This window comes from Heterocephalus glaber, unplaced genomic scaffold, assembly GCF_053883595.1.
Source record: "Heterocephalus glaber isolate CG9 unplaced genomic scaffold, H.glaber_assembly_v1.0 deba00001564, whole genome shotgun sequence".
In the NCBI taxonomy this organism is placed as follows: Eukaryota; Metazoa; Chordata; class Mammalia; order Rodentia; family Bathyergidae; genus Heterocephalus; species Heterocephalus glaber.
This window is the reverse complement of record NW_028258351.1, coordinates 3,515,525-3,801,074: the sequence shown is the minus strand read 5'-3', so window position 1 is coordinate 3,801,074 and position 285,550 is coordinate 3,515,525. Positions and strand designations below refer to the sequence as shown.

Genomic DNA, 285,550 nt, shown 5'->3' with positions numbered 1-285,550 from the left:
CTGCATAAGATTCCATGATATGAATGAAGCACAATTAACCACTTTTCTATTGATGGATCACTAAGCACTTCTTTTTCTTTTCTTTTGCTATAACAAATAGTGCTGAGACACTACATGTCATTACATGTCATTACATGGACACCCTTGGGCATATCTTCTTTTCTTCAGGATAAAATCCAAGAGGTTGAATTATAGATTCTAAGGTCATGCACATTTTAAAAGCTTGCTTAGGGGTCTCTAAACTGGCTTCCCAGAACTTAGCTCTTCACACTCCTGTTATCCCACAGGGCACGAGGGTGGCCATTTCTCTACACCTTCATCAGCATGGACTAGTTGCCAATTGGAAAGAAGAAAAAATGATTAGTCTTTGCTGCTTTAATTTGAATTTCTTTGATTACTAGTGAGGTCAGGCACCTTCTCATATCCATATTGGCTATTGCTATTTCTTCTTTTACAATATTGCCTGTTCATGTTCTTTGGCCAATTTTTATATTGCAGTGCTCATATATTTTGTCATTGATTTATAAAACCTTTTTGCGTATTAGAATGTTAACCTTCTGTTGGTCATACGTCTTGCAAATATTTGTTGCTTGTCCTTTAAGTTTGTGCTGGGGCAGGGGAGGCGTTCTTGAACTATACAGGCAAAGCCCCGACAAGGCACAGCAGCACTCGTCAAAAGCAGTTATCCCCCAGCAAAAGAGTTCGCTGGAATCACTCTTCTCAGAGGGAACTGGCTGCCTAGAGAAGAACCCAGAGTTGGGAAGTGGGAGGGCCATGAGAATTGACCACTCGGAGAAGAGGCTCAGATTCATGAGGAGGCAGGAGGTGTCCCACAGAGGCAGAGGAAACCAGGGGTCCAGGGGCTCTGCCCTCGCCCTAGGCAGCCCCTTCTGCCAGTGCTGCTCTGCAGCAGGCTCTATCTGCACACAGAACAGCTCCTTCTGGCTGGTTCCTGGTCCGGGGCCATGGAGGTCCATGGGCCTCCTTGTGAGCAGGGCCACACTGAGGAGGCCCTGAGGGTCCACCCAGCTAGGAGGGGCATTTAGAAACAGGCAGTGGAGGATGAAGGTTGTATAGCCCAGGAGTGACTGAGTGAGTCAGGTCATTGTCAAGGAAACAGAACCGAGTGTTCGGTCTGAAGAGCAAGACAAGGAGCTTTAGTGGCAGCTCTGCCCAAATCCTCTTTGGGGCTGTGTTTGGTGCTGATGGCTCTCGGCTCCCACCATCTCTGAAGAGTTGCCCTTGGAGAGTGGGAGCTGCCTCCCCTAAAAGGCTACACACTCCTGGAGAGCCTGCAACCCATGGCTGAGTAACTGACTGACAAGAGGGGTGTACGAAAGTCAGACCCTTTGTCTCACGGAGGGGCAACTCTGGCAGTTGGTGCTCCAGACCTCCCTGTGGGATGAGGCCAAGCCCACCCTTGCTCAGCTCCTCCTTTGCCTATTCTGCTTCTCTCCTGCCCTTTCTCCTGAGACGGCTCCCCACACAAACCCCACACACTCAAATACTTGTCTCAGGCTCTGCTTCTAGGCAACCTGACCTACAAAGGGGTCCGAGGGGCAAGGAGTAGGACAAGATGAGACAAGAGAGGGGCTTCTGCCCATTGTGGGTGGGGTGGAGTTCTCTTTGCTGGGGGAGATGGTCTGGGGGTATTGCTACGGCTCTCCAGCATTTCCTGCCCCATCTGAAAACCGAAGCTCCGATTCCCTTTGGGATCCTACTGATCTCCCATTCCCTAGGCGATTTGGTAGGAATCACACCACTCACAGCTCTGGGTTCTGGACTGATTTGTTTGTCTCCCCTGACATAGTGGTTGATTCAGGACATAGGGACAACTCTGAACCAATGAAATGCTGGTTTCTGGGCTCCCTCTTTCCAGGGGAGCGGGTGAGCATCCACCTCAGCCAGCTGTTTCTGCCGCCTGTCGGGAAGAAGGGAGACTGCCACCCACAGCAGTCCCGGGAAGGAATCTGGTGATGTCATTTTGGCCCTGAATTGAACTGCACCTGAAGCTGACTCACATCTAAATGACTCTGTTATGAGAACTGATAAATCTCTCACTTTCTGAAGCCAGTTTGAGGAGGGTTTTCTGTCCCTGGCAACCATGAGTCCTAACAGTCATGCACCAGTGACCAGTGTGCTGAATGGTCGGCACAGGGATCAAAAGGAGCCAGCAAGCCCACAGAAGTTGGAGCTAGCAGAGCACATCCACTCTGTCCTCCACTTCTATTCCAGTCACCTGCCCTTTCCCTAAGCTGCCTGGTCACCAGAGGACTCTGGCCAGAACGAGGCTAGTGTGGGGCAAGGGCACCAGTGCTGCTAGGATTTTTGGTGTCTGTGGCCAGTTCCTTGGAGTCTCGACTTCCCCCAGGGAATCTATGGCCTTGTGTCCTCTCTGGGATGGAGCCCAGGGAGCTTATTCCAGGCAAGGAGGAGCAAGGCCATCCATTCATTAGGGGGTGAAGGAGCTTCCTTTGCGGTTCCCTCTCAGGACTACGGTCTGGAGAGAATCAGGCCAGGGGCATGGGGTACTGTGTGCTTGGCCTGGCACTTCCAGCTGTGTGGCCTGCTGTTTGGCCTCTCTGAGCATCAGGTCTCCCTCTGGAAAGTGTAGATAAGCCTGCTCCCCTACAGGGGCCCCAGAGGCAGTAGCTGCTGGACCTGATTCCCCGGCATGCTTCCTGAGGATGGACATGGATCCTGGCCTGGCAGAGGCAAAGTAAGGTGGTGCCTGGAGTTCACAGTGAGAATGCTGACTTTGGCCAGGAGGCAACACAGGCTCCGGCCTATGACCCCCTCCCCCAGCCAGTTTAGGACCTGGGGGCACACGGTACTCACGATGTTTCGGGTGGCATCCCATCAGGACAGGAAAGTGGGCCGGCTCCACATTTCACCCACACACACACACACCATTCCCTTTGACTAAACCATTCTCCAGGCATCTCCAGTCCTGTCTGTGGGCAGATCTGAGTCCTTCCTGTGCCACAGCTAGAGGACAGGCTAAGGTGACCAAGGCCTTGGACCGGAGAAGTCCCCAGCCCTACTATTATCCCTGCTCAGCAGATGAAGAGACCAAGGCACAGATGTTAAGCAACTTGCCCAAAGTCACACAGCTAATAAATGACAGAGCTGGGATTTGAGTCCAGGCACACTTGGCTCTGGAGCCTGGACCATGAGCTGTCCTCCTGCGCTGCCTTCCCCCAGCCCCTTCCCATGACCAGTGTAGGCTGCTATGCCCCTCCCATGGGTACCTGTTTTTCTGGGGGCCAGAGGAGACAAAATGAGATGCCTGAGGAGCTCATGGTCCTGGGAAGGAAGCACAGAAACGTGGGCTGTCACTCTTTCCTGTCCCCATGGGATGTCATTCATCTCCATCCGGCAGGCGCCATGCGCCCCAGGTCCTGGGATGGCTGGGGAGGGGGTGCACCAAGCCCGAGCTTGTCTTGTTACTTGGGCAAACTCCCATATGTCCATTGCAAACCCTGGTACTGACCTTACCCTTGCCTTATCTTTGGCAGGTGAAAAGGGGAAGAATCTTTGCCAGGAAAAAACGTGAGCTGTGAGTTGAGAAGAGAGAAAGATCAATTTCAGAGCTTGAGGGGGGCAGGTGCTGTGGATAAAGGGAAGAGCAAACGCCACGCTGTGGTGGCAGCATGAGAGGAGCAGGTTTGAGCTGTCTGAGCCCGGCCGTGCTAGCAGTGAGGAGGTCAGGTTCAGGAGATAGGAGGCACTTGTAATGGTCCAGGTGGGTGCTGATAGGAGATCTGAACTAAGGTGGGGTCCATGGGATGAGTTACCCTATGTCTGTCTCCCTGGGGGCAAGTTGTCTTTGTCCATACTGAGCTGGTAACTCCCAACCCAGCCAGCCCCAGTCCTCAGATGGTCACCTCCATCTTGGCCACCTGTTCCCACCACCCAGGGATGTGGGCAGCAGGGATCATTAACCCAAGCCATGAACTCACTCTCCCTCCCAGCACATCTGGCTGGATAGAAGCCCCTCCTCCACCTCCATCTCCTCCCCTGGGCTTCCAGCCCAGCTGGGCATTTCCCTCCTTGCAAGAATGCAGAGGAGCACGCCTGCCACTGTCAATATGCTCTACTGCCCAGGAGTGCCATGCACATGTGCCTGAGTTACACAGCTTCCTAGGAGGCAGAATTGCCTGGAAATCAAGTGGCCTGGGTGTGGGTCCCCCCTTACTCCATTGCTCATGAGTCCCATGGCCCTCAGTAATCTATTTATGCTGAGGCTGAGTTCTTTCATCTATGAATTGGGGATCAATTGTTTGCCTTCCAGGACTGCTTTCTGGACTGAGAGTCATGTGGATATCATCTGCAAAGTTTGGAAGTACTGCTTAAATGTTGTGTATGTTTTCATTCATCTACCAATCTCCACTGAGCTCTGACTCTACACAATGCCAGAGGACGAACATATGGTTGCACTTCCAACCTTCATGATGTTATTCCAGCTCTCAAACACCCTGTGATGGGGAAAAGCTTTGCTTGAAACACAAGTTATATTCACATTCTTTGAATGGGAAAATGGCTTAAATTAAAGGAGGAGAGATTTTTATCAGGACTAACTTCCCAATGCACGAGGCTAGCTCATTCCTGAAAATCTTCCCAGAACAAGAGAATCAATCAAGCACCAGAGTAGACACCAAACAAAGTGCTAAGTGGAATGGACTTTGTCATATCATTTCCCAGGGAACAAGGGAATGGATCAGATGGCTTCTCAGGACCCCCTCCTCCATTTGTCTTTCTGAATACCATTTTTACGCATAATTCGTGCCCAGGGTAGAGGGAGAATCTAGGGATGGCACTCAGATCTGGCTCAAACCAGCTGTGTGACCTTGGAAATATGCACTCTCTAAGCCTCTCATTCTTCTCCTGAATGCCAACCTGAATGAGAAATACCACACACTTCCTAGAATAATGTCTGCACTTAACATTCCACAAGTGTTGGTTGGATGGATGAACGAATGAATGAATGAATGGTACTCAATGTGTCCACCTGTTGAACGTGTGCAGGGGGATGCCTGTCTACAGGTTCCCTGTCTGTCTAGGCTTCTGCAACCTGCCTCTGTGCCCAAGGCCCAGGACCAGAGGAAGGCAGCTGGGGGCTTGGGGTCTGCATCTTCATGCCCAGTGGCCTGGGCTGTCCTCCCGTCTCAGGGCATGGGCAGCAGGTATGCACTTCTGTTCCCACGGGGCTGCCTGGCTTGGCCCAAAGCTTCCTCTGCTGGGAGAGTAGCCTGGGCTGTAGCCCCACACTGACCTGCTCTTAACCCCCAGCAAAGTTACACAAACTCTTCCACGCTCTGCTGGTAGCCAGGTCACACAAGGTGGGGGTGGGAACAATGCTTCCCCTTGTCCCCTCAGCCTATTCCACCTCAGCACACATGGGAGAGGGATGCAGGAGGCAACTGTGAGGGGCTCCCAGCTCCGGTTTCAACCATGCCTGGAAATTGGATCTTCCTCCCTGGCCAGAACTCCCTGGGGCATGAAGGGGGCCAGAGCCTGGGTCTCAGCAGGAGCCTCCTCTCTTTTCCTTGTGGTTTCCCCTTCACCTCGGAGCAGATGGGTGCACCTCCTTCAGTGTGACTCCCTTCAGCAAATGCCCTCTGGTTCTGTGATGCACCTCCATGAAGACACTGGGAAGGAAAGGGCCTGTCCTGGGAATTGGGTCTAGCTGGGTCTAGCTGTGCTGTGGCCAAGGAAGATGCCAAGGAGTGTGCTAGCCAGGGGCTGAGAATGCAGGATATGGAGCCAGATTATGGGTTCAAATTCCAGCCTCAAATTGGGTACCTACTACTCTGACTCTCCTTTTTCTCATTGGCTCTAATACTCCCTACCCCCCTGGGCTGTGATGAGGAATAAAGGAGTTCTTATGCACAGAACACTCAAAGCAGCATTCAACATACACCACTGGGTAGTTTACTCTCCAAGGAGAGGCATGTGCTGTCCGTCCTCAACTTCCCAGGGAAAAGCAAATTGTTCAAATTGCCTAAAACAGAACAGAACTATTTAAAGTACATGAAATTAGCTGTCAAAATTGTGAAGCATAATCACAGTTTTGATTGCTTCGTGACAGTGTAAAATTGCAAATTTTTCATCAGGCAAGAAAAGGAAAACAAAGACTAACTACAGTCGGCCCCATCACCCCTCCCGTTGTGCTCTGCATGCCCATCTGAATCTGTTTGCTCTTGTTGACACATGCATAGATTTGCATCACTTGAGACACACGTTTGTTATTCTTCGTCAGTCTTTCTGTATTCAGGCTATAGTTGTACAGCGGCTAGTTTCTTTCCTGGTAACTACCATTGTTTGAAAACAGTGTCAAAACCAAAGTCTCTCTTCTTTTCTCTGACAATCCGTCACACCTAGGCCTTTCTACAGCCTCTGTCCCTAAGCTCTTCTCCTTCAGTGACCTCCCTTCTGCCTCGGGCCCCTCTCTTCTCCTCCTTGGTTCAGAATTCCTGAAAGAGAAGACACAGGAATCATCGGTGCCCCAGTTGGGGGAAATTATCATGACCTATCAGAAGAATTATCATGGCCTGTGAGAAATTTCAGAACCATGGACAACAGCACCCATGCACTGATCCGCTTGTCACCCCAACTCCCAAGTATCTGAGTTACAACTATATCTTTCTTAAATTTGCCTCCTCTTCTATAAAAAGGGAACTGGGAGTGGTGGAGAGACAAGACTATCTCTATGACCTCGCCCAGCTCTGTGACATAGCATTCATTCTTTGGCCTCACCTTTGCCTTTCCTTCCCTTTCTTCCTCTCTCTGTCTCTCCCTCCATCCCTTCCTTTGTTTTCCTACTTTGGTAGGGAACTTGCATTCATTATAATAGACTGGTAGCCATCACCCAGGAAGAGAAGTCAAACACAAATCTCTTCATCAGAGGGGCAGCATGCTAAGCCTCAGAAACTCTCCAGACTCAAGACTGAGCAGTCATTTGATTTTTCCCCTCTGCCCCTAGTCACCTACAGACACTGTGGTAGGTACAGAAAAAGACTGAGCCACTGCAGAGTCCACTGACTGAAGGAGCCATCTTAGTTACTTTTCTTGTTGAGACAAGATACCTGACAGTTTTATTTTGGCTCATGCTTTGTAGAGATTTCAGTCCATAACTGGCTGGCTCCAAGGCAGAGTGGCATGCCAGACAAGCATCACAGAGGAGAAACAGTTCATGGTAGGAAGAAGATAGCAAAGCAAGCAGCATCTTTCTGCCCCTTTTATACTCTATCTAGCCTACAGGTATTAGGGCAGTTCCAAACCAATCAGTGGACTTATTTCCTATTCACCCAACCTTAATCCTAGCACCTTAATCCTAGCATTGCACCATGAATCAGTCACACATTCTAGATCCAGGACCTCTTGAAAAAGCCCCACCTATGACCACATGAGGCTTTGGGAGACATCTAAACACAAGCCATAACAGGAGCAGAAATGTTTAGCTCATTTTCAAGCAACAGAGGGGTAGGAGGGCTGCTCATCTCCGTGCAGGAACAAAAGAACCAGCTTCCTCTGTGGGGCTCACTCTACCACCCCTTGGAGATGCCCTGCATGGTCACACTGGGCCACAGACACGCCTGTATATTGTCTTGAGGAAGGATCAAAAGGTGAATTAGCCAAGAGATAGCAACATATCATTTGTCATTTGCGATGACTTTGTCACATGGCCACATCAAGTCACAGGGGGCTCAGTACACTGGTTGGGAGCCATGTGCCAAGCTATGATTTTGCTATTTTAAAAAAAGAGGAGAAAAGACTGTGTTTCAACAAGTCCTCCAGAAACATTATCTCCCATCTAATGGGTGAGATAGAGACATCCAAATGGAAAACTTTGTTCCGGAAAAGAGAAAGGGATTTGAATTGAACACCACACCAAGTGTTTTCCTGTACACTGAAAATGTCCGGAAGTCTCATCTTCCAAACGTCCAGCTGAATCCAGCTACCTCCCCAGCCTTTTGCTTGTGCTATTTCCCCTATCTGCAGTGCCATCATCTCCTGGATGAATTGGTCTCAAGTTTAAGAATCACTCCTGGATCATTGAATTTTACATCAGAAGAGCCTAAAAACCATTTAGGGTAATGATAGAGTTTATAAGTGAGGAAATGGAGGTCCAAAGAGGGAAAGACTCTTGCCCGAGGTCACAGAGGAAGGTATCTCCCTAGCCAGAAAGCCTGTCACTAGGACTCAGGACTCCAAGTCCAGTGCTCCTTCACAACACTAAGAAATCCCTGCCTGGCCTACAGATTTCTGCTCTGCCTCTTGTCATGTGACTTTGGCAAATCTTCTGGCCTCTAGAGCTGTGAAAAGAAGAGATTCTTAAGCTGTGAAAAGAAGAGGTTGGATCAGGTTATGCCTGAGGCTCTATTAGGACCCAAACTCTGTTGCTTAATGGCAGAGCTTCCTCAGATTTGCAGATCCCGGTGCCTCTCAACAATGCTGAGATATCGCCCAGAAAAAAACTATACCTCTGCTCTCTCGTCTCCTGGGTGAACTCACAGTTGAATCTTAAGAAGGAGCTTTTCTTCTCACCTCCCTGTGGACCAGGCATGGAGCTGAGCACTCAACATGCTGTATCTCATGAAAAGCCCACTGAAAAGTGGTGATCCCAATTTTTTTAAGATGAAGAAACTGAAACTCGGCAAGGTTAATGCCTCTCTTGGGCAAATGGATTTGCTTTGATCCAAGGATTCCCAAGTGGGGAGGGAGGACCAGTGGGGGCGTTACAGGGAGATTTTGCCTTGATGGAATAGGCTATCTTGGAAAGGGGCGATTTCCTGGTCACTGGAGGTGTGCACACGCTGGGTGAAAGATCAAAGGATTTTAGCACCAGATGGGTCAAGGAAGGGGTCATGGGGTGAACTATATCAGTGATTCAAAAGATTCTCTTGGGAGATATGTTGACTAGCATCATATAATATTTCTCACACAGAGACAAAAAGTTACTCCTTTAATTTGTTTTTCAAACTTTCTGACTTTGACCCAGAGAAGGTCTCAGTTTGGTGCTGGTCCAGTTTGCATGCCTCCCAACCACTGGTAAATTCCCTTTTTAACAGAAGAGATTAAGCATCAGGCTCAGAGCTCAGGAGCCAGCAGTAGGACACAGCTAGACCAAAATAACATGAAGCTTTGTGCTTATTTTTATGGTTATATTCTTTCATGATAAATTGTTCTGGTTTCCCTATTACTGTGTGATGTGAAGTTTCATTTTAATGTGGATATATTTTAAGAACATGAGCAGACAAACCACAGACTGAAGGAAAAAATATTTGCAAAGCTCATACCTGTTAAAGGACTTGTAACCAAAATATACAAAGAACCCTAAAACTCAACAATAAGAAAGCAAATAACCTAATTAAAAAGTGGGCCAGACTGATCTGATGTGTAGTGATAGCAAAGATCTACAGATGCTCCACAGCATATGTCATTAGGAAACTACAAACTAAAGCAACCACGAGAGGCAACATATACCTGTTACACCAATGACACCCAATGCTACTGGGGATGCAGAACAACAGTAATTCTCATTTGTTATGGGTGTGGGTGCTAAACAGTACCACCACTTTGTGATGTGTTTTGGCAGTTTCTTACTAAGGTAAACATAGCTTCACCATCCAACCCAGTAATTGGACTGCTAGGTGTTTATCTGAGTTGAAACCTTATGTATACACACACACACACGCACGCACGCACACACACACGCACACGCACACACACCTGCACACAAATGTTTATAGCAGCTTTATTCGTAATTGCCAAGACTTGGAAGCAACCAAGATATCCTTCAATAGGGGAATGGATAAACAAACTATTGTGAACCCAAACAATGGAATATTATTTAGTATCCAGTCATGCAAAGACACGGAACAAGCTAGATGCATATTTCCGAGTGGAAGAAGACAGGCGAAAGACCACATACTGTATGATTTCAATTAGATGACATTCTGGAAAAGGCAAAACTATCCAGGGAATAAAAAGATCAGTGGTTTCCAGGAATTCTAGGAGACAGGAAAGGGATGAATAGGTGGGAGCACAGCAGGTTTTCAGGTCAGTGTAACTATTCTGTGTGGTGCTGTAATGGAGGGCACATGAAATGATACATGTACTCAGTGACAGAGTGCTTGCCTAGCATGCATAAGGTCCTGGATTCAATCCCAGGGCCAAAACCAGAAATTGTGTGTTCATCAAAACTCACAAAACTGTACAACACGAGCAAACTCTAATGTAAAACATTAGTTATTAGTAACATATCAATATTGGTTCATCAAGCATAACAGATGTTAACCACACCAATGAGGGACCTTAGTCATTGGTCAAATTTGTGGCCAGAGGGCCAGGGAATGTATGGAAACTTTAATTTTTGCTCTATTTTTCTGTAAACTTAAAACATCTTTAGGAATAAAGCATTAATTTTTTTAAAAAGTGAATGTATTTAAATTTAAGAGATGTTCCCACTAGCAATTTCACTTTTAGAAATACAGACATGTGGTCAGGCATAGTGGTACATGCCTGATGCCTGTAATCCTAGCTACTTGGGAGGCTGAGGCAAGAGGATTACAGGGCCAGTGCCAGCCTGGGAAACAAACACACGTACTCTTTAAAAAAAAAAAAAGCTGGGAATGTAGTTCAGTGGCAGGTACTTACCTGGCACACAGGAAGCCCTGGATTCCCAATACTTTTCCCAGAATTGCAAAAAGAAAGAAAAGAAATATATACATTAAAGTCATATCAAAAAGCTCTTTGGAGCAGCACTATCCATAATACATAACAGGTATAAACCTCCCAAACATCATGTTGAGTATATGAAGCCAAATACCAAAGAGTCTATCCCATTTTTACAGTTTTAAAAAATGCAAAACTGATCCATGCTAAGAGTCAGAAGAACAGTTACCTGGGAAGGTGTTTTGAGACTCATGGCAGCGGGAGGGGGTTGAAGGGCTTCTGAGATTCTGGTAACGCCTTGTTTCTGGTTCCGGGTGCTGGTTACACAAACATATTTACTTTGTGAAGATTCATCTAGTTATTCACTTACAAGTCATATGCCTTTTTGTAGTGCAGTATACATTTCTGCATAAAAATGGATCCATTAAAACTATGGGTGAAACCATACGACCCAGTATTTTCCCCCTAGAGTTATGTCCAACAGAAACACATCCATGTGTCCTCCAAAAGACGTGCACGGGGCTGTCCACAGTACCCTCGTGCTTGATAGCTCCAAACTGGAAACAACTCAGATGTCTGCCAGCAGGAGAATGGATAAATAAACTGCAGTGAACCCATACAATTGGATACCATGCAACATGTTGAATGGGTGGAAATTACAGGTGTGATGCTGCACGAAGAAAGCAAGACAAAGAAGAGCGTTTACTGGAAAGTTCAAAACCACAAAACCGATCTGTGTTTGAGTGGTGCTGAGGGGGAGGGGTTATGAGAGGCCCTGGGGGCTGGAAATATTGCATACTGTGATGGGGCATTTGCACTTTAAAAATACAAGGGAGACTTTTGGGGGTGGATCTTCCAATGCTGAACCAACACTGCCATCCCTATAATAAAACCACTTTCTACATCCTGCCAAAAAAAAAAAAAAAAAAAAACAAGGGAAACTCAGAAATGGCTAACGTTATGAAAGTAAAATGCAGTTGAAATTAGGAACCAGTAGATAAGCAGTTCTTCAGAGGTCTTCTGACTGCAGAATCCCCCTCCCCACCAAGGGCCCAAGGTCTTAAGGTCAGGTGATCAGAAGAGGCAGCAGGTTTAGGGGGTCGGACACCAGCTTCCCCCTCTCTGTCCCTTGGGCCAGCTCTGAGCCCTGCAACCAGAGGCCCTGGGGTCAGGAGGGCCTGAGCCTGATCAGATTCCTGCCTGAGCCTTTACAAACAAACAGGAGGCCTTCAGGGTGCATGTGCTGCCATCCCTCCCTGTTCACACCCAAGGCACCGTGAATTTTCTCGCAGGCTGTCCCGGCCTCCCATGGCCCCTCCTGGACCACCACCCACCAGGCATCTCCCTTGGACTCTTCACCGGCATCATCTCTCACCCACCTGACTCTTCTAAAGGTCACACGGAGACAGACTTCATGCCTTTCCCTTTCCACACCTCATTTCCACCTCTGCAAAGTGCAGGAACTGAAAGGATTCAGGACCATTTGGCCTAAAAGCATGGACCAGCCCCTCCCATGCTGGGGTCCCTTCTGCAACACCTGGTGGTTACTCAACCTCTGTCTGAAGCCCCTTCATAAATGGGGGCTCCCCATTGGCTGTTAGAAAGCGCTGTCTACACTCCGCTCTTTGATCTTTGACAAAGGGGCTAAAAACATAAACTGGAGGAAAGATCGCCTCTTGAGTAAATGGTGCTGGGGGGAAATTGGCTAGCCACGTGCAGAACACTGAATCTAGACCCATATCTTTCCTCAGGTACTAAAGTAAAATAAAAAATGGGAAGGGGAACTATGGAGGGGGTGGGAGGAAGGAAGGAAAAAGAAAAAAAAACAAGAAAAGAAGGAAAAAATGGAAACAAACCTTTTATAAATAAGAAGGGAAAGAGGGGTTGAAGGAAGTGTAGGGGAATGGGAAAAAAGGAAGAATCAAGATATATCATATACAGGGCCGGGGATTTAGCTCAGTGGTTCTGGCACCTGCCTCGAAAGCGCAAGGTCCCGAGTTCGATCCCTGGTACCAAAAAAAATATATATATATATCATATACAGGTGCAAAATCCCTGTGATGGATGTGATATATATATATATGCAAAGTATCGATAAATTTAATTAATTAAAAAAGATCTAAATGTTAAAACAGAAACACTTAATCTTCTGAAAGATCAAATAGGAAGAAAATGCTGAAAAACAAATGAATGGAGGAAGAAAATGTGGTATTTATACAGTATGGAGTATTACTTTGCCATAAAGAAGAATAAACCAGGCTGGGCGCAGTAGTGCATGCCTGTAATCCCAGCACACAGGTGGCTGAGGTAGGAAAACCACTGCAAGTTCAAGGCCAGCCTATGCTACATAGTGAGAGCCTGTCTTGAAAAAAAAAAATTAAGAAGGATAAGCTTGAGTCATTTGTAGAAAAATGGATGCACCTTGAGACCAGACTATAACTTTTAGAGAAATACATCAGACACACAAGCTTAAATATTGCACGGTTTCTCTTATATGAGAAACCCAAAAATAAATAAAGAGCGAAGTAAACAATAGGTAATAGGAAGTAGGAAGATAGGTCTTTTTCAAATGGGAAGGCAATAAGAGGTGGAGGGAGAGAAATGAGGGGAAGAGGTTGCAAAAAGAATCAAGATGTATTACGTACTCATACCAGCTCCCCACAAAGTATTGAACATTATGTATTGCAAATATGTACTGACAAAAAATAAAAACTGGAAAAAAAAGAAAGCACTGCCAAGGGGATTGGGGTGTGGCTCAGTGGTAGAGCACTTGCCTAGCATAGAGAGGCTCTGAGTTCAATCCCTAGAAACACACACACACACTGCCTAGAAATAAGGTGCATCTAGTATATGCTTCTTCTTGCAAAAAAGAATTAGAATAGCTTATCACCTACCAATCTATCAAAATATTTAAAATATGTACCTAAGCATGTAAATCCATATAGGCCTAGCATGCATAGATAAGTTCTCCCTGGAAGGCTGGACAATAAAACAAGCCATTGCCCTTGTTAGGGGAGCCAGGGGTAGGAGGTAGAGGTACGCTCCACTCTCACCCACCTGTACCTCTTGAATTTCATCCTGTGTGCATGCGTCACCTAGTAAAAGTAGGTGGAATACTTCGGGAAACAAAACTGGTTTGCATGCTCCCTGGCTGGCAGGGCAGGGTGGGGTGCAAAGCCAGGCTCCCTGCTAAACTACCAGCTGCTCATTGAGATGAAGGCTTTGGAGACAGATATCTGAGTCTCTATCCCTGCTCCACCAGCACTCTGTGACACCATGACAATTGCTTTCCTTCTCCAAACCAAGGTTTCCTTGCCTCAAAACGTGAGAGAGACTGACAATGTCTGCCCACTTACTAGATAAGGCAAATATCTGGCTCAGGGTAGGAGCTTGATGAAGTTTAATGATGATGAATCTTGTCCCCTTCTTTTGCCTGTACATGTATTCCTTTCATTTACAAGGCATTTTCCTATCTAGCTATCATGATAGACAATGTTGAGTGGGTTTTTTCTGTTTTGTTTTGTTTTTTTTGTACCAGAGATCGAACTCAGGACCTTGAACTTGCAAGGCAGGCAGTGAAACAACTGAGCTAAATCCCCAGCCCAATGTTGAATGTTTTGAACCCCAATTTATAGGTGAGACACTGAGCCTCATGATTGCCCATGGTCACATAGCAGATGGGCAGCCAACCCAAGAATTGTGGCCCAGTGTTTATGGTACTCTTTTCTCCATCCCCAGCTGCCTCTAGGTCTGAACTTTGTTGAGCGTCTTAGATTATTCTGAGAGTCAAGTGTGGTGATGCACACCTGTAATTCCAACCTTCAGGAGGCTAAGGGAGGACGATTGTTGTGAGTTCGAGCCTGGACTACATAGTGAGTTCAAGGCCAGCTTGAACTGCATAGTGAGACCCTGTCTCAAAATAGCAAACAAACAAAAGATTAGTCTCTTGGGACCCCAGAGATGGGTCTGCCTGTCCCCTTCTGTTGCTTCTGCAATCTCTCTTCCCTGACTTCCCTTTTGCCCTGGAATCATAAGAAGTGAGGGTAGTGGGGTTCTCCCAATGGTCCAGCTTGTATCAAGCTTCACCCCACAGAAAGCTGGGGCTCCTGAGACTTGCTTGGGAGAGGCCCGCAAACTTGATGGTCCCAGGCCCATATGAAGATGTCACCACAGGAGACCAGCTCAGGGTCAGCAGCTGTAATTAAGACCTTGGCTGGAGGTCATCATGGGCTGGGCTGGCATCTTCAGGCTACAGACCTGGCCCAGACACTGGGGGCAGCGACTCCCTGGGACCTATGTCCAGGAGGATATGGTTCTGTGTCATTTCATTCGGGTCCATCTCACCCCTGGGCTCCTATGGGTTCAGCTGACATCTGTCATGTTGTGCAGCACCTGGCTCACACAGAACCTGACACATGCAAGGTGCTCAGTAAACGTCTGTCCAACGGAAGAGCTGCCTCTGACTCTGTCCCGCTTATGCCCGCCTCTCCCACAGCTGCCTCCAGCACTCACCTGTTTCTGTGTACTCCAACCAACGGCCCGGGAAGTTTCTACCCTGCAGTAGCCTTGCCCCACCCCTGTGTGGTCCAGGGGACACTGGGCTGGGAGGTGGGCCATGTTCACGGGGAGCCACAGCAGAGTTACTGCAGCCCCCCTCAACTCCAAACATGGAAGAGAAAATTAGCACTGTAAATTTCCCCAACAGTGTGGCTCCTCCTCCTGGAAAAAAGCGCTGCCTTGGAGCCGCCTCTGCAGGTGGAAGTGGGCACCTGTGAGCTCAGGGCAGGAACTCCAGAGGTCCATGCTTCCCCCCATCCCCGGGCGTGGCTCTTCTGCCTCCCAGCTGGCATATCCTGCTGCCGTCCCTGTCACCCTGTCCTCCCACGTTCCCCTGGGAGGAGAAACAGGACGTGTCTGGCCCTATCTGTCAGCTCCTTCATCTGTAAAATGGGATTTGGGTTGGGGCACCTAAAGGGCGGGCTCGAGGGGGCTCTCCACCCCCTCCCACCATGGAGTCTCCCTCAGGTCCTGAGATACCACTTGTGGGTCTGGCCCCCCAAGTAGGCCCCCTGCACTCAAGTCACATCGTGTTGCCCTCCTCCATCACCTCAGCTCTGGAAGTGGGTCCAGGGCCTGCTGGCCTAGACCCATTTTTAAGTAGGGGCTGGGCAGCTGCTACTTATGCAACCCTCCCCCAGCACTGCACCCAGACAAGGGGCCCTGGACCACTGCTGCCAGTTGCCCTTCTCCTCCTCCCTTTCAGTGTTGCAGGGCAGCTGAAGCCACTGCCATCTGGGGCTTCTTATGCCCACACCCCCTCCCAGGTTCAGCTGCCCAAAGCAGGCAGTGCATTCACCAGGTCCAGCAGGAGCCAGGGAGCCAGGGAGCCCCTGAGAGGTCCGGGCTGGGACTTGTCTCTTCTGTCGGCCCCTAGCAGCAGGCAGGCAGCAGGGCAGCCTCAACATCAGGGACGGACGAGGGAAGTGGGTGGTGACACCACCCAGGTGAGAGGACAGCTAATGAAGTTCCTGGAAAGGCTCCCGGAAAGCCAACCTGGCTGTGGGCAGCACCTGGCACCTGCTGCTCCCCCTGAGCCAAGCAGAGGTTTTTCAGGGGTCCCTAAGGCCCTTGTTTCCCTGTTATCTCATCACCAGATAATCATAATGACCACTACCTTTACTGAGACAAGCTGCTCCGAGAGCCAAGCCCGAACCAACCTCTGAGCTGCACTGCTCTTATCTCCAATTTACAGATAAGGAAATGAGGCTCAAAGGGCCCGAACTGCTTGGCCAAGAGCCGTGGAACAGATTCCAACCTCCACCTGTGCTGCTTCGGAGAATTAGAGGAGAGGCACTTTTGTGTTCTTCCACTTGTAGGAAAAGAGACTCAGAGACAGGGAGATTGCCCAGGGTCACAGAACAAGATGGGAATGGTCTTTGCTGCCCCAGCTGGGTTTCCTGAGGGCTCTCCTGGGCTCTAGGCCATGCTCAGCAAGTCCCTGCTGAGCTGCAGGCTGAGTGCTCCCACCACCTAGAAAACCCAGAGGGTGCCTTGCCCTCCCCACCAACCTCCTCTGCTCCCTGTAAGAAGCTGCTCCAGGGATCTGCAAGCTCTTCAGGTAACATGACACCCAGAGTTCAGAGCATCAGAAACCAAGCACGTGATTTTTCATTTTTGTATCAAGCCTTGTTCTTAGGCACCAGTTTTGCCTTCCTGGAATTCGGCTGTTGGTGAAATGGTCTGCCTGCCCTGAGACCCCATGGCAAGGCAGGGGGTGGCCTGGACCCCCAGTGCCGGGATCACTCAGTGTGGGAGATCACTGGCCAGGGAGTGTTTGCTTCCCATACCAGGAAATGGGATCCAAACCCAGGTAAGCCAAGCCAGGCAGAGTTGTTGTTGTTGTTGTTGTTGTTGTTGTTTTCCCAATGCCTACAGTTCCCTAGGACAAGGTCCCATCAGATTAGGGAGTTCACAAGGCTGATCTGTGAGACCATGGGTTCTCCTAGGACAGGAATTGTGTTCCTCAATCAGATCAGGGGCTCCCCGGGCCAGAGCTGTGTCTCCCCACAAGGCTGGTTATTCCCCAAGGACAACACTGTCTCCCTCATCAGACTAGCTACTCCCTGAGGACAACACGTCTCCCCCATCAGTCAGAGTGGAGTCTGTATCCCTCTCCAGCCACCCCCCACCCTGGGCACAGCCAAATCTACACCATATGCCACAGGGCAGCGTGTCCCGAGTGAAGATTTGGATGATGCAAAACTCCTTTTATCCCTCCCACCCCATCCCCAGGGAGCCAAGCCAGAGAGGCCGCTGGAGGAGCCACACGGGGCCTGTCTCAGACCAGTGGGGCCCAGCCAGGCCCACAGGCTCTTCTCCCTGCCTGCCACCCCCACTGGGCAGCCCGGAGCCCCCTGACCCCGTGGACTTCCATCATGGGAGATCTATAACATTTACAATCCCAAAACAAAAGACCCCGAGAGCCGAGGACAGAATTCATCTTCCCAGCTGACAAGCCCCGTTAATTAACGACTTGGAAATCGATGACGAGGAGGGACAGGCAGCAAATGACACCTCATCGTGGGCCAGGAGGAGGGAGGAAATGTCCGGGGACTGGACACGCACCGTGGGGCTGGCCTGGCGCCCAGGAGAGCCACTGCCCTCATCTGTCACTGTCACTTCAAACGCTGTTGACTTCCTCCCAACCCAGAAATTCTCATTTCCCACCATGGCAGACCCCCAAGAAAAGGGAGGGCAGCTGTGCCCAATGAGTGAAAGGGAAGTAATTTATGGAGCACCTCATATGTGTAGGCACCATGCTAGGCACATTTCCCTCATTTTAACCTCTGGCAGCCGCTGTGGGAGATGGGCCTGTTATTCCCATTTTAGGGGTGAGAACATTAAGAACTAGAGAAAAGTCAACCTAAGGCTGGTTAAGTGTGAGCCTGTGTTTTTAAATGCATAGTCAGGTGGATGAAAGAAGCAACTTGCTTAAAGCCAAAAGCTTTGGATTAGAGAGCAAAAAGTCTGAGATGGAGGCCGGACTCATCCCCACATCCATGTAGTATCCGACAAGTTCCTTGGTTTCTCCCAGCAAAGGGAGACTCAGCCCCAATCTGCTCACTACAGAGAGAGTTCAGGTTCAGGGGCAGACATGATTTTTCCAACCCTGTCGCATTCTAGGACAAGATGTAGGTGAATGGTATGAGAAGCCAGAAGGGCTGTATTGGAGAGAAGAGTTCACATTCCAAGTCAAGCCCTTGGGACCATCTGTGAGTTCAATCTTTCTTTTATTAAAAAGGAGGTGACAAGAGACAGGGTGTAGCCAGCGTTAGCATGATTGAGGCTCTGGGTTTGATCCTCAGCACTGAGAAAGAGAGAGACAGAGACAGACAGAGAGAGACAGGGAAACTTAGGCAAATAATACAAGCAAAGAGCTCAGTCTGGCCTAGCACATAGTGTGTGCTCGATGAATGTCAGAAGTGTTGGTAGTCCTGCTAGTTCTCCTAGTCCTTCTCCCAAAGAAGTGTGTATTGAAGTGCAGTGGAGTGGGGACAATTGAACATACCAAACACCTACCTGACCCAGGATTCAATGCTGAGGGCCCCAGAGAGGGAGGGGAGCGGGGCTCCTGTTGAGAGAAGGCTTCGGCCTTACAGCAGCACCTTACGCTGGCCTCACACTGACAGTGTCCATCCACTGTGATGAGCTCAACATTGGAACAGGGACAGAGTCCTCTGGGAGCCCAAGGGGAGGTGTCAAGCTCTGCCCAGAAGAGAGAGATGCGGCTGACCTGGAAGGAGGAGCAGGAAGTCACTGTGCTGGGATTGGAGCAGAGGGGGCTCAGCAGAGGGGGTTGAGGGGGTCCCAGCACCTGCACACAGTAGACCCCTCCCTCTTTCCTTCACCCATCTCAGAGCTCAGCAGGGTGCAAGTGGCATCCTGGGAACATGGGAGTCTCCTGTGGCTGCCAGGGTGTAAGGGGAGGCAGGGTGAGAGCCTAGAGAGCTCAAATGGAGAAGGGCTCTGAATGCCACAGCAAGTAAGGGTGTCTAGAGCCTTATCCACAAAGTGGGGCCAGATTCCCAAGAAGGTCTATGAAAGTCGAATTAGCACATGAAGCCAGGCTTGGTGGCACATACCTATAATTCCAGCACTTTGGGAAGCTGAGGTAGAGGGTTGAAAGTTTGAGCCCAGCCTGGGGAATTTAGTGACTTAGGAAGACCCTGCTTCAAAACAAGTTTTAAGAAAGACTTGGGAATGTAGATCAGTGCAAAGGCCCTGGGTACAACCACCCAGTCACTCACACACACACACACACACACACACACACACACACACACACACACACACACGAAAAAAGAAAGAAAAAGAAAAGATGCCCAACAACCCAACATTAGTCCTCAGGGAAATGTACATCAAAATCACAAAGAGTTGTCACTTCTCCCTGTTAGTGTGGCTATAAACAAAACAGAAAACACATGTTGGCAAGGCTGTGGTAAAACTGGAACACTGGGTGGGAATTTAAAAGGATACAGCCACCATGGAAACCAGCATGAAGAGTCCCCAAGAAGTGACACCAAGAGTTACCACATGACACAGCAATTCTGCTTCTAAGCTTATATACCCCAAAGAGTTGAAAACAGAGACTTTAACAAATATTTTGTACACCAATGTAGACTGCAGCATTATTCACAATAGCTAAAAGGAGGGAACAATCCAAATGTCTGTCAACAAATGAGTGAATGAATAAAATGTGGATGCACACATGGCGGTATAAGGTTCAGCCATAAAAAGCAATAAAATTATGACACATGCTACAAAGTGGATGAACCTTGAAGACATTGTGCTAAGTGAAATGAGCCAGACTCCAAAGGATAAATATTGTGTAGTTCTACTTACACTAAATATCTGGAATAGGCAAATTCATAGAGACAGAAATGGGAAGTCACTGTTTAATGGTCACAGAGTTTCTGTCTGGGACAATGAAAAAGTTTTGGAAATAGAGAGCAGTTGTGTTGGCACAACGTTGTGAAATGTAATTAATACCACTGAACTGTGCACTTAAAAATAGTTACAATGGGAAGTCTATTTTATATATATATATTTACTATAATTGAAAAAATCTTTTCTAAAGTTAAGGAAAACAATGGAGCCAAGCCTCTCTGACAGCTCTGCTTTGGCTGTCTTCCCAGGCACTGCTTCCTGGGGACCATGGAGCCCTCCCTTGGGGAGACCTTCTGGATGGGGGGTGGGAGAATTCATCATCCCGCCCCTCCTCTGTCTTTCCAGCTACCTCCAAAACTGCCACCCCACCCCTCTCCCAGCCCATGGTGGGTTGCTGGCCAGGACGGACCAGGCTGGGCCTCCCTCCAGAGCAGATGGCTTCATGCTCCGCCTCTCCCCGCTCCAAAGAAGAGACCTTTCCAGAATACGTCATCTCACTGGAGCTGTAAATGTCAAATTTAAATTCATACTTTGTACCACCTTTGATTTCAAAGCGGATTACACCTCTGTGGTGAAAGGCGGCCACAGCGCTGGGCCTGAGCAGGCCTCCTGGGCTTCCGTCGGCCCGAAGCACTGTTAACTCCTTCCAGTTCATTAGGTCTAATCCTGGGGGTGCTGAGCAAGGAGTCCTGGGCCATGCCTGCCCAGCACTCCAGACCATATGTGCCTATTGTGTCACTTGTTGGCTGAGCCTGCACCCAGCACCAGCACTGGCCCACTGGACAGGGCCGTGGCCATGGCCCGGCTTGGAGGGGCCTGGAGAGGGGCATTCACCAGAATCTACACAGGTCCTTTGAAGACTGCAGGGACCCCAGGGTGGGGAGGTTGGAGGGGCGTGTCCTAGGAGAGGCAGACAGACATCCACCTGTGTTATGTGTTTCCCCCAAAACACACTGACACTCACACTCTCACACACTTGCACACTTGTCCTTGTGCAGCACAGCTATGTGCTCAAACACTTAGTACCTACAGGTGTTCTTATACACTCATAGCCGCACCCCAGACACAACCTCACCTGTGCAGACTCTCGACACATCCATACACTCACAATACCCAACCTGCACATGTGCACCTAGGCACCTATACACACCACATCCACACTCTGCGTGACTATCCTCACACACACACACACACACTGGCATACACTCCCATGCCTCCAGTCCACTCTGAAGAATTTTCCAAGTTTGTTTAAAAAAATAAAAGCTCCTAGTGTTTTCCCCTCTGACCTTTCCAATGTCCAGAATGTCAAGGCTGAAAGGGACTTTAAAGAGAATTGAATCTGTGGGTGCCGTGGTGCACATCTCTGAGTTGAGCTAATTGTGGGGAGGGCTGAGGCAGGGGGATGGCAAGTTCAAAGCCAGCGCAAGGCCAGCCAAGGTCCCAGTCTTGAAATTCGAAAAATTAAAATGGATAGGGATGTGGCTCAGAGTTCTCTGGGTTCAATTCCAAGGAGTGTAAGAAACTGAGGGGCTGGGGGTACTGAGTCAGCCCGTCTCACTGTGGGCAGACTGAGGCACACTGTGGCAGTCTGGAAGGAACAACCCCACCCTTGCTGGCTGGTTGACGTCAGACAATTCTTTTGATGCTGGGAGGCCCTGCTTCCTCGCTCAAGCTGTTTGAATCTTCTGTCTCCAGGCTGACTGGCAAGGACAACAGCACCTGTCTTAAGGACTACAACAAGGATGAAACCACATGAGGTGTGTCTGAGTGCTCTGTGCGTCCAAAAGCACACTCCCCAAGTGTGCAAATGTCACAGACCTGTGAGTAAGCAGCCATAGCAAGGCTAGAACCTGGAGCTTTATAAAAAAGAAGGCGCACCAGCCTGGACTGGGAGGTTCTGGCTAGGAAAGGATGAAAGGGCTGCAGCCGGGGCTGGATGTAGACAGGCTGTGGGCTCAGCTGCTCCCATGCTGTGATTGTAGCTGTAGTGGAAATCATGTTTTCAGGGGACAAGAGTAAACTAGGCACATCTGGCCACTGATACCTCACCAGACCTGGGTTCTGGGCCTCCAGTGCACACACTGGAGAGAACCTGTTGGCACGCAAGCTGGCTAAGAGCAACATTCAGTTAGGATGGGGCAGAAGTCAGTGGATTCCATGCCCAAGGAAGGAGACAGGCGCGTTCAACACTGAAAGCTCAGCAAAGGCAGAGTGATGGACACGGTGCCATCTGTCCACCTGTCCCTCAGTCTTTCCATCTACCTGTCCACATTTAGGAGTGGACAGAGGCTAAGGTTGGCAGGAGAGGGGTTGGATCTGTTCTGGTATTTCAGATCAACGACATGCACCGCACATGTGAGGTAGTGCTGCTCTGGAGTTGGCACCTTCTTCACAAGAACCAATCACATGCATTTCTTTCCATTTCTACATTCAGTAATGTCACGTTGGTAGCTTGAAATCCACCATGGTAGGAACAGTCACACCATGGAAATTGGCAAATACTATACATCAGAATGGGTTTTCACCAAGAGCCCATTGGTAGCCATTACCACCACAGCAGTGCTTCCTGCTCCATGCTGGAAACCTCCCATCCCTTGGGAAGTAAGTGCCTGAAGCCCAGGTACCCTGAGTATTTGCACCCTCTACACCAGCCAATGCCTCACCACCTCCTCCCACTCCTGAGTCTCAGTTCCTCCCCATAAACTTGGGGGATGAATAATTGTATTTGGAGCAAACACTCCTGGAGTTCAGTGTGCATGGAAATCACTAGAGCACCCCATTAAAAGGCAGTTTGTCTGGTTGGTCTGGGTGGGGCCCAAGATTCTCCATTTCTGACAAACTCTTAGGTGATGCTGACCTGCCTCTCTGCAGGCCACACTTCAAGGAGCCTGGGCTCCTTTGTAAACACTTAATCAGTACCCGCTACAGGTGTGGAAGTGGCCTTGAGTCTTTAATCTCCAGCTTGACCTCTCTCCTAATTACTTGTCATTTCTATTTGAATGCTTCCCTAAGACTTCAAATATGACGATTCTAAAAATTATTATTACTATTTTTTTGGTACTGGGGATCCAACTCGGGTCCTTGTGTTTGCGCAGCAGGCGGTGAAACCACTGAGCTAAATCCCTGGCCCCCTAAAAATTACTTTTTTAAAAAGAGAGCAAAACTGAAAAGAACCATCACTTCGCCCCCAAACACTTCCCTCCAAATTGTCATGCTTCCAGCCACCCTCTTTCTCTGACCCATGACCAGTTGCTCACAATGACATTCATCAAGAACATCTTGCCTGGATAGTGGGAGCCTGCTCCTTTGTCACCTAAGACAGCTGCACACCCTGCCAGCCCCCATGCCTGAAGACCAGGTAGCAGGTGGTCCCCCAACCTTGAGCAGGTCCCTACCATCTCCAGCCTGAGATCCAAGGGTCTTGCCTGCCAGGCCAGCCTGACCTTTGTCCTGATCCAATGTGCAATTCCCATGAGGTTCAAGGGCATCCTGGCTGGAGATTTACCCTCTGCTCCTTCCAGGACAGCAGAGCAGCAACCTCCCCAAGAGAACATTCTCCTGTCCTTCCCTGCCCTCTCTTCCTGAACACCCTTCTCTGCACACATCATTTGCCACTGTGCATCACTTAAAGGGCCTGGGGCCTCTTGTTTCAAGTTTGTGTCTTCTATTTCCTTCCCCTGTTAGAACAGGGGCTTTCCTAGGGCAGTGACTGTGTCTGTATCAGCCAGCCTCCTGTTACTATATCAAATATCAGAGATAATCAACTTATAAAGAGAAAAGATTTATTTTGGTTCAAGGTTTAGAGGTTTCAGCCTATGATCAATTGACCCTGTTGCTTTGGGCCTTTGGTAGCACATCAGCACATCATGGTGGAAGTGTGTAATGGGGCAAAACTCATCTCCTGGCTAGAAAGGGAAGAAAGCAGGGAAGGGGCTAGGGTCCCACAGTCCTCTTTGAAGGCACACTCCTGAGGACCTAAAGATGTCCTTCCTGTCCCACCTCCTAAAAGTTCTACCACTTCCTAGCACACAGGCCTTGGGGGCCATGGCAAATCCAGACAGTAGCAGTCCAATCATCAGACGAGGGCTTAGACTGGGGAACTCTCCCAGGTCAGGGAGACCTCCTGCCAGTGGCTGTATCAGTCCTGGGGATCCTTGTCATGGCTTGTATCTAGATGTCTCCCCAAAGCCTCATGTGCTCATAAGTAGGGCTTTTGAGTGGTGGCTGGATCAGGGGTGTGCAATAATGGGATTAAAGATGTGTGATAACTAAATTGGTTCAGCATAGTTCTGGGTATGGATAATGGGCAGGCCCACCCTGGCTGTGGTGTAGCCTGATGGAATATAAAGGGGGCCTTGCTGCTTGCTGCTTCCTGGCTGCCCTGACATGGACTATTTCTCCTCTGCAATCCCCCTCTGCTGTGCCACCCTGCCTTGGAGCCAGTTGATTATGGACTGAAACCTTTACAAACTGTGAGCCAAAAATAAACCTTTCCTTCTTTAATTTTGGGCGGTGGATATGTTGTCTCAGCAACGAGAAAAGTAACTAAGACAGTCCTCTTGGGGGAGTCCAGGTCTTCTCCACCAACTGGAATGGGTAATGTCACGTTTCTTTGTTTCCTGTCCTTTTGCAACTACATCCATGGGACTTGAGCTCTGCCAGTGAGGGTTCCCAAGCCCTCCTCTCTTCAGCCCACCCTGGGCCCAGCTAGATGGAAGAAAAAGCAGCCCCCAAAATCATCTCCAAGGTAACTTCTCTGCCAGGGAAGGATCAGCCTAGACTCTGCCTCCATCACCGGCCCCACCCAGGGGCTCCAACACCTGTTTACAGCACTGCTCTGGCATGCCAAGGACGCCCAGGACTCCCAGAGCCGCTTGTTAATTAATTGCACTAATTAGCAGGGATGATGCTGGACATCTGGACCCTCCCATAGCTGAGTTCAGACCCTCAGTCCTCTCAGGTTGAGGACAGTTGCCCACTGGGGGCCTGTCTAGCCTGCCAGACCTAGGGCCCCTGCAGAAGTGCAAAGCACCCCACATATACACCCTAATGGACAAAATGTGGCTAGGTCAGTACAGAGTAAGGAGCCTTAAGTTGCCTTCCTACAAAAGATCCCCTCCACCTAGAACAAGGACAGGAGGACAGACTGGCTCTGCCCAGGCCAGGAAGGACCCCTGCAGTGGAGAAGTGCTAAGCCCCGCTTTGTACCCTTGCCCTTCCTCCCAGAACACACTTACCTCTTGTCCCTCTCATCCCCAATACAGAGAACACTCACTGTTCTCTGTTTGAATGCCTCTCTAGGGTCAGAATGTGATGGCTCTAAAAGGCAAAACCACAAAGATTCTTCACCTTTGCCATTCATTCATTCATCAGCAAACATTCATTGAGTACTGACTCTGAGTCAAGAATGATGCCAGGCACCGACATGCAGCTGCCACCAAAACACAGTACTGTGCACAATGGAGTGTTATTCAGACATGAAAAGGAATGAAATTTTGATATATGCTACAACATGGATAGAACTTGGAAACTAAAATAAGTCAGATGTGGAAGGATTTGTCTTTCCACTTTGTAAGATTCTACTTACATAAGGTATCGACAATAGGGAAATTCAGAGACAGAAAATAGAACAGGTTACCAGGAGCTGCTGGTGGAGGAGGGAATGGGGAGTTATTGTTTAATGAGCACTGAGATTATTTTGGGGACAATGAAAAAGTATAGATAGTGGTGATGGCTTTGCAGGGCATTGCAAATGTTTATAATGCCACTGGATTGTACACTTGCTGAATGCATAAATATATATATTTTATCATAAGCAAATAACACAAACAGGAATCCATTTCTTTTTTTACTTCATTATTATTATTATTATTATTATTATTATTATTATTATTATTTTGGTACCAGGGATCAAACTTGGGACCTTGTGCTTGCGAGGCAGGTGCCAGAACCCCTGAGCTAAATCCCTGGCCCCTTTACTTCTTTTTTTAAAAATTAATTTTATTGGTACATTTTAGGTATATAATATAATGACATCCATCGATGGAGATTTGTACCTTTACGTAATCTATGTTGGTTCTTTTTTTTTTTTTTGGTACCAGGGATTGAACTCGGGACCTTAGACTTGCAAAGCAGGCCGCAGAACCACTGAGCTAAATCCCCAGCCCTTGGTTATTTTTTTAGGAATCCCTTTCTTCATAGGGCTTGGATTCTTTTCTTTTCTTTTTTTTTTGGTACTGGGGGTCAAACTCAGGACCTTGCGCTTGTGAGGCAGGCGCTGGAACCACTGAGCTAAATCCCCGGCCCAGTGAAGCTTGGATTCTAATGGAAAGGAATAGAGAATAAACAGAACAGATGAAGTACAGGAAATATAGTGACAAATGCTGCCCAGATAAAGTCAGAGAAGGGAAGAGGGACTGGCCGGGTGGGACTTCGGGGCTAAATATGGTGTGGGGGGGGTCTCCTTGGGGGACTGGGTGCTTTGAGCAGAGAGAGGTCTGGGGACAAACATCCTGGGCAGAGGGAACAGGACGAAGAGGCCCCAGGCGGGGCCGGCCGGGGTGGTGCTCAGAACTTCGTCAGGGGGCAGTGCGGAGGGAGTGGAGAGAGGGCGCAGAGGAGGCCCTGAGCGCCCCAGTGTTGGGCGGGCACCCGGCGCTTAGGCTGCAGCGCCCAGCACCCTATCACCCAACACCTGCCAGCACCACCCTCGCCTCCCGCGCCCCCGTCCTGCTCTGCCCTGCCGCAGCCCTGCTCCGGGGGGAACCCCTCCCCTTCTCCTAGCCTGGGGCAATCACAGGCAGCTCTTCCGCCCCTATTCTCCACCCCAGCACCCTCCATCCGCCCTGAGGCCGAACGGCTGAACACACCGCGATTGCAAACCTGGGCCCCCGCAGCGCGGCGGGGTCGGAGACCGGGCACTCTGCCCCTTCCACCGCTTCCGAGCGGACCACTCTGCCTTCCGCCACACCCACTGTTCCAGCCCTAAGCCGTAGCCCTGTGCTCCAAACCCCTGGCCCTGTGTCGTCCCCTGGGCTCTGTCTCCTTTAGGTTCTGGTTCTCAACGTCTCAAATGGGAGGTTGCAAGGATTAAATTAGGTTATTCTGTGTTAAGCAATCAACACTCAACAAATGTCAGCTGAGGTAGGTGATGGGGAGAGGAATTGAGGGCCGCTGAGTGGGTCGGGGCTCCAGGCCTTGAAGATGGGCCAAGTGGGGAAGGGGAAAGCTGAAAGCTGATCCCCACCACCACCAGGATGGGGACGGAACCCAGGAAGCACTGAGCTACTTCCCCAGCCCTTTTTCATTTTTTAATTTCAAGACAGTGTCTTGCTACATTGCCCAGCCTGGCCTTGAACTTGTGATTGTCCTGCCTCAGCCTGCAGAGCTGCTGGGATTACAGGAGTGCACCCATGCACCCAGCAGGAACAGATGTTTCTTACACAGCTATTACATGCTAACAGTCGTTGCCCTTGCCCTTGCTGCACTCTGGGCCATGATGCCATTTATGTCTCCAGGTGAATGCCCTGTAACTCACACCATATTTACCTGTCTGCCTTTCCTGCTGTGGAACTCCCGGGAGAAAGGCCGGACCTTATCCCTGTCTGTGCCCTGGTTTCCTTGGAAGGAGAGTGAGGGAAGCGTTATCTCTGTTTTCTAGATCGGGAAATTAAGACGACCACGTAAAGAAAGTACCTTGCCCAGGGAGTACAGCTTCAGGCTGGCTGACTCACACAGAGGAGAGGGTGGGGGAGAGCGGCTGCTAAGGGGCTGAGGGTCCCAGCTGGGCACTGGGCAGGATGCTGGGCTCCTGGCCCTCCACAGTGCCCCCACATCACGGCCACCATCACTGCACCAGGCTTCACACCCGTGTTCCTGTGTTGCCCCCCAGCAGCCCCCGGAGGCAGTGCTATTACCAGTCGCCATTCTACAAGTGAGAACATTGAGGCCCAGGAAGGCAGTGGGGCACAGGGCTGGAAAGAGGCAGAGCTGGAATTGGAATTTTGTTCTTCCTGACCCCAAAGCCAATGTCCTTACTGCTACCCTGTTCTGCAGACTTGAAGATAAGCATGAGCCACTGCCTCTCCCGGAATGCCCCAGTTCTCACAGTCTCATATGAGACTCATCGATCGATTATTGATGGATGCATTTGCAGTCTGGCTCTGGGGGTGCACAGCCAGGCCCTGGGCAAGGGCAAGAAGGCGGTGAGTCTGGGTCTTCCAACCCAGGAAAGGCTCTCAGGCTGCCCCCATCCCCAAACTCCTGCCTCTGGCCTCCGGCCACTGCCAACTTCCTTTCGCCCCTGGATTTAAAGTCGCAGTGACGATTAATCACCCAATGACGTGGAGGACAGGCGGCAGAGGAGTTAATTAATTAGGGAAATTTCTCCCAGCCCTTTGAAGGTGAAATGTGTGGGGAGGGGACAGGGCCAGGGACAGTTATTATTCAAGTTGAACAAGCTGACTCTGAGAGAAGACTTCAAGAACCACTCCTGGGGCTGGGGATTTAGTTCAGGGGTTTCGCTGCCTGCTGCACAAGCACAAGAACCTGAGTTCGATCCCCGGTACCAAAAAAGAACCACTCCAGGGGGCTTTTGGAAGGATGGAGACCACACTAGGGTCGCATGCCCAAGAGGCTCCTCCTCCTGGACATGGACCCGGCATCCCTAGAGGCAGAGGGCAAAGCTGGTACCCACAACCCATTACCAGATAAAAGTGACCAATACTACTACAACCGCCAAAGCCCTGCGAGAAAGGTTTGGGTGTTGTCTGCATGGCTTGGATGCACCAGACACACAGACAACAGGCAGGGAAGACCACTGGGCCAGCACGGGCTCACAGATGGAAATTTGGGGGGTGGCGTGTTTCTTATCTCTTCAGCCCCCATTTCCCCTCCACACTGTGCCCTTGAGGCCTCGAAGAGCAAACACCTGGAAAGAAAGCTGGCATTTCAACAGGCAGAGAAGGAATGAAGGTGGAAGCTGGAACATGGCCTCTGGGGAAGGAAAGATGCTCAGCAGGGTAACCGCCATCTAGCGTGGATGGACAGGGAGCATAAGGAGAGGAGGACGAGAGGCCAGAGAATCTTGGGCCCCGCCAGGCCTCAAACCTGGGGGGTGTCTTTGGGGACTTTGTCCAGGGCCTGCCATGACTGGAGAGCTCTGGGCCTTAGAAAGGGCAGTGTGGCAGCCAGGGGGACACGGGTGGACCGGGAGGGGGACACAGGAGCTGGTGAGGATCAGGTTTCATGGTCTAGGACAGACAATGATAGAGACAGAGTAAAGAGGAAGGGGCTCTGGCTCATTGCCTGCTCTGTCCCGGGCACCGTGCTGAGCGCTTTTGATTATCCTCGGGATTTCCTGGGTGATTAAGGGGCTGATACAGCTGGGGTGCGCAGATTCCGTACACCTGAGCAGGTGTCGTGCCTCCATCCCCCTCCCCCACCATATCACCCCTTGAAATCTCCTTCGCACCCTGAAGGAAGGAGGCTCGGTGGCCTGGGAACACTGCCTGTGCCCGGCTCAGGGACACCACGGAGAAACTGAAAAGCAACGCCATACAGCCCATGGTTTCTCCCATTCACTCCCCTATGTCGCCCCCTTCAATCATTTGTACGACAGGAAGAGAACCTAATCCCAAATCTGAAAAACTATGTGATGGAGGATTTACAGTATTAGAAAGCAAACAGTGGCAGGTGTAATTAGGAGAAAAATTTGTCATGCTCTCGACTTGGGGAAGAGAAGGGACGGTCTGGCATCACAATCGCCCCGGTGTTTACCCAGCGTGCGCACACACGCAGGGGAGCGGGCGCTGGCCACAGGCAGATTAATATTTGATGCAAGGAAGACAAACGCATGCTGTTCTTGTTTATTTAGGGTATTGTGAAATACAGTGAAATTTGCAATTTTATTGGATTTGGGGGGACGGTGTTCTGGAGAAGTCTTAAGCAGCATGGTAGGGCACGCACATCTCTCTGGAGCATAGAGGGACCGGCTTTGGTGGCGAGCCCCTTCCACCCCCCTTCCCAAATCCAAACTTCTAGTTCCATTTCCCTCCTGAAATGAGAGCGGATTGGCCCCAGGGGTATGGGTGGAATAAGACAGCAATCTCAGCTGGGCCTCTTAATTTGGAGTTTAGTGGCATGTGGCTGGCACAGGGAGAGGCCATCTCTGGGGGGCTCTTGTCAATTACATGAGGGCTGGAAGCCAGCTCTGGGCAGCTTCAGACACTGGTGACCCTGGCCTGGCTTGTGGGGGGCTGGGAGGAGCAGAGAAAGGTGGGTACAAAGTGGGATAAAGAGCTGTTCTCTTTGTGTCCAACAAACCAGTTGATGGAAAACCCCTTAGAAGGCACGAGTCTAACCTCCCGGTCCCAGCCGAGAGCTGGCTCTCCGTTTCTCTTTCTCCAAGTGGTCAGCTAGCTCCTGCTAACCACATCTGCAGTTTTAGGAGAGTCATTAGCCCATTTCATCACTGGACACCGCACTAAGGAAAACTTTTTCTTACAGTTTCCAAGCTGCACAGTTAGGTTGGGATGGAGGCGGACAAGGATCTGGTCACATGATATGCTCACCTTGTGTTAAAATAAAGGACCCAAGGGGCGGGGATTTAGCTCAGTGGTTCACCGCCTGCTGCGTGAACACAAGGACCCAAGTTCGATCCATGGTACCAAAAAAAAAAAAATTAAGGACCAAAGAGATGGATAAACAGATACTTGTATGTTTCTGAGTGAAGACAAAGATTGGTAACAGTGATTATTTCTAGAGACAGAAATGGAATGAATACAAATGTGGGGATCCAGGCAGGGAGAAAGACTTACTTTTCACCGCTCACTATTTTTGACCAATTTGAATCTTTCATGGTGGGCTTGTACTGTTTTTTTGCTTGTACTATTTTTTCTCAATAAAAATATTATTTCTTCTAAAAATTATTTACGAGTCAAAGAACAGAATTAGGTAAAGAGGAAATAGTACGGTATGAAATAGGATAGGCCTAGAAGAGTAAGTGAGATAAAGAATTTCAAGGGAACAAAATGTACCATAGCAGAATTCACACCCCTATACACACACACACACGCACACACGCACACACATGCACACACACACACACACACACACATACAGAGACAGAGAGAGAGAGAGAGAGAGAGAGAGAGAGAGAGATCATGTCGATCATTATATTGAACCAAAGTCTGCCTGTCTCCTTGGAGCTTCTACCCACTTTCTCACTGTCCTAGTTCTACCAACTGGGTCACACAGAGAAAGTCCCCTCCCTGTGCCCCATGGCAGCCCTTCAGGTATCTGAAGATAGAACAGAGTTCCACTAGAACTGTGCCTGGCACCTATAAATATCTGAGCTGGGTCAGACTGGATCCTGGCACCTTCCCACCCACATTCCTGCCACACATTGCCACCTGTCCTCCAGGACATGGGCTCTCTGCCTCTGCCTATGGTCCCCAAGGATAATCTTCCACTTCTGTGGGGAGCTCAGGGTTGGGCCAGGCCCCCTCCAGTGTGGGGCTGGCTCTGCAGTTGTCCCACATTCTCTGACTTGACAGAGGGCCCGCCTTGTTCAGCATCAAATGTGAACTCCTTAGAGACCGTCTCATTCCTACATTTTAAAGATGAGTAAACTGAGGCCAGAGAAGAGACCAAGACTGGCCGGTAGCCATGGAAGAAAGATCTCTTTGTATCGTCTCCCTTCCGGGAACCCTCTGGAGCTCCTAGCAAGGTGGGACACTGGGGTCAAGGCCAGTGGGAGAAATGGGAGCAACACCAGCCTCTGGCATCTGAGGTGGCTTAATTTCTAGAATAGGTGGCAAGAAAGCCAAAGCTGGGCAAACCAGAGAGGGTCTGAGGTTAAAAGCGGCTTGCAGGGGCCGGGGATTCAGTGGTTTCGCTGCCTGCTATGCAAGCCCAAGGACCTGAGTTCGATCCCCAGTACCAGAGGGAAAAAAAAAAAAAAAAGCGGCTTGCGGAAAAGACAAGGGTGGGGCAGTCCCAGCATGCAGTGCAGCGGCGGGGGCGGGGGGCGGAATGTGGCCATGCTGATGTGTGTGCGCATGCGCATATTTTGTCCTTGCACACATGAACCTGTATGGATGTGTTTGTGTGAATATCCACACAAGTGTGAGTAGTGGAGGGCACGTGTATCGACACCGCCTGGGCAGAGGGTGGGTGTGCAAGTGCTCTCTGCCTCTGCTGCAGCCCTTGGCAAACAACTTGTCTGCATATTCTCATAAATCTGTCTCCTCCCCTAAACTGTGAGCAGAGATTTTGTCTTTTAAAAAAAAATCTCAATGTTCCCAATGCCAGCTGGAGCCCATGGCGTATAGTAGGTGCTCAGTCAACATCTGCTGGACTCGATTCACTTTCCCCGAGACTCCACCCAGAGGAGTCTACACACCAGGAAGAGGAAAAGAACCTGTGCAGCGTGGCAAATGCTTGTGGAGTCTCCCTGTGTACGCGTGGCCTGGCCTAAGGGAACTCAAACTTCACGAAGGGGTGTGTGCATGTGTGTGCATGTGCGTGTGTGTGCATGCACGTGTGGTGTGTGCGTGTGCGCCGGCTCCAACAGCCTCTCGTACTCGCACACAGCCCAGTGACTCCCCAGCTTTGGCTCAGCTGGGTTTCTTCCCCAGAAACCTGGAGCAACTAAAATTAGTATGAAAATGGTAGTGTTCGGTTAAAAGGAAGGGGGGTGGGAAGAGATGAGGGTGCCCACGAGTGCTATTTTATTTCTCAGTGAGAGGATAAAGTGATTTTTCCTACATAATTTTTGATGTAGAGGCTAAATTAGGCCAGAGAAGAGGGACAAAGCAACTTTCGCCCTCATTAGTATTCCGGCCGCGTTGGCCCAGCCACGGCAGTTATGTATTTTTGCAAGTATGCATATAATTTATTGTGGAGAACACAATTTACATGGTAGTCGATGCCTGTTTTATAGCCTCACAAATAGATGTATGAACTCAAGCATATAATGGCCCAACCAGCAGGCGCAAATACGTTCTAAATCTTCTAAATGTGCTTCACAAAAATGTAACTGAGGAATATAAAACAGATCAATTCTTGCATGTTATATATTGGTTTTTGATTTACAAATCTAATCTGGGACATTTCTTCAGAAATGAGGGGATTTTTCCTCCTCCTTCCCCTCTTTTTCCACCAACTCCTCCATACACAGACCTTGCCTGCTGGCCAGGTGCCTTCAAGTGCCGCCACCTCTGGGATGTGCTCAGGTGCCCACTGTGTGCCCGTGTGGGGGCGTGTGCCCTTCCCCAGCTCCTGAGGGTGAACTCGTCTGCACACTGGAAAGCTGTGAGCCCTGGGTGAAAGGGACAGCATAGTTTTGCTCCATCTGGGTGACCTGCCCCACTTGAGGCCAGGCATTCGGGGAGGGGACTAATGACTGCATCCCACGTGGGTGTGGGCGTCTTCCAGATTCCATCCCTCTGGGCTTGGTCTACATGGCCTATTTTCCCTGGGACACAGAGCGGCTTCCTGGCTGAAGCAGAAAGAAGAAACCGGGAGTCCTTAACAAAAACTAAACTAACATTTGTTAAGCTTCATTTTTATTTTGTGTTTTCAAATATTTTAATCAATTTATCTTCATAGATGTGACTTTTTATTTTTAAAATAGCCTATTCCACTCGTAGTTTGAATAGACAAGAGCTATCATGTGGTTCTAAAATGGAATACAATACAGCAAAGTAAATGAGCCAAGTTTGGCTGCATCTAACAACATGAGGGATCGCCACACACAGGTGAAATGCAAGAAGCCCGACCCAAAAGAGCGGCTGCTGTATGATTTGATTTATACAAAGTCCAAAGAATACATCAAACTAAACTCTCATTTGGAGATGGCAAAACATTGAAGGAAAGCCAGAGTACCCGCTGTAGCAGTCAGGAAGGAGGAGGAGGAGATGGGATTAGGTATGGCAGGCCCTTCTGGGGACTGACAGTGTTCTAATTCTGGACTAGGTATACATGAGTCATATTTGACAGGAAAGCAGTTACAAAACAGACTTTAAGGGTTTAACATATAAAGCAAACATCCCAGGTCCACCCTCCCCAGCTCTATCCCCCAAATGACAGCTACAGGTAACATTTCTGGTACTTGGTTTGTTGTTGTTGTTTGCCAGTCTAGAGAAATACTTGGTCAGTCTAGATAAATATTTCTAACTTCTGTTGAACTTTTCAGAGGACCAACTTTGGTTTTGTTGATTTTCTCTGCTGTTTGTCTACTATGTTTCATTTATCTCCACTCTAACCTTTACTTTTTGTTTGCTTTGTGTTTAGTTTGTTCTTCTTTTTCTTATAAAATGGAAAGTTAGATTCTTTTTTTTTTTGGTACCGTGAATCGAACTCAGGACCTTGTGCTTGCGAGATTTGAGATCTATTTTAATGTAGGTGCTTGTAGCTACGCATTTCCCTCTGAGCATGGCTTTTGCTGCAGCCCCTAACTACTGAGATGTTGTGTTTTGATTTTCATTCATCTTGAAGTATTTTTTTCTTTCTCTTGAGTGTTTTTTGACATACTAGTTTTGTGTCGTTTCCATGTCTTTGTGACTTTTCCAAATTTTGTTCAGCTCTTTGTTATGGTTTGTGTCTAGATGTCCCTCCAAAACCTTATGCACTTATAGGTGGGATTTTTTTGAAGCTAGATGGATCTAGGGCATGTGATGCTGGGATTAAAAATGTGTGATACTACATTAATCCACTGATCAGAATTAGTATAGTTCTAGGTGTGGCTGAATGGATTTACTGAAGACAGAAGTCCCACCCTGGGTGTGGGTGGCACCACCAAAAGGCATGTAGCTCGCTGCTGCTGCCGCCTGCCTGCTGCCTGCCACACCATGAACTGTTTCCCCTCTGTGAAGCCCCTCTCCATGCCACTCTGCCTTAGAGCCAGCTGGCTGTGGCCTGAAACCTCTACAAACTAAGCTGAAATAAACCTTACCTTTTTAACTTGTGGTTGTCAGGTATTTTGTCCCAGCAACAAGAAAAGTAACTAAGACACTCTTGTTTCCAGTTTCTTTTTTTATTTTTATTAGTATACATTTGCAATACATTATGATTACATGTCTTGGGGGAAGTTGGTGTGTGTACATACCACATCTTAATTATTTCTTCACCCCTTTCACTTCCCCCCTCCCTCCATCTCTTGATCCTCTTCCCATTTGAGAAAGATCTATTTCTCTATTTCCTATTATCTGTCTTTTATTTTGCTCTTTATTTATATTTTGGGTTTCTCATATAAGAGAAACCATTCAATATTTAAGCTTGTGTGTCTGATTATTCCACTTAACATTGTGGCCTCAAAGTGTGCCCATTTTCCTACAAATGACTCAAGTTTATCCTTCTTTATGGCAGAGTAGTACTCCATTGAGTGTAAATACTGCATTTTCATATATATATATATATATAGTTTATTCCTTTTTTTTTTTTGTACCAGGGATTGAACTCAGGACCTTGCACTTGCAAGGCATGCGGTGGAACCACTGAGCTAAATCCCTGGCCCAATAGCACATTTTCTTTATCCATTTGTCTGTTGACGGACGTATAGGCTGCTTCCAAGATTTAGCTATTGTGAATTGTGTTACTATAAATGTGGGTATGCATGATTTCCAGTTTCACTGAACACCATCCTCAGAATACACCTTGTATGATTTCAATTTTTAAAAATTTATTGAGATTTGATTTGCATCCTAACATATGATCTATCCTTCATGTGCACTTGTGAAGAATGTGTATTCTGCTATGATTAGGTAGAATCTATCGGATCACTAGATACTAGAAAATAGTATCTGTTAGGCCTATTTGGTTTAAGTGCTGTTTAAGTCTTCTATTTCCTTGCTGATCCTCTATTTAGTTACCCAGTGGAGTTTTATATCTCACCTATGTGGTACTTATAATGTATGAGTCAAAACTCCAAATTCAGGGCCTGCCACCCAGGGCAGGGTCAGGGAGGGTCAGTTTTCCAAACAGCATGGTCATCTTCCTCCACCCTGTCCTACAGCCTGGGGTCCTGGGATCTGTATAAAATCCTACCAGCCTCAAGGATCTCCAGAGTTGAGAGGGGTTGTGTAGAACAGATATCCCAGCACACCTGAAAGACCTGGGGCTGCATCCCAGATTCATGTCTCTGAGCTGTGTTACCTTAGACAAGTCCCTTTCCCTCTCTGAACTTCAATTTCCTCATATGTGAAACAGAAAACTGCAGGATCATTGCCACCATTTACTAAGTCCCTATCATGTACCCAGAACTGCACTTATAGAATCTCATTCAATCTTCCTAATGAGCTTGGAAGAGATACGTACCTTTGGCATAGGAGGAAACTGGGGCCCATAAAGCAAAATAATTCACCTCAAACCACAGGCATTTGTATTTGTCATCTTTCCCATCATGGGGACAAAATACCTGACACCCACAACTTAAAGGAGGAGAGGTTTATTTTGGCTCACAGTTTCCAGTGGGTTCAGTCCATGGTCAGCTGGATCTCAGGCAGAAACAGCACAGAGAAGGGGCCTGACAGAGGATAGCTGCTCGTCCAGGCAGCACAGAGAGAAGACAGCAGCCAGGAACAAGAATACACCCTTCCAGGTCACGCCCCGTGACGGACCCTTTCTGACCGGTCCCCCGCTTCTGAATATGAGATTTTGGGGGACATTTTAGATCTAAACCATATGCATCCAGCTATAGTGCTTTTGGGCTCCAAAGCTATAACACAGAACACCGCCCTGCTGCGCAGCCTTCCATTCACTCTGGAGAATGCCTACGTATGAAATAAAGGGACGGGAGATGGACCAAGCATCAGAGGAGCACCATCACTGTGGCCACCGTTCATTTCCTTAGGTGTGATCCTGGAAGAGGATCTAAAGTATTTCCAGGTGAAAGGACCCATCCCTAGGATTTGCTTTGGACTACCCCGGGGCAAGAAAAAGAGGTGTGGTGGGCACAGGGGAAACCAGATGGGCAGTGCTGACAATCCTTGCAAATAAGTGAAGGGCACTCAAGGTTTATTAAGTTCTCTCTTGTTTTTAATGTTTGAAAATGTTCATAATAAAACATTAACACAAACCCTCAGGTGCTCTTGACTCCAGGTAGACTGAGCCATGGGAGAGCTGGTTGCTGTACTCCTCCGGAAGAGTCCCACACCTGGTGTCCCCAGCAGGGTCTGGCCTCCAGGTGGGGTTGGCCTATTGTGTGAACAAGAGGTGGCCGTGGGATGCATGTGTTTCCGTCTTGCTCTGGGACCTGCCTTCGAGGAGACCTACTGTCCTCAAAGTCAGGAAGAGGGAGAGCGCCACGCTCCCCTTGACCCCAAGAGCCTCCCTGAAGGGAAGTAGAAGGAACTACACACACACACACACACACAAACACACACACACACACACACACACACACACACACACACACACACGGGGGTCTCTACCTGGCTGGAAGTGCAGACTGGAGCTGGCCTCCCAGGCTAGCATTTATAGCCAGCATCTCCATGGAAACAAGCTAGTTAGAAGGTTCCCAGCCAGGACCCCTGAGGCCACTTATCTGCACCCCGAGGGCAAGGGCAGCATTAATGGGCTGTCCTGCCCTCCTGCTCCAGCTCTCCAGCATTCCTAGGTGGGGTACCCCACCTCAGTCCCCCTCGGTACCCAGCCCACGGGATAAAGGCCCCACCCTGGGCCAAACACACAGGCACAACTCTCCCTGTCCCACCACCCCACCAGTCCTCTCTCTCTCTCTCTCTCTCTCTCTCTCTCTCTCTCTCTCTCTCATACACACACTCACAGACCCACACACCACATACACATATCACACACACACACACACGCGCGCACACACACACCGAGTAGCTCCAGTCTGAGAAGGCTCTGGCTCAGGCGCCCAGTGTCAAACCCATCGGCGTGGGAAGCTCTGCTCCACTATGTGGCAGTAGGTAAGTTATTGAGCCCCTTTGAGCCTCAGTTTCCCCATCTCTACAATGAGAGTAATTAGAGCAAACCACCTATGTCAGGTTTTTGTTTGTTTGTTTGAGACAGGGTCTCACTATGTAGTTCAGGCTGGCCTTGAACTCACAATGACCCTCCTGCCTCAGCCTCCTGAGTGCTGGGATTACAAGCATGTGCCATCATGCCCCGCTACCATATGCTAGTTTTAAAGATTAAATTTAATCATAAGAACACCATAGGTGCTCAGTGAATGGTTCCTCCTTCCTTGCACTGACCCGAGGCAGGCTCTCCCTTTGGTGGCCCACACTGGGTTGCGCTTGGTTGGGTTTGGGAGTGGAACAGCCTGGCCGCTGGGCTGTACAACAATGCAGCAGTCTGCTCTGAGTAGCTGTGCGTTCTCAGAGCATCCGTCACCTCATCTCTGGGAGGCTGTGGGGTTAAATGACTTATCAAAAGGGCTTAGTACAGTGCTTGGTACATGATTGACGCTGTTCCTGTGGTGATAAGAATAATAGCAACCATGCTGCTGCTGCTGTCCAAGGCAGCCTGGACCGAGACCTTCCAGAGTGCCCAGCTGTCCTGATGTGTAGGCTCAGCTAGTGGCCTGAGGCTCGGCGTGGGCATGTTTTATGTCCTCACATTTAGAAACGCATTCATGCCCGAGACAGAAAGTCATAGCGTGGGGGCTACAGCCAATTCTGCCTGGACCCTTGCTCAGGAAGTAGTGCCATGGGCATTCTTAGAGAGGGCTGGATCCAGACCTGCTCAGCCCTGGAGCCAGACCCCTCACTTGGCAGGGGAGAGGGATGAGGCCCCAAGGGGGCAGCCCTTCACTGACACCCCCCTCCCCGTGGCCAGTAGCAGACTCATCTACATGTCGCCAGCCCTGCAGCCCACCTCAGCAAGGCGGCTCCTCCCTGCACTTCCCACTCACACACTTAGGTAGCTGTGGAAATGGAGTCATGATGGGGTCGGAAGAGACCCCAGTGTTCCACAGGATCCCTCTCCCAGTCTAGGTCTCAGAGAGGAGGAGAAGCCAAACAGTGCCTTTAGAGAGGGCCTGGTGCTTCCCCTGCATCAAGCTGTGGAAACCAGAAAGACTTTAATTTGAAAAACAAAAAAGGATTGATTTTTAGACACATGGATTCCCAAAGCTAGAAAAAGTCTTAGAAATCAACTTGGCCAACTCCTTGCTATACAGATGGGGAAACTGAGGCCCAAAGAAGGCTAGGAGCCACAGCATCTAGAAGGCGACATTGCCTATGAGATTTCCCTGTATGGCCCCTGCTATCTGAGGGGCAAAGATGGATGAGGTCTTCTCTTTGTCCTAATAGGCCACCAATGTCGTGGTGGAAGCAAGTGAACTAAGATAGTGAAAAGAGCGCTATATCTGGGTCCTGGAAACAATGCAGCAAACCACCACAAGCTTGGTGGCTTAAAATGACAAAAATGTATTCTCTTAGTTGCAGAATCCAGCAGTCTGACATCAGGATGACCCAGAAGGAGTCTACTCCGGGGCTTTCTGGTAGCTTCTGGTGGCTGCTGGCAGCCCTTGTTGTTCTTGGCTTGCGGCTACACCACTCCAGGCTCTGCCTCCACCTCCACTGAGTTTCTCTGTGTCTTAAACCTCCCTCTCCTGTCCCATGAGGAAAGCAGGCATTGGATTCAGAGTCCGCCCTATATCCAGAATGATCTCAACACCTTTAACTTAATTACATCTGCAAGGACTATTTCCATATAAGATCACATTTATGGGAAGTAGGGGTCAGGTTTTGGACAGATTTTTTTTTGAGGCACACAATTTGACACATTATAGGAGCTCCCAGGGCCACTGTGGAAGAAGAGGTTTCAGTGACAGCCCTAGATATGACCCTCTCTGTGATGGCCCACCCTCCTAGGCCCAGCCAGTCTGAAGTGTGCCCTCCGCCTTCATTTGCACCCTCCAGAGGGGCACACTCAGATCCATGCCCAGATGTGTATGGAAGCACCAGGTCCTGGAGGGGTTAGGACAGTTGTCACATGATTCCCACAGGCCAGACGCATTTGTGCACACACACACAAATCACACACACACACACACACACACACACACCCCTCTTGCCAATTTGAGGCAGCTTGCAAAAACCTCACAAAGTAAAATAAAAGTTCTATCAGTGGAAGTGAAATTGGGAACCAGCGAAAATGTGGGTAGAGATATCAACACTGGCATCATCCACTGAGCACCGACTGTATGCAGGATACTGATCCGTGCTTCCAGTTTCCCGGGGGAGGAAGGGAGCCTGGTGAAAGGAGACTGATCATCTTGGAATCCTGGTTTCAATTTTTGTTTGTTTGTTTGTTTGGTTGGTTGGTTTGGTTGGTTGAGACAGGGTCTCACTATGCAGTTCAGGCTGTCCTTGAACGCACGATGTAGCAGACTGACCTCGAACTCATTTTAATCCTCCTGCCTCAGCCTCCCAAGTGCTGCAATCACAGGCATGTGCCACCACACCTGGCTAGAATCTGTTTTATTTGTTTTAATTTTTTAATTTTTTTGGTACCGGGGATCGAACTCAGGTCTTTGCACTTGCGCAGCAGGCGGCGAAACCACTGAGCTAAATCCCTGGCCCTAGAATCCCGGTTTTAAATGTGGAAAATCTCCTACACATACCTCTGCCTCCTTCATTCACTCATTTGTTACTAGAGTCAACAAATCTTTACTGAGCACCTACTGTGTGCTGCTGATAAGCACTGATCAGAGCTAGTCTTTGCTCTTTACCATGTGTCCTCCTGGGTTGTCTGTCCTGTGCCCTTCTGGCTAGGACCCTGCAGGGAAGCAAGACACAGAGGCAGAGGCCAGAGCCCAGCCCAACCCAGGAATGGGAAAGACTCCATACTGGACGTGCTGCTAGGCTGCTTCCCATACTGAGTTTTGCTGATTATGCCATAATGCAGTGTGACCTTGGGCTACAAACCTAGCTTCTCTGCTCTCCCACAGCCTCATTTGTGAAGTGGGGATAATTAAGAATGGAAGGACCAGGGTACCAATGTTGGTTTCTTGGTTTTGACAAATGAACTACAGTGACATAAGATAATAACAACTGGGTATGGAATTAATATGAGAAAATTAAAAAATGGAAACAAAGTCTTTGTAAATAAGGAGGGGTGGAGGGGTTGAAGGGAGGCCAGGGGAAGGGGGAAAAAATAAGAACCAAGAGAGAATATGTAAAGGTACAAATTTTCAATGATGAATATCATTAATTGTATACCTAAAATGTACTGATAAAATTAATTTTTAGAAAACCAACTGGGCGAGGGATTTAGAGGAACTCTCTGTGCTATCATTGCAACTTCTCTAAAATTATTTATATCTTAAATTGTTCTAGCTGGGCAAGGTAGCACACACCTGTTGTCCCAGCACTTGGGAGGCTGAGGCAGGAGGATTGCCGTGAAATCAAGGCCAGCTGGGGCTAGTGAGTTCAAGGCCAGCTTGAACTTCATAGCAAGACCCTGTCTCAAAAATAAAATAAAATAATTCTAAAATAAAAGGTTAATTTACACAGTTACAAGGATCTATCTCATGACTTTGTAGTGAGGAAGACTTATTGATCATGTTATAAGTACTGATGGTTATTACTTAATTCTCACAAGATATTGTGGAGGAAATTTATTACTCTTCTTTTTCAGACCAGCCAGAAAAGTTTGATGTCTTGCTTATAGTCGTACACATAGCATTATTCAACATGGGTGTTCAAACTCAGGTCTAAAATGCTCAAAAGGCCACAATCCTAACCCTAATCCTAATCCTAATCCTATCTTAGTACCTTGTGCATTTTAGGCAAGTACTTTACCATCTACAACCCCCCTCCTATTTTCTGAGATTAGGTTCTTGCTATGTTGCCCATGCTGGCCTTGAACTTGCGATCCTATTGTGCCACCATGCTCCACTGGGGATTGAACCAGGGACCTCACACTGAGTCACATCCCCAGCCTTCCCCCCTTTTTGACACAGAGTATTGCTAAGTCACTAAGTTGCTCAGGCTGGGCCTGAACTTGTGATCTTCCTGCTTCAGCCTCCCAGAGTGCTGGGATTATAGGCATGCACCACCAGGCCTTGCTAATATCTTAGTACTTTTAATGACAAAGAAATGACTATTCCACCAGAAATAGGTCTATAAGTGAGGAACTAATTGTTATAATGATAAATGAACAAATATGCTTTTTTATAGCTGCCCTGGCTGAGCTTCGTCCCATTCCATGGGATTGCAGGAAGTGCATCAGATTAATTAACCAGAGTCCACAGTTTATGCCGACCCCGGACATCCTTGGTGTTTCCCATAGCACAGCCAGGAATGCATTGCTCAGGCCTCAGCTCCAAAGGTCAAGTGGATGCCCATGGTCCCACCCCAGTGCCCTGAGCTAGCACACCTTATCTCGTGGGGACCTACTCTCCAATATTTTAACTCAGGGGCTCAGAACAAACCCATGGCTCTCTTTCTAGGAAAGTCTCTTCCTCCAGGGTGCTGGACACCATGGTTCTGCTTGTGCAACTTGGGACTGGTTGAGTTTTTGAGCAGCCTTATTTCACTAGCTTATTATTTTACTTATTTTTAGAAGGAGGCGAGATCCAGGCCACTAGAAAGTCCCCAAATCAGAAGACAGAGTGTTCCAGTCCTTGTGTCTATGCAGCAGTGTGGCTTGGGTAATCCTTTAATCTTCCTAAATCTTAGTTTCCTCATCATAACACAGGTGAGGAACTACCTAGTAACAATACTTTTTGTACCTACCTTTCCCTCAAGCAGTCTTAAATGAGATGGAATGTCCAAGTTAGGATCCCACCACTAGCCCTGAAGCATGGCACATCCCACCTGGGCCCTTAACTTCACTTCTCTTACATCCCCTCCTCCACGAAGTATGTGATTTCCCTGAGGGCAGCAACATATTTTATTTACTCTTAGATCCCCCGGTGCCTAATAAGGTTACTGGTAGAAAACATTTGTATAGCACTTTCTCCTGGCCAAGATCAACCCTGAGAGGCCCATCCTGCTATCCTTATAGATGAGAAAGATGTGGCCCAGAGAAATGCCCAGCCCTGTGACTTGGCACATAAAAAATGTCCGATGCGGGCCGGGGATTTAGCTCAGTGGTTTCGCCGCCTGCTGCACAAGCATAAGTACCCGAGTTCGATCACCGGCACCAAAAAAAAAAAAAAAAATTTAAAATGTCCAGTGCATTTTTGTTAGATAGATGGAAGGGTGGATGGGTGAGTTAATGAGTGGGCAAGAAGATGGGTTAATGTACGCAAGGATAGATAGAAGCATGAGTGGGCAGATGGAATGGTAAATAGATGAACATAGCAGGTGAGATGGGTGGGCAGGTAGAAAGATATATGGATGAGCAAAGAGGTGGATGGATGGATTGGTCAGGCAGATGGAAGGATGGATGGATGGATGGATGGATGGATGGATGGATGGATGGATGGGTGGGTGGATGGGCGGATGGGTGGATAGATGGTAGGTATGAGGATGAGTGAATGGATGAATAAGCAGATGAGTGGATAAGTGCGTGGGGGTTATGAAAGTTCCTGTGTTGCCAAGTTCTAAGAGCGGGGAGACTACTTGGGACCAGTGAAAAGGTGGAGGCATTTAGATATAGCAAAAGAAACCCTCACCCACAAGTGAGAAGAGGCTAGAACCAAACAGGTCCCCCAGCAGACCGCCGTTTCCCAGTCCTGAGGATTTCTCCTCCCCAGCCTTGACACCGCCCCAGGACCACCCCCCACCCCCCACGCCTGTGTCTGAAAGGTTGGCAGAGGCAGTGGGTAGGCGGGCGGCTTGTTCCCTCATTGTCAGCGGTAACCTTCCTCCCGGCTGCTTGTTCTTCGTAATGTTACACTTGTCTTCCTGCAACACTTGGATACCCGAGCCAATTTTGTCATGCAAATGAATTCAGCCCATTGTAAATCCCGCGGAGGGCGGTGGGTGTCTTGGAGTCAGCCAGGGGCGGGGCTGCTCTAGAATAGCTTCCTGCTGCTCCCTCACAGCCACTGAGGAAGGAATTACAGACTCTTGCTGCAGACCCTCCTGGCCTTTCCTCCTTAGAATCCAAGACTGTCAGAGCCAGAACGAGCAGTACTGATGCATCTTTTTCCATTATTGGGTAATAAACTGAAGCTCAGAGCATGCCAGTCCTTTGCACACAGCCACACAGCCAGTTAGCCAGGGTTTGGCCAAATCTGACTGGAAGTCATCCTCTCTACTGGGTTGGCCTGCACCTGCCACTGTCCGCATTCAAAGACCTCTTGCCTCCAGGATGGCTTGAATCCACCCTCCACCCAACCCTAGCTCTTAGAGGTGACTCTGAGATCTTCCATGGACCAGGAGATCCCATTAGCTAGCTTTGTTATAGGGGCAGGACTGAAATGTGGACAGCGATCAGCCTGCTGTGGGTGGCCAGATTGTCTAGGGGACAGTCTGTGGTCAAGGCAGGGCAGGTCTCATCCAGGGAGGATGGCCAAGGCCAGGCTAGGCTGCCAGGTATTTCTAGGGAGAGGTGGGATATGAATACCAGATGTTCTGCCAAGGAGGCCAGACTGGAACCGATGCCAGGGCATCTGCAGCAGGAAAAAAGCCAGGGAGGAGGAATGTGTGGGTGCAAAACTAGCGATTGAGCTCAGGGGGCTGTCTAGGGAGCCCACAGGTGAGCTCTGCTGGGGTAGGGAGATGAAGGGCAGAGAGGCCAGGTGGCAGCATGAGGCATGGGAGGAAAGAGGGGCTGCTGTTTGTGCAGGGCTGCAGCAGGCCCAGTTTTCCACCCCAGCCTCAGATAATTCCCACAGGAATTCTGCCAGACTGGAAAGACGAAGAAGAGTGAGTCTGGGGATATTTCATTCCAAATCCATGAGATTCCGGCATTCCGGAATCTATGTTCTTTCTACTGTGCACTCTGCCACTCCGGCCACCAAATTCTGCCAGCAGGGATCAGCCCTTCACTGCGCTGGTAGCAGCAGGGTGTGGAGAGGCAGGGAGTTAGGAGGGTGGAGTGATTTTCCAGGATGTGAGGATTCCATGCAGTGTGGAACACTCAGGGCCCCAGTGAGGTGCAGACTAAACTTCCCACCTCTGGCATTTCAGGCCCTTCCCAGCATGCCCCAGCTCCGAGACCCATGCACACAGCCACCTTGGGCTGCTCCTGAAGAACCATGCCCTGTTCCTCCTTGCCTCGTCCATCCTCTTGGAACGCCCTTCCCCACCTCGTCCTCTTTCTGATCGTCAGGGCTTGAATTGGCTGTCTCCCTGACCTTCCTCCACCCGGAAAGTGCCAGCCCCTCCCTCCACTGCACTCACACCTATCTCCTTGGCTATGCACCAGAGTTCATGTTATGTTGGTTTTCCTCACTGATCCTAAAGGGCCAGGGTGACTCTCACTTGTCCACACTGAAGACTCTGTGGTCAGCAGCCCCAGCGCAGGCTGCAATCTTCAGCGTCTGTCTGGGGCCCCCATTCCATCCTGATTTTATCTCCCCATCACCAAATCCCTGTGCTGGTGATGAGCTCCTTTTTCAGCAGCCTGAGCCCAACCAGATGCACATCATCAACTGCTACAAGGGCTCACATTCCCGAGGCTGGCCCAGGCCATTCTGAGGAGGCTGCAGACTGGAACGGCCTTAGATATGGGCTCAGGGCCCTGGGGCCAGTGGCAGGGCCCTGGGTCCCCTCTGTCCCCACAAGCTGCATGCACCAGTGCTCTTTCCTTCCTGGGTGGGCCCCCAGGCAGAAGCAGCCCAGAAGGCAGGGTACTGCAATGGAAAGCAAGTGCCCAGGTGAGACCTGGCCCTTTGTCCATTCTGCCTGCGGCATGCAGTGTGCCCTGGGATGAGCCCTTTCTTCTCTGGGCCTTGGTTTCTCATGAGGCAACTGAGAAGGATGGACGCTGCCAGAGCCAAGGCCTCGGCGTTGTGGAAGCAAGGTCCAAGCTAAAACATTCACTTCTAGCACAGATGCCTCCTCCAGAGACCCCAACCCCTGGGCCAGGTGAAGGAGGAAGTACTGAGCTGCACAGGCAATCTTTAGGGCCACCCAAGAACAGTCACTGTGAAGACAACAGCAGGTTTACCACCACGTAGTACGTCCAGGTGTTGGGCTAACAAGCCTCGCAGAAATGACCTCATCAGGCCTTATGCTGTCCCCATTTCACACAAGGGCAAAGGCCCAGAGCAGAGCCCTTGTCTCAAGTACAGTCCTGCTGGCCCTGGCTCTACTTTTCCACCCTATGGCTTGGCCCTGGCTGGCTTTAGGGCTTCGTGTGAGGGCACTGTGAGCCTCTTCACCAGACTGCCCGCTTCCTTTTGGTGGTTTTACGTGGTGGGTGGGATAGACAGAGGAGGGAGGAGAATGATACATGCAGTGTCTTCCGGTCTGGGTTGCCCTGTAAAATGTGTGCATGGCACCCCACAGTGCCTGGACTCTCCACAGGAAGGGAGAAGCCCACCTGTCATAGTATTCAGAGTCTATGACCCCCTCACATCTCCACGTGCAGGGTGGTGGCTGTGGGATGCTCACAGCAACTGCACCTATGAGGTAAGAACCACAGGAACCTGCAGTGCCCTCCCTCACTAGGCACACCCCGTCCCTTCTCCTGCTCCAGACCTCAGTTTCCCCATCTGTGCAATGTCAACATGGAACCAAAGAACTGCCCCACCCCCGCATCGCTCTGTCACTAGCCCCAGGCACCCTGCTCAGGAACACACTGGGGCACCCTTGGAGGGCCCAGGCCAGGACTCTGAGACACAGCGCCTATGGGCCATTCATCAAGGGCCCCGGGGTGCTTGGGGCTGCGGTAATGGTAATGACGCCGCCCTCAGCTTTTGCAGGCGTAATGTATGCCCCACGCTGTCGCCCCAGTCACTCAATCCCAGCCGGTCTGCGGAGGCCGAGATAGTCCTTAATGAGAAGAGCCCCGGCTTTATCTGCTTTCTACTTCAGCCATTATCTCTCCCAGTCTATAGACACGCAGTTACCTCTGACAATAATGCTCAGAGGCAACAAATGCTGATGAGTTTTCTATGCAGTCCGCACAATAAGTCTATCAAAACAACCTCGGAAAATTATGAACCCCCGTGACAGACAAATACAACCGGCTTCAGCGTGAATTTAGAGCCCCCAACGCTACGTTTCTTTTAATTCTTCAGGCTTCCCTTATCTCTGCTGTTCCTCTTCTGGTGGGGAGATAACAGTAATTCTTCTCTGTGCTGGTGTTGTTTTTTTTTTTCTTTCCCTCCCCCACTCCTTTGCTTTTTTTTTTTTTTTCCACCCACTGAGTGAGATGTTTTCGCGTCTTTCTGCTTGCTAAAGATAAAGGGTTAAAGACCAACTTATGTTGGGTGCTGGGGAAGCGGGGAGGGGGCAGGGGAGAGAGGGGGAAAAGTAATCAGCATTCAAGAGATTGCTATCGGAGAAGCCGCGCAGAGAACAGTAATTTTGCTGGCTTCGGCTAGGGCTCTCTCCACTCCCCCCCACCTTTTTTATGAATGCACATAATGCCTGGAGTGTTGGGGGCAGATAAAAGAATTAGCAGCAGCCAGGGGGACGGAGGCCCAGAGAACAGGGGAGAATTAGAATGTCTATCTTTGTCTCTTCCGGCTCATCCAGCCAGCCGAGGCTCCCGGCTCGTAAACAATTTAATCTTTTTGCTACAGTTAAAATACAAAGACAGCAAACCTCCTTCTTCCAAATGGAAAAGGGAGGAGGAGGGGGACAGGAGGAGAGGATGGGGCTGGGGGCTGAGGGCTGGGGCGGGGGTGAGGAAGACAGAGACGAAAAGGGCTGACACCACGAACTTTGCTTGCGGCTGTGGGTTTAACCCCTGGGCCTTTGAGATCTCAGAAATGCGCCCCAACCCACCCCGACCCGTGCTGCCCCCGCCTGGGGGACTCACACAGCCCAGACCTGGCTTGGTCAAGCCCATCTGAGGACTGGAGGTGAAGCCATTGAGGTTGGGAACCTTGCTCCTGCTGAGGGTGCCTGGTTGCCATCTTCCTGGGAGGTGCAGCTGTTGGCCCATTCGTGCCCCTCTCCTTCTTTACTTGGCCCCCTCCTAGCAAGGCCTGTCCTTAGTCCTTTTCTCCTTCTCCTCTCACTTGCTCCCTCTTCTCTTGACTCCTAGGCTCTAGTGAGAGTTGTCAAAGCTTGAAAAATGAGCACGCCTTCTCTTCCCCATCAGGCTGCACACTGCCAGGGCAGGGGCTACCATGGTCCCCTCTGCACTCAGGGCAAGGACGGGGCTGTTTAGAATAAGGGCTCCACCCTGAGACCAGCGATGGTGGAAGACTGAGATGGACCTAAAGATGTGTTCCTCCTCCGCCCCCCTTGCACTGTCTCACTCTCTCTCACACACACACACACACACACACGCACACACACAGTGAGGGGACAGGGCTCTTGGGGAAGATCACCACCTCCAAAGAGGAGCCCTTCTTAAAGGATGGGTCATTCTGAGGGACCTGAAAAATACTGAGAATAAAGAAGCCTTCTGAGGGCCCCTAGGGACAGAGGATTACAGGAGGGAAGACCCCCTAGAGCCCAGGGAAGCCAGTGGCCCACACAACCAATCAACTGGCCATCTTGGGCCAGCCAGTGTCCCCAAGTGCTCATTGTACCTCCACACTGTGGGCATTTTTAGCCATTCCAGCTGGATCCTTGTCACATGCAGTAGTTTTCATAAGATGAAGTTGGAAGCTGGCTCCTACCTTTCTCCTTTTGTGCTGCCTGTGGAGTACTGATCCCCATGTACTGACACTAAATTTACCACTCTCTGAGAGCTTCTCTCCTGCTCACCTCTGAGTGCCTGAGCCCAGCACAATGCCTAGCTAAGCCTGCTGAATGCTGGCTGAGCGATTTGGCGGCTGAATTGGCAAGTGAATGAACAAGTCAAATAAAACAGAACAGGGGGAAGAGAGTAGGTAAGAAAGGAGCTTCTTTGGCAACAAACACACACTTGAAGAGGGACCACTTGGGAAAAGAATGGGGATAGGAGCAACTGGAAGGAAGAAAAAGGACCAAAAGAAGGATGGGGGTATGGTCCAGGGAGCTGTTTCCCCCTCCCCAGGTTCTACCAGCCAGTGACACTCAGTTCATGAAGAAAACCAAAGCAGTGACCCAAACTCAGTTCTGTCCAAGCTGAGGTTCAGCCCCATTCGGATGGAATTCCCTAAGCCCTTGTCATGGGGCCCTTCCCAGGAAGGCATGCGGGGAAACCATGAGCCTGGGATCAAGGGAGCTGGGCTCACCTGTGAGTGCTCCTCGGCTGTGTAAACTTGGGTGGGCTGAGCTTTGGGTCCCCCATCTGTGAAACGGAAACAGTAATGACCGCTACCTTAGAGGGCTGGGTTAGCACACAATAAGGACCCGGCGTGTGTTGGTCACACTGAGTAAAAGAAGTAACGCAGTATCTTGTAATGACAAACATAGCAGACACACACAATAAACTAAAGATGCTAAAAATATCCCGAAGTGCCACAGAGAAGCTATCATTTTTTTTTTTCTTTAGTCATTCACCTACCACTGTCTTTTCCTCCTGGGAAAAAGGAGGCTGGGTGGAACCATCTTGTGTGGATAAAGCTGCTTCCCCAGCTCCTGCATCTCCTCTCATAGCTGAGGAGTGAGAAGTTCAGGAAAAGCTCTTAGGAGACTCCATGGAGGTAGAGTTATGCCCCAAGGAGCTGTAGCAATCAGCTGTCTCTGTAACTTTTCAGATAACATCCAGCCTTCCTGTTACTTCACACATGTGACCCAGGCCACGGTCTCCTCCAGTCCCAACTCCAAGCCCCATTTCAATACACGTCCTTTCTCACTCCCAACTCCAATGTCACCCTAAAAATGACCTTCCAGGTATTAGAAGATGTGGGGGACTTCCCCATTGATTATGCCCAAAGTAGGCTGTAAGCAGTGTAGGCTGTAAAGAGTTAACCCCACAATTGGCTTATTTATAGACGTGAGTCTGGCTGAAGGCTATGCAATGAGGTAAGAGTGACTCTTACCCAAATTCCATTCCCAGAGTTAAAACCTTCTTTACTAAAAAGACAAGGTTAATTATTAACTACAACCTACATTTTGCCTGTTCTGTTCCTAATTCAAGAATGCTTTGTGTTTGCCTTTACAAGCCTTGCCTGGATCAGCAGTGTGTCCATAGCAACTCCATGTCCTCTCATGTAGCCCCTTTACCTCAATCTAACTATGATGTCACCAATAAATATTGACAGCTCTGGGTGTTCAGGGCCTTTGTTCAGCCTTGCTTGCATGAGCTTTGGTCATCCTGGCTCCCTGTATCTCTGTCTCTTTCACTCTGTCTCTAAGTCTTTCATCTCACCATGCATCGTAGCACTGGACAGATCAGAATCTGATGCAAGGGGCTCTCATCAGAAGAGATATGGGAAATAAATATAGGTATCAACATGGGTTTTTATTAACAATGCTGAAATGACAGTTTAATGTTGAATATTTCTCTTTTTTTTTTGGCACTAGGGATCGAACTTGGGACCTTGTGCTTGCAAGTCAGGTGGCGGAACTACTGAGCTAAATCCCTCCGGCCCCTAGTGTTGAATATTTGTGACCCACAACTGGGTAACAGTTATTCTCAAATGTATGTTAAATATGTATCATCTTGGTCATGTCTTAAGCCAAGACATCCCACACATCAGAATCACTTGGGCAGCTTTAAAAAAATTAGCTTTGAGCCCAACCCTGGAGATTACAAATCAGAATGTGCATAAGCAAGCGTGGATTTTGGATTTGAGGGGCAGGAAAGCAGATTGCTTAAAAAATCTCAGATGGTTCAACTGGTGACCCTGGTTTGGGATCTGTTATCTTTAGCCACAAAGGCTTTATTTTGCTCATTAATTCAACAAATACTTTCTGAATACCTCCATCGTCTTCATGAGTGTTGGAAGGAGGGATAAAAAGAAGCTGAAAAACCTGGAAGGCACAAGAAAGCAGCATCTAATCACTCAGTACAGAGCCCCACTCCCAGCCTCAGTCCACAAAACCCACCCCTTCTGAGATCCATAGGGTTTGCTGCTTATTCTTTACTTAGGGACTGAGCAGGAATACACATTAACTAAGGATGTAAAAGCACCAAGCCCCACATTAAGGATTTAACTGTACATATGATCACATTCAATCTCACAAAATCCCTATGTGGTAGTCATTATTATCTGCATGTTATTAATGTGGAAATAGAGGCACAAAGAGATGGAGGAGCTCACTGAGCTTCACCAAGCTAGCAGGCGGCAGAGTCATCTCCCCTCAAATAAATTCGGTACTGTCCAAGTGCAGGGCCTTGGGATTCTATGTCATTGTTATTAACCACAGTGCCTAGCGCACAGTCACCACTCAGAAAACTGACAAATCGCCTACTATGTGCCAGACACTTAGCTGTGGTGATAAATAAGACTCTGATTTCAAAGAGTGTCCCATTTAGGAGGGGAATTCAGGCAACTGCGCAATAACTCAGCAGCAAGGTATGAGTGCGTGCCTCCTCGGAGAGAGCAAGTTATCAGAGTTCAATGGAGATTCTAATCCCCAGAAATCCAGAGGTCTGTGGCAAACACTGAGGTCTTATTTCATCAGAGAAGTGAAGCACTTCACCCGAGTTCACACAGCTGGGAGCGCCATAAATACGTGATGAATCTAATGAGATTATTCACCAACCCCAATTACACCTTAACCACTAATAACTTGGCTCTGGCTCCCCTAAGGGGATTTCCTCCTTGGACATCAGCATTCCCTTCCCCCTTCCACTGACACCGGCCAATTAGACAAGGGCAGGTGCTGTGATTGGGGTCACAGTGAGAGGAAGATAGAGAGGACCACAGTTCACCTCCATCCCTGGATGAGAAGGAGGTGATCAGTTTCAGGCACTCATAGCCTCTTATGATAAAGGCTTGGAGAAACTCGCCCACGAGGAGAGCCGGACCCACTTGGAAGCCAGCCTTGGGGACACCTGATTTGGGCACAGCACCCTTTCTGCTCCATGTCTGAGTCCAGCAGGCATGAGAGAGATGTGGGGCTGCACAGAGAGGCATTCAGGCCCATCAGCAGACCTGAGGATAGACAAAGGGAAAAAACACCCCAAGAAATACACATATGCACATGAATAAACCAGACCTGGCTCTACACAGCCATAAACTAGCTTCTGAGAGTCAGAGAAACCGAGAAAGGCAGAGAGACAGACACAAAAGAATTTTCAGGAAAGAGTCTTGATAGCTACTCATTTATTCCACAGCCATGTTAGGCACCTACTACATGCAGTCATGTGGAGATAAAGGACAGACTTGGCCTCCACAGAGCTTATGGGAGAGAGCAAGCAGGGAAGCCTCAGTTGCAACACACTGAGCAAAACCCATGAAGATGAAGAGGCCTGGAGAAGCACGAGAACAGAGGCAGAAAGGAAAAGCTCACAGAAATGTCAAGTCTCAGAGGTGCCGAGATAGAGGAAGGCAGAAGTAGAGACACAGGTGTGTGCAGAGAGCACAGATGTGCCCTCATGCACGCCTGTGCACACTCACACCAACACTGCTGTGCAGGAGAACCCAAGGGGCCCCCTCCCACCAGACCCCCAAGCTTTCCCCTGTGGGCATGCAGGAAGGGGTGTGAAAAGAGTTAAAGTTTCTTCTTTAGGGGCAAAGAGGCTCTCCAGTAGGCAAGAGCCAGGCTCTGCTGAAGGCAAACATGTCTGCTGATGAGCGGACAGATGACAGGGTGGGGAAGCTGCAGGGGCTGCTCCCCTTCCCCCAAGAGTCCCGGGAACCAAGGCCATGGGCTCAACTCCTGCAGACGCAGAGGCCGAGCACAGCTGTGGCTGGCTTCATCTTGGGTCAGCAACCCCTGCCCTGAACAAAGAGCCCTTCTCTCCTGACCTTAACAGACCCCTCAGTCACCTAACTAGAGTTCTAAGAGTTTGAGGTCTTTGGGTCTAACTTTAGATTGCCCTCTGCAGCAGCGTTGGTGCAATTCCAGTGACAGTGCACAGGGGCACAGGGCCATAGAACAGGTGTTGCCAGGACGCCCACTTCCTTCGGATCACTGCTCAGCAGCCTGCCCAGAGGGAGTCACCTACAGTAACTCCCTCTCTGATTGGTTCTGCATCCAGCTCCACCCTACCGAGGAAAAGTCCAGCTGGGGAGATTTACTTGCTCAGATTTTGCAGAGGGGCATTTGGGAAGGGGTTCTGACCTCACAAACACACTCCTTTTCTCCACACCATCTGGCCACTGGCTCTTAGCAGGAGGCAGGTCGCCCCTCCCCTCAGGAGGGGTGGGACAGAAGATACTGGTTCCTGCCAGTATCACACACGGGTATGGGGTGTGGTCTTAGGAGGAGGGGACAGGACAGGAACCTGCCCCAGCTGCTTCACGCACCCCACACGCGACCCGGCACCCACCACCTGAGCCTGGGAGTCCTCTCCTTTTCTTGGCCTCTCCGTTTCCCTCCACTCAGTAAATATTTGTTGAGGATCTCCTAAGCTACACACTAGATGCAAGGGAGACAGAAACCACAAAACCTGAAGGAGCTGGAAGGCTGGCGAGGGGAAGGAGGAGGAGGCCGACCCAGGCAGGGCAGGACCCCACGAAAGGCTCCACCAGGGCAGAGCCGCGGCCCAGGGGCCCACCGAGAGCCCGGGCCTGCCTGTCCCTTCTCCCCGCCCGCCTCCGCCTCCACATACCCGGGTGCGCGCCGGGGCTCGCGGGCGGGGGCGCGCGTCCTCCCGACGCTGAGCGGGGCGCGCGCCGGGGCTGCCCCCCAGATGTTAAGTGCAGGGCCCAGACTTAAGCAGCAATCAAGGCTGCCAGGGGAAGAAAGAGAAGGCCAAACAGCCTGTTTATTTCGCTACCCCGACTCCCCCCATCGCACACACCTCCTAGATGAAAGAAAAAAGGGAAAGAGAGTGAAAGAAAGGGGGAAAAAAACCCAGTAAACCAAATCTCGCTGCAATTAGGAGAGCCGTCTGGGGAAAAAAAGATACGCATTAAATGGATGTTTCTGCACAAAAACCCAGGGCTGACAACATCTCTGGCCTTGTGAGGGGGAAATGACCGTGCCTGGGTGTTTACATAGCTGAAATCAGGGGGAATTATGCTGTCATACTGACAACTGTAGGAGGACAATTTTAAAATTACACCGTTCAACACCTTTAATGATTTGTAACAGAAGAGGTGTGGCTACTCCTATTAAATGTGTTGCCAAATCAATAAAAGGGATAATTGGAGTTGTTAGAGCAAATTATAGCAGCGTCCCTTCTGTTGCTGTACAATGTTCCCTTGTAAACTGCTATTACAGGCAGCGCCGTATTTCTCTCTTATTTGGCCGCTTTGTAATGAGTTGGCATTTTGCAGCATAATAGTTCCACTTTCTTTTATGGAGCTCTCACTTTAACTTTTTCTCCTTTGTGCAGCCTATAATTTCCTCGCCCTCCCTGCCTCCCCGCCTGTTTTCAGAGGTGGCCAAGCTGCCTGTCAGCAGCCTCTGGGTGATAAACTATATTATTTCACATTATTTTCAGGCCTTTTCAATTGGCAGTCAGATGGGGGTGCGGGGTAGATGGGTCTGAAGGGGTGGGGACGTGGAAGGTGGGGGGAGAGGAGACAGGGCCAGGAGGAGAACTAAAAATCTCACAGAAATAGAGAGGGAAGAGAATGAGGGGCCAGAAGGCTGGCCTCGGTCCCAAGGGTTGGGGGCTGGCCCTTTAAACACAGAACTTTGGGAAGAGCTCTGTCTGAGCAGAACTCTGGTGGTGGCTTAGCTGTTGTTGGGAAGGGGTACACACTGCCCTGCCAGACCCAGCTTCACCTGCAGCTTCACCCCAGAACCTGACTGTCCCTGCTCATCCTAAGAAGTTACCAAGTCTCCTACCCTCTCCCGCCATAGGAAGGGTGTGGGGCTGCACCCGCTCTGAGCACCTTGGGATTTGGAGTTGGATGGGCCCAAGTGGATGGATCTTCCATTCCCACTGCAGACTGGGCCTGAAGCCGCTGGGAATTCTGGGACACCAAAGACTCAGAGAAGACAAAGAGGTGGAGACTATCACAGGCAATGCATCAGCTGGCCTGGAAAGAGCACTGGACTAGGAGTCCAGAAGTGTGGTTCCAGACTGGAAGGTGACTCCTTCAGGCCCTGGCCCCTGGCTGGAAAGGACAGAGTCCCTGCCTGGGCAGCTGGGACCAAGCCTGTGTATATCATTCAGTTCTTGTGACAGCAATAAAAGCCCCCGCCCAGACAAACCTCACTCAAGTCAGTCCCTGCGCTGGGCTACAGGACAATCAATCTGAATTACCAAGAGGTCTCAATGAGAGACAATTGGAAAAGAAATGCCACTTTATTACTTCCAAGGAGCTGCCATCCCTGGAACCCATCTGCTGCCAAGCTGTGCGGCAGCAGGACCTGCCACAGAGAGCAGATCAGACTTGATGGTGGACAAATAAGATTCATTTGCAATGAGCAGCTTCGATTTGCTTGCCAACAAATGAGCAGAGTTCTAATTCTTTTTGGTGGGTTCTTTGTGGCCTTTTGGGCATCCTTTTGCTTCCAGTCACTCATGATTCAAGCTAACTTTTTCCCAAGAGGGCAAATAAAAGTCGACCTGCCTTGGTGCGACCAGGGAAAATTTGGATCACTGAGGTTTCGGGGAATACAGTTTACCCTGTGACAGATTTCCAAGCACCCATTACCAGATTCCTAACCTGAATAACAACCAGTCCCATAGAATTCCAGCAAAATGAAACGTGAAGACAGTCCCACAACATGTGTTTTTAGCAAGAGCTGAGATTTTTCTTTATACTGGTCCATGCTAACAATGCTCCAATTCAGCCAATATTAACTGTCAATTCAGCCAGTGTTAATTATCTCCTATTTTCCATGCACTGTGCTGAGTGCTGGAGGTCCAGTGGAAAATGAAACAGACACCATCACTGTCCTCTTGGAGTTGAGATTCTGACAGGGAATTGATAACAATACCGACAACAAATACAATCACAATGCAGCAATCCTTACACTAGAATTGTGTAAAAGTGACTGCAAAGCTCTTTCTCCGATCAGAGGCCCTGGAATGTAGTCGAAACACCCTTGGATAGTTGGGAAACCTGGCTTCAGCTGAGAACACTTTGCCTTTCCAAGTGTCAGTTTCTTCATTTGTAAATGGAGGGCGGCCTATTTATTCATTCCATAAACAGTACTGAGGTCTTACTATGTGTTGGATACTCCAGTAGGCACTGGAAATATGAAAACAAGTAAGACAAGTGTAGCACTTACATCTATGGCGCGTATGGTCTAGCTGCAGAGACAGGCACCAATCAAATACTGTATCAGTGTATAATTACAGAAGGAGAAAGACAAGGGCTTATTTGTAATACCCAGGGAACACTCAAGGGAAGCAGACTGAAGGAGCGTAAGGGAGAGAATGATCAAAGTGAAGCTGGTGAGTGGGCAAGAGCCCTGAGTGGTTGGGGACAGGTCAAAGACAGCCTTAGACCCAAAGGGCAGGAGAAAGCCACATAGGTTTTAAGCAGGAGAGTAACAGACCCAATCCATCCTAGGAATTCCACTTGCTCAGCTGTCCTGGGCAGCAGGGATTGGAGAGGCCCAAGCAGGAGCAGAGACGAGTCAGGAGTCCTTTGTGGTGGCCCCTGAGAGCATTAAGAGTGGCTTACCATGAGCAAACGAAAGGACGTTCAGGATTATCTGTCATCAGAAAATTCAGACCTCACCGGTGCACGGTGAGATGCTATCACACAGCCATCAGAATGGCTAGCATTTCAGGGACTGGAACACCAAGGCCTGGAGAAGATGTGAAGAATAAAGAGTGTATCCTGTGACCTCGTAGAAGGTCCACCGAAAGACATGAAGTGTATCTGTGATCACCAAAAGCTACAAACAACTCAAATTCCAATATTGGTAGAATGGCCAAATGCACTGTGGCCCATCCGCCTCATGGAACATCATACAGCAATTAAAAAGAACAGTCTGCACATACACACTGTGGGAGTGAATCTCACAACACAAGAGAGGACATGCTTTATGGTTCTGTCTACATGAAGTTCAAAAACAGGCCAGAGACATCTATAAGAATGGCAGTTGGACCTGCATAGGGTGGTGCACACCTGTAATCCCAGTATTCAGGAGGCTGAGGCAGGAGGAGTGCCTCGAGTTCAAAGCCAGCCTGAACTACATAGCACAACTCTGCCAAAAGAAGAAGGAGGAGGAGGAGGAGGAGGAGGAGGAGGAGGAGGAGGAGGAGGAGAGGGAGAGGGGGAGGGAGAGGGGGAGGGGAGGGGGAGGAGGAGGAGGAAGAAGAGGAAGAGGAAGAAGAAGAAGGGGAAGAAGAAAAAGAAGAAGAAGAAGAGGAGGAGGAGGAGGAGGAGGAGGAAGGGCAATCAGGATAGTTGTTACCTTAGAGCAGGGTAATGACTGAGGGAGCAGGAGGGAGCCCGCTCTGAGGCTGGGAATGTTCTATCTTGATCTGATAGGTGTAAAATTTCACCCAGGCAGTGTCCTGAGGCTGGAATGAGATGATCCACGGGAAAGGTTGTCACCCCAGTGGCTTTCAAGCTGTGTATATCCCAACTAAAGCAAAAAGAATTCCAAGCTCAGAGCTAATTGGCTGTGAACAGCCACACAACTAACACAGACCGCCTCGGACTCCGGGGGAGAAGCATAGTAAGTGTTGGCCTGAAATGGCAGATGTGTGGCTTTGTACAAGATGTATGGTTAACCACACAGCCTGGAGCCACCTCTGGATCTGTGAGACTGGGGAACACCCAGTGCTTCCCGGAAACAGAGAGGCCACTTGCATCCCCGCTGCCGTGTTACCATCAGTGCCTGCCCCTGGGTCCCTCCTTATCCTGATTGCATGGAATCACACCATTTTCATGGGATAAAGGGATTTCCACGGGTGACACAGAGTTGCAGCTAAGACTGGCTATCGTTGCTGCTAGTGAAATAGGATGAGGGACTCTCTGGGGAAGCCACTGAAAGCTTACCAAGGGCCCTCCCCACAGTCATGCGAGGTGGGCATTTCCAACAGAGGACACCAATGTTCAGAAAGGGGACCTGGGCTGTGACAGCAATAGCCGCTGGCAATAGCAGAGTTAAAATTTGAGCCAGACTTTGCATCTGTAGTCCAGGGAGGTTCTCACAGCAGCCCACTTCCCTGCGGGTCTCCCCCCACGGCTCAAGCTTGGCAAGGCCAGGTGCAGGGTGACAGGGTTACTGGAAGTGGCTTCATTCAGCAGCCCCTCTCTTCCTTATCTACTGGGAGCTGTTTCATGGCTTACTCCCCACTAAGGTCCCCAAGGGAGCAGTGCACAGGGCCTCAATGATGCTGATGTGGCCAACCAGTCATATCTGCTCCGCAGGTTTTCCAGTCCAAGATCACTCTTGTCATGGTTGATGGTGTGGAATCGTGGGTCTAAATCAAGCTCCTGGCTGAGAGCATGATGCATCTAAAACAGCCCTAGGAGGAGCCCTGAGTTACCCCTCCAGTCCCACTGCATGCACGGAGGGGAGACCTCCGACTGGGAAGCCCACTGATCCAGCTCCCTGACTTTTGTCAGCTTGTCTCCGCTTGTGGGCTCTGTAGTCTGAGGGACTTGGGTTCTCAGGAGAAGATGTGAAATTCTGCGCTTCCTTCTGCAGGCTCAGAGTATGCTGCAGCCTTGAAGTGCTACTCTCCAGTACAGAGCAAATGCCTAGCAAAAGGCAGTAAAAGTCTCAGTCCAAAGACTTACAGTATAAGGTAAGGCTTTATTTTTCTTTAATGCAATTTAATTTCTATTCCAAGTGCTCATTCCTTTGGCAGTTGAAAAAATTCAATCTCAGTCATTGCTGGATTTCCTCCACTTTTCTGCCCTTTCCCCAGACTTCTCTAATTCAGGGGGCTTCTAGAGCACTGGGGGTGGGGTGTACCAGAGGGTCCTCCATGTTCTTGACTCACCCAGGTGCCTCTAAGAGGGCTCTCTGTCTTGCCCACAGAGCATCTGTAGCTCTGTGCTCTTCCAGCTGCTCTCAGAAGGCACATGAGGGACACTGCTCCTCCTGTCTGTGTGTAGTATTCTCCACAAAGTCATCAGCATGCACCTTTCAGCCATGCCCGCCTGGCTGTCCAGGGTCTGCCTGGGTTCAGGCCTTGTCCTCTGAGGATCATCAGTGTCTCAACTTCCAACTTGGAAACATCACCCATTACCCACTGCCTGAGCCTTTGAAGACCAAAATCTGAAAGCTTCTATGATTGCTGCCTCCCCCTTTCCTCACTGAGAGGTAAGGAAAGGAAGTTATGAGGAAAAATCAACAAGTATTTCAAAACTATCCTACCACAGAAGTGATATTTAGGAAGTGTCTTTATTTCATAACAAACATTTATTGAACACCTGGAATATGCCAAGCACTGTGCTGGGTAGGCAAATAAAAGACTCCATGTGCCAAGCAGGAGACTGGCATGTAAAGGAAAACTCCAACGTCTAGCTTCCATATGCATGGGTCCTAACCAGGGCTCTCTCACTCCAGCCCTGTGACCCCAGGCAAGTTCCGGAACCTCTCTAACTTTAGTTCCTTCATCCATAAAATGGACTCAAGTCAGTGTAGTAACACACACTTGTAATCCCAGCTACTCAGGAAGATCACAAGTTTGAGGCCAGCCTGGGCAACTTAGCAAAGCTCCATCTCAAAATAAAAAATACAAAGGACCAGGGATGTAGCTCAGTGGACCAATATTCCTGTACCACTTGATCTCCAGTACTGCCAAAAAAAAAAGAACTTCACATATGATTTAAATCTAATAATATTTTTATATGTGCCTAGCACATCGTAGGTGCCCAATAAATGTAGTTACTACTTTAGCAAAGGAAGCTGGGAAAGCCCAGAGAAGGAGTGGGTTGGTGTCTGGTTACATGAAAACAACAAGGAAGCATTAATTTTTTTTCTTTATGTGTGTGTGTGTGTGTGTGTGTGTGTGTGTGTGTGTGTGTGTGTGTGATAGGACCTCTCTATATAGTACTTCAGGCTGGCCTTGTACTCACTATGTACCCAGGCTGCCGTGACTGTGCTGAGATCCTTTTGCCTCAGGAGTATATGCTGGGATTACAGGCATGTGCCACCACGTCTGGCTTTGTTTTTTTAACTTTAAAAGATATTTAAGTATATGGAAAATTAACAACTTTTGCAGTTCCCCCTTCCAGAATTAGCCACTATTAGCATCTTAGCACATCTGCATGTCTCCACCAAGACTTTTCCTAGAGTAAAATTATTGTCTTTGTAAGCATGATCACACCTGTTACAAAGAATTCAAATAATGATTAAAAATTATAAACTGAGAACAAACGCACCCCAAATCCCACCACTTAGACCTCAGATGGGTTTTAAGGCTGTGAGTATAGAGATGATGATCTGTGGGGTAGGAAATCACTGGCTGTTGGTAGAGGAAAGTTGGGTGAAAGACCAGAGAGGAGGCAGGAATGGGGGGAACCACCCCAGGGTGGTAGCAGTGGGACAGAAGAGGATGGGCTGGATTTGAGAGATTGCCAGCGTGCACTTTCCCACGGCCATTCTAAACCCTTTCCTTGTTTCCTGCTAAATCCCTAGAAAGCCACAGACCTGGGCCTCGTGGGTTTGCCTGCTGAGAGATCACCTTCATTGAGTCTGAGCTTTAACGCTGTGCCCTCGGCTTTTATTGAGGGCAGATACAAGAAACAGCCACAGGAACATCACTGCTGGATTTACCTTAAACCTACAATTGGAGGCTTTGTCCAGAACGCTGTCGAGAGTCCCTGAGCAAGGCCTGGTGTGATGCCTGCCTGTTTGGACGTAGTACCGGGACCAGCCTGTCTCCCTTGAAAAACAAAAAAGTGGGTGGCATACTTTTTTTCTTCCACATAATGAAAATTATGTTATCTAATGTATTTCCCTTTTTGCCCTGGTTCCCAAGAAGCTCAGAACATAATTTCATGTTACTCTAAGCCTAAACACTCTTTCCTCCTTCTCATTGCTTTTCCATTTTTTTCCCCTTAAATTCTTTTATTGGTACATTTTAGGTATACAATACATTTACATTTATCATTGGGTGCTTGTACCTGTACATGATGTATAACAATACACTTTTTTTTTTTTTGGACAGGGGATTGAACTCTGGTCCTTGCACTTGCGCAGCAGGCGGCAAAACCACTAAGCTAAATCCCTGGCCCCTGCTTTTCCATTTTAGTTTTAGTAACTCTGTTCCAAATGTATCTTTTGAGAAGCTTTTTATGAAAAGAACTCCCATCTTAGAGGCTGATGGACAGGAGGTATTCAGTAAGAACTGGATGAATGAAGGAAGTGGTAAACTAGAAGGCCAAATTTTAATTCCGTCTGGCAGTTAGGCAGGGTGATTCAGAGGCAGATAGAAACCTCCAGGGCCATAGGCACAACCCACTGGAAATGATGGAGGCCCTTAAAGAATGAACAGAACAGTCTTGGGTTGGTCAGCTTCACTTCACTGTAACCAAATACCTGAGACAACTTATAAAGAGAAAAGGCTTAACCAGGGTGGCACACACCTGTACTTGGAGGTTGAGTTGGGAGGATCGCAAGTTCAAGGGCAGCCCAGGTGACACAGAGAGACACTGTCTCAAAATAAAAAACACAAAGGGCTGGGAATTTAGCTCTCTGGTTGAGCACCCCTGGGTTCCATCCTCAGTGCTGAAAAATAATAATACATTTTTCAAAAGAAAGAAAGAAATGAAAAGGATAATTTTGGCTCAGAATTTTAGCTCTGCTCATGATCAGTTGGCCCCAGTATTTTCGGCCTGTATCAAGGTGGTACATCATCACTGGGATGTTTGGTGGGAATAAACACTCGTCTCATGGCCAGGAAGCTAAGAGGAACAGGAAGGGGGTGGGCTCCCATGATTCCTTCAAGGGCACACCTTCAGTGACCTAAGAACCTCCCACTGGGCCCACCTCCTAGGTGTTCCAGCACCTCCCAACAGGGCCATCCTGGGGACAAAGCCATTAGCACATGGGCTTTAGGGGACATCCTCTCAGAAACTGAATATTATTCAGAAGACAGTGAGCCAGGGAAGAGGAGGAACCAAGATGTGGGGTGTGTGTGTGTGTGTGTGTGTGTGTGTGTGTGAGAGATAGAGATATGGAGAGGGAATCAGAACTATCCTCAGCAACAACTACTACCCTTTACTATCCAATTCTTACCCATCTTCAGCATGTAAGGCAAGTCATCCCTGTATCCCCCAGCTGATGGTGATAATCATGACCCACTGCATAGGCAACACTTTACAAATGCTGGCACATATTGCCTCCCATTTAACTCTGGGAACAACCCTGTGGGATGACTGGTATCAACACTGTCCCCATTTCAAAGAGGACAAAATTAGTACTTTTGAGCCATACTATCCCATACGTTAAGCCATTAGCCACATGTAGCTATTGAATACTTGAACCTGGCTAGTCCAAATTGAGATGTTCTCTGATGCATACATAACAGAGTTCAAAGACAATTTTAAAAATTGTTAACTATTCTATCAATCATCTTTCTATTGATTGCATGTTTAAATAATAATATCTTGGTTATACTGAGTTAAAAAATATATTCCTAAAATGAATTTCACCTATTTCTTTATGCTTTTTAAAATGTGGCTATTAGGAAATTTAAAATTACACGTCAGTGCTACTCCAGAGCGGGGGAAACAGGAGCTGAAAATATTTTCCATAAAACACTTGTGTAAAACCAGATTGTAAATATTTTGGGTTCTGTGCGCCATATGGGCTCTGTTGTGACTGCTCACCTTGCCACAGTAGCACCAAAGCTGCCACAGAGGACAGTAACCAATGGGTGTTGCTCAGCACCAATAATTTTATTCACAAAAACACTCAGCAAGCTGAGCAGTGGTTTGCTGTCTCTTGGTTTCTAAAGCAATAAAGAAGCTTGGTGTAAAAAGCTCAGGATTTGGAAGGGAGGTTTGGACTCTTGGTCCGGCTATTGCCAACTGTGTAACCATGGGTAGGTTACTTAGCTACTCTGAGCTTCAATTTGTCTTTAAAAAACTGGGGATAATAAGTCCAGTAGAAATTGAGTAAAGAACATGAATGGATAGGACATAGAAAACAAATGACCAAGAGATACAGAGAATATGTTTAAGGTCATTGCAAGAGACAATGAAGATTAAAATACTAATGAGATACATTTACCTCCCCATTGTTTTTTGCTTGGAAACCAGGGCCTCATGCTTGCTAAGCATGTGCTCTCCCACTGAGCTACATCCCAGTCTTTTGTAGTGGGCTTTATTTTCTTTTTGTAACTATAAAGCGAATACTTAAGTGTATGTCTCACACTTGATTAGTGGGGATGTAAAATGCTTCTAGAAAGCAATTTGGCAATATAGATTAAAAAATCTTTAAAAATAAGTTATCTCATGTAATTGGTTATAGCAACATGAAACTGACGAACACATTTGACTTAGTCATTTCACTTCAAGAAATCTATCCTAAGGTAATGATCAGGAGCCGGATGTGATGGTGCATGCCTGTCATCTCAGCACTCTGAAGGCTGAGACAGGAGGATCATAGCAAGTTCAAGGCCAGATTGAACTACATAGTGAGATTCTAGTAATAATCAGAGATGGGGACAATTTATGTACAAAGATGATCAATGTATCATTGCTTATGATAGTACAACACTGGAAACAACCCATACTTCTAAAAATTCAAATAATAATTAAATAAATTATGATGTGATCAATGCAAAGCAAACACAAAAATTGTGTTTAAAATACTTAAAGGAGCCTCGCAAGCACAAGGTCCCGAGTTTGATCCCTGGTACCAAAAAATAAAAACATTTAAAAAAAATGCTTAAAGGAAAATGTGTCCTATGTAATGTCAAGTGGGAAAAGGATACAAGATTTTATGTACAAGGAGATTTTTTTCTGTTGCACCAATTTAGTAAAAATGGGGGGAAATGGGTTAAAAATGTAGCTCAGTGGGAGAGCATTTGCCTAACAAGTAGGAGGCCCTAGGTTCAATCCCCAGCTGATTAAAAAAAAAAAAAGCCAAGGTTGGTGACAAATGCCTGTAATCCCAGCACTCAGGGAGGCTGAGGCAGGAGGATCACAAGTTCAAGCCCAGCCTAGGCAATTTAGCAATTTAGCAAGATGCTGTCTCAAGGGCGGTGGATTTAGCTCAGTGGTTCCATCACCTGCCTCGCAAGTGCAAGGACCCGAGTTCAATCCCCGGTACCAAAAAAAAAAAAATGCTGTCTCAAAATTTAAAAACTGACCGGAAGGAAGCTCCCCGCCTCTATCCCAGGCTCCTAGGGCAGAGAAGCTCAGACCGTCCCAGGACCCGAAAGGAAGCTCCCCTGCTGCCATCCCAAGCTCCTAGGGCAGAGAAGGTGAGCCATGTGGGCACCAGAAGCACCCCCTCCCGTGGAAATGAGAAGACACGTAAACAAGTCTCAAAAACAGACTTCTGGATCACCTACAGCAACCCCAAAGGGAAATGAGATGGAACAATCTGATACTCAACCACCTGGACTCTCTGAACTGGCAACAAAAGAGGATCTGGGAAAAATGAAATCAGAAATAATTACTCAGATAACAGCAAAGATTTTGCTCATGGTGCAAGACATGATTAGTAAATCTAGAGAGGACACAGATAAAAAAATAGAGGATCTAAGGAACATGATGGAATCCCAACATAGGAAACAAATGGAATCCATAAAACAGATACAAACAGATTTCCAAGAGATTAAAAACTCCATTGAAAGTCTGCGCAGCAGACTGAACCAATGTGAGGACAGAATTTCACATATAGATGATATGATTGCAATTAGTGAGGAGGAAAAGAAAAATTGCTTTAAAATTGTAAGGGAGCATGAGAAATCAATCCAGCAGCTGCTAGATGATGCAAAGAAGAATAACATAAGACTGATTGGAGTCAATGAAGAAAGAGGAGAGAGTGCAGATGACATAAAAAAAACTGTTCACAGAAGTGATGGCAGAAAACTTCCCAAGGAGGGGAAAAGAACTTGACATACAGATAAGTGAGGCATATAGGACTCCAGCTAGCCTTAATCAAAAAAAATCTACACATAGGCATATAGTAGTTAGGATTCCAGAAATCCAACAGAAGAACAAAATTCCACAAGTAGTGAGAAAAGAAACAAATCGCATACAAAGGAAAGCCCATCAGAATCACAGCAGACTTCTCAATGGCAAACCCTCAAGGCAAGAAGAGCTTGGAGTGATGTATTTCAAGCCCTAAAGGAAAACAGCCTCCAACCCAGACTGATGTACCCTGCAAAACTATCTTTCAAAATTGATGGAGAAATAAGATACTTTCATGACAAAGAGCACCTCAGGAACTTCATGAATATCAAACCGGCACTCCAAAAAGTTTTAGACAATACCCTAGAAAAAGACAATGAGGATCACAACCCCAGGAAACCCCGCAGAATGAATCCATTGGGCGTGACAAATCAAATGCAAAGGGGGAGAATCCAACAAAAAGAAAAAGTCATGACAAGGCTTTTAAAACTTTTAACTTCATCTCCCTAATGAGTGTATAATTCAATCTTATTATTGTACTGATTAGTATTTTTCTGATTCTAGAGTTGCACACCATTCCTTGTGCTATGCTGGCTGTTTATCATCTTCTTACATCTACATTTTAATTGGGTTGTCTATTAATGAGCTCTAAGAATTCTTTATATGTTCTGCTCATAGGTTATATGTATTGTAAATATGGTCTGTTTGAGGGTTACTCTTCATTTTAATGATGTCATTTAAAGTTCTAAATTTTGATGGAATCTCATTTATCAATTTTTTTCTTTTATACATCATGTTTTTTGCATCCTAGGTAGTTCTTGCCTACCCTGAATTCATAAATATTTTCCCTTATAATTTCTTCTTAAAGTTTTATACTTTTAGGCTTTCTTATTTAGGTTCATAGATCCCTTCAAGTTATTTTCATGTGTGGAAAAAAAGGGTTGAGGTTAATTTTTTATATACGGATACCAGCTGTTCTAGTGCCGTTTGCTGAAAACACTATCTCTTCCTCTGCTCTTGAATTGAGTTTATATTCTATAAAATGTTAATGTTAAATAATCTTTCAAAACTCAGTGGACCATATATGTGTGGTTCTATTTCTAGATTCTCTGTTTTATTCAAATGATCTATATGTCTTTCCTTACACCAACACTGCCTTGATTACTGTAGCTTTAGAAGAAGTCTTAAAATTAGGTACTAAACGTCTTACAACACTGTTTTTGTTTTTGTTTTTAACTTTTCTAGGTCCTTCGTACTCCTACATAACTTTTAAATTTCAATATCCAATTCTTCATTTATAGCAAGTATACACAGACCTGAATTTTTATATATACCTTGTGTTTTCTAATCCTGCTAAATTCAAGTACAAGTTCTAGGGGCTCCTAGAGATTTCATAGTATTTTCTCTGTAGATGATCATTTCATCTACATATAAAGATTTTGCTTCTGCCGTGCCAATCCTATCCTAGTTGTGTCATTTTATTGCCAGACTATTTTGGTGGGGACTAGGTTTCAAAGTTTAATGGACAGATAAAGAGTAAGCATATCTGCCCTTGTTCCTCACCTTAAGGAGAAAGCATTGTATCTTCTCCATTTATATAAGGCATTCTCACTGGAAGTATGGAGTACATGTCTTTAATCTGTTGAGAAGGTTCTGTTCTACTTCTAGGCTCCTGATAGCTTTTACCATGAACAGCTGTAGAATTTAGTCCAATACTTTTTCTCCAACTAGTGACAGGATCATATGGCTTTTTCCTTTCCTCTGTTAAAATGATGACTTTTGGGGGTGGATCTTCCAATGCTGAACCAACACTGCCATCCCTTTAACAAAACCACTTTCTACATCCTGCCAGATCTGACTTCCAATAGTTTGTTTTGTTAAACAAATTTCTATCTATGTTCATACTTTTTTCTTCTATTATCTTTATCCAATTTTAGGATTAGCACAATGTTGAGTTCCTAAAATGAGGGGAGAAGTGTTCCTTCTTTTTTCTGCTTTAATTGTTTGATATAATTTATCAGTTAAAATGTTTACGAGCCTGCTGTTGTCTTATAGGTAGGTTTTCAAGCTAGGAATATACTTTCTTTAATAGGGGCTATTCAAATTTTATATTTCCTCCAGAGTTAGTTTCATTAATTTGTCTTCCAAGGTACTTCTTAGAAGTTGTCAAATTTATTTCAAAAAAGATTTCTGTAATATGCTTTCTGTATCCTTTTAAAATTCTGTAAAATCTGTGGTAATGTCTCCTAGATCTTAATATTGTAATTTTAAAAAATGTATAACTGATATTGTGTAACAGGAGAAAAAGGTCTAAAAGAGCAGGGGAATTGGGAGGGGTAGGGGAAGGGAAAAAAGGGAAAGGAAAAAATATGAGAAGTGGAAAAAAAATGGAAACAAGGTCTTTGCAAATAGGGAAGGGTGGAGGGGGTGAAGGGAGGGCAAGGGAAGGGGAAAAAAATAAGAACCAAGAGACTCATGTAATGGTACAAGATCCCAATGATGAATGTAACTGTATTATATATCTAAAATGTACCAATAAAATTAATGGGGGAAAATAAATTAAAAACTTTTTAAAGGCCAGGGATGGGGGTGTGGAGGTCCTAAATTCAATCCCCAGTCCCAATAAATAAATTAATTAATGGGAACAACATAAAGGCAAGGATATAAGAGAACAGAGTCCTCTCACCTGCCTTGGGGGAGAGCATACAGTCATTTTGGAGGACAGTTTGGCAACAACCCTAAAAATGCTAAAGGGTCATCCTGTTCCAGTCCGTAATTCCACTCAAGGGTATTGAGCACATGTCCATAAAAGGCCTATGTGAGAAGGTGGCAGTCTGCAACAAAACTGAAATGAGCCAGGTGTCCATCAACCGGAGAGCTATTGTGAGCCCAGCCTGTGGAATATTAGGTGGAAGTTTAAAAAGTGAGATCGCTCTACATATTCTGACATAAAAGGAGGGAGGCAGGCATATGCAGATACAACAGAATGATCATAGTCATGGGGAAAATCCTCTCTCTGAGACAGGAGAGTGTGACTGCCGTGAGGGAGGGTGACAAGAACTTCTTCCTTGGATTCCATAAGCTGCTATCGTCAAGAACTTTGAGTTAAAAGTGAAAAGTGCCTGGCAGACAGTAGACCCTCGAATGTTAACTGCTATTTTAGTTACTAGTTACTACCATTATGGTTAGTACCAAGGTACTTAAAATACCCTCATTAAATACTTGTGAAAAAATCTGTTTTCCACATCTTTGATGCACCTGGAGGGGGCTGGAAAGGCAGACACGCTGCAGCTTGCCAGACAGAAAGCGGCCCCCTGCAGCCAATCAGCCTCAATTCCAAGGCAGACCCCTCACTATCCAGCACCTTTCTGACACCTCTGCGGCCACCATTATGAAATGTCTGATCGTCCCTAGTGGCCTTCAGACTCCTCCTTGTGACAGCATCTCCTTGTGAGCCCATGAGCCTTTCACCAGTGCCTGGAAGATAGTAGGTGCTCAGATTTTTGCCAGGCTGCTCTCCCTGCAATGTATGATGCATCATCTAAAAATCAGAGGCACAGCCTGTAATCCCAGCTATTGGGAGGCTCAGGAAGGAGAACTGCAAGTTCAAGCTCAGCCTGCACAATTTAGCAAGACCCTGTCTCAACGTAAAAATATATATATATATAAAAGGCTGGGGATGTAGCTCAGGGTAAAGTGCCCTTGGGTTCGATCTCCAGTATAGAAACAGACAGACAGACAGACAATACATAAATAAATAAACAGAGCCAGAGGCAGCCTGAGGAAACAGAAAGCATAGAAGCTTTGAAGTCAGGTGGCTTTGAATCCCAACCCTGGCTCTTTCCAGCAGGTGACTTCAGGCCAGCATGCCATGGATTGAATCCCCTGAGCCTCAGTGAGGCTGCTCACCAGTGAGGTGGTTTAATACTACACACCTCATAAGGTCACTGAGAAAGCAAGTGAGGGAATGCACGTGCCATACCAGCCCTCAGTAGGTGTCCAACAGCATTGGCTTCTTGATGTTACTTCTCCTGCTGACTTAACAAAGGTGACAATGGCAAATGCCCCCTAATTTTGCTGTTTGGGCCATAATTAGTCACCACTGGACACTTATTCATAATATGCCACAACTCAGGCCAAGCACCTAAGAGGAAATAGCCTCTTGGAATGCAGACCTTGCAGACTTGTGGAGGAACGGTAACTTTGAGGACAGTGGGTTGTATTAGATGTGGGTGGGTGGGACCTAAACAATAATACCAATGACAACAATAGCAATAGTATTTGTGCTAGGTGCTGAGCTGAGCACCTTACATGTAAAATATCCCGATTCTTTATGTTACTGGTCCCCCCAGCACAACTGGCTTCAATTTACAGAGGAGGAAACGGAGGCTACAGGTGAGGAGAGGAGGTGGCAAAGCAAGGACCTGAATCCATGCCTACCTATTTCTTTTTCTTTTTTTTTTTGGTGTGGGGGATCGAACTCAGGACCTTGCAGTTTCGAGGCAAGCGACAAGACCACTGAGCTAAATCCCCAGCCCTACGCCTACCTATTTCTAGAACTCTAACTCTTAATTTCTTCTTAGAGGGGGATAGGGCACACGTGTGTGTGTGCGCACACACACATGCCTCAGTGCCACCTGTGAGCAACAATGGATGAGTGTGTAAGCCTCATCCATCATGTTATTCATATTACTCCCTTCTGCATCTTTTTAGCAAAGGAAAAAGGAGCACCACATGGCATTTCTAGGCAGAGCAGGGGTCCTGCACCCTGGTGTCTGGGCTCTTGGTTCAGCATGAGCAGCCCCTTCCTGCCTGAACACACAAAAGAATCTACACCACTCAGCAGTAGAGCACTCCCCTAGCATGTGTGAGGCCCTAGGTTTGATTCCCAGCAGTGGAGGGAGAGAGAGAGAGAGGTCTACACTAATCATAAAGCAATGCTACAAACATCTCTGCTTTTCTTAATGATTAAAAGTGTTCACAGTAAAAAGAAAACCACAAAACACACAAAAACAAAAATCAAGACTCCACAGGACCACAGCTTCAGGATTCAGGTGTTTAGGATCCCAGATAACAGAGAAGGCCCACCTGTGCTGCCCTCTTGGGGCCGGCAGATGGCGGGACAAGGACAGGAGACAGGAGCAGAGAGGTCCCAGTTTGACCTAAGCAGCAAGCTCCACTCTCTTGAGACTTGGCCCACACAGAAGCCCAGCGGTCATCTTGGTATTGGGCACCTGGGGTGCTTTTCGGAAGGGATGGGCTATCTGGCAGATCTCCTCACTCACAGGAGGGACAGAGCCTCAGCGCCAGGAATGAGGGCAGTTAGTATTATTGACAGAGAAGAGAAACTGAGTCCAAGGGGACCCACTCCTCACTCCCTTTATTGATTGCCAGAAGCTCTTGCTTTGTGAGTGGGCAAGGGGTCTACCTGAGAATCTGATATGTGACAGAGGAGAGACAATGTAGAATCCAGTGACAAAGCCAACCCACGTGTGCATGTGTCCACGTGGCCATGTGCAAATGCCTATCTGAGGGTGTACAAAGGGAAACTGGCTGGATTCTCCTCCCAGGTAACCGTGTGAGCTTTTTCCCAGGTCTGAGACACTGGGTTTTCATTTCAGAGACTGAGATGGAGTCAGATGGTGAAACTGTGCCCACATTCAAGGATGCAAACATACCCAGGAAGAGCTTCAGGCCCAGGAATCACACCAGGGGTGTGTGGCATTGGGCGCTGGAGCCAGAGAAAGGCTGCTGCTCCTTCCCCACCTAATCAAACCTCCTGGCATTGACAGAGGTGAACTGGGGGTGGAGAGCTCTGCCTCACCATTATCTCTGCTCTTGTGGCACCCTCTCCTCCCCCCACCTCCCTCTCTGCCTCCCTTCCTCTCCCTCCCTCCACCCCAGCTTTGCTCTCGCCTATGAAAAATCAGCAAATAAAAAGTTACATTAACCCTACCCTGACCTCGCCGACATAATACACTGCAGGCTGATGCGCTGCCTTTGGAGGCTCGCTGAGAACCTGTCACTCTCCAATGTCCCGAGCACAGCCTGGGGAGCATTTACCGGATAATTAATATATTAAATGCATGAAAAATAGTTACACAGACTTCCCCTCCCCGCCCAGGGAAGGGGGGTGGGATGCAAAAAAGACAGATTCAGGCTGTATACCATCAATATAAAAGCATCCCCCGAATAGCCGTCATAAAAACTGTTCATAATTTTATAGCTTCATTCCTGTTGGAGCACCATAAAGGCAAGTCATATTTTTTACACTCAGGATGCCCCATAAAAGAAAAAAAAGAGAGAGAGAGAGAGCAAGAAAACGAGAACTTGGCAGGAGGGGCCTTCACTCTCACCTGAGGGTGAGGGACAAGAAGGTGCCCCCCGCGTTTGTCCTATCTGACCCCCTCTTCCATCAGTTTCTTGGCCTGGCTGTACATTCTGATGAGTCCGTTAGAATAATTATTAATTGGATGGCTTTACTTTTTATTTGGCCGTTTTTTCCTTTTTGCTGATTCTATATTTGGCTTTTATAAGGATGGAGGTGGGATGGAGTGGGGCAGCTCTGTGCCTCCAGGCCCTTCACCCCTCTCCCTTTCTTCTGAGAGGCTGGGGTGAGAGTGAAATGCTGGGGCTTGCTTGGAGCACCCAGATCTGTCGGGGTTCTGGTGCAGAAGGGAGCAGGTGCTATGAACATGTCTTTTGTGGCGAACACTAAGGCGGAGAGAGGAAGAAGGAAAGGTTCACGAGTGCTGAGCCCCTGATCTCCTCACCTGAAGCTGGCATGGGAGGAACCCTCAGGGTCCCCTGCAGAAACCAGTATTCCTGCTTACGGACACTCAGGCAGTTCGCCATCCGGAGGGGGCATTGGTCAGCAGATACAGAGCCAGGCCTGAGCCACCCAGGAGTGAAGCAGGCAGCCAGAGCTTGGCAGCCCGGTTTCCTGGTCAGCCCTCAGTGCCCCAAGCAGACATAACATGACCCCTTCCCTGCAGCAGCCACACACACACACACACACACACACACACACGCGCACGCGCGCGCGCCCCCTTCAGGGAGACCCCTCCTTTCCCAGCTAACCTCACCCCAAGAGGGGAGTATGCACCCCTTCCTGACTTTGGAGTGAGGGAGAGATAAAGGAAGGGTCCGGTGCTCACCGCGCAGTCGCGCTGTCCCGACGCCCCTGTGAGGAGCTGTGGACGCTTGGGGGAGACAGATACTCGCGGAGCGACTCTCGAAGCAGGCACCCACCGCCTCTCGCAAACCCTGGCCGCCTGCCCCGCCCTCCGCTCAAGGCCAGGTCACCGTGGACGGGACGAAGGGACATGCAAAGGGCGCCTCCGCAGGGCACGTTGGAGCGCACGCTGCCGTGGCTGCTGGCCGTGGTTCTGAAAGAGGACTTTCCAGGCTAAGGGGGAAAAGGGCAGGCGGGCCTGGCTTCTACCCTTTCCGGATCTGCTGAGCTTGGCATGCCCACCTCCCCGATTATCTGTCACTCTCATGGACTTGGGTTGGTTTCTTCCCGTTGAGATGAGTGGTTTGTGCCTCTCCTTCTTTGAGGTTTCTGCAGTTTCCCTGCTTTTGTTTGCTCTGCTGTTCCTGTCTAGGCAGAAGTTGTCCCAGAATAGGCATTATTATGTCTCCTCAGTAAGACCATGGAAGCCAGTACTGTGGCACACACCTATAATTCCAGCTACTAGGGAGGCCAAGGCAGGAAGATGGCGAGTTCTAGGCCAACCTGGGCAACTGAGTGAGACCCTGTCTCTAAAAAATAAAAAGAAAGAAAGGTATAGATCAGTGGTAGAGCACTTGCCTACCATATGCAAGGGCCTGGGTTCAACCCTTAGCCCCTCTCACATTCACAAAGATCACAGCACCTGGGCTTACTGGCACATCCTGAGGGTAAGGGATCTGTCTCCCTAGCAGTATGGGGCTCCCTGAGGGCAGGCTCTGGTCTCTCCCAACAGATGAGTGTTCTTTAGGCCTTTATTGGTGGAAGCTCCCACACATCAGGCTCCCCCAGGCAGGAAATGTGCTTTCTTTGTTTAACCCTGCAATAGGAAGAGATGCTCAGTTCTTCTATGGTGGAGTCTGACTGCACCATCTGTGAACTGGACAAAAGGGGCTAACATTATCAGCGTGTTTGAATGGCAGCCATGGCCCCAGGCCTTTCACACCCATTACCTCATGGCCTCACTACCCCCCTGCAAGGCAGATATCCTTATCCCCTTTCTGCACTGGAGATGAGACTGACATGCAGGACTTCTGCTCCAACTCCTTCACCTCCAGTCTTGGCCTTGCCCCCCATTTTCGCATCCCTCCCCTTTCCCCCTTTCCTGCCCAATCCTGCTGATCCATTCCTATAAAATCAGCCATGTGGGCCAACCCAGGGTCATAATCTCAGGACTTGGAAGAAATCAGGCAAAGAAGCCGTACACCAAGAGCCCCCTATCCCTCCTTGGATATTCAGCACCGTGGACAGGGGTGAGGACTGGGCCTGCAGGTAGCCAGGGCACCTCCACCCTCTCAGAAACGCTGCTAGCTTTGTGATTCTGCTGGCACTGTGAAAGGGAAAAAATGGAAGGGGAATCACTGGGGAAGTCAATTTTGTTTATTTTATTTTTTTCTTTTTGTTTTGTTTTTGTTAAATGAAAACCTCCTCTTCCTCCTCCTCATTCCTAATACAGTATCTCAGTGTATTTATGTATTATAGCTCTCTCTCCCTCTCTCTCTCGCTCTCTCTCTCTCTCTCTGTGTGTGTGTGTGTGTGTGTGTGTGTGTAATAAAATAGGTCCACCTCTTCTTTCCAGCCACAACTACAAATGGGGGGGGGGGATCCTCCTCCCCCAAAAGGAAAAGCATCAACTAATTTGAAAAATATTTAAGAAACTCTAGGTCGTCATCCACTCGCCTCTCCCTGCTCCATAATTACACTGCAGTGCCTGATATTTTCATGGGACATTAAACCAGGAGTCAGGTGATGGGTTCCTTCCGTCTACGCCTATCCGTTAGCCGCCAGGCCCCCGCGGACCTTGACATTATTAATAGTCCTATTCATTAAGTATTACTCTTGTAGAATGAGTAGCATAATATTGGCCTGGAGATAGGAACAGGCAGAAGGAATAAGTCAAATTAATTTTCCGGAGCAAACGCCCCGGTTCTGTAAATGACATTCTGTACTGTTAGCATTTTAAATGTGGCACAAATGGCAGGAGACACAATTTGAAAGCAAAATACTAGAAGACATGGCTCAGGGTGGAACGTGGCAGCGGGAAAATCTAAGAGCGTCAGGGACCTGGGGGTGGGAGGGTCTCGCCTGTGTAGTGACAGGAAGAGGAGGATTTTTTAAATGGACATTTATTTTAAATGCAGTAGAGGGAGGAGGAAGGTAGAAGAGCAGGCAGTGAGGGGTGTGTGTGTGTTTGTGACACTGTGAGTATGTGGAGCGGTGTCTGGTGGAACAGAAAGGAGGAATCAGTCATGGTTCTTCCCCACCAAGGGATGTTCTCCAAGGGTTGGAGTTGAGGGTTTTCTGCTATGGATGCACCCAGTGGAATGTTTTCTTTTGAAGTCTTTCTGAACAAGCCTAGGAAAGATTAACTGTTATCTTCTTAATGTGAGGTTTGGTCTTCAGGGCAGATGAGGACATTTGTTCACTTACACGCACAGACCCCATCCTTCTGTTCAGCACATTATGCCAGTTCTGGGACAAATCTGATTTTAGATTTTAGACATGGGGCACACAGAGATTGGTGAGGACTTGTATCCCCCAGAAGCTTAGAGTCCAGTGGTGAAGTCATGAGGCGATCAGGTAGCAGTAGTACAATGCAGTTTGTGATTAGGGAAATATAAAAGATGGTGGAGTTCTCCATCCAGAGAAAAAGTGTTCCACAGGTTGAATCAGATGACACTTGCTAGAGGTGATAGCTTTTAACTTGGGTTTTGAAGGAAGAGTAGAATCTGGATGTGGAATAATGAAGAATGGAAATTTGGATGAAGGGATCAAGATGACATGAACCAAGACTGGAGTGACTAAGGCAGCAACATGAATGGGGGCCAGGAGAGCTGCTCTCCAGAACAGTGGGGCTGGGAAGGGTAGTAATTGGAGATGAGATTGGGAAGGCCACCTTCAGACAGTCCTGTATGTCAGACATCTGCAAGTTTGAAAGCTAGTTTTAGAAAATGGTGCCTTCCCTGAAGCGCATTCCACCAAGAGACATGGGCAGGTATTTGCCAGGTGCAGAGATGAACAGTGTGGACTGAAGCCCATGCCGTGGATGGTTTCTGGTCCTGCACCATTGTATCCCAGTCAATGGCTAAGCAAACCAGAATCCTTGTTGGAGATCATACTGTGCCTCAACAAATTCAGGGTGTGAGTGTGTAAGAAGTGAATTCCACACTTGTGCCTTCACTATTCCCACAAGGAACCCAGAAGTGAGATTTCTTTCCATTTAATATGCACTTGCCAGTGGGGTTTTGGGGTCTATCACCCATCAGCAACCTAATTAGTCACCCTCGAGTGTTCCAAACATCCCAAGAGCACAGGCAGAATCTATACCTCAGCACCCTGTTTGGAACTAAGTCTCTACATAATGTCCTTCTTACTGTGTCCTCCTCCAAGCTTCAGAAGGCTTTTTTTCTCCTCCATTTTGTGGAAGGCAATGTCTAAACTTACCTAGATCTGGTCTAGGATCTGAAGCCACTCAGGACCTGAGGGAACTAAAGAAGCCATCCTTCAGGGACTTGGAGTTGAATAGCAGATATACATACATAAGCAACTTAATGCATTGTGGCCTATAATGGGAGCATATTTGAAATATTAAATCAACAACAGCTACATAGCAATTATTGTATGCAGAGATTGTTCTAAGTATTTTTACATATATTAACTCATTTAATCTTTACATCAACCTTAGGAGGTGAGTTCAGTTATTGTTGCCCTTTTACAAATGAGAAAACTGAAGCACATAGGAGTTAATTAACTTCCACAAGGTAGTAAATGGCAGGTGAACAACTGAAATCCAAGCAGCGTGGCTTCAGAGCCAATGCTCTTTAGTGCTATACTGGATAAAGTCATAGGTTAGCCAGGACTATGGGTCCTGGGGCCAGAGAGATGGTCTGCATGATTCTTGGGATCAGAAAACCATAAGTGTTGGCACCAGATAGGACTGAGTGATAAACAAAGAATCTCTTTTCCTTAGATCCAGTAGAGAAGATGCTAGCTGGCTTGGTCTCTTTTAGGCCTTGGCCTGTCTAGGGCAGAGAGCTACAGAGGCAGGATGCTGACTTTTCATAGTTACTGGGGTTCTTTGTTGTTTTTGGGGTACCAGCGATTGAACTCGGGACCTTGTGCTTGCAAGGCAGGCAGCAGCACTACTGAGCAAAATCACTGGCCCAGTTACTGGTTCTTAAACTGACCCTGTTCATGCTAACATAGGAATGAAAGGGTGGGCTAGGAAGAGCACTGGATTGGGAGCCTGGTCCTTTCCTATGGATCTTGGAGAAATCAGGGGCTCTCTGAACCTCAACTCTTAATCAGTGAAATAAAGGAATTAAGCCGGATGCTTTCCAAAGTACAATACGTTCACAGTTCTGACACCCTACTGAAGTGATTCTCAGATTGGAATTCATGTTGGAATTAAACACACACACACACACACACACACACACACACACACACACAACAAAACACCTAGGCTGCACTCCAAGCCAAATGAATCAGAATCTCTTAAAGATAAAATCCAGATACTGGCAGTTTTAATGCCTTCCCAGGTGCTGCTAATGTGCATTTCTGGTCTATAAAATCCAGGAGCATGCTCATGGAAGCCTAATCAGAGATCTTAGAAAGTGGTGACCAGGACCAGGTTGGAAGTGGAGGGAGTGGTTTACAGGTAAGGAGCTCAGCCTAGTAGGACCAAGAGTCACAGAGCAGCCCCAGGATTTACAGAAAACCATTCTCTCTTGGAAAAATAGAATCAAACCACAAATCTGTGGGCAATCTCCAAACTGGGAACTTGCCAGGCCTCTTGGGACCATGGGTCTGGCTGACACTTCTTGCCTGTAGCATTCCAGACCCTTCATGCCTAGCATCCTCCCCTACTTTTTGGAGATGTCTTCCCCCAAAAGTTCCTCCCAAAGAACTGGACTTCCCATGTCCCTGCCTGTCTCACCAGGTAACAGCCTACAGAGCGGAACTTCTCCCATCCAATGCCCTGTCTCCCCCCCCCCCCCCGCCCCACAGAACTGAATAAATACATTTAGCACCACCTCTGCCTTTTTTTCCCCAATTTAGTATTGTTTAATATGCATTTAATCAGCCCATTCGGTATTACAGCGGCTATGTAGCGTGACTCCCCCCGCAGGCCCGGGGGGAGGGCGTTATAGGCCATTAGGCTAAAGTAATATGTATGAGGAGTCACTTTTCCCCAGGGCGCAGTAACTATTTTTGCTCCCCAGTCGTCCCCATTAAATCATTAAACCTCATGACTATACTTTCTGAACTCTACCACGATCTTTAAAAAGCCAAGCATTAAAGGGCAGCTGTCACCCTCCACCGCCCAGGCCTCCAACGCTTTATGTATTCACAGCATTAAGTCCTTTGTCAGTCTATACATCATGGGGGGGTGGAGTTATAGCTCAGGAGGAGTCGGTATCCGGCTCCCCATCCCACTGGGGAGGGCTTAAGGAGTCCAGGGATGCCGCCTCCCCCCTACCCACCCAAGGCTGGTTAAAGGGAGCTGACCAGGTGCATATAGTATAAAGTGTGCAGACTGGAGGGTCGAAGCTGTCCTCGGTGCTGAAGACCTGCCCCACAGATGGACCTGATGCTCTTCCCCTCTCTAACCAATTACATTTGGCTTTCTCAAATTGCAAGAGTCATTTCATAAGCAAGCATTTCCTGAAAGTTCTTATTTTCTTCTATGGTGGGAATGATACTGCTTAAAGAAAGTTGTGTGATCTGTGGATTAAGAGTCAGAAAGCTGCTAGCTGGGTCAATTTGGACAGTTTGGACAAGTCTGAGCATCAGTTTCTCCATTATTAAAATAGTATTTATGGGCTGGGGATTTAGTTTAGTGGTTCTGGTGCCTGCCTCGAAAGCGCAAGGTCCCAAGTTCGATCTCTGGTACCAAAAGCAAAAAAAACAAAAACAGTATTTATAACACCAATCACACAGGATTGTTGAGTTTTAATGATATTGTGCTTATTTTCAAACTACAAACACTCTGCTTGTAATATGTATTAATGCATTAACAATAAACAGTGTTGGTTTTGTTTTATTACTTAATAAATATTAGTTTTATATTGCTAGTTCTATGTATCATTGCTGTCGTGGACAGGTGTTACTCAAGAACCAGCCTTCTTCCCTAGGAAATCTTCCCACCCAGGCATACAAAAAAGAGACTACTATCAGGAGAAAAGAGAGGTGGCCTGCTTTTACCTTAGCTTATTTACCTCCTATGCATTGGAGTGGAGAGGATCCTTGAGTCTCTTCTGCCAAGACCCAGTTCCAATCTTGCGGGGCCCCTCTCATCCCCCTCTCCAGCACACACACAGGTGCTTTTCTCCTTCTGCATCCCCACACTCGTCTCACCATCAAAAGGCTGGGCAGGGAAGGGTTAAGCATTTCAGCAACCCCCAACAGGGTCCTCCTCACTGGCTGGGAAACAATGGAGCCATCAGTCTATATTTGACCTTTGCCCCTGCAGTGTTTATGACTTATTCCTCTCCTCCACTGCCTGCTGCGATTCAGCCTTCCATCTCCCACCCCTTGCCGGAACAGAGCTGCCCTCCCCCAGCATCTTTGACAGCCTCTTTGGCCTCCTTCCCTCTCCTTCTCTCTCCCTTCTTCCTCACATCTTCCAGATTCTTTCCTGTCTCATTCCCCATAGTTTTTAAAAATTTACCGTTCCCCTTTATTCCCTCTTCATAGTCTGCATCCCAACTTCCGCTTATCTTTCTTTCCCTTCCATCTTCCTTCCTTCCTTTGCCTCTACTTCCTCCCTCAGTAGTCTTTTCTTCTTACTATTGATTTAGACACTGGACTGCCAGATTTGGGCTAGACTCTTGGGAAATCTCAGCTTGTTCTCCTCTCTCCCTTTAATATTTCCAAACCTATATATCTCTCTTCGTCTCCCACAACCTGACACCACTGTCCAAAGTTATCCACGAGTTGGCACAAGGAAGGGATGGGAAATGAGGAACATACTGTGCCCATTTATGGGATGGGAACCCAAGTGGTGGGGGTAATGACACTAGGACAAATGAAGGGGGAACTCTGGTGTGTGGAAACAAGAAAAGAGCACACAGCCTGGGTATTGGAAAGAGCCAGATTCCAGTCCTCTTCATCCACTAACTGAGTGACTTTGGGCAAGACCTTTACCCTCTTTGAACTTCTTCTGCCCTGAAACATAGGATTCAACAACACCTGCCTTGACCTCCCTTACGGAGTTTCAAGTATCAAGAAATACAAAGAGTATGAAAGTACACTGCAAACTGTAGAACACTGTACAAGAGGATGTGTGTGTAATTTTTTCTAATTTGGATCCCCTGTCCCCATCCCTGGAGGAGACTGGGGGAAACAGATCCATCTACCTATACAGCACCTTCAAGTGTTAAATGCACATGAACTGCCTCTTACTTTTAACACAGCCCTACAGATGGAGGACATATCAGCCCCGTTTTCTTTCATAGATGTGGTCACTGAGGCTAAGTGACTCGCCCAAGGCTATAATGCTAGTAAGTAATGCAGCTGAGACTCGGGCCTAAGTTTCAGCCTCCAAATCCAGTGTTCTTTGTACTGTCCCCTGTGACTTCTCACTTGCCCTTAGGAGCCCCGGGCTGGAGGGCACTTGTGTCAGCAGCTCTTGTTCTGTCCTCACACTGTCTATTCACATGTCTGTCTTCCTCCACAGTAAAGGGAAGATGAAAGAAGAGAACCAATCTGGTGGGCACTCAGTATAATTACTTGCCAAGTAAGTGAATGAATGAATGAATGTTCCTATCCACCTTACCTCAGTGTTGCCCCTGGGGCAGAGACATGTTGTAGAAGGTGAATTGTGACTTGGTCCACAGAGGGCTGCTCCCTGGCCACAGACTGGGCTCTGGTCTCTGGCATGAGTTTCTCCTAGGGGAGGGGTTTCACCTGCCACCAATGCCCCTACACACACACACACACACACACACACACACACACACACACACACACACACATTGCTCAGCCCCTGCCCCCAGCCTGTGACAGCAGCCTCTGTAATGAATGACTCTGCAGTGGGGCCCAGAAAAAGGACAGGAGGGCATGAGACAAATCATAGCTGCCAGGCGCTAATCTTCCCCTGGGAAAGTCACCTCCACCCCCCTCATCCATCACTGGGCACTAGGCTGCCACCATACACCCCTGCTACATACCCAAGACAACCACCAGGCCCCATGGGTGCATATGAGATGCACAGAGAGGCTGTTTCCTCATACACCTGGGGGCTTCTGCCTACAGGCTGAGCAGCCAGGGCACAAAAGGCCATTAGAGCTCCAGCCAAGGCCCCTGCCTCAAATCTCCCATCCCAGGAAAAGTCAAATTGACCATTCCAAATAAATCCTCTGAGCCATACATTTGTGTAATTGCCTGGGAAATATCTGTTAAGAATCTTATTTCAAGTGAAGCAATGTGATGCAGAGGACACAGAGATGAAGGGAACAGAATGTAGCCCTGAAGGACTCCATGGTTCAGCAGGGGGACAGAAGCAGGCTGAGAGACATGGAGAAGGAGGGATACAGCTCCATGAGAGGAGGACGACATGAGAGGAGGAAGACAGGGAGTTCTTCCTGCTAAAGGGTTCAGGGACAGTTTCATGCAGCGGACCTTGAAGAATGGTTAGAGTTTGAAGAGACAGGAAGAAAGCAGCCCGAGAGTAGGGATGTGGGAGAGCAGAAGCAGAGTGTTGGAGGCAAACCTTGCCTATGAGAGAGGGCAGCAAGTTGTACAAGAAAGGGTGAGGGTGAGACTTGTCCACTGAACGCCAGGCTTCGAATCAGACATCCTCCTCCCATACCCACTCATTCCCAAAAGATACTTACACCAAGAAACCAAGCATCATGGAAGAGAGAAGCAGGTTCAGCTGCAGATGAATTTCATGAATATGTGTCCAGCCGTATGTACAGCTTTTCCCATTAAAGAGGCTGCAGAAGCAGAGACCATAAGCCATGTCACCGTGTAGCCACTCTGCATGCATAGTCACCCTTCTGGCCAGCATTCATTGAGTACTGTTTTTGATTCACATACTAAGTCCCACGGGGCATCAGATGCCTCACTGTGGAATTCCCACAGCTTAGAATGGTGCTTTACATGTAGTAGGCACTCAATAGGCTTTTACTGAATGAATGATTGATGTCCTGATCTCACTTAATAGGGATGTTATGCTGAGCATACAGATATTTAGTACCACAACCACCCACTTTGCAGAAGAGAAAGTCCTGGAGCGACTCAGTAACTTACCTATTGGTCACACAATTTGTAAGTGGAGGACCTTAGATCCAAGCCCACCTCTCACCAGCATGCACACTCTCTGCCAACAAGGCAGCGTCTGACTTTCATATCTCTGCAGTCATTATGCTTCCAGGAGGCCCAATTTGAACTTCTCTCTCAGAATCTGCATTGTAACAAGGCACTACTATACATATTTCTAAAGTTATACACATTCGGTCAGCCCACTTTAAGACAGCCCAATACAAACCAAAAGACTCAATTTCCAAAGCAGATAAATCTAGGAGGACTTATTTGCTTTACAGAAAAACTCTTTGCAGGATTCATTCAGGGGTTTTCAAAGGAGCAAAACTCTGGGCACTGCCTATTTAGGGAGAAGGGAAGAGGAGGGAGGGGACCAACATTTGTGGGTCACCCACTGTGTACAGGCACTTCACTACCCTGTAGAGGAGGTATTATTATGTCCATTTTATGGATGAGGAAACTGAAGATCAGATCCAACACATTATCTTCTTCAATGCATTAATTGAATCTTGCTCTGTGCTGGAACCAATGGAGGCTCCAGGGAATCGAATACACACAAAGCTCTCATCTCTATAGCGTTTGCATTCAAATGGGAGGAGACAGGTCATAAACAAGTGAAGGAACAAGTGAAAAAAATTCTTCCAGATAAGGTCATACTATTAGGAACACAGTGAGGGAAATAAGTGGGGTGAGATGTTTGGGTGTCTAAGGCACATATGGAAGCAGTGAGGGTCCCCTCAGACCCCTCAACTAGAAACTGATTGCTTATCTAGCTCCCCAGCCCCCAAAACAGGGAAGAAAAGAAGAAAAGGAAGGGGAAGGAAGGATTTTCCCTGTTCCTACCATTCTACCTTGACAGAAACCCAGGTAGGATGAGTTGCTGGAGAAGCGAAATGAATTAAAGCCACTGTCCATTACCCATCTGAATGAGCTCAGAAACCCTGGCACCAATGCTCTGGGGAAACATGAATTTGATGCACAAAGCTCCAATTCAGCCAGCTTGGTTGGAGCAGTGGAGGGGGCAGTGCTGGAGCTGAGCCTGAGGCTGGCAGGTGATGCAGGTTGAACAAAGAAAAGCTTGAGGAGGGCTGAAGAGCCAGACTGTCCAGGTTCAATTTCTGGCTCAGCTACTTAAGTGCACAGAGCTTCAGACCAGTAATTTGGCCTCTTTGCCTACTCGTTTCCTCATCTGTAAAATGGGCATCATGATCACACTCACCGCTGAGGGCTGAGGGGAGGATTAAATGAATTAATGTTCATGCAGCGCTTCCTGATGGATGGTAAGCAGCAAACAGGCATCAGCACTTGGCATTGAGAGTTAGAAACATTCTGAGGACACAAATGTGAACAGGGAGTAGGAAGAAGAAATAGGCAAAAGAGAAAAAGGGAGGGAAAGAGGAAGCAATTGTGCATAGAGTCACAAGGTTTCTGTACAACTTCCCCCCAAAGCTTAATAGATTTCTAAATGGGCTTATTATCACCACCTACGAATTCTTTTAAAGGACCTAATTATAAAACACCAAACCAGCTAATTAGGTTTCCTGAGCTCTCCTTGACACAGGTGCAAACAGGCTCACTAGATGGTGGCTTGGCAAAGCCTGCAGAGTCAGATCTGAATCAACGGGGGCAGGGCCTGCCTGTGGCCACTCAATTGGGCCTGTAAGTGTAGGCTCCCTCCTGCCACTGCCACTGCTGCTACTGCCCAAGTGCTCACTGTGACCTCTCTCACAGGTAGCATGGAAGCAAGGGCCTACAGGATAGAGGCCCAGCTTCCCTTGTGCCCCAATGGGCTTAGAGCTGAGAAGGCAGCAAGTGGATACCCCAGAATCCTGCACAGGAGGGGCTGCGTATGGGTTGAGTGGTCAAGGAATCAGGCCTTTGGGACTTCTCCATCCCTCTCTGGACTAGAAACGCTCAAGGGCAGGGGCCTCTGGGATGCTGAGAAAATGTATGCATCTTGGCCATCATTGGAGGACTGGGTGAATGTGGGGGTGGTAGAGGGTCATAGATGGATGACACCCCCCCTTTAACTTACAGTACACTCGGGGGTGTGAAAGGTAGGATTCCCATGTGCCGGGATGGGGCTACATGACACCTTGCAATAATGATTTCCAAAGTGTGTTCTTCAGACCCATAGGATCAACATCACCAGAGAACTTGTTAAAAGTACAAATCATGGGATATCACCCAGGGCTGAGGCCTTGCAAACCAGGTTGCAAGAAGCCTTCCAAGTGATTCTGAAGCATGCTCCAACTTGAGAACCACTAGGAGGAGGCCATTAATCAATGCAGCTGCCAATGGTAGTGCTGTGGGCTGGCAGGGGTGTATGTAGGGGCCTGTTTCTGAAATTAAACTAAATGATGGTCATTAAGGGGGGCATCCCCCTGCACATAATTAATTCTCCTTTTGCTAAAAGGGGTGGGCAAGAATTGGACAGCTAATGATGATCACCACGTGCCTTGCCTGCATTCCTCCACCACCACCAGGGTCCTTCTCCTTGGACCCCATTACAACTCTGATTCTCTTTCCATGCAGCAATCCCACTGGAGACAGAGATTGGTGAGCTACATAGCACTCACTTCCCCAAGCCCCACACCACTGCCCCCTCTCTGAGTCAGTCATGGCTCTCAATGGCTCTGTCTCCACTTGCTAACCCCCCTGTAGCCCTCCTAGGCTGCCGTGGAAAACCCAAGCCAGGTCCAGTAATAACCTTTGCAGTATTGAGGCCTGGAGGGGTGAGACCACAGTTCTTCCCAAGCAATTCCTTCCTGGAATATTCTCCCAGATGTTGAAGTGGGGCCTGAGTACAAATCCAACCCAGTTAACCTCTCTAGCAGCCTTTCTTGCCCCTCCTACACACCTTCATACAAACAACTGGCAGAAGAATATAGATGTCCCTGTGTGGGCTGCTCTGTGAAACGAAAGTCCCTTATGCCACTCCAGGATCCTTTGGCTAAACAGTCATCAGGAATATATGTTCAGAGAATAAGCCCAGGAAGGAAAATATGCATCTTCCTTGTTAAGCAAATCTGAGCTATGAAGCCACAGTGTTTGTCTTTTTGCTTAGGCTGCTAGGAAGCTAAGAGCTCGGTTTTGCAGAAGCAGATGATTTCACCAGCCTGGTTTTTCTTTCTCAAAGATAAATAGATACCTTGGGTTTGCCCTCTTTTTATCCTTCTTTTCATAATTACAGACCAGGGTTGGAGACAAGCAGGGGCCAATGTACACATCAAGAGCTGAAACAGGGATGGGCACACTTTGGTCCTCTTGGGCTCTGGCAAGCACTAGGGGTAAAATGGAAAGGAACGTACGGGGACCCTGCTCTTCACAGGGAAGAAGCCTCCCCTGTGAGGCAGAATCCATGAAGGCCGGACAGGGACAACGGAGGAGAGAAAATGGCACACAGGTAAGGCTGGGGCCCCCTGCTGGCCTCACCACCTCCCTTTCATAGCCCACATCCCAGAGAGCTCTTCCCAGGAGTCTCCAGACCCTTCTTTTAGACCCAAGTCTCAGGAAACAGAAAATGTGGTCATCTAAGCTTCAGTGTCTTGGAAATGTACATTAGGCCACAGTGCAGGGCCAAGGCCCCACCGCACACCACACTCCTCGTTTAACTCACATGACAGAGACTTCCAGCCCAAGCACATAGGCTATGCCACTTAGGACAAATCAGTGCCCTTCTCTGGGCCATGGCTTCCTTCTGCATAAAATTGAGGTGGGTGGGCTCCTTTGATGGTTCAGATCCTGCTCTATGGAGTCCCAGGATTCCTGGGAAATTTGAGAGCCACTCCGGGGGTAAAAAAAGAGAATCAAGAAGCAGAGTCCGCATCTCTCTCTCTCACCAGAGCATTTCCAATTTTCCCAGGTGGATGTATAAAACTGGATAGAAATTTGTTTAACATTTAAACCACAGGTCTCATAGCTTCAAAAGGTATAAAACTCCTGGATCTGGAAACCCACATCCCAGGAAGCCCACACCTCAGTCCTTTCTCACTGCAACTGCTTAAGGCAAACCAACATCCCAGGGCCCCGGATTTAGGCAGGTCAGGATATCTTTTAACAACTGTGCAACCCAAGAAGAGTCCATTCACCTCTCTGAGCTTTGTTCTCACGTCTCTCAGATGTGAGTGATGCCACCTATCTCATGGGGTCATGGTAAGCATTCGTAGAAACCATACACGGGAAGGACCTATTGTTACACAGTAGGGCTGGGGACACATTTCCCTCCTCACCTTCCCTGTGGGCTCCATGTGGGCTCACATGGGGCTCATTCTCAGTGAACCAAAGTTGTCTCTGGGTTGTGTCGGCCACCCCCTCAGTGTACTAATGAATGCTGGAGTCTAGATGCAGCAAGTTGAGTGCCACTCAACACAGCTCTTGTGAGCAGCGTGCCAGGTGTTCTGATAGTGCTGTAGATGCAGAGATGGGATGGGAAAGGACTCCATGCCCTAAAAGCTCAAGTGTGGTGAGGAAACACATTTATAATCATCTTCAGAAGGGGAAGGGGCTGGGGTGTAGCTCTGTCGTAGAGCACTTGTCTAGCATGTGTGAGACCCTGGGTTTAATTCCTAGCACTGAATAAAACAAAAACCCACAATGAATAGGAGAGGAACTCGGCAGGCTATAATAGCTTAGGAGAGAAACTTGAATCGAGGCTTGGCTTTGTCACTGGATAGTTGAGTATGTGCAAATTACTTAGCCTCTTTGAGTCCCCTTTTCTTTTTTATAAAACTGGGGTGGGGGCCAGGGATTTAGCTCAGCGGTTTCGTCACCTGCTATGCAGGCACAAGGACCGGAGTTCGATCCCCGGTACCAAACAAAAAAACAAAAAAAAAACTGGGGTGGGACCCCTGGAATTCCAGCACTCTGGAAGGCTGAGACAGGAAGATTGCAGGTTTGAGCACTCTCTGGGCAACTTAGTGACTTCACGAGACCCTGACTCAAAATAAGAGATAAAAGAAGGACTGGGGATATAGCTCAGTGGGAAGGCCCTGGGTTCAATCTCCATTACCCCATCCCCCCAAAAAGGATGGACAAAGCAGAACCTTAGAGAACGAGGCTTTTGAACATCGTGGGTAAACATTTGGCACGTGGTGGCAGTCCAGACAAGTGTGGTGTCACTCCCCAGGAAAGGGGGCTTCCTCGTCCTCCAGGAGCTAACCTTACCTCTGAGGGTTAGGGTCGGAACAGTCCTGGTGACCCCGGGCTTTGCGGTTAACCAGATGATCCTTTAACACACAAAGAAACCCCAGACAGCTTAACCTCACTGAGACACAGAGGGCCCCGCCGCCTGGTGAATACTGGCCCCTGATCTGGTGCTCCATTATTGCGTCTGCAAATCCGTTAAAATTTCACACAATTTCCTGCACAGCAGTGGGCTTCGTAATGCTGGGAGCCAAGCCGGCCCAGTAATTGGGACTGGAGTGGGGCAGAGTCCAAAGCAATTAATCCAGCCTCCTTCCTTGTTTGCGCCAGGATAAGCCTGACGGGGTGGAGAGTAATTGGAAAGGAGCGGCCTCCATCCCCAACTCCAAATTAATATTTTCCTGCTCTGATTTAATTCCACCTGGGAACAGTGACACGCCATGTCAAACGCTAAGTAATCCGCCATGAGCCACCTGAGGAGGAGGAAAGGACTCTTTTCTTTTTCCTTTTCTTTGCAGGGGTTGGGAGGGAGGTGGCAGCTCAGCTAACAAGACAGAACCTCACAAGTAAAAGGGCCTTCCAGAGACATCTGTGGCCTGACCTCCCTTACAGTGTAGGGACATGCCACAAAGGGGGAAAATATCGGGGACTTAGGAAGGCAGGCCAGTCTGAGTTCTAATCCCGGCTTGGATTTAGGAAATATATGACCTGAGGCAAGTCACACAACCCTATTGAGCCTGTTTCCTTATCTGTAAGCTGCCTGTCATGAGTGATTTGGAGGGGCAGACCTGGGGCTCAAACCTGGAGTACTCCCACTGAGCTACATCCCCAGCTCCTTTTATTTTTTGAGACAGGGTCTCACTAAGTTGCCCAGGCAGAACTTGAACTTGCAACCTTCCTGCCTCAGCCTCCCTGAGTGCAGGGATTACAGATATGCACTACTGCACTCAGCTCTGAATGATTATTGTAAGGATTTATTTCAACAAATATAATAACAGTCAATGTTATTGCTTATTATTCCGGGTTTTATGACCAGGAGCCAAGCACAAGACTAGGTCCTAAGAATCCAGATGAAAATGAAATATGGGCTCCAGCTTAGGCCCACATATCCAGGGCTGGTACACAGATGGTGTTTAATATGTGCCAGCTCCCTGCCTTCTGTTGATGGCCTCCCTGGGCAGGGGATGATTCATCTTCCTCTTGATGACTCTCGATCACTCGGTGCTTTCCCACCCATTCCATTGTCAATGCCTTTGCCTGTGTGTAGGTCTCCTCTCCAACTTCTAGCTGCCTCCTGGTCACCTCAGCTCTGCTCTGGGGTGGCTGAAGAAGGGAGTCCAGGTCCCAGAGCCAGAACTCAGGAATCTGCAGGTTTCTGCTGAAGCCCTCCCTGACTCGCTGAGGCCCTTACTCACTTGGCTTCAAATGCTTTTAGTGGAGAGGAGAGTCCAACTTGATCCTTCCCTGTGGACATCAAACTAAGGACACCAGGTATCCTGTAAGCCTGAGGCCTGAGAAGCCTCTCAGGGGATGACTGCTACAAGGGCAGCACCACGGACACAGAACCTGCTGACTCCACTAGGCAGAGCCATGGCCTTGAGGATTCCGCAGCACTGGGGGTTACCCAGTGGAAGGGTAGATATCAGCAGCTGGGGTGCAAATTCACTCATGAACACACTGCGGTCACTCAGGAATACTCGAAGGCCACAGAAGGGAAAGACCCCAAAGTCCTGGGTTGGGAATAAAGTGCCTCAGTGAGTTTCCAGCTCCCCAAAGGACACCATTCAAGCCAAAGCAGGGAGCTACCGGAAAAACCATGTGTTCGACAAAATTGCAGGGAAACACTATGCAAATATCAAACTGATGAGGAGAGAAGGGGGAGAGGAACAGGAGTAAACCAAACATTAAATCAAATCAGTGGGAGAATAACAGCTAGATTCCTGCTTACTTGTAGCACTCAATTCTGCAGTCGATACGGTCAGGAATGAATGAATGGCCTGCTCAGACCTGCAACTAAATCGAATGTATGTAGCACCCCAAATTCCATGAGGGGAGCCAGGCAGGTGTGATCCGCCTCAACCCTACATCTCCCACTGACAGGGGCAGAAGTGCACAGGGAGGGAGCCCAGTGAGAGGAGCCCTGCCCTGGGGCTGGATGCTGTAGGCAAGTCTCAGCCCCTCTCTGTGTCTCAGGGCATTAACATGGAGGGTAGCTTGAGGGGCTGATGGGGGTCAGAGTGGGGATTAAGTGGTCCCCATACTGGAAAGATGGGAGTGGAGTAGGTGGAGCTGGGCCCTGGTGGGACCTGGGCCTGGTGGTCTGGTCGATCAGGCTTTGTTTAGCTGTGGTGCAAATGCAAGATGAGGACTCAGTGTGGGTTTGGTTAAGAACGTCAGATTGGGAAGGAGGGGAAGGGTGCTCCCAGGAGAAGAAATGGTGAGGGATCCAGGGGTCAAAGAGGAAGCCCCGCAGGGAGAAGGCATGATCAGTTGGGAGCATGGTGTGTGATGTCACCTGTTCTGGTCTTCCTGTGAAAACTTCAGCACAGTCCACAATCCCTGGGCACTTTAGGGACAGGCACCCATTCGTGTGATGGGTGGCTACAGGGTGGGTACAAGGGGTGTGGCTACACCACGGTCCCAGGTGTGCAGGCTTGTTGTGTGGCGGGCCCCTGACCCATAGAGGGCCCCCACTAGGCCATTCGGAGATCATGTGACCAGCTGCAGGCACAGTGCCAGGGCCACAGTAACCATCAGTGTGATGTGGTCCCACCCTCAGTCAGAGGCCAGCAGGGAAAACACAGCAGACATGTCAGCTGAAAGTGGAGGATAAATAAGGTGTGCTGGGGCAGGTTCGAGGGTCAAGGGGCAGATGGGCCCTGCCTGAGCCCCTCCTAGGGAGCCCAGACAAGGTGGTCTGCAGTCTCTCACTCCATGCCCAGGAACCAGACTCAGAGAGAACAGGGGATTGGGTCAGGGTCACCAGGGAAAGGGCAGAGCTGGCTAGGAACCCACAGTAATTTCGGAGAGCCGCATCACTGTGGACTCCACTAATCAACAACCTTGTCTCAAAACAAAACATAAAAAAGGCCAGGTATGTAGCTCATGGCAAAGACCCCCCCCACAATGTGAACCTCTCCCCTCCAGCACTGCTCTTTACCCAAGCCATCTCCCCGAGGTCCACGCATGACTTAGAACCAGAAGAGCTCCTCTTCCTCACTGTGCCCACTTCCCCTGGCCCTAACCTCAGGGGCACCAGCAGACATCCCTGGTATTTTTTGGGCCCCATATCTATCCTTTTTCAAAGGGTACTTCCAATTTCCTTTAGAGCCTGGATCCCTCTCACACTATCATCCACGTGATTCCGCAGAAGCACAGCCCATTTCCTGACCAGGGATGGCCTGAGACATCAAATCCTTTCTCTGTCCTCGGCTATCATGAAGGCTCATGGGTGCACAGGGGACCTAAGCTGGACCAGTGAAATTCGGTCTCCGGAATTACACTATTACTATTAGAAAGGATATACTTCCTTTCTCCAGGTTGCTGGACCTTAGGATGTGGGGCCTGGTGCTACTAGCAGCCATCTGTCTCATCACTATGAGGAGAGATCACGCCTCAGAAAGCAGAAGAGCTGAGAGATGAGGACAAATCTTGGATAACATCCTCTGAACTTCCAAAGCACGCTGCAATTGAAGACTCACTTGGTCTCCTTGGCCGATCAATCATTTCTCCTTTTTGCCTACACCAGTTTGAGCTTGGGTTTCTATCAGCTTCTTTCCCCATACTGAAAAGGGATGAAATGGATACAGGCATCGGCATTTGGGCCAGTGCAATAACCCCTGCCCACCCTGTTCCTGTGGAAGAAATCTCAGATGAGTTGAATACAAATTTATCTTTGACAGTGGGAGAAACTAAGTCCCATATAAAAGAAATAACTTATCCAGGGTTACACAGCCAGTTGGACAGAACTGAGGTTCAAACTCAAGCCTTAAGACTCTTATTCTTTCTGGATCATCCTGTGATCACTTTTGCCCAGTTCTGGATATCTGGATATGTTCGTAGCCTAAGTGTATTAGTGCGTGTGTGTGTGTGTGTGTGTGTGTGTGTGTGTGTGTTTCCGTGTCAGAGATACTGAGGTACCCAAGGGCCAGGCGTGTGCCATTGATATCCCTGATACCTCCCAGCCCCATTTAGCACAGGGGGTCCCCCACAAGTGATCCTCATCATCGAGTATGATTGGGCTTCCTGAGGATGCCACCTTGGCTTGGGCAAAGCATGGCAGTAATGAGGTTCTGCAGTGACACACTGTGTGTCCAGGGGAAGAGTTCAACCTCTCCGAGACATGGGCTGATATGAAGGTGAACACAAGAACGATACCAGCAAAAGTGCTGACTAACACGGATCCTCGTGTAAGAGACACTTGCTAAAAAGAAAGCTGCCAAGTACATGCCAGCTTAAGAAAACCCACCCCACAGGATCCAGATTCACTCTCTGCATTTAAAGGATAAAGGACAGCTTTACAAAAGAATTCCGATTGTCACGGCAGTGACATTGAGAAGCCAGGGTGAGTGTCTGTAGGCCTCCCCAGGAGTGAGGCAGAACCGGCAGAGGAAACAGAGACCCAGAGTCCAAGGGCAAAGCCATCCCCACTGAAGGCCATGAGCCACAGTCTTAGAGGGAGGGAGGCATCAGTGGCCAACTGTCACAAGGACACGTGACTGTGTAAAGCGGGCACACCTGTGTGGGCCAGCAGCGCCATTCCTGACTGACTGGCCAAAGGGGACCCTGGGCCCCAAATCCTGGGACAGCCTGGACTCCAGGCAAAGCCCAGGACAGGGGACGACAGTACCTATGGTCTCTTTCCCAACCCACACCCACAGGCTCTCCCATGCCTTCCAACCCTGGGCCCAGCCCTGTGGGAGGAATCTACAGCCTATCCCAGTGATACAGACTTGACGTGACAGACACCCTTTGTGAGTGGAATGGGAGATGTGACAGATGTCATGTTTTAGGATTGTATATGCCTCCACCACCGTTCTTACTCCCTGCATAGCTCAGGTTGGGGCTGAACCCCCGAATGAACACACATGGAGCAGAGCCACAGTGACCCACAGCAGCTAGGTACCGGGAGCAAAAACAGCCCTGGTGGCTCTAAACCACTGAGATTTGGGGTTGTTTGTTACTACACTTAGAAACCAGCAAAAGCTGGCTGATGCAGGGGGCAGTGTTCATTGCTTTAAAGTCATCTCTGATAACCCAATGGGAAGAGCAGCTCGGCCTGTCTCTTCAGATCCACCCAACACAAATCCCAGGGGGTAATTAGAAATTTTCTTAATTTCCTTCAGGAGACTTGGAGCCAGTTCATCTAGGAAAGGGGCCAGGATTTAGTATTTTTGACAAGCTCTAAAGATAACACGTAGGCTATTGACAGACCACCCTTTGAAAAATCTGCTCTAAGGAGGCCAGTCTTTGTCATCCAAAACAATGTTCAGAGAGGTAAAACAACATGCCAAAGGTCACACAGCAAGGCCCTGAACAAGAAAGAAATCTTCCGCCCTTTTCCCTGAAGCACGCCATCCTTGCCATGAAAGGCAGTGGGGAGGCAGAACGGAAAAGAGAAACTCATGCATGGAAAATATAGTCCCAAAGAGTTAGCTGTGGAGGCCAAGGAATTCAAACTACACCACGGTCTTGGTTCCAAGCTGGGCAGAGGAAGCAACTCCCAGGATCAGACAGGTCAGGAGAGGAGAGGTTATCGAGCAGGAGGCTAGAGGCAAGAGAAAGAACTAAATAAATAAAAATAGAAGGGAGAAAAGTCCTCCGGCCCTGGTGAGCCCAAACATCCCCAGCGTGGCTGCAAAAGCCACCCCAGCCCTCTTCGATTTTGATGTACAGTTTGAAACAAATCAATAGCGGTATAATAATACTCAGCACGCTGTGTAATTTTTGTATCATTAGTTTTCATTTTCTGCTCCCCATGCATCAAAAAACTTACAACGGGCTCGTAAAGTTTATTTAGTATTCCATGAATTCCTAATCAGTTTCATTTCATAATGATTCAGGAGCCGCCCGCTGCCTAGGCCCCCGTGTCAAAAAATCGATAAAACCAACACAGTTTTCCTGATGGCGGCTGCAAAAGGATCTATTGTAGGGGAATTATGATTTATGCCCTGGCCTGAACCATGAGCAGCAGCCTCCACCCGCCGCTCAGGGCTGAGGTCTTCGCCAATAATGATTTATGCACCTTCCAAAGGCCCCACCCCGGCTCCCTCTGCCCCGCTGGGCCCTGACATGGCGGGGGGGGGGGGGGGGAGGCCCAGCGGGGAGGGAAGGGAAGGAGGAGGCCAGGCAGGCCCGCTGGTCATCTGCACATCCCTGCATGGCCCAGGAGCAGCCTCCGTGCCCGGCTGCCCTGCAGGAAAGTCTGAGCAGAGAAGTGAGGCACTTGGAGAGCGCCAGGGAGGCCCAGAGAGCCGCAGAGGGAACTGGAAGGGGCCAGGTGCATGGGGTGGAGCAGGAGTGAGCCCCACTCTCTGTGGCCCTCACTCCCGTCCAGCCCCCGTGCTGACCTTGAGCATGAGCTCCCTGCCCAACCCGGTACCCATCGCTGTCACCTCCACTCTCTCCCCAGCCTTGTCCCCAGGCTCCAGGGAAGCTGGGTGGGGAAAGAATCCTTGGGGTCCCGGTGCCTCAAGGCCTCAGCTAGACCCTGTGGGATGCAGATACAGCAGGCATCCAGGAATTCTGAGGCTGGGGTGCAGTTTCCACGACTCCCAAGAGAGAACAAGGACTTGAGACTCTCAAGCCCCTTCTCTTCTCCATGAGCGGCTCAGCTTGGTGTTCAGGACCTGCCACCCTCACCAGAAGCTCCCATCCCCTTCCTCCACTGGTCATGATTAATAGGGCTAGGAGACATGTTAATGGGATGGGTATTAAGTCCAACAATTGGTTTAATTAACAGTAACTAACCTAGCTGGGATAATCTCAGGTGACTTCATAGGGGAGGGAATGCCCTGGTGTGACGTGCAGCCAGTTGAGGCCACCCACCCCCTATCAGCAGGTTTTTGGCCTCTGCATGGCATCTAGGGAAGCCTGGGGGCTTCATTTAGATGGGGCAAGGAAGGCAGAGATTTAGGGACTAGGTCCCTGCAGGAACCCTGTCCCTGTAGCCAAGTGGCTTCCTCCTCATACCTTCATTTGTTTTTCAGCCATTCACTCACCAAATGCCCAAGGACACCTACAGCCACCTGCCACATGGGCTCAGACAGAAGGGACTTGCCCAACACCACGTGAGCAGAGAGGGGAAAGCCAGGTTCCACCCAGGTTCTCTAGGTCCGAGGACATGGGGCACTGCTGGCCTGTCCCACTGCACCCCAACCACTCCCTTACCTCCTGGCCTGTGCCTCTCTCTCCAAGGCCAAGCTGGAGGGGCAGGGAGCAGAGGAGGGCAGCTGTTCTCGCTCTCTCTGACCCTCACTCCTTGGGCACAGCAGCATGGAAAGAACTTGGGTTTTGAGGCCAAACCTGGATTAAGTCCTAGTTTCTCCCCCTCACCAGCAGAGCGACTTAGGCAATTTAATCTTTCTGAGCTTGACTTTCATCCTATATAAAATTGGTATAATTGGGCTGGGACTGGAGCTCAGTGGCAGAGCATTTGCCTAACACATGTGAGGCCCTGGGTTTGATCCCTCAGCAGGGCAAAACAAAACAAAATATTAGCATGATTATTTCTGCCCTGAAGATGAGAGGATGATGAGTCAAAAGAACAGCACACCTAGAACACTCATTCCAGGAAGCCCCTGATAAACACGGCCCGCCCTCACCGCTCCTCAGGGCCTGAGCCTCACTTTCCCCCAGAGTCATCCGCATGGTGCTGGGAGGGAACGGGGGTTCTGGATCTGCCCTGCTCCTCCCAGGATAATCAGGGACTGGCCTTAGTGAGCAGGGGCTGCAACACTGTTCATGGCATAGAGGCTGACGGAGAGGAGCCCCCCCTTGTCTGTGTGAGTCAGAGCCAAAGCTCCTGCCGGCACCCGTTTCCCCACCTGAGAGGCAGAGGGCCGATTCCTCCTGAGACCGGAGTCTGGCAGCCCACTGTCCCGGGAACCAAGTTCTGGAGCCCTTGGTTTCCCCCAGGCAGGAGTCAGGGGGTAGGAGGGGCTGTGTGAGAAGTGAAGGCCCCAGATCTGTAGGGGCCTTGGCCTGGAGAAGCCGTGCTTGTCCCCTAAAAGGGACAAAAGGAAGCTGGGGCTTCTCCCCAGGCAGAAGAAACCCAATTCTTGCCCCATGGAAATGGAACCATTCAGGCCTGGCATCGTAAGAAAGCTGAGGGCTTTGCCTCTCCCACCTCCACACCTGCAGCTTTGGGCCGGGCCACCCTGTTCTCTTCCCTTCGCCCTGCTTCTGCCTTCCTGTCTTGCCTTCTCCCTTGAGTCTATGCCTTTGCCTCTTCTCTGCTTCCCTCCACCATGTGCTTCCTCCACTGGGGACAATAAACACTTCAGCCTGCAAGGCCAGAGGGGTTCTGACATGTCCCCACTGCCTGGTAGCGGAAACAGCCCTGAGATTTCAAGGGTACAACCCCCTCCCCCCACTTTGCTGCCAGGTTCCCCCTTTGTCCCTTCAGCTGCTCCATCACACCTGGGCTCAGTGACAATCTGACCAGGAAGGAATCAAAGTGGGGCAGGGGCCTACCAGGGGCTGACCCAGGCCTAAGGCTGGACATCTGCCCACCAGCCCTTTGGCATCTGCCAGCTGGTCTCCCTCTGAGAGCTGAGGGTGGAGGACTGGAGACACCAATCCAGCTCCCTGGCCCGTTCTTCAGGCCCCCACAAACACCCAGACTCCGGCAACTTTATAACATACAAAGCTCCCAAGTGACAGCAATGACATCAGAGACTCAGGCAGCAGACACAGAGGATCACAAAGAAAGTGGGAAAACGGAGCAGGGCCGAAAGCTATCTGTGTCCCGTGGGGGTGAGAGAGTTCCAGGGGAAAGGGGTGACCTGAGTTTGGCTACCAGCCAGAGGAAGGCCATTGGACAGGTGTGTAACTTCTGGGAATCGTAGAAAGGACAGTAATCCTGGGCTCCCAGGAGCAGCCTGTGGATTCAACAGGAAGTGACAGGATGGAGGCAACAAGAACAAAAGAGGGCTGCATTGCAGCTGGATGATCATCTTCCTGTGTGACCTTTGGCAAGGTATTGAACCGCTCAAAGCTGCACACTGTTTTATCTGTAAAGTGGGGGAGGGAGTGGCCAGGACCTCTCTCATACAGGTTACGGGTGGTCATGTGTCCTTTAGAAGAGACATGGTGCCCAACAAGGGCTACTTTAACTTCTATGGCATGGGCACAGTGCCTGGCATGAGGGGGGTCAATAAATGCTTTATTCTTTCATTCAGTTTAGGGTGTGGAGACAGCATTTTTATGGAGGGCATGTGGGAATCCATCTGAATGAAATGAGGCTGGCTAAATAGTGCTAAATAGTGTAGTGTTTATCTTACTGCATGGCCACTCCACCAATGACAGGTTCTCCTCATCCCCATTTGACAGATGGAGAAACTGAGGCACGGAGTTAAGAAGGTTGTCTAAAGTTGCTCTGCTCACCCATGCTGGGGGCCGGAAGCTCTGGATCTGGAGCCTGTGAATTTGACCACTAGGTTCCACCAGCACGATTCAAATACAGACTGGCAGGTCAACCTGACAATCCCTGTGTTTCCCCAAAGGACAGCCTCCCCCTCCCTAAGCTCAGGTAGGTTGAAGTGGGGGTACTCGAGCAGTCCATGGGAGGAAGTATGTCGGGGGAGGGAGAAGAAGTCATCCCAGACTCCCTGTATTCTGCCATCCCGCCATTCAAAAGACTAATCCTTTGGCTTTGGGGCCAGTCCTGGACACCTCACTTCTGTCATTATTTCCACCCACTACCTACCCTAACCTGGAGCCAGAAGTGAAGTCAATGGCCCCACTGGGAGGAGGTGAGGCCCAGGACTTGGACATCTCCCTGTCCCCAAACAAAACCTCAGGCTTATTAGTGCCTGGACTTGGGCTCTAGCCCCGGTTCTGCATTCCTCAACCATGTGACACTCAACAAGGTACTTCCTTAACCTGCCTGAGCCTCAGTTTCCTCCTCTATAAAATGGGACCAATCATCTCGATTGTCAAAATGGCTTAGAAGTTACAATGGACTGAAAGGACTAAGCATAGTGCTTATAGGGATATGGTGCACTCTCAACAAATGCTGTTTTCCTCTTCTCCTTCCTCCTCCTCCTGGTCTTCCTCTTAAGACTTAAGGCACTCCATCCCATCCACCAAGAAACCCTAAATCCAACCACCTTCATATATCTACCTCCTCCTCCTCCCTGCAGCCCCAGTGGGGGCAGTGAGGGGGAAGTTGGTTCCAAAGCATGGGCAGGAGTGGGAAGGCATGGCAGTGGGTCAGGCTCTTCTGAGGGTTTGAAGGTCTGCTGTGGTGGAAAGAACACAATTTCACCTGCAAGAAGTGGGAGACCAATTGCTCTTCCATTCTACAGATGAGTGAATGAGGCCTCACAAAGATAAGAGGCTCAGCCAAGCACACAGAGCTTGGAGTGGTCCAAACCCAGCTGAAACCACCAGCTCGGCCCAGTAAAACAAGGGAACAATTCTGCTTCCTGTCTCAGAATAAGCATCCTCACTCCTGGCATGAAGCCCAACCTTCCATCCTCCCAAAAGAGCCAGTTGACATGTAGAGACCAACACTGTTGGCCTCAAATCTCAAACCCAAAGCAAGCCATTACTAAAATTTCCTCCCTCCCTCCCTCCCTCCCCAGAGAAGATCCTCTTTAAGGGCAAGTCCTGCAGAGGGGACCACACATTTAATAACTTTTATGTTTGCACAGCTACAGATCACACAACAGCAAGAGTCCTTACAACAAAAGTCCAGGCACTGCCAATGCCAGAACCAGCCCAGGGGACGTGCGACCAGCTCAAATGCTGTCTCCAAGCAGTGGTCTGCTTGTCCCCCACTTCACAATTGGGGAAACTGAGACTGCTCAGAGGGGGCCACAGAAAGGAAGTGGTGAACAGCCCAGGTGGGTCTGGCCACAAAGCCTCCAAGGCTCTTCCTATGCCCTGGGCCTTCTTGAGCCAAAGCCTGACGTGAGTACCTGGGTGCATGCACTGATGCATTCTGGGAGGGACACATGCGAGAGGTGCCACTACATGTGTGACACGATGCCTTCCCCAGTACACATGCATATGGCACATGCACTCTCACAAATGAGCACACTCAGGCCTTAAGACAGCAGTTCTCAACCCTGGACACACACTAGAGTCACCTGAGGAACTTGTAAAGGTGCCTGTGCCCCACCCCTTACTCAGATGTTGATACAATGAATAACCCACCCTCAAATTCAGCACCTTAAAACAACAAACACATCATCTCACGTAGTTTCTGAGGATTGGCCATCTAGGAGCAGCCTGGCCAGGGCCTGACTCAGGAGGTCACCCAGGCTGCAGTCACTGGTGGGCCTCACCGGGCTCCCTTCTGGACTTAGCAAAAGGCTTCCGCTCCTTGCACATTGTCCTCTCCACAGGGCTGCCTGAGCATCCTCATGACGCGGCAGCTGGCATTCCTCTGAGCAAGGGACCCAAAACACTGCAAAGGGAAAGCCCCAGGGTCTTCTGGTACCTGACCTCCTAAATCACACACTGTCCCTTCTGCTTTTTTCATAGGGTGGTTGGTTTGTTAGAAGGAGCCCATGTTCTAGGGGAAGCAAATTAGGCTCTGTCCATAGTAGGTAAGAGTATCAAAGAATTTCTGGAGATATTTTTAAACTACCACAAAAGGTAAGGTGGGGCTGTACTTTGGGATTTTTATAACACCCCAGGGGACTCCTCTACGTGGCCAGGCCCAAGACCCACTAAGTTGGAGTCACCACTGGAGGGGGTGAGGAGAGAGAGCCAGTAGGACACAAATTCCAGGCAGCACCAGCCCCCAGTGCGGCTCCAGGAAGTCCACCTGCTGGCCTCCACGAAGGCTCTTCCCTCAGCACTTCCAGCGCACTCCCTCCAGAAGCCTCCTCAGAGATCCTTACCCTCAGGCTCCAGGCCTGGCCCCAGCCCTTCGGCCCCCTGCACCAGCTGTTCCTAGGGCTGGTTTCCAGCCTGTGACCTGCAGGCTGACCCCAACCCTCTTCTCCAGGAACTCCCCAGGCCTGGCCCAGCCAGCTCTCCAGGCCACCCTGGAGTCTCAGTGGGGGCCGTGTGCCTTCCAGAATCACCTGCCTTAGCCCCAGGCCATTGCTTCTCCTAGGGAACTCCCTGCCCACTACGGGCTTGACCTGAACCTCAGCCCTCCTTTCTCTCCATATTCTCTCTCTCTCTCTCTCTCTCTCTCTCTCTCTCTCTCTCTCATCTCTTCCTGCCTTTTGCTCAGGCTTTTTCTTGGAGAGGCGCAGACCTGGCCCAGCTCCAAAGGTTGTAGGAATGAGCAGGCCGCACAGCTCCGCTCCCTCGCTCGAGGAGAGGGAACACTTCTGGCTTCTGCACCCATAATGAGGAGGAAGGAGAATTCTTCTCAGGAATTAATGAGACCACCAAGAACAAAAGGGGCGACCAGCAGAGGCCAGAGAGGCGGGGCCATGCTAAGCCATCCCGCAGAACCACAAGGCAGTGGCAATAATAGAGTGAGGAAAAATGGAGTCAAGATCCCTGTGGTAAAAACTATTAGAGGAGGCGAATTATAAAACTATTAACCAGAATGTAACTCCCAATTAAAAGATGATTTAACACTAGAACCTGATGGATGAATTTTGATTAAATGGAGAACTATTAGGAGCCCAGGGATAAGGCTGCTCCTGCCAGTTCTAAAAGTTAAAAGGCAGTTTGATATAAAAATTTATAAATTAAGGTTAATTACTTTAAATAACATGGCTGGAAGCAATGAAAGGAAATTTGTCAGAATCTCCAGAGTTTGGGGCAAGACAGATACAGATGTCCAGGCTGGCCCAGGGTTCCTGGGGGTCAGGACAGGGACAGTCAAGGTCAGCAAGAGGACAGGGGGTATCCACATCCCACCAAACCTCACAGGCAAGACAGGGTGCCTGAGGCCCAGGGCAGGGCGTCCCCAGCTCTCCACTATTGGGCATTCCCAGTCCATGACCCCAGGCAGGGGTAGCAGACAGGTCACACCACCTCAGTCCTGACCCCACTATCCAGGAGTCACCAGCAACCCCATGGCCAACCTGCCTCACTTGCCCATAGCTCCAGTCAGACCAAAGGAGCGCAGAACGGACAGAGTGGAGCCTCTTCTGGCGGCTCCGTGCCTAGGCACTGGAGTCAGACTCCTCCTCGGGTTCCAGCTCCACGCTCACGGACAAACATCCTCGGGATTGCTGCTCTGGCATCGGCTCCTCATATATAACAAGGAGATAATGCATGCTCCTTACAGGACAGCGCTGCGCATGAGTGGCAAAGCCCTCTGCAGAGCCGCTGCCCCAGTGAACGGCTCTGAGTCCCCTCCCGTGTCCACCATCTCATTGGAGGGAGCAACACCGGGTCTGGCAGATCTTCACAGAGAGCTTCCTACGTGCACAGGAAATGCTTCACAGGCACATAGCAAAAATGCCTTATTTAGCCCAGGGATGGTAGTACACACCTGTAATTCTGGCACTCCGGGAGGCTGAGGCAGAATTATCACAAGTTTGAGCCCAGGCTGGCAACTTAGCAACTTAGTGAGACCCTGTCATAAAATGAAAAATAAAAGGGCTGGAGATGTAGTTCAGTGTGAAGGCAAAGGGCCCGGGTTCAAACCCCAGTACTACCAAAAAAAAAAAAGTTTATTTTTCCCAACAACATTTGAAGACAATTATGTTATTATTTGCATTTGACAGATAGGGAAACTGAGGGCTGGAGAGGTTCGGTCACCAGCTGTGGGCCACACAGCTGGCAGGGGCCAGCCAGTTGACCACCATCTCCGGCTGCCTCCCACAGCACTGTCTTGAAGGCTTTTACATTCACTCCTCCTGTGCCTCTCACACTCAAAAATTTGGAATTAGAACTACTAGAGAAAAGGGGGAGGGTAAAGGGAGTGGAGGAAGGGAGGGACGAGGGAGGGAAGAAAAGAAAAGAGAAAGAATGAGAGAGGATGAAGAAAGAAGGAGAGAAAATAGGAAGTGAGGGAGAGAGAAAAGGAAACCAAGAAAAAGAAAAGAAAGGACTGAAAGAAGGAGGGAGGGAGTAGGAGGGAAGGAAATGAAAAGGCTTGTGGATTTATTTTTTAAACTAAATCGGGAGCCTGCCTAAGGTCAGTGACAAGAAGGGACACCCAGGGGCATCCTCAGAGCCAGGAGTCCCGATTCTGCCCTGAGCTCTGATGACCCGGCTGTGTTCACTTTGTAAAACTTCATCTCTGAGTGTGTGCTCACCTCATGTTTGTTGTTTGTTTAAAAATGAAATACAGTAGACATCTTTCAAATGAATGTGATCCTGGGTAGTTTTGATGGTGGATAAATTATAACTCAGTCAGTTTGGTTTTTAAAAATGAGCATGGTACACCAAGACCAAGAAAGCCCTGCCCTTCCTTCACCCTACCTCTCTCCAGGTCCCTCTCACTCTCCTGAGGAACAAAGCTCGGAGCAGGACAAGGGGAAGCAAAGAGGGGCACAGCCTGGAGGGTCAATAGAGGAGCCCTTCATCCAGGGAACCGTGAGCCCCACGGGCTGGAACTGCCTGAGCTGGAGAAAGGAACCCGGGCCCTTAAATCAGGGGAATGGAAACAGCAATTTCTTTAAAACTTTCTGTTAGCCAGCCTTCTGCCACCAACAAATACTGAGAAAATCAACTTATCAAGAGATAAGGTTGAACCAGGCATTGTGGAGCGCACTTGTAATCCCAGCCACTCCTTCTGTATGGTGCCAAGCCAGGCCCTACCTCCTTACCCCGATGGAGTGAGCTGTGTGATCAACAATGGCCTTGGCTGGGTGTGGTGGCTGACACCTGTGATCCAAACTACTTGGGAGTTGGCCCTGACAATTTATTGGGACCCTAAAAAAAAAAAGAAAGAAAGAACTGGGATGTGGCTCAGTGGTGGAGTACTTGCCTAGCATGTGGAAAGCCCTGGGTTCAATCCCCAGTGCCAGAATAACAAGTGGCCTTGGTCACAAGGCCTCATGCTTATTAACCCACTTTCCCTGGCCCCTGCTGCATGTCTCCCAGCACTGCCTCTTCCCTTCCATTTCAAGCTTCGCAGGGGGCTTTCCTGGGCTAAGGAATCAAGTTGTCATCTGGGCTCTGATGGCTACAGAGGCCTTGACCTGGGCCACTCTGACCCCGTACACCTGGAGCTCAATGGCCACAGTAGCCCCACCTCAAGATACAGCTCTAGGGTCAGAGGTCTAAGTCAGGGCCAGATCTACCCGTTCCCTCTGCTGCTCTCCTCTTTCCCCTCAATGTTCCGACATCTCTACAGCTACATTTTCTTACCCTTTAAAAATGCCTTTATAAGCAGGTACGGTGTGTGTGCCTTTAGTCCCAGCTACTCGGGAGGCTAAGGCAGGAGGATTGTGAGTTTGAGGCCAACCTGGGCAACTTAGCCAGACCCTTCCTCTGCCCTTCTCTGAGGAGTAGATCAATGCATGATGTTAACATAGCTCCTGGCCAAGGGTGCCATTTCCAAATAGCAGTAGGACTCTGTGACTCTGAGTCACCCAGTGGGGGACTCCACAGCACTGCATTCAGAGAAAACTCGAAGGTGCAGTGCAGCTCTTACCGCCCCAACTCAACGGCACTGACATTCCTACGGGGAGGTCACACTTCTCTGAGTCCTCTCCATCCCCTTCTCCCTCTCACCACACGCCACGGTGCCTCCGTCTCCCCACATCCTGCCCCTGAAGGTGCTTCCCTGCCTCCTCTCCTGTCCTCTCCTCCCCAAGGGCCTCTCTTGTATGCTGCAGGCAGGGAGCCTGAGATCTGAGGATGTCTTTCGATTTTCCTCCCCACCACTGCCCCTGACAAAGCAGGGACCAAACATGGACCCTTCCTTAAGGGGGTAAATGCTGGGAGTCCCAGGCTATACATGCTTGGTGTCAGGATCATTAGGCCTTGAGATCTGTCCCCCAAGGAGCTGCAGAAATGACCCCAAACAAGCTGACAACCCAAGGGTCTGAACTGCGGGTAACAGACATGCCTTGTGGAAGGAGGGGTCAGGAACACTGCTCCAGAACGGGAAAGACTTGAGGTATCTAGAAAGAAAGGAAGGAAGGAAGAAAGGAAGGAAGAAAGAAAGGAAGGAAGGAAGGAAGGAAAGAAGGAAAGAAGGAAAGAAGGAAAAAGAAGGAAAGAAGGAAAGAAGGAAAAAGAAGGAAAGAAGGAAAGGAGATGAGTGGGCATTTGACCAGGAAGGAGTGAGCATTTGTGGAGAGCACATTGGAGTCTGCCAAGAAAGGACCGGCCAACTGGCCAGCCTGGAACAGAAGTTGAAGGAGGCAAGACCAGAAAGGCAGGGCTGGGGATTTAGCTCAGTGGTTTCGCAGCCTGCTGTGCAAGCACAAGGACCTGAGTTTGATCCCTGGTACTAAAAAAAAAAAAAAGAAAGAAAGAAAAGAAAGACCAGAAGGCAGCAGGAGCCAGAGCACCTCAGGACCTAAGAGGAGTCTAGAGATCTGGACTGTTGCCCCTGGGTACTGGGGAGCCATGGAAGGTTTTGGAGCACAGGAATACAGTAATCAAATCTGTTATAGGGCACTCAGGTGCCCAAAAGAAGGAGAAGCTGGGGCAGGAGCCAGGGAGAAAGACTATAGGGGTTCCATGGTGAGGGTTACTGGAGCAGGGTCCCAGGTCAGAGCCCGTGGGGCTGGACATAGGGGCTGGATTCAAGGACTGCCAGTGACAGACAGTCAGACAGGAGGGCAAGGGAAGGGCAATGGCTGGATCTCTCATTGGTCCGGCTCACCCACTTCCGGCAGCCACACTTGCTCAGACCTTTCCCAGCCTCGATGGGGAAAGCCAGGAGGTCAGCGGGCTTCAAGGTCAGACTCCCTGCATCTGGATCCTGACTGTGCCACCTGCTAGTTGTGTGAGTTTGGACAAGTTAATCAACTTTCTAGATTCTCACTTTCCCTCTCTGTAAAATGGCAGCAATGGTGCTATCTACCTCCCAGAGCTGTTAAGGGTTGAAGAGGTCATAACATTGTAGAACATTTAGCACAGTGCCAGGCACAGTAGGTCCTGCTACATACGCATGCATACGCACATGTATGTATCTGCCTACCTGTTGGTCTGTCTGTCTCACACACCCCGCGTTTGAGAAGGCAGAGGCCAGGCCTGACTGTACTGAGTCCTGGTGAACAGTAAGTACTGAACAAGTATGTGACAGTTAAGTGATGGAACAAATGGATGGACTGGTTGATAGAGAGACAGTGGACTTAGGGAAAATGGACACTGGGTCAAGCCATGTCTCTGACACAGAACAGGATGGGGGTCACCTATCCAGCGCCTCAGAGAGGACCCAGGGCAGCAAGAGCAATGGAGACGGGGGAGTCCTGGCCTGCCCTATCCGTACAGCGCTAGCCCACCTGTTACCACTCCATGGACTCAGCAGCATCACCCTCCAGCCCCAGGACTGGCTGTCTCCCCGACCAGGGCAGCACACGCATGACACAAATCTGTTACCAAATGAAAGAGTGAAGGCACCTAGCCAGAAAACTACGCTCTGCTCCAAGCCTCTAAAAACAAGCAGGGCCTCTCTGCCCACTCTTTGGATGTTTCACACAGGCCACAGCCCAAAGCAAAGTCAGGCTCCAAATCACACTGCACAAGGAAAGTCTGGGCACCCGAGCGCAGAGAGCTGGCTGTGCTCTCTTCCTCTCAAACAGGCTTCTCCCAACAGAAGTTCTGGGTTCACATCCTGCCGAGTGCAAGAGCTTGGCCAAAATATTTGACCTCTTCGATCCTCAGTTCCTCATCCAGAAAATGGGAACAGTCACAATTGGGCAAGGGGCTTTGGGGAGAACAAAATACAACCTTGCATTTGGAAGAGCTTTGTGCAGACTGAAGAGCTGGACGGACAAGGGGCAGGAATTCACACTGTAATATTATTGCTATGAGAGCACAAAAGCAGAGATCCAAGCTCCGGGCCCTGGATCTGGGCTGTGATCACCGAGAGGTCCCCAGCATCTCCTGTGAGATGGATTTTCCGAACCGAGGTCTAATAGAAGCATGGAACAACTGGGGAGAGGAGAGGAGAAGGGTGTGTGTGTGTGTGCATGTGTGTGTGTGCAAGTCCTGTCTGTTTTACATGTACGTGTCTTCTAGGCCTGTTTGCACATGTGTGTTCCACACCCACATTTGCATATGTGTGTATGTGCAGTGTGTGTGTGGCTCCCTTTGCATTCGTGCATTTGAGAGTGTGTGAGTGTGGGTGTGCATGTGTGTGTGTCTGTGCCTTCCAGGGTAGGGAGGAAGGGATGGAGGGAAGAAGAGGGGAATCCAGAAGAAAAGAAGAAAAGCACGGGGAAAAGGAGGACTGAAGTATTCAGTTACATGATCTAAATTCTAATCAAACATCATTTAAAGCGTGTTTTATTTCAGCCTCCCGAGAGCCGGTCCCTCCTGGCTGCTCACCATGGCAACGGGCCGCTCATTTCAGAAGTGTCATGCCACATTATCGTCCTGCCGCCTCACACGCTCTCGCTGCCTGACAACTTCGCTCTGCCCCTTGCGACAACCATCCCCGCTCTGCTGGTTTATTTTTGGTGTCAGGCAGCCCTCCTGCCCCCCCCTCCCCATCATCAGTGGATTGAAAGACAACCTCAGCCCTCCAGTCGGTGAGCATCGAAGTCTGTTTGGTGATAAGAGATAATTTGAGAAGATATTTGCTTACATGTGTATGAACAATCTGCTGCATTAAGACAATTCCACCCGGTACATGAGAACGGGGAGAGGGTGACCAGTGCTGCTGGCAACACCCCAGGAAAGTAGAGGGAAGGGCACTCCTCACATCGGAGGGTTCCTCCAATATTGTGGGGAGCCCCACAAGATTCGCCACTGGCTGCCTTGCCCAGCACCATTAGGAGACAGCAGACCTGCCGCTAACTGGCTGTGTGATCTCCTTCGAGTCACATCCCTCCTCTGGACCTCCCTTTCCTTATCTATCAAAAGATGGGTTAGACCAAGTGGACTGGGGACCCCCACCAAATACAGCACTAGGTGAATCAGGGATTCTAAATAAGAGAGGGGGCAGCAGAGGGCTGAGAACCCAGAAGAGGACTGTCCTCTGGTCTTGTAACCTTTATGAAGATCAAAGAAAGGAAAAGAAGTTACCATGAGGCAGCCCACCTCTATCCATGTAAGGAACCCAGTTCAGAAATAGTGGCGCTGCGGATGGGGTCCCTGAAGCTCCCCATCTGAGTGGAGACTGGGAAAATCCCAGAGCTAGGATCAGATTCTGTCCGGGGAAGGTGCTTCTGGGAGATTCTTCCCTGCGCAAGGCCTGGCTTCTCCGTCACAGGATGCTAGGCATCCCCGCAGCCATCCTCTCCCCTCACTTCCATGTGCACACCCCACACGCTGAGAGGCAAAGGCAGACTCAGAGGAAGTTGGCAGGGCGTGTGCCCTGATGCCCAGGAAGGAGGACCAGGCCCTCCACCCACTAAAAGCCAGGAATAAGAATCTAGGCTGTCATCTGCTGACAGCTTCCAGTGCCAGTGTCAGGCCCTGTGCTGAGCCTGGTCGGGTGGAGCCCTTTGCAGATGCAGTGCCCTCCTGGCCAGCAGGCAGGAAGCCACTGAGGGGAGCCTGGGCCTCTGTTTCCTCACCTATCAAATGGGATTAGTAATATTCTACCGAATATGGTGGCCGTGGGATTAAAGGAAGGCTGGGCAGTTTGGGGTATACAGTAGGCACCAATAAATGTCAGCTCTTGGAAACTGTCATAGTGACTGAGGTCTGAGGAACAAGGGGTCAGGGTTTATAGGCCTCAACCCTCCCCCAGTCTACCCTGCACCTGGGTCCTGGGGCTAGGCCGGCCTGTCAGGCCCTGGCCCAGGGAGGATGACCTTCTGGGAACCGCCAGCCCTACAGAAGGTCTCCAGGCAGGAGGCTTCACACCCTCAAGGCTGAGCTCTCTCTCCCCTCCCTTGGCCTCCTGTCTGCCCAGGGTTGGGGTAACCCACAGTAGGGAAGGGGTCAGAGACCCCAGCTACTGCTGAGATCAAGTAGCTGTGCCCAGGACACTGACCATGGAACAGGATGGCATTGGACTGCAGGAAGAATCTCTTTAGAGTCAACAGAACCTACATCCAATCCCACTTTTCAGCTATGGAGTCTAAGGTCAGGGCCCACCCTCATTGTTTGCACCCATAAAATGGGGATAACAGTATTTACTTCAGAGAGTTGCAGGCATGATTAGAGGCGTAACTAGCACATCGTAGTTGTCCAATAAAAAGCAGCTATTATGTATAATAATGATCAATAATATCATCATGATCATTATAATAATGAATAATATTATAAATAATCATGATAAAAGATGTCCCAGGTAGAGCTAGGAAGCTATTTCCCTTCTACCTTCGGAATGCCTCAGAGTAGATAGCAGTGGCTGGAGGTTTCCCTAGCTAGAACCCTGGGCCCTGGCCCCCTCCTCTGCTCCTCCCCCACAAGCTGGAAGGGAGGGCAGGGGGCTGTCCTGCCTCATCATGCCCCTGCTCTGAATACACACATTCCTCAGCAGGGCTCTTTCTTTTTTCTTCATTCCCAGCAAAATAAGTGCATTACTCATCTCCACGGTCCACTCCCAGTCCACTCCCTGGGGGAAGGAGCGGGGTCTCCGGGAAGGAAGCGGAGGCCCAAAGCAGGGTGAGTTATCAGATCACACCCACAGGTCCCTCTGTCTGCCCGAAGAGCGTGTGTCATTGTCACAGTCAGCGCTTCAGCCTCAGCAGTGAACTTCGCTGGCTGCCAGCATTTCCCACCCAATGCCTGCCCAAGTCAGCACTGGGGACTCAGGAACTAGGGTCCCCAGCCTCCTCCGTGAACTCCTTCCCAGACCTGTGGCCTGCAGCAGGTCCTTCCACCCCTGAGCCTCACTTTCCACATCTGTGCTGTGGGGATGAACCAGGGCTCAGGTGAGGAGGTGACTGGGGGAGCTCTCCACAAAGGCCAGCCCACTCCTGACAGAAGTGGCGGTTCCACCAGTTGTGCTCTGAGTGTTTGCTCCCCAAGATGCTTTGGGTGAAAGCCAGGGGGAGGAGAGTCGAAGGAGACAGTTCCCAAATAGGAAAGGGTGGGAAGGGCGGGTGTGGGTCCACAGCACCTCCCAGCCAGCTGCTGGCACATGCGGGGGTCACAGAAGCCTCCGCCCCACCAAGCCCGGGCTGTGGGGGAAGGGCTCACCTCCTGACGGTGAGATGCGGCCATTTACCTTCACGCTCCAGTGCTGGCGCCTAAATCACTGTCCCTGCGCCCGCGCTCAAGGTTGCTCTGAGCTGGTCGCCAACAAAGCAGCTGCCACCACCACCGGCTCCAGGCTCCACCTGTCCCGCCCTGAGGTCCCCGCCGGCCATCCCCGAGCCCTCCTCTTCCTTCATGCCTGCCTCTTCCTCCTTGGACCTATCCCAGAAGCTGAAGGCCCAGACATACCAAGAGCTTCCTGGGGGGTTTCTGTCCTGGGAGGAGCTGCTAAGCTCCCCCCCCCCCCCCGGCTTAGGTGAGGAAGGTGCTCATCCTGTCACTTTCAACTTGGGTCCCCCTGCCCAGCTATGTGGCTGGAGTCCATTGTATGTGAATATTTTTAATCCAGCAACTCCCTTGTGACCACCACTCCTAAAGCATCGCTTGTGTATGTGTTCAAGTGCTAATTTGCCAAAGGTAAACACGGAACCCAGCCCTGGAAGTCTATTCTGCTGTTTCCTCTTTATTAGCCTGCTCCCTTCCGGCACACAACACCCACATCTTTCTCTGTTCTCGCCAGGACCTCACTTGGCACTTCTGCCCAGAGCAGAAAACAGGAAGGATAAAGGGACATCGGAGAGACCCCAGGGTCCTGGGGTTCCTTAGGAAAATGGGGAGCAGGCACAGATGTGCAGCTGTCTGTCTGCCTGTCTGTCTGCCATGGCTCACACCTTATTCATTTGCATCTGATTGCAGTGTCCTCTGTGTGCATCAGTGTCTCCTCCTCCCTCTGACTGAGGGTCCCCCGGGATGGAAACTGTGCAGGTTTCTTCTCCTCATTTGATAGGGGACCTGGGGGGGACAGAGGTTGTATCCCTCCCTCAGACTGAGGCCCCAGGGTAAGGGTTAGGAGTCCTCCTCAGACTGGGGGCCTCCCCAGTGCAGGGCTTACATCTTTCCCATCAGACTGGGGACACCCCCAGTCAAGGGCTGTGTGTTTCCAGACCAGGAACCCCCCCAAGACCCTGCTGACCATGTTCACAGCCACCATGGGTCTAGGAGCACTCAGGCCTGTGGGCAACTCCAGCTTCCTCATGATGTGGCTCTGTGACCTTGAACAAATCACATGACCTCTAGGGAGAATACTCAGAGTCTTGTGAGAATACTCAAGGTCTTGAGATGGCATATGGTGAAAGACCTAGCCCAGGGCCTACTATATAGTAGGTGCTCAATAAATGCTGATTTCACCCCCTTCCCCTCATGACACTGATAGCTATATTCTCAGCCAACTCTTTCTGCTCAGGCCAAGGAGACAGAGGGGAAGTAGAGTTGGAAAGGGTGGTCCATGACACTCACACACACTCTCCTATCAAGCAACTGGGTAGTGGCTGCCTTCGTTAGAGGATGGGGCAGTGGCAAGGAGTTAAATGTATTAAGCAATTTACAATTAATATAGAAGTCATTCCAGAGATAGCTACTAGAAAGAGTACAACAGGGCAATTAACCCACTAATACACTAGGCTATTACATCGCTATGTCTCTTATTTTAGCCCGAGGTGATTTGAAACGCATTGGATTAGAGGATATTACAGGAGATAGCATGAAAAATAGCTTAATGTAATGAGCCATCCCGTGATGTCTGCTATTAAAGATGATTTGCAGTTGAAAACTACAACACACAGTAGTTCAGCTATTTGAGGACTGGGGGGGGGGGCGTGCTGTTAACCCTTCCCTCCTTCCAGCTGCCCCACCCCCACCAGGCCTGCCACCCCCTTCATGCCAAGATTATCCAGAGCATCTTATTAGGCGACAATGGCTTCATCGGGAGATTCCAGATTGGGGCCTGGGGTTGATAAAGAACCAATAATCTGCTAATAACCTTTAAAAAATAGATTCCCCCAGGGAGCTGCACTAAATGGGTTGAGGCTGGGGAGGGAGGCTGATCGCAACGGAGTGGCTGCTGTGGAAGAGGGTGTGGGATTAGGGTGGGGCGAGACTTCCTGGAGAGAGGGAGGTCAGTATGCCTCCCTACCCTAGGTTCCCTGAGTGGGAGGGCAGGAAGGTGTTCGGCGTCTGTACTGCGACTTATGGGTGTGTCTAGGTAGCTGTGTGATCATTGCAGTACCCAAAACGAGGGAAATTTTCCCTATTTAGCCAGGCTGTGCACGGTGCAGAGTGGCTTTTGAAGGGCTTTTCATATGCATTGGTCCCCTGGACTTTACAGGTATTACACCTTCATGGCTCAATAAGACATCTGAACCCAGAGGAAGCAAGTGACTCCCCCAAGGTCAGTGCAGTCAGTTACGACACGAAACAGGAATCAAAGAGAGGTGCTGGACTTCAAGGCCTGTGCTCAATGCTGTGCAACTCCAGCCACAGCTGTGTTCTGAGTAAGGCATCTTTCCCTCTTTCCCTCGTGTTCACATGCCATCGTGGCAAAGATCTTGGTTTTCTTCCAGGTTCTATGGTCTTACATCTCACATGTGGCTCTCGGGTTGATCTTGTATTAATTTCTGTGTATGGTGTGAGGTACATTGGAGTTCATGTTTTGCAGCTGGACCATGCATGCATTTGCACAGCCATGTGTTCAACAACTGCGTGAGGAGTTTATAGACACATGTGTTGGCCACCACACAGTCACACACACACACACACACACACACAGAGGCACTGTCTACCGCAGATGCCCATAGACTAGCCCTGAAGGTAGGGCATGCGCCAGCACAATGGCATTGGAAGTGGCTGCCGTTTGCTGGCAGGAGTATCCCCCGGCAGGCCTGTGAGCCCCTGCTTGTTTTGGTGAGTGCACACATATGTGTCATAAGTGTGTCTGTCACCATACATGCCCATTGGTATATGTGTCTGAGTGTCTGTTTGTCCCTGGGCATGTGTCAGGCAGGCTGTGTGTGCCCTCAGTGCGGATGTCACTGGGCATACAGGTCTGTGTCGGTATTTGTGGGCATGTCACTGTTGTGGCTGAATCTAAGTGTGTACATGTCACACTGTGTGTGTGTGTGTGTGTGTGTGCTGGCACCTGTGGTCCTGTGCACCCTTGTCTGTGTGTGCGTGTCACTGTGCCCGTGCATCTGTACCTTCACCATGCTGCCACCTCCGACAGCTGCAGGGCCAGCCGGGAGCAGCCCCCTTGCCCCCCTCACTGCTCTCTTTTATCATCATTTGCTGTGAAAGGAAGCCCAGGAGGACGGTGATAAATAAGGGCCACTTAAAATACGAGACGACCACTCTGACTTTGGGGAATATTTCTTCTGTAGAGCAGCTGGTGCCGCCTCTGTCCTTGTGGAAAGGGGTCCCAGGGGCCGCCAGCCCCTGCCCAGCTTCCTCAGGATCCCTCACCCCCTCCCAACTGCCCCGCCTGGCCCTACCTGCTCTGGTCTTGGAGGTCCTCCAAGGCCTAGGGAGGAGGAAAAAGGCAACCAACAGGAGGTCCATGGCAGACTGGCTGTCCTGGGGGAGAGGCTGAGCTGGAATGGGAAGGTCCAGGGCTCAGCCTTTCGGGCTTTCCCTCTAATCCCCTCTACCCCCACAGCCCAGCTGAGGGGGTGGTTGGAGAGATATACACACAGTTCCTATTTCCTGTCAAGCCCTGAAAGAAAGACACAGCAGCACACATCCTCTGCAGAGAGAAATAATGTACACACACATAACAGTTGCTATACAAAGATGTATACAGGCATCCAAAGACTTGTAACAATGAATGCTAGGAAGAAAAGGAGGACAAAAAAAGAAAAAATAATTGAAAAAGCAGCAGAAAAAAGGGGAAAAAAAATTTTTTTAATTAGATGTGAGGGGTGGAAGTGGCTCCTAAGTAGAAGGGAGGAGAGAGGATAGAGTGGAGGATGACCCTGTATGGATATGCAGGTTGTTCACTGAACAAGGGATTAGAGAGGGCTAAAGTCCAATCTTTACTCTACTGACCAAGCCATGCCCTTATATGAAGCCCACCAGAAAGAAGTATATCTTTTTATTTTCTGGTATTAGGAATCGAACTCAGGACCTTTCGCTTACCAGGCAGATATGCTGCTGAACTACATTCCCGGCTCTCATACCTTTTATTGTTCACTGAAAGCACCAAAAACTACCACATCAGTCCCACTGGGTTGGATCCTTTCAGAACCACCTCTCCCTGACACTCACAAAGGCACCTTATGAGCTAGCTAGGCCCAGGCAGGGGGCTCTTCAACTATGTCTGGAAGACATTATTTCCTTGAAAAATTTTTTAAAAGGAGAAAGTAAAAAAGACCAAGATACAATATACAGAGTCCAACAAAAAAATGTATACATACTCCAGCAGTTCGCCATACTAATAAATGTCTGCAAGCCAATGGCCACCCCTTTGAGCACCTAATTGCAGAGGCCAAAGGTCACTTGTATTAATCTCATGTGTCTCAACAAATTTAATATTAAAATATTTGTACAAGTTTTTCTTTTCCTGATGTATATATATTTTTGGCAGACTCTATGTATATGTACCAATTCCCCACAATGGATGTATTAAGTATCACGAACATATACAAGTATAAATTTTTTAAAAGAAAATTCTTTTTAAAAAACAAGAGAAGAAAAAGACGAAAGAAAATAGAAACTGAGAAGAAGAGAGAAGGAGAGAGAGAAAGAGAAAACAAAGGAGAGGGAGGAGAGGAGGGGGAGTCCCAGGGAGAGGAAGGGGAAAATCAAGGCACAGAGACGTTTTGGGGGGGTACCAGGGATCAAACTCAGGTCCTCGTGCTTGTGCAGCAGGCAGCAAAACCAGTGAGCTAAATCCCTGGCTGTACAGAGGCTTTTTCCAAAAGAGATCTGGTCACTGTCACTGTGCTAGTTAAGACTCCAGGATTGACCCAGGGTGCCAGCAAGGGTGCAGCAGGAGGATCAGGGTTAACAGGTGTGTGTGCGTGTGTGTGTGTGTGTGCACGCGTGTGTGTAGGACAGGAACCTCTGGGATCTCACTTCCTCCTGCCAGCACAGTGCTGAAGAGCTGGGAAGAGGCGGCTAGCTGGGGACCCCCTGAGTTGACTTTCCTCCTCCAGTTCTGCTCCCAGGCTCCTCTGCCCGCTGCCCCGGACACGCTGACACCCTCATCTCCCGTGACCCCCACCACGCAACAAAGTGCCACCTCCCCACCTACCTGGGGCTGCCTGGGAGCGCTTCCAACTCCCCTGCTCCCCCAGAGGGCATCCTCTACTCCAGAGCTTTCAGTCCCTAAGGGCCTCCCCCAACCCACCTGTCCCCAGATGTCCTCCGAGTCCCTGGATGAGAAAACCTCGGGTTTAGCACCAGGACTGTAGAAAAAGCCCTATTCTTTGCTACAGCATCAGACCCTTTCCTTGAAATCTCATGCTCTCCAATTCCACCTGCCAGGCCCTGTGCTAAACAATGAACCACATTCTCTCACTCAATCTCATCTCCACCCATGAGGAGGATTTGATTTTTACCCCCATTCCTCAGATAAGGAAATTGAGGCTCAGAGAGATCAAGTGATTTGCCCAGGATTACACAGCCAGGAAGTAGTGTAAGCAGGGTTCAAGCCCAACCTCCTGTTTCCTAATTAACACACTTTGCCCAATATGATGGGGACATGGATTCGGCACTACTGCCTGCACCCAGACTCAGCAATAGGACCGTGGCCAGCCAGTCCATGCCCAGCCGAGAGGGATTAAAGGAGGCGAGTGTGGGGTGCTCAGGCCACAAGCAGACAAAGAGGTAGGAGCACTGGAGTGGAGGACATCTCGTTCCTGTGCTCCCAGGAGCGCTATCCCATTGTCCCCACAAGTGCCCTCTGATTGCCAGAGCCAAGGCCTCATCTGGCCCTCGGAATATATGGCCACAGAATAATATGACAGCGGGGGGAGACTCGTGAGGGGCTGGTGTGGAGGGGCAAATGAAGAAGGCTCCGCACAGCCCCCAGAAGAAAACTTAATAGTCTGGGGGCTCCCTTGGGTCCTTCTCATTAAAAAAAAAATCTCTATTTAAATGCAAATTTGTGCTGGCGCTGAGCTGGTGGAAGGCAGAGAAGCACTGAGGATGCAGCCCAGCCGTGGGACCCTCTCCCCATCCTGCCCTTCGATCTGAGATCCTGTGCCCAGCAGGTAGCACTGACTCTGAGATCCCTGCTCCAGGAAGGCCCTGTCCTTCGCACCCCTCCTAGCTCCTCTGCCTCTCTCCTTGACTGTCTGTCTGTCTCTTTCCAACCCCCTGCACGCACACGCACTGCAACCTCTATCTAGACAAGGGTTGTGGCCAGCAGGTGGTGAGCATCAGCCTCGATGGCGGTTGGTTTTCCTCCCGTCTCTGAGAAGATGAGGACACCACTCCATCCCTCCTCATACTCCTCCTCCTCACCCCTTCCTCGAAGGAAAGAATGGAGACTTGGAGACACACAGCAGAACCTACAAAGGCTACCTAGTTTGGGCCTGCCTGCCTCCAAAGTAGAAAACCCTTCACATGCACGCACACTCACACACACACACACACACACACACACACACACACACACAGAGGCATGTGCACATGGTTTCAAACCAGACAATAGAAGACAAACCCAGCCCTGAAATCCAATTCGGGAAAGAAGTCAGGCTCTGAGCAAGAACCACTGCCCCAGCAGCAGTGCCCCCACTCCCTCCTCTGTCCCTGGTCCCCCCATTGCCACTCCAGAACAAGCAGACATGGAGAGGGTGCTGGGCTGGCCGCTGAGAGCCACACCTGCCCAGCTCCCAGAGGGACGAGGCGCATCCTCTCCTCCCCCAGCTCCACAGCCCAGGTCTCCAAGCCCATTACCTCTCGGGATAATTGTGTGGGTGATTCGCTGGCCCTGAGAGCTCTTCAGCGGCATTAACTCGGGATCAGACCAAGAGGGAAGGGTTGCCCCTGGTTACCGCCCTACACCCACCCATTGAGGGTGTTAATTTAGGGGAAGTGAGGAATGAGATGCTTTGGAAATCTGTCTAGGTCGCCAATGCAAACACCTGTACACTTCCATTTCTTCTGTCAGGGAAACTGAGTCAAGAGCCTTACCGTAAGGGACACACAGATGATCCTGGGGTTAAAACCTCCCAGCAGCATTACCTATAGGCCCTACCTCCTCCAGCCTCCCTCCACCTCCCTTTGCTGCCCCCACCAGCCTTCCTGATCTCACGCACGGTGACTAGGGGCTGAGAGGGTGCTCAGGATTGGGCAGACCCAGGAGACCCCCCCCAGAGCTTCCCAGTCAAACCCAGACTTCTGGCTTGTCCGGTCATGCCTTCGGCAACTTTTGAGGAGGAGGAAGAGCCATAGCGGTCACATGCGCCTGCCCTCCCATGTCCGTGGTCTGCACTGTGTTCTCGGGATGGTGGGGCTCTTGGCATTGTGAGCAGACGCATCTCAGGGAGAGAGGAGTCAGCGGAAGCATGGGCACTTGAACACCAGCAGACCAAGCAGAAGCTAGAGGTCAGGAAGGAGGGAGACCCTGGGTGAGCGATCAGCAAATGATCAAGAGAGGAGGAGGAAGGACACAGGGGGAGCTAAGACCCAGGGAGGGAAAGGAGTCCCCTTAGGCCTCGAAGAGTTACAGCTGGGTGGGGGAGAAGGCTGGAACCTGGTCTCTTGATTCTGAAGCCACCAGCTAACTTTAATTTGAGGGAAGGAGAGAATTACACGTGCATATTAAAATTGGTTTGAGATACCGGTGTGTATAAGCAGCTCCTACAGTGCATTTGCACGCCTTTGTACACACAGGTGAGTCCACGTTTGAATGTGGTGGTTGGTCTGTGTTCACGTGTATCTGTGATATTGGTGGGCACGGGCATGTCTGTGCATATGCTTGGGTCACACGTGCAGAAGGGCAGGGCATGTGCCACAGCCTGCAGGGTTGGTGGAGGAGGGTAAGAGGTTTCCCTGGCCACATCTGCCAGGGTTCTGAGTCCAGAGCATCTCCCAAGGTTGTCCTCAGGAGGCAGCTGAGCCAGCTAGGCCTGCTGCAGAGCCCTGCCCTCAGACACACCCCACCCTGCCCCCTCCCAGCCCGTTCCTTCCAGAGGACCCTCCTGGAGAGGCAAGAGGCAAGACTCCCCCTTCTTCTGCAAGCTCCCCAAATGATGACAGAAGCAATTAACTGGAAGAGATGGCTAATATCCAAAGGAAAATATTTCTAGATTCGATTTTACAAAAAAACAGGACTTTACCATGAGGAAATACAGTTTATTATAAGACATGCTTTCTTTAATTTAATTATATAAGCATTGGTCTTTTTTTTTTTTTTTTTTAAAGTGATATAGAAGGGGAGAGGCTGATATTTAAATCAATTCATTTAATTTCCTACATACTTTCTTCTCACCTGTGGCTAAAGGGCACAAATGAGCAGGTGACTTTGGAAGTCGTGGGAACAGGACAGGCCCAAATCTAACTGTGAGCTCCGACAAAACACTGTCACAGTAGAGGTGACTTCAGCTCCACACAGGCCAAGCCCACCACCACCTTGGGGGACATTGGTGTCCCAGGCCTACATCAGGTGACCCATCTTACCCCATGAGCCAGGCTGTGGCACACTCTTATGACCCCCTGCCTAACATGTACACATAGAGTCACACACACTACACACACACACACACACACACACACACAGGAACTTATACAAGCCATGGAGTGGCCAGGCAGGCCAGCCAGCTGCCCCAGAGGCAGATTCCAACACTATAATTAATCAAGGGAAAAGAAAGAAAATAAAGCTCCCCTACTTGACCACCAACAGTCTGCTTGGCTCTCAGCAAGTTGCTGACCCCTCAGGCTCAGTTTCCCGCCTCTGGGCATTGCATTAGTTGGTTTCTAACACCCTTTTCCCTTTAAACTCCTCTGCCTTAAATCCCTCTGAGAACTTGTATCCCTTCTCCTGTCTTTCCTGAGGTGCGAGAAGCAGGCTCCAATCCCTGTCCCTCACCTCAGTCTCTAATTCTGTGACCCAGGGCAAGTGACCAAGTCTCTCTATGCCACTATTTCCCCATCCGTAAAACGGGGGAGAGCAACCAGGCCACGAGACATCAGCCAAATCTCTTCTCACCATAAGCGTGGAATTCCTGGTTTCCATCTCCCTCCTGCTCCTAAGTTCCCAGGAGAGATCCCGAAAGGCCCAAGAGTGCTCCCCCAGGATGACTCCAACCTGTGTGCCTGGACTTCCACAAATGCTGGCAGGAAGCAAACAGTGAAAGTGTCCCTCTCTTTAGGAGCCTCTTCCTTGCCTCAACCTGCTGCTCAGCGGTGGCCCCTTCTGCCCCACAACATGGACTTTTATCTTGCGACCAACTCCAACACTTCATTGGGTCTATGAGCCAGGTTTGCTGGGCAGTGAGGGCCACACTGGCAGCTGCAGGCACCCAGGTGCCCATGACTACAACCCCAAGTGTACCGTGCTGCCCAGATGCCCCCAGGTGGCAGCCCATCTCTGCACCTAGGTGCTAATGCAGTGAGTCCTACCAAGACACAGTGAAACAGGGTGTAATTTTTGCAGAACACAATGTGGGTGATGTATGCCCATGACTGGCACACAATAAAACTGTAGAACAATGCAGAAAAAATGTGTCCAGTCAATACAATAAAATCAGCACAAATACACTCGTATAAAGCAAATAAATCTCCCAATCCAAATATTTTACAGCACAAGCAAGCACCAGGAGGGGGTGGAGAAGTGTGTGTTCTGCAGTGCTCAAGTATTTCCCAGAAATCTCGAGGGGACACAGACAAAAACGACCCGTGAGCCCTCCTAAAACCCCCAATAAATAAATAAATAAATAAATAAATAAATAAATAAATAAATAAATAAGGACAGGGCTGGGGGGTGCTGCTTTGCATTTCTGGCCTCAGATTTCATCTGGCAAGGTGACTGAGGGCTGGAGGCCCCCAAATTACCATTCATCTGGTCTTGTTGTGGAAATTTTCAAGGGATTTGCGGTAATTATATGACAAAATGCTTGCAAATCTCACTCATTGCTGAACAGAAACAGGCGGGTCAGGGATTGAACACTTTCAGCTGGGTAATTTGTAAACGTCAATCAGGCAACGGGGCAGAGAGAGAGAGAGAGAGAGAGAGAGAGAGACTGGGAAAATACTCTAGCACTCTCAGTACCAGAGGTGGCTTCATCCTCCCCAGAACCCAGGAAAGGCCTGGGCCAGGGGCTGGGCAGGAGGGGAAGAGAAGGAGGGGAAGAAGCAGGTGGAGGAAGGCAGCAGGAGGGGGAGGAGAGGGAGAAGGATACACAGAGAAGAGCGTGGAACAGAGTGGAGGGGGCGAGGGTGGGAAGAAATGGGGGAGGGAGAGCTGTGGATGGAGAAGTAAAGAGAGTGGATCAGGAAAAACAGTTTAAATAAAACCAGGGAGATTAAATTAACTGATACATACATTCCAAGAGGTAGGTCGCAGGAGCGGCCATAAATACCAGCTCCCTATCTCCCCTGCTGAAGACAGCAGGGAGAGCAAAGTAAAATTAAAAGATATAACAATAAAAATTACAAATGCATCTGGAGGGTCCTGTACTCGAGGTCTGCAATCTTGGGGCTCGGCCCTCACTCCTGCCAGGAGCCACACCATCTTATTTGAGGTTTGGCTGGTCGTTTCTGTGTCACATGTTTCACCCCACATATATGGGTGCCTTCTGCATATACAAAGGGCTCGAGGGGTAGAGATTACTACCATGACAACCAATTTGGCCTTTTATAATTTATAAGGTTCTTCCTGGTCATCATGAACCTTTCAAGGAACTGGTTTTATTTCACTCTGATTTGTTTGGGGTTTTTTTTTTTTTTGCTGCACTAGGAATTGAACCCAGCGCCTTGGCACAGAGCTATAGCCCTAGCCTTTGAAATTTGGAGAGAGTCTTGCTAAGTCACTAAATTATTCAGGAAGCTCAAACTTGTGACCCTCCTGCCTCAGCCTCCTGGAGTGCTGTGATTATAGGCATGAGATACCATGCCCAGCTTATTTCCCCCAGTTTATAGGTGAGGCAATTGAGACTTTAAAAGGCTGTGATTTGGCTCAAGATGACACTCTAGCAAAGAGGTAGAGCAAGGATTCAAATTCAGGTCTCTTCTACTACTACCTTCAAGGAATGTGTTCCTACCGGCTCACCTGAGAGACAGAACATACATTCTGAGCACATATGTGTCATACCATCACCACACCAGGTGTGGCCAGTGTAACAGGTTATGAACTAGCCAAGACAGCATTCTGTAAGCAGGAGTGTCCAACTCTCCAGATTCCAAAGACCTCTGTTGGCACCTAAAGGTGACTTGACACACTGGCAAACCACAAGAGGTGGTCACACATGTTAGAGGTTGTGCCCTTAACATCTGTAGATTGAGGAAATGCCCAATGACCCAAAGCTACAATAAGCCCAAAAGACTTCTAAAGAAATTTTAATTTGGGAGGGAGGGTTGAGATAGGATCTTGCTATGTAGCCCAGGCTGGCCTCAAACACATGGAGATTCTCCTGCCTCAGTCTCCCAAGTGCTGGGATTAAGGAATTGTAATTTTATTTATCACTATAGTCTTGGCAGGAAAAACATAAAAACACAAACAAGAGTCTCTGTCTCTCTCCAAGCACAGTGGGCTCAGAAGAACTTGCAAGAACTCCAGGGCCCCTCCACCACCAGCGTTCACAGTCCACGGCCCTGCAAACTCTGATGGAGACTGGGCCTGAGTTACGGGTGGGCACAGTTAGCCCAGGAGGGGTCTCTGGGAGGCACATCCTGACATGGGCTGGAAAGGGAGGGAGGCAGCCAGGCAGCACCTAGGACATGGAGGACAAAAGGAGAGAGCAGGCTGGCCTCACAGCCACCTATGGCCCCAACTTACATTCTTGCCACGATATCCAAACGGGGTTTGTTGACAGCCACAAGAACACTCTGACAGGACTAAAAGCAGGTGATTCCACTGCAAGTTTAAGCTGGACTCTCTCTGGCCCCACTGCCTAGTGCACCACTCACTCTCTGGAAGGGCAGGAAAGCCCGGGGAACCCCTCCCTTCTGCACCACTATTCCATGCCAAGCATTGCTGCAGCTACAGAGCTGCTGCAGGGAACACAATGGGACCAGACAGCCTGCTGTCATGGAGCTTGGTGAATAGGCACCGTTTTCTAAGCCTGGAAGTGACTTTGTGGGCAGTGCAATTACACGCATTGTCTTTTGTGAGTCAAAAGTGTAAACTTGTGGAGTGTCGATCAGATGACACTTTTGTAACACTGTTTGGCATTTCTTCTTCTTTCTCTTTCTTCTTTTGAGATGGAATTTTGCTATGATGCCCAGCCTAGCCTCCAGCTCCTGGGCTTCAGTGATCATCTTGCCTTAGCCTCCCACACAGCCAGGACTAGAGGTGTACACCACCTCTCCATTCCATTTCTTTATTTTTAAAAGTATGGAGACCTCAGAGATAAAAGAGGTGCACTCTGGGTGGCTGAGGCAGGAGGATCACAGGTTCAAGCCCAGCCTGGGCAACTTAGTGACTTAGTGAGATCTGGTCTCAGAATAAAAAGGACTGGGGCTGTAGCTCAGTGCAAGGGCCCTGGGTTCAACCCCCATTACTGAGGGCTTGTCTGAGCTGAACAGGGGAGAGGCCACCACTAGATTGCAAAGCCACCCCTCAAATGGTAGCTGCTACCATCCTGGATGGCAGAGGCCATGAGGGGACAGAGTCTGAGGGGAGGACACTGGCACCGGCCACCCCCTTCCACCCACCCACAGCTGACCCTCCTCTTCCTCTGCCTCCTCACCCTCTCCCTCAACCAAGATCTCAGCTCTGGAAGCAAAGTCTCTGCTCTGATTGGCTTATCCTCTGGGCGGCTTGAACTTCCTACCCACCTCTGGAGAGAAAGTCATCAGGAACATTTGCAAATAATCCGCTTGGCTTTGCCTGCATAGATGCTGTCATTGCAAAGAACAGAAATTGGAATCTACCCAGTATTGCCACTGCCTGGGCCAGTGGCTCCATCTCTGTGCCTTTGTGGCTCCCTCTGTAAAATGGAGATAAATAACTAGCAGCCGCACTAGCAGGGCTGTTGTGAAGACTAAAGGACATGTTGTGCAGTATAAATGCTAACTGTTGTGATGATCCTCTCTTCTGAGCCTCACTAATAGGACATAAACTCTGAGGACGGGAGGGAAACTGAGAGCAAAGCTAAAGAGTAGGAAGCTGCTGCAGGAAGTCAGCACAGTGGCAGAAAGGCCTGGTCCATTCCCAAGAGAGATAGGTCTGTCTCTGAGCGACAAGGACAAGCTTAGATCAGACTCAGTCTATGGCCAAAAGGGGGTGACTCGGGACCAGCCTCCCCTGGGAAACAGCCAGCTACCTCCCAAGCAAGATCTCCTGAAATTCCCCCTCCCAGATGAGAACACTAAGGCAAGGTCACCCAGAAAGCTAGCATCACTGCCACCACCACCATCCAGTGCATGCTTGGAGGGGTTAGAGCTGGATAGGGTAGCCCCCACCTGGTCACCTCCACACCCCGGGATCTAGGGATCCGTTACCTCCTCCCGTCATTAGCTCCACCCTCAGCTGAATTTAATGAATCTGAGAAAAATTATGAAGTCCCATAAAGCCCCAAGTATCATAAAAAGTATAATAAAATTGAGAAAAGCTATTAAGTTATAAATACAACCAACGCGCGCAACATCACTCAGACGGGGAGGAAGTCGTTATAAAATAAAGTCATTCCACAAGTGACTAAATCTCTTAATCACAGGGCACGTGCTTCCCTCGACTCGCGCCCAAGCCCGAGTCCATGCCAAGAGTTTGGATAACACCACCTTCCCCGCGGCCGGCAGAGAGCGCGGGTGGAAGACAAAGGAACAAAGATCGCGCAGACAGACAGACAGACAGACGAGAGAGCAGGGGGCGGGAAGCCTGGGGGTGCACTGGGAGCGCGGCTGCGGGGTTCGCCCTGGATGCCACATCCCGAACCAGACGCTCTGCAGAGCAGCCTAGGCGTTAAGGAAGGGAAACGGAGAAAGGAACAACCCAGGAGGGGAAGCTGGTGTTGGGTGCGTGCGACCCGGGGAAGGCTGGATGCGGGCATGGGCAGCGATCGAGGCCGCCCTCTCCGCTGAACCCTGGTTCTGAGGCTCGCACTGCTCCCCAAGGCCCCGCGCTCAGGCCCAGAGCCCCGCCCATTCATGAATATTCATCACTGTCATTATCCCGCGCCCTTGCCTATTATGGTTATTGTGCGCCCAATAAAAACAAACATGCTAATGAGCAGCTTTGGCGCGGGCGGGCGGATGGGCGGTGGCTCGGAGCGCTTCCCCTCCTCGGGGTGCGGGAGATCCGGAGACGGGGCATCCCCGGGACCCCGAGAGAGGAGGCCGAGCGGTGTCGCCGGGCACACACGGGGACCAAGGGCCTGGAGAGCCAGACGTGGCGGAGAGAACCGGGCGCTCTCGCTTTTGGGGCTCCGGAAACTCCGGGGAGGGGGCTCCTGCACAGCCCCCCAGGCTGCGGCGCAGTCGCCCTGCACGAGTCAGCCCTGCCCGGCCCGAGGGCCCCGCTGTCTGCAGAGGAGCGCGCTTCAGAGAATGGCCCTCTGGGGACTTCAGGTCGACCAGTGATTCACTTCAGTTTCCAAAATGGGGCGGGCAGAGGTGAGGAAGCAGTATTAGGGGAATGAAATGTCCGCTCCAGGCACTCCTGAAGGTCTGGTGTGTTGCACCCACTTTACCAGCTGAAAAATGGAGGCACCTAGAGGTTGAGGAACTGTCGCAAGTCGTGCGCCAGCCAGGGGGTTAGAACCGGGTGTGTGGCCGAAGCCACCGGGGCTGCGGCCTGATGGCTCTATCTGGGGCTGTTAAAAGGGGTGGATTCCCTCAGAGTCTGGGCCCAGGGGCAGCCGCTCACAGCGTTTCCCTGAGAGGCTGAGGTGGGGAAGCTCACACCTTCACCTGGGGCACACTGAGCGGCTTGGAGGGGTCCCGCTACGTGGAGGGTACTTGATGTGGGAAGATGGGAAGGGAGGGGAAGATGCAGAAGGACATGGGGAAGGGCCTAGAGCAGTGGTTCTCAAGTTTAGCATGATGGATTGAAATATGGATTTAAGACCTGTACAGAGCTTAACAGCATATTCACGATACCAAAAAGTGTGGACAACCCAAATGTCTATTGGGACAACTGAGAGACTTGATGAGACCTCAAAATTAAAACAAAACTTAAAGAGCTGGGGATGTAGCTCAGTGTAATCCCACTACCAAAAAAACATCCATCAAGTGGTGAATGCAAAAACAAAAAGTGGCAGATTAGGTTAAGAGAATACTGTTCAGCTATATAAAGAACCCAACTACAGATACGTCATTGCAACATGATGAACCAGTCCCAAAGGACATATATTATTTGCCCAAAATAGGCAAATCTCTAGAGGCAGAAAGTAGATCAGTGATTACCTAGGGTTAGAGGGATGAGGGAATTCAGACATAACAGCCAAGGGGCACAAAGTTTCTCTTTGGGGTGATGAGATTGTTCTAGAATTGATTGTGAGGATGACTGCACAACTGTGAATATAGCAAAAGCCACTGGACTGCACATTTTCAGTGGGTGAATTGTATGGTATGTGAATCATATCTCACTAAAGCTGTTAACAAAATGAAACAAAACACTGGGCTCAGTTAAAGAAGCCAGACTCAAAGGATCATCCAGGAAAGGCAAATCTCTAGAGACACAAAATAGATTCACGATTGATTGCCTGGAACTAGGGGGCTGGGGAGGAGATTAACTGTAAACAGTCACCAGGGATCTTACCGGAGTGATAGAAATGTTCTGTAACCAAATTGTAATGATGATTGCACAACTCAGTACATTCACAAAAAAAATTGTTGGATATTTATATGTTTTCAATGGTTGAATCTTATTTATTTATTTAGAGATAGTGTCTCACTGTGTGCTCCAGACTAGCCTTGAACTCCAGATCCTCTTGCCTCAGCCTCCTGAATGCTGGGATTGCAGACATGTACCACCATACCCAGTTTAAACAGATGAATTTTATAGTGTGTAAATTATACCTCAAAATAAAATGGTTTTTTAAAGGCACAGATTGGTGGATCCTACCCAGTGTCATGCCCTTCTTCCCCAAGTTTCTGATTCCACAGGTCTGGGTGGCTGGAGAAATTTTGAATTTCTAACACAGTCTCTGCTGATTCTCTTACTGTTGGCCGAGGGACCACACTTGGAGACCCACAGGTCTGCAGAGGTGAAAGGGCCATGCCAAGAAGCGGGGGAGGCGTAACCTGTTAAAAAAAACACGTCCAGCACCAGCTCTCCAGCCCCCCTCCCTCCTCCAGTGAGACCCAGGCGGGTTACAGGGTGAGGGGCTGTCACAGCTGGCAGGGAGCTGCCTGCTCTCAGCTCTAGCGAACACTGCTCTGCGACAGACAGCAGCAGAGTTAATTTCAAGGCAGCCTCTCCACCATCAACCGAAATTGGCAGCGTAAATAGGAACCGCTGTTTATTTGCCACTTACCTCTGTCTTGTTCCGCTTAAATACTGAGGGGAAACCGAAGCCATTAGGGTCAGGAGAAAATTACAAACAGGCAGCATCACCGTGGGTGGGTGAAAATGATATTAGAGATGGGGGGGCAGCAAAAAAAGTAAATAGAGGAAGGAAGGAGGGAGAGTGGGGAGAAAGGAAAAGAACGCTTGCACCAACGGAGCATGAAATAAAATAAAATTAAATAAAGATCTGTTTGGTAGGTGGGGAATCTTGGTCCCAGGAAATAGGGGTGGCGATGGGGGAGGGGAGAACTCGAATCGTTTTTTAAAGCTGAACCAGGGAAAGTCAATTCTGCTATTTTCTGGCCTGATGAGTGGTTGGGACTGTTTCTCTTTCTCTCTGTCACCAGGAAACTGGTCCAGGGAGGGGACAAAACCCCAAAGCCACCATCAACCCAGGTGGGGCTCTCTCCCCCAGCTCTCCAGTCTGGGAGCACCTTTCCTCCTGGAGCTTCCCTTCCAGGGCGCCCCTTTCCCAAGTGCCCCCACCCCAGCAGAATTAACTGGAGGCAAGAGGAGCGCTTTTATTGCCTCCCCTCCTGCTCCACACTAAATCTTGTAGCAATGCTTCTAAAAGTCAATAAAATGAGAAGGAAGATGCGATAAAATTAAGGTGGGAAGTGTGATGGGGAGAGGAAATGGGAATCTTCTTTTTAATTTAGCTTTAATTTTAATTTTTTGTCACCTCTCCAAGCAGCCTCCGTGCCGGCTTTAGATGAGAGGTGGGGGAGGGGCCGACCTGGCTTTTTAAGGACTGGACAGAGCATGGGTGGGTGAAGGGGCTGGGAACTGGCCTGGCAAAAGGCTGCTCACTCAGAAGGAAGCGCTCCTTCTTTGGGGTCCAGAGTCCTCTGCCCAGTGCTAAGGGCTTGTGGCAGCTGATGTGGCCTCCCAGAGAGCAGGCACTGCCTCTCAGTCCTCTCTTTATCCACAGTTCCTGGCACACGACGAGCTGGAGCAGTAACAACAACAACGAGATGCTAAGTAATGGTTACTGGCTGGGCGTGGTGTCGCACGCTTGTGATGCCAGCACTCAGGAGGCTGAGGCAGCAGGTTTGCTGCAAGTTCAAGGCCACCCTGGGCTACACAGTGAGTTCAAGGACTGCCTGAACTATATAGTGAGACCCTATCTCAAAAAACAAACAAACAAAACCCTTGCATAAGAATACTGATAAAGTACAAAATTGACAAGTGCCAGTGGCTCTAGGTGTCCTCCTCGCCACTGGGGGATTGGCAGTAACAAGCAATGCAGAGGTAGAGGTAGGTGGGCCTGGTCTGGGCCATCTGAGGCTTCTTGGTGCTAATGGGAAAGCCCACAGGCTCAGCCAGCATTCTCTTTGTGTGATTTCTTTCCCATTTTTAGGAAGGATGAAATAATTCTCGATCCCACATCATCAAACCACAACCACAGGGCAGAGGCTCTAGGGCTCCAGCGGTAAACTTCTCCCCAAGAACAGGACCCCGGAGGCAACAGCATTACTGATTCCCCCCAATCCTGACAGCACCCAGGTGTGCTGAGTGGGGCTAGCAGGGCCACACGTGGCCTCTCGGAAGAGTTCAGAACCAGAAGCTCGGAGGGTACTTGGGTGGTCAGTGGGAAAGCTGGGTCTGTGGTCACTGTGGCACAACTCTGAGGTTTGCTGTCTTTTTCCACTTGGTAGGAGACCGCTAGGCAGTGCTTTTCCACTTCCTGTGTGGGCTTGTATCTCAGTCCTCCTGGAGGTAGGCAAGAGGCAGGCGAGAGGTAGGCCCTGTGTGTCCTACATGCAGACGTGGAAACAAGCTTGGAATGGTTGGGAGATGCCTCCAGGACTTAGTAGGAACAATGGCATTGGGCACTAGTTGTGCCTAGGGAAGGACCTGGCTGCTGTCTACCCTTAACCCGGTATGAGGGAAAAAATTATGCTTTCAGAAGATGCTTTCATCTATTAATCTCAGGCTCTGCCACAGGCGTGCCCCATCTTTGCCCTGTTTCCTGATTCACAGAGGCCCACTGAGCTACCCTACCTTCTCCACCTGGAGGAGACAGGAAATGGTGGACCTAACAGACTTGCTGCTGCCCAAAATAACATCACCCTCATTAAATTCACATTCTCTCTCTCTTTTTTTTTTTTTTGGTACCGGGGATTGAACTCGGGACCTTATGCTTGCGAGGCAGGTGCCGGAACCACTGAGCTAAGCCCCTGGCCTCTAAATTCACATTCTCAAAGCCAGCTCAATGCCAACATGGAGGGCACATGAAGTATTTATAAGTTAAAGCTAGTTACCAGATACTGTGCAGAGTGTAATACTAATTATGTTTTCTTTTAAATACAGTTTATGGCTGTTATCTGTATATGCACAAAAGAAAGGACTAAAAGAATATACACTAAAAATGTTTGCTTCCTCATATTTCTGTTTTTTCCAAATTCTTTGCTGTGAACATGTTTCCTTTTATAAGTAAAGAAAATGATACATACATTTTAAAGTTATTTTCTTTTTTGGAATGCTGGGGTCAAATGCAGGACGTCACACATGCTAAGTAAGCACTCTACTGCTGAGCTGCTCCCCAGCTTAAAATTCTGAGGTTTTATTTTTTAAAACACTGGTCCTCCTCCAGTTTGCTGGTTTTGCAGTCTCCTAAGCACAGCCAAGAACAGTTCATTTGTGAGTGAGTATGTGTATGAGTGTGTGTGTTGGGGCTCCCAACTCCCCCACCCTCTCCCAGTGACTGCTGTTCATCATAACCAGGACAATTAACCATCCCCTTATTATTCACACGTCATGACTACTAATCACCCTTATTAATATCCATGCTTTCCAAAACCAGGAGGCAGCTTGGCTCAGACGCTTGGAACTCCACAGGAATCCAATCCTGACCCAGGCGTGTCCCGTTCTGCTCTGTGCCGTCACCTCCCTCTGGAGCAGGAGGAGCTGCCCTTTCCTCGTCCCTCCACAGTGGCCACTGCCTATTCTTCCCCTCCTTCGCCAGTTCATTAGAGCTTCACACCCCTGGAGGGCCACCTATGTCCCTAATTCCACTGAGCCACAGACTCTCCTTCCCCGTAACTGAAACAAAGGTCTCTTCCTGTGGTCGGTTCCTTCTCTCTAATTATCCCCTTAGTTCATAAATGGCTGCTTTACGCCAGAGAGATACGGTGAAAGGCTAACCTTCATGGTTACACCATTTAATCATGTTCAGTCTCTAAACATGGTACTTGTTTTGGGAAACACATCAGCAGTTCTAATCCAGCTAATAATAACATTGGCTGCTTAGCTAATGTTAAATTCCCTGGCTAATGTTTGACACAGATTTATACTGTGGGTCTTTTCAGCCCTCACTTGTGTGGTGGCCACAGCAGCTCTGAGAAATGTTGAGATGAGCTATGCTATGTGCCAGGGAAGTGAATCCAGACTTCCCACATGTGCAGGCCCAGAATTTATAGTGCACTGATATGCCAGCCCCCAGCGGGCCATGGTAGCCTCTTCTGGCTGGAGGTGAATCCAAACTAACCACAAGAGGTGATTCCAGCCCTCTCTGTACTGGTCAAGATGATAGGTATTGACCACCACTCACCCCAGAGATGAGAGCCATGATTTCTACTCCTGAGCCCGATCGTGGAACTCACCAGGCTTGAAGATGATGAAAGTCATTGGGACAACATACTTGAGCCAGTTGCATTTATTATAGCAAGAAATTAGACAGCTTTCACATGCCCAACAATGAGGGAGTGACTAAACAAGATGAGGATCTATCATGTGACAGAATGCCATGCGGCCATTGAATGACAAGACAGTGGGCTCTGCCATCCTGAAGATGTGTGTGTGCGTCCATGAGGGTGAGAGCAGGAAACTCAAGGTAAAGGTAGGCAGACCCTAGACATACAGCCCAGGGAAGGGACTGGGTTCCTGGCTATTAATGAGGCCATTTGTAAAAGGAGATCAGCAGGCATTCCCAGTACTACAGAGACTAAGCTGGGTCACTGGTCTAAAGGCCAGTATGCAGTGTTCAGGCCTTTTCTGGTACCTGGCAACTAAAACACCCATGAAGGCAGCAAAATTTCAAAAAGGATTGACAGGAATGTGATTGCTTAGAAATGAAAGTTCTTAGGATCCCTTTTGATTACTTCATGTAAGAAAAAAAAACCAGGAAGCTAATATGAACATTTTTTAACAGAAAGGGAGGGAGGGAAAGAAAGAGAAGAGAAGAGAAGGGGGGGAGGAAGAAGAAGAAGAAGAAGAAGAAGAAGAAGAAGGAGGAGGAGGAGGAGGAGGAGGAGGAGGAGGAGGAGGAGGAGGAGGAGGAGGAGGAGAAAGGGAGGAAGGATGGCAGAGTGGAAGGAAGGAAGGGAAAGGTATAGAAGAGGGTCTATAGTTTGTTCCCACTTGTGTGTGTTTTGAAAAGTGAGAGAGAGAGAGTGTAAATTATATACATTTGGGAAGAATATAGTGGTAGTTGGATAATGGCCCCTCGCATATGTCCATGTACTAGATTATGTTGTGTTACATGATCAAGGGAAGTTAAGGTTCCAAATGGAATAAAAATTGTTAATCAGCTGAACGTAAAATGGGAGATTATGCTGAGTAGTCTGGGTATGCACAACATAATCACACAGGTCCTTGAAAGTCAGAGAGAGACAGAAGAGAGTCAGTGACGTGAGGTGAGAAAGATCTGGCCTGCTGTTACTGGCTTTAATGGTGGAGGAGGGAGGCCAGGAGTCAAGGAATGTGGGGAGCCTCGCCAAGCTGGAAGGCACAGGACAACTGAGTCCTCCCTGAGGCCCCCAGAAAGAACTCAACCCCACCCTCACCTTGACTGTACGTGGCCCGGTGAGAGCCACTCGGCTCTGGCTTCCAAAGCCAGAAGACAGTCCCTGTGTGTTGTTTCAGCCGCTGCCTCTAAGTTTGTACTCATTTGTTACAGCCATGATAGAAAATGAATACAGACCTATAAGAAATTGTTGATAGTGATTAGATTGAGGAAGTGGGCTCAGACAGCCTGGAACAGGGGCTCTGAAGTAGAAGAACTCATTTTTTCATGTCTGTCCTTTTGCGTGGATTGAATTTCTACTATTAATGTGAATTTTCATAATAAATTCATTCCACAAAAGAAAGAGAGGAAGGAAGAGGAGAGAGAGAGAAAGAGACAGCAGAAAAAGAGAAGAGCTGAAAAAAGACAGGAAATGATTCAGGAGGGTGACTCAGGAGCCTTGAAGACTCTTTTCTCCTTGGAGGATGAGTTGGTGGCCCTTTGAGGACAGCCAGGCTGTGAAGATTGAAGAAGAAAGAAACGTGGATCCTCACCCACCCTAGTCCCCCAAGGAGGACCGAAGCCACACCCCAGTAAGTGGGGATGAGTAACCCCAAGTCCATGCTGAGAAGGAACCAACACCACCACCGCCCTGTGCAACTCCGGAAAACAGTGGAGCCTGGCGAGGCATCCAGGATGTTTTATCCGAAGGCCGTGAAATGGACAGAGAGCAGAGGAGCAGCAGAGACAAGTGAGCTCAAGCCCGAGGCAGGGAGGGAGACAGGCCCAAACTGACTCTTCTTTTGGTCCCTGTTCTCGCCATGCTAGTCAGGGAACCAGGAAATTGGTTCCACAGCTGGCAGCATCTGCCTCCTCTCCCTTTATCTACTCTCCTGTGCCGTCCTCCTCCCTGGTCCTCCTCTTCTGCTCCTCCTTTCCCTTCTCCTCCTCTTCCTCCTCTCCTTGTGAGCCCGTGGTGTGAACTGCCTCAGGCGTGTTTCTCACCGGGCACAGGACCGTCATCCTCCCTGTGTCTGTCTCTCACGGACCCATGGATGAAATGTGGCCTGAACACCCAACATCGGCTGTCTGTCCTCCCTCACTTCTTGGGGACAGTTTGGGGACCACCTCTCTCCCTCTGATTTTCCTCTAAGGATCTGAAAGAACATTTGAATAACTGCCCACACAGTTTAGCCCCCTCCTCTCCTCCCAGTACATTCCACTTGTATGTTATAATCCAGGACATTGTGGCAGCTCCCTTTCAGTCTGGTCTCACCTGCCCTCTGCTGTAGGAAAGCAGCCTGGGCTGCTTCCTGAGTGGGTCCTTGCTTTTGCACTTTGGAGTCTTTGCGCATGGTGTTCCTTCCATGAGGTAGCCCTTTCCTTCTGCACCTGTGAATCTGAGTCATCTGAGAAACCTGGTTTAATACCACTTCCTCCTCCTCTGGGCCTTCTTGGACTCTGCCTGCCAAAAAAGCTCTTTTTCTTCCCTGCTCTCCCATAAAGGAAATGTTCTCTGAGGTCTTCCGCTCACACCTTTCCCCCAAACTGGGTGGCATCTTGCTCTTTCCCCATGATGCCTTTCAGCTCATCAATCAATCAATGAGCTGAGAAAAGCAGTTGGTGTGGGGAGATGAGACATAGGAGGTCACAACATTGCCCCAATTCCAGTTAATTAGCCCTCTACAGGAGGCTTGGATTCACAGTCTGAAACACATGACACTGGGACCTTTGAAGGATGCAGATCCACCCCGTGGATTAGGTCCTGTCACCAGCCCATATTGCCCTGCCCAGGGCACCCCCAGCTAACAAAGGGTCTGAGCCCCCACTGTTACCTACCAATCCTATCCTGGGCCAGAGGGTTAGAAACAGCTACACAGCTACCCCTTCCTCACTGCTAATTCTCAAAGATGGGACACCCCTCCTGCTCCTTGTTCTTGAGCCTGCTCAGCTGCCAGATGGGGAGGCAAGGTGGGTTGGGTGGCGGCCCCAGGTCCTAATGAGCACTAATGGAGGGGAACAGGCACCTTCCCCTCAGCACCAGGAGTCAGGAGGTGAACACATCAGAAAGCTCTGCAGTGACAATCCCTGTCCTGGGCTGAGACCCAAAGGGACTGACATCACCTCTCTGAGGACAGCTGCACTCCCAAGTTCACTGCAGCATTGTTCACAGAAGCCAAGATATGAGGGCAACCTAAGTGCCCATCCGTAGATGAATGGATACAGAAACCTGTGCGTGTACACACACACACACACACACACACACACACACACGAGTATTATTCAGCCTTAACGAGAGATCTGCATTTTGCCACAAACCTGGAGGATATTATAATAATGAAATAAGCCAGACACAGATAGAAAAATATTACATGATCTCACTTATGTGTGGAATAAAAAAAAAAAGTCAAGTAAGGGACTGGAGATTTAGCTCAGCGGTGCTGCCGCCTGCCTCTCAAGCACAAGGTCTGAAGTTCGAGCCCCAGTACAAAAAAAAAAAGTCAAGTACAGAGACAGAAAGTAAAACAGTGGTCCCTAGAAGTGAGGAGAAAATAGCTTTTGTAACAAAGTAGCAAATTATGTAGGATAAACAAGTCTAGAGATTTAACGTACAAGGTAAGAGCTACAGGTAATAAACTTGTACTGTATTTGGGATTCCTGCTAAGTGAGTAGTTTCTAGATACTCTTTGCCACGAAAACAACATCAAAAAAGGCTAACTGTGTGAGATGGTAGGTGTTTTCATTTCCTTTACTATAGTAACCATCTTACTATCTACCTATCTATCTATCTATATCCCTATCACCAAGTAATGTGCCTTAAATATACACAATAAAATGTATCATGCGAAAAAGCCCTCTGGCACAGAGCCTGACTGAACCGTTTGTCCCTGGCTTGTTCAGTAGCTTGGTGGAAGAGAGCAGGTCTGGTAGGGGAGGGCAGGGGCTGCACAGTGGGGGTGGGGGTGCTCTAAAGGGAACCACACCCCCCCAGCTCTGCAGACTTCTGTGCCCAGCTCCTGGCCCAGAATCAGGTGGCAGGAGGGAGGGTGGATCCTGTCTCAGCCTCTCAGATTTATTTCTTGATGTCCCTAAGGCCTTTGGAAGACTGCAGCCATTCTCGGCTTGGCTGGGCCCTCCTCTCCGCTCCACCACCAGTGCCTCAGTTCCAGCCCCAGGGCTCCAGAAACAAACCCCTGACGTGATGTGAACTGCCAGGGTGTCGCACATCCATCTGACAGCTCACCTGAGCACAGGTAAAGACATAGCACAAATGCCGTCACATGCGCCCCGATTTAAACCGGCCCTTCTGCTGAGCCAGTCCTGTCCATTAGTGCAATTGGCTTGAACCCCACAACAGGGTCCAGTGAGAGAGCAGGGCAGAGCTGTGAACCCATTTGTCAGATGAGGAACCCACAATTCCAGGAAAGTGAGGGGCCCGCTCAAAATCACACGCTCCAGAGCTAGTGATCACATTAATACCGGCAAAACCCACTGCAATCCGTCTGTTAAATGCCTGACCCAGAGCTAAGCGCTTTCCATGCATCTAATGTGCACAGTAGTCCCGTGAAAGAGACATTATGATCCTCATTTTATAGATGATGGCACAGGGACTTAGAGCCTGGGACTCACGCTTGTAGTCTCAGCTACTCCAGAGGCTCAGGCAGGAAGATCCCAAGTTTGAGGTCAGCCTGGGCAAATGAGTCAAAATCTGACTCACAATAAAAATAAAGATGTCTGGGCATGTAGCTCAGTTGTAGAGCACCTGCCTAGTCTTCATGAGGCTCTGGGTTCAAACCTAAGCATCAGGGAGGGAGGAGATGCAGATGAATTGGGGAAGCCATTGCCCCAAGCAGCCTGGTTCCATGGAAACCCTCAGGGAATGGACCCTGCCTATACAGACTCCAAATCCCAGCATTCAGACTGGTTCATGGCCACATGAGGTACTCACTAAACATTCGTAGAACACGTCAACTGAGTAGTCTCCCGCTACTACCCTCACCTTGGCTTACCCTGCTAACTCTCTCCTAATTCCCCACACTTTCAGCCAGCCACCAAGGCCTCTCCCAGGATGTCAGGGTAACAGAGCCCTCAGGATCCCCAAAAGGGCTGGGAAACCGCCCATCCTCCAACTCACTCTCCATTCCCACCAGCACTCAGGGAGTGTGGCTTGGCCCTGTGTCTGTCAGCTTTCTGTCGCCAGAACACATGCCTGAGAGAATAAACTGATAAAGAGGAAAGGTTTATTTTGGCTCACAGCTTTAAAGTTTCTCATCCACGGAGAGGTGGAGTCATTGCTCTGAGGCTTCTGGCAAGAGTTCCAGCTGGCAAGGGCAGGGAGTTAGTCATGGCACAAACCCACTCACCTTGAAGCCAGGAAGCAAAAAAGGAGCAGAGCTGGGATTGTGGCTCAGCAGTGGAGCACTCCCTAGCATGCCCAAGGCCATGGATCCAATCCCCAGTACAGGCAGGGCAGGGGATGGGGGTCCCACAATCCTTTCTGAGGGCACAACTCCCCCTGACCTAACCACCTCTCACTGACTGAACCCCACTTCTCAAAGGCTTCACCATCACTCGTAGGGCCACCCTGGAGTCATGGCTTAGATCTGAAATAGTCCCCTGAAGCCGCATGGACTGGGAAGGTGGCCGGATCTTGGGGAAGCTATAGTCCACTTGCTGTTAGGAGGTGGACCCTGGTTGGAAGAGGTGGGTCACTGGGAGTGTGACCTGGAAGGGTATTTCTCCCTCCCCAGCTCCTTCTCTCTGTTTCCTGGCTGCTATAATGTGAGCAGCTTTCCTCCACAACACCGTTCCTGCCTTGGAGCCAGCCACAGACCAAATCCTCTAAAAAATGTGAGCCAAAAGAAACGCCTCCCCCTTTAAATTGTGGGTGTCAGGCATTGTGTCTCAGTAGCCTGGAAAGTGACTCGGGTACCTGAGAACCAAGCCTGTAACACTTGGGCCTTCTGGAGACATTTAAGACCCAAATGGGAGCAGCACCCCCACGGTCTCTCCTTGCCGGTTTCTCCATCTGCACCCGATATGCAGGAAGCAGGCAAACAGACTGCTGGAAAAGAGGCCCTGGGGCAAGTCTGCCCTCTATTTCCTTCTCCTCTGGGGATTCCCTTTCTCTCTAGATCCCACAGTGCCCCAAACAGAGAGGGGGCTGTAAGGGATGAGACACAGAGCAGGTGCTGCAGTGGCCAGGCCCAGCTTCTTTTCTAAATGGAGAAAATGCTAAACTCCTCGACAGCGACAGCGCTCTCTCAGGAAGGGCCCCATAGGGTGAGGTTTCCGAGGCCCTTGTGGATTGTCGCTGGCCCCAGCTGCCTCCACCCCCAGGCCTCAATCAGTCAGCAGCAGTGAGTATTTACAGGGCCTGCAGGCAGGAAGAGATGCGAGATGTCACTTCTGCAAACTGCCAGAGCAGGAGAGGCGTCTGCCGCTTGGCATACTGAGTGCAGTTCTGAAACCTGATATGATTATCCCCGCTTCATAAAGAATGAAGCAGAGGATGGAGTGACTTGCCCCAGATCAGGTGGCTAGGACACAGCTAACTAGGAGTCCAAACCCCCCAGGCCTTGGGTCCTGTGCCTGTGTCTTGCTCTGGGAGCTAAGCTGACCCCTTGACCACATCTTCCAAGGTTTCCTTCAAGGCTGGAGACTTTACAGATAGCCCCAAGCCTCCTCCTGCCCCCAGGTTCCAAGGACAGATAAGATGGGCAAGACCCACCTCCAGGTGGACGCTGGCTCCACAAGGCCAGGCTTTGGTAGTCAGCGAGAGGACAGGCTTCCCCTCCCTGCCAAGGCCTGGCTACTCAGGTCCTGCAGGTGTGGCCCCACCTTGGCCCTCACTGTCCCTCCCACTGCTATTGTTTCAGCGCCCAGTCTTTAGTGGCCCCATAAGTGACCAGGAATCATGGATGGGAGGCACACAGCTCCTGATCCGCACCTTAGTACCTGACACCGCCCGCCCAGTACCATTCACCCAGCCCTCAACCTGGGCGTCAGGTCCAGTGCGGCCTGCCTCACCTCATAGCTTCAGCCCCAGGCTGCTCTCTGGTCACTGCGCAGCCTGGAGACCTGAGGATTGACCGATATATGAGCGCCACCTAGTGTCCCTAGTGGGCGCTACAGCCCCAGCCTGGCTCAGCCGCTCCACTTTGTCTGGGGCAAGATATCTAACCCTAGAGCAGGGGGCAGGAAAGGGAGTTCTCTAGCCTGGGCCTCAAATCCAGACTTCTGGCATAACACCAGATGACACTATTCCTTCAGGTACAGAGAGACACCAGAATTCAGCTAGGGAAGCCCCTTGGTATTTGAAACCTTTGCTTATACACAAAAAGAGATCAACCAGCAGGGCCCTGACTTAATAATTATTTGTAAGGCTTAAAAGCACCTTGCAGATAGCCCAATCACACTGCACTATTTGGTATTTATTGGTGAAGAATAAACTTTTCAAATTGGCCAAATTTTGGGAACCTCTTTTGGTGAGATTTTATCTTTTTTTTTAAAATTCTTTTATTGGTCCATTTTACATATACAATACGTTTACATTTATCATTGGGTGCTTGTACCTGTACATGATATATCTTGATTCTTTTTTTTTTTTTTTGGTACTGGGGATCAAACTCGGGTCCTTGTGCTTGCGAGGCAGGCAGTGGAACCACTGAGCTAAATCCCCGGCCCCTTGGTTCTTATTTTTTTCCCCATTACCTGTGCACCCTTCACCCCCTCCACCCTTCCCTATTTACATAATTTCATTTCCATTTTTTTCTTTTCTCATAATTTTTCCTTTCCTTTCTTGCCTTTCCCCTTCCCCTCCCACCACCCCTACACCTTTGGCTATTTTCCTATTTCAAATTATCAATTTTTCACTTTAATCATTTTAATCCTTATTTACACTTTCAGTTTCTCATACTAGAGCCGGGGATTTAGCTCAGTGGTTTGGCTGCCTGCTGCGCAAGCGCAAGGACTCAAGTTCAATCCCCAATACCACACACACACACAAAAAGTTTCTCACACTAGAGAAACTATTCAGTATTTACACATGTGTGCCCTATTTATTTCACTGAAGAGTATGGCCTCAATATGCATCCATTTAGCTATAAATGTTTCTAGTTTCTCGATCTTTATGGCTGAATAGTACTCCAGTTTATTTAAAAAACACATCTTCTTTATCCAGTTTCCAGTTGATGGGCACTTGGGCTGCTTCCAAGCTTTAGCTATTACAAACTGTGCCACTATGAACATGGGTGCACATATGTCACTGTGGTATGATTCTTCTAATTCTTTTGGGCAGATCCCCAGCAGGGGAAAAGCTGGGTCAAATGGGACCTCTAGCCCTAGTTCTTTGAGGTGTCTCCATACTGACTTCCACAGTGGTTGCACCAGTCTGCACTCCCACCAGCAATGGAGAAGGATTCCTTTCTCCCCACACCCCCGCCAGCATTTGTTATTGGTTGATTTCTTGATAGCAGCCATTCTTTCTGAGGTGAGGTGGAATCTCAGTGTTGTTTTCATCTACAGCAAGACTTTGGCTTAACAAGACCCTCAAATGAGGAGCACGGGCAGACCTCCAAGAGGCCCCACCCTGGGCATGAAGTGAGATTGTTCTCCATCACCCCACCCCAGGCTTCTTGAAGTCAAATGAGCATAAGCACAAGCCAGGAGGTCAGTAAATCTACTTTTGAATCCTGGCTCCAGACCACCTGTGTGTCCTTGAGAAATTTGCTTAATGTTGCTAAGCCTTATTGGCTCCATCTGTAAAATGGGGCTGTAATGAGCATCTCATGCAATAACAAATGTGACTCGGTCAGTTGCTTGGCTGGGAAGTGTGAGCTGCCGAATAGAGGTTCAGTCACTGCCAGTCTCCTTCTCAGCCCCTGGGGGCCTCAGCCCAGTCCTCTCATCCTCCCTTCTGAAGCCCTGCCCGGTGCTGAGGCCAGGGCAGTGTGTGCCGGTCAGGTTGGGCCCGCTCTGCAGCCTCAAGGCTGGGCAGGCCCAGGTAGCCATCCCTGTCGAACATGCACTGTCTCTCTCAGGGCCCTGGTTTGCTTTCCTGCAAAATGCCACTGATGCTCTAACTTGCAGGTGGCACAGGGGTTAGAGAAAGAATGTTTGTGAAGGTGTCTATAAAGGGTATAATGCACAGTAGGCCCTCAATAAATAGGCTTTATTATGATGATAGCTTCCGAAGCCCAGGTGGTGCTCTGAAATATGTCCGAGGACGACGGGATGAGTCATAGCATCTCAACCAGGCAACCTCAACAAAGACCTTGGGGTGAGGAGGCAGAAGGCAGGATGGGGAGGGGTGCGTTAAAAGTGAAGATTAAAACCCAGACAAGATTGCAGCCCACAACTTATCAAAGAGTTGGACATGCCAGAGGCCAGGAGTAAGAGGGTGGGAGAGCCTGTTCTTGCCCCGCATGGGGATGGAAGCAGGCCAAGTAGGGTGGGGGTGAGGGACGAATAGCCTCTTTATTAACACAATGATTTTATTTGCCGAGAGGTAATCATCCTAAGTGAGGTCAATGTGGCTGGCACAGGACAGGCCCTGCAGGCGGCTGGCCCACATTGCCATGGCAACGGGGGCCGATCACTTCCAGCTGCTGTGAAGGCTGGAGGCTCCTGAAGAAGGAGCCCCCCCCCCCAGTCACTTTTCCTCCCTCAGAGACTGGCAGGCATTTGAATTCCCCCTCCCACCCCAAGACACAGGCCAAGAGCCTCCACAGAGCATGCTAGCCAGGTTCACAGGGGACCATCTTCCTGGGGGAGAAGGGTCTCCACGGCTGTCATCTCATTTCACCCCACGGTGGCCCTGGGAAGAGGGGACTAAGCAGTGCCTGATCACTGCACAGAAAGCTGCGGCTCAGAGGGGCTGAGAAGGCACCAACCTGGTAGTCAAGCCTGGGTTTGAGACCCAACTCTCTCTCTTATATACTATCCTCAGCAGTTTGCTCTGAGCCTCAGTTTACCAAATACATTCTGCACCCATGATTGGCCAGTGTCTGTGAGATACAGTCCTGACCAAGATGTGTTTTCCCATCTGTAACCTGGGCCAACACAGCCCTGCCCTGGGGACCCAGGACTTCAGTGGATCGCAGAGTGTCAGTCATGCTGAGAAGGGACAAAACAGGGCTTGTCCCCAAATCCTCCAGCCCTTAAGTCTAAGAAGGGAGGACCCTACGTTGGAGGGCCAAGAGACAGTCCAGCAAATGTGGAACAAGGAAGAACCCAGCCAATCCTGGGTCCATTTTGTCCGTACCCACGGTGTCTAGCGCCCTCTGGTGGACAGTGACACATCATAACCAGAAGGGAGTCGCACGGGGTAGAGGAGGGAATGGCAGGTGCAACTGGGAAAATCAGGCGAGATTTTGGAGGCTGGGCCTCTCAGAATGAAGGTGTGAGGGCTGGGGATTTAGCTCAGTGATTCCGCCGCGAGGAGGGAGGAGGGAGGAGGGAGGAGGGAGGAGGGAGGAGGGAGGTGGGGGAGGAGGAGGAAGAAGAAAGATATGCATGGGAATGGGAGGGAACCACCACCTTCTGGTGCATTGTTATTAATCATAGCAATGCTCTGGCCTAGAAGGACACTTCAGACTTGACACAGTTAAGAACAGCCCAAGACCCCAGAGTTCTTCATACCGGAAGCAGGGAGAGAAATTGAGGCCTCAGAGGAGACACCAGCCTCTGGCCAGGTGCCTTGGGGGACATTCTGGAGACCCCTGGAGGCTCCTCTCCCCACAGTCTCCTGACACCCCCACACAGCTGTCCACCCCTACACTTGTTCTGAGCGGTCTGGGGCATCGAGGCACCAGGATGAACATCTAACTTCCCATTTCACTTTCATCAGCCTTGCCTGAGGCTGCCAGTCTGCATCCTCATCCTGTGGGGGGGGGGGGGGCGGCTGCTTATGTAGAACAGTGCCCATGCACAGAACAGGCAGATCCCACTTTGCCTTGGGGGATCCCAAGGGAGAGCCTGGCAGTCAGGAGAACTTCTGAGGCCAGGGCGGGTGGTGGTGGGAGAGACCTTGGTGGTCCCTCCCTCTCTGCAGCTAGCCATGCAGAGACCCCTCCTGGAGGGACTCCTACAGGATGACAGTGACAGCAGGTGTGAGGAAGTCTTCCAGGACAAAGAAGAGACAAAATTTGAGCTAGGGTGAGAAACAGAGAGAAGGAGAAATGGTTCTGGTTTCACAGCAGGACTTGGCAGCAGTGCCTGGCAGCGGTGCCCAGGGTGCTGGCCACACTCCAGCCAGGCAATGAGCTCGGCTCTGGCCTAAACTTTAATCAACGATCGCAGGCTTGTTACAGTCAGTAGCATGGAAGATCAGAAAAGGCTTGATCCCCAGGAGGGGGCTGGGAGTGAGGCCCCAGCCAAGGAGGGTGTACATGAGATCTATAGCAAGTCAAAGTAGGGGGGCTTTAGCACCCCTTCCCATGGGGCCTAAAATGGGGAGAGGAAGCAGGAGACAGGCTGAGCTATTTCAACAGCAAGGGAACAAATCTTGCCCATGAAGTTTCAGAAAAGCCCTCCAGCTCAGCCTCCGATCCTCTCTCTGGTCTCAACAATGCTCAAGTGAGATGCCAAGAACTACCAGCCAGTGGGACCCAGGATGTCTGACCCAGGGCAGCTCAAGGTGGTCACCCCATCCTTAGCTGAAGAGAGGGATCTCAGCATAAGAACTGCAGCACCCCAATCTCCCCTTTAGGCCCAGCTGTCCTGAAGGAGGAACTGAATGGGACACATTCTCACTCCCCAAGTGCTCAGGAGAGAGGGTGGGAAGAAGCAGGCTGCAAACCAGTTTGCCTGCTCCATATAACTTATTAGCACCCAGGCGAGATTAATCAAGCCCAGAAACCTCGAGCAGACCCCTAATTAGTTGCTGCTGATAACTATATTTGTCATGCTCTCCAATTATTCCACTGTAAATTTCAGAGTTTAATTGCACCTTGTTCTTCATTGAAGTGTCACTGTTTGCACACGCTCCCCTAATTCTTTAGCAAATTTGACAAAATTCTGCATTAAATATAGATTATCTTTAGATTTCCATAATTAACACAACCAAACTGTCTGAGGCCTAAATATTTCTCCCAGTGCCATAAATCGGGCCTGTCCCTGGAACCCAGAGAAACATTTCCAACTTCCCGGCAGAGGCTGCAGGGAAAACAGGCACGCACGTCTGTGAATTCATATGCCACACCTGTGCAGGGCTCAGCCGGGAGGTGGAGCAGGGCTTCATTGAGGGCCCACACCTGGGGATGCTCGCCATGCCCCAGATTCATAGGAGGCCCCGTCAAGTCCCAGTCCTGAGGTCCGGGGCATCTCAGCAGTGTCCCTGGGCTCCGAAAGCCAATCCAGCACACAGCAGAGCTCTGGCCCTTGCAGCGGGGCTAGAACTGAGTGGGTCAGCCTCCAGCCAGGCCACAAGCGTCTCCATCCCATGAAGACCACAGGTCCCTGTTTGTGACTTTTTCTCAATAAGGCTGACCTCGATGTTCGGTATCACCTCAGGAACATGACCTTTGCAGGCTCCAGCACCCGCTGCACTGTCCCGTTCCAGGGCACCCTCACTGCCCAGCCTTCTCAGCCCACTCTCCAGGCTTACTGGTCAGTATGCATCCACCCAACTCTAAACACACCACCTGGAGCTCTCTAGTTCGGGTTAGGAGCAGAGCAGGAACCCATGCCCTCTCCTCTTCAGGTCTGGAAACTTTCCCCCAGCCCCCCTAACTCAAATCTAATACCCCAACAAAGCTCACACGGCGTCCACTTCCAGGATGGCATAGGAACAAGGGCAAGTGGGAAGGGGCAGAGAAGCCCGAGTGCCCTTCAGAGCACCACCCAGCCCTTCGCTCATCCCAAGGGAAGCCCCCTTCCCCAGGCTGTCTCAGGGACAGAGTTTGATGTTAGCCAAGCCCTCTCCCCTGCACTCACACATATGTACACACACATGCACGTGCGGGCATACACAGAGTTGCAGGGACACACCACCGACACTGACACTCACAGACAAAGAGGCCACACAAACATACACACAGAGAGATGGATATACACAGAAACACACACCTCTGCCCAAGCCCTGCAGGAAGTCAGGGACAGTCAAACTCCCAAGAGATCCTCCGCATACCCAGGTCTTGCTGCACCAGAAGCTGAGGTGCACTGGGAGGGCACCAGTACCACCTGCCAGCCCTGGCATGCCTCTGTTCCCCCACAAAAGTTGCATTGATAGTTGAGGGGTTGGAGGTGAGCACGGACAGGAAACTAAGGAGCCTCAAAGTGTACTCAGAGCAAATTTGGAAGAAAATCAATGGCCTTTAATGAGATTTTGATTTTTTGCCATGATGGGCTAGGGTGATGTGGGAGATCTCCGGGTGCAATGTGCAAGGAAATGAACAGGGCATAGGGTGCAGAGCCAGAAGGGCCTGGGGAGCAAGGAACCTCCCAGGTCAGCAGGTGCAGAGACAAGGGCAAGTGCACAGCTGGCTTGGGGGGGCTACAGTAGTCTGCATCCTGGAGTCTGGACTCCCGGCCCTCAGAAGGAAACAGAGGGGCTAAGACTCCCAAGATTGAGGGCTTGTCAGGGACCAAGAGCAGAAGAAATTGGTCAACAGCGTATAGGGGTGTGTGGCCTTGCAGTGCCCCTGGCTTCCAAAATGAGGAGAGGCAATTTTCAGAGTTAATTCTGATCAGTTTGTTTATCCCAATGTGAAGTACTGAATTCTGCATTTCACTTGTTACATTTGTTTCTCTCAAGATGTACTGAATAAAAGGTGCTGCAAGCTAGGGGGGTTTTGTCTTTGCTGCCCAGAGCAGCACTGATCAGACCCAAAGCTCAGCTTCTTCTCAGTCTCATTTTTCTACCTTTCCTGTAATTTGCCGTGTGCTGCCATGGCTCGCAGGAGACTAAGAATTACTGCAGAGGTTCTGGTAACGTCCCCTTCCCCTGTTCCCTACAGCAGTGCCCCTGGCTTCCAAGATGACGAGAGGCAATTTTCAGAGTTAACTCTGATCAGTGCAGACTACTGAGCACCGCTGGGCCTAAGCACCTCTGAGGGACACTCTGCAGAAAACCTTGCAAGAGAAGGGCTAGCCCCTTCCTTGGGTGAATTAGAATCAGGAGGGGTTAGAGAAATTGGTCAGAGCACACAGCTGGTGAGGGAGGGAGGCAGCACCTGAACCCCAATCTGTCCCAAGCAGCACCTGGCAGGCAGAGACAGAACCATATCTTCATTTCTCTTGCAGCCCAGGTCTCCCAGATCCATGGGCAGCTGGACCAGAGCTTGGGTTCGGGCTCCAGAGATAGGAACTCAAGGGACTCTTCTGCTCAGCTAGACCTCAGGGCATAAGACCTCCCCAGGCCTAGGAGAGGGGATTCCTGTCAGCTGCAACCCTGCCCACCCCACCCCACTGGCTGAAACTTGAGCCTTCTCCTTCCTTAAGGAAGTGTAGAGGGGGTCAGAGGCCATCAACCCAGCCTTCATATCCTCTGCCTGAACCCTCCAGCAACATCCTACCTGGGCGTTCACTTGTGCACTTGGATTCCTCTGAGGATGAGGAGCTTACTCGAAGGAATCCCACTCCACCTCTGGAATCCTGCCTGCCTGAGCCTCCAGTTGGTTCCATTCCTGTTTTCTGGATCATCACTGTGCCTCATGAAAGCCACTTTGTAATTGAATACCAGTCACCAGCCCCCCAACACACACACCAGCAGCTTCCATTCTCCTGGCCAATCACTTCCTTATTCCTTCGGTTATTGTAAGCATCCTTCCAACCCATTTCCTCTCATCTACCTAAAGTGTCAGCAGAATTATTAATGGCGATGATTTTGGATGGATTTGGCAATGATTTCTTGGATATGACCCCAAAAACAAAGATAACAAAACCAAACCAGAGAAATGGAATTGCATTAAAATGTAACACTTCCATGCTTCAAAGGATACAACCAACAGAGTGCAAAGGCAACGAAGAATGGGAGAAAATACTAGCAAATCATCTATCTGATAAGGGGGTAATACCCAGAATATGTAAGAAACATAACTCAACAGTGAAAAAGAAGTAAATTCCAGATTTTAAAATGGACAAAAGACTTAGACATTTCTCCAAAGACAAGATATGAATGGCCAACCAGCATGTGAAAAGATGTTCATTATCACTAATCATCACGGGAACTGCAAATGAAAACCACAGTGGAAGGATGAGGGGGCAGCCTAGTAATAGAGCAGTTCTGGGGTCAATCCAAAGAAGCAAAATAAAAATCCTCCTTACAGTATCATATGAAATATCATCTCATATCCATTATGATAGCTACATAAAAAAATAACCAACGTGAGAATGTGGAAAAACCGGAAACTTTGCACTTTTGGTGGGAATGTAAAATGGTATTGCTACTATAAAAAATTGTACACTAAGTCCTCAAAAACTTGAAAATAGAACTGCCATATGATCTGGTAATCCCACTTCTCATATATATCCAAAAGAGGATCATTTCCCCCTCCTACTGGAGATTGAATCCAGTATGCTTGAGTATGCTAGACAAGCGCTCTGCACTGCTACTGAGCCACATACCCAGCCCTTTTCAAATTTCTTATTTTGTGGCAGGATCTCCCTAAGCTTTCCATGCTGGCTCTGACCTTATCATTTTCCTACCCCAGCCTCCTGGTAGCTAGGATTACAGGTGTGCGCCACCATCGGCCTCTAAAAGCAGAATCTTGAAGAAATGTTTGCACACCCATTTTCATAACAGCATCATTCACAACAGCCAAGCAAGGGGAGCAGCCCAAGTGCCCACCAAGTGAAGAATGGATAAGCAAAATCTGGTATATGTGTATAATAGAGTACGACTGAGTCTTAAGAAGGACGAAGATGCTGACACATGCTGCAACATGGACGAACTCTAAAGCCATCATGCTAAGTGAAATACGCCAATCACAAAAAGACAGTACCCTATGATTGCACACATAGGAGGTATTTAGGTTGTCAAATTCAGGGCTGGAGGTGTAGCTCAGTGGTGAGGTGGGCTCAGCCTGTGTGAGGCCCTGGGCACCAATACTACCACTAACAATAAAGTTGTCAAACTCATAGAGACAGACAATAGAGTAGCAGTTGTCTAGGGTGGGGGCTGACAGGGAGCTATTGTTAAGGGGCATAGCATGTTGGTTTTGTGAGTGTAGATCTGTGGCATGGCGAAGTGGGTAAACTCGACACCACTGAACTGGACACTTAAAATGGCTAACAGGGTCACACCAACAAAAATGACTGTGGGAAGTGAGACAGATTTGGGTTTATTGTGAGGGTGTGGTTTCCTAGCAACATGACCTAAGGCAAGTTGCCGCGTATCTCTGAGCCTCAGTTTCCCCAGCTCTACGAGGCTAATGATAGAACCTAAGTTACAGTCATGAGCATTATCTCACTGACAAGGCGGATGGCCCGGGGACGGTCACCATGGTTATGAAACCCCAGGCATGGTGAGGGCAGCAGACCTGTGTTCTGGAGTCTTCTGTGGAGCCTGGAGTTGGGGCAGCTGCCGGCCTGTCCCCGCTACCTTAGCTCCCTGCCCTGTTCCTTCCCATCATCCTTCCTCACTTCGCTTCAGCCACACTGGCCTCCTGAATGCACCTAGAGGATACCAGGCATGGCCGCCACTGGAGGACCCTTGAACTGGTGTTTCCACCGCCTTGAATGCTCTCAGAGGCTCGCTCCTTCCCTTCCCTCAGGTCTCCCTTGAAGGTCCCTTCCCTGTGGGGCCTATCCTAACTACCCTATTTAAAACTGCACTTCCCCCAGCCACTGTAACCATTTCCCTATCCCTGATCTACTTTTAAAATACTGTAAAGTGCTATATAATGTACTTCTTTTTCTGATTTGCTGCCTTCTGTATCTACAGCTGGCACACAGTGGGTTTGCAATAAATGCTTAAGAGACAGCCATGAACTAAGCCTTGGCCCTCTACCCTCAAGCCCACTCCCATCTGGATGGGGTCTGCAGCTTTAAGGGCCCCCACTCCCGGGTCCCAGGAGGGGAGGAGGAGCCCCACTTTCCCGGCAGCCCCAGGCTCCTAGCTGCTACTCCACCCCTGCCTCAGCACTAATTCTGCCCATCAATATCGGCCTTGGGCAGCCACACTTGGCTGCTCACCCCAATCAATAACCAGCGGCTGCCATCGATCAGCCCCCAGGGTAACAGGAGCCAGGGGAGAGGCAAGAAGAGGAACGGCAGGGAGTGCAGATACAGGCCCGGTGACCCAGCCTGGGCAGGCAGACAGGACTGAGATCAGCAGACACCAGAGGCAGAGACGAGACAGCCCAGAGATGAGATGGATAAGAGGCAGCCATCAAAGGAGGTGCCTGAGAGGAAGACCCCCAAAAGGGAGGGCTGTTGAAAGCCAAGGTCAAGGTTAAGGGCATCTTCTCTTCAGCCCCAGCACAGGGGCAGGAGAAAGTGATTATTGCCTCCTACCTTACAGGGAGGAAACGGAGCTCAGAAGAGACTCTAAGACCTGAGACTTGGGAGAAGAGCCAGGATCTGAAGTTTCCCACAAGAGCCCTGAGCTGTCACTGCTGGTCTCCCAGCCTGCAAACCAGCCACCCACCGCCCACAGGGAAGATGAGCAACAGTGCCCCACCCCTCCACTGGGGCTCCAGACAGTTGGAGGGGGACGTGAGGTGGGGACTGCATGGGTACAGACCTGGCTGCAGGTTTCCCATACACATACCCTCCCTCCTTCCTCCTCTCCCTTCCAAACCCTTCCGGTTGTCACAGCATGACCTCGGGCAAGTTACACGTCCCCTCTTAGTTCCCTACCTATGAGCCAAGGTCGGTAACAGTGCTTACTCCAGAGTACCATAAGGGTTACACGGAATGAGCATGTGGAGAGTACACACCGACTGGGCACCACATCACCATCATCATCACCGTCGTATCGCTCCTCCTGCTCCAAGCACCTGGCTTCCAGGTCCCATACCCACCAAGGGGAGATGATTGTATGTGCGTCAGTCTCAGGGCTCATATTTAGACCACATCCCACCCCTTTCATAGTGCCTGCCCCCTCTGCACCCCCATGTATGGACAGGGCCATCTTGCAAGGCCATCAGCAGAGCCCAGGGTGGGCTCTATGGGGACCAGGTCCAGGGAACATAGTCTCAGTCCTCAATTAGCTCCCTTGTTCCAGAGAATCAAGAGCAGCTGTGTCTGGGGGATAATTTGTGACTTGCCTCCTTTGACGTTGTCTCAAAGTGGAAGGTCAAGGGCAGCTGGAAATGTGCTCAGGGATTTGCTCTCCAACCCACTATAAGGGGGAGGGGGCAATTAGTCTTCAGCCTCAGGACACATTTGCTAGTCTATGCATCCTTTCTGAACATCTTATGCATTGTTTTGTGCCTGGCCCTGTGCTGGGACCTGAAATACAAAATCAGTAAAGCTAATTTCCACCTTGATGGTGTAAAGGTGGTGGTCAGGGGTGACTTATGTGTCGGAAGAGGCCTATGTAGGGGGCGGGGCCTTACGTAAGGCTACTTGCAAGAAGGAACCAAGCCCATGTCTTTCTCCTTCTGCTTTCTAAAGAAAAGATGGGCATTTTGAGATTGCAGATATACCACAAAAGGTGCCTCTTTTCATGGCTAGGAGCTTGAGGAGGCAGAGACAGCTGCAGAGGTGGCAGGAGAAAGCCCAGGCGAGCCTTCTCCTGGCTCTCAAAGCCTGGAGGTGATCGTCCTGTGATCATCCTGTGAAATGGAATTCTGTGACCAAGAGGGGACCAGGCAGGGGCGAAAGACAGGATTTCCTTAAAAGTTCTTGGGATTCAGTCAGGAGGAGCCTTGTTTAGGACCACTGCAGAGCCCCAGGTGTGAATCTCCTGGTCCCAGTTCAGCCACTGGGTGCCCTCTTCCCAAGGTGGGGAAACCCCAGCCTGCTATACAAGGGTCTGCTTTGAAAAGATAATTCTGAGGTAAAATAACAACCGTTGATACCAATTAACGAGAGTTTACAGTTTAGGGAGCAGAATCCTAGCTGCCTGAAAGGTATGGTGTCTTCGTTTTATAGAAAAGGCAAATGATAAGCGACTTGCTCAAGGTCACCCAGCTAGGAAGAGGTGGGTGGGGACTGGGAGGGGCCATGTTCACCCCAAGTCCTGCAGAATGCCAAAGGAAGGAAGAGGAAAAGAGTGGCAGGGTTGAGATGCAGTGGGGAGAGGGGATGGGAACCTATGGGTTACAGACTGATGGGGAACCCTAAAGGATGGGATGCCCCACACCAGGTCCCCTGGCCACACCTTCAGGACCTTCGGGAGAGAGGGACAATGACAGCTTCCTAGTCAGTGGCTACTGTCTCTCCCCAGCACAAAACCCCCTCTGTGCACATCTGGAGCACAGCAGTGAGGGGCAGAACTTTCTGGAAGCCTCCCGCAGCAGGAGGAGCCAAAGACCACCAGGGAGGTGTTAATGAAACAGGGAAGCTGTGAACAGACCCAGGAGTGATTCCAATCTGACACCTCCACCCCAGCCCCCACAGTAATGAGCTGGGACTTGCCCCTCTCCCCAGGGAGGGGGTGAGGGGAGAAGCCCTCGGGCATTTTGGTAGCTTCAGAAGCCTCCTTTCATGATCATTATTATTTGCATTGCAGTAAACAGCCCACATTTATTGCGCACCTACTGTGTCCCAGGCCCTGTGCTAAGTCTTTTGGATAATGGTATTATTAATCGTCATCTATAAACCTTAAGCCTATATGGGAAATACTATTTCTATCTCCATTGCATAGATGAAGACACTGAGGCTCAATCAAGTTAAGCACTGTACCTAAAAGTAGAGCCAACACTGGGGCCCAGTACTGTCTGGCTCAGGTGTCTGTGTTCTCCACTGTTGGCACCATGCCCCTGACATGTACCCATTGAGACTCCACACAGGGAGGCATGGCCATGGGGCCCCAGCCTGAATTAGGGGTGGTGAATAAAGGCAGCACCGTGTGCCCTTGACTGTCCAGAACTGGGAAGAAAGGAGGATGGGCAGGATCCCAGCCCCAGCACCAAGCCTTGAGGTCCCCATCTGCTTTCTCAGTTTCTTTTCCACGTTGTGTGCAAAGAGAATTTGGGCAGGGTTCCAAAGAGGGGAAGGAAGAGGAGGACAGGAAGGAGAGGGAAAGGTTCAGGCTGGGGAGGCCTGAGGAAGTGGGGGAGGTGTTTCTGGAAGTCCCCTGCCTTCCAACTGCGGGAAGGAGGGGTGGAGTCCCATGTTTGTAAACATCATTAATCAGGGATTAGCAGATGGGCAGGCTAATTGCACCTGTGGAAGTGAGAGACCTCAAGGTTGATTACATTTACAAACCCTGGGGATCCCTGGTGCCTGGCCCTGCAGGAGCTGAATGGGGCCATCCAGTTTAGGACCCAGATTCTGGGGAAGGAGATTTGACAATTTAGCCTCCTGCCAAAAAAAAAGATTTCATCCCTGGTGGAGGGGGCCTGGCCTCCATTCAGTTGCTCTGAGAATACCAAATCCTTCTGAAACCCTTCTCTTCTTAGCCAGGGTGCAGGGAGGGGTAACAAAAAGGGTGTCCTTTCAACTCCCTCCCACCCCAAGTCCTTTCAGCAGTCTCAGAGCAAACCACAGTGTGCTGCAGCCCAGAGGGGTGCTACAGCCTATGGGGAAACTGAGGCCAGGTTGGAAGAAGAGCATTGCCCAAGCCCTTGCCCTCAAGGTCTGCCCACAGGTACTGCCAGGGACAGTTAATCATCCTCCTCCAGGCCTGGGGCTGATGAGTTTTCTGTGCTGATTTCTTTTAATCCATACCACAATCTTAAATGTGTACCATTGTTATTCCCATTTTATAGATTAAAAGCTGAGACTTGGAATTTAAGGCACTTGTCCACATTTACACTCCTAGCAAGTTAGAGTAGGAATTCAAAGTGAGCATGATTTCATAGGCAGGGTCCTGACTTAACCATTGCTCTTCTGCCCCTCTGACTTCTCCCAACCAACTTCTAGGTTCAAGGCTCAGTTTGGTCCTAGTGTGATAAACAACCTGACTCCATCTCGAGTCTTACCACCATTGTGTGCTTGTGCTTGGACAAAGCACCCAAAGCCCACATCCTGTTTGGCAGAAAACTTGCTGCAGTTGCAGGATGTTTTTGGGTTTTTTTGTTTTTTGTTCGGTAGCGGGGATTGAACTCGGGGGTGCTTGAGCTTGGGAGCCAGGAGGTGGAACCACTGAGCTAAATCCCCGGCCCAATTGCAGGATGTTTTGTGGCTCACCTAGTGTGTGAAACTTCCTCTTGCCCCCACTAACCTGGCATGGTTCTGCTTCTGTAAAATCCCACTTGCTCTCCCCTTGAGCCCTCCCCATCTGAAAGCATGGTTTAAAAGGAGAAATCAAACTGCTTCTCGGTGCCAAGAGTTATTTCACAGCAATAGCCCCCTCTTGGATGGTGGCTTTAAATAAAGTCTCTCAAATCTGGCTCAGTGTGGCGCATCTCTATTGTTCCAACTTGCTCACCTATAACACTAGAGGGCAGAGTTCAATTTTGTACCCCACATGGAACAGGTGCTGGGTACCTGCATTTGTTTTCATCAAATGCATGGGGGTTAGAATAGGGGTGTGTATGTGTGTGTGTGCACGCGCGCGCGCATGCAAGAGATTTAATATAAGGAATTGGCTCTGCAATTATGGAGGCAAAAGTCCCAAGATCTGTAGGGTGAGTCAGCAAGCTGGAGACCCAGGAGAGGTGAGGATGCTCCAGCCTGAGGGTGAAGGCCAGAAGCAAGAGAGTCCATGGCACAGCTTGCATCCAAAGGACAGCAGGCTGAAGACCCAGGAGGAGGCCATGCCCAGCTGACTCTGAAAGCAGGAAGAATTCTCTCACCTGGGGTGGTTGCCCTTTTGTTTCACTTATTTATTTTTGAGACACAGTCTCCCTGCGAAGTCCAGGCTGGCCTTGAACTCTGCCCTTTTGTTTTATTCAAGCCTTCAGCTGACTGCAGGTGGCCCACTCACACAGGGAGGCACTCTGCTCTGCTGGCTACTGATTTAAATGTTAATCTCTTCCACAAACACCCTCACAGAAACACTGAAGAGTAATTTTTGACCAAATATCCGGGTACCCTGTGACCCAGACAAGCTGACACATAAAATCAATCATAACATCAAGGTCTGTATTAATACATGCTGGTCCTAGGGTGCACGGCCCTTCAGTTTACAGCTTGGTTGGTTGGTTTTTGCCATTCTAGGGACCAAACCCAGGGCACATGCTAGGCAAGTGACTACTGCTGAGCTACATTCCTAGCTCAATAGAATATTCTTAATGAGATTCTCTCATTCTGTTTTTATAACTTCCCTGTTGGTAGCCTGGCGTGGTATCACATGCCTCTAATCCCAGCACTTGGAAGGCAGAGACAGGAGGATTGCCATGAGTTCAAGGTCAGCTTGAGCTGCATAGAAGGTTGAAGGCCAGTCTGAACAGTGGGACTTTATCTCAAAAAACAAAGCAAAACAAAAACATAACTTCCTGTTGGGAAGGGGGTGAACAGAACTGGCATTAATGGCACTAGTCCTGCTTTAGAGACAGGGAGACCAAGAAGCCATCTAGGAAGGGAGCCATGGACCCAGGCCTAGAACCTGCATCTTTCAAACACCCTTGGGCTCAAGTGGAAGATCACTCTGACCCAAACGTCCAGACATGAGCTGACGAGCACAGGTGTGAATATGCTTCGGGGTGTAACTGTGGACCCTGCTTGTACCTGAGCAGGTGGCTCAAAAGCCAGCGACTCTTGAATCCAGTGGCACAGTATCAGCTAGAGGATCTTCTGGAAATATCAATGCCTGGCTCCTTCCCTAGAGGTTGTTACTTAATGAGTCTGGTGTCTGGAATACTACAAACTTTCCCCATCCCTGACCTGGTGGCTCCAAGGTCCAGCCGCAGTTAAAAATTACCATGCTAGGCTCCTGGCCAAGGGTGAGGCTGGAGTGGGAAAGATGCAAACACAGGCAGAGTTCAGACACTTCGTGTCAGTGAGGGACACAGCTCAAAGGGACAGGTGCTGGTGAGGAACGGTGGAGTCCAGGGATGGGGGCTTTGTCAACATTCTTTTTTTTTTTTTTTTTTTGGTACTGGGGATCGAACTCGGGACCTTGTGCTTGCGAGGCAGGCAGTGAAACCACTGAGCTAAATCCTCGGCCTTTTGTCCACATTCTTGAGAGGAAAACTTTGACTTTTACATGATCTTTGGTCCTTTTGAAACAAGTCCAAATTTTGTTCTAAACTGGCATTAAAACTAGAATTCCAAGATAAACCCATGCCAGATAGATTCCACAGGAAAGGGGGTACTATTCATTGAGCATCTATTACCTACAAGGCATCAGTTCCTGTTGTTCCTCCCAGGAATCCAGGAAGGTAGGTTTATTTCCCCTTCATCTAGGAGGGAGCTGAGGCTCAGATGTGTGGGGGACTTTCAGGAGTCCTTGTCCTCCCCACCCTAGTCCAGGGCAGCAGTACTCCATTGGGGATGATGTGACAATGTCAGGAGACCATTTTGGTTTAAGTTGGAGGGGCAGCAGAGCCACTGGTACCAAGTGGGTAGAAGCCAGGAATGCTGCTCTCAGTCGAGAATTATCGGGCCCCAATGCCAAGGCTGAGAAACACTGCCCTGCCGATTCTCACATGAGATCCTTTTGGGGAGTTTTAGAATTCCTGTTGCCTGGGCCAGATACTTAGGAGGCTGAAGCAAGAGGATCACATGTATAAGAATAGCCTGGGCAACTTAGCCAAAATAAGTAAGTAAAAGGAAAAAAACTCCTAGCACCTAAGTTGTACCCAGGCCCATGGCCTCAGCCGCTGTGGCAGTGTTGTTTTGAAGCCTGCTAAGTGGGTCCACTGTGCAGCCAAGGCCAAGACTTGTGCTGCAGGTTCTGCTCCACTGTGGGACCCTAGTGAAGGAGTACCATCTGTTGGGCCAGGGATGTAGCTCAGTGGCACCGAACGTGCCTGGCAAGCACAAGGTCCTGAGTTCAATCCCTGGTACTGGAAAAAGAAAAAAGAATTCAAAAAGGTACAAAGGATATATAATTTTCATTATATATCCCAGGAACACCACCTGTCTGGTTTGTACAATAAACAGTAAGCTGTCACTGCCTGCATCACAAGCATAAGGTCCCTGGTACCAAACCCCCCCCCCCAAACCCCAAAACCAAACCAAACCAAACCAAAACAGCAAGCCTGTCCTCAACCACCTTGCAGACTCAAAGGTGAGGGCTTTGGTTCAGTGGATTAACTGCTGGGTCCCTGGGGGTGGGAGTGGGGAGCAGGGGGTGGCAGTAAGGCAGGGTATTTGCTAACTTTCCCGGTCTGGTGGGGCTGAGGCCAAGAGTTTCCCCAGGTAGCTACAAAAGCTTCTCATAAACTGTGGACTAAAGAGCGAGGCCGCCACCTACTGGAAGAATCAGACACACTCTCTTGTTGAATGGTTTTATTTCATCCTCACAGGGCTAAGGGGTAGGTGCAGACCAGGGTTCCCAGGCACATGAGGACAAAGACAGGCACTGTGGGACACAGAGGGGCAGTTGTCTGCCTGCACGAGGCCCTCGGCCTCTCAACATTCCCACACTCGGGTGCACCACAGAATCAGACCCCTGGGTTGGGTCCCTCCTGAAGCACAGTTCCTTTGGCTTCCAGGCAGCGCCCAGACACCATCCATCCTAGCCCACCCTGGAAATCAGCAAACTACCATCTCCAACTGCAAGCCCAACATCAAAACAGGAGGCTGAACTTCCTCTGGTCTCTACTTCAAAGTCCCCTGCCCCACAGTTCATTGGAGTCAATAAACAGGGCCTTAGCTCCCCATGCAGGCAGACTGTAGCACACGGGTGGCGTTGTAGCCACCCTGACTCGGGTACCCCACAGCTCAGATGGCCCCTCAGCCCTCTTTGTGCCTTTCTCTTTCTGATCCCGAACACAGTCCTGGGTGTTGAGCCAATCTGAGTCCTTCCACTGGAGGGTCCTGGAGAAGTTGCCCCCTTTCCTCCTCTGCAGAGAAACCCTTCCTCTGGCTGCAAATGGAGTGAAGAAGAATTCCTGCAGGGACAGAGGAGAGGAAGGACCACGTATGAAGGCTTTGACACAGGTCAGGTACTTCCTCATTTCATCTTCAAAATTTTCCCCAAGTTGCACTGAAAGCAACTGATACAGGGCAAGATTGAGTAGCTTATTCAGCGTGAAGCCAGAAAAATGGGATGAGAAGGAAGCTACCTCTGTGTGATTAGAGGACACCAAGAAAGGGGAGTAGGGCTGGGGATTTAGCTCAGTGGTTTCGCTGCCTGCTGCACAAGCGCAAGGACCCGAGTTCAATCCCCGGTACTAAAAAAAAAAAAAAAGAAAGAAAGGGGAGTAGACTCACCTGTAGCCACAGACACATTCAAAGACTCAAGTCTAGGAGGCAGCTGACGACCAGGTAGCACAGTAAGGAGAAGCTGGCAGGAGGCCTGCACCTCCTGGGACAGACCAGAGCCCTCATTCCCTGCAGAGCACAGGCAGAGGTTAGGAAGCCCTGCTGCACACCCAAGAGCTCAAGACATGTGTATCTGAGCAGAGAAAAGCAGGGTCATCTACCTACCCAGCACAAGGAGAGTAGGCCGGTCCCAGAGGAACTCTAAGCAACTAGTGACAGGTATCTTGGAGGACTGGGAAATCTCAGGCGCCAGACTGCCCACCGTGCCAGCTACGAGCCAGCCCTGTCCAGCTTTGGCCTGAAAAAGAGGAGACACCAAGTTCTCGCTCATCCTATCTTCATCAGAGCCTGGCCAAGGAGGAGCACAGCCTTGCAATCACTCAGATCCATTCAATTTAGTCAACAGTTACTAAATACTTCAACCCAGCCAGGCTTGGCTCCAGAAACTGGGGATAGGGCCATGAACAAACAACACAGACTGTGCCAGGCACAGGGAGCACACGTCACTCCAGCCACTCTGAAGGCTGAGTCAGAGGATTTCAAGTTCAAGGCCAGCCAAGGAAACACAGGGAGACCCGGTCTCAAATTAAAAAGGGCTGGGGATGTAGCACCCCTGGGTTCAATCCCCACTACTAGGAAAAAAAAAAAAAAAGACCAAAATCTCAGCCTTGTGGAAGCATTTAGGAAAAGCCTCCTTGAAGTAACATTTGAGTACAGACCTGAAGATGATCAGACAGCATCATGCAGAGCTTTAGGGGAAGAATATTCCACGCAGAGATCTTCGAGTACAAAGGCCTCACTTACCTTGCATATCTGAGGAAAAGTAAGGTAGACGGAACAATGGCCACAAAAGGTAGGGCCGTGATGACGAGCCTTTTAGAGACCGAGTGCCCAAACTGCATTCCCAAACCCACTTATTTATCGCCAAGTGCCAACACTGCAATTAAGCCTGAATACTGGGGTTTTAGTTTAGAAAAAACAACATGGCAACTTGGCTTATGTGCTAACAGAGGGCTCGTGCCCACTGGGGCAACACAGGCCATCAATTCGCTATCATGGAGGTAGGACCTCAAAGGGCCCTGGAAGGACTCTGACTTTTACTCCAAGATGGAAATGCTTTGAAAGGTTGGAGCAGAGAAACAACACAAGACTGATTTATATTTCAACAGAATCTCTGCCTGCTGTGCTGAGCGCCAAGAGCAATGCAAGGAGACTGGCGAGGTTTCCACAATCGGTCAAGATGAGCTGGTGGCCGGGCGAGGGTGGCAGCCATACGGATGGTGAGAAATGCTGAGAGCATGGAAAGAACTCCGCGGTAAAGCTGGAAGGATTTGGTGACGGGGGACATGGGCATGAGAACAGGAAGTCAAGGATGTTGCCATAGTTTCTGGGCTCAGTCACCAACAGGATGGAGCTACCATCAATTGGGCTGGGTAAGCCCCCTTGGAAGGAAGGCTTTGGAAATGCGTGAAATGGCCTCAAGACAGAAAGAGCTGCTATGGAGGCAACCAGACGATCCAGGCAAGGGTCTCCATTTAGGAGGCATTGGAATACAGGTGGTATTTAAAGCCGTGAGACCTAGGAAATGCTAATGTCTAGAGGTCTGGTGAGGGCGAATCATCAAAGATGACTCTGAGAGTGTACAGCGAGGCAGGAGGAAAACCAGGTGAAGTGTAGGCTAGAGCGTGGCTCCGGGGTAGAATCTCTGCCTAGCTTGTTCCAGGAGGCCTTGGGTTAGATCCCTAACACTGAAAAAGACAAGATCCAGGTTGAAGAGTCTCACAGGGAGGAGGGTGCGGTCATCTCTGCCAAGACAGATGGACTGAGGACTGATCCTTGGCTAGAGCAACACGAGCTCTGCAACCTTGTCAAGGGCTTTGATGTAGCTGGGGGTTGAAGATCCAACTGATAGAAGTCAAGACAGAAGGGGAAGAAAATGTTTACTGGCATGATGATGATGCAAAAGAGGGGTGGGAAACTCCTGGAGCAGTGCCTTGGAGTAGGCAGGAGGGGGTGAGGCCCAGTCCTAACCTCTGCCTGGAGGACCTCCAGTTGTTTCTCTTTCTTCCCCCTAGAACTGGAGATTAAATTCAGTCCTTCATGCCTGTTAGGCAGGCACTTTCCCACTGAGCTATTCCCCTAGTCCTTTTTTAAATTCTGTTTTTGAACAGGGTCTCACTAAGTAGCCCAGGCTGGCCTCCAATTTGAGATGCTCCTGCCTCAGCCTGTGTAGCTGGGATTGCAGGTGGGCACCAAGCACACCTGGCCCTCTGGTTCTCCCACAGTAACAGGAGGGAAGACAACGCTCTGGGCCCGGCAGCTGACGGGACGAGGCAGAGGTAATGACTTGAGCTTTAGGAAGTGCCCTGTACAGTGTTTTTGTTTTTTCAGAAGCTACTGGTTCAGGGGCTGGAAGTGAGGAGGGGGAACCCCCTCTCCTACGGGCTTGGCCACCATTCCTCTGCTGGGGGCTCCCAAAGAGAAGCACAGCCACAAAACATGTGCTGTTCCATACAGTAACCACTAGCTTTGCGTGATTATTAAGCAACTGAAATATGGCCAGTCCAAATTCAGATGTGCTATATGTAAACATTTTAAGGTGAGACAGAAAATATTTCATTAATAATATAAAAATGAGCCAGGGGTAGTGGAGCACACCTGTAATCCCAGCTATTTGGGGGGGGGGGGGGGTTAAGCCAGGTGAATTGCAAGTTCAAGCCCAGCCTGGGCAATTATCAAGATCCTATCTCAAATTAAAAAATAAAAAATAAAAAGGTTGGGAATGTAGCTCAATGAAAAAGCCCTGGCCTCAATCTCCAGTACTGCACTGATAGTTAATAATAATAGTTTATTTGTTTGGGGGGTTTTTGGGTTTTTTTTGGTATCGGGGATCGAACTCGGGACTGTGCGCTTTCAAGGCAGGTGCCAGAACCACTGAGCTAAATCCCCAGCCCAATAATAATAGTTTGAATGAATTTATGTAGAAATGATAATATTGTATATATACTGGGTAAAATAGCAAAATTAATTTCAACCTGCTTCTTTTTACTTTTCAACGTGGCTACTATAGAAAATCCAAAAGTATATGTAAGAGTTGTGTTGTGTTTACTGGGCAGTATTGTTCTAAACCCATCCCAGAGCTCTTCCCCTTCTTTTCAAGAGGGATGGGGGGGGGGGGGCGCAGGTAGCACAGGGGCTGCCAAATGCAGGGCAATACTGCCCCCGTGTGTCCAGCAAAGGAAACACAGCTGAAGACAGCTATAGGAACCGGAGAGGGGCTTGCTGAACTTTGCCCTTCCTAGATATCAAACTCATACAGGTTTTGGAGGGAGGTATGGAAGGAGGAGGGGAAGGGAAGGGGAAGTAAAAAGAAGTAAGATGTGTTATGTACATGTACCAAGTCCCCACGATGGCTGTAATTACCATGTGCTGCAAACATATTAATATTTTAAAAAAAGATTCTCACCTTCATGTCTCCCCAATAAACTTTACACTTCTTAAAAAGTCTAGCTCAACGATTCTTTCAAGATGCTCCCTACTCAAGGAACCCAGATCTCCCCAGGAAGGACTACTGGAGAACTACTCTGCCGGCAATGAGACAAGGAGGTAGACTTACAGAAGAGGGAATGACTCCAGGAAGTTCCTAACTTCAGACAGCACTCCATTTGTAGTTTAAGAAAAAAACTCTCCGGAACCCTTCCCTTCCCAATGGGATTTAGGAAGCCACAGGAATCCATGTCAACATCCCCTCCTCTGTTCCCTTCCCCCATCCGCTGCTGGCTGAGAGCTTTTGAAGTGGTCGGGCTACAGGCTCTTTCTGCTCTTTTCCCTCTCGCCCCTCATTACCTGTAAAAAACCAGGCAGGTCATTGGTGGAGAACACGTCCATCACCTCCATAGCCCCCGCGCTGGCCTTGCTGACTATTGGAGTGAGCGGGCAGCTGCAAAGATTCCCCATTCCCCCTTTAGGCTGGGCGATCTTAAGCCTCGCGCCCCACCCACTCCCGGGCTCCCAGGGCTTAGGGTGAGGAGCTTGGCGATGGTGCGGCATGTCTGAGGGAGCACCCAAAGGCCAAGGTGGTTAGGAACTCGGTTGTGCCTCCTACTTGGCCACGCGGGAAATAAGGGATGCCCGTGCCTGTTTCTGCGGCTGATGATGATTTTGTCCACGCCGAGGAAGTGAGCGGAACGCAGCACAGCACCAAGATTCCGGGGATCCTGGAGCCCCTCAAGGACCAGCCACAGCTGCTGGGGGTCATCGCTTGGGCTCGCCTCCCCGGGCTCAGTGTACGGCTGGGGCCGCAGAGGAGTCACCTCCATGCAGACGCCTTGATGCATCTGGTAGTGGCACAGGGCATCCAGCTTCTGCCGCCTGGGCCGAAGAACTGGGATGTCCCGCGCCTCTGCGGTCCGGAGCAGCTCGGCCCGCGCCTCCTGTAGGCCAGCCCCGCCGGCCTGGAGCAGGAGCCGGGCCACGCGGCGGCGGGCGGCCCGCAGAGCCAAGAGACAGGGGGACAGGCCAAACAGCAGCTCTAGCCGTGGGGTCGGGGCCAAGTCATCCAGCCGCAGGCGCCTTAGTTCCTCCCCACCAGGCCGCACCTCTCGCCGAGCCGCTTGGGAGAAATGACGGGCGACGAGGCGATCCGAGCAACCGCGGGTCGCGGCCCTGATGGTCCAGAGCAGCCCCATAGCACGGGCTGCGCTGGGAACTCGATGCTCACATTCAGGTGAAGAGGACCCGACAGCTGTCCTCACTCTGTTCCTTCAGACAAGGACAGACAGCCCCGGCTACCTACTCCAGGACTGCCCTGAAACCAACTACTGAGCTACAGCTATTTCCTTCCCGGGTTCCCACACTGGCCTTCCGCTTCCGGGTTCCGGAGGCCCGCCCCCTGCCCAGCAGTGCACTGCGCATGCCCAACCCGCAGGACATCCCTATAGTGCCCCCTGCCGGGCTGGCTGATCCGCGCCCTCCACCGCCCCCGGTGGGGAGACAGTGCTGAAGCTGAGCTGACCCTACCTCGCTGGCGGTACCCAGTTTGCGGAGAAGTCCCAGGTAGCTGGGGGCTGGAGGGCTCATTCACCCAAGCAGCAGCAAAGGACAATTTCAGGAATCTCATGGCCTTCCTGTTCAACCTTGGTGGCTCCCTTCCTACATCCAGCTGCCGGTGACTGTCCTCAGAAGCTTCTTGTCAAACCCTCACTACCGGTCAGCAGGACCCGGGAGATTCTTCCCACTCTTTGGCCGCTGACTCTCTCCCGAAGGGACAGCTGTGAGCCTGTCGAGTCTCTGCCAAGAAGCCAGCTGATCGGGCTGGCCACAGGTAAGAGCCAGACTGCTCCTCGGCACTCAGACCCCCAGTGACACAGGCAGGGGCCACCTTTGCATCCCCACCTTGCTCCTGCACGAAGTTGTGTGTAGTTCACACAACACTGCACGCTCTTACAGGGGCCCCAACCTTGCACATCTGTATGCCTTCTCTTTGTCTTCGGAAACACCTGTCCATTTTCAAGACCTAATCCAACCCTTTCCTGTGGTAATCCGAACTCCAGGAGAGATGCCCCAAACCGACCCGGCCTCCCACTCACCTTGAAGAAATTCTGAGACACAATCTCTCTGACCACGGAGAAGGGGGAACAATTGAAAGACACTCCTGAAACCAAGGTAGGTTGGTTGCCATTTTTCCTTTTTTAATCATCACAGTGAAGTCAGGCTCTGGTATTCTGCTGTCATTGAAGGGAGTGATGACCTCACTGGAGGCAGGAAGCCAAGATTGGGGTGGAGAGCTGGCGGCGGGGGGCGGGGAGGGCTGGAGACCTGGATAACCATTCGAATATAAGGTGAGGGACTCTCTCTGCCACCTCAACCCTGAAGGGAAGAGGCTGGGATGCAAGAAGATAGAGGGAAGCCTCCCTTTAGGCCACATTCCCATTCCCAGATCAAAGAGAAGAAAGAGACTTAGGAGAGCAGACAAAGGCCAAGGAGCCCAAGAAAGGGACCCAGAACAAACTAACAGGTAAAATAATCATGGACCCCACCTCCTTTGCCCTGCCCATTTTTTCACATTTGCATTGGAAATAATTTGACAAGCTGATTTTAAAACCTTTTACAAATTTTCTAGCCCTTGGTGGGGGTGGGGTTAGAAAGTGGAATCCAGGGGTCCAGAAATCAACACCTAAAATCCACAGGCAGGAGCCAAGCCATGAGGGGCAGAGAGGAGGAGCTCCCCACTGGACACTAGGTCACCTGTTCCGTGGGCCTCATCTGGATGTCTCCAATCTGTGGAAGGCACAAGGCTTGAGGTGGCTGGACACTCCCCACCCTCTTAAGGCCTCCCTACTCCCCTCTCTGGGGATGGTTAGACTCTTCCAGGGCGTGGACAGTCAAGGCTAGACTCACCTGGACATGTGGGGGACAGCTGAGGACGTAGATGACAGCCTCAGCCACATCCTCGGGTTTGAGACACTAAGAGCACCAAGGTAAAGAATTGAGAGACAAGGATAGAATGGACCCAAGTTCCTCCCCACCATGGAGGTCCTCTCCAGCATCCATATTCCCACCCCAGCCCTCCAGGAGGGGTGATAAACTGGCCAGAAGGGTGGAGTCTGAAGGCCAGGGTTCCCTTTGCCTTCACCTAGGAGCTGCCTTTACTGGGCCCCACCTTGATGCATTCATAGGTAGCAGCTGCTCTCTCAGGGTCCTTGTCATGGAGTTTGAAGGCGAACTGTGTCTCCACCAAGCCTGGAGAGATGCACTGGGCCAACAGAGAGGGCCTGTTCAGGGGTAGACCTTTGCCAGGCCTTGGGTAGGGTGGGGAGAAAGGATGGAGGCCACAGGGCCCGGCTTCCCAGGGATGGCTGTCCAATGTCCAGATACTGACCCCTCCCTCCAAAGATGTCATTGGCAATGATCATGATGTTCCCAACTATCTACACAGCCAGGTAAGTCCTTTACAAAGTGGGGTTCCTTAAAGCCTCACAATCAGGAGGAGATCATCAACTCCTTTCTCCACATGAGAAAGCTAATCCTAGAAGAAGTTCAATGATTGTCCAAGGTCATCCAGCCCTCAAGGGAAGAGCCCAGAATCCTGCTATCCAGGCCATGTATACCTGGCTTCCCATAGTCCCTTGCTTTCTCTTAGTCTTATTCCACCATGTTTCCCTGAAGTCAGCCTTCTCCCACCTTTAAGTCTAAGTGTGGTCACTGGCTTCTGGATGAATGAAATGAGGATCCTCAAGGACTGAGTAGGACCACGCATGTGACAGCAGAGCCCAGGAGTTCTGTACCCTGTCCACTCCCAGGGGCTCTCAGCAGCCCACCCTGGACAGGGCTTCCTGGGCAGCACATGAAGGTGGGAGGGCCTTTGCCCACCTTGTCCCCACCAGGGGTAGGCCACAGCCTCACCGTGGCTCGAATGTGGGACTGGGCCTCCCGAAGCTCGTGCCTCAGTCCCTCAGTCAGCGCAGTGACAGCATACTTGGTTGCGGTATAGAAATGCATCACACTGTCTTGTAGGATTCGGTGGCCACACATGCTGCGCGGAAGGAGGGTGGAGAGGAGAGAGTGAAGCTCTGCAGAAACTGGCAGTGCTCCCTGACTTTCTGGTCCATCTCGCTACCCAGAGGCAGACAGGAAGCCTTCAGCCACCTAGCCTGATATCCCAGCAGCTCTTGTAACCTTCCTCTGCCTTAAAGTCATCCTTCTGTTGACCATGGAATGAACTATCTGGGTCATTCTGGATATCAGAAGCACTGCCACTCTATCTGTGTGCTCAAGGACACAGCTCTACTGGGGAACCTGTGAGCCAGGAAGGAGCCTTTGCCCCCCTCGGATTGGGGCTCCCCCAAGGCAGAACCTGTATGGTCTCTTTGTGCCACCAGGAGGGTTTGTTTCAGGGCCTGGAGGATGGAGATGCTCAGTCCCAGGAGAGTCCTCAGGTTTTGACTTGCAGACAGAAGGGGCTGTGCTGCCCACCTCAGCAACCAGGGGCTGGCACTGGACAACAATTTTTCCCTCACCACAATCATGCCATTTGGATATTAAGTTGGAATGAAATCCCCATTTTACCAGCAAAGAAACTGGGGCCCATAGAGCTCACATGTGCTACAGCAGATTACCCAGTATGGAGGCCAACGGTTACCTGGGCTCCACCTCCGGCGCCCACCCTCACCTGTTGATGTTAATGATGTGCCCGTCATCCACACTGCGCTCCTTCATGGACTGGTAGGCTTCCCGGGTGCAGATGCTGAGCGCCAGCACATTCACCTGTGAGCCAGGGGAGGCAATGGGGTGTTTCCAGCTTGGGCCCAACAGACCAGCTGATGGAGCTGCTGAGCTCCATGGGGAGAGGGTGGTGTGACATTCCAGTGTCCAGGTCCTCCCAGAGACCTTCCATGTAGGTGCACCTTCCAGAAAAGCTGACAGCAGATAGTTCTTCTCTTGGCTGACCCCCCAAGTAGGAAAGGAAACCCCCCAAACCCAGCTGGACCCAGGAGACTAGCTTAGCCACCTCTGCTTTAGAGAACCATCTCCTTTTCTTCCCCAAATAGCTTACCCTTCTCTGTGACAGTGTCCCTATATCTACTCCCTCCCACACAGACTGAAAACCTCCCTCAAAGGCTTTAAGAATCTCCTGAAGCACAGACCCCAGCCTCCCCCCACCTTGCTCAGCCTGCCACTCTGCTCCTGTCCCCTCTCTGTAGGTGAGGAGGAGGAGGACGGCCTACCCTCCTGCCTTTTATACCTGCCTTCAGCCTGTGTCCCACCTGGAAGTAGGGTCACTTGCCACTCCTGCTCCCTCTGGCAGATGTGACCCCAAATCCCTACCCTTCATGCAACAGAGGCCTGAAGCAATATCGGCTGTGAAGCACCTGCCCAGGCCCACCCCTCAGCCTCCAGGCCAGGAGGACAAGCTTTGATAAAGCTTTCAGTTGGACCTTGTGCCTCTTGGGAAGAGAGACCTGCTGGCAGATACTAGCTGGCTCTCTTTATCAGGTGTCAACCAGGCATCGGATAGAGAACTCTCAGTGTGAACCTTCCTCGTACTCATGGTGGCAGCAAGATGATGGGTCCTGGAACATAGGAGGGTTCTCAGCCCTGTTTCTGGTCCTCTTAGCAGGTAGCTTTGTGGGGCAGATGGAAAGGAGAAATGAACCCCTGGGACCAAGTGAGGAAATCTCCTACATCTAGGGGCCAGGATGGGGAAGAAGATGCCGCCCAGAATGATCCTAATAGACAACGTTCATCCAAAAGGGGGGCTTAGAGATGTAAGTCCCTTATTTTACAGATGGGCAAGTTGAGATCCAAGTTTAGAGACCCACTGTAGTAGGTAAGGGCCGTCACCGGGATCCCCCAGAAGGCTCTCTGAGGACAGTGCCTTCCTTTCCATTGTTCACTGTTTCATTTCCAGGCCCAAGCACCTATTAGATACAAAATCTACCAATGCAGGGGCTGGGAATTTAGCTCAGTGGTGCCACCGCCTGCCTCGAAAGTGCAAAGTCCCGAGTTCGATCCCAGTACCAAAAAAAACACAAAAAAACCCCAAAACAAATACAAAATCTACCAATGCAGGTATGAAAGGATTATGAGAGAAAAGAAGCATCCTGTTTGGACACTGCTTTCAGCTTTTCAGAATACTTTCATCATACCCTAATGCTTCCCCCACAATGCAGCCCAGAAGTTGAATACCTATTCCTGAAGGCTGTGTTTGGCCTATGTATTGGCTTTAAAATATCAAAAAAGGGTTTGTGAAATAGTTCAATGGTAGGGCACTTGCATAGCATACACAAAACCCTGTGTTCAATCCCTAGCACCACAATAAATAAATACTTTCCCAACACATACTCATTCATTCAATAAGTATCTGTGGAGGGCTTATGAGTGGAGCTGTCCCAGAAAATAAAACAGACAAAAGTCCTTGCCCTGGTGGACCTGATGTTTTAGTGAATGGGACAGGTGGGAGTGTCACATAAAAATACAGGCTCTCTGCTTCTCTTAAAGAAATTGCAAGATCGTCCACACTATTAGAGAGCAACTCTCTCGGATTTGAGCAGTGAACACATTTCTCTCATGCACTGCAGACCACACTTGGCTTACTTCATTCCTTTATGTATTACCTTGACCTAGGGAACACTGGAGTTTGTGACCCCAGATACTGATGACACAGGGTGTTCACCCCAATTAAATGTGACAAGATGGAAGCTCAGAGACAGTAACCTGCTTGATGATACCCTGCTTGATAGCAGGACTGGGTAAGGATATTATCTCTTTTCTCTGTTCCTTTTCATCCTTTAAGACCATGTTCTCAAGCATACCACACATTGCTGATACACAGGGACATTCAGTAAACAGCAGTTCTCTTCCATACCAGTCTTTCTTCCAATATGGCAGAATCAGTCTAGACTTGAAGAACCACACCCGGAGCACAAAGGAAAGGAGAGCTGAGAAGATATGGGCATGTACCCACTTACTACCCTGCTGGTAGGGGAAGAAGAAGGGGAGAGTGAAGATGCCCCTAGCAGGAAGCCAAAGGTCTTACTGAATATCCTATCCCTCCAGCCTCCAGCTCACAGACCCAGCTCTGCTCTCCTCCCAGCCCCCGCCCACACTGCCCCAGGCCCCTGAGCCCTTACGTTGAACATGTCCTTCCAGCCGCTGGTGCTGCCTGACAGCAGGCTATCAGGCCGGGCCAAGCCAGCATTGTTGATACAGATGTCCACACCACTGTGCTGAGAGCGGACAGCAGAGAACATGGAGAGGATGTCCTCCTCATTCGACAGGTCACATCTGTAGGGGATCAAAGTCCCGGGGTAGCCTGCACTCTTACATTCAGCAGCCAGCTCCTATGAAACCCAACAGGGGTCTAACTGGGGTGAGCTGCTCACTCCCACACCTCCCACCCACATCTCCCCTCCCTCCCATCATAAAACTCTCCCCTTTGAGAGCTGCCTTTTGGCCACAAAGATGTTAGGACTGTCCATCCCCAAAGCTTGTCCTCTTTGGTCAAAGTCCAGGGGCTAAGGGCACTCTCAGGGGAGGAGGGGAGCAAAATTGTGCAGACCAACGGAGGAACCTCAAGTATAAATGCAAGCCTTCTGTTCTAAGGAGGGAGAAGGTGGGCAGGGATCCTGGCAATGGAGGGAGATCTCTTTTCTGCCTCTTTCCCATCAAGAACATCTCCTCTGTCTGCAAGTAATAAAAGAAACCTTTCACCCCACCTCCCGCTTCTTCTACCAATGCCAGCAGTCTCTGAGCTGACTGCTCCAAGACCTCCCTTCCCTTCCTCCCCCTAGTGTCAACCAACCCTTCCCAGAAGAGCTCATCACGGAACCATCATCCTCCCCTTCAAACTGCAGTCAGCTTGGCTGAACTCAAAGGTACATACTCACACCTTTCAGCAGCACACACCTGCCAATCCCCCCTCTCCCTCTCTCTAGGAGGGGTGAGGACATCAGGACAAATCTGATCTTTCTAGAACCCTGGCACACCACCCTCCATCCCAAGATTTCCCTGGACCCTATGGGGTGAGTCAGGTGAGAGATGACACTGGGTATTTCCTGTGCCTCTCTCCTGAGAAAGCTCACAAAAACCAGGGCCACTGAGATGACTGTGAGGGGAGCTGACATTTAGGAGCAGGAAGAAAACGGGCTGCATGGCCTTGGAGGCCAGTGACCGGGCAGGCACTTGAGCCTTGGGAAGGTGACTGTGTACATTGTGGGAGGGGGAGGGGGAGCCCTAGAGGAAGGCCAGTTTGGCCAGCTGCCCTGGCCTGGAGCCCCTTCCTCCTCCTAAGCCAAGCTAGGAATAAAGGGCCGGATCAGGTGACTGAAGAAATTCTTTTCTGCTTTAACATTCTGTGAGTTCAAAAGGTATACTACTCTGGGCCTCAGAAGCCCCTTTCCACCTGATTTTATTACCCATGACCACTTCAGGAAAACAGAGTTTCTCTCTGTAGAAATCCAGAACCCAAACTCTGGTGTAACATCAATGAATGAACCAATCAATGAAGCCAGAAAGCCTGGAATTCTTCCCTCCTCTAGCATGGAACTTCCCTTCCTCCTCTAGACTTAAAGTCCCCCTTCGGAAAGCCAGAAAGGAGGGGCTGAGAATTTATTTCTCCCTGTCACTGCCTTCTCATTGGCCCACCTGTGCCACTGGACCACCTCCCCTTAAATGATCTGAAATCATGGCAGTCCTCCCACAATACAGGCATTCTCCCTTCCTGACATGGAGTCTTCCTGGAGCTCAGTGATCTGCCTGGGGATCCCCTTTATTGGCCAGCTTGGGGAAGGGGAATAGAAGGAAAGAGTGGCTTCCGAATTAGGCAATCCAATTGTCTAACCCCTGACCTGATCCTCTGGGCTCCAAGGCTGGGGCTGGCCCCTGAGCTTCTCAGCATAGGAGAAAGGGAGGGGCAGAGTGGGGCAATGGTTGAGCCTGATGACCTTGGGATTATCTGGGAGGTTATAAAGTGTACCTTTGGTCAGCAGCAGGGGAGGGGACAGTTCTTCCTGTGTACCTTCTCCCTCTGCCCCCACCCAAGACCTCCTCACCCTTTCTCTACTTGGGGACTTTGAGAGATGGTAGAGGGACAGCCCTGCAACTGAGCACTAGTCTTAGCCCCTGAGAGTGGTCTTGGAACACCAACTCCAAAAACAACCTACAATGGGAATTTCTCTTGTCTCCTTCCTCCTACCCTCAAATAGCCAACTTCATTTCCTTTTTCTCTGATCTCTTGTTGCTCATAACTCTGGGAGTTTCCAACTCCATGGTAAGAGAAAAACTAGAAGCTCTGGACCCACATTGCCTTGTCCCCTCAGGATTTACATATTCATTGCCCTGTTTCACCTACTCAGTCCAATCTAGAAAAATGAATTAGAGAAAAATCTACCAGTAATCATTCCATTCATCCCTCCTGCCCTCATCAGGGTATAGGTTAACCTTCAGATTGATAGGGGTGGGGAGTGGTTCTTCAAAAAAGCTCCCACCCCAGGCTCACCCTCAGTCTGGGTCAAACATTCAAATCCTCAAGCTCCTGCACCTCTGGTTGGCCAGCACTTTGGCGTGGTGGGTGAGGTCTGGCGACCAGAGGAAGCCAACCTAGCCGCTGAAGCTAGAAAGCTCTCCTTCACCCTGGCTGCACAGCTGGCCCCTGATCTCTGACTTCCCCTTTCCTCAGCCCAGCTCGTTGGGGAAGGGGACCAGGAGGGCCGAAGTGGGGGAGTGCCAGGGCTCAGAGATTCGGTACACTGGGAGCAGGAGCTGTCAGGGGTAAATGACTCCTCAAAAGACAACGACCTAAAGCCAAGGCGGAAGCCTGCCCTAAGGGATCCAAGAGGCCTCTCCTGCTAGGGATTCATTCTTCTTGTCCCTAAACACGTGACAAATGGCCCTGGGGTGACAGGCAGTGACTGGAGGGTCTTGGCCCGGCTCCCGCGACTCCCCTGCCCCGCGGAAACGACGTCCCCAGAGCGTCCTCGCTTCCCAGAGAGGCCTTACCTCGATGTTGCCCACGGTGCGGGCACAACCCACCACCTTCAGTCCCTGTTGGACCAAGGCCCGGGCCACGGCTGCGCCGATGCCCCCCGAGGCTCCTGTCACCAGTGCCAGCCGGTCGCGCCACCTCTCCATGCCCGCCCTGGCCATAGTCCCGAGCCGCCCGCCCACCTCGCTCACAGAGCTTCGCCCCTGGCTGGCGAGGTTCGGCCGCTCCCTTGTCACTGCCCCGGCAGCGGCTGCCAACCTGCTCGCGTTTGAGCCGCGCCTCGGCCCACCCCCATGCTGGCCGGCCTCAGGCCGAGGCTCCGCCCTCCGGTCCTCCGCGCCCGGCCACATCCCGCCGGAGGACGCCCGCGGCCTGGCGCCCCACCCCCTGTGCCAGCCGATGCCCCGCCCCTTCCGGTCTGGCCCCGCCCGCGGCCAGCCCGCCCTCCGCGACTCCGGGAAGCTGCACCCCCTGCGGTCGCCCTGACAGCTCCCGGCTTCCCGAGCGAGGATGCGCGTTCCCAAGGTTTCCCGCTCAGTCTCTCTTACCTGTACCAGACTTCTAAACTCGGGGTGAGGAATTAAGGACACTAAAGGTGACTCCAATGCCCTTTCAAACCAGTTGGTGGCTGATGGGAAGGATTCAGTCCAGAAAAGGCCAAATGTCTCCACCGTCAACCGTGGGTGACCTTGGGAAGAACTCTTATTGACCCTACCTGTTCTCTTGGGTTTAGGATAAAAACACTAGTGTTAGGGGATTCTGTCCCTAAACGGTCTAATGTCTCCAACTGTCCTACAGGGATCCCACCCCTTCACACTGTAGCAAATGTAAAGAGCCAACAACTTACTGAGTACTTACTCCGTGGCAGGCACTTCTAATATATTAACTAATCTGTACAACCATCCTCTATTTTCCCCCTTTAGGTACTGGGGTTTAAACCCAGGGCAAACTAAGCAAATGCTCTACCCCCCGCTCAATTTTTCATTTTACTTTACTACCTTCATATTAAAAATGAGAATATTGATAAAAAGCATGGTGTGAAGACAGATTTAGGCCACAAATACGCTCTTCAACTGCCTTCACTCCATTTTCCCTTCTTGGGTTATAGGTTTCAGAGTAAAGGGCTCTGGGCTGGGGACTTAGCTCAGTGGTTCTGCCACTTGCCCCACAAGCGCAAGGACCAGAGTTCAATCCCCCATACCAAAAAGAAAAAAAAGCAGAATAAAGGTCTCTGGCTACTTGGATTATTCCATCAGTTCTGAAAATGGCTCACTTCTATTTTTTTTTCACCCCTTCAGTCCTAGGGATTAAACCCAGAGCCTCACAGAGCTACATTCCTAGCCCTTTTCCAAAATTTTGAGTTTTGCTGAGTTGCCCAGCCTGGCTTCAAATTTGTGATCCTTCTGCCTCAATCTCTGAAGTAGCTGGGATTACAGGAATGCACCACTGTGTAGGGCACTTCCGATTCTTAATACAGCCATCTTCCCGAAGAAAACTGGGTCTCTGAGGCCAGAGGTTTTAGCTCAACGGTAAAGCACTTGCCTTACTACTAGCATGCTGGGTTCAATGCCTAGCACAAAGGGCAGGGGGTGAGGGGATGGTAGAAAGGAGATTGGCCTCAGAGCCAAGGGATGTGGGAGGCCCATAGTCATTTTTGTAACTTCATGATGGAAGCAAACAAGAGTCATTACTCATTTTACCTCTGCCCCAATTCCTAGACAACACTGATTGAAAGACTAGAAGTATATCAAAGAAATGCTACCAACTATGAAAATTAAATGAGTCCTCTGTGCCCACTTGAAATCAGATTAGAAATTCGATCCAGTGGTAGCAAGCCTATACGATCTGCACCATCCCCACTGCACAGAGGTACTGGCTATCCTGCCACTTGTCTGCTGCCACCAAGTATTATCAACGGCAGACACAAAGCTCTAAGTACATGTGTTTATTGAACTATTTTGATCTGATCTTTTAAATGTCAGCAAAATGCTACACTTGGGAAATCTTTCTCCCTCAGTACTCAGACAGCTTGTGACAGCAGTGAATTGTAAGGCCATAGTGACTTTATTGTTGGAAAACCGCTAAGGCTGATATGCACCTACAGACCACAGTGGGGTGAGTGCAGCCTTCTCATCCCAGTCACACGTGCTGAGCAATTCCTTATCAGACAACCCTCGGTTGAAATTCTGCCTCATTTTGTTTTCACTCTTCTAGGTGAAGATGAACCTCTGAATGTAAGAAGTGTTTTTTCTTATATCTTAGGGACCTTTAACAGTAAAGTCTCATGAGGAAATAAGATGCTAGTCAGTATTTTAAATGTACTGCAGAAAATTTACTCTTTCAGAATAAGACTAGAAACTGCTTTTCTAGACTTGTACAATTTTAATCGAGAATTTTATCTTCAACAATGTTCTGTATCTCTATTCTCATTTTTTTCTTTTAATGCTTTTTTGAAACAGGGTCTCGCTATGTAGCTCAGGCTGGCCTTGAACTCCTGGCGATCCTCCTGCCTCAGTCTCCCAAGTGCTGCGATTATAGGCGTGCACCACTATGCTCAGCTCTCATTTACTCTTCATTCTCTACATCATTTACTCTTCATTCTCTACATCAACACTGGCTATGTACAAGGGAAAATCTAAAGTACTGCTACACATTAAGTAGAAACAATGTACACCAAATTCTACTATGCGTATTAATAAATATTCTTTATTTTAAATTTTGCACATTGCGCTTTAACATTACATCCAAACATTTTGCAAGTGGATGTCTACTTTGTAAAACCATATATTCAGCTCAGTGTCATTTCTGTACAGAAGTATAAGTACATTACTTTTTTCCACTAAGTTGCTTTAGTAAGTCTCACAGGAAGAGAAACATTTAATGAAAAGAGATGGCTTAAATCATATGGGAGGCCTGTGCAGCCACGCAACTAAAGACACAAGCCTGAAGAAAGAACAAACTAATGAAGTTACCTCCACCATCTCCCAAAACAAGAAAGAACCACATTGATTTAAGATAAAATTTTGCCATAAGTCACTAAATTTAAGAGTTTTTTGAAAGAGAAGGCGCAGTAGTCATCTTGAGTGTTTCATTGAAAGACAGAGCTATTTTATTTTTTTTAATTTGCTCCAGCTGTTGTCAACCAGCCACTTCAAATGGGCCTCTTGTGGTCATTTAGGCGGCAGTATTTATTAAATTTCTCCTTCAGGTGCTGTCGGTATTGTTCTCTATTGCTGTAGAAAGACTGGTTATTAGCCATAAAGGACTGTATTTCATCTTGTGAGATAAAGATCTCCTCATCTGAAGTACATTCAGACTCATCCTGCAAATTAAAGGAGCAATTAGTTAAGACCATGACTTTAAGAATGCAAAATGCTATGCTCCTAAGAAGAGGATGACAAAAAGTTAAAGCACCCTAGCTTTTTAGTTTCAATGCAGTCATACAAAGCCTTTAGCTGGAGTGTTTACAGAATCAGCATGTTGCTTTGTCCTAGAAAATAAGGGAAAATAAAATCCAACTCATCTTGGTTTGAAACCTTGAATCTACAATTTATTACACACATCTAGGAGTTTATTTTCTGCCTTTAAAAAGTGACCAGAGATGGTGACAACTAGTTACCAGATTTTAAGGATTTTTTCTGTTTTATTTTTGAGACAGGGTCTCTCTATGTAGTCCAGGCTGGCCTTGAACTCACAGAGATTCTCCTGCCTCACCCTAAGTGCTGGGACTACAAATGTGTGCCACTACTCCCAGCTTAGTTACTAATAAATTTTAAATAACCAGACATATCGCTGGCTGATCTGAGTTGAAATTTATCTCCACAAACTAAGTAAAAGATAACTTAAAAAAACAAACAAACAAGAAAACAGCATCACCATTAAATTTACAACCACACGCCAAAAAAAATTTTTTTTTTTGGTTCTATCAGGACCCTAATTACAATGGTACCTTGGTTCACGAACTTAATTCTTTCTGATCTTCTGGTCACAATTTATTCCATGATTCTGGCTGCAACCAAACTGCAAGCATAGTATTAAGTTCATGAACTGAGGTACCACGGTACTATGAGAAAATCGCCAATCTTCTCTCTCCCCTCCCCACACACAACTATAAACTGAGTCATCTGGAATCCAGTATAATCCACTTAAAGCCTCTGGAGCTGTGTCAATTATGAAAGCTTTGGAAAAGCTCAGTTATGCTTTTAGTCTACATGTCGCGTAAAGGAAGTAACCCAGAATGCAGGCTTTGGTTCAGATTCTGTATGTATTCTTTCCTGGTCTGGAAGGGTGATTATCACAAACTGCCACGTGGGCAAAATCTGCTTCAATAACTGTCTTCAAAGGAGGCAGATTCCTACAATAATGCTGTTATCTATCCTGTTCCACCAAGGAGTCCCTCCAACTCTGAGAACAAGAAAATGTGCTCCAGGGTGGCTGCATAAACCATGAGCAGAACAGAAATGAAGTCAGAAGTGTAAGGGAACACTGCCCTTCATCTTTTAACAGCTCCACTCTCCTGCTCACCTAAGATACTATCCCTGCATCCCCAGAAAGACATCATGGACTACTTACAAGGAGTTCAACTAAACTCTTGGCACCTTTTCCGGAATCAGGACCAAATGATGTTTCTGTGGGTTCTGCACACTCGGGTACATTTTTCCTATGATCAAACCAGGGCAGTGGCTGCCCACTCTTTTCAGCACTGCAACAGCTTTCAGGATGTGCATCTTTGGTCTTGTCACGGTGAAACACTGTGTGCATGGTATTTCCTGAGGTCTCTCGATTACCTGGATCTGTAATACAGTTTCCAAGTTTCTGGATCTGAAATTACAGCAAAAGATTTTCCAGGTAAAAAGGCAGGGAATAACAGCAATCCTTAAAAACAAAAACAAAAAACAGCCAGCATGGTGGCGTACCCCTATAATCCCAGCACTCTGGGAAGCTGATGGAGGAGGATTCCAAGTTCAAGCCCAGGCTGGATTAAGTTAGCAAGACAGTGTTTCAAAATAAAAGGCCTTGGTCACAATCTCCAGTACAAAAAAAAGAAAAAGAAAAAAGAGCTGATGGAGTATTCAATCTTTAGAAGGAATACAGAGTAAAAGCCACAGCTGGCCTTTATTAAGTACTTACTATATCCCAGGTGCTTTGCTAACCTGCCATATAATCTCACACCATCTGCACAGAAGCTAACGTGGTAGGAACTATTATATCCATTTTACAAATGGGAAAACTAAACAAATATTCAAGATTACATAGTTAATATATTAAAAGCATTATGAAATGAATTGGATTTATGACTCTCATGGGCTTTTGGGCAAATAACCACCCCCACCCAGACACACAAAATGAGCAATCAATGGAAATCCATGAAATACTCATTCAAATCCACTAAATATTGGTGTAAACACCTATAGTCCCAGCACTCAGGAGGCTGAGGCAGGAGGACTGCTGCAAGTTTGAGGCCAGCATGGGTTACACAGTGAGTTCAAGGTCAGCCTGAACTACATAGCGAGACCCTGTCTCAGAAAACTAAACCAAACCAATTTTTAAGGAAAACAGGTTGTTCTCAACAACAAAGGTTTAACATTCCAAGACAACACTTACGTGTTCATCACATTTCAACAGCTTGCTCTTCTTTTTCTTCTTTTTATTTTTCCCTTTTGTGTTGTCTTCAGAATTTGCCCAACATTCAACACAACTATCACCATCATCTTCTTTGTCTTCACAGTGATGAACACAGGAGTCATCGGCTGGAAGTAATAATAATCATCCTTATTTATGCTTTTAAGTCAGCCATGCAGTAGAAATCAGAAAGTACAGAAGTGTAATCTGAACCTACCGTGTTCATCATGGTTACAAATCCCTTCAGTGCAGGCAACATCCGAGCCCTCCCGAGAACCTGTTTCACTCCCTTCCATGCTGGATGAGTATCCACAATCACTGCCATTACAGTGTGGAGATATGCCTGAGAACAGATCATGTGAGACTCACAGTTAACACCCTAATTATTTAGGACAAAGAACGAACCAAAGATATTTCAAAATTGATGGCTTAAAGTAGGCAAGCCAGGCATGGTGGTGTGTGTCTATAATGCCAGCACTTGGGAGGCTGAGGCATGAGGACTGCTACAAGTTCAAGGCCAGCCTGGGCTACACTGCAAGACGTTGTCACAAAAAAACCAAGAAAAAAAAAGTAGGCAACAATTAAATAATGAAAATATGTTAAGGATTTAAGAGGCCAGGGATTTAGTTCATTGATTCTACCACTTGCCTTGTAAGTGCAAGGTCCTGAGTTCAATTCTCGGTAACAAAAAAAAAAAAAGATTTAAGGCTCTTTGTTTCTGTCAAACAATAACAAATCAAACAACATAAAGAAAATGGAAATATTAAGTATATGACTAAATTACATGATTTGGGAGGGTTATAAAGCAATTTTTAAATTCTAGATTCTAAAATATCTAAAGCCTCTTACATTTAAAAGAACAGACTAAAGAGCTATTTTTAAACCAAATGTGGTAGTGCATGCCTGTAATCTCAGCATTGGGAGGCTGAGGCAGGAGGACTGCCCCAAGTTCCAGACTAGCCTCAACTACATAGTGACACCCCGTTACCCTGTCTAAAAAAAAACAAACAAACAAACCTCAGTTAATTAAAAAAAAATTATTTACTTACCTTTCTTTATTTTAGGGGAACCCAAAAGATTGCCACTGGTAGGACAGGTACATGATGTATTTTCATGGGTAACAATGACTTCTACACAACCACTCCCATCTTGGGTGCTGCCACAGGCTTTGCAGCTATTTTCTATGAAGTCTGTTTCCTTTAAAGATTAACATTAAGGGACAGTAAAAAGCTTCATCTCTATAACTGGCTACATTTGAATACCTTTAGCTAATTAGTTATGAGATCAACAACTGGAAAGATTATTCTCATGAAAAAATCATTAAGCCACCTCAAGACTGTTAACCAATAGAAAGTACATTAAGAGCTAACAGTATCAACCAAGTCTCAGATAGCAGCCCTTTCAAAGTGTGGTCCACTGACCCCAAGGAGGAGGTTCTCTAAGTCAAAACTTTTTTTTTCCAGTTCTGGGAATCAAACTCAGGACCTTGCGCTTGCCAGGTGGGCATGGCACCACTGAGCTAAATCTCCGGCCCCTCTAAAACTATTTTTATCAGAATACTTCAATGTTATTTGGCTTTGTCACTGTACTGACACACCGACAATACGAAAGCAATGGTGCCTTAGCACAAATCAAGGCAGTGGCAACAATAATCATACTAAAAGTCACTGTTTCCTCATTTGTCAAATATTTTTAGCACAAATAAAAGGACATTTTACTTGTAAATGTCTTTGATGAAGCAGTAAAAATACTAGTTTTCTTAGATATCAAGAGTGCAGAGTGATCTTTTTAATCATCTGTGACAGATTGGCGGTCTGCTTAAAGTGCGTCTGTTGTGTGCGGAAATGTAACGGCTATTTCAAGGAATGCACTTGGCCAACTGCTTGAGTCACAAGCTGAACTAGCTGCTTGTTTCCTGGAATGTCAAGTTCACTTGAAAGAATGACTGAGAAACAAACTATGGTTATTCAGACGTGGATACTCAGCAGGCACTTCCTCAGAAATGAAGTCAATCTGTTGCTTTGAACTGAGGAAAACATGGATGGTATTTGTTTTCAATGACAAAATTCAGATTCTAAAACAGTCAGAATTTTGAAAACTTGTACACAGCATTGCAAACCTGAAGCATCCTAATATTTGGACTTTTCTTTTTTCTTTTGCCCAGGCTGGCCTCCAACTCATGGTGCTCGTGATCCTCCCAATTCAGCCTCAGAGTAGCTAGGACTACGAGTATGCACCACCTCATCCAGATATAATGTTCAAGATTTTTCTAACAGAACCAGTGATTTTTCCCCCCAGCACTGGGACTTGAGTCCAGGACCTTTGTACTAGGCCACATTCTCAGCCCTTATTATTTTATTATGAGACAGGTTCTCACTAAGCTGCACAGACTGGGCTCAAACTTGCAGTCTTCCTGCCTCAGCTTCCAGAGTGCCAGGATTATAGGCATGTGCCACCATTCCTGGCTCAGAGTAGATTTTTAGCATATGTGATTATCTGATATATAATGAAATGTCATTTTCTAGGAGACCTGTATAACTCAGTAAACCAGTACCACTCAAATGAATTCCATAGCATGATGTTAACATGCCATGAATAAAAGATCTATTTGAAGTACAATATAGTCCAAAAATTTTAAATTTAACAGAGTATGAGAGCTAAAGGTGTAGCTCAGTGGTAGACTGTCCCCTAGCATTTGATTTCCAGCACCACAAAAACATAAAAAAAAAAAAACAACTATGAAAAGGTCATTGATGAAGTATCATCCTGCATCACCACAAATCTTTCAGAAACAATGTGTTCAGTTGTAGTGTCAAAGAATTTCTACAACCATCTAAAAAAGCTCTTACGGCCAGGTGTGGTGGCACACACCTGTAATTCCAGCACTCAAGAGGCTGAGGCAGCACTGCCATGAGTTCAGGGCCAGACTGGGCTACATAGTGAGTTTAAGAAAAGCGTGAACAGGGGCCAGGGATTTAGCTCAGTGGTGCCGCTGCCTGCCTCACAACTGTAAGGATCCGAGTTCGATTCCCAGTACAAAAAAAAAAAAGCCTGAACTACATGGCTCAAAGCATTAAAAAAAAAAAAAAAATTGCTAAGTATAACCCACATAAACAAAAGTGCACTGGGTACCTTAAATTTTAAGACTGTAAAGGGATTTTGTGACTAAAAAATTGAGAACAGGGGCCGGATATTTAGCTCAGTGGTACCGCTGTCTGCCTCACAAGCACAAGGTCCTGAGTTCAATCCTTGGTACCAAAAAACAGACAAAAAAATAGAGAACTGCTCTTCATGTATGAGGTAACATTTCACATTTTGACTTGAATCTGGCAGCACACTAAAAGCAGGTAAAGAGTTAACTACCCAGTGTTATCTTTATAAAACAAATGTATGACATTACAAATTGTGACTCACACAATAAAAGCCGTTACACCCATGTAGGAGCTGACATCCGGAAAAACAGCAAAAATGCCCAAATCTAGCTTAAAGCAATACTTCTATCTGAAGCAATATGCTGTATTATATATATTATATTATACATTAATGAACTGATACTAAAGAATATTACCTTCTCTTGGCTTACTTCCTTTTCTTCTGCTGTTTGTAAGGGAGTAGGAATATCACACACACACTTATTTTTTCGTCTATTCTTCCGTTTTTGGCGTTTCTTTTCTTGCTTGAGTTCTCTTACTCGTTCTTCTTCTGAAAACTCTTCGCAAAGTTGTTCCAATCGGCTGATACCCTGTACTTTTTCCACAGTCATCTATTATGAAAACAGTCTAGAGTGAATATTGGACATAACTTTATTTTTCCATGATAAATTGTTAATATTTTGCTAATAAATTGTTAATAATTTGCTAATATTTCATGGTACAATTTTACCAGATAGTCCCCATAAAGAATTTTTAAGTTTTAATATCATCATCATTACTTTGTGCTAGGGATCAAACCCAGGGTCTTGTGTCCTAAATGATGAGTCTTAAGAATCTACCTAGGAAGTCAATTTACAACTAATCCCCATGGGAAAAATACACTTATACACATTCCTATTTCAAACTACCAATCGTCTAAATTTAAATTTCAGAATTTTAACATAGGACAATAAAAATTCATTTATTTCACATAATAAAAAAATTATTTAATCTGATTATATGATCTAATCTCTGAAGGCATAAACATACAAAGAGAATTAAAAATCAAAAACTAGTATACATCATCTCAAAGGCTGTCCAGAACAGGGTGCTTAAAGTTCATGGACAGACTTGTGGAAAAAGCTTTCATCGCATTTTCAAAAGAGTCTGGTGACCCAATTAAAAGATTACAACCATGCCTAGTATATACAAAATACTCACTAGCCAAATATATATGCTTTATAGTGCCACACTTTTTTTTTTTTTTTGGTATCGGGGATCAAACTTGGGTCCTTGCGCTTGCAAAGCAGGCGGTGAAACCACTGAGCTAAATCCCCGGCCCTATATATGCTTTATAGGGTATAAACTGAAAAAATGTTACCAAACCACAAGCCTTAAATCTAATTGCTTTATAAAGAGGCTCCAGCTTGCTTCTAAAGGATTTTTGTAATCAAACCCACAGACTAGGTAGGCAAACATTCTATCACCACTGAGTTACAACCCCAGCCTCATTTACTTGGTCAGACAAAGGGGGACTTATTAAAGGCTTCTGGTTTTGTTGCTTACTTTTGGGCTGTTTTTAACTTTTTTTTTGGAGACTGCGTCTCACTATATGTATGTAGTTCAAGCTAGCCTTGAGGTCACTATGTAGCCCAGGCTTCAAACTCATGAACCTCCTGCTTCAGCCTCCTAATACCTGGGATTAGAGGAGTGCACCACCATACCCAGCTATTGTTTTTAACTTTTTATCAGTTATGTTTCACTGCAGCAGTTTTTAAAATCAGCAACTTTAGTATTATACTGTGAGTAAGTCTAAAATCCAAGTCTAGATAAGTAACATGATGAAAAAAACCCCCACAGACTTCTAAATCCCAGTTCCTCAGAGTCCCTTCCCTGCTAAAGCCACTAAACTCTATCAGTGGGTCACAGCTCTCTAAGGCTCTGGTGGCTTACATTAAGATTCATTAACTTAAAAGAAAAAGAAAAAAGATTCATTAACTTAACTAAGCAATCTTGAACACAAAAGCAGCTCATTGTTATTACCTCAAAGCTCTTGCGTAAAGCATCAACACCAAGATAGAAAAGCATTTGCCATGTCTGTTCTTCTGCCCGTAGTTTTTGCCAGATTCGATGCAGTCTTTCATAAAGATGAATTCCCAAGCATGTTAGAACTTCTTCTTGAGCTATATCTATTGTCTTAGCATGCCTTTCTCTTCGCCTAGAACGGAGAATAAATCATACATTGATTCCTAATCCCCTTAACTGAAACAGTAAACGTTGCAAGTTCAGGTTTTAAACACAATCTGCCTACCTAACAGCAACATAGTTACACATTACACTCAATGTGTGTGTGTGTATACATATACATATATGTATATATATATAACTACATGAGCATACAAGTATATAATAATCAGTGAGAAATACACATGCAAGTAGAACTCAGTCCTAATATTGCTAAAAATAAGGTAATTCAGGAACTGGCTCTAAAGAGATGGATTTTTAGGGCACCGAGAAGTCACATGTGCAGCCAGGCACGGTAGTAATTGTAGCACTCTGGAAGGCTGAGGCATGGAGGGATGCAAATTTGAGCCCAGCCTGCGCAACTTAGTGCATGAGCAAGACTTTCTCAAAAAAATAAAAAGGGCTGGGGACACATCTCAGTGTGAAGGCCTTGGACTTAATCCCCAGTATCATACCGGGGGGGAAAAAAAAAAGAGGGGGGCAGTCCTATGTGTCTCTCTCAGAGTAGACATGACAGTTCCTTTACCTTCCAATTACAGCAAAATGCCTATTTTTTGTTTGGTTTTCAGGAAGAATGGAGAAAGACACTACCAAAGTGATTCAAACATGGGCAATAGCCTTTTATGCCAGTCTTTAGTAGAGTGTTCATAGCACTATTACAGTGATGCTTTAGAGATCTCTGAATTCTAAAATGTCTACCTGAAAGAGGCACTCAAATGAGGGCTGATACAGATACATAAAATAAAGGGAAATAAGTTTCATTTATTCTATGAACACTTTTTCTGATTTTATTTTCACAACACAGCCAGAGATGGCATTTTAGGTATTCTTATATAATTTAATAACAATTATACCCAGTTCATGAATTACATTAAATAAAGCATTTCTTAATCCCCTGCTGCAAAGATCTCACTTTTACCCAAAACCATCATTGTGAATAAAATCTAAACATGCAAATGCATGGATGGATGAAGAAAACTTCCTTGTAATCATTTTCAAGTGAAAATGATATTCTGTAATAATGAAAGCCAAAAAAGCCTGCCTCCCTTCAAGCAAGAAGGAACAGAGGACTAAACCAAACACCAAAGAAGTTTTTCCTGTATTTTCACTGAATCAATTAAGAAAGCACAGTTTATACAAGAACACTTTAATTTATACATATATTTTATGTATTGAGGCAGAAAGTGATAGAAATAAACTTTCAGTAATAAAATGAAGCAAAGCGCTAGACAGCCCATTCTAGCAAACTACATACTCATACCCTCCTGCGAACTCTGGCTCAGCACGACCCAAAAGATGTGCAATGAAGTCTGTTTCACAGCAAACATGGATGTGTCGCTCATGTGGACAGCACCGCAAGCCTTCATAGAGTGCAGCACAGTAGCCCTTTTCTTTGTTGCAATCAAGTTCACCAATAAGGATATTGTATGCTCGGAGGACTTTATTTTTGCAGTCAGTGCAAAATCTGTTGGGAAAAACAAAACTGTAAATTACAAACTGGCTGTGTAATTATTCCATGCAGTATCTAACAGTATTCTAGACAATGACACTCCCCTCCCATGGAGAGAATTAAAAAAAAACAAACCCTGCATACACATATTAAAAGCATACAAAGGGCCGGGTGTGGTGGCACATGCCTGTAATTCCAGCTATTGAAGGAGGCTAAGGCAGGAGAATTACTTATGCTCAGGAGGTTGAGGCGACCGTAGGAAATATAGCAATATCTCAGCTAAAAAAAACAAAACAAAACAAAACAAGGGCCGGGGATTTAGCTCAGTGGTTCTGGCACCTGCCTTGCAAGCACAAGGTCCAGAGTTCAATGCCTGGTACCAAAAAATAACAACAACAAAACGTACACAAGTAAGGTAAATACAAACTTAGGGATTATACAAATATAACTAGATCATTATTTGGAAATGATTTTTAAACCAAAGGAGCACATGCCCTAAAAGAATGAGGCAGAGGGAATTGAAAAGAAGGTACATAGAAGAGACTTAAGAAAGAAAAAGTTGATACCATATGGCCCTACCATTTATTCATAAAATACATGCCCAGAAAATATTAAGTGTCAAGGATTAGTCTAGCTCTACTTTAAGAGCTATTTGTGCCAGATATAGCGGTATATGACTATAATTCCAGCACTCGAGAGGCTGAGGCAGGAATATCTCAAGTTCAAGTCCAGCCTAGACTACATAGTGAGTTTAAGGCCAGCCTGGACTACACAGCAAGAGCCTGTCTTTGAAAAAACAAAACAAGGGCTGGGGATTTAGCTCAGTGGTTCCACTGCCTGCTTCGCAAGTGCAAGGTCCCGAGTTCAATTTCCGGCACAAAAAGAATAAAAAAACAAAACAACAACAACAAAAAAGGCAACAAACTATGACTCTTAGCTAATTCCCTTCCTATTTATGAAAATAGTTGATATCTTCAGGTAGTAAACTCTGATTCAAATTTTAATTACAATATTTCAATACATCACTAGTTAAGCATTTGGAGGTGGAGACAGATGCGGAGAATGAAAAAGACAAATCATTTTTAAATTTACAAATAATTTCTAAACGCTCAACTTCTTTCTTCAAAAACATGCATATTTCCCAATACAAACACATAATGTACACAACATATATATAAAAATGTAGTTTAAACTTAAGTGTATATGATGTGACAGAAGATCTTGTTAATTTAGAGGAAGAAGAAATTTCTCACATTCATCAATTAGAAAGAAAAACAGCTGGTTTCTTTATCTTTGACTTCCTGAAACAAGTTAAGACTTGGTTGGATGAAAAGTTAGGCTCACATTATTACTAACTGGGTCTCTGAGAAGATCAATTGTGATGGAATAAGGAAATCTGTGAATCTGAGGCTACCCAGGGCTAGTGAGTTCAAGGTCAGCCTGAACTAGACAGAAAGACCTATCTCAAAAGAACCAAAAAGAACTCACCCCTCTGGCAAAAAAAAAAGAGGTAACTCCTGTCATATGCTACAACATGGATAGGCCCTGAAGATACTACATCAAGCAAAATAGGTCAATCACGAAAACTCAAATACTAACAGATTCCACTTATTTCACAGAAACAGAAAGTAAGATGATGTGTTGCCAAGGGTTACAGGGGGAAGAAGAAACAGGCAGTGTTTTCATTGGGTATAATTTCAGTCAAGTAAGAAGAAAAAGTTCTACAGATCTTTTTTTCTTGGTACTGGGGATCGAACTTGGGACCTTGCGCTTGCAAGGCACGCGGCAGAACCACTGAGCTAAATCCCCAACCCTCTAGGATCTTTTGTAAAATCATGATACAAAATTGTAATGTACACTTAAAAACTGTTAAGATGGTAAATTTATGCTTTCTATTCTTTTTATCACAATAAAAAGAAAGAAAAGTAAAGGAGAGGAAAAATGGATACAACGAACAGTTACCATATTTTTCAGGTTAGAGATGGTAAATGTGCATTTTTAGTCAGTCAAACAACACAGTAATAAAACTGGAAATATTTTCATTTTACTGCTTTTAAGTTTTCAGAGTAGTTCACCATGTTTTATTATACAACTATAAACATAAGTAAACACAAATTTAAAATATTATATGGGAAGCCACGCCTGCCTCGCAAGTGCAGGGTCCTCCTGAGTTTGATCCCCAGTATTGCAAAAAAAAAAAAAAAAATTATATGGGTAACTGGGCATGGTGGCATATCCCTGTAATTCCAGTATTTGGAAAGCTGAAGCAGGACAATCTTGAGTTCAAGGCTAGCCTAGGCTAAAAGGCTTTTTGGACCCTGTCCAAAAATACAAAATAACAACAAAATTTATATGGTACTGGCTGGGCAGCTCAGTGGTAGAGAATATGCTTAGCATTCAGGAAGACTTACTTTCAATCCTGAGCACAAACAAAAAACTCACAAAAAAAAGAAAAGAAAAAAGAATGTGATTTCTCTTGTTTGCAAAAGTACCACTGCATATGAAGTTTTAAAAACTTTAAGGCAGAGATTTCACAGTTTCCTAACACCTCATTACTAATGATGTACTACCATAATATTTAACTGCCTAAAGGTGTTGTTAGATCTTCATTATAAAGTGCTAATTAAAAAAAAAAAAAGTAGATATTGTCTTAATTTAGACGTTCAGAAATCATTTTCAAGGGCCGGGGATTTAGCTCAGTGGTTCCACTGCCTGCCTCGCAAGTGCAAGGACCCAAGTTCGATCCCTGGTACCAAAAAAAAAAAAAAAAGAAATCATTTTCAACTAACTATACCTCAAAAACTCAAACTATACCTCAAACAAAACTAGAAACAGAGGAGTGATAATGATCTGCAATTTGGCAAGCAAGCATTTTCTGATGTTCTTACTATGTTGTCAGATACTGTTCCAAGTAAACTCAGTATGATCATTAATCTTCACAAATTTAATCCCAACAAATCCTGTAAGACCAGCACTATCATAATTTTTGTCTTAACAGACAAATTAAGGCACAGAAAAGTCAAGTAACTTGTACAAAGTTATGGATAGAACTCATATTCAAATCAATCTCCCTTAAATTACTCTCTTAATCATAATTTCTCTCCTCACTCTTAAGATATTTATAAAATAATGGGGGAAAAAAATAAGAACCAAGATACATCACGTAAAGGTACAAGTTCCCAATGATGAATGTAAATGTATTGTATACCTAAAATGTACCAATAAAAGAATTTAAGAGAAAAAAAAGATATTTATAAAACGGACTCTACTTTCTTATGAATAGAAAACATCCCCAAACACAGTAAACTCCACAACATTATCTCCGATAAGTAATAACTTATCACACCTCAAAATGCTACCTTTTGGGTTAACCAATGCATATTTAAAGAGGAAGGATGTATGTTTCGTGTCTTTTACAGCCCCCTCACCTCCAAATAACTAATACATTTTCTACACTTTGGGATATAACCAAACAAGGCAAATAAGCAAGTCCAAACTACGGGGAGAAAAAAAGACTAAGTCTGTAGGTTAAGTCATCAGCTCACTGCTATACAATCTTGGTACCTCCAGGTCTTAGTATTTACCTGTATTTTTCAGAAGTAGCCCCAAAGTAATTGTGCAATCTGTCCCGAAGTCAAAGCTTTAACACACAACCACAAATCCAACATGTGACAAATTCATAACAGCAGAACTCCCACCAAGAACACCACCTCTAGATGGCTCCCTTACCAGTTTCCTTTCCTACTGCATTCTCCCTATGAATTTCCAAATGTTAATGACACTTAGAAAATTCCTTTGTAAAAGTAGTATTCTAAAAAGAAAATCTGAAGTCACTTTTACAGTATATGAAGTATACAAGTTCCAACAACTCTATTTAAAGGTTTTGGCAAATAAATGAGACTATTTCAAACTATTACAAAGTAAAAAGCTGCTAATTTAACTTTATAATCTTGCAAAGGCTATCATGATTGTATCATAAAAACAGAGTATTTGGGCTGGAGATTTAGCTCAGTGGTTCCAGTGCCTGCCTCGCTAAGTGTAAGGTCCCGAGTTTGATCCCCAGTACCAAAAAAACAAAAACAAAAAACCCCAGAGTATTAGTGTTTCCAAAATGACTAAGTATACTCTGATTAATTTAGTCAGTCTGTTTCTTGAAAGGCTAGTCTGGAAGCATGAGGTTAAAATTATAAAAAAGGAGATACTGGCTCAAACAAGGCTAACACTGAGAGGCATCTCATACAGGAACTGCCCACCCTGACAATAAGCTCCCCCTAGTGCCAGGTATCAATGGAAAGGCTGGACAACTATCACCAAAGGAGGGCAGTGCTAGGCCACAATTGACAGCAAAGGTACCTTCCATACCGTATCACAACGCCCTTAGGCTTACCTGTGTTTTCGAAGATATGTTTCTAGTGTTTCTAAAAGACAACTAGAGTCGATTAAAACTACTTCATCCCTGCATTCCTGGGACATTAGCTCCCATACATCCATCCAACAACCTCTGCAGAAAGAACAAATATTAGTGAAAATTAGGAATATCTAAGGGTTAAGACATTTCAAAAGGCTGAACAAAGGATTGCTCGATTTTACCTGTATGTTCCCTGGAAAGGTCCATAATGGAAAATGATCCTACACTTGCTGTCCTTCCTGTGGTCTTCACTACTTCTCTTATCTGTACTTAACTTCTCTGAACTGACACTGCTACTGCTCCCTTCACTGTGGTACAGTATGGTACAAAGCTTAGTGACACTGAGATCATCTTTAGGAATAATTTCTATAGTGTAAATTAAAATAATGAACTCTTTGATAAGGTATTAGTAGAATAAGTTTGCAAATTTGTATAATGATTACATATTTAACCGTACTAAAATGTTACTTAAACATGTGCATGCATCTTTATATAAAAACTGCTTGCCTGTTAATTTCACTTGATACAATTTAAAATATTTACAGTTAGCTATATTATATATTATAAATATCAACTGGTTTATAAAGCATTTTATGAGGAAATATACTTGGAATGAAGTCAAAAGTGCTGAAAAATTGTATTTTCATCTATAAACATGGGTCAACCTTTCACAAATTGAAGTTTCTAAATATCTATTTCACATAATCATTAAATAATTTTTTTCTTAAAATGACTCCCTTTTATAGCTAGGCAAGGGCAACAAAGTGTTTACCTTCACATCTGTAGTAGCTGGGAAAGTCCCTGGTTAATCTAATTGTAACATTTACATTTACTAAAGGTAGCACACTAAGATGAACAACTTACATACTCTAAATCAGTAATAAGTACTATACAAGTAATTTTTTTTAAAACTCCCCAACTCTAGCCTGGGACTTAGCTCAGTGGCACCACGCCTGCCTTGCAAGCGCAAGGTCGTGAGTTCAATCCCCAGTACCAAACAAACAAACAAAAACTCCCCAACTCTCACCCTACCCCCTGGATTCAATATGGTGCTGGTCATGCATTCTGCTTTATTGCAAATGTATATTCTAAGAGAAACGTGTGATTACATTCCACTCAAGGATAATCACTTTGATTTTTCATGATTCAGAACAACTGGCTCCTGCCTGCTCTGCAGTTCTCACTATAGTTCTAGAAATTCACTGCCCTAGACGCTTGAGATAGAAAAACCTCTGAGTCTTTACTACTCCAATAGCTAAACAGCTATTCCTCAAGCCCTAGCCAACACCAATCAGCTCATAACGTACAGCTCAACTCCCTACTTCCTCTCCTAAGAGCTTAGGCCAAGGTTCAACTCCCCTTATTTCTGACAACAAAAAGCTTAACTCCTGCGCTTGTGGCCATGTTAAATCCTTCTACCCTTAATTTTTACACTTCCTTTTTTTAAAATTATGCTTGAATGACCTATGGGTCAAAGTATTTATGCCTTCATAGATTCCTTCAAGATCAAGCTGTCCACTTCCTCCTTCTACTCCTATTCTTTCCATTCAGTTTAATCCATCACCACCTTATACTGTATCCTGCCCACACTACAATCTGGACTCTGCTTCCACTCAACCACTAGTTCCACGAATCACAATCACCAATTATCTCAGCGTTGCTAAATTCAGCGTCTACTAGGACCCTCAATAGCTCAGGAGTATTTAATACAGCTGACCAGACCTGCTGCCTAACTAGCCCCTCTTTCTCCATTTTATTTACTTACTTCTTTTCCAACATTAAATTAAATTAAAATTCCTTGGTTTTTTCCCCCTCCCTTGTACTAAGGATTAAGCCCAGTGAGCAGAGATACATCCCCAGCTGTTTTTATTCTCTTATTTTGAGACAGGGTCTCAATGTGGCCAAGGCTGGCCTCAAACCTGCAATCCTCCTGGCCTCAACCTCTAGTTAGCTGGGATTACAACATACACCACCATGCTGAGTTTAATTCCTCAGCATTCTTTTTTCTGACCCTATTCTTTCCCTTTGGGTGATTTTATTTATCATTCTCTAACATAAACTTTAATCATGAGCTACAAATCTACAACTTTGACCTAGTCTGTCCTTTCAGATCTCAAACTTGGTTTCAGGCAATAACCTGGATTTACACTGGTACTTCGGTTCAAGAGCTTGATTCTTTCCACAATTCTGACTGGAAACTGAGTTGGATGATCAAATGCAATGGTTAGGTTCAATACTGACCTTATGGGGAAATTTGATTTGATTCTCGTCCAACTCAGTTTGTGACCAGAATCATGGAGAATTGAGTTCATGAACCAAGGTACCACTGTACTTGCACAGACAGGGGAACACTCAGAAAAGGTGACCTGGATTGTTGTTACTTATTAGGCTGAAACCTGGGCCAGGGACTTAGCTCAGTGGTTTCGCCGCCTGCTACGCAAGCACAAGGACCCGAGTTCAATCCCCGGTACCAAAAAAACCCACAAAAACAAAAACAAAAAAAACCCAAAAATTAGGCTGAAACTTAATCAATTTTATTGTACTTTCCCTGAGAAAGCTTAAACAAACAAAAGAAAAAGGTAGGGCTAACAGTAGAAATAATAAAATGGGGAGTTGCAGTAGCACACAACAGGGGTGACCATCCACGCTGGAAAAAGTGTCCTGGCTAAGCAGGCTCTATTCACTGGCCTGCTATCCACATAGGCTATAGCAGTGATGGCAAGCCTTTTAGAGCTTTCAATGATAACAGACAGCCGGCTGTAGGACGAGTGCCATAGGTTTGCCACCACTGGTCTATGGGAATAAATGAAGCTACTTTAGTCAAGAGAAACTACTTAGCCAGGCATGGTGGCACATGCCTGTAAAACCAGTACTCTGGGAGGCTGAGACAGATACAGGAGGATTCTAAGTTCAAGTCCTGCCTGGGCAACTTACCAAGACTGTCTCAAAGTAAGAAATTTTTTTGTAAAAAAGGGGTTGGGGATGTAGCTCAGCACAAAGGCCCTGGGTTCAATTCCCAGTACCACAAAGAAAAAAGAGAAAAAAAGAGAGAGAGAGGGAGACTGCTTAAGATCAACTAACTCCATTCACATTGATTCCATACTCAGCAAACAACCTTCTAAAATATTTGACTTCTCATGTAGTGAGGCTATAGCTGGAAGGGAAAGTGAAGTTTGTGGAGGTTTATTTTTGCTTGTAAGCTGAAAGACAGGAAAACATAGCAGTATGTCCATTAAATAAAAGTAGACTACTGACAAAGCAAAGTCACTAGAAAAGAAAAACAGATGGGATCCAGGGCAAACTGGAAGGACTGGTGTTAAAAGAAGGCAGCAATAAGAACAGATGTGGAAGAGAGGCTGGACTACCTTTCACTTTTTAGATCCTCAATGAAGACTATGCATGAAGGGGTTGAAGTGTAACTCAGTAGTAGAGCACTTGCCTAGCACGTTTGAGGTCCTGGATTCAATCCTCAGCATTGGGGGGTGGGAAGGAGAACATGTATTATAGTTGGTGGCACACGTCTATAATCTCAGCACTCAAGAGACTGAGACAGGAAGATCCTGAGTTCAGGGCCAGCCTGGGCCACATAGCAAGTTCAAGGTCAGTCTGAACTACACAGTGAGACCCTGTCCCAAAAATAAAACAAAACCCTCAAAAGCAAAAAACAAGCCAGAAAGCAGGCTTTTCACTATACAATACTCTCTATGTCTTCAGCCAGCAAGTCGCTCTCTAAAGAAAAAATCTGAAGCTAGTGTGGTGTTGTAAACCTATAATCCCAGCACTCTGGGAGGCTGATGCAGGAGAATTCAAAGTTTATACCCAGTCTGGAACACTGAGACTCTGTCTCAAAACAAAAAATCTTTTATTAAAAAAAAGAGTTGGAGGGCCGGGGATTTAGCTCAGTGGTTCTGGCACCTGCCTCACAAGTGCCAACGTCCCGAGTTAGATCCCCAGTACCAAAAAAAAAAAAAAAAGAGTTGGATGCTGGGTATGGTGGTGCACTCCTGTAATCCCTGTACTTGGGAGGCTGAGGCAGGAAGATTGCCGGAAGTTCGAGGCCAGCCAAGGCTACATAGTGAGACCCTGTATCTTAAAAAAAAAAAAGGGAGGCGGCCACCAGCTGGAGGTGTAGTTCAATGTGAAAGCCCTGGCCCTGGGTTCATGCCCCAGAACAACAAAAAAAAATGGTGACTGAATTTTACATTTATAGAATCAGGAATTCTCTAAAGTCATTGACAAATCAAGTATAAAAAATCATAATTATCCTTAGAAAACTACTTTAGGCTGTACAGAGTATCCCTAATATTTAGATATCCTAATATCCCTAGTATTTAGATATCATGCATGTAAGGTTCTTGTTTGGATCTTGATTCAAATAAACCAATATAAAAAGAGAATCTTTAACAATAGTAGGAGAAATCTGAGTATCGGTTGGGTATTAGATTATTATAATTTTTTTCTTTTGGTACCGGGGATCGAACTTGGGTCTTTGTGCTTGTGAGTCAGGTGGCGGAACCACTGAGCTAAATCCCTGGCCCTTATAATAGTTAATTTTGTTGGTGTTATGATGGTCTTGTGGTTATGAATGAAAATGTTGCTGGGTACAGTGGTTCATGCCTGTAATCCCAGCACTCAATAGACTGAGGCACAAAGATCACCACAAGTTCAAGGCCCACTTGTGCTACATAGAGAGTTCAATGCCAACCCAGTGAGATCCTGTCTCAGAGGAAAAAAAAAAGAAAAAAGAAAAAGTCAATGTATTTAGAGATGCATGCTGACGTAGGTAGAATAACATGATGCCTGAACCTGCTTTAAAATATTTCAGCAAGGCTGGGGATTTAGCTTAGTGGTTCCGCCGCCTGTCTTGCAAGTGCAAGGATCCGAGTTTGATCCCCGGTACCAAAAAAAAAAAAACCAACCAAAATATTTCAGCAAGGTTCTTGGCATTCAGGAGGCTGGGGCAGGAGGATCACAAGTTTGAATCTAGCCTGGTCTACATAGCAAGTTCAAGGCTAGCCTGGGCTATATAATGAGACTGTGTTTCAAGAAACCAAATAAATAAATAACTGAAAATTAAGGAAAAAGGTAGATAAATAAATGTGGCAAACTTTTGATAGCATGTGTAGATACACGGGGTAAAGGTCTTGTACAGTCTCTACTTCTACTGAGGGGACTGAGGTGGGAGGATCACTCGAGCACAGGAGTTCAAAACCAGCTTAGGAAACACAGAAAGACTTCATCTCAAAAAAAGTCTCTACTACTCATATAGTCTTTCTACATTCCTTTGACATGTTTTATGACAAATTTTTTTTTAAATTTATCTTGGTTCCTTAGTATAGGAAAAAAAAAAAAAAACCTATTCAGAAAAAAAAACCTATTAAGAGATTATTAACTTTACTATGATTTGTTCATCTAGGTCTTACATTAAGGATAAAAATATTTATTTATAACATGGTGTTGATGACCCTGAGATATAAAAAAATGAACAGTTAACTCAGTATTTTTTGTTTGTTCTGGTACTGAGAATTGAACCCAGGGACTTTGCAATGATTTACATCCCTGGCCCTTTCTTGTTTTTCATTTTGAGAAGGGTCTTACTGGGTTTGAGCTTGGCATTCTCTCCCTCAGCCTCTCAGAGCACATATCCCCAGGCCCAGCCTTTTTTTTTTTTTTTGGTGGTACTATTGGGAATCAAATCCAGGGGCATCAGGTGTGTGCCACCACACCTGGCCAGAAGTATAGTTTTATATTATCCCATTCTCTCTAAAACATAAGTTACTTCTTACAAACTCCCTTCAAATTCCATGGCTTCTCCTTGCCATCCCCACCCTCAAACAACTTTGTACAGGACAACTGTGGCCCTGTGCCTGGAGATAGGAGTGAAAGCAGCATCAGACACTGTAACACCTAAGAAGAAAACTGCAAGGTAGTTACATAAATACATACTGACATAATTGATTTAAGGAGGCATTTGTTTTTTAAATCACTTACAAATTATTAGAGTAACCTAGAAATAAGAAAAATAATTTATACATTGTGGCTACTGATCAAAGGATGCTATGACTACTTTGAAAACCCTGATATTAGCTAAATTTCTATAAAAATTTCACTATTTCTAATATATTTAATGCAAGAAAAAAAATCTTAAAATCAAATCTACAGGACCCCATATAATCTCAATCTAAAAAGGTATAGAGAACTAGGAAACACACTTATTTTGACCTATGTCAGAGTGTAACCAATTAATGCATTGAAACTAGCAATGTATTTTTTTTTTTTTTACTATGACCAACGTTTATTGTCTTAACAACAATGAAGCACTTTGGTATTCAATTCTACTTACCCCAAAGGTTTTGGCTTGTGTGTGTCTAAGGAGTGCAACTGACATCTCTTGTTCTTCTTACTTTTTGGAATAGCATCTATCATGTCATTCAGTTTGGACCTAATAAAAAATAAACCAAAAAGGTTTAATTAATAGTCACTTTTCTTTCAAATTTTAAAAATCTCTATGTCCTGCCTAGTTATGATATGTATTTTAAGGTATTATAAATGTATCACCTACCCTGACAATGTCTCATCAACACATTCTGATCCCAAGAGTATGTACACTCATTTTCTCGCTCCATTCCTGGCCTATCAAAATGCTTTTTTTGCGAAATCTGCTCTATTCAATGCACTCTCCCCAGACTTTATCTGTCTCACTCATCCTTGTATTAGCAGTATACCTGGCACTCCAATATCTTATACGGACTGCTACACGACTAGTAACCGTATTTCTTTGCCCAAATTTATATAAATGCATAATATCCCTGATGAGGTGAGATCAACAGAAATTTTATGCAAATATAGACTATGTAATGTTACTAGACACCTTTTATCCAACCAATCAGCAAAGTCTCCACTAACTTTTAAATAAGCTGGGCTCCCAAATGGTCCCATGCTATCACCTTCTACCTTTTATATTCTAGGCTTCACTTAGAAACTACAGTAATCCTTTTAAAACATAGGTACTGGGGCTGGCCATGAGAGTATACCCCTTTAATCTCAGCACTTGAGAGGCTGATACAAAAAGACTGCCCTCAGTTGGAGGCCAGCCTAGCCTACATAGTGAGTTCAAGGCAGCCTGAACTACACACTGAGACCTTGTCTCAAAAAAAAAAAAAAAAAAAAAAAAGATTGCATCTAGACTTGTATCTCTATGTTCTAAAATAAAATAAAAATGGATCAAAGATCTAAATGTTAGAAACAATCTGGTGAAAGATAAAATAGGTAAAACTTTTGAAGATACAGGCAAAAACCTTTTTTCCCCAGTACCAGGGACTGAACTCAGGACCTTGTGCTTGCCAGGCAGGTGTGGCACCACTGAGCTACATCCCTGGCCCTTAGGCAAAAACTTTCTCAACAGAGCCCCAGTGCACAAGAAATAACATCAAGAATCAACAAACAGGATTGTATCAAATTTTAAAAATCTGTCATCTTCTCCTCAGAAGACGACTAATATCTAGAACATATAAAGGGGCCAGGAATTTAGCTCAGTGGTTCCACCGCCTGCCTCGCAAGCGCCAAGGACTCAAGTTTGATCCCCGGTACCAAAAAAAATAAAAGAAGTAAAATAATGAGACCTCCTAAAATAAAAGATCCAATCAAAAAATGGGCAACTAAGGCCATGGATTTAGCTCAGTGGTGCTACTGCCTGCCTCACAAGTGTAAGGTCTTGAGTTCAAACCCTGGTACCCCTTCTCCGGAAAAAGGCAACTGAAGTGAAGCAATATTTCTCAGAAGTAAAAATAGCCAATAAATACATTTTTAAGATGTTCAACATCTCTGGCCATTAGAGAAATGCAAGTTAAAACAACACTGAGATTCTATCTTACTCCAGAAAGAATGGCCATCATCAAGAAATCAAAAACAAATGCCCTCAAGGCTGTACAGAAAAAAGAATTTTTCTACATTGTTGGTAGAAACGTAAACTAGTACAGCCATTATGGAAATCAGTATGGAGAGTCTCTGAAAAACTAAAAATTCCATTCAACCCAGATATTCCCCTTCTAGGTATCTTCCTGAATTAAAGACAACATATTACAGGGATACATGCATACTCATGTTTGCAGCAGCGTAACTCATAATAGGTAAATCTTTAGAAGCAGCCTATATATCCATCGAAAGATGAATGGATAAAGAAAATGTCTCCTGGAGTACTACTCTGTCATAAAGAAGGTTAGATTTGAGTCATTTGTAGGAAAATAGATGCACCTTGAGACCATAATGTTAAGTGAAATAAATCAGACACACAAGCTTAAAAATCATATGGTTTTGGGACTGGGGATTTAGCTCAGTGGTTCCGCTACCTGCCTCACAAGCGCAAGGACCTGACTTCAATCCCTGGTACCAAAAAAACAAAAACAAAAACAAAAATCATATGGTTTCTCTTACATGAGAAAACCCAAAGTGTAAACAATTTAAAAAGCAATTAAAGATAATAGAAAAGAGGGAGATAGATCTTTTTTTTGGTCCAGGGGCTAGAACTTGGGATCTTGTGGTTGCGAGGCAGGTGGCAGAACCACTGAGCTAAATCCCTGGCCCAGGAGATGGATCTATTGCAAGAGGGAAGGGGACTAAGAGAAGAAAACAGAAGGAAAGGGAAGGAAAAGTAAAAAGAATTAAGATGTGTTATGTACATGTACCAACTTCCCATGATGAATGCAATCATTATGTACTGCAAGCATGTACTAATAAAAAGAATTTTATTTTTTTCAACTACATAGTATTGGATTACATTATTCCTCTGATAAAAAACCCTCCAAAACTTCTTTTCTCAGGCAGAATAAAAATCCAAAGTCCCTACCACTACCTCAGAACAGGAAAACCTCAGGGTTTGGTCTTCAGATTTATATTACTGAATAACACAAATGTGCAGCTCTAGGCCACCTCTCTGAACTGTGTGTGGATGTCCATTCTGTACCTCAAACTTAATACACCTACAAGTGAGTTCTGAAAACCTCTCTTCTCAGTCTTGTCCATCTTAGTGAGTGGAACCATCAGTCTGCTCTTTAGACCACAAATCTAAGAATCATCACTGACACTCCTTCCCCAATCAATCTATCCAAATATCCTGTTGGGCCATCCTCAAGACATTGCCTGTGTCTCAAGACATTCCTACAATTTCTTACTATCTCCATGTCCAAAACTCTTGTTCAAGTCACCCACCTCCTCTCCCATGGGTCATAAAGCAGCCTGATTCTGTTTCTACTGCTACTCTTACTACTCTCCACATTTCAATAGCAAGGTCACAGAAAGCTAAACTTCAGGCCAGTATTGCTCATTTGCTCAAACCTTCCAAAGTTTCCCACCTCACTCAGAGTAAACACAAAAAAAGTTAGGATGCTCTATAAAGCTCTACATGACCAGATCTTTTATTACACTTCTGATTTCATTTTTTATCACTGTTCCTTTCATTCATGTGGCTCTAGCCACAATGGCTTGTTTGCTGTTTCCTGGACATGCCAAGAAAACTCTCACTTCCAAATCTTTTTACTTTGTTTCCTCTCTCCCTTTCTCAGGTATCAGCATGGTTCCTTCACTCACTCCATTCAAGTCTGTATGTATTCAATGTCATTTATCAAAATGACACTGACCATTGTGCTTGCTTCGGCAGCACATATACTAAAATGACACTGACCACCTCTCATACTAATTTTTTTTTTTTCTTTTGGTACCGGGGATTGAACTCGGGTCCTTGTGCTTATGTAGCAGGCAACAAAACCACTGAGCTAAATCCCTGGCCCTCTCATATTAATTTGACTTATTCTCTCTTTACTGGTTTTACTTCTTTAACTTATACTTGACAAATTATATATTTGCTTACTATATCCTTCTCTATATGAAAGCACAAACTGAAACTTACTCGATAAACTATTAAGCCAAGTGTGGTGGTGCATGCCTGCAAATCCAGCACTCATGAGGCTGAGGCAGGAGGATCGCTGTGAATTCAAGGTCAGCCTGGACTATATGAGTTCAAGTACAGCCTGAACATTACACAGTGAGATCCTGTCTCAAAAGAACCAAAAGCAGGACTGGGGATTTAGCTCAGTGGTGCTGCCTTGCAAGCGCAAGATCCTGAGTTCGATCCCTAGTACCAAACAAACAAAACAAAAAGCAGATAAATAACAGCTGAGCTACATCTCCAGCCCGTTTTAAACAAATACAACTATTGAAATTTACTCAATCTTCGCCCTAACCAAATTTAAGGAAGGAAAAAAACAAAACACTGTCGCTAAGTTGTTTAAAAATTAACAAAACAATTTCCCCTAACTGGTTATACTTACCCATGTACATAAAATAATGTATAAAGCTTCTTTGCATCAGTCATGCATCTTCGAGTTACCGATAGGACCCCTTTAGGCCCTACTGTGAGGGGCTCAAGGGCAGGATTTCCGGACTCTACAAGCTGGGAAAAGAGGCGCTCCACACTGCGGCGACAACCAACACATGGGACAAGCTGAGAAAGTGCACTCAAGACTTCACGTGATGTTACCACCATAGCAATACTGAGATCTTGCTGCTTAAGCATACTATGTCGCTGAGAAAAAGAGGGAAAGAAAAATGAAGAATCTTACGACATTAAGATTACACTCTCACTAATGCTGGTTCCCACCCTTGTGCAGTTAGTACAACCTGGGGAGCGTGTGCCATCTCTATTCACAACTCAGTTAGAAAGGAAAAGTAGTACAGCCTTGTCTGGGTGGATCCACAAACTCTGCTTAGGATGCCAGACTAAGCAGCATAAGTCCCAGCATAGTGGGATGAATTCCTGCATCTGGAAATTTAGGGCTTGTTCAGTGAGTATGAAGTCTTGTACTGCCACTTCAAAAATAAATAAATAAAGATGCAATGCAGCTTTACCATGTCTTTTCAACTTTTAACACTATGTTTAGCAATAGGAGTCAAACTAGGATGAAGATCATGGACAGCAGCAATTCTCAACTTGCAGGTAGACAGGTGTTATGGTTTAGTGGGAGAGAACAAGACCTTACATATGTGGGAACCTGCAGTGAACAATTCATCTGTATATGAATGTTATCTGTTGGTCATGACAAGCTATAAAAATGACCAAGAACCATAGCTTCAGAGAAATGGGCAAAACTTCTACTTGAGGGCCGGGGATTTAGCTCAGTGGTTCCGGCAGCTGCCTCACAAGCACAAGGTCCCGAGCTTGATCCCCGGTACCAAAAAAAACCAAAAAACTTCTACTTGACAGAATTAGTTACACTACAATTAAGATATCCAGATTTTACCAAAATCAGATGGAAAAGTAAGATAATTACCAAGAAGCATTTTCTCACATTTAACATTAATTATTTATTCAAAGTTTTCTCTGAAGGTAAAAATAGAGTTCTGAAGTAAACGAACAAGTTATCTTCCACATAATGGAAGCACCATTCCTCAAAAATGAGATAAAAATTAGAAACTTCATAATATACAATTTTTTTAATTGAACAAATTGATCATACTGAAGAAACCCAACAGCGTGCTTCTGTTTTCTGAGGTGCAGAAGATTGAACCCAGGGCCTGGCACATGCTAGCAAGCAGTCTACCACTGAAATACATCCATAGCCCCCAATGAGTTCTTAATAAAAGTTGCATACCTTATCTTTAAAAACCAACAAAGATGGCCTGGTGAAATCAGAGTCTTAGGGACATGTTAAATGTTCACACAGCACCACCAATTCTCTTTCACATGCCAGGTCCATAAAGCAGGTACATAACTATATTCACCATAACAACAGTAAAAAATGAAAGCAATTTCAATGCAATCTTAATAACTAGGGAATCTTAGGTTAAAATAAAATCTTATGGCTATTTTAAATGATTCTTTTAACGCACACACACACACACCACTGAACACACAGATTTAAAAAAATTATTACCTGAATGAATTGCTTTAGTTGTGCACCATTATTCTGATGCCCATCGAAATTTAACACATTGTCAGGAAATTCCATCACCATCTTAAAATGCAAACAGAACAGAAATAAAATATTTTATCCTTTTATAATACCTTATACAGCTTGTCCGACAAACTTCTAGGGTTGAGCCAGATCTGCCCCTCCCACAAACAAACAAACAAACAAAACCCAACTACAGTATACAGATTTCTACATTCAGAATGGTACAGTCACATGGCCATTAGGAGTAAGGACTCTGAAGCAAGAAAGACGTGAGTTTAATCCAAACTGTCAGTTAACACAGGTGTCATAGTCCTGGGTAAGATACTTGCCCTGCCTAATTGTTAATTTCCTTATTTTCAAAACAAGATAAAATAATTTCTAATATCTACTTCACAGAGTGGTTGTAAAGATTAAGTTGCACTTTAAAGTGTTTCTTGCAGTACCTAACAATAGCATGTAATAAAGCAAATACCCTGATATTTTCAGTTAATTCCTCATAATTATGGAATAAATTTTATAACTGTCTTTAGAAATATCTATGTATCAGGTTGGGGATATAGCTCAATGAAAGAGTACTTGTCTAACATATCTGAGGCCCTAGGTTCAATCCTCAGTACCACCAAAAAAAGAAAAAAGAAAAATGTATATTATCTCAAATTATTATCTAGCACATGCCATTTGGTCTAATTAAGAACAAAAAAGGTACACTGATGTATTTATTCAATTATCAAATTTCACTATCAGAGGAACAGATACAAAACTCTCCAGAATGTTACAGTATGTCAAATAATGGAAATTAGCAATTAGTACATTTCACTGATCTGTAATGCCACAAATCTTAAGAACCATAGTTGTGTACCACAAGGACCCATTTTTTTTTTTTTTGGTACCGGGGATCAAACTTGGGACCTTGTGCTTGCAAGGCAGGCGCCGGAACCACTGAGCTAAATCCCCAGCCCACAAGGACCCATTTTAACTATAGGATGTCATCAAATGTAAAAAAGCATCCCAGCCAGGCAGCACATGCCTGTAATCCTAGCACTTGGGAGGCTGAGGCAGGAGGATCACCATGAGTTTGAGGCCAGCCTGGGGTACATAGTGAGTTCAAGGCCAGTCGGAACTATTTAGTGAGACCTTATCTCAGAAAACAAAACAAGCCGGAGGTTTAGCTCAGTGGCGCCAGTGCCTGCCTGGCAAGCACAAGGTCCTGAGTTCAATCCCCGGTACCAAAAAACAAAAACAAAACAAAACAAAAGGGCCGGGGATTTAGCTCAGTGACTTTGCTGCCTGCTGTGCAAGCGCAAGAACCCGAGTTCGATCCCCGGTACCCCCCCCAAAAAAACCCAAAAAACCCCAAGCATCCCAATGTCAGAGTTTTAATGAGAAAAAAGTATGCCTCAACAATGAAATAAAGTAATACACAAATTTTAACTGAAACAACATTGAAAGAAAGCAAATATACTGTGGTAGGACAAACTATTTTCAGATGACTGATCTCAAACTCCTATACATCCAAAGTGCCATCAGGATAGACACCTGTCTGAAGCAAACACTGTAACAAAAACACCACCTGGTAAATGTAATTTTAAAAAGACCCCTCCTTCCTCCAACTACCACCATAAAGACCTGTTTTGTTTTTGGTAGTACACTACTAGGCATAGAACTGAGGTCCTCACACTGAGCTATATCCCCAGTCTTTTAAAAGAGTCCTGCTAAATTGCCCCACCTGACCTCAAATTTACAATCCTCTTGCTGCAGACAAGACACCAGGCAAGACCTGCTTCTTTAATGAAAGTGACCATTCTCTTCCCTCTACATGAGAAGTTACAAGATTTAAGCCAGGAGTTGCAGTGCATGTCTGTAATCCCAGCATTTAGGAGGCTGAGGCAGGAGGGCTGCTGCAAGTTTGAGGCCAGCATGGTCTACACAGTGAGTTCAAAGGCCAGCCTGGACTACACAGCGAGACCGTCTCAAAAAAAAAAAAAAAAAAAGACAACAATTAAAAACATTCTTGGCCCGGGGATTTAGCTAAGTGGTTCCATCACCTGCCTCGCGAGCGTGAAGTCCTGAGTTCAATCCCTGGTACCAAAACAGAAAAACAAAAAAAAAACCCAAAACCAAAAACACTCTTGTTCTTTTTTTTTTTTTGGTACCGGGGATCGAACTCAGGACCTTGCGCTTGCGAGGCAGGGGCTGGTACCACTGAGCTAAATCCCCAGCCCTTTTCTAATAATAAACCAAGGACTCATTAACAACAAGAGATTAAGATCATTCCTTGATTTGGTAAGGAAATACAACTAAACAGATGAAGTAGGGAAATGGATTTTAAGAGGAAGGACAATGATGCGAACAGCAAGTTAACCCTGAGGAATTCACCGTAACAAAATCAAAAACTGCACGTACAGTGATTCAAATTTTTACATGTGCATATTTTATCTTGCAGAAAAAGAAACATGTGGCTATCTTTTTTTTTTTTTTGGTACCGGGGATCGAACTTGGGTCCTTGCGCTTGCACAGCAGGCGGCTAAACCACTGAGCTACAGCCCCGGCCACGTGTGGTTATTTTTACAGAGTAGGCTGACAGGATGATTATTTCATGTGTCCCTATCTTTCCCAAGTTAAGGGGGTTACTGTTCCTTGCTTCCAAATCTATAATCACTGTACATGTTCAGTTACGTGGTTCTATCTCAATAGCTTTTACTCTTCTGGATGTGTGTGTGTGTGTGTACACACACACACACACACACACACACACACATATATATATATATATATTATAAATTGCACGATTTCAAAGACCAATTATCCAATTTTCAGGTTTATCAATCCTAGGATCTTGTTTCTAGTTTTCCTCCTCAATCTCATTAATACTTCCAAAGAGTGGTGGTAACAATACTACTTAAGACAGCCTTATTCATACTAGGTACATATTGTTCTAAGCACTTTCATAGTTTATTAGCTTTACCAACCCTACCAAGTAAAACTGAAGCCACTAGTATAATGATGTAGCTCTAAATAATCTGGTGAGGATAACTGAAATAAATAAGCAAAATATAAATCAATATTGTACTCGGTATTTATTGTAGCTTACAAAACCTACTCAAACTTTAAAATTAAATTTTTTTGGAGACAAGGTCTGGTTATTTTGTTCAGGCTGGGCTTTAACTCACTATGTAGTCTAGGCTGGCCTCGAACCCACAGCAACCCCTTGCCTCAGCCTCCCTAGAAAAAAAAATTTAATAATCTCAGTATTGAAAATTCTGGTCCAAAAAAACCCCTGAATAAAACAGTTAACAGCTCAATCAATTCACATTATGCTTTGTGGAATCACCACAGGATTAACATACTAAGAAATTTCACTGTCAGGCTAGAGGATATCTTAGTGGTAAAGCACTTGCCTAGCATGCCTGAAGCTATGGGTTCAATCTCTCCCCCAGAATAGGTTTCTTCAACCTGGTTCTTAGATGAGATCTTATGTTTGACTTAGTATAAATTAACTGTTTTATTCTTACAATTTTTTTGTTTTAAATTTAGAAGTCAAAGAATATTGAGACCTACTGGCTGGCTTTTTTTTTTTGGTACCGGGGATCGAACTCGGAACCTTGTGCTTGCGTGGCAGGCACCAGAATCCCTGAGCTAAATCCGTGGCCCTTGACTTTTTAAAAATTACAATTAATAGCCTTGCAAGCGCAAGGTCCTGAGTTTGAAAAAACAAAAAAATACAACTAATAGACAATACTTGCTTTAGGAATCCTTTTTAAAAAAACTCATTTTGATCATTTCATTTTCACCTTATATAAATATCAAAAACTGAACTATTAGCTAGGAGTGGTGGCACATACCTTTAACTCCAGCTACTCAAGAAGTTAAAGCAGGAGGATTCCAAGTTTGAAACCAACTTGGGCAACCAAGGGAGACCCTGCCTCAAAATTAAAAAGCTGAGGACGTGGCTCAGTGGTAGAGGACCTCTTGGTTCAATCCATAGTACCGCAAAAAAAAAAACAAAAAAAAAACCCCCACAAACCACTAAGCTATTATTATGTCTTTCCTGGGTTCACTGGGTTGGATAATAGCCCTTTGAACTTACTCTATACCATTCTGGCTAGAGACTCTATCCTAAATAATTACACTATCCTTGCCTTTCAAACATTTAGGACAATTTTTTTCTTTTTGGGGGGGGGGTCAAACTCAGGACCTTGCGCTTTTGAGGAAGGTAGGGCGCTGTCACTGAGCTAAATCCCCAGCCCTAGGACAATTTTTTAATCTTACTGTTTTCTAGTTAATCATCACTTGCTGTTTAAGAGATGACAATAAGAAATGAGGAAGGCAAAAAGGTTAGTAGCACTATTTTCCTCCATTTTTAAAAACCACTTCCTTGACTTAATCTTAGAGTCTAGGTTACCTACAGGAAGACAGTCCTGTTAAGTATTCAGGTGTAGTTTCACAGAGGAATCATTAGTGTTCAGCTGCATGATGAGGTTGCCTATCCATAGCTAACCAAAAACAGAACGAGTCATTGGGCTGCAATTATGGCTTTATGAAGTTTATTGAATCTATCACCCACTTTCACTTTTAAGTATCTGTCCTGGTTTTTCCTGATCACAAAAAAATCTGTTTTTAGCTCTTTCTCATAAGCTTTAACCAACAATATTAAGTTTGTATTTATAAAAATTATTGTCACTTTGATTTTACTTTTACTTCATCTGCATAGCTATTTGTAACATCTATCACTTCTAGTAAAATTAAATATTAAATCAAGAAAAGAACTGAAAGAAAGCATTAAATACTAAACTTTTAACAAATGCTAAACACCTAATCCCCAAGTAAATATGCTACCATTTATTATCTTTTAAAGTCTCAGGCAGTTAAAAATTTGTCTCAGTTTCTAGTCCCTTTAGATAGGTCTGAATTAGAAGGATAAACTGTGTTCGGGAAATATTGTAACAATTTGACAGTAGGTATCAAGAACTTTTTTTTTTTTTTTTTTGGTTTTTTTTGTACCGGGGATCGAACTCGGGTCCTTGCGCTTGCGCAGCAGGCGGTGAAACCACTGAGCTAAATCCCCAGCCAATTCAAGAACTTTTTAAAGCATTCTTATTCTTCTGTCCAGTAATTCTACTTCCAAAGCCTGAGGAAAAAAAATTTTAAAGCAAAGATTTAACTCATTATTTATATTCTTACAGTATTACTCATAGCAAAAAAATTAGAGCCTCCTCTATATCCAATAATGCAAGGATAATTAAATTAAGAGATGTCGGGGCCAAGGATTTAGCTCAGCGGTTCCAGCGCCTGCCTCACAGTCCTGAGTTCAATCCCAGGTACCAAAAAAAAAAAAAAGTTGAAGAAACACTCTGGGAGGCTAAAGTGGGAGGACTGCAAATTCTAGCCCAGCCTAGACAATTCAGCAAAGTAGTGAGACCCCCATCTCAAAATAAAATATAAAAAAGGGCTGGGGGTGTAGTTCAGTGTGAAAATCCGGGTTCAATCCCTAGTACCCCTTTTAAAAGGGGCGGGGGCAGGGATGCAGCTCAGTGGGGCCGTGCCTGCCTGGCAAGCACAAAGTCCTGAGTTTAATCCCTGGTACTGGGGGGGGGGGGAGTTTAAGAATGAGCAAAGCATGTTGGCTCATGCTTATAATCCCAGCATTCAGGAGACTGGAGAAGAAGCATCTCAAATCCAAGTCAACCTGGGCAACGTGGTGAGACTTTGTCACAAAATAAATTTTTAAAAAAGAGGTAGGGATGCATCCGTGATCAAACACTTGCCTAGGATGTGGGAGGCCCTGAGCTCAATCTCCAGTATTGGCGGGTGGGGAGTGGGTGATAATCCTGTTACAGTGATTCATGCCTATAGTTTCAGTACTTGCCAGGATCAGCAGGAGGATCCTGAGCCCAGAAGTTTAAGACCAGGTCTCAAAATTACACTTAGTGAAAAAAAGCAGGATATAAAATGTTACAGAAAACAATGTATCTCAACTCTGCACCTATGTCTGTGTCTATGTCTGGAATTACAACAAGTACATCTAATCTCTGGGGAGCAGGATTAAAGGTACTCTGTTTTATAAGGATTATATATTTTGGTTCTATATTTTTTAGGGGTTTTTTTGGTACTGGGGATTGAACTCAGGACCTTGTGCTTGCTAGGCTGGCACGGCACCACTGAGCTACATCCACGGCTCTGTTTTTGTTTTCTGAGACAGGGTCGTTATGTAGTTCAGGCTGGCCTTGAACATACTATGTAGTCCAGGATGGCCTCAAACTCACAGCAGTCCTCCTGTCTCTGCCTCCCAAATACTGGGATTACAGGTATGCACCACAATATCTGGCCAAAATCTTTATTCTATCAGCTATTTTATAATTTTTTTTTTTTGGTACCAGGGATTGAACTCAGGACCTTGCGCTTGTGAGGCAGGTGGCAGAACCACTGAGCTAAATCCCCAGTCCAGCTATTTTATAATTCTATTAACACTGAGCCACATTTGACCACATGGCTTAACACTTTCCTTAATATTCTACCAGTTTATTTATTTGGGATTTTTCTCAAATTTTGAGAACTTTTTGAAAGGGTTACTTATTTTTTTTGTTGTTTTTTGGTACTGGGGATCGAACTTGGGACCTTGTGCTTTCGAGGCAGGCGGTGTAACCACTGAGCTAAATCCCCATTCTGATTTTTCTCAAATTTCAGCACTGTATACAAGTGTTTACAAGCACTAAACTACCACAGAAATCTTTTAAATGTAAATATAACATATAACATAAAGAGTCTGCTTCTTCACATACAAGCTTCTTAATTTCATTTTATAAATCCAAGTTAAAATCACCTATTTAAGGCTCGAGCTTTCAGAATCTTACTAAAATAATATTTGTAACTGTATGTAAACTGTAAACACTGTAACTAGATTAACACCTGGCTACTAACAAGATGCTAAGACTCTTACACTTGAAATAAAGATCACACTAGGTTTTCTCAGCATGTTACCTCTAGACCCTAGGTGCAAAGATCAAACCAAATATTAACTTCAGGCACACACTGCCATCAAACAATCAATGGACCAAATCAGAACATAAACTTCAAGCATCTTCATCTTCCCCCTTCTCTCCCAACAGGTGCTTTGCTCTACATCCTCCTTTAAGTGGGACTGGACAGAAAGGTCCTGTAAGAAACTTGTTTAAATACGGTGCATCCTTGACAGGGATTTTACCAACATTCATTCATTAACAGCATTCAACGACTATGCAGATGTTTCTTTTGGCGGGGGGGCTTTTACCAGGTATGGAACTTAGGACCTTGTGTTTGTGAGGCAGATGGCGGCACCACTAAGCTAAATTCCCCACTCTGATGTGTGTGCAGATGTTTCTAAAACAAAGTAATGAATAAAATGTCTCATTCAATCCCTCATGATAAAAACCCATTCCAAAGCAAAGAAACATTACACCTTTTTCTAAATAAAATGGTATTTTGAGATATTTACGTAATCTTTAATTTTATTTGCCTTGGTCACATATCCGTAAAACAATAAAAGCAAACCTTAACCACCTAGTACAGTGTAAAGTAAGTGTCATACTAAACCACAGTGAAAGGTAGCATATTCTTTTATAAAAATTTTGGAAACTCAAATCATTGTGGAAAATACACCATGTACACTATATTGGTCATTTAAAAGTGCTACATGACAGGTGCGAAAATGTGCTGCAATCATATTCAAGTTGGGCTATCAAGGTGTAAAGAAAGAATAAGTATCTTAAAACTTTGTAAATACTCAAATTTATGTTGGTTTTTCCTTATGTTTTGATATACTCAAGAATAATTTTAGGGCCGGGGATTTAGCTCAGTGGTGCTGTTGCCTGCCTCGCAATCAGAAGGTCCCGAGTTCGATCCCCAGTACCAAAAGAAAAAAAAAAGAATTTTACATCCGAACCCTTAGGATTTTTTTTTTTTTTTTTTTTTTTTTGGTACCGGAGATGGAACTCGGGTCCTTGCACTTGAGAGGCAGGCAGCAGAACCACTGAGCTAAATCCCCAGCCCAGGATTTTAAAAAAAAACAACCACTTTAAAGCCATTCTGGGACAATAAGCCTAATCAAACTATGTATGTGCCTTAGAAGTGTTTATGTTGGAGGGAAAGAGAGAAAAAAAATCAACAAATAAGTTCCCACCAGGGTTTCTACACTGAGAAAGGTTTTAATTTGATCAGTGTTAGGTTTTTGTTTTGTTTTTATCTATTTAAAATACAAGTGCAGTGCTTGCTTCGGCAGCACATATACTAAAATACACATGCAAGCAAGGTGTGGTGGTGCACACCTGTAATCCCAGCTCTTGGGCAGGGATACTTGCAAGTTCTGGGCCAGCCTGGGCTACATAGTGAGTTCAAGGCTAGCCCAAAACTACACAGTGAGACCCTGTCTCAAAAAACCAAAAATAAATAAAACACAAGTGCAGAGCAAGGAATGGTAGCTTATTCCTACAGTCCACCTAGTGAGAATGCTTAAGCCCACAAAGTAAAGACTAGCCTGGGCAACTTGGAGAGACCTCTATCTCAAAAAAAAAAGGGGCAAAATTAAATACATAAAAATATAAGTCCATTACACTTCAAAAATTAAAAATTTACCGAAATCATAACCAGGGCATACAGATAATTTCTAAAAATCTTTCTGCCTTGGGGGCGGGGGGAATCACTTGAATAATTAGAGATGCTTTCACTTGAAAAGTTCTAACAAAGTAAGTTATTCAACAGCTCTTTTAATCCTTTGGAAGTACTATAGTTCAATCAAATCTCAATTGAGACTAGCAAAAAGAAAGGCACAGGCTGGCATCTCTACAATGACTTGCATTTTATATAAAATGTGAAAGCCTTCAGTAGGTATTTGCAAAAAAAATTCAGAAAGAAAACTGATCAACTGTCCTTGAATAGCAAAAGAGCCAAGCAAGGATGCTAAGATGAAGAGACTTATTTACATCTTATCAAAATAGGCAAATGTATAACCCACAGTGTCAGTACAACCAAAATGTAGGTTTCAAAAGATACTCAGAAAAAGTTCATTTAATTTCTTAAGAAATAGTGACAAGCAACTATACTCATTTCCTGTTCTGGTTCAATTCAAATTTCTGCCATTTCCTTTTAGAGGAAATAGTACAGCAACACAGGGCAGAGGGTCACCAATGCTATACTAAGACTTAAGAAAAAAGAAAACTACTCAGGATTAGTTCTTTACACTCAATGTGAGCAATCAGCTATAGTACTCTTACACATTCAATCATTTCGTTTCCCCAAAAAAGGCTATAAACTAAAGAATAACGCCGAGAAAGCCCATTTTGAAGAGTCAGGGCCTAGCAATACAATCATTTCAAGAGTTTTAATGTGCTAGACAACATGAGACTACTTGCAACCAAACCGAATCATTTTAGTGGAATCTTTACTGTGCAAAAGTATGTCACCCTGGCCTCGATAATTATGCTTATGTAGTGAGAGCTATGGCATTAAAACAGAAAATACACAAGCAGCAATGCAGCTGCGACATTTCCAGATAATTAAGCCTCCCCGAGGGTAGGCAGTTTCTGTAAGGGATAGGCCTCAAACGCCCAAGATCGTTCAACCCTTCTCCAAGTCTCGTGCTTTGGCAAAAGCACAGTCTCCTAAAGAGAAAGGTGAAAGGGAGAGGGTTCAATAGGAAGGGAAACCTGGGGAGAGGGGCTCAAAGTGCATTAGTGGCGCTGGCCTTGGGGACCAAAGAGGATACTAAGATCCACTGCAAAGGCGAGTTTGTGGGGCCTGCCGGAGAGAAGGCCTCGCCTAGGAGTTGCAACACACTCTTTCTTCAGTGCGCAGCGCTCGGCCTGGGGGAGGGGAAGGAGGGGAAACAGCTGCCAGGAGAGCAGCGGGCCCAGCCCGGCCTGGCCCGCTCACCGTGAGTGTGTCGTCTATGTAGAGGGGAATCTGCCTCCTCTTGAAGGGGAACTCCTCCTCCCCGTCTCTGCATACGGCCACCAGTCGCGCCATCGTCCCCGACGCTGCCGTTGCCACCGTCACCACCTCCTCCCAGCTGCCGCCGCTGTTCCTCCAGCCACTGCCGCCTCCTCCCAGCTCCTGCCTGCAACAGCCAAACCCCGCGAACGTAAGCACCCGCCGCCGCTCAGCACTTTCGCCACGGGAAGGAGGGAGCGCAGCAGGAGAGGACCGAAGAGCTGCGCTGCGTTTCCCATCACCCGATTCCGCACGCGCTCAGCCAATCAGCGCCGAGGAGGGCCGGGACCCGCCCCCTCGCGCCTCTCTCCCTCCCTCCCCCCCCAGCTCGCCGGCCTCCAGTCAGGGTCCAAAGGCGAGGCGGAAAGGACCCGCCAACCCGGGGCTTCCCCGCCCGTCATGGGAGTCCCAGCCCCGGGATCCCACCCTGGGCCTCCGCTCCACGACCCACTCCCGGATTCCTGCTGCCGAGGTGCCCTTGTCCACAGCTGACCCCTACTCCCCTTCCTGGCGCACCCTGCCCAGCGGGTCCCTTAGGCTGCAGCTGCCCAGCACGACCCCGCCCCTGGGAGGGATCGACCCCGCCTCAGCTCTGCGGAGTCCGAGAAGAGGGCAGGCTCGGACCCGGTCCTCACCCTGGTAGCTGGAGGGCTCCCGGTTCTGACCTTCACCGCTTTCGCGGTCGCCTCCCTGGCCCCCACCTCTGTTCCCCGTTACCGCCTGACGAGGCCTGCGTCAGGGCCGGCCTGGGCAGGAGCGCGGCTGCAAGTGCCGTTTCCTCTCCAAGCTCTGTCAGCCGCTCGCGCCACGGGCAGTGGGGGAGGGAAGGCGGAGACGTGGGGAGGGTGGGGCAGAGAGGGGCCGAGTGCTCCGGGCGGGGTCCCGCCTCTTCTCGCGAGACTCTCGCGTCCCGGCTCCAGAAGTCTGCGCCGAGAGGTGCGGGGGGCTACTGCCCCGGCCTTCCGGTCCCTGTCACCCGCGTTCTCCCGAGTTTAGGTCCTCAAACCCGAAGTAGGGCTGATAGGAGGGCTAAGTGGGTTTAAACCTCAGTCCTCCTCCACACGGGGCTGAGAACAGCTCTCCAGAGGGAAGCTAGCCGAGACGAGCTAACTCAGGGTCCTGGCCCGGGGAGGGCTTGGGTAAGAGAAGTAGTGAGGAGCTAAGGCTCCCAAGGTCAGTGAAGGAAAGGAGCAAACTCTGGCCTTGGTTCCCAGGCACTTGACGCCACTTAGTTCCCACCACGGGATAGATTGAGGAAGAAAGGACTCTGCCTCCCCAGCTGATTCAGCGGGAGCCAGCTGCAGATCTGCCTGTAAGCTGAGACTGCCAGATCCCGCCGAGAAGTGCTGACAGGTTTTTGGTTTTGTTGCGCTGGAGGCAGATAGAACTCTGGATGGTGGCTTATGTATGTGTCCTGGCCAAAGGAGCTTGAGTTTAGACTGAGTTAATATTAACTTAGGGACTGCTTTGGGCAACGTACTGGTGGTGGCCAAAGGCCATTCCCTCTGACCGGCTCTCAGAAGCAGAGCTACTGTAAAGACAGTTCCTGTACACCTTCCATTCCGTGCACTCAGATCCTACCCTGAAGACTTTAAAGACCAGTTGTAAGGCCAAAACAGTTGTTGGGATATATTTTGCCTGTGAAGGTCTTGATGAACTTAAGGCTAAATACATTTACTGCTCTTATAACTGATTAATCCTAAGGACAGCTCTGTATTTCCTGGTAGAATAGGCTAGAGTTTTGTTACGGATCTTTAAAAAGTATTTTGGTCATCATATGAAGTCTTAGAAATTCACAACAAAAACTCCATAGCATCCTTAGCCATGCTGATTTATGACATTGTGTGGTCACTGTTAGGGTAAGTGACATAATAAGCTGGAAGAACCTAGTCCCAAAGTGTGACTAGTGTTTATCTTTTCTTCATGTTAAAAAGGCATGCCGGGGATTTAGCTCAGTGGTTTCCCTGCCTGCTGCGCAAGCCCAAGGACCCGAGTTCGATCCCCTGTACAAAAAAAAAAAGGCAGAACCATATGATATTAGCTTAAATCCCACAGGCATATAGGATGTACATGCAGTTTTTGACAGGTTACAAGACACAGTCAAAATGTGGACATTTTAAAAATATCTTGCATTATAAAACACTCTAAGAATACTGTGGCTTTTTAGGGTCTAGAAGTGCTCCTGTAGGTACACATCAGTGTACCTACTTTAAGTCTTTAAAACTTCGTTTGGTATATGCTTGGTAAAGAAAGAATATTGAGAGTAACAAACGTAATTCATATTATTTTAGTTACTCATTACTGAACACACTGACTACTAGCAAAGAAAATGGTATTTGATTAAAATACCTTCTGTAGTTTTTATTTTTTGGTACCAGGGATTGAACTCGGGTCCTTGAGCTTGCGAGGCAGGTGGCAGAACCACTGAGCTAAATCCCCAACTCCCTTCTGTAGTTTTTATAACTTTGTTGTTTAAGGTAGAAATCAATGATAGAATGTTATTTAAATATAGTTGTATCTGAGAAACTGTAAATTGGGTTTTTTTCATGAGCTGACAGTGGGAGGGTCTATGTTAAAAATAGAAATATTTTCCTCACTTAGATATTTTATAAGGAAAAATAATATCCACAAATTAAAAGGTAGCCACCTAATCCAGCATGGTGGCAGATGCCTGTAATCTCAGCATTCTGGGAAGCTGAGACAGGAGGATTGCAAGTTCGAGCCTAGCCTGGGCAACTTAGCAAAAACCTGTAAACCTGTAACTCCATTTAATGTAAAAACTCTTTAAAATTTTTTTTCTTTTTAAAGGCTGAGGATGTAAGTCAGTGTAAAGACCCTGAATTCATTCCCCAGCCTGGGCTACATATCAAGACCTTGTCTCAAAAACAAATAAATTTTGGGGCTAGAGGGTATAGCTTAATGGTAGAGAATTTTCTAGCGTGCACAAGTCCCTGGGTTCAATCCCCAGAACTACAAACAACAAATTTTAATTTTTTTTTTTTTTTGTACCAGGGATCGAACTCGGGTCCTTGAGCTTGCAAAGCAGGTGGCAGAACCACTGAGCTAAATCCCCGGCCCAAACAACAAATTTTAAATTAATTTGGAGGTAACTGACAAATGTACAATATAATATGGGAAGAGCCTCCTCCTGCTCTATACATATTGCTCATCAAATATCAAATTAAACATTCTATTTCTACAGTCAGATTTCTACTTGAAAATAGAACTAAAGTCAAATTTTATTTTTTGCCCACTTCAATGATAAACACTAAAATTTAGAACTAGAAACTGAAGTTTTGTGGGATTTTAAAAATTTATATTTAAATACTGAGGATGAAACTCAGGGCCCTGGCACTGAGCTACATCCCCAGCCATTTTTATTTTTTGAGGTTCTTGCTAAATTGCTAAACTGCCCAGGCTGGGCAAAACTTTCCCAGTGCTGGGGATCAAACACAGTGACCAGTACATGTTAGGCAAGTGCTCTACCACAAGAGCTACATTCCCAGTCCCCTTTTTAAAATTTTGAGACAAGGTCTCACTAAATTGCCCAGGCTGGCCTTGAACGTGTGATCCTCCTGCTTCAGCCTCCTGAGTAGCTGGGATTATACATGTATGCCACCATTTGAACAGCAGGTTCAAATCACCTTAGAGTTCGAGTGACTCCAGTTCTCAGTAGGATGTTAAACCTTAACATAAACCAGTTGTGGCAGCACACACCTTAATGCCAGCACTCTTTGAGGCTGAGGCAAGAAAAGTCCTAAATTCAGGCCCAGTCTGGGCAATTTAGCCACTTTTTTTTTTTTTTGGTACCAGGGATCAAACGAAGGACCTTGAGCTTGAAAAGCAGGCAGTGGAACCACTGAGCTAAATCCCTGGCCCAAATGTAATCCCAGCACTTGGGAGGCTGAGGCAGAATTGCTTCCAGTTTGAGGCCAGCCTGAACTATATAGCAAGACAGAACCTGTCTCAAAAAACAAACAAAAAAATAGAAAAAAGGGCTGAGGATGTATCTCTTTGTGAAGGCCAGGGGTTCACTCTTCTAGTACCACACAAGCACCTTATTATAGCCATAGTGTTATTAAATTAGGTACTTGATGACTTTTCATTTTTCTCACTGATTTTTTTTCCCTTTAACAAGGTAAAGGAGGCATTCCTAATTTGCTTTTGCTCCCTTTTTCTGAGTTCCAGCCTTTCCATTCTAAAATGCGCTGGATCCCCACCCAACTTAGGACTTTTATTGAGGGATTCATCCCTTATCTAGAAAGGATTCTAGAATATTTTGTGTCCACCTCCCATTTGTCCCCCTCCACATACATACATTCATCCCATCCCTCATCAAACTATTTGTGGGGAAAACTTTGACTCCTTACTAGATCAGTTATTTGACGCTATGGCAACCTATACTTTTTTTTTCCCCTCTACTTTAACAGTTTGTAATGTTTGTTTAATGTGTCTTTTCCTACTAGATTGCAAGATCCAAGATCTTAGGAAATTTTTGCTTTGCCTATCATTGTATCCCTAGTAGAGCAGGCTAAAATAAATGTCTCAAAGCAGAACTTTTATTGTCTTGTAATTATTATATACATAAACTATATCATACAATTCAGTATTGGGAGCATTTAACTTTTCTCAATTCTTAAGTATTTGATTTTAAACACTTGCTGCTTTTCCCTAGGCTTTTAGACTAAAGTTGAGAAATAAAAAAGTATTGACAATCTGCACTTTATACTGAAATGTCTTCATGTAAACATTCCATTTAATGTAAACATTATAAAATACAAAATGACATAAGGTGATATTAAGATAGAAAAAATCCCAACTTTCCCATGTTCCAGTGTCAAAACTCTGAAGTTTTCTTAAAATACTGGCATTTAACAATTTTTAACAAGTTACAAGGTTTTACTTTTCTGTTGGTTTTATATAATGCTGAGAAACATTAAACAGACAGGCCCAGTGGCACTTGCCTATAATCCACACTACTTAGGAAGCTGAGGGAGGATGACCCCCACCTGGTCAAACTAATGAGATGCCTACTCAAATAGAAAGAAAAAACATTACTTTTAGAGAGGATTGGAACTTTAGGGTTTTTTTTGTTTTGATTTTAGTTGTTTTGTTTTTTTTGTTACCGGGGATCAAACTCTGAACCTTGCACTTGTGAGACAGGTGCCAGAACCACTCAGCTAAATCCCCAGCCCTTTTTTTTGAGACAGGGTCTCTCTGTATAGTTCAGGCTGACCTTGAACTCACTATGTAGGGCTGGGGATTTAGTTCAGTGGTTCCACCGCCTGCCTCGCAAGTGCAAGGACCAGAGTTCAATCCCCAGTACCAAAAAAAACACAACAAAACTCACCATGTAGCCCAGGCTGGCCTCAAATGGCAATCCTCCTGCCTCAGCCTACTAAGTGTTAGGATTACAGGCATGTGCCACCACACCTGACTGGAACTTTAGTTTTATAACAGAATAAAGATTGGGTTTCCAAAAGCACATTTTTTTTCACATTTATTGTTCCCCATTAATATGATCTCAAAGATAAATAGGTCCTACCTCTATTATCACCAAAACTTCATAGTTTTACCTTGCAAATAAAGTATATATATAATTAAACAATTGGTAAACATATAGACATTGAGCACAAATAATGCCCACAAAGTACTGCTGTGTAATGTATCTATCGTTAGGTTGATCAGGCCAGTTGTTATATTTGACAGCAAGAAAAATATTAGCTGATTTCTGTTTAGAGCTGTGATTAAACAAGGACTGGGTTCCTTTCTTTCAGCTCTGGGGACTAGAAATTCAGAACGCTTTTTATTTGTAGCAGGTGACTGGATAAGTTTCCAAGAACATGGTACTATAGCACCTTTAATCAGAAATTTGGCAAAACTCAAAATTATATCAGTCAGTAATAAACAACTAAGAAAGATGAGGCTAGAAGCAACTATCCACATACAAAAGGCTAAATTGGCCATTCTTCGAGATACTGCTTCTACATTTACTTGAACTATGTAGAGAGAGATGAAGAGGCTAATACTTACTAGTAGAAGACAGCATCCTACTTTTATCCAGTCTTTGATATGTGTTCTGTTCCTAAACACATACAATCCTGTTTGCACACCAGCCATGTGAATTGCCACATACCCCAAAGTAGAGATTATTCCTTCTCGGTTAGCATTTAATAAACCAACCCTTGTGTCACTACCATCTGTGCCATACAAAATCAACTGCTTCAGTGGGGTTAAGTTAAGGGTTAGCTGGTATAACACAGTAATGCTGATGGCCACGATCCAGGATTTATTTAAGGGGAAAACAAGCAAAAGCACTGTTGTTACCAGTTTCACAACAATTAAGGTAAAGAAAAAGTTCCAGTGTACTCCATACTCAGTTAAATGTTCTTGATAGCCTATGGATTTTATAGTAACTAATCGTCCTATACCTAGGACAATTAATGGCCAAACAGAGTACAGTGATTTTAAAAGATAATAAAATCCAGATCCCTCCATATATTTTCTCCTGACCTCTGGACAAACCATTGCAGTCCCAAAAATGAGGCCACCTACTCCAAAATCCATTGCTCCTGTCCCATAGAGCTCAGTTTTAGCAAGTCTTCTGGGAAAAAGTGGGAAGTCCACAGCCAAAATGGCAACAGCGACAAATACACTGTTAGATACACGGTAATAGGAGATGGTTGGATTGTATTCCGATTCTAGACTGATTTGCAAGAATTTTTCAAGGATTTTCTGGACAGGCGCTCTAGCATAGCAAGTCCTCCTTTGGTATATTTGATAGAACAGCCATGCCCCACAGATAATTACAATGAGAAGCTCAAGGAAGACAAATGAAGACAAAATGGTCAAAGCAGTCACAAGGGGAACTACTAGGACAACAAAGTCAACGAAGAATCGAGTTCTCCAGGTATGTGAAAAAGAACACAAGTGCTCTAAGGAAATGATCAGGAGTCCTCTGCACAGGATACAGAATGCAGGTAAACACAAGCCCTGCGTGATTTCCAGCACACTAGTTCCATTGAGATTACTGACAAAAGCTTCTTTCATCTGCTTTTGAGACATTTTTTCTTCCTGTGAAAATAAGAGTGAAGGAATGTATTTCCAGAAAACAACATTCTTATGAAAGTGGGATATACATACCTGACTTTGATTTTACTCTTATTTATAGGTTTCAGACCCTAGTGATTTCAAATCAAGGGGAGAACCTAGGATTTGTGATTCCCCTTCCCAGGACTGTTTGAAGCAACTGAACGGATGCATTTCGATATAGATAACTCATCTGAAGGGGATGAAATTATGAGTAGAAATTATGAGAAGGGTATGAAATTATGAGCTTTAGCTATTCTTAGGATGTGGCAGATTCATAAGGCAAATCTGGAATGAAAATTCTGAGAATGGCATCACGGACAGAAATTTTTATTATGAGCACAGTAATGTATGTGACCATATCATGAATACGGTCTAGGGAAAATGAGTACAGTAGATATTCCTAATGACTTTAAGTCAAACTGCAAGCTAGGAGTGGTGGCGCTCGCCTGTAATCCCAGCACTGGGGAGGCTGAGGCAGCAGGGGATCGCTGCCAGTTTGAGGCCAGCCTGGGTTACATAGCGAGTTGAGGGCCAGCCTGAAGTACATAGCAAGAACCTGTCTAAAACAACAACTCCAGGCGCAGATTCGGGGAGAAGCTCTAAATATGCTTTGGAGTTGAGGATTCCTCGATTTCTGTTCAGAGCCTCTCTGAACCTTCTGTCTCTGGTACAAAAGGTACCTCCTGAGCCCCAGGCTGCTGCTCCTCTTATTTACAGTCATATTCTTTTTTAAAGAATATAAAACATCTCTCTGCATGCTTTTTTTTTTTTTTTGGTACCAGGGATCGAACTCAGGTCCTTGTGCTTGCAAGGTAGGCAGCAGAACCACTGAGCTAAATCCCCAGCCCTAAACATCTCTCTAATAAAACACATGCCAATGTCTGAAAAGTGGCACACTAGCAGAACACATTTATTGGTCAAACAAACTGAATAAATAAATGACTGTATGCATGCACTGGGCCCTGCAACAATATACCTCACCGTAACCGACATGAGTCGGCTGACCTTTTAAAGTCCTTTTCCTAGCAGTCGCCCGCCGTGGCCGGGGTCCCGCCGCACCCGGGAGCAGCGCTTCCGCCTCCCGAGCAGCGCTTCCGGTCTACGTGGGGCTGTCTGCTCTTCCGGGCCGGCAGATTCCTCGCGCCGCGACCCGGCTCCCGCGCCTGCCCGAGTCCCACCAGTTCCCTATACCTTCCCCATCAGGTCGTGGCCCTGGGCGGGTCCCTGAGAGGAGCCGAAAAGGTGGCCCTCGAGCCCCACGGCGAGGCCCTGTCAGGGTAACAGTCCAGAGCGCCCGCGCAGGGTCCAGTCACGGCGAACCCCCACCACCACCAAACTAGCTCACGACCCTCGGAGCTCTCGGGGCCCACCAAACCGTGCTTCCCGCGCTTCTCCCCCATAATACTGGAGGCCGCCGTAAGGCCTTCGTCTTACTCAGAGTTTCAACTCTTGTCTCAGGTGGAGCCAGCCGGACCGGGGCCCCTGCCCAGCCACGTGCGCCTCACAGCTTGTGCGCGCCCCGCCCCCGGGGAGGAGCCGGGCGGCCGGCGCCCGGCCTCTTAGTCTGAGCGTCTGCCAGAAGAGTGCGACTGGGTCCCGGCTCTCCCCAGCCCCCGCCTTTCTTCCCTCCTCGGAATCTTCCCGCTGCCTTGGCCGGCTAGCCTGCCCTGAAGTCGACCCGGCGGGGTCAGCGCGCAAGGCAGATCGGGGCGTGGGACCGGTGAGTGTCACCCCAGCCCAGATCCAAAGCCCTTCACGGCCCCAAAGGGGCAAGGGAGCCAGTTGGCCCCGCAGCTCTGAGGTAGAAGGGGGACCCCCCCCCTTCCTCCCTAAATCGCTGTAGCCCTTTCCCTCTTCATTTTCCTTTTCGGCCCGCTCTCGTCCTAGGTGAAGGTAGCCCTATTCTTGCCCCTTGCCAAGAGCAAGGACCTTTCACGGTCACCCTCCACCTTTCCACTTTGCCAGCAGGGTGCGGCCCAAAATGGGAGAGCATCTCGGCTGCTCCTTTCCCTGCCCTATTGAGGGACCGAAGAGGAGGAGGAGGCTGGCCCTGGGAGGCATCAGTGAAGCCTCGCCCTTGCGGGGGTCGTGTCAACCTTCCCTCGAGGACATACTCTCCCCGTGCCAGGTGCTTCGGAGCGGCATCCTGCCCTGGGCACCGTGGGCATGTCGCCCAGACCAGGAGTAGTGGTTCCCGCCAGGAACCTAGGGCGGAGCCGGCTGGGCTCACAGGACCTGTACGCAGGTCTTCCACGCCTACCCTCCCAACCAAGAAAGAAATTGAAGCCGGGAGGAGGAAGAGGAGGCGGTGGTGATCAGGTTGCCACCTGCCTAGACTCAGTGTTGCACCTATTCATTACTCCCTTCTGCCCACTGTGGTCACACCCTTTTCAGAAATTCTTGGTAACCACGAACAGAGGGAGTAGGAACTGGAAGAACTGGAGAAAACCGCTCTACTCTGACTTGACTCCAGCTGGGAGCTGATACTGCATGGTAAAAACCAAATTTGCAAAGCTTTCACAGATACTAGCCCATTTGAGACAATTTAGCCCCCATGAGGTCTGGATGTTATTACTCCATTTGCAAATTAAGAAAAGTAATAAGGTTTAGAGAGCTCCTAAAGCTGTAATTCTAGCTGTATTCTAACTCCCCCATCCTGGGCTCCCCCAATGGACTTACCTCTCTCGGTGATGAGCTGCCAGTTGAGGGAGGTTTGTTCTCATTGAATCTCCAGAGATCTCTGTATGGCTGTCTCTTGGATGGGGTAGTGTCAGTGTCCAGAGTGAAGGTGTCTAATACATTCCAGATACGTTTTTCTGTCCAAATTGTCCTTTTCTAGTTTCCATGGAAGTCCCTGTCTCTAGCTTCTTTAAAAGATTAGATGTTTTCAGAGCCTTAAAAAGTCTCTTAAAAAAAAGTCTGTTAGGGTTAATCCATTTACAGGTGTCACTCATTCCTGTCCCTCCTTGCTGGGGAAAGTGTTGAGGCCTGGGAACTTCCAAGTCTGAAGGTCAACATCCTTCAAAGGCAGGTCCACCGTCTCACCTCCTTGAAGTTGACACTGGATCAGTCCACCTGCTTAGCACCCCTAGGTGGATTAGAAACCCTTCGTTGTAGTGCTAACCCAGTTCATTCTCAGTGAATATTCTTTGCACTGTATATGGTACTTTCAAAACATGGCCTCACTGGGCTGGGGATGTGGCTCAGTGGCACTGCGCCTGCCTGGCAAGCACAAGGTCCTGAGTTCAATCCCTAGTACTGGGAAAAAAAAAATGACCTCACTGACCTTCACAACTACTCTGAATTATATTTAATGATCTGTTTTCAAGGTGAGTATTGGAGGTAGGTGATAATGGCTTACCCAAGGCCACACACCCAGTGAATGGCTGAACCATGATTTCTCTCCCATACAACAGCTTTCTTACATCAGGAGTTGACTCCAGCCTCTTCTCCCACTCAGCTACTGACTATACTAAAACAGGATAGTTCCATCCAGTGAAAAAGATAGGGCATGAAAAAAAAAGATAGGGCATGAAGTTCTCAGTCTCCTCAATGTCTTTAACCTCCACAGCATACTGACTCAGAAGATTTGCAGCCTCACCTAACCCTAAAATTAGTAAAACTGGCCCTGAGGTTTTACTGCAAGGACAACTTAAAAAAGTAGCCCAGGGGGATCTCTGGAGGCTCTCATCAAAGTTTCCCCTGTTCCATAATTGTCAGGGAAAAGGACAGACTCTCACTCTTCGCCCAGGCCTGTCCTAGTTCTCCTTTTGGTTCTGCTTGGTGGGAGGAGTAGGAATGAGTCACTCAGGAGAAGTCCTCACCTGTGTGTGGCTCTTATCTTCTGTCTCATGCCACAGGCTCTAGGATAACTCACCTGAGACTCCTCCAGACCTGAGCACTTTGCTGGAGCTATGCCCATGGCCCCATGACCAAGAGGATAGCACTCCTTGGGCCTGCAACCCAGAACCCTGGCTGACCACATTAAAGCAGGATGCTCCAGCAGGTAAGATGTCAACATTATATGACCCAGTCCCTCAGGTGCCTGAAGCCTCTTCCCATCTTTCGTGTGCCTGAATGAAGTTTCTGCTGCTCTTACCTGGAAGGACAGGAAAGACCCCTTAAAGGTCTTCCTTCTGTTCTTCTTTTTGGTAGTCACTGCAGTGCTCTTGAGATCTAATTTGAATCTCTCTCGTTGTAGTTTTTAACTCTTTTCCTTGGGAGGGATAAGGTGAGATAGATAAAGGAATCCTTAGGTCACTTTGTTGACTTTACAGAGAGGGAATCTTGAGCAATGTCCCTTGCCAGGCTATATTGTTGAGGCACAGTGGAAGCTGAGGATATCCAAAAAGATGGTTCTTTGAAGCTGAGTCTTAAAGAATAAAAAGAAATTAGTCAAATGGAGAAGGACAATAAGCAGTCCAGGCAAAGAGATCAGCCTCTGCAAAAATATGGGAGAAAATGACTTACCTGAAATTACAGAAGGATTCTGATGAACGGATTATGGGGTGCATGAAACCTGCCTGTACCCCAGGCCTCTGCCTCTGAAAATTCCACTGTTGCCCCTGGCCTATAGGACTCCAAATCCTCCAAATATTGCTTGGCATTGACTGGGCTGAGGCACATACTCTGTAGTGTAGTGAAGTCCTGTGTCAATAGGACAGCCAGGTGTGGGGCTAGCCAGCCTCAAAGGACTCATGGTACACACTGCTGCTTGACCTTCCTACCATTTGGTTCAAGAAATAGGCCTGAAGACTAGAGAGAAACAGATGTTTGTATTTATTTTTAACCCTTTTTATTCCTAAAAGTAGTTGTTTACCATAACCATAGTATCAACTCCCCTGTGTTGAGCCCTTGTTATATAGTACACTCAGTGCTATATGTAATTTTGTTTTATTCTCACATTCCCATGAGAAATGTAGTGTTGTACACTAGATAGTGCTATTATGTCCCCATTCTAGGAGGTAAGGATTAGAGAGGCTAAATGACTTACTCAAGGTCACAGTCATTATCAGAAATTTGGAAAATAAGGATAAGCAAAAGGAACATTAAAATTATTCATAATCATACTCCCCAGAAATAACCAATACTTTAGAGAATGTCCTAATTTTTTCCCCTAAATATATATTTTGTTTTTTATTTTTTTTGGTACCAGGGATCGAACTCAGGACCTTGCACTTTTGAGGCAGGTGCCGGAACCACTGAGCTAAATCCCCAGCCCTCCCCTAAATATATATTTTAAGAACATGTAAGTTATATTTTTTGGTAACCTGCATCCATTGTACAGATGTATCATAATTTAAGCAGTCTACTACTTGGACACTGTAGTTTTCAATTCTCTTACAATTATAAATGGTTCTATATAGAGACATTACTTTGCATAAATCATCTTTGAGAAGCAGAATTGCTGGCTTAAGAGACATGCATAGTTTTAAAGCCCTGGCTATAAAACTAATAAGAGCCACTTCTACCAGTAGAAGAATAATAGCTAACTTCTTTTGTCATGTTCCAAATGTCTTTCTAAACCCCCAAGTGTGTGTGTGTGTGTGTGTGTGGTGCTGGGATTAAACCCAGGGCCTTAGCACTGAGCTACATCTCCAGCCCTTTTTACTGTATTTTGTTTTGAGGTGGGGTCTCACCAAGTTCCCAGGCTGGGCTCAAACTTGTAATTCTCCTAACTCAGCCTCCCAGAGTGCTGTGATTAGAGGTGTGTACCAGCACACCTTTTATGTCCTTATTATTATCTATGAGGTAGGTATAATCACCATTCCCATTTCACAGAGGAGAAAAATTTAAGGCACAAATAGTTTTTAAAACTTACGTAAGACTATACAACTAGTAAGTGGTGGTATCAGGATTCAAACCTAGGCAATTTAGCTTTCAAATCCAGGCTCTTGGTCATTATATTCAGCTTGGTTGGATCAGAGCTGATCATAAATTGTAGCTGGGTCAGTGAGTTTTTTCTTTTCACTAGAACAGAGGGATTTGCATGGGTTCATCTGTGCTCACTGTGGCAGTTATCTTACAGGGCAAGAGCCTGCCTCGTATATAATGATGGGTCCAAAGTTCAGAGAACTGGAAATATTTTTGGAAGGACCTCATTACTGGGCCTCTCAGGTAAAACTTACTACCTTAGTGTGTTTCCTCGAGGGGTTTGAAGTTTGAGGCCTCACCAGACTCCTTGGAAACACACATGTCATATCACAGCCTTCATGCTCCCACAGCAAGTTTTGGGCTGTGAGTAGTAGCACATATCTATAATCCTGGCCCTCTGGGAAGGTGAGGCAAAATAATTACAAGTTCAAGTCCAGCCCAGGCAATTTAGTGACTTAGTAAGACCCTGTTTCAGAATAAAAAGGGCCAGGGTTTTATGGCTTGTGTCTAGATGTCCTCACAAAGCCTCGTGTGGTCATCGGTGGGGTTTTTCAGAGGTGACTGGATCTAGAATGTGATGCTGGCAATAAATGTGTGTTGCTGGGATTGAGTCATGGTGCAATGCTAGGATTAAGGGGTCCCACCCTGGGTGTGAGTGAATAAAATATAAGGGACAGAAAAAGCTGCCATTGTCACTGCTTAATGCTTGCTGCTGCTTTTCCACTTTGCTGCCTTGCTGCCTTCTGCCTACCATAAACTGTTTCTCTTCTGTGATCCCCCTCTGCCATGTCACCCTGCCTTGGAGCCAGCCAACTATGAACTGAAACCTCTACAAACTGTGAGCCATCTAAACCTTTCCTCAATTTTAGATGTTGGGGATTCTGTCTCGGCAACAAGAAAACTCAGACACAGGGATACAGCTTAGTGTGAAGGCCCTGGCTTCAATCCCTAATACCACACCCCACCCCATCCCAACCCACCCCACAAAATAGTGAAGGAGGAGCCTGTTCCCCTCACTGCTTGTTCTTGGCCTCATCCAGCGTTCTGAGCCAGGCAGCTGGTCTATAGACCTGGGGTAGAGGAATCTGTTCATTGGCCTGGTTAAATTTAAGCCCTGAGAGGCAAGCAATAAAAGCATGGGGCTGCTTCTCTGGGATTATACAGCCGTTCCACACTGCAAGCTGAATTGTCACTTTCAAACAAGGCCTGAAGGGGCTGGGGATTTGGCTCACTGGTTTTGCCGCCTGCTGCACAAGCACAAGGACCTGAGTTCGATCCCCAGTACCAAAAAAAACAAGGCCTGTCCCTTTCCTTTGCCATACTTCTATAGCAGCCCCTCCTTTGGGCGCCACTCCTACCAGGCCGAGTAAGGCTCTGGTCTGGAAGCTGACTCAGCTGGAGCTCTTGGCAGAGAAGGCAGGAGAGCATCTATTGAACACTTACTGTGTACAAGCCCTGACTAAATGTTTCGTATGTCTCTTCTTCCCAGTAGCCATGTGAGTTAGGTTTATTATCCTTTGTTTACAAAAAATAAAGAAGCCGAGGCATAGAGAGCTAGTGGATGATCCAGGCTCATAGGTCTAATAAGTGGCAGAACTGAAAGAACTCAACCATATTCTGATCCCAAAGGCCTGTCCTTTCTACTCTGCAGGCTCTTGCCTTTATTAGCTGCTAGTGCACTGGAGTCTTAGCCCCATGGCTTTCGTGTTGTTCCCTGTAGGTGGATGACCAAGGTTCAGGCTCTGATGACCAAAGCAGGGCGTCCTTCAGAGAAGACCTGCAGGAGTTCCTGGGCAGGGAGGCCCCACTGCACCAGCTGGATGACCTGACCAAGGTGAATCCTGTGACACTGGAGACAGGTATGGGCCTCCCTCTTCTCTGGAGGGCTATCTCTAAGAGGGTGGCGGTGCAATAAGGGTGTCCAATGTGGCTTCCCCAGGGTAGGCCATAGCAGGCAAAACTGCTGACCAGCAGGGCCAAGTGCATGCTCTAGACCTCAGCCCGAGGGAGCCTAGCAGCTGTACCTTGGCTCCCCAGGGCAGGATTTGCTCTAAATTTGGGACTCGTCTTAATTAGATCTTGTATCTGCTCATCAGGGAACTTCTGGAATCTAATGGCACTTGGCTAATTACAGAGGAAGGGCTGTTAGACTGATGTGTGCCTGTGTGCATGGTTTTGAACCAGACTTTGCTAAAGGCGTCTCTCCCTCAGTCCTTAGGTGCCTACAGGCCCGGTACATGGTAGACACGTTCTACACCAATGCTGGCTGCACCTTGGTAGCTCTGAACCCCTTCAAGCCGGTCCGTCAGCTCTACACGCCAGAGCTAATGAGAGAGTACCATACTGCACCTCAGCCCCAGGTAAGGCTCAGCTGTTTGCTCTCCCTCTTGGCTCCCTGGACTCCCCCTACCCCCGCTGCATCTTCCCATCCTTACCCATCTATTCACCAGCCATGTAGTCATTCAAAGCCTGCTGGTGTCATGGCCCCACCCCATAGGAGCTCTCAAAAATTTGGACACAAATCAATCACTACAAGCCTGGCATGGTAGTGCATGCCTGTAAGCCCGGCACTCAGGAATCTGAGGCAGGAAGATCGCTGAGAGTTTGAGGCCAGCCTGGGCTACATAGTAGGTTCAAGGCCAGCCTGAACTACATAGTGAGACCCTGTCAAAAAAAATCAAGAAAAGAAATGGCTGCAGAACAGAAGGTACAGAGTAGGAGATGAATATTTATTTAACTGAGTTTGCAATCTAAAATAGGCAGAGAGCAAAGGATTTTTTTTTCTTAATGATGGGTTTATTAATAGGAAAGGATTTACAAAAATATATTTGTACACCTAACAGACTACCTTTTCAGAAAAAAATAAAATTATGTGCAAAAAGGATTGCCCTAGGAAATTCAGCCCATGTTCATCTCTACTGAGAAGAGAATACATCATTTGGGGGATGGGTGGTGGTAATGATGGTGCAGGCAGGGAATGGGCTTGTTGTTAAAGTGCTGATGTGCTCAGGGAGAGGCAAGAGCAAACTTGCCAGCAGGAGGGAGGCTGCAGGAGAGATGCTGTAGGCTGCAGGCTGCTTGGGTAGGGTCTGGAGCACCATAGCAGACAGGGAATCCACAGCTGCTTCATCCAGGCAGAGGTGGGATTGTGAACAGAGCCCTCTGGGGAAATGATTACTCTGGGAGTTGGTTCAGGAAGATGAAGCAGAAGGAATAGTTGGAAGTTTTGTAACAGCCCAAGTGAGAGGTGGCCGGGGAGGGGCAGACAGAAAGGGCAGCCCCAACACCATCCTGATGGGGGCTTGCTCCCTCAGGAGGCAGTGAGCGATCATTGCTGGCTGGGCCAGCGAGGTATCCTGCAGATGACCTGATCCTCTGCAAGAGCTCATGCATGGGCAAGTGTCCAAGTGAGATCCAGAGAGGTCTGCCCTGAGAGCCTTCTTCGTATCCATTCTGCTCTTCCCCCTCAAAGGCAAAGGCCAGGTCATGGTCCATTCTGTTTCCCCAGTGTCCACCTTGATGCCCAGCACACTGAGGACAATTGGTGTCTGTTAAGGAAAGGAGAACAGTGGCTTTGATATTCAAATTAAATGGATCTACTCACTTGCTAAGTAGTGTTGGAAGGTTGTTAACACCTCTGATCCTTAGATACCTCATCTATATATAAGGTTAGCTATCCAACTAATGCACAGATTTCTTAGACAGCAACTTGTAAGGAAGTTTTTGGCAGACTGCAAAGTATAATAACATGAAATAATAAGTAGCAGAATAAAATTATTAAAGCAAGATAAGACAGGAGCATAGATTAATGTCATAGATTGCTCAAGGTCAGCACTGCATCCGGGCTGAGGGGAGATGAGTGAAGCCACCAGGTAGGAGCCCCTCGGCTGGACCCAACACTGTTATTTCTGTTGGCAGCCTCCCCATCTCAGCCATCATTGTATCCACTCCTCCAGTATACAGGCTTTCTCTTGCATTACATTCCATCCTTTGATGTTGCAGAGACTGAAGCCCCACATCTTCACTCTGGCTGAACAGACCTACAGGAATGTCAAGAGCCTGATTGAGCCAGTCAACCAGTCCATTGTGGTCAGTGGAGAGAGTGGTGCTGGAAAGGTAGGAGGGTCAGTTTCTTACCCTTCACCCCAGATCTGGCTGGGTCACTTCTCATGGCATTGCTTGCTGCCTCATTCACAGACAGACCAGTGGAGGCAAGAAGTCCATGCACCATGGCTCGGCAAGCACTGGGCCAGATGTCAAGAGGTGGTTCCAATGCAGGCTCTGCCGCCAGCTCTGCTGCCATCCTGGGGAGATACTTTCCCCTCTGAGTCTTCACTTTCTCAGAGGTTTCAGCCAGCACTGGCACCACTGGAAGCAAATGTCACTTGTTGGGGATTTCAGATAATGGTTAAGAATACTTCCAAAAAGTAGTCTCTGTAACCTCCATTCTCTCACTTGCAGACTAGGCAGGAGGAGCAGACCAGTGTCTGACTCATGGAGCGTCTATGAGAGTTAAATGAGCCGCATAAAGCACTCAGTGGCATGTCTGGCACGTGGCAGTGCTCCTCCAAAAGTAGCTGTGGTTTCTGTGGGAGTTTATTGGAGCAGTCCATTTTGACCCCCTGGGTTGCCCATGGTAGCAAGAGGAGTGCATTGGCCACCTGTGGGGGGAGACAGAAGCACCTGTGGCCATGAGGCCTCAGGGATGGCAAAAAACAGGTGAGACAAACTGTTGCACAAGGATAAGGGGGAGTTGCACAGTTGGTCAGAGGAGGCCTTGCCACCTGCTTGCCAAGCCTCACTCAGCTGCTTCCCTCTTGCCATAGCACTTTTGCTTCGGGAGGGATTCTTTGCGTCCTCTGCCTCTTCTCACATAGGAGGGAATTGCTGGACACTGAGCACCTGCCTGGTTCCGGGCTGGGGGCTGGGCCTGGGGCTGGGGGATCATGGGGAGAAGCAGAGATGAGAAAGGTGGCGTCTAGCTTTTCATGGTTTCTTAGTCACCCAGGGGAGAAACAAATGAAGACGATAAGTTGCATGGATGAGGGCTTGGGTGAGGAAAGGGCTCTTCAGAAGCAAGGTTGCCAGTGAAGTGGTTTGTGGCCAGCTCCTGGACAAAACCCACTCTCCCCCAGAATTGTTCGGACAACTGAGGCAGAACCTGGCTCAAGACTCATGCAGCCAGAACCCAGTAACTGTCCACTGTGGCTGGTATAATTGCAAATTTTATTTTATTTATTTTTGGTTTTTTGGTACCAGGGATTGAACTTGGGACCATCTGCTTTCGAGGCAGGCAGTGGAACCACTGAACTAAATCTCCGGCCCTGCAAAATTTATTTTTTGTCAGTTTTTTTTTGTTTCTTTTTTGGTTTTTTTTGGTACCCAGGATCGAACTCGGGTCCTTGAGCTTACAAGGCAGGCGCTGGAACCACTGAGCTAAATGCCCAGCCCCAATTTATTTTTAATAGTAATGTTACATAGTTAAAAAAAAAATCAAGCAATACTACAAGGCTTGAATACTACAAAGAAAAAGAACAAACCTGCCTCATGTGTCTCAGCAGCTCCTTTCATATCTTTTACCAACTTATTTGGACATTTACCTGTCTTTCCAAACCACATGCATTTATTGTTACTGCCTTATCAGTTGTGGACCTTATTCTGTTCCTACTTTGATAAGGGTTTAACTCCCCCCCCCGACACATACTCTGTAGTTAATTATATCATAAGTTCTAATTAATCTGCAATATTTACATTATTATGACCATGTATACTTTGTGTATGGGAGTCAAGTAGTATATTCTATTTCTTTTTTTATATACTATATTTCTTCTTTTCCTTCTTAATACTTGCCCCATTTTTTTCATGTTTAGTTTCTACATGTTACTATTGTAAATGTAGTTACTATTACAGTAATTCATTACCAGACTTGTCCCCAAAGCTGGGAAACATTTATCAACGGGCAAACAAATCATTCCCACCGTGCCTGGCTACCTACTGCCTTGTTTTTATGGAGCACATTCTTCAGTAGTTTCTGGGCAAGTTTACATGGAGTACAGATTTTTGAATTATTATACATCTGAAAATGTCTTCTGCCTCAAATTTGACATTTTGACAGGCTTTTTAAAATTTTATTGCAAAATAACTGCAGTTTTAAAAAATTCAGTGAATATAGAAGTGCTTTTTTTGGACATACAGTTACTCACTATCTAGATATCTTCCTCTGTGTCCTGTTGTGACTCAGAGTCCCTGACCAGGATCCTACTTTAGTCTCTGGCAACAGAAAGGAAGAACACCTTCAGAGCTGTTTGTGAGAACTGCAGCCACCAGGAGGAGCCAGAAGAGGCTGGGAAGTTCTTACAAAGCTTGACAGGGTCTTATAATTCCAGATTGGAAATTATTTTCTTTCCAAGTATAGAAGTTCTTTTCATATATATATCTTTGAGTGTTGTTATTGAGTGTCCCAATTCGTAATAGTTTTTACTTGTTTGTTTAGTATTTTGAGACAGGGGCTCACTTTGTAGTGCAGGCCGGCCTTGAAGTCACTCTGTCGTGCAGGCTGGTCTCGAACTCACAGCGATCCTCCTGTCTCAACCTCCTGAGGGCTGAGATTACAAGCGTGCACCACCGCACCTGGCTCCAGTCCATAATAGTGTTTTGTTTTTTCTTTCTAGAATCTTTTAGGGTCTTTTTATCCTAAAGTATGAAAATTCACAGTGCTATATCTTGGTATGGTCTTTTTCCATTTACTCTGCTGAGTACTTTGTTTGAGTGTGGGTCTTTTTATCCTCCCCCAGTATTGAAGATAAAACCTACAATCCTCACACTGAGCTACATCTCAGCCCGTTTTATTTGAGACAGGGTCTCACTAAGTTGCCTGGGCTGGGCTCGAACTTGCTATCTTCTTGCCTCAGCCTCCCCGAGTGCTGGAATTATGGCCATGTACCACCATGTTCAGTTTGTGTGGGTCTTTTTGATTTGGGACCTCATGTTCTTTGGTGGAAGGAAATATTTATGTTTTAAACCTATTAATCTCTCTCTTTTCTCTTTCCAAAACCCCTCTCAGTAGGATGTTTCCTTGTCTGTTTTTGTCTTTTCTCACTTATTTTATTTCAATATTTTATCCTATTTTGGGGGAGATACTCTCTCCTTAATATTCCAGTTCTTTTTAATTTTAAATTTTTATTTAAGAGCCGGGGGTTTAGCTCAGTGGTTCTGCCACCTGCCTTGCAAGCACAAGGTCCCGAGTTCCATCCCTGGTACCAAAAAATAAAATTTTTTTAATTTAAAATCTCAAGAGCTCTTTCATGTTCTCTGAATATTATTTCACCCCATCGTCCTGATTTTATTTCATAGATTTAACATCTTTTACTTTTGCATATATATCATGCTTTTTACTTGCTTTGTACTCCTTGAATTGGCTCTTTCCAATTTTCTTTCTTCTTTTTGTTGTGATGTTTTTATTCATGTAAAAAAGTTTAGCAAATAGCTAATGATCCTTGAGTATCTGTTCATATATAAAAATCAGACATTAGCAGGATGTGGTCCTACATGCTTGTAATTCCAGCTTCTTGGGAGGCTGAGACAGAAGGGTCACAAGTGTGAGGCCAACCTAGGCAATTTAAGACCCTGTCTCAAAATTTCATTGGTCAAATGGTTCATTGTAAGGCTCTAGGTTCAGTCCCCAGAACTGCCAAAAAAAAAAAGAAGAAGAAAAAGTCAGGCATTAAGCAACTGATTAGAATCTCTGTCTTTATGAACAGGTAGATAGGATTATCAACCAGAGTTTCTCATTTAAGTAGCTTTATAAACTTGTTAGACCCTGAATGCCCATAACTTTTCTTAAGAGCTTCTTAGTGTCTTCAGATTATTCCAATCTCTTCAGCAGAGAGGTAGAAACTACAGTTAAATGGAAATGATAAAAATTAAAATATGAATGATTCAGACCAATCAGCAAATTAGACATGCAGAAGAGTGCATTGGTGAAGCTGGGGATGGTAGCACATGCCTGTAACCCCAACACTGGGGAGACTGAGTCAGAAGGACACCACAGGTTCAAGGCCAGCAAAACAAAACAAAAAGAAAAAACAAGGAATACATTAATGAACTTGACAATAGGTTAGTAAGATTATTCAAATTGAAAAACAAAGGCAAGTATGTCCAAGAGCTCTGGTACATAAATTATCTACCATATAAGTATTTGGTGTCCTAGGAGAAGAGAAAGAGTCTAGGTCAGAAATAACACTTTATATAATTAAGACAGCAAGCACAGATCCAAGAAGCTTAGAAAATGCCAGGTAAGATAAATATAAAGGAAACACATTTAGGCACATTATAGGCAAAGTGCTGAAAACCAAACATAAGAAAATCTTAAAGGAAGCCAAGGAAAAGATAAGAATGACAATAGGCATCTTATCAAAAATTGCAAATAGGACCGGGGATTTAGCTCAGTGGTTCCACCACCTGCCCTGCAAGTGTAAGGACCCAAGTTTGATCCCCAGTACCAAAAAAAAACACCTGCAAGCCCAAAGATAATAGATATTTTGAGGACTTTAAAGATGACACTATCAATCTAGAATTCTGTTACTATCAAAAATATTTTTGGGGGCCGGGGATTTAGCTCAGGTGTTTCACCGCCTGCTGCGCAAGCGTAAGGACCCGAGTTCGATCCCTGATACCAAAAAAATATATATATTTTTCAGGCTGGGGAAGTAGCTCATTGGTAGAGTGCTTGCTTAACATGCACAAGGCTCTAGGTTTGATCCTTAGCACCATGTACTATACATATACATATACAAATTTTTTTAATCAATGAAAGTCTGAGGGTGTAGCTCAGTAGTGGAATATGGGAATGTGTGCTTAGCATGCACAAAGCCCTGGATTCAATCCCCAGCATACAAAAATAGTGAATAAATAAAAGTTGAGGTAATTCATTTCCAGTAGACCTGCACTATAGGAAATATTGAAGAAAGTTCTTTAACCCAAAGGAACATGAAACAGATGAACATTTGGATCTATACAAAGAAATAGAGCATTGGAAATGTAAAACCTTCTTTTTTTGCCTCTTTAAAGGAAAATTCACTGTATGGCAAAAATATTGTCAAAAACAGTAATCATAGCCAAGTATAGTGGTGCACACCTGTAATCCCAACACTCAGGAGGCTGAGGCAGGAGGATTGCTGTGAGTTCAAGGCCAACCTGGGCTATCTAGTGAGTTCAAGCCCAGCTGAACTACATAGTGAGACCCTGTCTCAAAAAAAAAAGGAATCATAAAAGTACTAAATTCAACCAATGACAGTAAAAAAGTAACAAAGATGATATGAAACAAATTGAAAAGATATGACGTAATAGTAGATTAAGAACCAACTATAGTGATAATTAAATGTAAGTTTAAATGTTCTAATTGAGAGGCAAAGAATGTCATATTGGATTTTTTTTAATGCAAGAACTCAAGTAACATGTCTTCAAAAAGGAATCCACACACAAAGATTCTTTGAAAAATGGGTCCAGAGTAAAAGACTGAACAAGTTCAGGGCCACCGGGGATTTAGCTCAGTGGTTCCACCACCTGCCTCGCAAGCACAAGGTCCCAAGTTCGATAACTGGTACCAAAAAAAGTTTCAGAGCCAATTTGAACTTACGTAGTGAGACCCTGTCTCAAAAAAAAAAAAAAATAGATGTAAAATTATATTTACATCTGTAGGGTTTGTAAGAAAGTACATAGAAAGCCTCCCCAGGGCTTGCCACGGAGTAATCAATATTAGTTGGGAGGCCTCAGACACTGACGCACCTGCCAGAGGCCAGGGAGCTCATTCCTTCTCCCAAGCTGGCCTTGTTTCTCAGTGCATCTTCTGGACCTGGGAAAAGCTCACCCCATTTCACAGGCAAGGGGAAGTGCCTTACCCAAGACCACAGTTGAGTTCCAAGTTCGCCCATCTGGTCTGCAACAAGCATGGTAGAGAAGAGGGCTCTGGGGCGCTGCTGGCTCAGGCAGGCTTGGGAGTGGGAGAGAAGGTGGACATTGCTCCCACTTTTTGCCACAGACATGGACATCCCGTTGCCTGATGAAGTTCTACGCTGTGGTGGCCGCTGCACCGACCTCCTGGGAGAGCCCCAGGATCGCAGAGAGAATTGAACAGCGCATCCTGAACTCTAACCCTGTCATGGAAGCTTTTGGTGAGCTCATCATCCAGTCCCATTTCTTCTGGGATCTGCCTCTCCCAAGTGGGGAGGAGGCCGGGCTTCGACATCCTCTCTGGGGTTGAGAATGAGTGCATCCTTTTCTGCCTTGGACCCCTGACTTCCTCCCAGGTCCCCTCAGCCTTCTTCTGATAGATGGAGCAGTGGTGCTGGAGAGGACCTGGTGGCTCATCTAGTCCAAATCCTTTTCATCCAGTTTCTTAATGGTTCAAAAAAGATTTGCCCAAGGATGTACAGCTCTTAGTGTCCGTGTTGGAACTAGAGCCCAGATGTTGAGTCTTCCTGTCTAAAGCTAATAATAACTTGTTCTCTTTGACCTCTCCCTTCAAAGAAGAAAGTCTTGGGCTTCCTAGGCTTGCTTATTCCAGTTCCTTGCCAGAAAATTCTTACAACTTTCCTGAATCCCACTTGGCAGAAGTCTGCCTGCCCATTGCCCAATCTTGTCCCTCACTTCATGGAACTCATCAAAGGGACCTTTAGATGTCTGAGGATAAGGACATGGTCCCCAGCAGACCTGCAGCCATGTTGGCCATGAGACCTCTAAACCTCTAAACATAGGTGTGATCTGTAGGGAATGCATGTACACTGAGGAATAACAACAGCAGTCGCTTTGGGAAGTTCATCCAGCTGCAGCTGAACAGGTAATAGCTGCTGCCCCCCTGGCCTGTGGGAGGATGGGGGCAGGGGCAGGCTTTCAAAGCAGCTGGGGCAGTTGCCAGCCATACCCACCCCTAGGGGCAGAACTCTGTGCCTGGCATGTATGCATACGGGATTCTTCAGGATTAATGAACTGAGAGTTGTCTTTGAACCTGGAGAACTGTAGCTACTCTGATCTTAGAGACCTTGGGGCAGTGTTCTTGTCACAGCCTATGTGTGGCCTTCTGGCTTCTACCCTTGCTCGGCAACTTCTAGTTAAATTGCCACTTCTTTGGGCCATAACCCTGATCTTGAAGCTGAGCTCCTGCTCCTGCTATGAAATGAGGTGCAAATGATATGCAAAGACCTGAGCTAGGTCCAGGGACTGTCCCAGTACAGTGTAGGACATTCTGAGCTTGGTGGGGAGTTGCTGGGCAGCAGTCTGGCACAAAGTCAGTGCTGAGTAAATGGCTACAAAATGAACAGGCAGCTCATGGACCCCTGCCTGTGTGCATCAGGGCCCAGCAGATGACAGGAGCTGAAGTTCAGACCTACCTCCTAGAGAAAACCCGAGTGGCCTGCCAGGCCTCCAGCGAGAGGAACTTCCACATCTTCTACCAGGTCTTTGCCGGGTGGGACCCAGTTACCTCCATGCCTTCCCCAGGCTCTCTATGGGGGCCTCTCATCTCGTGATGTGCTACCATTTCTGCCTCCTCTGATGCCAACCCTGGGCAGGTAGAGGCCAGGCTTCCCTTGTACCTCCAGCTCAGCTACCTGTCCACCTCCCCACAGATCTGCAAAGGAGCCAGCGAGGATGAGAGGCTCCAGTGGCACCTCCCCAAGGGAGCCACCTTCTCCTGGCTGCCAAACCCTGAGAGGACTTTGGAAGGTAGGGGGACTCCCCCGACACCTTGGACTGGCCCAGCAGTGTGCACCCACTCTGCTCAAAGGCCTGCCTCCCTCACCGCCACCACCCCTGCTAACTACTGGACTGCGACATGGGTTCTATTTCAGAGGATTGCTTTGAGGTGACCCGAGAGGCCATGCTGCATTTGGGCATCGACACCCTCACCCAGAACAACATCTTTAAGGTCAGAGGAAAACCCACACCGCTTAGATTTTCCAGTTACTGGGCAGCCCCTCTCATGGGGTCCTTTCCTGGTCTGCTCTGTGCCTCTGTGCTGCAAAGGTGGAGTGTTGGGCTAGACAGGGGCCTCGAGGATGGTGCTGCAGTACAGAGACCATGGCACAGTAACCCAAGGGCCAGAGAGCGGGGGCTTGGTCAGTTATCACTGCAACAGTGAGAGTAGAAATAACCCTACTGTGTTTGCCTAACACTTCAGATTTAAAAATCATGTTCACACCTTTTAGTTCACTTGGTTTTTTCAACAGTTCTTTGTGAGTGGAGGTGATTTCTGCTATGCTTGAGTAAACAACAGCAGTAAAGTGACCTGTCCAAGGTCATTACTACTGAGTGACAGAGTACACTGTTCTAGACATAGTAATTCCAAGTTCCCTCCCTTTGTCCCCCCGTCTACCTGCAGCCCCCACCTCTCCATTTCAGACACAGCGCTGACCCAGGTGAGCTGGGCCCCTCTCATCCCCATTAATGTCCTCCCTCTCCTTTCTGCCAACTGCCTCCTCCCTGGTCACGTCCTCACCCCCAGAGCAACAGGAGGGAGTAGGCAGGCTAGGTGGGCAGCAGGGACAAGGAAGCCACTGAAGGGAGATGGGCCATGGAGTGGAAATTGACTTTCTCAGCTGGAAGCTGCTCAGGCAGGGCGGGTGTTGTGCCCAGCGTGGACACTGCAGCTAAGAGGTTGGCCAGGAGGACAGTACATGGGAACAAGCCCAGGGTGAGTGGACAACACTAGGAGTTCAGGCAGGAATGCTGCCCCGCACAGCCTCTCTGCCTGTTGAACACAGGAGTCCTGTCCTGGGGTGAGTGGTGGCCAGAAGGCCAGCAGATATGGAGGTTCCCTGCCTGGGCCCAGACAAGAACAGCCACAGGGTCCTGCTCTCCTAGTATCAGGTCCAAGGGCCTTCACAGTTACTGGGACAGGAGGGAATTCTCCTTTCTGTAACCCCTGGGAGGTTGTCCATGCAGATTTCTGAGTGCAGAGACCAAAGGGTATTACCCATGGTACAGAGACCAAGATCAAAGTTCCTCCCCCTGGGCTAGGCTATCCTAAGCCACTAGGCTGAGAAAGACTACAGGGAGCCAGAGCCCGGTAGATATGGAAGTAACCCTGGCCCACACCTAACAGGACTGGTGTCCCCACAGTGCAGAGAGGGGAGAGGGACAAATGGTGGGTGGACATGCGGGCCTCACCGGCTGCCTTGGAGGCATCTGAAGTCAGACTGCCTCGGTTCTAATCTGCCTTTCTCAGGAAGCATGTGACCTTAGGCTTTGGATTGAACCTCCGCAGTCCCTTCTCTCTCATGGCGTTGCCATAGTGCACACTAAGTGAGGGGATGCAGTAACACATGGAATTGTGCCTGCCTGAGCTGGGCAGTAATTGGGCTGATTGTTCTGATGTTGTTGTGACTGTCCTCAGCGGGAGGACTCAGCAGGTCCTCCCCTGCCTCTGAACATCCTCTCTGCCCCTCAGGTCCTTGCTGGGCTGCTGCACCTTGGCAACGTCCACTTTGCTGACTCAGAGGATGAAGCCCAGCCCTGCCAACTGATGCACGATGCCAAGTGTGAGAGGCGAGGGGCAGGGGAGAGGGCCAACCCTGGCAGGAAAGTGGCTGGCATTGGTGGGGTTAGGTGGGAGTTCAGGGGGTGAGATTTTCCATCTGCCGCTCTTGCTTAAAGTCAGCTATAGGGCCCTGCCCTGGATAACTTACTCCTCACCCATCTTTGGCAGATGAGGACATGAGAGAGGGTTAATAAAGTAATTTGTCCTGCATGTAGCAGTGTGGATTGGGACATAGAAGTCACGAATTGAGGTCCCACCTCTGCCACTTAACAGAGGCTTTTGGCAAGTCTCTGCCCTTTGGAACCTAGGTTTCCTCTGTCCATTTGGGCAAGTCGGGTATCATTCTGAGCATGGTTCAGGTGGAAGGTGATTTGCCTAAGGAGTATTCACCGCTCTGTCAGGCTCTCTCAGGACATCAGCCTCACTGCTGAGACTGCGTGAGGACATGCTGCTGGAGACAGTGCAGATTCGAACCATCAGGGCGGGCAGGCAGCAGCAGGTGTTCCAGAAGCCCTGCTCCCGAGCAGAGTGTGACACCCGCAGGGACTGTCTGGCCAAAGTGGTCTATGCGCGGTAAGCAGTTATACTGGGCCCTGCCCTCCCCCAGATTCTCACCCTGTCTGGGTTGCCCAGACCCCACCAGGCAGCAAATGCAGGCCCAGGGTGGGGAATGCCAGATAAAGCAGACTGGTTCCTTGGATCCCCAGGGACAGTAGGGCATGACTGCCACATGTCTTTTTCCTGAACTACACCCTTGGCATCTGTTCTTGAGGACTGAGTAGAGGTTGCCACATTCCTGGCCTAGATTCAAGTCATTAGTCAAGTACAGGAATCTGCCTTGACCTTGTCAGTAGACAGGGAAAACCTGCTCAGCTGTCCCCTGGCAAAGCAGGCCACAGAGGTGATCTGGTGCTGTTACAGTGCCAGGATCAGGCCGCTGGGTGAACAGGCTCCTCTGTCTCCCTGTGCCCTGGTACTCAAGACCTCAGTTACTGACTGGGGAGTTTGATAAATGGTGCAGAGCCAGAGACTTGGCCCAAGTCATGGGTGGCACAGTGGGGAAGGTGGGCTCCTGGCCTTTCCTGGTGGGTTATGTGACCACTCTGGCCATGTGGGCAAGGGTGATCTCACCTCAGGCTCTGAGAACACTTGGGTGCCTTATCAGCTTCCAAGGGTGCAGAATACCCTGAGACGGTGATGGTGAATCTTTCAGAACTTTGAGTGATACAGATAGCCCACTGTGCCACATGTGCTATAGGTTCACCACCACTGCTCTAAGATTATCAAATGTGTGTGTGTGTACACATGGGACCTAGGGCAGCTTTCTTGGGAGAGGGTCCTCCCCGCTTTCATGAGCCAAGAGCCTGAGAAGCATTGCTAAGTGAAAACATTCTGAGTTGAAAATGGTCGGGAGCAGCTTAGCCCATACACTTGAACCCATTTCAGCAAGAAACGCAGGGACCATTGCCTCACAGCAATGTCAGGTCAATGGTTTTTACCTTTGCCTACAAGTTACTGCAAATAGGTAGCTAAAGTGCGGTGGTCAGAGTGAGCTTCTGACTACTGCATCTTACACATGGAAACCATCAGTCATTGTGACACGAGGTCACTCTTTTTTAGTACCTCAAATGGGTATTTGAATCCCCTGTAGCAGAACAACAAGCTGTTGGCCAGGTGTGGTTGTACACACCTGTAATCTCAGCACTCTGGGAGGCTGAGGCAGGGGGATGGCAGATTTCACCCAGCCTGGACAACTTAGTGAGATCCTGTTTCAAAAGAATTTAAGGGCTAAGAATGTAGCTCACTAAAGAGGCTCTAGGTTCAATCCCCAGTTTTGGAAAAAAAAGAATAATGAATTGAATAATGTTGCAATTGCATTAAAAAAAAGAAAAGACCCTTGGACAGTGAGTGTTGTATGTTTCAGCTCAGCACCTTGGACAGTAACCTCATCTTCCCTGGGTTGGGGGTGGTTCTCGAGTGGAGGATGCCATTGTTGATCTTAGATGATGCAGGCTCAGCCTTGTTCTCCAAGCCCCACAGGCAGACTTGCAGGAGAGCTCAGTGAACCTCAGCTCTTTATGAACCCCACCAAGGCCCACCTAACAGCTCCTTCTGGTCACTACACCAGCTGCTGTTGGCTCATGTGATGGGGCAGACCTGTGGCCTGTGAGGTCTAGAATATGGGGCTCCAGCATGTATGGCTGAGCAAATTTGGCACCTCAGGCTCAGCCTGACCCTCTTACCAGACTCTTTGTCCCTCAGACTCTTTGACTGGCTGGTGTCGGTGATCAACAGCAGCATCTGTGCAGACCCTGACTCATGGACTGCTTTCATAGGTAGCAGGGGGTCACCCTGCCTGGAACCCTCCAGAGAAGAACTGTAGTGGCCTGGATGGGGGCCAGGAGCCCTGGGTCCCCTAAGCAACTCCTTTCCCTTCTCTGCACCCCTGCCACCTGCCCTCAGTGTCTGGTCGAGGTCTCTGTTCTCTGGTGCCCACATCTGACCTGTCCAAGGCTCTCCACACAGACTGAGGTGGTGCCTTGTCTATAAGGCCCTCTTCTCCCAGAGACTCAGAACCAATCCCAGGAAAATAGTGGGGGTGGGTGAGAGAGCTAGATGGGAGACAAGACCGAGGCCAACCTCATTCTAACCCTGGGTGAGGCGGTCAGGTAGGGGAGGAAGTGAGGCTGAGAGGCTCCTGTGCAGTCTCCTTCTGGAATGGTAGAATTAGGCTAGCGAGACCAAGGCTCTCCAAATAGACTCACACAGGAAGTGTTCCCCAGGACCTGGTTTTCTTACAGGAGAGACCTGCTGGGATCAGAGAATTCAGACTCAAAAATAGGCCTGATGCCCTGGGCTGCCCCTTGCACCTCACCTGGCTTTTCTCCTTGCTCTGAGGGGGATGTGGGATAGGTGTGGGAACCGCCCTGGGTGGAGAGCAGAGGACAGTGGTGGTATGCTCAGCTTACCACTAGGGGTCCTGCTCGCTCAGCCTTGTCCCTGGGCTCTTGGAGTCCCTCTGTCCCCATCTGCTCCCCCTGGTAACCTAACAGATTTCCTATCATCCTCCCAGGCCTTCTGGATGTGTATGGATTTGAGTCATTTCCTGACAACAGTCTGGAACAGTTGTGCATCAACTATGCCAATGAGAAGCTGCAGCAGCACTTCGTGGTTCACTACCTAAGGGCTCAGCAGGTGAGGGAAGGGCAGGGGCAGTCCTGGATCCTCTTCCACTTCTTGGCTTGCCCGCCTCAGCCCAGTTCTAACTAAGAGCCTTTGTTCTCCGTATCTTATTTTTGGCAAGTAATAATTGTACCTTTGAAGTAAATGTGTATGTGTGTGGTGCTGGGGATTGAACCCAGGGCCTCGTGCATACTAGGCAAGTGTTCTATCACTGAGCTACATCCCCAGCTCAGTGTGATGTTTTGAGATATTCTTTTTCCTTCTCTGATGCTATTCTGGAACATGCTGTGGTCCTGAGGCCAGCCCTGGTGCCCATCCGGCCTCACACTACAGCTTCTTTCTCCCTCATCTCCCTGCCCCCTGCCCCTAGGAGGAATACACACTTGAGGGCCTGGAGTGGTCATTTGTCAATTACCAGGACAACCAGACCTGTTTGGATCTCATCGAGGGGAGTCCCATCAGCGTCTGCTCCCTCCTCAATGAGGTGGGAAGGGTCAGCTAGTGAACTGAGCACCAGAGTTGGGCTTTAGGCTTTTCTCCGCCTGCCGAATGGGTTTGCTGATCCCTGCATTCTCCCTCTTGGGGGCACTTGCCATGGGAGCAGAAGATGGGCCAGTGAGGGTGGTGATGAGATGAGACCTCATTTCAGTGGCTGACTGCCCACTCCCATCCCACAGGAATGCCGTCTGAACCGGCCAAGCAGTGCAGCCCAGCTCCAGACACGCATTGAGAGTGCCCTGGCTACCAGCCCCTGCCTGGGCCACAACAAGCTTAGCCAGGAGCCCAGCTTCATTGTGGTACATTATGCAGGGCCTGTGCGGTACCTCACAGCAGGCCTGGTGGAGAAGAACAAGGTGAGGCCTGGCCATGGCCTCTGGGGGCCAAGTCATTGCAGTGTGCACACAGTAGTTTCCCATCAGGGTCCCCTTTCTCCTAAATGTCCTCCCAGAATCCCAGACCACCATGTTGGGCCCATCCTTGAGGTCTCTGCTCATTGACCTTGACCCACCTGGACATGACTGGTGCTAGGCTGGGTCTAGCTCTCTGATTAGCCAGTGGATCTGCTCCTCTCTCAGACCCAGACCCCACTCTTCCCAGGAGCCATGTCTTCTGGGGCTTGGCTGGCCAAGGGTGTGCCAGGCCCATGGACAGCCCTGGGGAGCAGTCCACCTGCCCTCACCTGCTGCCCTTGCCCTTTCCCAACAGGACCCTGTGCCCCCTGAACTGATTGAGCTCCTACAGCAATCCCAGGACCCCCTTCTCACAGTGCTGTTTCCTCCTCAACCCAAAGAGAAGACCCAGGAGGAGCCCTCTGGCCAGAGCAGGGCTCCCGCATTGACTGTGGTGTCCAAGTTCAAGGTGGGTCTGGTGGTGCTAAGTGAGGTGCTCAGTTCAGTGCTTGGTCTCCAGTGGTTGTCCCCAGGGCAGATGAAGATCATAGTCTCACATGTTTACCTTGAAGCATTGGACTCAGGTAGACATAGTCCCCGTCTCCATGGAGTTTATAATTCAGTATTGAAGACAGAGAAGGAAACAAACACACCAGCAGCTGTACTGACATGGCAGGAAGTCTAGGGCCCGCTACCCTTCTGCTCTGTGAACCTTTGTGACAAGGCCCTGCTCAAACCCTGTCCTTGGCTGGAGCAGACCTGCCACTTGTGTCAGGAGTATCTGCTCTCTCAGCCTTCCTGGGATCTGACCACTGTCCTTCCACTCCCCTCACTCCCACCTCCCACAACCCTTGCCTCAGTGCGTTCCTTCTCAGCTGTCAAACCTGCGCCTCGCCATCACCTCGAGGCACCCTGCAAAACGCAGGTTGAGAGCACTTTCCTGCCTCAGCCTCACACACAGTAGGGATGCCTGTCCGGTGTATGTGGCCCATCAGACTGCCTGGGTCAGTCCCAGTCACAGCCTCCGTCACACAGGGAGGGCGTAGTGATGGCAGCTGCAGCCTCCCCCTGCCTGGGTGGCAGCAGTTACGAGACTTCTAGTTAGACTGCTCTGGAGAGGAGATCGAGATGATGCACGGGGAGACCGTTGAGGCAGCAAGTGGTCCAGGAGGGCTGTTGCTCAGTGAGAGCCTCCAGTAGCCCCAGGGCAGATAAAGGTCATGGTCTGGGGGGGCCACTGCTGGAGGTGCGTGATGCACTCACTCACCAGGGGCCAAAGATGGCGCCAAGCAGCCCAGTCCCTGCCTCAGCCCAGCTCTCTCCCATCTGCAGGCCTCCCTGGAACAGCTCCTGCTGGTCCTGCACAGCACCACGCCCCACTACATCCGCTGCATCAAGCCTAACAGCCAAGGCCAACCACAGACCTTCCTCCAGGAGGAGGTAATCGCCACTGGCCCCCATCTGACCAAGGCCCTGAGAGGATGAAGGGCAGGACGCCGCCTCCAAATGGAGAGGCAACAGGGGGTCTCTCCTGCTCTGGCAGGGCAGTCAGGTGTGGTTGTCTGGCGTGTGCACTGCACAGTGCCCTAGCCGCAGAGGTAAGTAGGGGCTCCAGTGCATCCCACTTTCTACTTACAAAGCCATGTGGCTGGGTGTGGTGGTGGATGCCTGTAATCGCAGCCCTCAGGAGGCTGAGGCAGGAGGATCACTGCGAGTTCGAGGCTAGCCTGGGCTACATAGTGAGTCCCTATCTTAAAAAAGAAACAAAACTGGAACAAAGCCACGTGCCTGATGAGGGCCTAAAGCTGCCCAGAAGAACAGGTGTCTTTTATGATTGATGGACAGTCTGTCGCCTCACAGCCCAGCACAGTGTGCCCATTTCTGACTGGAGGCGTCACTTTTTCTAATTCATACATGAGCACTCTGGCCGGCAGCTGCCCTCTGCTCAGGGCCCTGAACTCTGAGTGAAATGGAGTGTGAGTACCGGACAGTGCTGAAGCGTGTCCCACAGCCACCTGGGGGATGTGGTCCAGGCCTCTGGGGCCAGGACCGCTTGTAAAGACCTGGACTCAGATCATGGAAGAATCTTAACAATATGACCTCCTGTGCCCCTCAACTGTAAGCCTCTCTACTGCCTGTAAAAAGTAAACACAATCAAAACTAGAAATTTGGTTGGGCTGCACTGTGGGGTCATGAGCCTGCAGCACTCGGCCATATCCGTATCAGAAGTCAGACCGTGGAACCCACTTTCTAGGAGGGAGATTTTCTTCAAAGTCCCTTGGTCTCTTGCTGTCCCAAGGAGATTCCCCCATCAGCCAAGACTCAGGAGAGCCTGCAGCTCCACGAAGAGCAGGCCTGAGAAGGGCCGAAAGAATGGCATTTCAGGCCTACAGGTGCTCCTGTCTCCCACCCTTGCAGGTCCTGAGCCAGCTGGAGGCCTGTGGCCTCGTGGAGACCATCCACATCAGTGCTGCTGGCTTCCCCATCCGGTGAGTGAGCACATCGCTACAGGGGCAGGGCCAGGGGCAGGGTGGAGCCAGACAAGGGCCTGCCCATCCAGACTGGTCCTGACATGGGGATGCAGAGAGAAGAGAGAGGCAGGTCTGTGGAAGTCAAGCTGGAGCTTGAAGAGCAGCATGTATTTATTTCTCACTCACTGTGTGCTGTTGTACCCAGCAGTGTCTGGTAACATGTTAGTAAATAAGTGAAGGTGAGTTTCTGCCATCTTGGGCCACACATTGCTGTGGAATCAAGAAAAATAAGTGCACGCCTGTGATCACAGCACTCTGGGAGGTTTAGGATTCCAAGTATCATTTAGTGAGACCCTGTCTCAAAATAAAAAGCACTGTCAGTGTAGCTCCATACAAAGGCCCTGGGGTCAATCCCCAGTACCTTCCACAAACACAGGAAAGAACAATAAATGTAACTGGAGCCAGGAAAGAGACAAAAATACTGTGTGATAGATTACCAGGGCCAGCAATCCTTGGCTGGTCAGGAAAGGCCCCCTCCGAAAAGCTCAAGAGTTAAGGGATAGCAAGGGACCAGCCTGTGAAGATCTGGGCAGTGGGAATGTAGTGCAGACCAAGGGAAGCACCATGCAACACCAGCCGTGGGGAAGGGAGGTGGGCAGGAGCCAGACTGTAGGGCCTTGTAGGGCATGAGAGGACTTGGCAGTTTGTCCTGAGTGCAATGGAAGCTGCTGGGCTGTGCAAGGAGGGAGTGGTGTGAGCTCATGCATATTCTCAGAAGATCCCTGTGCTGCTGTGGGAGGTTGGCCACAGGGCCAGGAGAGAAGTGAGCCAGTGGGCAGGAGTCTGTGGCAGGTATACGGGTGAGCAGTGGGAGACAGGAGTGTAGCTCCAGTGGGGGGAGCAGGGCTGGATTCATTGCTGGGTAGAAAGCGGGTTTCGGGCAGGAAGCAGTCAGCTCCCAGAGCAGCTTCCCGTCTAAAGCAAGTAGGTGAAATGGGGAACAGTTTACCAGAATGGTCTGGGCAAGGCCCAGTTGGAGGGTGGGAGGGCAGGGGGGTGGAGGTCAGCACTGGATTGGTGGCAGGTTGTTGGCTGTGACAGGAACCATGATAGGGCAGCAGGGGTGAGGAGTGACTAGGAGGAGGAAGAGATGCCAGGTGTCACCAGCTGTTTAGAGCATTACTGCTGTGAAGGAGCAGAGAAATCAGGAGGAAACAGGAAGATGTGGAGGCAGAGGTCAGCGTGTTTGGTGAGGAGTGGTCTAGTCGGGGGAGAGGCTGCGGATCCCATTGAGTGAATAGGACTCTGGTAGACAGGCAGCAAGGAGGAGCAGACTGGATTTAAAATGGCCTCCGTGGGGTTTCCCCTGAGTGACCCTGGTAACCGCTCTGGAACTCATCCCATCCATTCACTGAGGCCAGCCAGGGCAGCACCTCACTGGGTTCCTCAGCAGATTAAATAGAACAGCTTTTAAGCCCCAGACAATGAAGTCTTTCTCTTCACCTGCTTTGGCTTCCAGGGTCTCTCATCAGAACTTTGTGGAGCGATACTCGTTACTGAGAAGGCTCCGTTCTCACACACCTTCTGGACGCCACAGCCTGTGTGCTGCCAGAGGGCGCGCTGGTGAGTGGGCCCATTTACTAGTCATTTGTTCAACCACAGGTTCCTGCTGCTTTCTCTGTCATGCTCAGGGATGGGGATTCAGAGATGAGTACAGCATGGCCCTGCCCTTACAGTTCTTGGCTTCATGGGGGAACAGACTCCAAGACTGTGGCGTGTGGAAAGGCAGAGCTATTAACAGGACACTGTGGGTTGTGCTGGGGAGGCTTCGAGTGTGGATAAATTACCTTAGCCAGGTGAAAGGTCTCCACGTGACAGGTAATGAACAGAGGCCTGGAGGCACTGCAGCCGGGTGGGGGTGAGCAGCACCAGGCAGGACGGTGCTGACAGGTGGGGCCTGGTCAGGGAACCTGGGCAGATGAGGTGGCACTGCAGGGGAGGAAACCAGTGACTCCATCAGCCTCATGCTTTCTGGAGACCACCCTGGGGGCCTTGTCTGGAGGGTCTTGGAAATGAGGCTGCAGAGCTGTACAAGTGGAGAGAAGACAGAGAGGTGGGCAGTCTGGAAATGTGTGGAAGAAATCAGCCACTGGGGGGAAAAGTAAGAGGAAGAAAGGCCTGGGGAAGCTGAAGAGCCTGCCTGAGCGGCAGGTCCCATCCGAGAGTCATCCAGTGCAGATGTCTGTGAGGCACTCGGGCAGCTTTAACCTCGGGGAATGGCTCAGGGAGGCTGGCATGTAGACTCGAATAACTGAGTGTGGGAGCCCTGAGCCCCAGGGGCAGGCAGAGGGAGAAGAGGCCAAGGACGATTTGCAAGGCCCCCAGTCAGCCACAGCTGCTCACCCACCCACCCAGTGCCTCCTGGGGCCACCAGAACCTCTTGAGACAATTCTGCTTTGTTTTTCTCCCTTCTCGGGTGGTGTGCCACTTTCCTTTCACTCTTCTTTCTCCTCTCTCCATGGTTTGCTCTCCTGTCCTTGTCTCTTGCCAAGTCCCTCTGGGCCCTGGTCGGTTTTGCAGCTGTCTGATCTCCGGCATCTGCTTTGGCTGCCTCTGTCTCCGGAGAGGCACTGGGCAGCTACGGGTGGTCAGAGCCCTCAGGTAAATCCTCCTACACAGAAGTCAGCCCTGCAGCACCTGAGAGGGAGGGAGGGGAATCACTGGGCCTTCATGGGACTGGGCTTTTCTTCTCCCTTTCTCATAAACATCAGAGTGAGGGTTAAGTGCTGGCCAGGCAGCCTGGGATTCGGGGTTGAAGGAATTGCTTTTCCAGCCATTATCCCCTTTGCCAGCATGTCCAAAGAGACCTATGGTAGTGAAGGCTGCAGGACACTCCAGGGTGGGGACTCCAAGACTTCGCAGAACAGCCAGGGCTCTAAGGGACAACAGAGAGGTTGCTTCTGGCCTTTCCCAAAAAGAGGAGAGGAAGAGATGGCTAGAGGCAAGAACAGTAGGAAAGAGGCTTGGAGAGGAGACCTAAGTCAGTGTCTTAGGCCACACAAGTGTGTGACGACCAAGCACTGATGGGGCCTCTGTTGCCCATTCCCCAGGACAGCTTCTGTGCCCTGAGGAGGCGACACTGCAGACTGTCCTGCAGGACCTTCTGCACGCTCTGCCAGCTCTAACTCGGAGGGCAGTCACACCTGCTGACCCACTGCACTGCGGCAAGACCAAGGTGTTCATGACTGAGTCCATGGTATGCTGGTTCAGGAATGAGATTACAGGAGCCAGCTGCAGGCTCTCAATGGGGCAGAGAGCACAGCAGCTGGAGACCTCAGTGGGTGCCCCTTCTCCCAGCTCGAACTCCTGGAAGATGGGCGTGCTCGGGTGCTGGAGCAGTGTGCCCGCTGCATCCAGTGTGGCTGGAGGCGACACCAGCACCGAAAGCGGGAGAGGCAAAGGCGGGCGGCCGTCCTCATTCAGGCAGGTAGGTGGGGTGGGGCTGCTTGTCCTCCAATGGGTGCAGGACACAACTTGATGTTGGCTTCCTTTGAAGCTCAGCTTGTTGAATGGCCACCCTCTGAAGATGCGTCCCAGCCTCAGGTAGATGGCATGGCCCACAGTGCCCGGGATTTGAATTTCCTGGCGTTTTGCCCAGTCTCTCCAGTTCAGTGGAAACCAAGTCACTGCACAATCCTATAGGCAGGAGAGGCTACAAGTGCGACCTCACTTCCCCTTCTCAGACCGATGTAGCTGTTTGTGCCAGCGTGTAGCCCTCTCACCCCAAACACACAGGCTTTTTTTTCTTGAGACAGGGTGTCACGATGTAGCCCAGGCTGGCTTTGAATTTGCAGCCATCTTACTGCCTCGGCCTCCTAAGTACTGGAATTACAGGCATGTATCACCACACCAGCCAGGGGTTTTCTAAATAGAAAAGTAATTTTTTTCTTTTGTGGTGCTTGGGATGGAACCAGTGATTTGTGAATGGTAGGCAAGCTCTCTTACCACTAAGCTACAGCCCTAGTCTAAGACCAATACTTTTTTTAAAAAGTACAGACATGGGCTTAGGGATTTAGCTCAGTGGTTTCGCCGCCTGCTGCACAAGCGCAAGGACCTGAGTTTGATCCCCGGTACCAAAAAAAAAAAGTACAGACAATCCAGACCCCTCCCATTCCCGGCATTGCCCAGGACTGTGCCTGTGGTGGGAGGTGACCCTGTTGGGCCCTCACCAAGGGCCAGAGCACCTGTTCAATGTGCAGAGATCTCCCAGTGTGTGGGCAGTGGGAGGGGTGTTTTCTTAAAGCCCATTTTGCCTTGTGTGTTAACTTTAGAACCTTACTTTACATAGTAACATGCAGTAGCTGTTTCTGTGGGAAAAAACATGTATTTCACAGCAACTTGTGTTGACAGCCAGGGTGCCAACTGCTCTAATGACCATCTTTTCTCTTTGCTGTTTCTAATCACAACTCTTAGCCATTCGTTCCTGGTTAACTCGGAGACACATCCAGAGGCTGCACACGGCTGCCACGGTCATCAAGCGCGCCTGGCAGAAGTGGAGAGTGAGTGAGACTAGAGCGGTGGGTGGGCAGCATATGGAGATCGGGCACCAGACAGACCCGTGCAGAAAGGGTGGCACTGTGAGGGGGCTCAGCCACTCAGCCTGATCCTCGTGCACATGACAGGCATGAGGCACCTCCCTGAAGAGTGCTTAGAAGAGGAGAGGTGAAAGCAACTCTGGGAACATACTAAGCCAAGGCAGTCAGTTTACCTCTGCTCTATCAGTTCTATCTCAGGAGGCTGTTATTTTCTTTTAAAGTAGTGCACTGTTGCTGTACACTCTGCCACATGGGGCCAGTCGGGCTCAAGGTACCCAGCTATTCACAGCTAGGTGCCTTTAATTCGTCGTGTCAAGGTTCGTTAAAAAGTTTTGTTTTACATTTTCCATTGGGGGCTAGACAGTGTAAAGCTATAAAGTTATTTTTCTTTTTCAGGTCCGAATGGCCTGCCTTGCCTCTGAAGAACTGGATGGTATGGAAGAAAAGCCCATGTTTCCAGTTCCTAGTTCCCTGAGCTCCTCCCCGCTGCCCCCAGCACAGGCCAGGCTCCAGGGGGCAATAATCCGCCTCTGGCCCCTGGGACTGGTCCTGGCCAATGCAGCCGTGGGTGTGCGTGGCTTTCAGAGGAAGCTGGTGGTCTGCGCCTGCCTCCAGCTTCCCTTGGGCAAGCCCAGCAACTACAGTGTAACTACAGCACAAGATCAGACTGGTATCATGTCCATCCGAGCACTGCCTCAGGTAGGCTGTGGTGAGATAGCAGTCCTGCTTGTGACAGCTCCAGCTTGGGAGGGCAGGCAGCAAAGCCTAGGCGTCCACGGGGGGCAGACCGAGGCTGGGACATGACCTTCCCTAACCCTACTCCTTAAACCAGACCCCTGGGCACCCAAGCAGGCTTGGATTATTCCCACTGTTAAAGCTGGGAACTGGGACCCTTCCAAGGCCCTTCACCTGTGAAAACCTGTCAAGTATTGTAGCTCTGAGTCTTTTAATTAGTCCTACTTCAAAAAAACTTGGGTGTGACAAGTTTGTCACCTCAGATGACTCAATCTGACAGCATGTTTTCCTCAAATTTTATATTTTGTGTGTGTGGTAATAAGGATCTAACCCAGAGCCTTGCACATGCTGGGCAACCACTATAGCCCCAGTCCTCCCCACATTACTTGGTTTATCTCCTCTGGCTGAGGACATGAGAAGCTGTGGTTCAGTTCCTCAGACAGTGTAAGTTCCCCCCACCAAGCCCGGCCTCATAAAAATCAGCTGAGGAAAGGAGACAGGTGTGTTACGGTTAAAGGCAGAACCTCAGGGTCTGGGTCCTGGCTCTGCGACATGCACTGGGTGACCTCCATTTCATCTGTACAGTGGGCTAATATTCAGCCTGTTACATGGGCCACAGCAGAGAGTGGAAAGGAAATAGAATTTCCACACAAAAGGAATTACTGTTGGCCATAATCTAGATTAAATGTCCCATAAAAACTCAGGCCAGCATGAGTATAAACAGAAATAGCAGCGTTTTGATTCAACTGTAAGCAGTCATTAACTCAATGCTGTGGGCACCAGGCCAGTACTTGTCCACCCTGCCTCACATTTCTAACATTTGCGTTGTGAGGTACCTTTAGGGCCTGGCACTCCAGGGAGCTGAGGCCAGGCTTCATTTCTCTCTTTCTCCCTAGGGCTCGATAAAGTTTCACTGCAGAAAGTCTCCACTGCGCTATGCCGACATCTGCCCCAAACCCTCGCCCTACAGTGTTACTGGCTTTAATCAGATTCTGCTGGAAAGTCACAGGCCAGTCCACGTTTGACCTCACCCCTACTCACCTGGCTGGGTGATCCGTGGTGTCTTTGTTTCTACAAAGGCTTTTTCCTGCCAGCTGCAGCTGCCTTGCCAAAGACACTGAATCAACAACTGCCAAACTTCCCACAACAGATCCAAATGCATGCAGGCGCAACAGGTCCAGCCTGCAGCCAGGGCTGCGTGGCCAGTGCACCAGCAGGCCTGGGGCTACAGCCCAAGCACTGGAGGGGTCAGGGCTGTTGGTTACCAAGCCAGGACTGGGGCCACAGAGAACTTCCAATTTCATCACCTTTGCAGATCAAACCCAGCAGCAGATGCAACTATTCTAGAATGTATCTGTCATTACAGGGGGCACCCCATCACCCACAAGCACTTTAGAAGAAAATGGGCAAAGTCAACCTAAAATTAGCTCTAGAATTTTAACTGGGCAAGAATTTGCATTTAGTTCCTAAACCAGAAAACTTTCATATTTAGTAAATTGTTGATTTAACTTCAATGACATTAGGAACTAAAACAATGAACAGTGCAATGTACAACTGAACTGCCGTGTTGATTTTATTAATATTGATTCGGTTTTTAACTCATGGGTATAAAACTTGATATTTATGATGTCTACCTAAACTGTGCCAAAGATAAAATATTTAAAACAACCATGTGCGGCTATCAGGGCTCTCCTCATACTAGCGCACCCTGCTTTCTCCAGGGTGATCTTTTATCTTGCTTTTTCCTTACTTGGCCCAGGCTTGCTCTGCAGTCAGTTTCTCTCCCACTCTTCACTTTACTTTTTCAAATCGACTTTGCCACTGCTAAAAAAAATAAAATAAAAACAACCACAGGTATGCCAAGTCTCCTCACAAAAGATCACCACCTCGAGTAAACCCAGTCTGCCGCCTCTGGGACATCACCAGCCTCGCTGAGGGCCCCGCACCAGCCGGCCTCCTGGGAGAAGTGGTGGCCAAGTTCTGAGTGTCAACTGTGTGCTTCGGAAAGGAGCACAACAATCCAGACTAAGAGTCCTCATTCTGGGATGGTTCCACGGCCCTTAAACAGCAGTCTGCGAACTCCACAAACAAGGGCTCTTGCATGTAGGCTCTCATGAGCTCTGCTTTGTCATCCGCCTGGTCAAGGCTGACCATCAACTGTCTCAGGTGTGGATTAAGCAGTAAGTTTCTTAATGGTGCCGATTCACCTTATAAATTAACAAGAAAAAAGCTTGTCAAGTTCAAATGGGAACCCATCGAGATGTTTCAAATGTAATAAACATATGCCCTTAACCTACACAGGGCCCCCCCCCCAATTGCCACAGGTTCTGCATCCATGGGTGCGACCAACCAGATAAAAAAGTTGTCTGAGCCCAGCACAATACTGCACACCTGTAATCCCAGCACTTTGGGAAGCAGAGGCAGGAGGGTTGCCAAGTTTGGGCCCCACCTGGCAACTTGGTGACGTAGTGCAACCCTGTCTCAAAATTGTAAGGGAGGGCTAGAGATGTCGCTCAGTGTGAAAGCCCTGGGTTCAATTCACAGTACCTCAAAAAAACCTAAAAATTTGTACCAAACATGTATAAATCTTTTCATTGCTATTACTCCTTACATAACAACTATTTACACTGTTATAAAAGACTCAGTGCTGACAAGAGTTATACCAAATACTCTGAATGCCAAAGCCTATGATCCAGAGTGCCCAGTGAACAAGCATTAATACCTCTACAGGGCTTTATAATACCCTATACCTCAGTATAATCACTACCATGGGACCAATCACTTTTCAGCCTGACTTGGTGTTGTGGAAAGAATGAGAATAATGCCCACCTTTAGGAATTGCATTAATTGATTAATTACACATACAACAGAAGAGTTATAAGAACTGAATAAGTAGTGCTACAAAAATGTGGGGATTTTTCGCTGGGGGGGGGGGGCGGTTACTGAGGAATGAACCCAGGGCCTTCCCATTGAGCTACAACTCTAGCCCTTATTTTTGAGACAGGGCCTTAAAAAGTCACCAAGTTGCATCACTAGGGTCAAATTTGTGATCCTCCTGCCTTAGCCTTCCACGCTGCTGGGATTATAGGCATGTGCCACCAAGGCCAACAAAAAAATGTACATTACTAACACCATTTACCATTTCCCCCTACAAAAAGGATCACATCTTGTGATTACCAGTGTATAAGTCAAGCACTGGAGTAAGGGAATATAGGTCCCTGCCATACAGATTAGGGTGTATGACATTCCCATAAAATTAAGTCCAAAGTTCTAAGGCTAGCCAGAATAGTGTCTATTTTTTTTTTTTTTTTTTTGGTACCAGGGATCAAACTCAGGTCCATGCGCTTGCGCAGCAGATGGCAAAACCACTGAGCTAAATCCCCAGCCCAATAGTGTCTATTTTGAGAGAAATAATAGGTCATGAAAAGCTTACCAAAGAAAACATGAACCACACCTTGAGGAAGAACAGAATTTTGCCACCTGCAAGATCAGTAAGATTCCAGGCAGAGGGAATGGTGAGCACTGTGGCAGGCCATTTATGTTTACAGAGCCACGTGCTCGAAGAAGAGCCTTGCATGCTATACTCTTTTTTTTCAGTAAGTTTCTAAAATCTAACTTAAAAAAAAAAGGAAATTAAGGTTGGGGGTGTGGCACAGTGGTAGACTGCTTATCTAGCATGCATTGAGTCCCTAGATTTGATCCCCAGCACGTACAAAAAAATCATTCTATACACAGAATAAATTTATCTCTGTGGTTGACAAGGAAATAGGTTCAGCACAGACTTACCTAAACTCTTTAAATTCTGCAAAGAAACTCTGTCCTCTTCCTCATCGCTATTGAGAAAATCAGCTACAGAGGAATCGTCATCTGAGGAATGCAGAGCACAATCAACTGCTCAGACTCAAGCCACCCACTCCAGATAAAAATGTATGCACAAACTCATGGGACAGGGATGGGTAAACACATAGATAAGAGCAAAACAAAAATAATACCCTTCTCTGGACTTCACAATTATACTAACTCTCCTCTTGTGTGGAAGTGAAAGAACTGGTAATTTTACTTGAACAAACGCACTGCAGTGCTACACACTTACTCCATGCTTCCCTGTGTTCTCGGGGCTTAGAGCCTGATATCTATTTCTTAGCACCCCATCTTCCCTCACCCTGGCTCTAGCCCTGTGATGGGCCAGCCAGTGACTAGGTGCTCTGTAATAACCTGTCCAACAGAATGCCCTGGGCTTCAGCCTCGGCAGAAATCACCACCACTGCCTGAACCCAACCTGGAAATCTCTCAAAGGACAGAAATGGCCCATCCCTGTGCTGTGCATCTTCGGTGCCTCTTTGAGGCACCAGAGGGGCTTCTTGCATGGCCTGGAACAGTGCATGCATGACACCCAGAGATGTTAAGGAAATTCTGGACGGGTGGATGGAGGGGAGGACACCCACTGCCACAGTAAGCTCTGAGGAGCCCCCAGCAGCAGTGAGGTGACCCAGACCAAAAGAAGCCTCCTGCCTGAGCCTCGCTCAGGTGAAATGACAGCCCAGGCAGGCCCAGGAGGGACACCCAAAGCTGTGGCTGGGGGAGGCACCTGCTAGCAGGGCCCATCTCAAACACCGAGACCATAGCCAGGGCCTTTCTCCCTCTGCCTCCTGCCCCGTGTTTCCTCCCCTGAATGATGCAACCAACCAACCTCTATTTTCCTCAGGCTGTGTAGCTTTTACAGGAGGAGCTGATTTTTTTTTCTCAACAAGATGAGCTTTAAGGTTGCATTGCTCTGAAAGAGATAAAATGTCAGGCACATGTCTCCTCCATTTGCGCAGCAAGGCTCCATCTGCTCACCAAACCAAGGGGGAAACGTGTATAGGGTGGAGATGGATACAGAGGGAGAGATCAAAGCAAGGGGCAGAATAAGGCAAACAATGAGCAACCTGGGTTCGTGCATTCCAAGAGCCTGTCCCCGTAGCCCCTGACCTGCCTAACCTCACAAGCCTTTCACCACAATTCGGTGGCACTCTGACTTTCGCAGCACTCTCAAATACCAAATTTGTATGCAGCATGTGCCAGTGGGGACACAGATGAAAGCACCACTCCCACTTTGGCAAGGTTTAGTCATAGACATCAGCAAGAAACAGATAAGGTAAGGACTTGGTCTAAGCCCAACTGAGAAAACCAGGACATAAGACTAAGGGGACTCAGTGGAAAGAAAAGTAAGTATTCTTCGCAGAGGAAAAGGGCTGTGATCCTGACACAATGAAGTCAGATACCAGAGGATGGTGATGAGCTGACTGGTAGGGCAGATGTGGCAGGCGCTTGGGGCACAAGAGGAGGAAGCCTTGTCCACGGCCATACCATCCTGAACACATCTGGTCTCGTCTGACCTCGGAAACTAAGCAGGGTCGGGCCTTATTAGTATTTGGATGGGAGACAAAAGGAGGAACCCAGAGCAAAAGAATGCCAACACAGCCAGGGGTGGTGCCACACACCTATAATCCCAGCACTCCAAAGGCTGAGGCAGGAGGGTCACTGTGAGTTTGAGGCCAGTCTGGACTACATAGTGAGTTGAGTTCAAAGTCAGCCTAAACTACACAGTGAGACCCTGTCTCCAACAGAATGCCACAATAGAAGTTGGTCTCCCCTCCCTACCCCACTCAGCAAGAGCACCTCTGGCATTTAGAGCAGGAAGGGCTTTGGTGGTACAGGGTGGTCTCAGGCTGCAGGGTTTACAAGAATTCCAGTACCATCAATAGCACCACCAATCCCTACTCTGCCACCACAACCACAAAAACACTGACAAGGTCCCTCTCTAGGGAATGCTGCCCTCCACAACAGAGAGCCATAGAATTTCCAACAAGGGACAGAAGAGGTAGAATACCTCAGATTTGAGTTTCCAGAAAAATCCTCCTGGCAGCAGCAAGAACACAGGGTAATGAGCTCCTGAATCCCCAAGGGGTTCCTAGAGGAATCCCACAGGAGTGCAGGGTGAGAGGGCCAGATCCCCCAACCCCACTTCCTGCAAAGCAGCAAAGTAGCTCCACTTCTTTCCCATCTCAGACTATAAAGTTTCTTTTGAAAATGCTCCAGAGACTAGGAAAAGAGGGCAGTGGTGTTGCTGTAAACCTTCACTGTAAAATACAGACTGGAGGGCCGGGGATTTAGCTCAGTGGTTCCGCTGCCTGCCTCGCAAATGCAAGGACCCGCGTTCGATTCCTGGTACAAATAAAAAAAAAAACAGAGACTGGAAGAGATAAAATCAAAGGCAAAATGACTAATTAGGAATGACAGAGCAGGCGTTAACAGGAAAGGGCTGGGGGTGGGCAGACTGGAAAGATGTCAAATGCAGACTAACCAAGATTAGTAAACTGTACGCTGTGAAAAAGAAAAAGGGGCCAAGCAGGTAGGAGTCAGCTGCAATAGCTGCCAGTGATAAAGCGCCAAGCACTGTCCTGGAAACATAGTGTCCCACTGAACCCTTACACAGCACCTATCACACAGGCTGTTAATTCCACTTACAGATGAGAGATTTGAGTTTTCTTGTAAGAGAGAAACTTGTCCAAGGTCCTCACTTATTAAGCAGCAGGGGCAAAATCTGCATCCAGATGTAACTTTCTATTCTTTTCTTCTTTTTTTTTTTTTTTGAGACAGGTTCTTGCTATGTAGCCCAGGCTGGCCTCAAACTCACAGTGATTCTCCTGCCTCACCCTCCCAAATGTTGGAATTACAGGTGTGTGTCCAGCTCTAGGTCTAACTCTTAAGACTGATCTGTGCTCTGTATAGAAGGAACACAGGAGGAACCAAAGGAAAAGTAGGCATGGTGGCGCATGTCTGTGATTTAAGCACTTGGGATGCTGAGGCAGGAGGATCACTGAATTTGAGGCCAGCCTGGGCTACATAGCGAGAATCTGTCTCAAAAAAACAAAAAATAAACTAAAATGTAATATTTTTAAAAAAAAAAAAGGTAGATTTTTCATTTTAATTGTACCTGACCCCCAAATAGAGATACTTGTTTCTAGGGACCAAAATAGAGTTTGGAGCTAAAGATCTGGATGTCAAGAAGGAAAAGGTGAGAAGGAAACGAGTGGGGGGGGGGGGGAACGAGGGAAAAGGAAAGAGAACAGAGTACCCACAAATGAGATCAAAGACAGAATCACAGGACCGAGTTTAGTAGACAAAGGGAGGGAATCAACAGAAGATTGAGAAACATCTGGCCTGGTGGTTCAGGGCTATAATCTCAACATTCTGGGAGGCTGAGTCAGGAGGATCACAAGTTCAAGCCCAGTGTGGGCAACTTAGCAACTCCAGGGTCCCTTGTCTCAAAATAAATTTTTTTTAAATGGGCTAGGGATGTAGCTCAGTTTGAAGGCCCTGAGTTCAATTTCCAGTTAAAAAAGAAAAGAAAATTCTTGTTAGAAATAATGTTTGGGGGCTTTGTTTCTTTTGGTGTTGGAAATCAAATCTAGAGCCTCAGATGCTAGGCAAGTGCTCTCCTACTGAGCTAACATCCTACATCCTAGCCGTAATTAATATTCAAAGGGGAAAATGACCCAAATACAAAGAAGCAACCACACAGTGCTAGATTTCCTAAAAGTACACATCAGTTTCTTAGTCACACATCTTAAAGATACAGTATTAACAGATTTGTTCAATGCATACACAATAGATTATTTGTGGATGCACAGATAAATAGTACTTCTTTATAACTGTACCAAAAAAACGTGTTCAGGTACACAGGACTTGAGTAGGCTTTTTTCTCTTAATTGGTGGAAGATTTTTCTCTTTATTATAAGCAAATCTACCTCACTGTTTCTAACAAGACATTACTGTATTTGAAAGAGACAAAACGTTCTAGTTACCTCCACCAAGGAAGCATCAAACAGTGAGGATCAGGCCAGACCCCTGAGATGAAGGAACAGCTAGGACAGACTTTTGCCTCAAAAGCAGTAGACCGATTTTCTTTAACTTAGAAAACGTTTAACCTGGCATGGTGGCGCACACCTGTAATCTCAAACTCTTGGAAGGCTGAAGCAGAAAGATCACCGTAAAATCGAGGCCAGCCTGGTGTACACAGTGAGTTCAAGGCCGGCCTGAACTACATAACGAGACCCTTTTTTTCAAAAAAGACAAGAAAAAGATTTATCTCAGTGTTGGAGGTTCAAGCAGTCAACTATTTCTACAGAAAAAAAACTACTGTGGCAGGTAGAAGGTTCTGATGAAAAACAAGAGAGCGTTCAGAGGTTCCGCACACCAGAGAAAGGTCCAGGACATCAGGAACGAGCAAGGCTCCCGGGCAGTGACCCGAGGCAAAAGCCGCTGGGCGGGCTGGGGAGATGTGACCCGACCAGGTGCACCGGGGTCGGAAGGAGGCGCAGCCTGAGGTCCAACTGCCCCAAACGGGGTGGGGCGTGGGGGCTGCCAAGCGCGGGGTAGGGACAGGGTGAGGCGGGGACGCCGGGTCCTTACCCTTGTGTTTCTTGAAGCAGGTCACGGAGCAGCTGTAACCGCAGAAAACACGGTCTGTCAGCCCAGATGGCCCTAGGGCGCCTCCCCCAACCCGCAACCCACAGCCCCAGCCCGGCCTCCACCCCGCCTCCACCCCGGCCGGATCCTCGCGCTTCCCACACCCATATCCCCCCCGCCTCACTAGCGCACGCGGCAAGCCGGACAGCGGTACTTGGAATTCTGCAAGCAGATCACGCAGACCACGGTGCTACAGCCCAGCGACGCCATAGTCCCACAAGACCGTTGGCTCCAAACGCGCCGCAGTCCCTCTCACGCCGCGGCGTCTGGCGCACGCCCTTTTCCTCCCGCTTCCCGAATCACGACCAATCAGCGCTCGTTATTCACTGGTAGTCAAAAGCAATAGAGTGATCCTGCTCATTGTTCCAGGACTCATAAGTAGAGCGTCGATACACTCGATGTGCACCTCCGGTTTTCTGATTAGGTCACGTAGGCGAAGAATTTGTTCTGTAGTGCTGTCCCTGCCATTTGCCACTTTCCAGATTTGTTTCCTTGAATGTAAAAAGAATGCATGAGACTCAATCTCCTTTACCTTTCGGCTCAGACTTTCTGAATCTTCCACTGATGTTGGGTTCTCCTGCCCATCTCATCTAGCAAATGGGAAGTTCAGACACTGGCTGAACTAGAATTGGGTGGATCATGTGGCACACAGGAACCTTTCCTTCCCAGACTGGGTCACTTTTCCTAGAGGAAAGAAAGACGTATTGAGGCGTGGTCACTGGCGACTGTTTAGTGAGTTCCAGCAGAGTCCTGCGCTGCCCAGAGGCTCAAGACCTCTGAGGTTCAGAAGATGCTCTGGGCTCCCCAGTAGTTTAAGACCTAGAATGAAAGCAGAATGGAAGAAAGAGGAGAAAAGACTAGTTCTTAGGGTTCTGCGGGTGCTAGCCTGCTCTGGCAGGTCCTGGAGAATGGGTGTTCCTTAAATATTGCCTCCAGGTTCCTCTTTCCCCTCACCCCAGCCCCAGCCCTAATGGGGCAGACAGACCAGAGAGCAGGTGAGTGACCTCTGACCCAAAGGTGGGGATCCTGGGCAGATGAGTCTGAATATATGGGCTATGATGGACCTTGAACACCCTCATGACTTAGTTATAGACAGTCTCCAAGATTGTACCAAAAGTCAAAACCAGAACTGAGACTAGGACTCAGTAACAACGACTTCCAGGCCAGCACACTTCCCACAACACACCAATAAATAACTCTCAAGACTAAATATATTACTTCTCCTAGGATTAACTGTTGTTGTCGCTGTTAGTTTTTGTTTTGTTGTTGCTGTTGTTGTTTTGGGTACCGGGGATCGAACTAGGGTCTTTGAGCTTGCGCAGCAGGCGGTGAAACCACTGAGCCAAATCCCTGACCCTGTTAGTTAGTTTTTGTTTTGAGGCAGGGTCTTGCTATGTAGTCCAGGCTGGCCTTGAACTCACAATTCTCCTGCCTCTATCTCCTTAAGGCTGAGATTATAGATAGCCTCTATCACATCCAGATACTCTATTTTCTTTTTTAAATTTTGTTTTGTTTTAGCCCTACTGGGGATTGACCCAGGGCCTTGTACAAGCTTGGCATGCACTCCACCTCTGGGCTACATCCCAGCCCTTTACAAATTTTTTAATTTTCTTTTATTTAATTTTTAATTTTTTAGGTACCAGGACAGAACTCAGGACCTTGCACTTGCGAGGCAGGTGGCGGGACCACTGAGCTAAATTCCTGGCCCACAATTTTTTAAATTTTAAGATAATGTCTTGCTAAGTTGCCCAAGCTGGCCTCAAGCTTCTGATCCTCCTACTTCCACTGCCTGGGTACTTGGGATTAAAATTGTGCACCACCATGCCTGACTAGAGTGATTGTTTCTTTGTTTGCTGTACTGGGGATTGAACCCAGGGCCCTTCCATTGAGCTACATCCCCAGCCACCCTCCTTTTTTGAGACAGGGTCTTGCTAAGTCACTAAGTTCCCCAGGCAGACCTGGAACTTGTGATTCTCCTGCCTAAGCCTCCCAGAGTGCTGCAATTACAGGCACGTGCCACCACACTCAGATATGTCATGGTTTCAGAGCCTTGCTGAAAAGCTCTGGGTGTAGCCCAGCCTAACCTCGGCTCCCACCTTACCTCTGCTTTGCCCTCTAAAGGCTTTCAGTCACCCTCACCTCCTTCTGTGTTGGCTGTTCAGCCTCCAAGATCCCTTCAATAATGGCATCCAAGGACTGTCTCTGTGTGCAGGGGTAGATCTGCTACAACCTAGGCAGTGGCTGGAGTTTTGCCTCAAACCCCTCCCTGGCTGTGTGACTTAGACGGGTCAGTTTGTTCCTCCCAGGTCCCTCATGTATTAGAAGGAATACTCAGATCTACGTGAGCTGCTGTAAGGGAGAGAGACCACTTTTTAAAAAATTTTTGTTGTTTAAAATGTTATTTCTGTGACACTTGGAAAGACTCTAATTCTCCTGGGTCTCCCTCCCATGAAAGCAGTTTCCAGGCCCCAGGCCACAAGAGGCAGGCACCCCACAGATCAGACAGGTCCAGAACACTTTTTCCATCTGCCTCTGTAGGCTACGACCCATGGTCCAGTGGAGGGTGAGTGATGTTCCCACTTTGGTGTCATGGACCACAGCACAGACGCTGTCCAGTCCCGGGTGCTGATCTACCCTTCCCTGCCTCCAGCCTCCACCCAGGATCCAATCAGAATCCAAGACCAGTCCACACTGACCGAATATCCGCCCCCCCCCCTTTTTGGGTACCAGGGATCGAACTCGGGTTCTTTCGCTTGCAAGGCAGGCAGCAGAACCACTGAGCTAAATCCCGGGCCCTTGACCCAATATTCCTGCAGCGTTCCTCAGATTCCTCCAGGGTTGCACCACAGCTGGCTTGAACCTGAAGCATCCCAGGAGCCCCATGCTTATCTGGGAAAGCTAATGACTTGTCCAGAACTGCACGTGAATCCTGTGTCCTCTGTGGCACCAGTAGAAATTCTCCCATCATGGAGCACGTGGCCACTGCCCGCTCCAGATTCGTCGTCTGACTTGCGTGCAAAGGCAGAGGCCAGGGAGAGTGCCCTTCCCTCTATTTCCAGAGACACTGACTCCCCCCTGCCTTCCCCTTGCATCCAAACCACCTTGACGCCCTGCCTACCACTGCACAGGTGATGCACATCCTCTGGGATGAAGAGGTCCCTCTCTCTGGCTGGGATGTCCCCAGCTCAGAGCGCTGTACCCCTCCTTCTCCAAGGTCCAGGAGAGGAGACGAGCTCAGCTGTGTCGGAAGACACCAAGAAGCGGAGCTCAGTGCCTCCGAGCAGTGGGCCGTTCAGAGAAGAAAGACAAAGGTAAGTGCAGGCGTGCAACTAGACGTCCACACTGAAGGGGCCGACCATGACAGCACCCTAGCTCTCTCTGGTCCCCCCACCAGTCCCGTCTTAGTGGCTACCTCGCTACTCCCCGGCGTCACAGCGCGGCGCAATGCGGGATCTGGAGAGGCAACGTACAGTAGCAATGGGGGTTTGCAGAGCTTCGGGTCCGGCAGGCGCTGTCCAGCGCGTTCAGATTGGCCGAGGCCGCCTGCAGACGCCCCTGGAGTGAGTTCCAGGCCGGCGCCAGGGGGCGCTGCAGGTCCGGGCCGGCCCAGGCCAGGTAGGCGTTGTACGGGAGGGGAATCCGGCTGAGAGCGCAGGGGAGATCCTGTCGACCCTATGGGCAGGGGTGCCCGCTGTGGGCGTGCCCAGTCTAGGGCTCCCAGACAGCCCAGGAGGGTGGCGCTCCAGTTCGGCCTGATCAAAGTGTAATCGTACTCCGGGGCCTTTGGGTTACTAACTAGGGCACAGTGCCCTGCCTTGTACCTTTCCAGGTGCCCCTGACAGGGTGGGGAGACCGACCTGATATCCCCACATGTGCCACAGGAATTGCCCTTATCACAAGCTGAGGTTGAGGAGCTTGTGTCCTACTGAAGCTCGGCTCCATTCTGCAGCGCTAACATCTCCGTCATCCCTGCTCAGGGCATGGCTGGGATGGACTCGGATCTCACTGCTTGCATCCGGTTCCACTCTGGTATACAAGAGTGAATGGTTCCCATATTAAAGCAAGTAAGGATGCTGGTGGGAGACCCGAGGTTCTACCAGAGTCACAAAATTATACCCATCCTCCAACTCCACCTACCTCAGACTTCAGAGAACTTCCGAACTACGAAGGGGACAGAATGACTGCATTCTCCACAGTCCTCAAACTGTTGGCAAAGCACAGACAACAGAGGTCACCACTGTTTCCTGAACATCTCAACCTTCTGCAGCTTACAATTCTACACAGATCTCCCATCTTACATCCCCTATGCTGTACAGAGATCCAAGGAGTCAGGGCTGCCAGTCCGATCCTCCAGGAAGACTAAAGATTCCTGGTGGAGCAGGAGTGGAGCCCACACGGCCCTCAAACCTCTAACTCTTCTCTACCTTCACATGGCAGAGACTCACAGGAACTCTGCTCAGAGAGGTGCAGGGAAGACAAACTGACATAAGGACTCCCCTTCCTCATCCTTTAAAACAAACTGGCCCTGATCCAGTTTGACTGGGGTCATCTACAAAGAGATGGCAGAGACTCAGAAGGTGGCCTTGTAAGGGCAGAGGATGGAGAGACTGAGTGACGTGCCACAAGCCAAGAAACACTGCAGAGACCAGAAGCCAGAAGACACAAGGATGGCTCATCCCAGGCCGGGAGGCTTGAAGAGACCACAGTCCTTCTAACACGTCTAACACTTCTAGTACCGACATCAAACCTCCAGAAGTATGAAAGAATATATTTCTGGTTTTTAAAACTAGCCAATTTAGGGCCAGGGATTTAGCTTGGTGGTTTTGCCACCTGCTGCGCAAAAGCAAGGCCCGGAGTTCAATCCCCAGTACAAAAAAACAAAACAAAACAAAAAAAACCTAGCCAATTTGTTGTACTTAGTTATGACAGCCATAGAGAAATAATGCAAATATATAATCAAATGTTCCACACACACACACACACACACGCACACACCCCCACACATGTACCTCTTAAAATTCATGGAAAGAGGGTGAGGGATTTAGCTCAGTGGCACCATGCCTGCCTCACAAGCACAAGGTCCTGAATTCAATCCTGGTTACAAAAAAAAATTCATGGAAAGAAAACACTCATTATAACTGAATTATTGGATTTCTAAAAATCTAATAAAATCACCAAAAGTGGAGACGTTAAAAAGAAAGAAATCTACCAGGTGTGGTGGTGTGCTCCTGTAATCCTGGCACTCATTGAGGCTGAGGCAGGAGGACTGCCAATAGTTTAAGGGCAGGCTGGACTACATAGTGAGACCCTGTCTCAAAAACAAAAAAGTCAATGGGCCAGGGATTTAGCTCAGTGGTTTCACCGCCTGCTGCGCAAGCGCAAGCACAAGGACCCAAGTTCGATCTCCGGTACCTAAAAAAAAAAAAAAAAAAGATGCAAACACTATCAACCCACTTGACCCAATTGATGTCTGTTTGTTGGTTTTGAGACAGAGTCTTGTGCTTAGCATGCACAAGACCTGGGCTTCAATCCTCAGCACACAAAATAATTTTTTTCAACAAATTTAAAAGAAACCAAACAAAGTATGTTCTCTGACCACAACTACATCAAAGTAGAAATCAATAACAGAAATATACCTGGAGTCTATCATAAGTTGCCATGATAGCCCGGGCTATGTTTCCCAGATGGAGTGTGTACTTTTATCTTTTCTCCCTCTCTCCCTCTCCCCCCCTCCCTCTCTCTCTCCCTCTCTCTCTTTTTCTATTTACTCAGTCTAAGCTTGCTCTGCAGAGCCAGTTTCTCTCCCACTCTTCATTTTTCCTTTCTTGAATAAACTTTGCCTCTGTTTTTTGCTCATTTCATTCAATTCTTTCCTCAAGGAAAGAAAAACCTGGAAAAATAAAAAAGAAATATATCTGGAAAATCCCCAGTTATTTGGAAACTGAAAAAGGTAGATTGAAATTTCTAAATTGAGGGAGAATTAACATCTCCTTCTTTTTAGTGGAATGATCTCTCCACTGATTCAGGTCTTCTTTTATGTCTGCCAAAAAAGCTTTATAATTTTCATAGAATTCTTGTATAGACCCTCATGGATCTCTTCCTAAAAGTTCTCATCCTCTAAATTCAGCTCAGAGTTTAATTTATTTGGTGAAGTCTTTCTTGACTTTCCCTCCAGGTTTTCTTTTTTTTTTTTTCTCCATTTACGGAAACAATATAATTCGGACAGATGCCTCTAACAGACTGTGATCTCTTTGGGGCTTTACCTCTGTGCCCTTCCTGTAGCTCATATTAACACTGGCTAAGTCAGTAGCCAGGGCCCCTCTGGGCCACATCTGAGAAGACAAATACAGGTCCAGTCTCAGCGCTGTCTCTGGGTTTCCTTATCTGGTCTTATGCCCCTAGCTGCTGGCTTGGGGGACCCTGAAGTCTTGGCACCGAAATAGAGGAGACACGGGCAGGACATTGGTGTCTCTTCTGGAGCAGTGCAACTCTGATACTGATGCAGCTGAGCACAAAAGAATCAAGGGCTGGGAGTGTAGCTCAGTGGTAGAGGGCATGTCTGGCATGCACAAGGCCCGGGTTCCATATCACAGAAGTAAGGGGGAAAAAAAGATCAGCCGCTCCTGCAAAAACCACACAGCCTGAGGAGAACAAAGGCGGGTAGGTAAGTAGCTAGGTCATTTGGTTGGTTTCAAATAAGCAAAAATAGGCCCAGGGATTTAGCTCAGTGGTTTCACTGCCTGCTGCACAAGCACAAGGACCCGAGTTCGATCCTTGATACCAAAAAAAAAAAAAAAAAAAAAAATACTATCAAATAAGCAAAAATAGGAGGGTTTTTTGTTTTGTTTTCTTTTGTTTTTTTGGTACCGGGGATCGAACTCTGCATCTTGCGCTTTCGAGGCAGGCGGCAGAAACACTGAACTAAATCCCCAGCCCTAGGAGGGATTTTGAAGAGAGTAAATGGAAAGGGAAGACTAGGAACAGCAATGGGAAAAGCTGGCTCCATTAAGGAGCAGAAGCCTTCAGCCTTGATCCCAGGCGGGCATGAGTTACATGGGTGATGTTGACAGTGCAGCCTGAAGCGTCGTTCAGGGGAGGAAACACGGGGCAGGAGGCAGAGGGAGAAAGGCCCTGGCTGAGAATGGGTGTTTGAGATGGGCCCTGCTAGCAGGTGCCTCCCCCAGCCACAGCTTTGGGGTGTCTCTCCTGCGCCTGCCTGGGCTGTCATTTCACCTGAGCGAGGCTCAGGCAGGAGGCTTCCTTTGGTCTGGGTCACCTCATTGCTGCTGGGGGCTCCTCAGAGCTTACTGTGGCAGTGGGTTTCATCCTGTCCATCCATCCATCCATCCGTCTGTCTAGAATTTCCTTAACATCTCTGGGTGTCATGGATGCACTGTTCCAGGCCATGCAAGAAGCCCCTCTGGTGCCACCAAAGAGGCACTGAAGATTCACAGCAAAAAGATGGGCCATTTCTGTCCTTTGAGAGACGTCCAGGTTGGGTTCAGGCAGTGGTGGTGATTTCTGCTGAGGCTGAAGCCCAGGGCATTCTGTTGGACAGGTTATTACAGAGCACCTAGTCACTGGCTGGCCTGTCACAGGGCTGGAGACTTTGAGGGTTGAGTGGATCTGGACAAGCAGCATAAAATTCAAGCTCCAGCCCCAAGGTGGGTGGAACACATAGTGTTCAAATACTGGGACACATGTTAAATTGGTGTCACTATTTATTGTCTGTCCCTACTTGGAGACCCTGACTGCCATCACATGCACATCGTGCCCACAGGCCTGGCACCCATGAAGATTGGAAATCCGCTGCTCACCCTCTCTTCTCCACACATGCATGGCCTTCCCCATCAGCGACACCTCTCACCACAGTGGCACATCTGGGTACACTTGTCGCTTTCATTGATACATTGCTGTCACTCAAAGTTCATAATTTATATTAGGGTTCATTCTTAGTGTTGCATTCTCTAGGTTTGCACAAATGTACAATGTCAAGTGTCTACCATTATACTATAATGAAGAATATCTCACTGCCCTAAAAATCTCTATGTTCCACCTATTCCTTCCTCTCCACCTACTTTTGGCATTCTCTGGTCTTTCTATTGTTCTCTAGCTTTGTCTTTTCCAGAATGTCTCTGAGTTGGAACCATACAGTATGCAGACTCTTCAGACTGCCTTCTCTCACTTAGTAACAGGAGGAGTTCAAGTTCCCTCCGTGCTTCCTCGTGGCTTGACTGCTCCCTTTTTTCACCCTAGGGTAAGCTTTTCTTTTCATTTCATCTCTTTTGTTTAGGACACTACTCCTTAAAGATAACTCACCAGCAGCTGATTTCCCAAATAGTAATAAAAAGAGGCTAGAGATTTACTATAAAATATAAATAATCTAAATATTTTCTTTGCATTGAATTACTGTACCAGCCACAAAGTTAAATTTAATCTGCTGTATAGAATTGTGGGGGTGGATTTACCTATTTATTTATTTAGACACTACTGGGAATCCAAACCCAGGATCTTGGGCATGCTAGGCAGGTACCCTACACTGAGCTCCACTCCCAGTTCCCAAATGTGATTTTTTAAGTGCTATCAAATACCTCAGCATGCCACACCGAGCACATTCTGAACTACCTGCTGTCCTGTCAGACCCCTCAGACAGGCCAGGCTTTCACAGCCTTCCGTCTCCTCACACCCTATTTCTTCTTCCTGGGATCCTTTGACTTCCCCTTGAATTAGCAAATTCCTGCTCTTGCATTAAGTCTTGGTTCAAGTTTTATTTATTTCAGGGAAACTTTCTGCAATGTTTGCTGTCGGGCAAAATTGAGCACATTACTTGGGCTCTATTTGCTTATTACTGAAGGACCCTAGTTAGCAAGACAGACTCCATATTGCTGCTTGACCCACCTGCCTGCCCTTTAGATGAACTCAGAAGGAGGAAACTTCAAAACCTCCTTCCCTTAGAAAGTCTCTTTAGATGTAGTGAAAGCATTCAGCTTCTCAACTAGGATTCCACAGAGACTCAAACCCTATGGGAAATAACTTGAGTGTCTATTTTCTCACTTTTCCCAACTAAGATACACAGCAATACCACTCCAGTGCATGCATATGGGACCATAATCCATTTCAGATAACATATATCCTGGGGCCCTGAGGTGACATCAGAATAGATATTAAGTAAAAGCCAGTTTCTTTGTTTTCCCTACTTCATTCTGATTTGCAAGTATCTCTGAAATCTGTGCCTTTCTCTGTATGCTCAAAGTCCCTCACCTTGACGAAGAAGATTCTCATCTCTTCTCTCTTGGACTACTTTCTAAGGATCAGACTCATTCTTTCTTATAGTACTTGCTACCATTGTAGCTTTTCAAAGGTGCAAATCTGATCACATCATTCTGCTAGGAGTGAAAGAATTTTTAATTTTAAGCATTTTTAATTGGGTATTAGATTTCTGAATACGAAATTTATACATCTATATGAACACATCTGTATGTTCCAGATTCTCTAATCGAAACATGAGGGAGATGGCAGCTATCTGAAAGGCTGGGAAATCTGGTGAATGTAAAGATGACTCTAAGGCCAAATCCAGCCCAGCCCATAGCCTGTTTCTGTAAATAAAGTTTTACTAGATCGCCATGCCCATGCATTTCCACAGTGACTCTATGGCTGCTTTTGTACTCTGATGACAGAGTTGGTAGTTGTGACAAAGACCAAAGGTATTTACCAGCCATCCCTTTTTATAGAAAGAGTGAGCCAATCCTTGCTCTTAACATTTGCGGATGAGGGTGCTTGACTTTGGAGATACAGCAAATGCTCATTTTTGTGGCTGTTACACTGCCTAGACCTCTTGGAAGCACAAGATGCTTTAACTGGCATCTTCAACAATCTTGGTAAATTTAAATTTACTACATTAAATGCCCTAATTGATACCAAATTCAAGGTGAGCTTTTGGAGCTGTAATGATGCCCCCATAGAAAACATGCATAGCAAGTTACTCAAAACAATCCACAACTTAAATCTAAGCAGACATAAATGTACCACAGCTGGTCGAGGAGCACTGGATTCTGACAGCTGCAGTTTGACGGGTGGTCGGCCATCATACTGAGGAAGTGGAGTTGGGTAGAGCACCGTGGGCATCTCTATGTTTAGTCCAGGGAGTCCATGAAACATGGTTTTCTAATAATGATGAATAAGGAAACATATACCAAACATAAGTCACAGAATTATTTACCATAATCTGGATCAGAACACAAACAGATGAATGTTTAAAAGACTACTGAGGAATAAAAATGGGACAGAAAATAGATGGCTTGAAGGCTGAGGGCTTAAAGAAGAGCTTAATCTCATTTAGCTTCCAGCTGGTTCTGCTTTAGCCACATCACAATAGGTCTGATTTTGTTTATTTAACTTAGCCAATCATTTTAATGCAACTATTTTATCTACCTATAATTTAAAAACTAATATATCACTTTTATTTTGTTTTCTATCTCCACATTTAGCTATCTGTCTCTATTTTATTAATGATTAACAGAATGGTATAGGAAAAAATTCAAATTTTAGTCAGGACAAAGCTAGACTCTCAAACATGGCATTGACTTGAGGCCAGTCAAATGCTTCTTCCTCCTTCCTAGCTGAACTGAAGAGAGCTGAGTCCCAGAGAGGCAATCTGACTTTCCCACTGCCTGGCTGGCTCAGAAGCTAGAGACAGTAGCCTGATGACAAGCATCTTCACGGGGCTGCCTATAATGGGGAGCAGCTTGCCAAAGAGAAGCCCTGCCTATTCTTTCAAAAATAAACAGGTAAGAGTAAATTCAAGATAATCTATAATTAAATTACTTACAAATCCTGTCTCACAACCTATTCCCGCCTAAGATTCAAAGATACTGTAATTTCAAAATTTTTTTTTTTTTTTTTGGTACCGGGGATTCAACTCGGGACCTTGTACTTGCAAGGCAGGCAGCGGAACCACTGAGCTAAATCCCCAGCCCCCAAAATTTTGACATATTTATTTAATCAAAGTTGTTTTCTGTTTTGAACTATGCCTGAATATGGACATTTTATTCTGTTTTCTTAAAAAAAAAAAATATATATATATATACACACACACATATATATATAAACTTTTACATTAAAGTTAGCCTCAGAGCAATTAGGTAAACTGGTTTCATGTCTGGAATTTAAACAGGAGAATTACTGATCAGGCAGGAAACGTGCCTTACCTTTAGAACAGCTAGAAGAGCTCCAAGTTCATCAGTCTGTGTCAGTCTTCCAACCGTTGAGAAGTGCTTGTATGCCCTTTAATGCATTCTGTAACAACTAGTGGGAAAAAGAATCTAAAGTTAGAAGGCAGAATAAAATTTGGTTATTAAGAAATCCAATTTTTGGCACCACTTAGGATAGAAGAGCAAAAAAAATCTCTAGATGATGAAAAACACTTTAGAAACATGATTGTGAGCCAGGTGCAGTGCCACTGAGCTAAATCCCTGGCACTGGTCAATTGAGGTTTATTTGGGGTTTTTTTGGCACCGGGGATCAAACTTGAGACCTTGCACTTGCACAGCAGGCGCCAGAACCACTGAGCTAAATATCCGGCCCCTCAATTGAGTTTCCATAAAGGTAAAAGGCAAATCAATGCAGAAAGGATTCTCTTTTCAACAAATGCTAAAAGTACCAGACACCAGATGCAAAATAAAACTCATTTCACACATTATATTAAAAGTAACTCAAAACAGCTCACAGATCTAAATGTAAAATTTTAAAACATAAAACTGGTGATCATAATTAGGCAAAGATTTCTTAGACACAATATCAAAAGCATAAGATACAACTGATAGGGGCAAGGGATGTAGCTCAGCAGCATAGTGCCTGTCTGATAAGCAAGAGGCCCTACGTTCAATTCTTGGTACCAAAAAAAAAAAAGATACAATTGATAAACTACACTTCATCAAAACTAAAAACGTGTCCAACATGGTGGCACATATTTGTAATTCCAGGACTCTAAGGGGCTGAGGCAGGATAACTGCAGGTTTGAGCCCAACTTGGGAAATTTAAGCGAGCAATTTCTATAGCATACTGGTTATCACATTTGCCTCACACACAAAAGGTCCCCAGTTCAAAACTAGATGGAAACATATTCATTTTCAATTATGCACAATGTACACTGACTTCTTAGTCTCTTGCTGACTGAGCCCATTCAAATCAATCCATAAATTGTACCCAACATGGCAAATTTAGTGACTTAGTGAGACCGTGTCCCAAATTAAAAAATGAAAATTGTATGGGCTGGGGATTTAGCTAAGTGGCGCCATGCCTGCCTCACAAGCACAAGGTCCTGAGTTCAAGCCCTGGTTCGAAATAGATAGATAGATAGATAAATAAATAAATAAATAAGAAAGATGTATGATGTAGCTCAGTTTGAAGGTCCTGGGTTCAATACCCAATATCAAATGCACATACACACACACACACACATACACACACACACAAATTTAAACTTAGCTGGGGGTACAACTCAGTGGTAGAGCACCTGCTTAGCATTCCAGAGGCCCTGGGTTCAATTCCCAGCATCAAAACACTAAAAACTGCTGTTCAAAAGACATTTTTAGAGAATGATAAGACAAAACCATTATAAACAGAAAATTCTGTAAGTCAAAAATGTATATAGAGGGCCGGGGATTTAGCTCAGTGGTTCTGGCACCTGCCTCACAAGTGCCAAGGTCTGGAGTTCAATCCCCAACACCAAAAAAAAAATGTATTTAGAGCTTGATGTGGTGGTGCATATCTGTAGTATCAGCACTCAGGATACTGAGGTAGGAAGATCACTGTGAGTTTGAGGCCAGCCTGGGCTGTGCAGTGAGTTCAAGGCCAGTCTGAACTACACAGTGAAACTCTATCTCAAAACACAAAACGAAACAAACAACAACAAAAATGCATTTAGAGGTTGGGCATGGTGGCACACACCTGTAATTCCAGCCTTCTGGAGTCTGAGGCAGGAAGATCTTACATTCAAAGCCATCCTAGGCTACATACAAGGCTAGGGTACATATCAAGTTTGAGGTCAGCTAAGACTGCATAGCAAAGCCCTATCTCAAAAAACCAAAACCAAAACCAAAAAACAAAATGCATTTAAGCCGGGTGTGGTAGCATACACATGCAATCCTAGCTATCTGGGATGCTGAAGTAGGAGAATTCCAAGTTTGAGGTCAGCCTGGGAAAAGTAGCAAGACCTTGTCTCAATAAAATTATAAAACCTCAGCAGTAGAGCACTTGCCTCAGGTACAAGAATCCTGGGTTTGATCCCAGTACAAACGCGTATGCATGGCACATAGACACAAGCACAGACACAGAAAGAGAGAGTTGTTGTTGGGGGAGGTCTGTCCTTGCAATTTAGTAAAGTAAATTTTCAGATAGCCTATGAATTCAGTTATCTGGAAGAATAGTCACTACATGTGGATACCCCAAAACAGAAATGCCTTCATGACTTCACATAACTTTCTTTCTACAAACAAAAAGCCAGAGTATAGGACCCTAAAGCTCTGGAGCAGTGATGTGAAACCCATAGCACACGTGTACCACTAAAAGCTCTAACAGGTTCACCATCACTGCCCTAGAAGCCACTACCTGGCTTATCTGGCCTGAGGCTACAATGAAGAGCCCTCGGGGAAAACTCATATCGCTATGAGTTTGAGCCCAACCTGGACTATGTAGTGAGTACCAGTCTGTACTACATAGCAAGATTCTATCTTTAAAAACCAAACCAAAAGCAAAACAAACAAAAAATGTAAAAGAAGAGCTGGGGATGTAGGTCAGTGGTGCCTCACCTGCCTGGTAAGCACAATGTCCTGAGTTCCATCCCCAGCATGGGTGCGTGTGTGTGTGTGTGTGTGTGTGTGTGTGTGTAAAAGAAACAGAATGCTTTATGATTTTGATATACACTGGGATATTGTAAGAAAAACAAAAACTCAAGCTCTATCCAGAACTACTAAATCAAAACCTTTATATTTATTAAGATGCCAGGTGATCTGTACACACCACTCAGAACAATAAACGAGGCCAGGGATTTAGCTCAGTGGTTTTGCTGCTTGCTGCGCAAGTGCAAGGACCTGAGTTTGATCCCCGGTACCAAAAAAAAAAAAAATGGCCTTGAAGAACAATAAATGAAGACATGTCAGAGCAGTGTAAATACACTTTAAATCCCCAATACCAAGAGGAAATTTTGCAGCTGAACACTACAGCACCAGGGTCCTGTGGAGCTCCTTAATGGATATGGCACACACAGGAAGTGCACTGGTTAGGTAAAGTCGATTTCCTCTTTAGAAATAATTCAAAAGCTCCTTCAGAGTTATACAGAATCACTATGTTTTGTTTTTGTTTCAGAACCTCAGAGAGAAAAAAAAGGAAGTAAACACAAAACAGCAAAGGGCTATGAAGGGGAGAATTCATTCCCAAACCCATCTCCTGCGCTCTCATTTATCAATTTTGTTCCTTTTGTTCACAGAATCCCACCATTCCCATTTCAAACTTGATACTACCTTGGGATCAGTTTCTCCTCCCAGAAATAATTCATAATTTTAAAGTTCAGTCACCTTTAACACAACCAGGTAACTAATCAAGTTCATTTGCTTGGCTTTATGAAACTGATTTTAAAAAGAAGACTTTACTCTGGAGTGAATTTCCTCATTTTTTATTTGGTATCAATGGTCCAATGTATTCTTCATCACCTCACTAAATTTTCACAACTCCTAGAAAAGAGTCCGCATTGTTTAGGGTTAAAGAATGGAGTTCCAAGAAGTAATTTTACCCAAGGCTTCACATTGCCCAAAACAGTCTGACTTCAAGAACCATGATCTTCTGATCACACTGTTGTTTGCTACTTAGAGATCCTATTTTTATTTTGGGGGGTGTTTTTTGTTTTTGTTTTTTGAGGCAGGGTCTCCCTTTGTAGTTCAGGCTGCCCCTAAACTATGTAGCCCAGGCTGGCCTCAAACTTGCAGGGATCCTCCCACCTCAGCCTCCCAAGTGCTGGGACTACAGGCATGCACCACCACGCCCAGCTCTAGATATCCCATTTTAAAGAATTCCTAGGAAATCCTGTAAATTATGTAGTGTGTTGGCTGAAGACACTTCCATTATGTATTTCTTGCCCCTGCATAAAGCTTTGTGAGGTTACTAACCATCACCCCCAAATGCTACCTTGTCATCTACAGCAAAAACTCTGGTAGTTTGGGTTTTTTGTGTTTTTTTCAACTCTGGTAGTTCGTAACAAAGTAGACTTAAAAAGAATACAAAACAGGAACAAGTCAAGGACTCAAAAAGGAAACTGTAATATACATTTTTATATCGAGTCATCATGTTCTGATCTCATTTTCCACTAAAACTTCTATTGTAACAATTAAAACTTACTTAACAAAGTTTCCACTGCAGCTGAATCAGCCCCAAAGTAACTGTTTTTAAAGTTTTAGGGCCGGGGATTTAGCTCAGTGGTTCCGCCACCTGCCTTGTAAGCACAAGGACCCAACTTCCATCCCCGGTACAAAAAAAAAAAAAAAAAAAAAATCTTTTAGGGCCAGGGATTTAACTCAGTGGTTTCACCACCTGCTGCGCAAGCGCAAGGACCTGAGTTCAATCCTCAGTACCAAAAAAACCCCCAAAAAATAAAGTTTTAACAGGATGATGAACTCACAAAATGCCACCTATCAATATAAGCCACTCAAAAGCCTTGGGAATATTTATTTTACAAACTGCCAAACCAATATGACTGACATGTTCTCCTTTAGAGTGTAGTACTAAAAAGTCGTAAAACCTAGGTAGAACCTGATTTAAGACACTTCTGGGCTGGGGATCCAGTGCTGTAGCAGAGTGATTGCTTAGCACATGTGAGGCCTCAAGTTCAGCTCCCAGATGGGGAGTGGTTAACTCTGAGCAGCTGAAAAAGGACAATGGCAAATTTGAGCCCAGACTGGGCAACTTACCAAGACCCTGTCTCAAAAATTTTAAATAAAGGGGCCAGGGACTTAGCCCAGTGGTTCCACCACCTGCCTCGAAAGTGCAATGTCCCAAGTTCGATCCCCGTTAACAAAAAAAAAGAAAAGAAAAGAAAAGAAAGAAAGAATTTTGGTAAAAAAATTTTAAATAAGGGAAATAAGGGAGGAGGACTGATTCAGATCAGAATGTAGCTTAGTGTGAGGGCCCTAGGTTCAATCCCCAGTACCAAAGAACAAAACAAAACAAACAAAACAGCTTACTTGAAAGATTACAAAGAGAAAAATTACTATATAGTATGCTTTGGTAGGCTCCCTAGTTCACTCCCATAGAATCTGAGCTGGGACTGACCAGCAGCACAGTCACATGTACATAGCAGTACAGTGAAAATGGCAGGCCAGGTTCAGGCCTCAGTCTTAGGACCGCCTGCAACTTCTGCTTTTGTGCTTTTGGGGGCCCTCAGCCACCATGAAAGTAGTATGGCTATCCTAGCAGAGATAACTGGAAGGGGAGAAAAAGGGGGAAAGAAAGAAGGAGAAAAGAAAGAGGGAGAAAAGGAGATAGAAGAGAAGAGAAAAGGAAGGGGACAGAGAAGTAAAAAGAGAGGGAGATCCTTCCGTTAGCAACTGAGTCCTGCTAACACTAAGGCTCCAAACACGTAAGTGAACGTTCTGTCTGTCTTGAACACTCCAGCCTCAGCTGCCATCTGAACGCAACCACAAGAGTGTGTCAACCAAAACCAGGAGAACTGCCTAATCAGCCCAGACACCTCCAGAACTGTAAGCAAATAAAACAGTTTTAAGGTATCAGGCTTTGGCACAGTTTATTATGCAGTGAGATAACCAAACCAAATGATAAAACATAATTCTTGATTAATTGCATTAATGAATAGGGTGTGTATAATCAAGACGACAGACAATCTAAAAAGGAGGTCTGCAAAATTGCACCCACATTTATAAAGGCACTCGTTCAATGCTTACGGAGTCCAGTATATGCCAGGAATTGGGGCTATAAAGATAAATAAGGCACAGTCCTGACCTCAGAAGCTCATTTTATTAAGAAAGATAGCTGCGTGCATGAAATGTATCAAATTCTTACATAAGTGGGACAGCCACAAACTGCCATCAGAACTCAGAAAGGGCATTCTACTGGGAAAGAGAGTGGGAGACATTTAAAGAATAAGTTGGCAATTGGAGAAGTAGATGCCATCTTGAAAAACAATAATATCTAGTGGTTTATTATTATGGCTAATATTAATTAAGAATGTCCTATGTCGTAGGCATTGTGCTAAGCATTTTAAATCTGCTTCTTTAATTCTTGTGTTGGTCAGGTAAAACACACACTAGCTTTATCTTCATTTTACAGATAAGAAACTGAAGATCAAGAAAGCCAAATTTCACTAGATCTCATGAATAACAGGCACAAATACTGCAAATATTAGTGATTCACTGATAGCCCTCAATAATAAAAGGTTGCCCTACATTTGTTCAGCTTTTTAGATGAGAAATTATCATGTTTACCAGGCTTCTGGTAACAAGAATAGTTCTTGCCTATTAAAATTATATAAGCATTATAATCTACATTGAAAAAATATCTGCACACAGAAATATACCTCAATGACATTCACACACTGAGGGAGCTGGTAGTGGAGAATGAACCCAGGGAGTGCTGGGTATATCCCTAATGCTTATTTTTATTTTGAGACAGACTCTCGCTAAACTGCAGGCTGGCTTTGTATTTGTGATCTTTCTGCCTCAGTGTCCTAAACAGCTGGGATTATAGGCATGCACCACCTTCTCAGGGCACACACTTTTTAACTAACAGTTTAACTATTGATTCAGAACGCTTGTTTCAATTCTTTTTTTTGTTTGTTTTTTGTACTGGGGATCAAACTCAGGACCTTGCACTTACGAGGCAGGCCCTGGAAACACTGAGCTAAATTCCCGGCCTTGTTTCAATTCTTGATCTCCTTTTATATTTCAACTGAGTTTTGGACTCAACAAGCGGCTTTCAGAGTGTCACATTTAAAGACAATTTGTGAAAAGAAACTGAAAAACCAATGTAATTATGTGTAGATATATATCTTTTGCACACAAAGATATCTGCAGCTCATCCCTTCACTTCTTGATTGCAATTACTTAGTATTGTTTGCAAACTTGCTTGCCAAGTTTTGCTTCCAGTATTTTGGAAGTCAATATCTTTCAGCCTACCACCACCAAATGCTTCCTAAGTCTCTAGGTGATAGACTCTATTCACCTCTGCATTAAAAATTATGCAATATTCTAATTTTTTCCCCTATAGTGGTGATCAGAACCAGAGTGCTCAGCAAGCATTCTGTCACTGAGCTACAACCTGAGCCCTTGAAAATATTCTTGAGAAATACTTATAAAGCTAACTAGAAGAAAAAAATTAGATACAAAGTTGCAAATATTTCTTTCAAGTTTGCAAAATAATATGCATAGAAAGATACAGCACAGGGCTGGGGATATAGCTCAGTGGTGCTGCTGCCTGCCTCGCAAGTGCAAGGTCCCAAGTTCGATCCCTAGTACCAAAAAAAAAAAAAAATACAACAGATGTCTAAAAGTGGTAGAATTATAAACTATTTTAAAGTTATTTAATTTTTTTGTTCTTGGTTAACCTTTTCTTAGGATACTATAACAGGCAGATTTTAAGTGCTTCTACTGCAACAAATTACCTTCAAACAGATTTTTGTACTGTTTTGAAAATGGGTAACAGAAGGGGAAGTGAGAGATAAAAGGAGCAATAACAGTTTTCTTTTCTTTGCTAAGCTACTAAGACTTCCTGTCTTGGTTTTCTGAAATAACTTTTTTTTTCCTTCACTGAGTTCTACATATGTCCCAGATTTTAGTATGTTGTGTTTTGAAATCCTGTCCCCTCTCTCTCTCTCTCTCTCTCTCTCTCTCTCGCACACACACACACACACACACACACACACACAACACACACACACACACACAGAGAGAAGAAAAGGAAAAAAAGAAAACAAAATATTATGGGAAACCAAATGGCCACATTACAGATATTAACAACAAGCACTGATTTGAGATGATCAGTTATCCATTTGTACGTCTTTGCATTACTATCTAACAAACAAATGTATAATATTTCAAACATTTTAATCTTGAGGATAAATCACAGCAATTTATGAAGACACACTGTTAAGTTTTTGGTTTTCAGGTTTTGTTGTTATTTTCATTTTTGTTTTTGGGGGGTTTTTGGTACTGGGGATGGAACTCAGGTCCTTGTGCTTGCGAGACAGGCAGTGGAACCACTGAGCTAAATCCCCGGCCCTCATTTTTGTTTTTAACAGGGTCTCACTAAGTAGTTCAGGCTGGCTTCGAACTCACACCAATGAGTTCTGCCTTGGCCTGCTGAGTGCTGGAATTAAGGCATGTGCCACCACACCCAGCTGACTGTATTAGTCTAAACTAGTGGTGGCGAACCTATGGCACTCATGCCACAGTGGGCTATTTGTTATCACTGAATGCTCTAAAAGATTAACCATCACTGGTCTAAACCACAGAAGTAAGTAAAGAGCTGATGGAAGGACAATGGCAGTGTGCCTCAATCTTTAACGTACATACATATCACACTTGTCTTGCTCAAGTACAGGTTCTGATCCCGGTGGGTCTGGGGTGGAGCCTGAGACTGTGTGCGTTCTGCACAAGCTCCAGGTGATGCCCTGCTGCTCACAGAGACACTTGCAGTCTCAAGAATCTAAGGTAGTGGGGGCGAACCTACAGCACATGTGGTACAGAGGGCTGTTTGTATCACCACAAGCTCTACAAGGTTCACCATCACTGATCTAAGGGGTAGCACTGGCCAGAATTGGGAGGGCCCTCACACCAAACAGTACCTCACTTACTTACCATGATCTGACCATTTACTCTGAGTAAGCAAAGACTCCCTTTTGTCACTGTCCAGAGAGACACAGAATCATATTACTAAAAGGAACACGACATTCATGTAATAGAATGAACTCTAACTATACACAGACCAAAATATTGGCATTTCTCACTGTAGGCATCTCTAGTACTTCAAGCTAATTTTCCTTCAGTAATATAGAAAGATAGAGATTCTGGGTCTGCAAAGCCTAAGGACCAAGCCCCAGACTGGCATCCTAGAGTGGACACTTGACATGCATTTGACCTACCATTTCTACTTACAACCAGGAGAAACGCCAATGCCGTAGAAATAGGGCAAGTAATGAAAACACACTGGAAGTAAAATCTAAAAAGAAATATCCAAGAACTTGTATTTTTCTTATTTTTATTTTTATTTTTGGTACTGGGGATCGAACTCAGGTTCTTGTGCTTGCGCAGCAGGCAGCGAAACCACTGAGCTAAATCCCCGGCCCTTTATTTTTATTTTTAGGGGTGATAACCTAATTACCAGACAAGGTGAAGAGTAAACACTGGAAAGCAGCAGCCTGTTTCCACAGTATACTGTACCTAGAAGTACCTCTGACGCCCAGTAAGTATTTACTGAGTGAATGAACAAATAAATATTTAAAGAGTGGGAGTTAATTTCTTCGGTATTTACATCTTAGCACCAAGGATTCCAGAGAGCTATAGACAATTACTGTACCCTTAATGATTTCAACATGAGGACATGCTGGCTCTAAACATTATCTGATTTCCTGAATGCAACAAACCTCTCTCTAGCCCTTAGCTTATCTAACAGTAACACAGACGAGACAACCCTTGCATTCCTACACAGAACTTCCTTTTCTCTGAAAACACAGGGGAGGGCCTAAACTTAACCACAGAGGCAAAACTGCTGCTTGTTAGTTGTTTTTGACAGAATAACTTTAAATGATTTTCAATTTTCATCCTTCTAGACTTTCACACACATGATTTCTTAACATGAGACAAATTTTATGAGGGTTTTTTTTCCCTCCCAGGACTGGCAATTTAACCCAAGCCCTTCACCCTGAGTTACATCCCCAGTCCTTTTTTATTTTGGGACAGGGTCTCACTAAGTCACTAAATTGCCTAGGCTAGGCTAAAACTTGGAATCCTCCTGCCTTATCCCCCATAGTGCTGGGATTACAAGCAAGTACAACCACCTCCAGCTTTTATGAGAGATTTTTGTGTTTGTTTGTTTGTTTGTTTTTTGAGACAGGGTCTCATCCAGGCTGGCCTTGAACTCAGGGCAGTCCTCCTGCCTCAGCCTCCTGAGCACCACCATGCCCAGATGAGAGAGATTTTTAAAGGAAAAGAAATAAAAGAAAAGATAAAAAGTATGCCAAGAATTCCTAAAAGGTTAAACACAGGTTAAACAGAGTTATCATATGACCTAGTAATTTGCTGGTATATTCTAAAAAAAATTAAAAACATGGTCACAAAAATGTATATATAGATATTCACAGTGGCATTATTCATAATAGTCAAAACATAGAAATAACCCCAATATCTAGCAATTGATGAATGACTTAACAAAATGTAGTATATCCACACCACATATAGTATTCAGCTATAAAAGGATTAAGGTACTGATGTATGCTACCACTTAGATGAACCATGTAAACATACTAAGTCTAAGATGTCAATTATGAGAGCTAAATATTATACGATTCCATTTATATGAAATGTCCAGAATAGGCAAATCCATACAGACAGAAAGTAGTTCTCAGTGGTTGCTGGGGGCTGGTGAGACTGATTGCTAAGAGGAATGGAGTATTGGGGGAGGGTGTTGAGGGGTGAAAGTGAAAATGTTCTGGAATTAGCCAGTGATGATGGTTAACAACTTTGTAAATACACTAAAAAACATCACAGAAATGTATACTTTAAAAACACGAAGTTCAGCCAGGTGTGGTGGTGCACACCTGTAATCCCAGTACTCAGGAGGCTGAGGCAGGAGGACTGCCATGAGTTTGAGGCTAACCTGAGCTCCATAGTGAGTTCAAGGCCAGCCTGAACTACACAGCGAGACCCTGTCTTAAAAAAAAAAAAAAAAAGGTCACGCGGAAGACACCGAATCAGCCCGCTGCAGACAGGCAGGTCTGTGCACGCCCTACCGAGGTCCTGAGTCACGCGGAAGACACCTAATCACCCCACTGCAGACAGGCAGCCACCTGATTCCACATTACCAAGGCGCTGAGGACACCAGACCACCAGACCAAGGTACTGAGTCCCACTGTTCCCGGCCCGGAGGTAGGGGCTTCTGAGCCGTCGTCCCACTGCTCCTGGTCCAGAGGAAGGGGCTTCCCGGTCACCATCCCTCCGGCTGCTCCCAGCCCAGAGGAAAGGGCTTTGGGGCCACCTTCTGTCCCGCTGCTCCTGGCCCAGAGGAAGGGGCTTCCGGGCCACCATCCCTCCCACCGCTCCCGGCCCAGAGGGAGGGGCTTCTGAGCCACCATCCCACTGCTCCTGGTCCAGAGGAAGGGGTTTCCCGGCCACCATCCCTCCCGCTGCTCCCAGCCCACAGGAAAGGGCTTTGGGGTCACCATCCCTACCGCTGCTCCCGGCCCCTGTCCCACCTCACCCAGCTCAGAGGAGGTAATCCGAGCAGGTGCTAACAGCCCCCTGCCCCAGTTGAAATGAGAAAACACATAATTAAGTCTCAAAACCAGACTTCCAGATCACCTACAGCAATCCCAAAGGGAAATGAGATGGAACTCTCTGATACTCAACCACCTGGACCCACTGAACTGGCAACAAAAGGGGATCTGGAAAAAATGAAATCAGAAATAATTTCTCAGATAACAGGAGAAATTGTGTCCCTAGTGCAAGACATGATTAATAAATCTAGAGAGGAGCTGAGGAACATGATGGAATCCCAACATAAGAAACAAATGGAATCCATAAAACAGATGCAAACAGATTTCCAGGACATGAAAAACTTCATTGAAAGTCTACACAGCAGAATGAGCCAGTGTGAGGACAGAATTTCAGATATAGAAGATAAGATTGCAATTAGTGACCAGGAAAAGAAAAATTGCTTCAAAATTATAAGGGAACATGAGAAATCAATCCAGCAGCTGCTAGATGATGCAAAAAAGAATAACATAAGATTGATTGGGCTCAATGAAGAAAGAGGAGAGAGTGCAGATGACATAAAAAATCTCTTCACAGAAATAATGGCAGAAAACTTCCTAAGCAGGGGAAAAGAGCTTGACATACAGATAAGTGAGGCATATAGGACTCCAAATAGCCTTGATCAAAAAAAATCTACACATAGGCATATAATTATTAAGATTCCAGAAACACAACAGAAGAACAAAGTTCTCCAAGCAGTCAGAGAAAAGAAACAAATCACATACAAAGGAAAGCCCATCAGAATCACAGCAGACTTCTCAACACAAACCATCAAGGCAAGAAGAGCTTGGAATGACATATTCCAAGCCCTAAAAGAAAACAGCCTCCAACCCAGATTGATGTACCCTCCAAAACTATCTTTCAAAATGGATGGAGAAATAAGATACTTACATGACAAAGAGCACCTTAGGAACTTCATGAATACCAAACCAGCACTCCAAAGAATTTTACACAATAGCCTAGGAACAGACATTGAGGATCACAACCCCAGGAAGCAAAGCAGAATGAACCCAACTGGCATGACAAGAAATTAAATGTAAAGGGGGAGAACCCAACAAAAAGAAAAAGTCATGGCAATGAGAAGTCAATACGTTTCAGTTATAACCATCAACGTTAATGGTCTCAATTCACCAATCAAAAGAAATAGACTGGCAGAATGGGTCAAGAAGCAAAATCCAACAATATGCTGCATACAAGAAACACACTTAATTCAAAAGGAAACTCATAGACTGAAAGTTAAAGGGTGGAAAACAATACTGCATGCAACAGGAACCCGAAAAAAAGCAGGAGTAGTTATCCTCTTGGCAGATCAAGTAGATTTCAAACCAACACTAATTAAGAGAGATGAAGAAGGACACTACATCCTTGTAAAGGGAAGAATCCAAGAGGAAGAGATGACAATCATAAATATCTATGCACCAAACACTAGTGCACCCAACTATATAAAACAAATACTAACAGACATGAAAAGCCATATATGCACTAATACAATTGTAGTGGGGGACCTCAACACCCCACTGTCACAAATAGATAGATCAACTAGACTAAAAATAAGTAATGAAATACTAGAACTCAATCAAACGCTTGAACAAATGAACTTAACACATGTTTACAGAGTCTTCCACCCCACAAAATCAGAATACACATTCTTCTCAGCTGCACATGGGTCATTCTCCAAAATAGACCACATACTCACACATAGAACATGTTTAAGTAAGTGCAAAGGAATTGAAGTTATCCCCTGTATATTATCAGACCATAGTGCAATGAAATTGGAGTTCCATAGCAAAAGAAACTCAAAAAATTTCATAAACATGTGGAAATTGAACAACACACTTCTGAATAACCAATGGGTCACAGAGGAAATTAAAGAAGAAATCAGACAGTTCCTTCAATTAAATGACAATGACAATACAACATATCAGAATCTATGGGACACAATGAAAGCAGTCTTATGAGGGAAATTCATAGCAGTGAATACACATATTAGGAAAACAGAACGAGCCCAATTAAACAACCTGATGCTGAACCTCAAGCTTCTAGAAAAAGAAGAGCAGGACAACCCCAAAGCTCATACAAGGGAAGAAATTATAAAGATCAGAGGAGAAATCAATGCAATGGAGACTAAGAGAACGATACAAAAAAATCAATGAAGCCAAGAGTTGGTTCTTTGAAAGAATCAACAAAATTGATAAACCTTTAGTCAACCTTGTCAGAAAAAGGGAAGAAAAGGCCCAAATCCATGCAATTAGGAATAAAAAGGGTGAAACTACAACAGACCCAGCAGAAATCCAGATGATCAATACCTACTTCCAGAACCTATACGCCAATAAGATAGACAACACAGAAGAAATGGACAGATTCCTAGATACATATGAATTACCAAAGTTGAATGAAGAAGACCTAAAAATTCTGAACAACCCAATATCAACCAATGAAATTGAAAACGTAATTAAAAACTTATCACCTAAGAAAACCTGGGCCCTGATGGCTTCACTGCTGAATTCTACAAGACATTTAGAGAGGAACTGCTGCCACTACTGTTTAAACTCTTCAATGAAATGGAAAGGGAAGCAATACTCCCAAATTCATTCCTGGAAGCAAGCATCACCTTGATCCCCAAAGCAGAGAAAGACCCAACTAAAAAAGAGAACTATAGGCCAATCTCACTAATTAACATAGATGCAAAAACCCTTAATAAGATACTGGCAAACAGAATGCAGAAGATCATCAAGAAGATCATACACCCTGATCAAGTGGGATTCATCCCAGGGATTCAGAGATGGTTCAATATACGAAAATCAATTAATGTAATACACTATATCAACAGAGCCAAGGACAAAAACCATATGATTATCTCCATAGACGCAGAAAAAGCATTTGACAAAATCCAACATGCATTTATGATAAAAACCCTACAAAAAATTGGAATAGATGGTCTCTACCTCAAACTGATAGAAGCCATCTATGAAAAACCAACAGCCAATATCATACTAAATGGTCACAAACTGAAATCCTTCACACTAAAATCAGGAACAAGACAAGGATGTTCACTATCACCACTCTTGTTCAATATAGTTCTGGAAACATTAGCCACGGCAATGAGACAAGAGAAAGAAATAAAAGGAATAAAGGTAGGTAATGAAGAAGTCAAATTGTCATTATTTGCAGATGACATGATACTCTATAGAGAAGACCCCAAGAACTCCACCAAAAGTCTTCTAGACTTAATAACCAAATTCAGTCAAGTAGCTGGTTACAAGGTCAACACACAAAAATCAATAGCTTTCCTCTACACGAATGACAGACTCACTGAGAGAGAAATAGGGCAAATAATTCCTTTCACAATAGCATCCAAAAAACTGAAATACCTAGGAATCATCCTAACGAAAGAAATCAAAGACCTCTTCTCTGAAAACTATGGCACTCTGAAAAGAGAGATTGAAGATGATATCAGAAAATGGACAGACATCCCCTGCTCCTGGGTAGGAAGGATTAATATAGTGAAAATGGCCATACTTCCAAAACTGCTATATGGATTTAATGCAATTCCAATTGAGATCCCAGCAGCATACTTCATAGACCTCGAGAAAACAATCCAAAAATTCATTTGGAGCAAGAAGAGACCCAGAATAGCAAAAGCAATTCTAGGTAACAGAGACATGGCAGGGGGTATCACAATCCCCAACCTGCAACTCTACTACAAAGCTACTGTGATGAAAACAGCATGGTACTGGCAAAGAAACAGACTTGAGGACCAGTGGAACAGATTAGAAGATGCAGAAACAACGCCAGACACACTCAGCCATCTCATCTTCAACAAAGGAGCCAAACACCCTCACTGGAGGAAAGATAGCCTCTTTAATAAATGGTGCTGGAAAAACTGGGCTTCAACTTGCCAAAGATTAAAACTAGACCTGTATCTCTCACCATGCACTAAACTAAAATCTAAATGGATTAAAGATCTAAATATTAAAATAGAAACTCTGAACCAGTTGGAACAGAGGTCAGGTAGAACCCTTGAAGACATCGGTGTAGGAAAAGATTTTATGAACAAAACCTCAGTTGCCCGTGAACTAGCACAAACAATCAACAAGTGGGATCTCTTCTTATTAAAAAGCTTCTGCACAGCAAGAGAAACCACCAGCAGTGTGAAGAGACAATCCACAATGTGGGAAAAAATCTTCACCTGCTCTTCCTCAGACAAAGGTCTACTATCTCAAATCTATAAAGAACTTAAAAAGATCAGACCTCCCAAATTTAAAGACCCAATCCAAAAATGGGCATCTGAAATGAAGAGACATTTCTCAGACAAAGAAGTAGAAATAGCAAATAAATACATGAAAAAATGTTCAACGTCACTGGTCATTCAAGAGATGCAAATGAAAACAACGCTGAGATTCCACTTCACTCCAGAAAGAACGGCTGCTATCATGAAATCAACCAATAACCAATGCTGGCGGGGCTGTGGGGAAAGAGGAACCTGCTCCACTGCTGGTGGAAGTGTAGACTGGTGCAAGCACTGTGGAAATCAGTATGGAGATACCTCAAAGAACTAGGACTGGAAATCCCATTTGACCCCGCTATTCCACTGCTGGAGATCTTCCCCAAAGAATTAAAAGAATCATACCACAGTGATATATGTACACCCATGTTCATAGCAGCACAGTTTGTAATAGCTAAAACTTGGAAACAGCCCAAATGCCCATCAACTGGAGACTGGATAAAGAAAATGTGGTTTTTTTATAAAATGGAGTACTACTCAGCCATAAAAAATGAGGAATTAGAGACATTTATAGCTAAGTGGATGCACATTGAGGTAATACTCTTAATTGAAATAAATAGGACACAGATGTGTAAATACCGAATAGTTTCTCTGGTGTGAGAAACTGAAAGTGTAAATAAGGACTAAATGTATAATAGGTTATGTGAAATAGGAAGGGGCAAAGGGGAAGGAAGTGGGAGGGCTAAGGGAAAGGATAGAAGGGAATGGGATTAATATGAGAAAATGAAAAAATAGGAACAAAATTTTTGTAAATAGGGAGGGCTGGAGGGGTTGAAGGGAGGGCTGGGCAAGGGTGAAAAACAAGAACCAAGAGAGACTATGTAAAGGTGCAAATTTCCAATGATGAATGTCATTATATTGTATACCTAAAATGTACCAATTATTAGAATGAATAATCGATAATGTAAAATAGGAAGAAAAGGTCCAAAGGGGTAGGGGTAGTGGGAGGCACAGGGGAAAGGAAAGAAGGGAAAGGAAAAAATGATGAGAAATGGAAAAAATGGAAATAAAGTCTTTGTAAATAGGGAAGGGTGGAGGGCGTGAAGGGAGGGCTAGGAATGGGGAAAAAATAAGAACCAAGATGCATTATATAAAGGTACAATTCCCAATGAGAAATGTAATTGTGTTGTATACCTACAATGTACCAATAAAAGAATTTAATACAAAAAAAAAGATGTTTATGGCATGTTAATTATATCTCTCTCTTTTTTTTAAATCAAAATCTGGAATGATAACTTAGTTAAAAAATACTTGCCTACCATAAGCTTGTATGAGGCCCTGGGTTCAATCCTCAGTACCACAAAAAAAAGCATTTGACAAGCCAGATATAGTGGCACATGGCTGTAATCCCAGCACTCTGGAAGGCTGAGGTGGAGAATTACAAGTTCAAGCCCAGCCTGGGCAATTTAGGGACTTAGCAAGATCCTATGTCAAGCTTCGGATTTAGCTCAGTGGCACCACCCCTGCCTCACAAGTACAAGGTCCTGAGTTTGAAAAACAAACAACAACAACAACAACAAAATATATACATGAAGGATTCTATCCCTTACTCTTTGCTCTTTTAATCCTTCTCCATGCAAAATCTTTGGCTAAGAAGCCATATATTTTACATTTGTTCAGAATAGGACTGGAACTCTAAAAATACCCTAACCACCAAACAAAAGGAGCTGCTTATTTTGATAATATTTTTTGTAACAGACCTTCTTTAAATGCAAGTTGACAGAAGACTTATGCTATAAACCCAACCAAGCACAATCAACTAGAATTAGCTGTTGTAACTGGCACTGGCACAAAACACATTCCAGCTGACAAAAGAGAACTATATTATTAGTCTAGTCAGAAAGCAAGGTCATCAGAAAACTGTGATAGATTTTCTTTTAGTGTTCCGTTTCAAGCCTGAGACAACGTCCTTTAAAACAAAAAAATGAAACAAAAAATACACACTAAACTATACTAAATTACAGGAAAATATGCCCTATATTTAAATTATTGGATATAAAATTTAAAAGAACGTACGTTTGAAAGTTGAGAACTAAACTATGTAGGATGGGACTCATACTTACTTTTTTTATGCATCCACTATCACGTAAGAGATTTGTTAAGTACCACTCCCATGTGCTAACCTCATTCCTTAGTGTCAACTCTACTGCTACTTAATTACTAATATTATTAAACAATAGTCATCCTCATGTATAAGATATTTTAACTGGTTAAGACATAGTCATGTATTAAGAGATGTTATAATATCTTTTCAAACAATTTCAGCAAGACAGTGGGACACACCTGTAATTCTAGCACTTGAGAGGCTGAGGCAAGAGGATAGCCACAAGGTCAAGGTCAGCCTGGGCTCCATAGTGAGTTCAAGTCTAGCCTGATCTGGGTACCACGACCCTGTCTAAAAAAAAGCAAAAAAATACAGAACCTTTATTTTTTTTATTTTTTTGGTACCAGGGATCAAACTCGGGACCTTGCACTTGTGACGCAGGCTCTGTAGAACCTTCATTTTAAAATAGAAGTATGCTGCCCACAGTGGTGCATGCCTATAATCCCAGCACTTGGTAAGCTGAGGCAGGAGAATCACCGTGAGTTCCAGGCCAGCCCGGACCACCTGACAAGACCCTGTCTCAAATTAAAATAAAATAAGAGGGATATCCCAGATGTTTTCAAAGGGAAATCCAGATGAGTGCACTGGAAGGCCCTGAAGAGTACCAAATCAGGCTAATAATATCTAGAGTCTTCTCCCAGTTGAGTTTGGGAGGGGAGCTTTTGGTGGCTTATGTTTTATTTATGTATTGGCTTTTTTATTTTATTTTATTTTTTTGGACCAGGGATGGAACTCGGGTTCTTGCACTTTTGAGGCAGGCGGTGGAACCACTGAGTTAAATCCCCAGCTCTGTATTGGCTTTTTGAGACAGGACCTCCCTAGATAGTTCAGGCTGTCCTCGACTCAGATCCTTCCAAGTGCTGGGATTACAGCCATGCACTCCCAGCGACAAGCTGCTAGCAGTTTTGATACTAAAATGCGAAAGATGGCTGGCCTATACAGTACCAGCTCTACAAGGGTTTTTAAAATACATAAAACCCAAAGCATGTTGAGTATTCTTAGTGATGACAATATTCAAACACAGTTATCACAGCTACTCTACCATTTTCAGATTCTATGACGCACAGGACTTATGAGCATGACAATATATATTAATATCACACATGACTAGAGAAATTCAGATGGAATCCCAATCACTTAAAAAACATTTATTAAGCACTTTTGTGAATAGTGGCTTAAGGATTATCCAATAAGGATATCCATTAGCAGTGGGTTATCTCTTGTTCTAAATATGCTTGTGGGTGCAGAGAAACTATATAGCTTTCCTATATCTTTGATAACTCTTTCCTCATGGAACAGATAACTGCACCACTTGAAAGGATATTTAGCTTCTCCTTTCAGCACACCTCTCTTTAAATCTGTTTTTCCATTAACCTTCACATTTGTATACCTTCCCTCAAGCGACTCATTTTCCTTCTTCTGGCCCTTCAACAACTTTCACCATAAATCCTAAACCATCTAGAGTGAGATTTCTCTAAACGATTTCTTTCAAAAATCCATTCTGGATCACACATTAACCCCATTCATTTAGCACGATCGCTATTTCTCAACCCTCGCCTTCCCCTTCTGTCCTTAGTCCTTCCCTTCCAACGCCCATTCTCTCTCCACTTTTAGCTCTCTTCAGATCACTGTCCCATATTTCCTTCGTGTTGTCTAATGTCAATTTCTACCTACCTCGGGTTTTCCCAAATAACCCTCACTTTCCTGACTTTGCGGCCACCATGACCTTCTGGGATCCCTCGGATTATGCTGCGGTCCTTCACTCTGCCTAACCACACTAACGCCACCCACACTGCGCTCCTCCCACTCTCCCGCAATCCCCTAAACTTGTCTTCCCATGAAGACCCCGAGCGTTCCCCTCCTCATTCCCAGACCCTCCCAGGTCTCCGGGAGCCTTCAAAGCCTCTCCTTCCCGGCCCAAGTTTTCGGGCACTGTCACCGCCAGAACGAGCCCTCGGCGCCCTCAGCGTCCCCGCCCGCGCCCTCCCTCGGCCCGGCTCTCCGACCTGCCTCTGCGCCTCCTGCAGTCGCTGGCCCAGCTCCCGCCGGTAGCTCTGCGCCGCCTCCACGTTCTCGCGGGCCTTCTGCAGCAGCAGCTCCATCTCCAGTTCCATGGCCCTCCTCGGCTGGCCGCGCGAGCGGCAGCTGAGGGCGCGGCTTGCCGACTGACCCGTGCCAGGCGCCGGCGAGCGGCCTGGCGCTGCCTCCCGCAGGCGGAAACGCTGCCTCGCCACGCCCTGTCCCGCCACGCCCGCGGCTAGGTGACTGACCACCGCGCGGCACCGCCTCCGGCGTGAGGCATCCGGGCCCCAGCGCCCCTTCGCTCCCAGGCTTAACTCGGCCCTTGGTCCCTGCGGCGCGGCGGTGCCAGCTCTGGCGCTTGCTCAGGAAACGCGTGGAGACAGACAAGATGACTACGAGCGCGTGGCTGAGTGCTTTTCCACGTCTTACCTCTTGCTTGTCTCGGTTACAGCCCAGCTTTTTTATCTTCACTGCACAGCGGAGGAAAGTGAGGGACAGAGTGGGGACAAGCAACTTTCCCAAGTCAGCGTTGGAACCCAGATCTTAACGTTCTTGGCCGCTACCCAGAGGCTCAGTGTAAGGAGGGAGCCCAGGGAAGCCAGAGTAAAGGCCAGCAGTACAGCAAATCCTGGCACAAGGCCAAGACGGGCGTTGGCAATTTTTTTTTCCTGTCAGGGTCATGTAGCATTTTGGGCTTGGTGGCCATAAATTCTCTGTTGCAATGTATCAAGTGGGTGTGATAAAGTCTTGTGATTCTGGCTCTGAGCCTGTATTCCCAGCTACTCAGGAGGCTGAGTCAGGAATATTTGAGCCCAGGACCTTGACACCAGCCTGGCAACACCGTAAGACTCAATCTATAAAAAGAAACAAAAATCTAGTGGACACTGAAATTTGAATAAAATTTAATTTTCACATATCACAAAATAGTCTTTGCATTTTTCACCAGCTTTTTTTTTTTTTTGAGACAGGGTCTTGCCATGTAGTTCACAGTGATCCCCCTGCCTCAGCCTCCTGAGTGCTGGGAGTATAGGTTTCAGCTCCTATGCCCGGCTTATTTTTTCTTTTTCTTGGCTTGTTTTGTTTGTTGTGAGACAGGGTCTCACTATGCAGTTCAAGCAGGCCTTGAACTCACTATGTAGTTCACTAGCTTCAAACTCAGGGCAATTCCCCAGCCTCGGCCTCCAGAGTGCTGGGATTACAGGCATGCGCCACCACACTCGGTTTCTCCAGATATTTAAAAAGTAAAAATGATTTGTTGAAAGCCGTATAAAAACAGGCTATAGGTTGGATTTGGCCCCTAGGCCATGTCTTGGTAACCCCTAGTCCAGGATGTCAGCTGAAAGATGCCTCAGCCAACACCAGATGAAGAAGGTGATTTGTTGGGCCGGGGATTTAGCTCAGTGGTTTCACCGCCTGCTGCGAAAGTGAAAGGACCTGAGTTCGATCCCCAGCAACAAAAAAAACAAACGAAAAAACAAAAGAAAGTGATTTGCTCAGAGTTACACCATGAATCCCTACTAGAGGCTAGATTCCCCCTATTCTGGGCCAGAACAAGGCTTTTACTGCCATGTTGTTTCCTGCTAAGAAAGTGACACTTGGAGTTAGAGAAAATTAGGAAAGGATGGATTTCTGGAAAAAATTGGAAGTTAGTTTTATTCTGAAGATAGGGTAGCC

The 285,550-nt window shown here is 47.4% G+C and overlaps 6 protein-coding genes and 3 long non-coding RNA genes across 23 annotated transcripts; 3 read left to right on the top strand and 6 right to left on the bottom strand.

The window, feature by feature from the left end:
* Positions 1 to 5,911: 5,911 nt before the first annotated feature.
* Positions 5,912 to 27,186, bottom strand: LOC110346851 (uncharacterized). 2 transcript variants are annotated; one of them, XR_002391119.2, is made up of 5 exons: positions 26,997 to 27,186; positions 18,760 to 18,973; positions 10,910 to 10,997; positions 10,663 to 10,693; positions 5,912 to 6,476 (listed from the first exon to the last, which is right to left on the bottom strand). It is a non-coding gene; the product is annotated as an uncharacterized LOC110346851 (long non-coding RNA). The 2 variants fall into 2 exon arrangements; XR_002391120.2 differs by having other exon boundaries at positions 27,010 to 27,186.
* A 125,623-nt stretch (positions 27,187 to 152,809) lies between these two features.
* Mrm1 (mitochondrial rRNA methyltransferase 1) lies at positions 152,810 to 158,668 on the bottom strand. 2 transcript variants are annotated; one of them, XM_004870402.3, is made up of 5 exons: positions 157,940 to 158,668; positions 157,649 to 157,742; positions 153,968 to 154,100; positions 153,752 to 153,871; positions 152,810 to 153,429 (listed from the first exon to the last, which is right to left on the bottom strand). In XM_004870402.3, exons 1-5 carry the CDS (start codon positions 158,488 to 158,490, stop codon positions 153,272 to 153,274), a joined length of 1,056 nt encoding a protein of 351 aa, XP_004870459.1. In that variant the 5' UTR covers positions 158,491 to 158,668; the 3' UTR covers positions 152,810 to 153,271. The 2 variants fall into 2 exon arrangements, with proteins under 2 accessions (XP_004870459.1, XP_021104330.1); XM_021248671.2 differs by lacking the exons at positions 153,752 to 153,871; positions 153,968 to 154,100.
* Positions 158,669 to 158,738: 70 nt separating this feature from the next.
* LOC106008216 (uncharacterized) lies at positions 158,739 to 163,717 on the top strand. Its single transcript, XR_001182677.3, has 3 exons — positions 158,739 to 159,125; positions 159,355 to 159,466; positions 161,318 to 163,717. It is a non-coding gene; the product is annotated as an uncharacterized LOC106008216 (long non-coding RNA).
* Dhrs11 (dehydrogenase/reductase 11) lies at positions 159,468 to 167,699 on the bottom strand. 3 transcript variants are annotated; one of them, XM_004870403.4, is made up of 7 exons: positions 167,300 to 167,661; positions 164,434 to 164,643; positions 161,973 to 162,067; positions 161,207 to 161,336; positions 160,464 to 160,556; positions 160,202 to 160,267; positions 159,468 to 160,081 (listed from the first exon to the last, which is right to left on the bottom strand). In XM_004870403.4, the coding sequence occupies exons 1-7, from the start codon at positions 167,633 to 167,635 to the stop codon at positions 160,040 to 160,042; spliced, it is 972 nt and encodes a 323-aa protein (XP_004870460.1). In that variant the 5' UTR covers positions 167,636 to 167,661; the 3' UTR covers positions 159,468 to 160,039. The 3 variants fall into 3 exon arrangements, with proteins under 3 accessions (XP_004870460.1, XP_021104333.1, XP_021104332.1); XM_021248674.2 differs by lacking the exon at positions 161,207 to 161,336 and having other exon boundaries at positions 167,300 to 167,667; XM_021248673.2 differs by lacking the exons at positions 159,468 to 160,081; positions 160,202 to 160,267; positions 160,464 to 160,556; positions 161,207 to 161,336; positions 161,973 to 162,067 and adding an exon at positions 163,723 to 164,275 and having other exon boundaries at positions 167,300 to 167,699.
* Positions 167,700 to 167,713: 14 nt separating this feature from the next.
* LOC147823787 (uncharacterized) lies at positions 167,714 to 170,001 on the top strand. Its single transcript, XR_015443154.1, has 2 exons — positions 167,714 to 167,857; positions 169,745 to 170,001. It is a non-coding gene; the product is annotated as an uncharacterized LOC147823787 (long non-coding RNA).
* Positions 169,964 to 206,885, bottom strand: Ggnbp2 (gametogenetin binding protein 2). 4 transcript variants are annotated; one of them, XM_021248693.2, is made up of 15 exons: positions 206,684 to 206,885; positions 205,992 to 206,175; positions 196,068 to 196,148; positions 194,466 to 194,719; positions 190,484 to 190,582; positions 184,323 to 184,448; positions 184,120 to 184,233; positions 179,538 to 179,747; positions 178,082 to 178,256; positions 176,476 to 176,670; positions 173,957 to 174,104; positions 173,125 to 173,250; positions 172,890 to 173,035; positions 171,858 to 172,106; positions 169,964 to 170,607 (listed from the first exon to the last, which is right to left on the bottom strand). In XM_021248693.2, the coding sequence occupies exons 2-15, from the start codon at positions 206,082 to 206,084 to the stop codon at positions 170,437 to 170,439; spliced, it is 2,187 nt and encodes a 728-aa protein (XP_021104352.1). In that variant the 5' UTR covers positions 206,085 to 206,175; positions 206,684 to 206,885; the 3' UTR covers positions 169,964 to 170,436. The 4 variants fall into 4 exon arrangements, with proteins under 4 accessions (XP_021104352.1, XP_021104353.1, XP_004870458.2 ...); XM_021248694.2 differs by having other exon boundaries at positions 179,544 to 179,747; XM_004870401.4 differs by lacking the exon at positions 184,323 to 184,448.
* Positions 206,886 to 210,784: 3,899 nt separating this feature from the next.
* Positions 210,785 to 214,670, bottom strand: Pigw (phosphatidylinositol glycan anchor biosynthesis class W). 2 transcript variants are annotated; one of them, XM_004870400.3, is made up of 2 exons: positions 214,575 to 214,670; positions 210,785 to 213,122 (listed from the first exon to the last, which is right to left on the bottom strand). In XM_004870400.3, exon 2 carries the CDS (start codon positions 213,111 to 213,113, stop codon positions 211,602 to 211,604), a length of 1,512 nt encoding a protein of 503 aa, XP_004870457.2. In that variant the 5' UTR covers positions 213,114 to 213,122; positions 214,575 to 214,670; the 3' UTR covers positions 210,785 to 211,601. The 2 variants fall into 2 exon arrangements, with proteins under 2 accessions (XP_004870457.2, XP_004870456.2); XM_004870399.3 differs by lacking the exon at positions 214,575 to 214,670 and adding an exon at positions 214,146 to 214,264.
* A 25-nt stretch (positions 214,671 to 214,695) lies between these two features.
* Myo19 (myosin XIX) lies at positions 214,696 to 246,091 on the top strand. Of its 3 annotated transcripts, XM_087191458.1 has the most exons (27): positions 214,696 to 214,860; positions 215,535 to 215,633; positions 217,001 to 217,146; positions 218,296 to 218,388; positions 220,735 to 220,873; positions 221,226 to 221,374; positions 223,017 to 223,130; positions 229,054 to 229,186; positions 229,782 to 229,851; positions 230,365 to 230,467; positions 230,639 to 230,735; positions 230,861 to 230,937; positions 232,459 to 232,549; positions 232,950 to 233,121; positions 234,811 to 234,884; positions 235,622 to 235,743; positions 236,102 to 236,215; positions 236,409 to 236,585; positions 236,938 to 237,090; positions 237,954 to 238,061; positions 239,040 to 239,110; positions 240,612 to 240,715; positions 242,203 to 242,348; positions 242,450 to 242,579; positions 243,566 to 243,651; positions 244,084 to 244,386; positions 245,319 to 246,091. In XM_087191458.1, the coding sequence occupies exons 6-27, from the start codon at positions 221,252 to 221,254 to the stop codon at positions 245,445 to 245,447; spliced, it is 2,697 nt and encodes an 898-aa protein (XP_087047584.1). In that variant the 5' UTR covers positions 214,696 to 214,860; positions 215,535 to 215,633; positions 217,001 to 217,146; positions 218,296 to 218,388; positions 220,735 to 220,873; positions 221,226 to 221,251; the 3' UTR covers positions 245,448 to 246,091. The 3 variants fall into 3 exon arrangements, with proteins under 3 accessions (XP_087047584.1, XP_004870451.1, XP_021104328.1); XM_004870394.3 differs by lacking the exon at positions 218,296 to 218,388; XM_021248669.2 differs by lacking the exons at positions 215,535 to 215,633; positions 218,296 to 218,388 and having other exon boundaries at positions 214,707 to 214,860.
* Znhit3 (zinc finger HIT-type containing 3) lies at positions 245,978 to 284,160 on the bottom strand. 5 transcript variants are annotated; one of them, XM_087191459.1, is made up of 9 exons: positions 283,861 to 284,160; positions 264,144 to 264,240; positions 262,963 to 263,100; positions 257,074 to 257,140; positions 253,061 to 253,427; positions 252,880 to 252,911; positions 249,113 to 249,196; positions 248,209 to 248,289; positions 245,978 to 246,629 (listed from the first exon to the last, which is right to left on the bottom strand). In XM_087191459.1, the coding sequence occupies exons 5-9, from the start codon at positions 253,144 to 253,146 to the stop codon at positions 246,448 to 246,450; spliced, it is 465 nt and encodes a 154-aa protein (XP_087047585.1). In that variant the 5' UTR covers positions 253,147 to 253,427; positions 257,074 to 257,140; positions 262,963 to 263,100; positions 264,144 to 264,240; positions 283,861 to 284,160; the 3' UTR covers positions 245,978 to 246,447. The 5 variants fall into 5 exon arrangements, with proteins under 5 accessions (XP_087047585.1, XP_087047586.1, XP_087047588.1 ...); XM_087191460.1 differs by having other exon boundaries at positions 253,061 to 253,755; positions 283,861 to 284,081; XM_087191462.1 differs by lacking the exon at positions 257,074 to 257,140 and having other exon boundaries at positions 283,861 to 284,087.
* Positions 284,161 to 285,550: the final 1,390 nt, after the last annotated feature.

Bases quoted from the DNA above. Each gene is read 5' to 3' on its own strand.
- Dhrs11 (XM_004870403.4), bottom strand. From the start codon at position 167,635: ATGTGGCCGGGCGCGGAGGACCGGAGGGCGGAGCCTCGGCCTGAGGCC. The intron at 164,644-167,299 runs GTAAGGCCTCTC...TGGGTTTCATAG, and splicing joins GCACCGTGGGCAACATCGAG to GAGCTGGCTGCTGAATGTAA. The intron at 160,557-161,206 runs GTGAGGCTGTGG...CTGTTGGCCCAG, and splicing joins AGTCCCACATTCGAGCCACG to TGCATCTCTCCAGGCTTGGT.
- Myo19 (XM_004870394.3), top strand. The intron at 230,468-230,638 runs GTCTTTGCCGGG...ACCTCCCCACAG, and splicing joins ACTTCCACATCTTCTACCAG to ATCTGCAAAGGAGCCAGCGA. The intron at 234,885-235,621 runs GTAGCAGGGGGT...TCATCCTCCCAG, and splicing joins CTCATGGACTGCTTTCATAG to GCCTTCTGGATGTGTATGGA.
- Pigw (XM_004870400.3), bottom strand. From the start codon at position 213,113: ATGTCTCAAAAGCAGATGAAAGAAGCTTTTGTCAGTAATCTCAATGGA.
- Mrm1 (XM_004870402.3), bottom strand. From the start codon at position 158,490: ATGGGGCTGCTCTGGACCATCAGGGCCGCGACCCGCGGTTGCTCGGAT. The intron at 157,743-157,939 runs GCACGGGCATCC...GAATCTTTGCAG, and splicing joins ATCATCAGCCGCAGAAACAG to CTGCCCGCTCACTCCAATAG. The intron at 153,872-153,967 runs GTAGGTAGATGA...TGTGCTCTGCAG, and splicing joins GCCTACTCTCCTTGTGCTGG to GGAATGAGGGCTCTGGTCTG.
- Znhit3 (XM_087191459.1), bottom strand. From the start codon at position 253,146: ATGGCGTCGCTGGGCTGTAGCACCGTGGTCTGCGTGATCTGCTTGCAG. The intron at 252,912-253,060 runs GTGAGGCGGGGG...CTGCGGTTACAG, and splicing joins CCGGCTTGCCGCGTGCGCTA to CTGCTCCGTGACCTGCTTCA. The intron at 249,197-252,879 runs GTAAGGACCCGG...TATCTCTTTCAG, and splicing joins CTGCTTCAAGAAACACAAGG to AGCAATGCAACCTTAAAGCT.
- Ggnbp2 (XM_021248693.2), bottom strand. From the start codon at position 206,084: ATGGCGCGACTGGTGGCCGTATGCAGAGACGGGGAGGAGGAGTTCCCC. The intron at 196,149-205,991 runs GTGAGCGGGCCA...TTGCATTTTAAG, and splicing joins ACATAGACGACACACTCACG to ATGGTGATGGAATTTCCTGA. The intron at 176,671-178,081 runs GTAATAACAATG...TTTTCATAATAG, and splicing joins CTTTACGCAAGAGCTTTGAG to ATGACTGTGGAAAAAGTACA.